At 33.3% G+C, this 223,829-nt stretch overlaps 25 protein-coding genes, 1 long non-coding RNA gene, 1 other non-coding gene and 1 pseudogene across 51 annotated transcripts; 14 read left to right on the top strand and 14 right to left on the bottom strand.

The window, feature by feature from the left end:
- The first annotated feature begins 6,388 nt into the window (after window positions 1-6,388).
- On the top strand, window positions 6,389-8,197 carry LOC123194500 (class V chitinase-like). The gene is made up of 2 exons (XM_044607723.1): window positions 6,389-7,543; window positions 8,050-8,197. The coding sequence occupies exons 1-2, from the start codon at window positions 6,466-6,468 to the stop codon at window positions 8,067-8,069; spliced, it is 1,098 nt and encodes a 365-aa protein (XP_044463658.1). The 5' UTR covers window positions 6,389-6,465; the 3' UTR covers window positions 8,070-8,197.
- A 12,850-nt stretch (window positions 8,198-21,047) lies between these two features.
- Window positions 21,048-22,825, top strand: LOC123193894 (class V chitinase-like). The gene is made up of 3 exons (XM_044606966.1): window positions 21,048-21,141; window positions 21,235-22,254; window positions 22,640-22,825. The coding sequence occupies exons 1-3, from the start codon at window positions 21,048-21,050 to the stop codon at window positions 22,696-22,698; spliced, it is 1,173 nt and encodes a 390-aa protein (XP_044462901.1). The 3' UTR covers window positions 22,699-22,825.
- Window positions 22,826-23,593: 768 nt separating this feature from the next.
- LOC123194808 (ubiquitin carboxyl-terminal hydrolase 23-like) lies at window positions 23,594-30,263 on the top strand. The gene is made up of 11 exons (XM_044608240.1): window positions 23,594-24,070; window positions 24,537-24,651; window positions 25,570-25,680; window positions 25,784-25,956; window positions 26,134-26,460; window positions 26,699-26,824; window positions 27,507-28,136; window positions 28,246-28,419; window positions 28,505-29,111; window positions 29,593-29,683; window positions 29,809-30,263. Exons 1-11 carry the CDS (start codon window positions 23,753-23,755, stop codon window positions 29,966-29,968), a joined length of 2,832 nt encoding a protein of 943 aa, XP_044464175.1. The 5' UTR covers window positions 23,594-23,752; the 3' UTR covers window positions 29,969-30,263.
- A 5,919-nt stretch (window positions 30,264-36,182) lies between these two features.
- Window positions 36,183-39,502, top strand: LOC123194074 (probable LRR receptor-like serine/threonine-protein kinase At2g24230). Its single transcript, XM_044607211.1, has one exon. It carries the CDS (start codon window positions 36,737-36,739, stop codon window positions 39,302-39,304), a length of 2,568 nt encoding a protein of 855 aa, XP_044463146.1. The 5' UTR covers window positions 36,183-36,736; the 3' UTR covers window positions 39,305-39,502.
- A 7,305-nt stretch (window positions 39,503-46,807) lies between these two features.
- LOC123195000 (eukaryotic translation initiation factor 5A) lies at window positions 46,808-49,209 on the top strand. The gene is made up of 5 exons (XM_044608546.1): window positions 46,808-47,008; window positions 47,878-48,000; window positions 48,114-48,170; window positions 48,717-48,791; window positions 48,879-49,209. Exons 1-5 carry the CDS (start codon window positions 46,886-46,888, stop codon window positions 48,978-48,980), a joined length of 480 nt encoding a protein of 159 aa, XP_044464481.1. The 5' UTR covers window positions 46,808-46,885; the 3' UTR covers window positions 48,981-49,209.
- A 791-nt stretch (window positions 49,210-50,000) lies between these two features.
- Window positions 50,001-52,332, bottom strand: LOC123194998 (probable purine permease 5). 3 transcript variants are annotated; one of them, XM_044608543.1, is made up of 3 exons: window positions 52,151-52,331; window positions 51,307-51,465; window positions 50,001-51,214 (listed from the first exon to the last, which is right to left on the bottom strand). In XM_044608543.1, the coding sequence occupies exon 3, from the start codon at window positions 51,211-51,213 to the stop codon at window positions 50,143-50,145; it is 1,071 nt and encodes a 356-aa protein (XP_044464478.1). In that variant the 5' UTR covers window position 51,214; window positions 51,307-51,465; window positions 52,151-52,331; the 3' UTR covers window positions 50,001-50,142. The 3 variants fall into 3 exon arrangements, with proteins under 3 accessions (XP_044464478.1, XP_044464479.1, XP_044464480.1); XM_044608544.1 differs by lacking the exon at window positions 51,307-51,465 and having other exon boundaries at window positions 52,151-52,332; XM_044608545.1 differs by lacking the exon at window positions 52,151-52,331 and having other exon boundaries at window positions 50,001-51,221; window positions 51,307-52,134.
- A 3,631-nt stretch (window positions 52,333-55,963) lies between these two features.
- On the top strand, window positions 55,964-60,863 carry LOC123195304 (probable WRKY transcription factor 32). The gene is made up of 5 exons (XM_044608982.1): window positions 55,964-56,363; window positions 56,494-56,543; window positions 57,477-58,159; window positions 58,242-58,400; window positions 60,288-60,863. The coding sequence occupies exons 1-5, from the start codon at window positions 56,135-56,137 to the stop codon at window positions 60,643-60,645; spliced, it is 1,479 nt and encodes a 492-aa protein (XP_044464917.1). The 5' UTR covers window positions 55,964-56,134; the 3' UTR covers window positions 60,646-60,863.
- Window positions 60,864-62,788: 1,925 nt separating this feature from the next.
- On the bottom strand, window positions 62,789-67,161 carry LOC123195063 (probable GMP synthase [glutamine-hydrolyzing]). Its single transcript, XM_044608638.1, has 6 exons — window positions 66,899-67,161; window positions 65,702-66,651; window positions 64,663-64,720; window positions 64,480-64,563; window positions 64,220-64,361; window positions 62,789-63,501 (listed from the first exon to the last, which is right to left on the bottom strand). The coding sequence occupies exons 2-6, from the start codon at window positions 66,195-66,197 to the stop codon at window positions 63,142-63,144; spliced, it is 1,140 nt and encodes a 379-aa protein (XP_044464573.1). The 5' UTR covers window positions 66,198-66,651; window positions 66,899-67,161; the 3' UTR covers window positions 62,789-63,141.
- A 2,533-nt stretch (window positions 67,162-69,694) lies between these two features.
- Window positions 69,695-72,789, bottom strand: LOC123193926 (26S proteasome non-ATPase regulatory subunit 9-like). Of its 4 annotated transcripts, XM_044607013.1 has the most exons (6): window positions 72,635-72,789; window positions 72,375-72,526; window positions 72,207-72,267; window positions 71,656-71,760; window positions 70,551-70,914; window positions 69,695-69,940 (listed from the first exon to the last, which is right to left on the bottom strand). In XM_044607013.1, the coding sequence occupies exons 2-6, from the start codon at window positions 72,513-72,515 to the stop codon at window positions 69,919-69,921; spliced, it is 693 nt and encodes a 230-aa protein (XP_044462948.1). In that variant the 5' UTR covers window positions 72,516-72,526; window positions 72,635-72,789; the 3' UTR covers window positions 69,695-69,918. The 4 variants fall into 4 exon arrangements, with proteins under 4 accessions (XP_044462948.1, XP_044462949.1, XP_044462947.1 ...); XM_044607014.1 differs by lacking the exon at window positions 72,635-72,789 and having other exon boundaries at window positions 71,695-71,760; window positions 72,375-72,622; XM_044607012.1 differs by lacking the exon at window positions 72,635-72,789 and having other exon boundaries at window positions 72,375-72,620.
- An 8,709-nt stretch (window positions 72,790-81,498) lies between these two features.
- LOC123194853 (leucine aminopeptidase 1-like) lies at window positions 81,499-87,128 on the top strand. The gene is made up of 10 exons (XM_044608316.1): window positions 81,499-81,951; window positions 82,553-82,964; window positions 83,070-83,264; window positions 83,476-83,701; window positions 84,026-84,152; window positions 84,288-84,383; window positions 85,365-85,442; window positions 85,828-85,888; window positions 86,076-86,266; window positions 86,650-87,128. Exons 1-10 carry the CDS (start codon window positions 81,670-81,672, stop codon window positions 86,779-86,781), a joined length of 1,800 nt encoding a protein of 599 aa, XP_044464251.1. The 5' UTR covers window positions 81,499-81,669; the 3' UTR covers window positions 86,782-87,128.
- A 500-nt stretch (window positions 87,129-87,628) lies between these two features.
- LOC123194002 lies at window positions 87,629-91,092 on the top strand. Its single transcript, XM_044607107.1, has 7 exons — window positions 87,629-88,147; window positions 88,395-88,436; window positions 89,093-89,175; window positions 89,255-89,356; window positions 89,492-89,706; window positions 90,281-90,375; window positions 90,460-91,092. The coding sequence occupies exons 1-7, from the start codon at window positions 88,006-88,008 to the stop codon at window positions 90,720-90,722; spliced, it is 942 nt and encodes a 313-aa protein (XP_044463042.1). The 5' UTR covers window positions 87,629-88,005; the 3' UTR covers window positions 90,723-91,092.
- A 1,767-nt stretch (window positions 91,093-92,859) lies between these two features.
- LOC123195240 (transmembrane 9 superfamily member 10-like) lies at window positions 92,860-96,995 on the top strand. The gene is made up of 7 exons (XM_044608895.1): window positions 92,860-93,181; window positions 94,291-94,455; window positions 94,546-94,655; window positions 94,763-94,871; window positions 94,960-95,072; window positions 95,160-95,310; window positions 95,420-96,995. Exons 1-7 carry the CDS (start codon window positions 93,062-93,064, stop codon window positions 96,575-96,577), a joined length of 1,926 nt encoding a protein of 641 aa, XP_044464830.1. The 5' UTR covers window positions 92,860-93,061; the 3' UTR covers window positions 96,578-96,995.
- A 478-nt stretch (window positions 96,996-97,473) lies between these two features.
- On the bottom strand, window positions 97,474-106,254 carry LOC123195239 (probable cyclic nucleotide-gated ion channel 5). The gene is made up of 8 exons (XM_044608894.1): window positions 106,098-106,254; window positions 104,789-104,874; window positions 102,772-103,348; window positions 102,369-102,581; window positions 101,491-101,795; window positions 100,744-100,855; window positions 99,192-99,428; window positions 97,474-98,344 (listed from the first exon to the last, which is right to left on the bottom strand). Exons 2-8 carry the CDS (start codon window positions 104,845-104,847, stop codon window positions 97,640-97,642), a joined length of 2,208 nt encoding a protein of 735 aa, XP_044464829.1. The 5' UTR covers window positions 104,848-104,874; window positions 106,098-106,254; the 3' UTR covers window positions 97,474-97,639.
- Window positions 106,255-108,145: 1,891 nt separating this feature from the next.
- LOC123195210 (1-acyl-sn-glycerol-3-phosphate acyltransferase BAT2, chloroplastic-like) lies at window positions 108,146-112,565 on the bottom strand. 5 transcript variants are annotated; one of them, XM_044608861.1, is made up of 7 exons: window positions 112,346-112,563; window positions 111,427-111,499; window positions 110,780-110,977; window positions 110,259-110,665; window positions 109,974-110,075; window positions 109,250-109,499; window positions 108,146-108,570 (listed from the first exon to the last, which is right to left on the bottom strand). In XM_044608861.1, the coding sequence occupies exons 1-6, from the start codon at window positions 112,436-112,438 to the stop codon at window positions 109,284-109,286; spliced, it is 1,089 nt and encodes a 362-aa protein (XP_044464796.1). In that variant the 5' UTR covers window positions 112,439-112,563; the 3' UTR covers window positions 108,146-108,570; window positions 109,250-109,283. The 5 variants fall into 5 exon arrangements, 1 of the variants encoding a protein (XP_044464796.1); XR_006497400.1 differs by having other exon boundaries at window positions 109,202-109,499; XR_006497401.1 differs by lacking the exon at window positions 111,427-111,499 and having other exon boundaries at window positions 109,202-109,499; window positions 110,780-111,011; window positions 112,346-112,565.
- Window positions 112,566-113,094: 529 nt separating this feature from the next.
- On the bottom strand, window positions 113,095-116,146 carry LOC123195305 (APO protein 2, chloroplastic). Its single transcript, XM_044608983.1, has 3 exons — window positions 115,923-116,146; window positions 114,592-114,944; window positions 113,095-114,387 (listed from the first exon to the last, which is right to left on the bottom strand). Exons 1-3 carry the CDS (start codon window positions 116,010-116,012, stop codon window positions 113,556-113,558), a joined length of 1,275 nt encoding a protein of 424 aa, XP_044464918.1. The 5' UTR covers window positions 116,013-116,146; the 3' UTR covers window positions 113,095-113,555.
- A 9,183-nt stretch (window positions 116,147-125,329) lies between these two features.
- On the bottom strand, window positions 125,330-129,221 carry LOC123194077 (signal recognition particle receptor subunit alpha-like). The gene is made up of 10 exons (XM_044607214.1): window positions 128,985-129,221; window positions 127,497-128,488; window positions 127,194-127,278; window positions 126,989-127,084; window positions 126,728-126,880; window positions 126,536-126,643; window positions 126,319-126,438; window positions 125,916-126,041; window positions 125,738-125,821; window positions 125,330-125,587 (listed from the first exon to the last, which is right to left on the bottom strand). Exons 2-10 carry the CDS (start codon window positions 128,465-128,467, stop codon window positions 125,462-125,464), a joined length of 1,869 nt encoding a protein of 622 aa, XP_044463149.1. The 5' UTR covers window positions 128,468-128,488; window positions 128,985-129,221; the 3' UTR covers window positions 125,330-125,461.
- Window positions 129,222-137,003: 7,782 nt separating this feature from the next.
- On the top strand, window positions 137,004-140,931 carry LOC123194078 (serine carboxypeptidase 24-like). The gene is made up of 9 exons (XM_044607215.1): window positions 137,004-137,350; window positions 138,906-139,013; window positions 139,102-139,197; window positions 139,292-139,384; window positions 139,475-139,560; window positions 139,656-140,056; window positions 140,150-140,245; window positions 140,324-140,429; window positions 140,565-140,931. The coding sequence occupies exons 1-9, from the start codon at window positions 137,077-137,079 to the stop codon at window positions 140,706-140,708; spliced, it is 1,404 nt and encodes a 467-aa protein (XP_044463150.1). The 5' UTR covers window positions 137,004-137,076; the 3' UTR covers window positions 140,709-140,931.
- Window positions 140,932-141,148: 217 nt separating this feature from the next.
- Window positions 141,149-145,972, bottom strand: LOC123194079 (nucleoid-associated protein At2g24020, chloroplastic-like). 13 transcript variants are annotated; one of them, XR_006497221.1, is made up of 9 exons: window positions 145,641-145,972; window positions 144,747-144,901; window positions 144,329-144,553; window positions 143,720-143,791; window positions 143,159-143,255; window positions 142,916-143,034; window positions 141,915-142,812; window positions 141,719-141,775; window positions 141,545-141,627 (listed from the first exon to the last, which is right to left on the bottom strand). XR_006497221.1 is itself a non-coding variant. In XM_044607219.1 (8 exons), the coding sequence occupies exons 4-8, from the start codon at window positions 144,533-144,535 to the stop codon at window positions 141,553-141,555; spliced, it is 327 nt and encodes a 108-aa protein (XP_044463154.1). In that variant the 5' UTR covers window positions 144,536-144,553; window positions 144,747-144,901; window positions 145,641-145,708; window positions 145,779-145,972; the 3' UTR covers window positions 141,149-141,552. The 13 variants fall into 13 exon arrangements, 9 of the variants coding, with proteins under 9 accessions (XP_044463154.1, XP_044463156.1, XP_044463155.1 ...); XM_044607219.1 differs by lacking the exons at window positions 141,915-142,812; window positions 142,916-143,034; window positions 143,159-143,255 and having other exon boundaries at window positions 141,149-141,627; window positions 144,329-144,368; window positions 144,453-144,553; window positions 145,641-145,708; window positions 145,779-145,972; XM_044607221.1 differs by lacking the exons at window positions 141,915-142,812; window positions 142,916-143,034; window positions 143,159-143,255 and having other exon boundaries at window positions 141,149-141,627; window positions 144,329-144,368; window positions 144,453-144,553; window positions 145,641-145,697; window positions 145,779-145,972.
- Window positions 145,973-148,745: 2,773 nt separating this feature from the next.
- On the top strand, window positions 148,746-151,168 carry LOC123194934. Its single transcript, XM_044608442.1, has 4 exons — window positions 148,746-149,511; window positions 150,157-150,227; window positions 150,322-150,694; window positions 150,792-151,168. Exons 1-4 carry the CDS (start codon window positions 149,377-149,379, stop codon window positions 150,984-150,986), a joined length of 774 nt encoding a protein of 257 aa, XP_044464377.1. The 5' UTR covers window positions 148,746-149,376; the 3' UTR covers window positions 150,987-151,168.
- A 1,356-nt stretch (window positions 151,169-152,524) lies between these two features.
- Window positions 152,525-158,452, bottom strand: LOC123194899. Its single transcript, XM_044608403.1, has 4 exons — window positions 158,198-158,452; window positions 156,955-157,331; window positions 154,118-154,175; window positions 152,525-154,020 (listed from the first exon to the last, which is right to left on the bottom strand). Exons 1-4 carry the CDS (start codon window positions 158,295-158,297, stop codon window positions 152,966-152,968), a joined length of 1,590 nt encoding a protein of 529 aa, XP_044464338.1. The 5' UTR covers window positions 158,298-158,452; the 3' UTR covers window positions 152,525-152,965.
- Window positions 158,453-165,944: 7,492 nt separating this feature from the next.
- LOC123194897 (copper transporter 6-like) lies at window positions 165,945-166,328 on the top strand. Its single transcript, XM_044608400.1, has one exon. It carries the CDS (start codon window positions 165,945-165,947, stop codon window positions 166,326-166,328), a length of 384 nt encoding a protein of 127 aa, XP_044464335.1.
- Window positions 166,329-167,023: 695 nt separating this feature from the next.
- LOC123195334 lies at window positions 167,024-167,668 on the bottom strand. Its single transcript, XR_006497425.1, has 2 exons — window positions 167,491-167,668; window positions 167,024-167,388 (listed from the first exon to the last, which is right to left on the bottom strand). It is a non-coding gene; the product is annotated as an uncharacterized LOC123195334 (long non-coding RNA).
- A 6,206-nt stretch (window positions 167,669-173,874) lies between these two features.
- On the bottom strand, window positions 173,875-177,427 carry LOC123194470 (protein MULTIPOLAR SPINDLE 1). Of its 4 annotated transcripts, none has more exons than XM_044607680.1 (10): window positions 177,191-177,427; window positions 177,053-177,110; window positions 176,821-176,967; window positions 176,678-176,734; window positions 176,242-176,321; window positions 176,094-176,148; window positions 175,701-175,829; window positions 175,333-175,525; window positions 175,021-175,091; window positions 173,875-174,887 (listed from the first exon to the last, which is right to left on the bottom strand). In XM_044607680.1, the coding sequence occupies exons 1-10, from the start codon at window positions 177,335-177,337 to the stop codon at window positions 174,703-174,705; spliced, it is 1,122 nt and encodes a 373-aa protein (XP_044463615.1). In that variant the 5' UTR covers window positions 177,338-177,427; the 3' UTR covers window positions 173,875-174,702. The 4 variants fall into 4 exon arrangements, with proteins under 4 accessions (XP_044463615.1, XP_044463616.1, XP_044463617.1 ...); XM_044607681.1 differs by having other exon boundaries at window positions 173,875-174,875; XM_044607682.1 differs by having other exon boundaries at window positions 175,701-175,814.
- A 3,056-nt stretch (window positions 177,428-180,483) lies between these two features.
- On the bottom strand, window positions 180,484-185,992 carry LOC123194727 (eukaryotic translation initiation factor-like). Its single transcript, XM_044608098.1, has 9 exons — window positions 185,541-185,992; window positions 184,507-184,578; window positions 184,279-184,383; window positions 183,848-184,054; window positions 183,133-183,227; window positions 182,789-182,876; window positions 182,353-182,703; window positions 182,018-182,260; window positions 180,484-181,910 (listed from the first exon to the last, which is right to left on the bottom strand). The coding sequence occupies exons 1-9, from the start codon at window positions 185,733-185,735 to the stop codon at window positions 180,870-180,872; spliced, it is 2,397 nt and encodes a 798-aa protein (XP_044464033.1). The 5' UTR covers window positions 185,736-185,992; the 3' UTR covers window positions 180,484-180,869.
- LOC123195373 lies at window positions 184,758-184,861 on the bottom strand. The gene has a single exon (XR_006497442.1). It is a non-coding gene; the product is annotated as a small nucleolar RNA snoR103 (small nucleolar RNA).
- An 8,645-nt stretch (window positions 185,993-194,637) lies between the features above and the next one.
- Window positions 194,638-196,947, top strand: LOC123194060 (heat shock 70 kDa protein). The gene has a single exon (XM_044607190.1). The coding sequence runs from the start codon at window positions 194,742-194,744 to the stop codon at window positions 196,707-196,709; it is 1,968 nt and encodes a 655-aa protein (XP_044463125.1). The 5' UTR covers window positions 194,638-194,741; the 3' UTR covers window positions 196,710-196,947.
- Window positions 196,948-207,701: 10,754 nt separating this feature from the next.
- On the top strand, window positions 207,702-212,651 carry LOC123194295 (annotated as a pseudogene).
- A 2,404-nt stretch (window positions 212,652-215,055) lies between these two features.
- On the bottom strand, window positions 215,056-221,777 carry LOC123195016 (autophagy-related protein 11-like). Its single transcript, XM_044608569.1, has 5 exons — window positions 220,214-221,777; window positions 217,616-219,305; window positions 216,395-216,615; window positions 215,857-216,070; window positions 215,056-215,687 (listed from the first exon to the last, which is right to left on the bottom strand). Exons 1-5 carry the CDS (start codon window positions 221,155-221,157, stop codon window positions 215,268-215,270), a joined length of 3,489 nt encoding a protein of 1,162 aa, XP_044464504.1. The 5' UTR covers window positions 221,158-221,777; the 3' UTR covers window positions 215,056-215,267.
- Window positions 221,778-223,829: the final 2,052 nt, after the last annotated feature.

Here is a 223,829-nt window from a genome sequence, read left to right as displayed (position 1 = left end):
AACATCCAGTCCTATATGTCTGCACTCATAATGAATTAGCTAAGTTTCTTATCAAACAACTTCATGTAATTGCATGTATCTTATTACTAAAAACTCAATTATCAACTTTTATGTAGGGACATGCTATATTATATGTTGCAACATTAATTCGCTTGCAACATTCTTCTTATCATCAATATTCTTTTCTACAATTGATTCTTGGTCACCAACCTAATATATCTCATTTGAGGATATTTGGTTGTGTTGTATATGTCTTTATTGCACCTTTGATATATGATATCTAAAACCATTAATAGGTGATCATTTTACTGCATAGTTTATAAATTGTCATTTTGATAAGACAACATTTTCACTTTTACGAGAAAAGAAAACACCTCCTAAAGTTAGGTATGAACTTACCTGGTACGTATCAATCATGTCTCATCTAGAGCCTCACACATCTAAAAGTGAAACTGAAATGTAGAGAAAAATGTGTTTACAAATTATTGTCAATCAAATACTTGATGCATTTGTAAATAAAGAAAATTGATAAAATCATATGTTCCAGTTGCCAATGCACTAACAAGAATTAATATGATTGTTGAATAGTTTATTCAAGTTATAATTGATTAATTCATTACACGTCAAAAACATAATAGACTTATTGGATTGAATGATATTGTTCTTTAAAAAAGAAAGACAAATAATTAAACAGATATAAATCATAATAATCTTAAAATAAAAGAAAAATTTACACTCTCTAATATTTCTTTAGAAGAGGTAATGGTCCATAAAGAGATTCAAGTCCCTGAAGTGATACAAAATCCTAAATAATAGAAAAATGAGAATACTGAAATATCTTTAAATTATTTTTATATACGAGATATGTGAAACTGTTAAACGGTTAACATTGATGATATATTTTTATTTGCAGTAGTTATTGAAATTATGAATGATAATGATTTTAAACCGCATACTGTGGTTGAGTGCGGATAAATACATGATTGACCTAAATGAGAAAAAGAAATTCGAACAGAATTAGCTTCTCTAGTAAAATGTCAAATGTTTAAGCCTGTAGTTCCAATATCTCAGGATGTACAACCCATTTGTGAGAAAAAAAATGAGAAAAATGAGATTATTAGATATAAAACCAAGCGTGTAACCCAAGGCTTTTCCCAAAAAAAGCCAAGTATAAACTTTGATGAAATATATGCACCTGTAATTGATATAATTACATTCAAATATTTAATCAGTTTAACTGTCTCTGAAGGATTGGATATGCATTTAATAGACGTAGTTATTACTTATTTGTATGAAAAGTTGGATACCAAAATTTATATGAAACTTCCTGAAAGATACAAGTTGTTTGAAGCAAAAAGGGTTAATTTAAGGGGTATATATTCAATTAAATTACAAAGATCATTATACAGATTAAAACAATTCGAAATAATATGATACAATTACCTTAGTGAATATTTGAAAAAAGAAGATTATGTGAATGACCTTATATATCCATGTGTCTTTATCAAAATATCAAAATCGAGATTTGTTATTATAACAGTTTATGTTAATGATATAAATTTAATTGGTACTCGTAAAGAGCTTTAAAAAACTATTGAATATCTAAAAAAGAAATCTGAGATAAAAGATTTCGGAAAAACAAAATATTGTTTGGCCTACAGATCGAACACAATTTAAATAGAATATTTATCTATCAATCAACATATATTGAAAAATTATTAAAATATTTTAATATGGATAAGACTTATCCTTTGAGCATCTCAATAGTTGTTTAGTCTATTGATCCAAAAAAAACCCTTTTCGTCCTAAAAATGAAGATGAAAATATATTTGGTCTTAAAGTATCTTATCTTAATGTTATTGACATCTTATTATATTTAACCCAATACACTAGACCGGTTATATCATTCGCAGTCAATTTATTGGCCCGATTTATCTCTGCACTAACCCATCGCCATTGAAATAGAATTAAACATATATTTCATTATCTATGTGGAACTAGAGATTTGAAATTATTCTATTTCATTCAATCCCTTAAAAATTCTAGTTTAGTTAGATATACAGATGTCAGTTATCTTTCTAACCCTCATAAAGTTTGTTCACAGATAGGATATGTTTTTTACTTATAATGACACAACGATATCCTGACGCTCCACCAAACAGACTTTGGTTGCAACGTCTTCAGATCATTCAAAAATTCTAGTTCTCTATAAAGTCAGTTGAGAATGTATATGATTATAGTCTCTCATCTATCATATCTGGAATATATAATATTTCTTTTACAACAGACACTTCTTCCTTATTTTATGAAGACAATACAACATATATTACTCAAATTAAAGATGGATACATTAAAGAGGATAGAACTAAACATATCTCATTAAAATTCTTTTACACTCATAAGCTCCAATATAACAGAAAGATTGATATCAAACAAATACGATCCAGTGAAAATCTTGCAGATTTGTTTATCAAGATATTATCAATATTAATATTTGAAAAATTAGTGTATAACATTGGTATATGGTGGCTCAACAAACAACCGAATTAATCCCACTACAAAAAAGGGGAACATTCATCAAGTGGAGCAAATTTTTAAGTTGATCACATTTTGGACAAAATGTGCACTATATTCTTTTTTCCTTCACTAAGTTTTGTTCTACTGAGTTTTTGTAATAAGGTTTTTAATGACGCAGTTTAAGCACACACAATCTTATTTTATAGGACATTAACTAATTACATTTCTCTGTTTTGGTTTTTATCTTATTGAGTTTTTTTTTGGCAAAGTTAATATAATTTTTATAAGTAGTAGAAATCCATAGGAAAATGTTGCGTACATAAAGTGTGAGTGAGAATATCTGCTAAAAAATATAAAAAACTAAAAAGGATTAAGAGCTCAAATAAAGAAATTTTTCTACCCAATAATATTATTTATTTATAGTTTATCTATGATTTTTTTTTCATATTAATTTACCTTGTAATATGGCCAAATGAATATTTCCCACCCAAGATTTGGTGCAAATCCAATTTTTCACTTATTAACTATAAAAAAATTTAAATATTCATCTATCTATTAAATTTCACTATTACAATCAAGGATAAAATTATTATTTAATAAAAATATTTAAAAAATTATAAATTCATTATATTTTCTCTCATAGGTTTAAAAACTAACAATTTACTCCACTTTCCCCATTCAAAGTTTGAAAAACTTATATTTTCCCCTAGAGTTTTTATAGTTGCTGATAGTCGAAGACGACAACAATGACTGCGTTCTCTCTCCCTCCTCATTTCTCTCTCAACAATGGTCCATTTTTAACCATTATTGATCATTCTCTCTCCTCATTGGCTATCACACAAAGAGATCATAGTCTAGGTCTCTTCATTGTGTGACAAAAAGATCCAACTCTCAGTCTTTTTCCAAGAGGGCTCAAAAGCTTAACTCAGAATTAACCCACCATCAATTGTTCAAAAGGAAATGCACTTTTGTAAGTCTATGATAGAATTACAAAAAGCAGTAGAAGTAGTCATAAAACCAATGAAAGAAATGAAGAAAACAAGTCAATCAAACGTGAGAAAAATTATTCAAAGTTATTGACAAGCAGGTTAGTTTCATGGAAACTTTCTTCCTACTGTACTACACGTAAAGAAAACAATGATTACTTTACTTAAAAATGGAGCAAGCACGAAACACAGTGGTCATTGGTTAAGCCTTCTTGTTGGTTCAATTCTCTCCTAACACTCACCGGGAGGCCCGTCAATGGACTTGAACGGCCTCAAGATGGCCTATCTAAATCACTTGAAATGACATCCAATAACCTTGAAACCATGTCTCATTTATCGTGCACAAAACACTTCTTATTTTTATCTTTTTAATTTTAATTCAACAGTACTACATCCGCGGCTAGATTCCAGCACGAATTTAAAAAATGTTTAGTTTGTAAAGCTCTCAAATTTCATAAATTTAATATAAATTAATTAAAATTATATCATTTTAATAATTATTAATTTTTTAATTAAAAAATAAAATATTATTTTAATAATAATAATAAAATATCAATTTTATTAATAGATATTTGAGTTTTCCTTATAGAGCAACATATATTTATTCTTTCGCCAAATCGTGGGTGGGAAATAATCGTTTGACCTTTTCTACACGAAACAATATCGTTTAATGAATATGGTGACTTGTCAAACTCAAGAGTCTTATCTTGAATTATCAATCATTTTCGATTCTAATTGAGTAATCATATTAGCTAACCAACTTTAATTAACTAATCTCTGATTTAACCCTTTCTTCTACATAAACCTGATCTGCATAAATTTTATGCAACATTTACTTAACTAATATAGCAGAAAGATTGATATTAAACAAATATGATTCAGTGAAAATTTTGTATATTCGTTTATCAAGATATTATCAATATCAATATTTAAAAAATTAGTATATAACATTAATATGCGACGGTTCAATAAGCAACCAAATTAATTCTACTACAAAGAGGGAAAATATTTATCAAAGAGAGCAAATTTTTAAGTTAATCATATTTTGAACAAAATATGCACTATACTCTTTTTTCTTTCACTAAGTTTTTATAATAAGGTTTTTAATAACGTAATTTAAGCACATGCAACGTTACTTTATAGGATATTAACTAATTACATTTCTCTATTTTAGTTTTTATCCTATTGAGTTTTTTTTAAGCAAAGTTAATGTAATTTTTATAAGTAATGGAAATCTATGAGAGAATATTGCGTACATAAATAGATTTCCATAAAAATCAGCTTACTTAAATGTGAGTTCATTTAAGAAATGGTGACTGCATTATTGAGCTGGAGAAACAAAGTCTTGGTGAGGATGGAAAATTGAAGAAGAGCATTTAATGCTTTTTATGTGAGTAAATTAAATTGTGTAAATATCTTGGAGGAGATGGTGAAATTTCCTGTAAATTTACATCTTCATCGGGGGAAGAAAATATTCACTTAAATATACACGCCCCTAAATTTGCATTTCTATTCTTCTTCTTTTCAATCTTTCTATGATTATATTTTGTTCTTATAAATTCCTCTATATATATTTTTCATTATATTTATAACAATCAATGACTTTTCCCTCTTTATGAATATTTATATTATAAAAAACTTGCTCAAGATTTGTCAGGATTAATTTAATTTGAATCTAACTCTGTTAATCAATTAGAGTTTTTATATAAAAGTTATATTAATATATATGTAAAGTGTGAGTAAGAATATCTGTTACAAAATATAAAAAACTAAAAAGGATTAAGAACTTAAATAAAGAAAATAAAGAAATTTTTTTACCCAATAATATTATTTATTTATAGTTTATCTATGATTTTTTCATATTAGTTTACCTTGTAATTTGGCCAAATGAATATTTCCCACGGTGCAAATCTAATTTTTTACTTATTAACTATAAAAAATTTAAATATTTATCTATCTATTAAATTTCACTATTACAATCAAGGGTAAAATTATTATTTAATAAAAATATTTAAAAAATTATAAATTTATTATATTTTCTCTCATAGGTTTAAAAACTAACAATTTCCCCACTTTTCCCATCCAAAGTTTGAAAAACTTACATTTTCCCCTAGAGTTTTTGTAGTTGCCGATAGTCGAAGACGACAACAATGATTGCGTTCTCCCTCCCTCCCCATTTCTCTCTCAACAATGGTCCATTTTTAACCACCATCGATTGTTCTCTCTCCTCATTGGCTAGCACACAAAGAGACCATAGTCTAGGTCTCTTCATTGCACGACGAAGAGATCCAACTCTCAATCTTTTCGTGTATTGGCCGGTGAAGGGAAATGACGATTGATGATGGTCGAAAATAGACCGCCGCTAAGAGAGAAGCCAAGAGGGAGGGAGAATGTCGTCATCGTCGTCGTATCTGGTCGCCAACAACTTCTTCAAAAACCCTAAGGGAGAATGTAAGTTTTTCAAACTTTGGTTGATGGACTTTGTTAGTTTTTAAACTTGAAGGTAGAAATGTGTTAAATTTTTAGTTTTTAAAACATTTTTATTAAATAAATATTTTATCTTTGACAGTAACAATAAAATTTAAAAGAAGAATGGGTATTTGAATTTTTAATAATTAACAGATGAAAAGTTAAGTTTGCACCAAATCATAGGTGGGAAATAGTTGTTTGGCCTTGTAATTTTCTTCATTTATAATGAATTCTTATTGTGTATATGTGATTTTCCCATTTTAGGTTTTCGGGTAAACTCGTATGCATATTTGCCTTTTGTTTTCTTTGGCTTCTTTTGAAAACCATGACCAATTAATAATCCACGGTATGACTTATCCATCTTTATGGATTTTTTTGTGAAGAAACAACTTGGCCACAATTGGTTCCTGTAATTGATCGATTGACCACGCAATCTTCAGTTTATCATATAAATACAACGCTTGTGAGAAACATTGCATTCTGTTCTCCAACAATGGCTTCAAAAACTATCCTCTCCTGCAGCCTTCTTTTTCTTCTCCAATTCCAGTTCTCTGCTGGCCAAAATGTCGTCAAAGCTGCTTACTGGTATTCCGGCAGTGAATACGCCGTTTCCGAAATCGATTCCTCTCTTTTCACTCACCTCTTCTGTGCTTTCGCCGATCTCAATCCTGAAACCAACCAGGTTACCATCTCAGCTGCAAACCAGGCCCGATTCTCCACCTTTACCTCAACAGTCCAACTGAAGAACCCTTCTGTCAAAACCCTCTTATCCATTGGCGGCGGCGGTGGGGACGCCATTAAAACCGCTTTTGCTTCTATGGCTAGCCAGGCTAGTTCAAGAAAATCATTCATCGATTCTTCGATGCAATTGGCGAGAAACAACAACTTCCATGGCCTTGACATTGACTGGGAGTACCCAGCAAACGCTCAGGAAATGGCTAATTTCGGTTCCCTTCTCAACGAGTGGCGTGCAGCCGTTGCGGTGGAGGCTACAAGCTCCGGCAAGCCAGCTTTGCTTCTCTCCGCCGCAGTTTCCTACTCTTCAAACTATTTCGGTGTCGTCAACCCAGTCCAGGCCATTTCAAACAGCCTGGATTGGATCAATGTGATGGCCTACGACTTCTATTACTATTCCGATTCCGGAAGAATCACCGGACCCCCGGCTGCTTTATACAGTCCCGGAACCCAAATCAGCGGAGATGCAGGAATCACGGCCTGGATTCAGGCTGGTTTGTCACCTGAAAAAATAGTCCTGGGATTTCCTTACTTCGGCCATTCATTGGAGCTTGCCGATGCCAATAACCATGGCTTTTGGGCGCCGACAAGTGGATTGGTGAACGGCGGAGCCACTGGGTACAAGCAAATCAAGCAATTTATAGCTGAAAATAGTGCGACCCATGTGTACAATGCCACTGTTGTTTCGGACTATTGCTATTCCGGAACAACCTGGATTGTTTATGATGATACTCAGAGTATTTCTACCAAGGTGAACTATGCCAAGGGGAAAAGCTTGCTTGGTTACTTTGCTTGGCACATTGCCAATGATGATAACTGGGCTCTCTCTCGTCTTGGTTAGTAAATTTCTCAGTAAAATTCTCACATTTTTTTACTATTTACATTCTAAAATAATTCTTGAATATTCGAGCCAAACAAAAATGAACTTAAGATTGATTTAAATTTTAATACTCAATTCGAATTGGTGCATAATTTTGTCAAAGAGTGGGTTGTTAATAGGAAGAACAGTGTTATCGGCAAAGTGAATGGTGTCACTAAAAAATAAACCCACTTGTCAAAGAGATAAACAAGTTGAATTCAATTTGAGACTCTAACTTAAATTGGTTTATTTAAGTTGAATATAAATTTAATCTAGGTTGACTCTATTCGAATCCATCTTTACTCTTAGGATTCATGAATGGTATTATAACTGGATAAAAACTATGTAGACGTATCAATTTGTGTATTAATTATCACGCATATTTATATAATTAAATATTATTTTATTTTTAATTTAAAAATATCTACTCAACTCTGAGTTGTTATTTTATTCTAATGGATTTATTTTCTTTGGTATTTGCAGCTTCACAGACATGGGGATGAGAATGAGCAATCTTCATACAGAGGATAAATGTTGAGGAATAAAGATTACTGAAAGATTGAAATAACGAGAATAAGCTCCATATACTCTGTACTGTAATATCTAATTACAAGGAAGCCCTTGATAGTCATTACACTTGTCTCAAGTATATCATTTCTTATCTGAAGTCATATGACTCGTATAATAGGGTTCACACTACTAGTCAAGTTCAAGTCTTGACTGGAACTGGTCTCATACAAATAATTAATATTTCTAAAATCAAATTAATGGCCGAATTGATTATCTTATTAGTTCGTAACCCGATTGGTTAATTAGATAATTAATCGATTTAATCTATTATTAAATTATTATATATTTTTTAAATTATATTAAATATTTATCATATTTTTTAAATATATTAATTAAACAATTGATATTTTATTTTACTGATAAAAAAAAACTAACTATAGATTTTATTATTAATTCAATTAAAATCTTATAAATTATAATTTTTTTTAAGCTTTAATAAGACAAAAAATTATGTAGTATTACATAAACATGGTTTTGCTAATTTTAAATATTTTTTTTCAAATCAACAATTTTGTCAAATTTAATCTAATTTTAAATAAATCAATATTTATATATAGACCAAACTAGATTGTGTGATGGTTTAGGGTTTGACCGATCGAACAAGTTGATTTAGCGTAGTTTAAAAAATACTGTAGATAATTATGGGTTCCTGATATATTATGTATATTCCTTATCAAAAATTGCGGGCGGTCATAGTTTTAGCCTCTAACTTAAGCTTACTTCATTAAAAGAATTATAGTCTCATAGTATGATGCATAATCTTTGCAATTGTGGGAAGTCCTAGAAATTGCTAAATTTTACAAAATAACATACTGCTAATAGATTGACCAGAAGTGATTCATTTGATTTAACCATAGATGGATCTCAGTTAGTATTTTGATTTTTAAATAGAAAAATCATCTCAATCAATAGATTATGTAAGTATTTATTACTAAAATTTAAGATATTTGAGTGTGCAATCTGATCAATACTTGAAAGATATTTTCGTAGGGTTGGACATGAGTCATTGTGGGGTGTAGCCCTGCAAGCGGCAACTGAAGGTTAAGGGTGTGTAGCCTGCTTGTTAAGGGGTTTCGATCACCCCTTGCTCAGCCATTAAATTTACTGACTGAACTTATTTACAATTGGGTTGTCATATGTTTTTATATAAATATTTGATTCTATATTTTATATTGTAACCCTGAAGTTAATAGGATAATCTAATGCAATCATGGTCGTAAATATTATTAATGATAAATTTGTCTTATTTTTGTATAATGTATACACAATTTAATTTTTAGTCTCTTTTATGCTTATTCATTTATCATCACCCAAAAAAAAAAAAAGGGGGGGGTCAATAACAGAGTTTTTGTTATAAATGTAAATAATAATAATAATAATTGCAAATATAAGAAGAGAATTAAAGAGAGAAAAGGAAAGAGAAATAGAAACAAAAATTTGGGTGATTGAGAGAGTGATTAAGAAAAGAGGGTTGTGTTTTCTCAATATGTTTACAAGTGATGGAACGGGGGGTTTGTACAGTAGTTTTCTGTCACCCCTTACCGCCCAAGAAAATTGACTAACTTCTTTTGCTTTAAATGGATTCACACAACACATTTATTACCGCTCCCATCATTAGTTGATTTCACATTTGGTGGAAATTCATTTCATATGTAACACTCTTTCTTGGATTTCTACCACTTATAAATAATTATATTAACTTTGATATAAAAAATTCAGTAAAATCAAAATCAAAATAAAAGAACATAATTATTTAATATCATATAAAATAGGGTTGAACATATTAAAACTGTCTCAATAAAAACCTTATTAAAAAAATTCAGTGGAACAAAACCTAGTGAAAGAAAAAAAGAGTACGGTAAACATTTTGTCCAAAATATGATCATCTTAAAAAATTTGCTTCCTCTGATAAGTGCTCCCTTTGATAAACGCTCCCCCTCTTTATAGTGGGATTAATTTAGTTGCTTGTTGAGTCACTGTATACCAATGTTATACACTAACTTTTCAAATATTGATGTCAGTAATATTTTGGTGAACCAATCTACAAGATTTTCACTGAATCTTATTTGCTTGACATCAATTTTTTGGTTCTACTAGAGCTCATAAGTGTAAAAGAACTTTAGTAAGATATGTTTGGTTTTGTCTCCTTTGATGTAGCCACTTCTAATTTGGTCAAAACATATTGTATTGTCATATAATATGAAATAAGTGTTTATTGCAGAAGGAAGACTACATGTATTTCGAATATGATTGATGACAGATCATAACCATATGTATTTTTGACTAGTTTCATAGAGAGTTAAAATCTCTGAATGATTTTAGGATGTTGCAACCAAAATCTATTTGGTGCAGCGTTAGGATATTATTATGTCATTACAAGTAAACACATATCTCATCTATAAACGAGCTTTATAGTGGTCAAAAAGCTAACCAACATCTGTATATCCAACAAAACTAAGATTTTTAAGGGATTTGATAGAATAAAATAATCTCAAATCTCTAGTCCCACATAGGTAACGAAGTATATGTTTGATTCTGTTCCAGTAGCGACGGGTCGGTGCAGAGATGAAACGAGCCAACAAATTAACTGTAAAGAATATATTCGCTCTAGTGCATTGATGTAACATCCCTCCCTAGAAGTACTACCCATCGAAGGAGAAATGTTACGAATTAATATTCGGAGCGTCTATATTTTTTTTCTTTTTAAAAAATACTTTAAAATAAATGCATCATTAAAAGTATTTACGAAGTATTCCAAGAAAACTAAAAATCTGGAAGCGAACAAAAGATGTATATACTCATATGAAAACTCATCTGAAAGCATCTGAAATAGGGAGTAATCATATGCAACTGTACCATAATCTCAAAAAGTCAAAATTCGACAAAAACATGTCACTGTATGCATGTAATATAAACCAGAGATAACCTGCTCCAGTCGGATCTACCTACGCTGACCTGACCCTGCCTCGCAGCTACCTCGATCACATGTACCTGCAATCAGGAAAGAAAAGGGAGTGAGTGATAAGAACACTCAGTAAGGGGAAAGAATCAAGTAAACTATCTTTTTTTTTTTCCTGTTCTAACTCACTTTTGGGACTCAACCTCACATTTTAACCTCTATAAGAGATTGAAGGGGTAATTTAGTTCACTCTTTACTATTTGGGTCATACTTTGTCTCATCTAGTGTCTATTTGATACTTTCTGGCAGCTAACTATAGGGATTTGGCACTTTTCTAAGCTCAAACTCTTTTTCTTTCACTACACTATTTCTGAATCTGAATTGAGCTCTACTGCGAGCATGCTCTACTGTGAGCGAACCCTACTCGGGGTCTATGTCCTACTACGGACATGTCCTACTGTGGACGTGCCCTACTGCGGACGGTGTAGTGTAAAGTGCCCCCTCATAGTTTATAGCATGCATGCGGATCTTATATCTTACTAATTTTGCTTCCATTTAAATTTATTCATAACTCACCAGACATTACTCTTGAGACGACCCCTAAATCTTGAACCCAAAATTCCTTTTCTTGCTTTTCTTTCTTTTTTATTTTCTTCTTTTTTCTTTCCTTCCCTTTCCTTTCTTTTCTTTTCTTTCTTCTTCCTTTTCTTTCTTTCTTGCCAAAAACTACGAAATACTGGTCACAGAACAGTGTTTCACAAGGTAGCCTTCATTTTCATACAATTTGACAGCCCAATCGATTTCTAATTCATACAAGCTATATATCATTGAAAAGAGGATTCAAATATCTTTCCAACAAGCTATAATAGCACTCATAATTCAATAGATAAGGCAGTCAAAACGTGAGATAAACTCAATGACAAAAACTGCCTCCTCTGTTTATTTGGTAAAACAGTTCTTGCGGTTCATGCAATATTTAACAATCCAAATGATTCCCAATTTATGCAAGCTATATATCAATGAAAAGATAATTCAAAGAGTTTTCCAACGAGATATAATAACACTCATAATTCCATAGATAAGACAGTCAAAACGTAAGATAAACTCAGTGACAAAACTGCCTCCTCTGTTTATTTAGTAAACCAGTCCTTTCGGTTCATACAAATCTTTAACAGTCCAAATGATCTCTAATTCATACAAGCTATATATAATTGGAAAGAGGATTCAAAGATATTTCTAACAATATATAATAGCACTCATAATTCCATAGATAAGGCAGCCAAAACATGAGATAAACTCAGTGACAAAACTGCCTCCTCTGTTTATTTAGTAAACCAGTCCTTTTGGTTCATACAAATCTTTAACAGTCCAAATGATCTCTAATTCATACAAGTTATATATCATTGGAAAGAGGATTCAAATATATTTCCAACAATATATAATAGCACTCATAATTCATCAGATAAGGCAGCCAAAACATGAGATAAACTCAGTGACAAAACTGTCTTCTCTGTTTATTTAGTAAACCAGTCCTTTCGGTTCATACAAATCTTTAACAGTCCAAATGATCTCTAATTCATACAAGTTATATATCATTGGAAAGAGGATTCAAAGAGCTTTCCAACAAGATATAATAGCACTCATAATTCATCAGATAAGGCAGCCAAAACATGGGACGAACTCAGTGGTAAAAACTGTAAATATCATGCAACTTTTTGCCATGAACAAAATAACACACATAGACATCCCAAATGGCAAAACAACATTCCTCAACTTCAAATTCATCATTTATAACATAGATCCAAAGAACCAAAAGCCTAAAACATGTAACATATCAAGGAGGATACCCCTTACCTTGTTTCAAGTCAAATCTTTGCAAGTTGGCTTCCTCCTCTTTGTTTTGCTTCCTTTATCACCAAGATCACTTTAAATCAATACCAAAACACACTAACATATTCACATAACATGCATATAAACATAGATAAAAGGAGAAGGAAGGAGATCTTTGGTTACCAAAGCTTCCAAGGTGCTTCTCTTTTTTTCTTTTTATTTTATCTTCCAATATCTCTTCAATTTCTTCCTTTGGCTTCAAGAAAGCAAAGAAAAGGCATGAAGAATGGTGGCTGCTGGAATATGGACGGAAATGATGGAAAAGTCTTCTCTTTCTCTTTATATATAAAGCCTTATCTCTTTCTCTTTTTCTCTTTGTCTTTTTCCTTTTCTTTTTGACTTTTTTGTATTTATTTATATATATATATATATATATATATATATATATATATATATATATATATAATATATATATAACACCCATACATATATATATTTAAAATGGGAAAAATCTCAAAACAGGGTCAAAAGACATAATTACCCCTGAAATACACCTAAGGGTATTACAATTGAGCCAAATATAAGAAGGTTTCAATGTCATTAAGATACGGTACTTCAAGATCAAATATCTTTTCATCTTCTTCTTTAGGACGAAATGGGTCCTTTTGTGGATCGAAAAACCAAACAACCATTGGAGTACTGAAAAGATGACTCTTATCCATATTAAAACGTTTTAATAATTTTTCAATATATGTTGATTGATGGATAAGTACTTCATTTAAATTGTGTTCGATCTATAGGCCGAGATAATATTTTATTTTTTCCAAATCCTTCATCTCAACTTTCTTTTTCAGATATTCAGTAGTTTTTTAGAGCTCTTCAAGAGTTTCAATTAAATTCATGTCATCAATATAAATTGTTATAATGACAAATCTCAATTCTGACATTTTTATAAAGATACATGGACATATAAAGTCATTCACATAACCCTCTTTTTTCAAATATTCACTAAGGCAATCGTATCACATTCTTTCATATTATTTTAATTCATATAATGATCTTCGTAATTTAATTGAGTACATGTCTTTAAACTTGACCCTTTTTATTTTAAGCAATTTATATCCTTTAGAGAATTGCATATAAATTTCAGTATCCAAGTTTTTATATAAATAAACAGTAATTACGTTCATTAGATGCATATCTAATCTTTCAGAGACTATTAAACTGATTAAATATCTGAATGTGATTATATCTATCACAGGTGCATATGTTTCATTAAAGTCTATACCCGACATTGAGAAAAGTCTTGAGCTATAAGTCTGGTTTTATATCTATTAATTTCATTTTTCTCATTTCTTTTCTTTCAATATTATATGTGTTGTTTCACTGTCCACTAGATACATGTTCCCATCACCAACTTTTGAAGTTAACATTTTAATTTTGGAGTCCATTTTCTTTTATTTTAAAATTTATATTAGTTATTATAAAATTTAAAAGGAAGAAATACATAATAATAATTACATCACATACTATACATAATTTCTTAATCTTGAAAAATTCTAAAATATTGAAGTTTGCCCGATCTACAAGATCTGAATTATTAACACAATTTGATTTGATCTTTTTGTCTGTATTTTTAATAAATGTTTGGTATAAATCTACTAAATATTTGGGTATACAACAGGTACTTAACCAATGACCTTTAGAACCACATCTATAACATTTACTTTCATGACTTTGTGGTTTACTCTGTATCATTTTTCCTTTATCCTATTTTGTTTCGTCTTTGGTTCATTGATATTGAAAAGATTTTTTAGTATGACCATCTCTGGATCAAAACTTATTTCTTCTAGGATCTCATTTGCATCCACGATTACTATTACTAGTAATTGTGTTCACTTCAAGAGATGACACAGTGCCAATAGGGTGTGTCTAATGGTTCCTTAATAATAATTCATTGTTTTGCTCAGTAATCAATAAATAGGATATTTTAGAATATTTTTTTAAAATTTTTTTCCATATATTACTACTACAAGAGTATATTTGAGGGATAAAATATGGAAAAAGTTTTTTTAACATATTTTCTTCAGCTATTTTTTACCCACATAGTCTTATTTGAGAGATAATTCTGAACATGACAGAGTTATATTCACTTATAGATTTAAAATCTTATAAGCGTAAATGAGTTTATTCATATTGGGTCATTGGCAATATAATTGACTTATGATAATCAAATCTTTCTTTTAGGTTTCTCCACAATTCTAGTGGATCTATAATATCCACATATCCAACTCCTAACCCTTCGTGGATACGGTGACGAAGGAAAATAGTACTCTTGGATTTATAATGTTGAGATGTTTTATTTCCTTCTTTTGTTGTTTCTCCAAGGCTCATTGATTCTAGATGGAGGACCATATCCAAAGCCCATTCAGTGTAGTTTTCTCCATCCAATCGAAAGACAATATAATGAAGTTTTTATAAGGTTTGCCATTTTCATCAACCTGTAGTTGATGAAAGTAATAAAAATTAGTGATATGATGAAGGAAAAGTATGTTAGAACTTCAGGTTCATATTTGTTTTATATTCACAAAACTTCTGGTTTTATGATTAATATTCATAATATTATAGTATATAAAACTTACATAATATTTCATACTTTTATTTCATTATTTTCATCACTTATGCAATCTTTAGGTTGCAAATGAGATATAGTTATAATAAATATTTTGATAAAATTTGGGATTTCAGGCTATATATATTTTCGCATGATTTTGTAAACTTCAGGTTACAAATCATATACCGTAATAATATTTATGACTTCAAGTTCATATTCATAATTTTTTAACTTTAGGGTACAAATAGTATTCAGAATTTAGGGTCCAGATTTAGGATGTTGTAATATTTAATTGTAAATATGATTCTATTATAAAGGCCAAACGACTATTTCCCACCCAAGGTATGCGATAATGACAAGTTTCCACCCTTTAACTATGGAAACACAAATACCCACCCATGACCAGTTAAAAATAACGGTGGTAAAGGTAAAATCGTTATTTTCTCTATAATATTAAAAAATAAACTAAAATATAATCTATTTTTACCCCCCTAAACTTTGAAAACTAAAATTTTCCCCCAGCCTAAGTTTTAAAAAATGACAATTTCACCCTAGGGTTTGGTTTTGAAATCTCCGGCGACCTCTCCGGCTCCATTGCCGACGGACTCTCCCTCCCAAAGCATTTTCTCCTTCCGGCGATCTCTTTCCTCCCATTTGGAGGGCCGATCGACATCAGAGACGCCTTGGGAGACGAAGTTCTTCGTCTTCCCAGACGAAGACGAAACCATGGGTGGATATTTGATGTTTCCATAGTTAAAGGATAGAAACTTGTCATTACAGTACACCTTGGGTGGGAAATAGTCGTTTGGCCTATTATAAATGAAAAATCAAATAGGAGAATAACATAAATTAAAATATCTAAAATAATTAAGATAACGATATAATTAAAAGATTATAATGATCTAAGTAATTCATACTAATAATATGTTATAAATATAAGTAATAGTAATGATAATTGAAAATAAAAGAGGAGAATTAAGAGAGAAATGGAAGGAGAAACAGAAACGAAAATCTGGGTGATTGAGAGAGTGATTAAGGAAAGAGAGTTGTGTTTTCTTAATATGTTTACCAGTGATGAATAGGAGGGTTTATATAGCAGTTTTTCATCACCCTTATCGCCCAAGAAAATTGACTAACTTCTTTTGTTTTAAATGTGTTCACACAATACATTTATTACAAGCCCTCCATCATTAATTGATTTGACATTTGGTGGAAATTCATTTCATATGTAATAGTTTTAAGAGAAAAAACGATTTGTTTGTCATTAACAAAATGTCAAACAATCTAATCCATATTATGTTCCCATTTGACGTAAAAACTCTAAAGTGGAGACCAACTCAATTCTCCTTGACAATGTTTTAGGATGAGCCTTATATTATTATTATTATGATGGAACATGTAAGAACGAATCAGGGTTAGGGTTGGATTCAATCAAATTTATCTTAAATAAGTTTTAATTTTATCTCAATTTGGTATTGGTAGGCTAAAATTTGAAAATAATTTAATCATAGATTTAATTTAAATTAATTTAAATTCAAAAATTTTTATCAGACTGAATTATATTCATTTTATAAAAAAAAAAAAAAAACTCAATTTTTAATTTGAATTTTAATTGTTCAATCCAAGTTTAAATATGAATTTAAACAATTCTGTTCTAATCCAATTTTAGGCAGATGTTGAGTTTCCCATTCTATATAATTATAATGGTTTAAAAAAAAAAAACTGAAAGACTTATTCCCACTTAAGGTGTAGTGAAATTTCAAACATACGCCTACTAATTTTTTAAAACTTGAACCCCCACACATCACCAAATTTCTGTTAAAATTTTTTATTATGATTAAGGGTAAAATTATTATTTTATCAATTATATTAAAAAAAATTATAATTTTATTCTTTTCTCCTCCAGATTTTGAAAATTAATAAATTCACCCTATTTTCAAAAATTTTTCAGTTTTGAAAAATAGTTTTTCTCCCCCCTTCCAAATTTGTAGGTTTCTTCCCTCCCTTTCCGACAATCATTTGAAGATGACCGCAACTAAGAGGAGACGTCGACAAAGAAGTCTCTTCCTCGACAGAGACGAAGCGTTGACAAAGAGATCTTTTCATCTCTTTATCAACTCTTCGTCTTCACTAACAAATAGATGTCTTCATCGATGGAGACAAAAGCATTTGTTGTCATCTCCTCTAAGCTACTGCCATGTCAGATGGTTGCCGAAGAGGGAGGGAAGAAATATAGGGATTTGGGGGTGAAAAAACAACTTTTTAAAGTTGAAAAATTTTTAAAAATGAAGTAAAATTATTAGTTTTCAAAACCTAAAAGAAAAAATTATAAAATTATAATTTTTTAATATTACTAATAAAATGACAGTTTAACCCTTAACCGACTTTAAGTGAAAATAAGTTTTTGGCCAAAAAAAAAAAAAAAAGAAAGAAGTATTTGATACAATTAAATAAAGTAATCACGATCTTATCATTTTTAGAATCTGTTTTTCACCAAGTTGCATAAGTCATCCATGCATTAATATTGTTTTTTTTTGAAGATTCAAGAACCACAAAATTAATTAATATATTAATCTTTTCTAGAAGTCTTATCAACCAATTAATTAATATATTAAACAGCCGCAAAATTATATTCATGATTCATTTTATTATCATTCTCAATGCCATGCAAATTTTTTTGTGATTCAATGTGCTATGTTAAAATTGTAATTAGTATCTTTTTGCCATGAAATTGGCTTACAATGAAGAACACGGGGTACCATTTTTGTTAAGTTTAGATTTTCACAATAATTTAATTCTCAGAGTATTAAAGATTGTAATGTTAAAACCATAGTTTAAAAAATAATATCAAATTGGTTGATTCATCTAGTTAAACTATTAAATATCAATAAAAACGGGTCTGAAAGCTTGAAAACTAGTTCGTAAGTTTGATTAAATTGGATCAAATGAAAAATTGAATATAATCCAATCAATATAAAAAATTAATTTTTAAATTTTATTATTAAGATTTAAACTTAAAACTTTATCTATTAATTTTAAATATATATTATTAAACTAAATTTATTTTTATATTAAAATAATTTAGGTGATGTATTTAATTATAAATTATATAAATTTTTCTAATTTTAATTTATTCAATTATTGTTTAGATTGAGCAATCCCTTTTACCTAAAGGTGATAATTTTCAATACAATTTGTTAATTTGACACAACATGACACAAAAAATATTGTGTTAGAGTTATGTTTTTTGACGTAAAATTTATTTTTGGTCAACTTGATACGACATAAAATTAAATCAGATAGTATTATTGTTCACATAAAAGTATCCGAATTGACATTAATATTCTGAAGAAATATTACTTTAATAGAATTTATTAAGAATAAATTATAAAAATGTTAAAGATAATATCAACTGCAGTTGAAATCTTTATATATTGCATATAGTTGTATGTTTATATTATTATAATTACTTTTATTATTGTTTATTTTTATTTTATTATTAAATAGCAAGAATTTGATTTTGTTAGTCACATTATTGACATTTTTTAAAGTTTTTACTTTTATGATTATATATTATATTTTTATAGTAAAAATTTGAAATATATACAGACTGTATATAATTGTATATTTGTATAATTATAATTACTTATATTATTTTTATTTTTATTTAAATATTTTATTTTAATACTAACCAATAAAAATTTAATTTGGTTAGTCACATTATTGATATGTTTTAAAACTCTTAGTATATAAACTTTTAGATTAATTGTCAATAAAATAAAATGTTATATTATGTGTTTTATTAATAGTATATTAAGATAATTTAGTAAAAAAATTAAAACTGTAAAAACATTTTAAAAAGTAAAAATAATAGATAATTTTGATTAATTTGGGTTAGATCAAATTAATTCGAATATTAAAGAGTTAGATTAAAATTAAAAAATTTCAATATAATTCTAACTCAAATTGAATTAAAATTGAAGATTTTTTATATAAAACTTAAATTAATATGATATGAATATAATTTATTGACACAAACGGTGAAATCGACCTTTATGGATAAGTATTTGAAAACTTTAATTAAAACATAAACAGTAAATAAAAGCTCTGCGACCAATTAAAGTCCAGTATTTTGATGGAAATTATTTTAAACTATGTTGGTAGTTGCCAAGTTAACAATAATTATTACTTTCTTTTGACTTTAATTCATATGTCACACTATATCAATTTTAATTATACTTTTTATTTAGTAAAAAACTATAAATAAAGGTACTTATTCAAATTTTATTTAAATTTATGGGCCTTAATTTCTGATATTAATTTATGATAAAATCATATGGAGTAATTAACATGTTCCCACCTAATGTTTAACACTTTTCACCCAAATGGTAACTCTGTTAACAAAGAATTTTGAATAAAATTATAAAAATTAAAATTTTTATATTTATAAAAATTAATTAACTATGTACAAAGATATTTTTATAAAGTTAATGCAAAATTAATTATTATTTGATACATCTTACAAAATCTTTTCTCTCTTTTAAACTCTTTCTTGCTCTTTTTCCTCCATCTTTGTAGAAAGGCCAAAAGACTTATTTTCCCGAGGTTTAATATATCATCAAACTTTTTAAAAATTTATATATTTAACTATTATCTATCTATTATCTAATTTTTGTTAAAAACTTAAAATTCTATATTAGTTATAAGGGTTAAAATGTTATTTAATTATTTTATTTAAAAAAATAAACATTTCTCTTTTTTTTTTTCAACTTTAGTTTTGAAAAACGATAATTTTGCTTTTAACATAGTTTTAAAAAGATACGTTCTCCTATCATTGGGGGTTTTTATATTTTACCAATAAACATTTCTCTTTTTTTTTTCAACTTTAGTTTTGAAAAACGATAATTTTGCTTTTAACATAGTTTTAAAAAGATACGTTCTCCTATCATTGGGGGTTTTTATATTTTACCAATAATAGTCGTTTCTCTCAAAGTTTAGAAAATTGTAATTACACTTTTACAAAATACATTATTTCTTTTAAATGACTATTTTTTCTGGTGATTTACTTTGACGTGTTATCAATCTCAGTGTCAATACCTTTTCCCTTCCTAATAGTTTTTCAGTGAAAAAACCATGTCAAAATAAGCTGAAATCGAACAAGATATTTTACTCATACTAAAAGTTCATATTTTCTTATATGGGACTAGAGTGTCATAATAATACGAACCTTAAGAAAACAATACTTTAAACGCTAACAATTAAGATTATAAAACTTAAAATCATATTAACCTTACATCAAAAACTTATACTTATGGAGGTGATATCCAAGTTTATATCTCATATTTGGGATCTTGATAAAAGATTGAGTAAATACCATGTAAACTTTGAATTTATTTACATGTGTTTTGAATTATAAAGCCTAAGAGTAAAATTGTGATAGATTATATAAATAAAATGTATCATATATTAACTGTGTACTGGGGTTACCATTTTAGTCTTCTATATATACATCGTAGTTGAAGCTCTAGGTAACTTGCTTTCAAGCAGAATACTTCCGTTATATCTTCGATGGCCTCTAAAATTCTTCCATTCTTCTTCATATCCACTCTTATTTTGCTTCTTCAACTTCACATCTCATCAGCCGGACGATATGGCTACCCAGGTGAACGCCGCGGTTCCCCAGGTGGACCTGGAGACTTCCCAGGTGGACGCGGAGGTTCCCCAGGCGGAACTGGAGAACACGGCTTTCCAGGAGGACTTGATGCTGTTAGAGCAGGCCGCTGGTTTCCGGGCCAGGACTTTTCAGCTTCCGAAATAAACTCCACTCTTTTCACTCACCTTTTCGCCGTTGCTGCCGATCTTGATTCTCAGGCCAACAAAGTTGTCATCACCTATGAAAACTACACTGAAATCTCCACCTTCACACAGACTGTCCAAAAAATCAATCCTGACGTCAAAACCCTTCTATCAATTGGTGGAGGCATAGCAAAGAAATCCGAATACGCATCAATGGCGAGCGAAACCACCACCAGAAAGACCTTCATCGAATCCTCCATAAACGTCGCCAGGCAAAACAATTTCCACGGCGTGGATTTCAACTGGGATTATCCCTCTACCCCCAAGGAGATGACCAACTACGGTTTACTCCTGAACGAGTGGCGAAACGCAATTCAATCTGAATCCACCTCCTCAGGCAAGCCGCCTTTGCTTCTATCTTCAGCTGTCTTCCACTCATCCGATTATGAAACCATAGCTTACCCAATTGATGCCGTCTCAAATAACCTGGACTGGATCAATGTCAAAGCTTATGATTTTTACAGCCCGGCCGGGTCACATGTAACGGCACCTCCTGCAGCATTATACAATCCTTTAAGCGATGAAGCTAATAGTGACAAAGATTATGGGGTGACGACTTGGATTAACGCCGGGGTGCCGAAGCAGAAGGTGGTTTTTGGGATTCCGTATTACGGGTATGCGTGGAGGCTGGCGGATGAAGATGATCATGGCTTTTTTGCACCAACAGAAGGGCCAGCGCTGAGTTCAGACGGGTCTGTTGGGTACAGCGAGATCAGGGAGTTCATAAGGAGAGAATATGCGAAAACTGTGTATAATGAAACTGCTGTTTCCAACTACGCATATACTAAATCAACTTGGATTGGGTACGATGATGTGCAGACTGTTGCCACTAAGGTTGAGTATGTGAAGAAGAGTAAAATGCTTGGCTACTTTGCCTCTCATGTTCATCGTGATGAAAATTCGGTGCTTTCCCGGACAGGTATGTTTTAATTTTCCTCCTAGTTTCACGCTATTATTGAACCACTGTTACAAATTTGTTTAATCTCAGAGATAACAAAGCCGAAAATATCGAATTATCACTTTTTTTTAAAATAAAAAAATGAATTTTGCCTCCTTTTTAAAAAAAAAATTACTGTTTATACTAAATTAATCATTTTGTTTTCAAAACAAATCAAAATAAACAATTATAATTGTTTGTTTAAAAATTCAGTCTCTTCTTTAAAAAAAAAGTGTTTGTTTGATATTTGATAGTACTAGTTATCCCTTATTTTTAAGCAGATTCATATCACTATTTATATTTGAGATGCAAGATTAGCGTAGTGTAGTTGATTATTTGACCTAATCAATTTGTGTGTGCATGGCAGCTTACGATGCATGGGAGGGAGACTCAAGTGACTCTTCCACCAATGGGTGTGGACCATGAATTTATGTACATGTATTTACATGGCTCAAGTGACTTGTTCTAATAATAAAAATAATGTAAGTGGGCAAATATATAGATATATGCTAAGCCAAGGATTATGTATGTGTAATAAGTGCCCACATATGCTACAAGGATTACGTGTAATATGCCCAAATTTCTGAATAATAATTACAAATATACCTATTTTCATTTTGTATTACTTATTTTCAACTGATTAAATGGATAAACTTATCGTCTATCATAAAGACTTATACAATTTTTTATTGATACATTAAATTAATAAACATTTAAATTAGGCATTGGTTGTGGGCTTTGTCAAGCCAAATTCGCTCATCATACCAATAAATATGTAGTGCTACGGCTCAAGGTATGATTCAAAGTCCTCTCAATCATATCTCTATGTGTGATATATATATATATATAAAATATTATTTTTTTAATTTTTATTTTATTATAGGCCACACCTCAAAGCCCTCCTTATAACCCCCAAAATGGTAAATGTTTGGTCTTTTTTTTTATAAAAAAATTTTGAAAGTACAGCTTTTTTAATAAAAATCTAAGAATTTCAATTTTTTTTTAACCTTTCCAATTAAAAAAATATCATAATTTGTAATAAGAATCAAGTATTCAACTCATGAAAAGAATATAAGGTTAAGATATTGAAAGAAAATAGGTCAAACAATAATTCAAAATTTAAAAAAAAATATTAGATAGAAAAACGAATGAAATGGGAAAAAAAAATTGACAAAAGAGTACTATGTCAAGTCCCAAACTATCAATGTCATTACATGTACACCCAACAGTAGTAAAATATCCTAAAGTCTCAATCAAACCCAAAATTACATTTTACCCCTCACCACACCGAGTAGGGTTTAATACTCCTCCTTTTCACATTAGCCTTCCTCTTTCGCAGGAGCCGAAATAGCTCTGCTTCGCTTATTACAACACCGACCTGAATAAAAACCCGCGTTTCCCAATCGTCCTTACCCCTTTTTATTAATTCCATTCAATTTTAATCCCGAAATTCAATTCTTTTCATTTATTTTCTGAAGTGATGGAGAATTTGATTACTGAAGTTCAAGTTGGATTGGCTGGCGGCTCTTCGGATCCTGGAGTGGGATGCTCTTCTGGTTTTCAAAGAAGGATCGAGTTTCACCCGGCCAGAAAAGTCTACACTGGGCTTAGTAATGGTGATGAGAATGGGGATTTTAAATTGGAAACGCTGAATCCTAGTGGGTTGGAGCAGAAAAAAGCTGGGATGGGTCAAGGACAGGGTACGAGTGGTGGGTCGGGGAAGCAAGTTGATAGGTCGGAGTCTTTCGATTGTGTGTTGGATCCTGAGCTGAGTTTTGGGATGACTTTTCGGAGAATTGTGAGTGTTTGAAGTTTGTACAGTTTTTTTCTTTTATGGCTTTGAATGATCTTTTTCTGTATTGATAATTTGTTGGAATTCGTTAGTTTCATTACTTTAGGTAGTTTGTTTTAGTTTTGTTAAAGGACTATTGGTATGTTGCAGGGAGTAAAATTGCAATATAGTTACTGAATTAATGGTTTTGGTAATCCATATTGTCTTTACCAATGTGCTATGAAACTAGTAACAAAATGCAGATCAGACATGATATTTGTTATTATTTGGATACCGTAGGACTGCCATAGTTTAAGATATGTTACATTGTAGTTATCAATTGGTTATTTCAGCTCAAAGACTTAGTATTTGGTTGAATTTGCTATTTCAAATAAATTCGATGTGTATTTTTCAGTGAGAAAAGTTTTACTCTTTTTAGGGTGTTGTTGTGTTAAACTTTAAACTTATCTGTAATCATATGTATGACTTACAGGGTGCTGGTCTTGAAAATCTTGGGAATACTTGTTTTCTCAATTCGGTTTTGCAGTGTCTGACTTATACAGAGCCTTTAGCAGCATACTTGCAGAGTGGCAAGCATCAAAATTCTTGTAAGTGGTTTTCTCATTTTTCTTTTTACCTCCATGAACACGATAAAAACTATATAAGCATGCAGATATCTGCATCAACTCATATTTCTAGGTAAACCTTTATTTGTTATAATAGGGTTGTGGAAGCATATTCAGCTTTTATAACAATCTCTCATGGATATGTAGTTGCTTTATGAAAATAAAGTTCAAAGACTTGGATGGTTGTTCAGAAGGTTCCGTGGTTTATATACTGTCGGTATGAGCGGGATTTATTTTTTAGATACAAGTAATTTGGGTAATGGCTTGTTGAGATGAGCAAATTGAATAAGTAGCCACTTTCAATGGAGTTTTTTACATTTGTTTTAGTGCATTCTACTCACTACAAATCTGGATGATCCTCATAGTATATTTTATTGGTATTAAGTTTTGTAGATAGCCTAAGAAAATCTATGGTTTATGGAGCTCCTGTGTTAAAATATATAAGCATGGTGATGATACCTTTTCTTAATCCCTTGTTGTGTTTTTAAATTTTCATGTAAGCATGCATGATGTTGATTTCAAAGTGACTTAGTTGGTCTTTCTCCTTTTTAAAAGCACACAAGTAATGTATTTGAAAAAGAAGAGATGAAGAAAATATCTCTTTATTGCACTTGCCATTTATGGCCGTAAATGGCAGTCCTATGGTATCCAAATAATAATAAATATCATGTCTGATATTTGTTTTATTAGATATATATATATATTTATATATATGCTTTTGTTTTATTATTAGCAGTTTCTTTTGGCTCTGTGCATGCCCATTTTAATTGAAGTTCTTGTGATGTTGTTGTCTCTGGTACTTGGTGTCTCCTTTTAATTAACTGTTATTGTACATATCCTGTGTGTGCATCTTAAATGGTAGCTCTTTTGGTGCTGATTTTTAATTACTGGTTTATGAAGGTCGCATTTCTGGGTTTTGTGCCTTGTGTGCCATTCAGAAACATGTTAGCCGTGCACTACAAGCCCCTGGGAGAATACTAGCACCAAAGGATCTTGTTGTAAACTTGCGATGTATCCTTGCTAATGTCTTGTGTGTTCTATTTATTGTCTGTTAAATGGTAGCGATTTTCTTCTAATGTATCCTTAGAGTTTGGAATTCTTAACCTTTCATTAGGCATATCTCGAAACTTTAGAAATTCAAGACAGGAGGATGCACATGAGTACATGGTTAACTTGCTGGAATCAATGCATAAGTGTTGCTTACCTTCAGGAGTGCCAAGTGAATCCCCTAGTGCTTATGAGAAGAGTTTGGTACACAAGATCTTTGGTGGTCGTTTACGTAGTCAGGTAGTTATTAATTGAATAACTTTTAATTATTGTTATTATTGCTTCTAGGTGGTTTGGTTTCTGTGTGAGAAGGTGGTCACGAGAAACTGTGAGAAAGCTTAGATTACATTGCGAATAATGAGATTTCAACATTGGATGCTCTTGTTACATTTTGAATGGTTTTTATTACTTGTGCAGGTCAAATGCATGCAATGTTCTTACTGCTCCAACAAATTTGATCCGTTCCTAGATTTAAGCCTTGAAATACATAAGGCGGATTCTGTACATAAAGCCCTTACAAACTTCACTGCTGCGGAACTGTTAGATGGAGGGGAGAGGCAGTACCAGTGCCAACGATGCAAGCAGAAAGTTAGGGCTCTCAAGCAGCTCACAGTGCACAAAGCACCTTACGTGCTTACCGTCCATCTAAAACGTTTCCGTTCACATGATCCAGGACAAAAGATTGATAAGAAAGTTCAGTTTGGTCCTACATTAGACATGAAATCTTTTGTCAGTGGTTCCTATGTAAGTAAACCTTTTATTGTCTTAGGCTATGTTTTGTGCATAATTTATCTACAGGTTATTAAAGCAATAGTTTTAATTCCAGTCAATTTTCATTATATTATGGCATCTGATATCAGTTTCAAATTATTTATTATTTTTGTCTTTTGTGTAATGTGTTTTCCTGTTATTAAGTACTATATTTGAGAATTGATTTGGATTGTGCATGTATATTTGGTAATTATGTATAGTGTGCTTGCAGGAAGGAGATTTGAAGTACACTCTTTATGGAGTTCTGGTACATCATGGTTGGAGTACACATTCTGGACACTATTATTGCTTTGTTCGTACATCAAGTGGCATGTGGTACTCCCTTGATGACAATCGGGTATGGGAATATCTTTATTTCTTTTTTTTTTCCAAGTAGGGGGGTGGTATCTCCAAAATTTGACCTATATTTGTTAAGTGGCATTGTATGCCCCTCTCTCCAACAATAAGAATAATATTTTGCATGAATCTTAAGGATCTGAACCAAGAAGAGAAGGGTTCAATTCCCCTGGATGTCACCTATGTAGGTTATTATATCACACAATTTCCTTGCTAGCTAGGTTGCAAGGTCCAAAAAGAAACCAGAAATCAGATGGGAGACAAATCTATACACATGTTTGTAACCCATATGATTTGTTATAGACTACTTTCAGCTTTTCATTTTCTGGTCTGTAAAATTAGTGGATTTTAGGAAGCAAGCTGGAACTGATATATGCCAACGTTGTTTGGGAAACTTGAGAAACTTTCCATCTCTTCAAATAGTTGGCAAAAATTTGAAAGATACTTGAAACTTCTGTTGAACAATTTGGATCTTTCTTTTAGTGTTATTGTTTATTGGTAGATGATAAAGACTCCCCACTGTGAGACTGTGGTCTGTCAATGGCCAGAACCATATATCTGCATTATTAACCCTTAGTTTGTCGACAGAATATATTTTAAGAAGCTCCATATTTAGGATTGTTGCTTGTTATTGGTTTTGAAGAATCAAGGTCTTAATTACTATACCAAATTTCCTGTAACAGGTTGTCCAAGTTAATGAGAGGTCTGTTTTAGAGCAGAAGGCTTACATGCTGTTTTATGTTCGTGATAGAAGAAATGCTGCTCCAAAAAAGCCCATTGATGTTCAGAAAGATAACTTGAAAGCCAATGTCAGGGGAAGTAAACCATCTCCAATTTTGAGCCAACAGTCAAATGAACACCTTCAAAGCTCTCGACTTGAGAATGGAGTATGTGGTGCAGACTCTTCTGTTGTACAAAAGAATGCTGCAAATGGTGGTCTTTCAAGGGAGGCTCATATGAAGGAAACATCCACTCAGCCAGGGAGGATACTTGTACAGATATCAGTCCCTAGGAAAGACCCCTCACTGGAACCTTCTTCTAGTGCACCATTTCTGAAAGATCGGCCAGAAGGGTTGTCTGTTCCAAATCCAGGTCAAGGAAAAAGCTTGCAGCCATCAGCTTCATCTTTGGGTCACAATGGAGGCATTCCCAATATTGAAAATAACACTACTACTGATACCAGCAAAAATAACTCCAAAGATAAAGAATCTTCTAAGAATAATTTGGAGGTCTCAGTGACTGTAGTACCAACCTGCACTGAGCACCAAAACTCTGCCTCTAATAAGATTCTCACTACTGAGACCTCACAAAAGGTAACTGGATGTTTCAATTGCAGCATGGACACTTCAGTGTCCATCTGTTTACCCAATTTGGTGGAACTTAATCCTCATTTCTAATTTGTAAATCCATTTGTGCATCCAGATTAATTTTGTTTCAAATGCTAGAGCACCAATTAATACTCCTTCCCAAGATTCCAGTGGTAAATCACAGGAGCACAACTCAAATATGGCTCAATCTGGGGGCTTCAGAGACAAAATTTTACCGAAATTGGATACTATAAATTCAGCTAAGGAGCCAAGCTGTGATAACACTCAGGTGATTTACATATCTTTGTAGTTCTTGGATAACTTCCAATGAAATGTAGTCTAGACTATTGAGATGTTTCTCTTTTCTTTTCCAGTTTGGAAATAAGCTTGATGATAGTGTTGCTGGTAGTTCTGTGGAGGAAAAGGATGGTGATAATAATCAAACAACCTTGTCCATGATGGCAGATGAACCTTTATGCGCAAAAGCTCTTGATAGTGTACCCCAAAGGAAACTGAAGAAGAAGCTTCTTAGGTGTAGGATTAATTCCATGCCCATTGGCTTAAAATTTTTCAGGGCAACCTTAGGTTTACGCAAGAAAAAGAAGCACAAAAGGAGCAAACGCCGCACTGTAGATCTCCAGAATCTTAGCAAAGAGTCATCAGACCTTGGGCCATCAACATCCGAGAAATGTGGTGCCAGTTCCAGAAGTTCACAAAAGAAAGTACTTAATGGAACTGTTAAAAAGAATGGTAAAATGGGTAATGCTGATTCTTTGGTGAATGGTATAGATGGAGAATTAACAGAGAGAATTTGTCAGAATGGTGCTGTGCTTGCAGCAGATGAGCAGTTACAGAAGCCTTCTAACTCCATGTTGGAAGTAAACCGACAGGATGCAACAGAGCATGATAGTTCAAAAGATAGGGAAAAAAATGTACTGCAGGAAAGGAGTTCACTTACCCAAGGTCTAGAGGAGACCACAAGTGAGTATACTCTATACATAGTTGGGTTGATCGTATGTGGTCCATGTATGTGTCCAATGCTTTCTTTATGCTATTTGCATCTGGTTAAATGAGCTCTTGTCTGCGATATTATCGCACGACATTTGACCATGTAGTGTTTGAACTGGCTTAGTTTAATTTTCCACACCTTTTTTGGTTGTAAGGGTTGAATACAAGCAAACCTTAAATTGTGTCTTTGGTGTCCAGCGTGTGTCAGTGAAAAAAGGGATATCAGACCCTGTTTCTTAAGTTAGACTCTCAATTCTAGCTTTCTTCCCCTGGTTCGTGGCATTTTAAATCTGTTTTAGCAGCGAAAAGTTTTAAATAGATTTTTTTAATTGCAACTCAATCAAATTAAACATATAGTTTGTTTTCTGCAAAGTATTTTCTACATTTATAATCTCTGTTCATAATACTTTGATTCTGCATACTGAATGTTTCCTTGGGCCTTTGCTTACTGCAGTTGCACGTTGGGATGGGATTGAATTGCATCCTCCTACTGCAGAATCCGCTGACAGTAAGAATTTAAGCATTGGTTATGTTCTGGACGATTGGTGAGTCTTCATGATCTCGAATATTTTTCCGCTTATATTCATCTCAAGTTATACTTGCAGTATATCAGTAAGAAACCACTGATCACACCCCTTACGAGCTTGAATTCATCTTTTGAATCGTACAGGGATGAGGAATATGACTGTGGTAAAAGAAAGAAGCTAAGGAACCAAAAACACAGCTTCAGTGGACCAAATCCATTCCAAGATATTGCAACCAAGAGAACACAATTGAAGAAGGCGAAGCTGAATCACATGAATTCTGGAAACCGACCTTTCAGGATATGAAGAAACCAATATATCTCCATAGAGTGATTAATTTTGACCTGTGAGACTGTTATATGATATGAACTAAATTTTTTCTGTGTTTTAGCAAAAAACCTGTAACCCAGAAACATTCAAAACCATACACCACCATATTAAGAAAGTTTTGACCTTCGTCTTTTCTGGGATTTGTCTGTATGAGGGATTAGCTTCTTCTTTTTTAACCTAATTCTTGTTTGTTGGTAATGTAAGAACCAAAAGAGAGTATAAGTTTCTGCAAAATGTGAAATCTGAAGAGCTAGGAGCCTTTTTTCTACCATTTTTTTAATTTCTTTTTTATAATGCAAAAAAAAACAAAAAGTGTCAGTATGACATTATATTTATTGGCCATTTTAATGCAAGCTGAAATTAGCAATAAAACTAATGATTTGTGCTAACTCGATTTTTCCAAGAGTAACGTCTCATTTGTTAACTCTTCATATAGAAATCAAACATTAGTAATCAACTTTGTGGCCTCTTTGTTATGAAGAAACTTAAACTAAATGAATTTGTTTTTGCTTTATAATTAAAGGCTGAAATACAGAAATAGAGCCCACACGCATACTTTTGCGAGGCACCTGAAAGCAATATTACAATTTTTTTTTCTTTGTAAAATATTATGAACATACAATTCTCCTGCAGAACAGTTTATTTTTTAGGGCATCAGATTCTAACTTTTCCTGCATAAAGAATAACATGACAGTCTTTTAATGAAAAACACCAAGAGAAGATATTGAACTATTACAAGCCAGGTAGGTAACATGAAGGCAAAAGGAGAAGCTTGTGGCTGCGATGATTGGTTATATTTGTTTAATCTCAGAAGGCATGGTATGTATGCTAATTATTTGTTCTCTTCAGAACAAAAATAATGGCCAAAGCCTCCAAGCTTCAGCCTCTGCCAGGGAAACCAATATTTGTCCAATTTCTTAAGCTTGCATTTGCTTCAATCATCATCACACATGCTTTCACACTTATCAAATAAAAAAATCATTTATTATAAAAATAAGACAAGCCAAAAGAATAATGCCTTACAACTGGATTTTACAGAGGCACAAGACTCGAAATAACTTTCAAATGGAATCTAGTTCTAGTTCTAGTTCTAGTTGGCCTCCTTCATGCCAAAATTTTCAAATTAATATAAAAATATAATTCTGAAATTTTATTATTATTAAATTTCAAGTACCATAAAATTTGGTAAAATTGTTTGACATTTTTTTTTTTCTTTTTAAGCTTAGGGGCCACATTGTGGTAGGTATTAACATGAAGACATAATTTTTACAACATGAATAATAAATATTTGTACTATTTGGTCTAATTTTAATTACAATCATTTATTATTGTTCATACAATTAATTTTATTTCTTATCCATTTGAAGGTGAAGCTCTCTTTAAGAAGAAGCACTAAACAAAATTATGTTTTTTCTTTTTTTATATCATAATTAACATCAATTTTGGCAATAATTTGAAGTAAATAACTTTTTTATTATGATATATTTTGGTTCTTAATTGATATAAAATATAAATTGTCTAACGCAATCAAACCATTATTTATTTTATGGATCTCTACTCAATTCAATTCATCTACATTCAGATAGTTAAAAAATACTGTAATATAAATTGTAAGGATTCAGATAAATCTAATTAAGTCATTTGATAAATAAATTGTTTAAAGAATTGATTGATTGTCGAGTAGGAGAACCCATCTTTATTTCTAGTAACACTCAACAAAAACACTTATAACCCAAATTAATTAACACTATATATATATATATAAGTGCAAAATGTATTGGATCTTTTCAACATGATCACATTATGCCCATGAAAAATTATTTCATGACTATACATTTAAGTTAACCAGTTTTTTAAAATATAAAAATAATATTATGATATTTGTTCAATAATATTTTTGGGTTGATGATAACTATTATTTAAAGGGGAGTACGATGTAATATATATCAATCCGACTACTACTACGTTAGGAATGTGCAACAACGTATGAAATATTCAGAAAAGGATTATACTAACTTTCGGTTTGGTTCAAAGATTATAATAATTTGAATAGAAAAATTATAGTAGTTTGCAAGTAGGAAAGTTGGGAGAATCTCCTATTATTATTCTACCATTAGGGTTTCTTAGGAAAATAGAATTCATTTTCTAAGTCAATATGATAATCCTTGCATAAATTAATAATAAAAAGGCAGTGACTAAATTCAAAAAACTATTCTCTTTTTCCTTGTTTTCTTCTTAATAAAAATTAATTAAGCATCTTTGAACAGAAAAGCTAACTTATAACACACTCTTATGAAAATGATGGGCTCCAATTGAAGCTTCATCAAGTTGAGATCTCATTGATTAGATATCCAAATTAATATTAATTATAATAATAATAATTTAAAAAAATGGAGGGTTGAAGAAGAAAGGTGACTTTGTGACTTATGGGTGTGACAAAATAAAGATATATTTATAATAAAATATAAAAGAAGAAAAAACGACAAAGAATAATTGAAGTTGTTGTGTTGTGGGTTGATTTAATGTTACTCTTGTTCTTCTTTCTTCCTCAATCAATGCAAATCATTTAACATTTCTTCTTTTTCTCTTCACCAAACCTCCTTGCCTTGTCGGATCTTTGCATGCTCAATTATTAATTTCTAATACAAAATTTTATGTGTAAACAATTTTAAATATTTAAATATTATTAATGGTATATTATTTTTTACATTATTTCATTATATCCATGTGCCAAAATATATTTATACTCTCCTTTAATGTCTATTTTACGGGGTTAGATTTGATCAAACTGAATCTATATTTGGCTCAAAATGAGTTAAATGTTCGATTCAAGTTTGAGGGTTCGTGAAGATTATTTTTTAATGATTCTTTTCTTTTTTGGTATAATTATTCACTATTTAATCTAATTTAAATTTACAATTTTATATTTAAATTAAGCTCGAATTGACCATTGTTAAGACTTGACATGGAAGTACCCATGTTCTTTTATGGGTATATTAAATTGATAAGTATTATACTTATTAAGATGAGATTTAAATTTTGCATTTCAAACTTCTACAAACGGGTCATTTGAAATTGTTATCATATATAATAAAAAATATTAACTAAATAATTTAATTATATGATAGTACGAAGATGTTTATATCTTGAAACTATCAATTTTATTATTTTTTTCATTAATTGTCCCTACATAAACTTGTAAAACATAAACATAGTGTGAATGGGCAAATCATACCATGAACTTGGTTCAATCTTTCCTTAATCTTCAACTGATTGTTTTTTAAGTTGTTAGACAGGATGAGACAAGTATTATAATAACACTTCTACCCTTCCATTTTTTTCCAAAAAATTAATTATTTATCTAAAAATAATCAATTGTTTAAGTAAATTCATGCTATTGAAGTGGAATATTCATTCATGAAAATATCAAACTATCATATTTTTCTATTAAAAATGTTGTTTTTTTTTTTAAATTAAAAAGATTCAATTTTTAGTTTTTAATATTGAAGGAATTGATCTTTTTAAGATTTTTTTATAAAAATGATCAAACTTTTAATTTTTTTTTATTGAAAGTATTAAACAAATACAATTAAAATTATTCGGTCTATTTTGTTTTTGGAAGCCTAGTGATTAGTTTGGTATAATCTCACCATGTTAACATTGTTGCACTGAAAATTTGGCTAATCGATAGTTCTTCTTCTTTTGTGACAATAACAATTTCTGCACCGATGATTCATTATATTTAAATTAAGCCCTCGTTGACTTTTGTTCAAATTTGACTTGACTCAAATTCACCCTTAACAATAAGTGTTGTAACAACCCTAAATAAATTTAAAAATGTTAATATTAAATTAATCAAATAGTGTGTGAATTCATAAACTATTAAGATGCATTTTACATTATAAAACTCAAATACAAAACTATAATAAATTATTTTTTCAAGAATGATAATATCTTAATAATAAGTCGAATTATTCGGATCAGAATATTACATTCAATTTAATTAAATACTATGTTACATTCAGTTCAATTAAATACTATAGACTAGAATAAACCCCTTTTTCTTTTTCTTTTTTCTTTTTTAATTATTTGGAATCACTTTTGATTTTTTGACCATATTAAAAAGCATTCTAACATTGTCTAGTTTAACTAAGAGTGACATATAGTTACATCCATTCTCTTTCAACTACTGAATGGTCCCATGATGTATTGCTTGATTTTGGAGCACAAATTGGAAAAAAGATAGCAATTGGCTTTACTTCATTGACACTCCTTTAGAAAATGAAGTGAAAGAAACCTTCTTTTTTTCTAGGGTTTTAGTCAAGGAAGACAACCACCCACATGGCACTCTCAAAATCCTTTTTAAAATATAATTAAAAGAAAAAAAAATATATATCACATTATTGCTGACATTACCTACGAAATGTCTTACTATGTTTTAATAATATCAAAATAATATTTTATGTCTTATGAATGTATTATTGTTCATTCGGTAAAATTTTATATAGATACTGTGATACTAACAAGTATATTTAAATTAACTTATCATTTTGTGATTAATTTTGAATGAGAGATAAAATAACACACAATTATATGATGAGATATTATTTTATTTATACCCGTTAATTATAAAACTTCTACACAAATCTCATAATATAAGAGAAATGTCTAGTATGCATAGACATTTTACATTATTTGAAAATAATAAAATAATATTAATTAAATAATACGTGAGCTCTATATGCATTTTAAATGGGAAAATCTAAAAGTAAAACCCACAACATATTATATGTCTAAAATGGATTTTTGTTTTGTTTACCCTTGTCTCACCTATTATTTTTTTATGTTCATAATTATCAAAATTTCATCTCATGTAAGAAATTGTGTCTAATTATGCTACTCAATTGGGTTGGGTAAAATAGAGAGCTTGATTATTTGGTCCAGAAAATTTAGTTTCAGATTAAACAAAATTCTAAAATAGAGAGCTTGATTATTCGGTCTAGAAAATTTAGTTTCAGATTAAACAAAATTCTAGTATTGAACATGCTTAGATAAAAAAATTTGTCCAATAAATTATCACGCTCAAATATTTATTGTGAACAAGAGTATATTTGTCAGGTTTTCAAACTTGTAAGAAATTGTAAGGATTTTTTCGTAGAGTTTAAGAGTTACAGAATCAACCCAAAATAAACTCATAACAAGCTGAAGTCCAAAAAATTTGAATAAATTAGATTTGAACAAAAATGTGAGACCCAAAGCCTGAGTCTAAAATTTTTACGAGACCAAGCTTGAACAAATCAATCCTATTTTAATAGAGTAGATTGACAATCTCATTCTAATAACTCTTTCTATATAAATATGAAATATGAAATATATATTAGATTTAGTGTCGAACTAAAAAATAAAATTGAGGGAGATTAAGATTGAATAAAATTAAAATATAAAAGAGTTAATAAAGAGATAATAAAATTTAAAATAGATTAAATAAAATTTCAAGGTTTATATTTAAAAAATTTTCAAACTACATAAAAAGTGAATTTGATGGGATGCTTTCAATTCAATAATATTATGACGCATATGTGGGCACATGAAAATTTTTTTAAAAAAAAAAAGCCAATCAAATTTGAAGCTCCATAATTTACAAAAGAACAATAAAAAAAAATACCACTTTAACCAGAAAAATGAATTTTTGGAAAATGAAAAGAAACCTTTTTCCTTGTGAAGAAAAGTGCAACGGAAATAGCACATAAACCCATCAACTTTTGTAGTATTAATTTCTTTCAGAGTAAAAAAGTTATTGGTTTGTGGTTTTGTTGAAAAAGAAAACAGAACAACTTCCTCTTAAAAGAAATATATAAGTAATGGATAACAACAACAACCCCCCTGTATTTAGCCCAAAATAAAAAATATATAATAGTTTCTGAAATAAAAATAAGGTATAAATTATTTTATATATAATAAAAAACTAAAATCAAACTATAAAAATATAATAATATTTTAAAATATTAATAATTATATATCATTATATAATTAATTATTATTTTATTTTTAATTTAAAATATTCAATCCTGATGTACCATCATTAATGTTCAAATGGATACTTAGTACAAACATGTAATTTTATTGAATTCTTTGGTGTACTGACAACTGAGACTGGACTCATGAAGAGGTAAATAGAAAGTGATCAACACTCATGAAGAATCATTGAATACACCACCAACAAGCACAGATAAATTCAACAACCCAATTTTATATTTCAATTCACTCTCTTGTTTTTCATCTATGAACCTCAACCTCTGGCCACCACCGCCTCTTCATCTTTCTTCTGTCTTTGTTGTCTCCTCTGACCTCTCTCTCTTTTCCCAAAGCACTTGCATTACTCATATTTTATTTATTTTCCATTTTTTTAATATCGTTCAAGTGACATAGCCAAGCTTGAGTAGTTTAGTTGAGTGCTGGGCTTGTGTTGTGCTTTTGCTTCTTGTTTTGAACAGTAACAAAAGTGCTTCTCTTTTACTTCTGTTGGATTCTTTGTTTTGTTGTTGGCTTTTCTTGTCCCCCCTCCTCTCTCTCTCTCTTTCTACTAGAACTCTGCTGTGTACTTTTTTACCTTTCTTTGTTCTTTTCACTGCCATTTTCTGGGGTTTTTGTTCTTCAAGTTCAGATTTTGATGAAGTTTGAGGAGATATTTCACCTTTCGAAAGTTCGAGTTTAGGTTTTTCTGAGCTTCAGGCCTTTTCTCAAATGGGGTTTTGCTTCTTTAGTTCAATATTGGTTCTTGCTTTGTTCTTCAAGCCTTTACTTTCTCAGCAACCCAATACAGATGAGTTCTTCGTTTCTGAGTTCTTCAAAAAAATGAGCTCAAAATCTTTTCAACCTTCATACTTTTCATCCCATGTTTGTTCATGGCAAGGAATCACCTGTGACTCTCAGAAAGAGCATGTTAATGGTTTAGTAGCTCCCAACTTAGGCCTCTCAGGTCCAGTTCCTGATACCACCATTGGCAAATTAACCAATCTGCAAACTTTAGATCTTAGCAACAACAAAATCACAGCTTTTCCCGGTGATTTATGGAGTTTAGGCTCTCTCAAGACCCTCAATCTCTCAAACAATCAGATTTCAGGTTCTTTACCTAACAACATTGGCAATTTCGGCTCACTTGAAGTCTTTGATCTCTCTCACAACAATTTTTCTGGAGAAATCCCTGCTGCTATAAGCTCTCTCGCGAATCTTCAAGTTCTGAAATTAGACAACAACAAGTTTCAGTACAGCATTCCACAGGGAATAAGAAGTTGCCAATCTTTGGTTACAATTGACTTTTCAATGAATCAGTTGAATGGCTCTCTGCCTGATGGTTTTGGTGCTGCATTTCCCAACCTCAAAAGCTTGAACCTTGCTGGAAATGAAATCTCTGGAAGGGACTCAGATTTAATGGGAATGAAATCAATTACTAGGCTTAATGTTTCAGGGAATTTGTTTCAGGGTTCTGTTATGGAGGTGTTTCAGGAGGATTTGCAGGTGATTGACCTCAGCAGAAACGGGTTTCAAGGTCACGTTTCTCAGGTACAATTCAACTCTAGTTATAATTGGTCTCATTTGGTTTATCTAGATTTGTCTGAGAATCAGCTTAGTGGAGAGATTTTTCATAACTTGAGTCAAGCTCAGAATCTTAAGCACCTTAATCTAGCTTACAACAGATTTAGCAGACAAGAATTTCCGAGAATTGAAATGCTTGGGAGTTTAGAGTATCTGAATTTGTCTAGAACTAGCCTTACTGGTCATATTCCTAGCGAAATATGTAAATTGAGTAGTTTGCACACACTTGATTTGTCTATGAACCATCTTGGTGGCAATATCCCTATGCTGAGTATCAAAAACCTCAAAATTATTGATGTTTCACGCAACAATTTGAGTGGCGAAATCCCTGTATCTCTGTTGGGAAAACTTCAATTGTTAGAGATATTTAACTTCTCTTACAACAACTTAACCCTTTGTGCATCGGATATATCCCCTGAAATCCTACAAACAGCTTTCTTGGGGTCTTTGAACAACTGCCCAATTGCGGCAAACCCTAGCTTCTTTAGAAGGAAATCAACCAAACACAAGGGACTCAAGCTTGCTCTAGCTTTGACCCTCTCGATGGTCTGCTTGCTCGCTGGGCTACTGTTTCTAGCCTTTGGTTGTAGAAGAAAACCGAAAATGTGGGTTGTGAAGCAAACATCATACAAAGAAGAGCAAAATGTTTCAGGCCCCTTCTCATTCCAGACTGATTCGACAACATGGGTGGCTGATGTTAAGCATGCCAACTCAGTGCCTGTAGTCATTTTTGAGAAGCCTTTGTTGAATATCACATTTGCAGACCTCTTATCTGCAACTTCGAATTTTGATCGAGGCACCCTTTTGGCTGAAGGGAAATTTGGACCTGTGTATAGAGGATTTCTACCTGGTGGAATTCATGTAGCTGTTAAAGTTTTAGTCCATGGATCAACATTGACAGACCAAGAAGCAGCAAGAGAGCTTGAGTATCTTGGTCGAATAAAGCACCCAAATCTTGTTCCATTGACCGGATACTGTTTAGCTGGTGATCAGAGAATTGCTATATATGATTACATGGAGAATGGGAACTTGCAGAATTTGCTGCATGACTTGCCACTTGGGATTCAAACAACAGAAGATTGGAGCACAGATACATGGGAAGAAGATGGAAATAACGGGATCCAAAACGTACGCTCTGAAGGGTTATTAACAACCTGGAGATTTCGACATCAAATAGCACTTGGCACTGCTCGTGCACTGGCATTTCTTCACCACGGATGCTCACCTTCGATAATTCACAGGGACATTAAAGCTAGCAGTGTATATCTGGATATAAATTTGGAGCCTAGGCTATCCGACTTTGGATTGGCCAAGATATTTGGAAATGGCTTGGATGAGGAAATTGCTCGCGGCTCTCCTGGTTATGTGCCGCCAGAGTTTTCTGAGCCTGAGTATGACTCCCCAACACCAAAATCAGATGTATATTGCTTCGGTGTGGTTCTGTTTGAGCTAATCACCGGGAAGAAACCAGTTGGAGACGACTACCCTGATGAGAAAGAAGCAACTTTGGTGAGCTGGGTTAGAGGCTTAGTAAGAAAGAACCAAGGATCAAGAGCTATTGATCCAAAAATTTGCGATACAGGACCTGAAAACCAAATGGAGGAGGCCTTGAAGATTGGATATCTCTGCACAGCTGACCTTCCATTGAAGCGACCGAGCATGCAGCAGATAGTCGGCCTTCTTAAAGATATTGAACCAACCACTACTCATCAATGAAGAATGAAGTGAGATATTCCTTATTTACATTTCCTTTTCTTTTTGTTTCAAGTTCATTCTATGCTGCTGTGGAGAAGAATGTACAGTAGTCCTGAAGTCTTGTTTTGAACTTTGATTTATTTCTTTTTTTGACCTCTCCATTGTTGCTAGCATAAAACTCGCATTTATTTATACACGACAAGCTTTGAGTTTGATCCTTGAATCTTGAAAAATAGATTCTCCTTACAGTTTTTCGCTTCCTTGAGTGATCTATATCATCGCACTCAACTTTGTCATCTCAACCAAAAATCAACTGATGTATTATTGTGAGTTTTCAGATAAAGTACTTACCCTTAAAAAAAAAGGTTCTCAGATTACATATGTCATGAAACTCACTTAAAGATGCTCATATCAGTAGTTGTGGAATTCAGAAACTCAGACTGAAAATTCCCAGAATGCTTTTATTGTATGAATATATGCTTTTGATATTTACTGGAGATGATGGTGGCTGAAGAAGCATTAAAAGTGTTCCAGGGACCAGAGAACCAGAATCATAATGAAAATTATGGACCACTGGTGGACCATGGAAGAATCAATGTGGTGAGTTTGATCATGTTAAGAACAGATACTGTGGCATTCCCTTGTTCTTTAAGGGATGCTTACGCTGTTCTAGTAAACTGGTCCTCACAGAGATTACATTTAGGTTGTGTACAACTTCATAGTAGTTACATTCAATACAAAGAGACTGCCCTCAATGGGTAGTTTGAATAGCAAATGTGGGTATGTAAGCAAAATGTCATAGTTTCGATACTTGTTGGATCCAGGGTTTTTACTAGCTTAGTTATAGGCTGGTCACTGAGTCCGAAGATTTTGCTTATTTGGTGTGTTTAAGATATGGAATCTTACTCCAAGTTTAACTCTTATCTTTCAACAAATGGAGTTGAATGTACACACAAACCTTTTAGGATACTTCCATATTAAAGTGAGATTGCTAATGAGAGTAAGCAAGTCATTATATCAATTATAAAGCAAAACATACTAACATTATTAGCTGTTCATGATAATATTCAATTCAAATCAATGGTATGACAGAAGTTTCCTACTTCACTGTTCCATCTGAGAATTTGCATGCTTATCTGTTCATCAGCTGTCTCTGACCTCCAAAATTAAATAACTTTTAAAGCAAGAGCTCTCATGGCATTCATTATATATTTTGAAGGTGGTTGTTGTATTGTATTAAATGTTTCTTCAATTTCAGGAAAATAATTTTATAATCCGTGATCCAATATCCAAATAAGGGAGAAGAAGAAAACAGTCACATTTATTTATTTTGCCTGTCCATTTATTTTTAGGTGTTATTGAAGGCCAGTAGAACTTTATTTTTTTGTGGACAAATGTCCTTCAAAGTCCTTGAAGGGTCCGTCCAAATCTCTCCTAGTGAACTAATGGTCTGTTCATAATTAAATATAAAATTTAAATTACATTTAATTAAAAATCAAATTTACCCTAGTGGCACACATGACCGTTTTAATTTTATAGGGTATCGATTCGTGTAATATATAACTAAATGAAAATGTGGCAAATAAATTTTATTTGAAACAAGGCAAAACTATGAGGAACATCATGATAGAAGGCTAAATCTAAGAGGATCTGAGATTTTTTTCCCTTCTTTCTAAAGTTAAGTATGGTTGGTGTGGAAAATCTTAAGCATGCAAACTTGGTTTCAACACACCAATAAAAGTTTCCAACATCATGATAATTTGGTATAAGATTATTCAAATCTTTTGACTTGATTCTCTAGACCCAAATGTTATGCAACAATTGGCGGAAATAATCATTTTAGACTACAATCATCATGCTCAACATACTCAATTGTCTTCCAAAAGTGCCTGCGACCACTTCATTTATAAGATATGGCACAAAGGGATGCGAAGGTCCTAACTTGATTAATGGACAGGAGTCTTGCTCCTGGAAGAGCGGGCAGAGGAACAGGGTAATGCCCCAGACTAGTTTGGGCTTAACCATGAAAACTGATTTAGGATTTCTTTAAGAAATAATATTCTTAGTAAGATTTATCTTAAAGATGAGAATTTTAGTGTGTGTGTATATATATAAAAAATATGTTTTAAATAAGTCAGGATAAATTCTTTTGCACTCTTGCATATCTTAATCTCTAATACCATATTAAGATGCTACTTATCATTTAAGGTCTAACAGACCTGAGAAAGTATAGATAAAGTTAATCTTAAATTGACCTCTTACTGATCTGTTAACATTCTCGAACCTACAATACCCCCATGAATTACAATCCGTGGTGTCAGGATTATTTTTTACTACTTGTTTCTCTAAGTGGGGTGCTGGAGATTCCCACTTCAGGATCAAGCAAAAATATTAATCCAAACAGAAGTAACAGCTCCTGGAAGACAAAAAGAGGAAACATCCTAACATTGATTTCCTTGGCATTTTTTTCCCTAGAAACAGTAAATGAGTAAAATAACCACCCTGGAGAAAAAGCCTGGAAATTTTGTCCAGGGTAGATGGTCCCGGTACTCGATACAAGTTTCAAAAGCCCAAATGACTATTTCCTACCTAAGTTTTAATATAAAGATAAATATATATTTGTAAGATTTAAAAAACTCAAATACTCATTTATAAATTAATTTTTGTTAAAATTTTTAATTAGGATAAAAAATAAAATCGTTATTTTAATAAAAATATTAAAAAAACTCAAAACTCCAACAACCTCTCCCTCTGTCGGCCATTGCTTTTCTTTGGCACTCAAGCTACCTTCCAACAACCTAGTCGACATTGACTGTTTTTCCTCAGTTGCGCAATAGAGCCGAAAACCTGGAGATCTCTTCGTTTTGTTTTGTCTCAATGAAGAGACGAAGGGATCTGGATTTGGCTCTCCAGATCTCTTCATCTTGACAAAGAGATCTTTGGGTTTTCGGCTTCATCACACGACGAAGGAGGAACGATTGATGTTGGCTTAGTTGTCAAAGGATAGTTCGAGCGTTGGAGAGAAACAACGGTTGACAGAGGAAAACAATGAATATATATATATATATATATATATATATATATATATATATATATATATATATATATATATATATATATATATATATATATATATAATAATTTATTAAAATAATAATTTTACCTTTAATCAAAATTAAAAATTTTAATAAAAATTAATTTATAAATAAATATTTAAGTTTTTTAAACTTTACAAACGTGTATTTAACTTTACACTTAAAAGTTTTTTGATGGGAAATATTCCTTGGGTCGTTTCAAAACTTCTCTCCAGGATTTTAATATAATAGTTTTTCAGAAACTTTATAGGATTTTAATATCAAATTGGGAAATATTCCTTGGGTCCAATTTGATAAAATTTTGTGCTATTTTTATCTCTTGTTTGTTTGTGCTATGTTTATCCTGAGTGGATAAGGAATAGAATACCTAGTCGAAAAGTGTGAAATATTAAGTTTGAAGTAGGTCGTTGGTTGGTGGGTTGTTGGATTTAGAATTTTTATCTAACGATAATATATCAAAATCATATTTTTAACTTATTGATACAATATAATAATTGTAAAGTTAATCACTAGATCGTAGTTTTTATTTATTTAGTGTGATTAATTTAAATTTGACTAAATAAAAAAATAATTTTCAATTAAACACATAAAATTAGAGTTAATCAATTCAGATTCAAATTGTTCAACTCCGCACTACTCTCTAATGGATCATATGTTATTAAAATCTCATTTTCATATAAAAGTAGTAATGGGATTCTCTCTTTTCAGTGCATCTTTGAAGTTGAAACTCTTTTTAATTTTTTCTAAATAAAAAATTTAACAAAACAATTTAATAAATCACTTTCCAATTCAAGAATAAGAATAAGAGTATAATTCTTGGATCAATATTAAAACCTCTACTCTAGTCTATTTTAAGCATCGGATGCTTCATCAATAATAAAAAAAAAAAAGGAAAAAAAATAGCCATGAAAAATGCTTAAATTTTTTAGTTTTATAGAATATAAAAAACCAAAAAAACAAAACAAAACAAAATTGGATTGCTCGAGGTTTTTTCTTTCAACAATTCATATTTCAACCCAAAATTCCAATTGTTCTTCCTAATAATAACTTGGCAAAATAAAAATATTTAATTTATCAAGTCAAATTGTATAGATAATTTAATAAATTTTATTTATATATAAAATATTGTTGGTATATTAATTCAAAATTTATGATTAAAATAAAACTATATATACAAATCAATTCTATAAATTTATTTATACAAACTTATATGACAACTTATAATTAGGTGTATAATTATTTATTATTTATTTTAGGCCAAACGACTTATTTCCAGCTAAAGTATATTGTTTTTTTAAGTTCTCATCCCTTTAACTTTAAAAGTCTCACTTATCCGCTTATAGATAATTAAGTCTATTAGTTTTAAGAGTAAGATCGTTATTTCATATGTAATATTAAAAATAAATTTAAATTTTCTTTTCTTTTCTTTTCTTTTCTTTTTCCTTTAAACCTTAAAAACTAACTATATCCCTCATATGCTAAATTTTAAAAAACGATATTTCCCCCTTTAGGGTTTAGTTTTCAAACTCTGGCGTCATCTCTGACATCATTGCTGGTGACTTTTCCCTCCGGCAATCTCTCTTCTCTCACTTAGACCTCTGCTCAATATTTATTGAAATCAAAAAGACGCTCGTCTTCCTAGAAGAAGACAAACATCTTCCTGACTTTCAATCTATATTGACTAGAGGTCCAGATGAGAGGAGAGAGATGTAATACCCTCATGTACATTTCATGGGTATTTATGTCTTTTGATCATGTTTTGAGATATTTCTAGTTTTAAATTCTTATATATATATATATATATATATATATATATATATATATATATATATATATATATATATATATAAAGAGAGAAAAGTAAAAAAAAAGCAACATTTTAAGCTTTTTTCCATCTTCTCCTGTCTCTTATAGAATAAGGCAGTTTTCTTCCTTTTTTTACTGTGTTTTTGAAGAAAAGTTGGTGATTTGAAAGGGTTTGAAAGAAAAGAAGAGGAAGTACTTTGGAAGCCTTAGTAACCAAAAGATCTCTTTCTTTTCTCTTTACCTATGTTTATATATATTGGATGCATATTATATGAATATGTTAGTATGTTTTGATGTTGATTTAAGGTGGTTTTGGTGATAAGAGAAGGAAGACAAAGATGAGGGAGCCAACTTAGCAAAAATTGGCTTAAAACAAGGTAAAAGGTATTATCCTTGATGTGTTTCATGTTTTATGTTTTTGGTTCTTTGACTCTATGTTATAAATGATGATTTTGAAATTGAGAAATATTGTTTTGCCATTTGGGGTATCTTTGTGTGTGATTTTGTTCATGGTAGAGAGTTGATAATATTTATAGTTTTGCCACTGATTTCGTCTCACGTTTTGGCTGGCTTACTAATGAATCATAAGTGATATTATAGCTTGTTGGAAAGCTCTTTAAATCCTATTTTCAATGATATATAGCTTGTATGAATTAGAGACCGTTTGGACTGTTAAATGGCATGAACAAAAAAACTGTCTTACCAAATAAACAGTGAGGACAGTTTGCCACTGAATTCATCCTACGTTTTGGTTGTCTTATCTGATGAATCATGAGTGCTATTATAGCTTGTTGGAAAGCTCTTTGAATCCTATTTCCAATTATATATAGTTTATATGAATTAGAAATCGTTTGGACTGTTAAATATTGTATGAACTAAAAAGATTGTTTCACCTAAATAAACAGGAAATATAGGTTTTTACCACTAATTTTATCTCACGTTTTGACTACCTTATCTAATAAATCATGAGTGCTCTTATATATTGTTGGAAAGCTCTTTGAATTCTCTTTTCAACGGTATATAGCTTGTATGAATTAGAGACCGTTTAGACTATTAAATTGTATAAAAAAGAAGGCTACCCTATCAAATAAACAGTTTTATAAACAATATTTCACAGTTTTTGGAAAGAAAGAAAAGGAGGAGAAAAAGGAGAGGAAGAAAGAAAGAAAGGAAAGGAAAGGAAAGGAAAGAAATGAGAGAAAAAGAAAAGCAAAAAAATGAAGAAAATGAATTTGGGGCTCAAGATTTAGGGATCGTCTCAAGAGTATGGTTTAGTGAGTTATAAATAGATTTAGATGGAAGCAAGATTAGTAAGATATAAGACACGCATGCATGCTATAAACTATAAGGGGACACTTTACACTACACCGCCCGTAGTAGGGCACATCCGTAGTAAGACCGTTCGTAGTAGGACATAGACCTCTAGTAGGGTCCTCTCACAATAGGACCCCCTCGCAGTAGAGCATGCTCTTAGTAGAGCTCAATTCAGATTTAGAAATGGTGTAGTGAGAGAAAGGAAGAGAGTTCGAGCTTAGAAAAGTGTCAAATCTCTATAGTCAGCTTTCAAAAAGTATCAAATAGACACTAGATGAGACAAAATATGACCTAAATAGTAAAGAATGAACTAGATTATCCTTTAGATTTCTTATGAAGATTATGATGTGAGATTGAGTCCCAAGAGTGAGTTAGAACAAGAAATGAGATAGTTTACTTAATTCTTTCCTCTTATTGAGTGTTCTTATCTCTCACTTTTCTTTTATGATTGCAGGTACAGGTGATCGTGGTAGCTGGGAGGCAGGGTCAGGTCAACGAAGATAGATCCGGTTAGAGCAGATTATCTCTAGTTTATATTACATATATATAGTCACATGTTCTTGTTAACTTTTGACCTTTTTGAGATGATTATACAGTTGTATATGATTACTCCATGTTTTCAAATGCTTTCAGATGAGTTTTCATATGAGATATATACATCTTTTGGTTACTTCCAGATTTTCAGTTTTCTTAGAATAATTTTTAAATACTTTCAATAATAAATTGAGTTCAAAATAGTTTTTTTTTTTTAAAGAAAGAAAAATAGACACTCCGGATATTAATTCGTAACATTTCTCCTTTGATTGATAGTACTTGTAGGGAAGCATGTTACAAGAGATCATCAGAGGGAGAAGAAGAGTTCAACAAAGAAGTTGTTGGCGATGGTGTCAAAGTTTGAAAACTAAACCCTAGAGGGCATAAGGATGAAATAATTAGTTTTTAGAGTTTAAAAGGAAAATAAAATAAAATTTTAAGGAGTTAAAACTTCATTAACTTTAACTATCTATAAACGAGTGAATGAGATTTTTAAGAGATAAGGACTTAAAAAAATAACATACTTTGGATGATAATAAATCTTTTAATTTTTATTTTACTTTAAAATCATTTAATCAGATGTTAATAAATTTATTCATTTTGTTTGAACATATATATATATATATACAAGAGTTAATAAACTATTAACTATGGTTAACTTAACCATGGTTAAAAGAAACTTGAACATCTCAAACTCTTCCTCTCTTAGAAAAAAAATAATAGAAAAAAAATGAAAAAAAAAAAAAACAGTAACAATAATAAGAGCATGTGACATCCTAGAAAGTCTTAGTCTCTTAAAACTCGCATAAAAACAAAACAAAAACTGTAACTCAGAGAAGCTCTCAACTCAACCATGTCCGACGAGGAGCACCACTTTGAATCAAAGGCTGATGCTGGAGCCTCCAAAACTTTTCCTCAACAAGCTGGAACCATCCGCAAGAATGGATATATTGTCATCAAGAACCGTCCTTGCAAGGTCTATCCTTTTTTCCCCTTTTTTTTTTTGCAATTTTTTTGGCTGTGATTTTGGTTTCTTAGTCTTTTTTATCGGTTTTCATCCTTTTTTTCTCAGATCTTTGATTTTTTTTTAATGATGAATGTTTATTTTTCATTTTTAGGCAAAATTTTCCCAGTAATGTTTAAAACTTTGAATGATTATTGTGTTGATTTGATGCAATTCTGAGATTTGCTTGGTTGGTTTGTGTTATGAATTAGAATTTATCAGAAAGGCCTTTGTGTGTGAAAAAAAAAAATTATGTAATTAAACTAAACAAATAGATGTTTTTGTTTTTTTAATTTTAGTGGCCGTAATTGAAGCTTAATGGGACTCCTAGCTCTTATAAAAGTCCAAACTTTGTGATTTGGTTGTGTTGTTTTCAAGCATGAGGGCTCATGCAATGCACAAGTTTGACTTTTTTTTTTTTTTTTGGCTTTATTGGTTATTAGTTCATTGTTGAACTGCTTTTGTAATTAGTTTGCTGTATCTTTTTTCTGTGGTAAATCACTAAATCTTTGTGAGAGACTGTAGTAATGGGTATAAATTGGTTTTGTTGTCATGATTATTTTTTGAGGGGAAAAGGATAAGTCTTTTTAAAAAAAAAAAAAAAACTATGATCTGGGAGGGAGATCCATGTCATGAATTGACTGTATTCCACATCGACATAGGTGAACAAGTAGATTAGTTTGTTCGAGAGTATCTTGTCAAAGGAACTCAGCAAAAGACCTTTTAACTTTAGGACTACAAATACTAGGGGTAGAGGATGATAATAGAGAGACATCTATATTATATGAGTTGTGTATCGTAAGCTGTTTATTTATCATTTTCTCCTTTTGCCTATGATTCAGGTGGTTGAAGTTTCCACTTCAAAGACCGGAAAACATGGACATGCAAAGTGCCACTTTGTAGGAATCGATATCTTTACTGGGAAGAAGCTTGAAGATATTGTTCCTTCATCCCACAACTGTGATGTAATGTTAATCCTTTTTCTTCTGTTTCTTTTTTCTGTCATTTTTTCTTTTATTTTCCACAGAACTCAATTTATTGGTATGTCTTTTATTAATCTTTATGACTGTTTTCACAGGTTCCTCATGTTAATCGAACTGACTATCAGCTGATTGATATCTCTGAAGATGGTTTTGTAAGTTATTCTATTAAACAATACCAAATTATGGCTGCGGGAATAAACTGTTTGTGTTGATTGAAGAACTTGACAAGTTCTTTCTGTTTTAATTATAGAAGTTTGGACCTTCCTCCTTTATCCTTCACCAAATCATATTTATTTGCTTTCCTATTATAATACCCTTTTCAACTTTATACAAATAATAATCCAATCCAATACCTAACAGGGAAGAACCAATACATCCGGGAACTAACCAATACATCCAGGAAGAAACAGGGATATTTAACTCTCATTTTCATCACTGTGAAATGCATAGGGGAAAATCCATTCTATGTACACTTACTTATCCATGATATGAAGGAAGATATGAATCTCCATGGAGAAGCAGCTCAAGAAAAAATTCCATTGGGATTGTAAAAGCCAAAATTTGTTTATGCCAATTTTGGTCAAATCTTTGCACTAACATAATTTATAATTTCAAAATGAAGACAGTGCCCGACCATTAACCTTTCTCTGCATTCTGCCAAACTTTTTGGTTCACTAATTGAGTTGAGTGCTTTATAGGTGAGTCTTCTCACTGAAAATGGGAGCACCAAGGATGATTTAAGGCTTCCCACTGATGAAAACCTGCTTACCCAGGTATTTTGAGCATGTTTTATATATGTGAGTTCTTGTCTATTGTCTTTCCATTTATAATTCATTTTTACTTTTTCTCCCCTTTTGTAGATTAAAGATGGGTTTGCCGAAGGAAAGGACCTCGTGGTGTCTGTTATGTCTGCAATGGGAGAGGAGCAGATCTGTGCCCTTAAGGACATTGGTCCGAAGTAAGAATATTAAATATGATGCTATGGTATTAGCTGTAGCTGATTGTAAAAGAACTCTTCATATGTTGTGAACATGGAGATTATCTACTATCCATGAGTACAACAAACTTCTATTAAGATAGTACAGGTTTGTGATAAACAAAATGGAAAGAGAATAGGCGTTGCCAATCTCATGATGAACAATGTTTATGCTGACAACATGGTGGGTTTATATATAGTATTCTATTCTATTACACCCTTTGCTTGTTTGAGTTTTGTGCATCAATTTGAGGCTTTTGGCATATCTTTTGTTTCCCTTCTATTTTATACACATTTCGTGGCTCTCAATTTTGATGTATATCATTAGGATAGCTTGTCTAATGATTACCCAAATTCTCTAAGGGTTAACCTGAACTAAAAATATGATTTGAAAGGTGAATTTTTAAGGGGATTTGTAATGTCAGTGAGGGATCCTGTGGATTGGAGTGACCTGTTGGAGTGCAGGTACGACTTGTATATCATTAGGAGATTTGTAGTCTAGTCAAACAAGGTGAGTACGACTTGTGGATGACCTGTTGGAGTGTAGGTACAACTTGTGGACATGCGATTAGCAAGTACATAAATCAAGTATTTGTCAATTAAGATTTATATATAGAAGTAATATTAAAGTGAATGTAAAGAGAGAATATGTGTTGCAAAGTTAAGTGAGTTAAGTTTAAGAGCTTAGACAAAGAGAAACAAAGAAATCTTTTATTCATCTATGCTGAAATTTTTTAGATGGTTTGCCCATGACTCTCCTCATACTAGGTTTTTCATGTAATACTTGTGTTCGTATGTTGAGTATTTGTGCATTTTTGTTGTTTGTTTTAACAGGATACCTTTTCAATAGGAACAACCTGGTGGCTTTGCAGGTTAATAAAAAACGGAATGTTTTTGCTTGAATTTGCCGGTGTTTAGTTGCACCAAATCATCTTTTTCAAGCATGATGAACTTGGAAAATGACAGTCCAATATTTCATTGAGACAACATCCATTTATACCTCTTATTTCGCCATAAGATCAAACTTTATAAAACTTGCAAAGAGGGCCTCGCAGAATCTGTTTCAAGAAATTAATTTGTATTCTTTAGTGGCACATGATACACTTATAAAACAGAAAAGAAAGAATCATTATAACATTATTCATATACTATGAATGAGGATCTTTGCTCACTGAGGAACTTCCATAGATGTAGCAAGCAAATCCCCAGAAGGTAATAATTAGTGAAAGGATCTTGAAGCTGCTCATGGGATCGTGTAACAGTATAACTGCGGCAATGCCAGTGATAGGCACTCTTACTGCATTCAGAACACCAGCCATCACAGTGGAAGCCAAGAAAAGAACAGCAGTGCCTCCCAATATCCCTAACTGGAAAGTGACTGCACCCCATATGAGAACCTGGTAATATGCACTGGCACCACCCTTGAAAGTTTTGGCCTCGGCCTTCATTCCCTGAAAATCTTTGGTCACAACCATTCCTATGGTTGTAAACACAAAGGCAAACAAAGAAACCATGACTTGTTGCTCCAATACAACATGAAAGGACCTTCTGCTTAATAACTTCACAAACACTAGCTCAGAAAGAGCGAAGATGAGCCCGTGGAGTGCTGATCCCAGGATATCCCAGAAGAATCCCATGATGTATTGTTTATTAGTCACATAGCTGTATCTATCAGAATTTGAATCCAATGCAATTATGGTCATAGCAGCAGTAATTATCACAAGAGAATTTATCATTGAAGCGTTGAGTTTATTGTTCACGATAGCATATCCAAATAGCGCAGAAAAAACTAGGGATGATGATGCTATAAGAGCAGCAGTTGATGCCGGCAGGTAGGCGTACGCGTATGCATACAAGAGGTTATCAGCAGCACTCAAGAAACCCAGAACAATGTAAGAAAGAGTGAGTTTCAAGTCCAGAGGAGTGGGATAAGTTTTGAGAAAGAAACATGTAGGCAGTAAGATTAAAGCAGTCAAAGGCCATCCAGCAACTGCCACCCAAGAAATGACCCACTTGCTTGTGCCGCCATTATCGAAATAGACTCGAGACAGAAGGCTTGAAGCAGGAAATGCAACAAGCATTGCTGCACTGCTCAATGCCAAAAGAATCCAGTGAGATGTTGGCTTTCTTTTGTATGCTTCCCAAGCCATAGTCTTTGAGTTGGCAATTCTGTCCCATAATGAAACAGAAGGCTCTGCCTCTGGCAATCCCTCCTCCATTCTGTCGACTAATATTAATCAATAATCATGAAATCACAATCAAGAACAATAAACAATAACAGAAGAAGAACAATCTAGCAATTGAAACCGAACCTTGAAGTAGTATATTCAAACAACAGAGTGATATTTTAAATTAGTGTTGTGGTCTCATATAAAACCTTCAGAACATATTACTGATATCAAACTTCCATGGATACCAGCTAATTATGGAGAAATCGCCATCGGACAAGCTCAAGATAAACTGAGAGCAAACTGGGAGGAGAAATATCAATAAAATCATCTAACAAATACTGTAAGTTGACCTTTTATCAGCCTCAGACTCAAATCTTCAAGATCAACTCAGCCAACCAGATACACAATCAAATTTCTAACAGAAACACAAATTCATTTCCTGAGACAATACAAAAAGGCATAGCTGAAAAAAAGAACATGAACTCTTCCCGGATTCTGAAACTGCAACCATGTTAGATTTCTCAACCACTGTAAACCCTCCATAAACTCTAAATAAAACCAATGACTTTCTAGCTGTAAGTCAACACAAGCCAATACTTCCACCCATATTTCACACAACATGGGTTATTAATTAAAATAACAATAATTAAGTATGACTAAATCAGTATGGTTAATAAATTGCAAATTGACAGTGATAAGTATAAAAAATTTAACTCTAAACCATTATTGGTGACTACCCAGCTAAAAAAATTATACAAAACCTTCAAAATTTTGTCTCTAGTATTTTCTTAGCAACCAAGCAGAACCCATGATTTTGCTTTAAACAAATCAAACTTTAAGCTAAAGGCACGATCTTGATGACAACCCAATTAGCCAGACGCATAAATCAAATCAAATTTTCATTTTTTCTTCTTTTCTAACTCAGCGAAACAAAAAAGTCAAGAGTTTCAGACGTAAGACACAAACTTAAAAGGTCTGAATTTACCTGAAAAGTTGGAAAACTAACCAGCTTCAAGCAGAGGTTGCCTCATGATGAGACCAGCAAAGCAATGCAACAAAGATAAGAGGGTCACCTACACTACACACCAGAAATGTGGATAGTGGAAATTGAAGTCAGCTTCACGTATGTCGCCGTGTTTTGCTGACCATGGAAATTTGGAGTACAGTTTTTACCGTGCCATTTTAACAATTTGTGTTTTTATTTTTCATATGGCTATCTGGCTTAGCTACCGACAGACAGCACAGTATGTATTCATATGAACTAATTGTTTTTAGAATTGAGAAATTTTTTTAGCATCGAATAATTCAAGACATGCATGAATCAGTGTCACATAAATCTGAAAATTATAAATGTTCCATGACGCACACACAATCCGAGCCGTACATTTTCATTTGTGCCCTTCAAAAACAAAACTCAAAGGCCAGCATCCAAGCTGTGTTTTTAAATGCTTACGAATACTGTTAGCACAGAGGAGCTTCGAATTCCGTTATGGTGTTACCGAATTTAGGAAATGATAGCTCATGGAGGAGGACCTTGACTCTTACTCAAAATTTGCGTCAAAAACAGGCTGAAATTTAAACTTTTGCAAAAACCACAGTTTTGACCATTTTGTCTTCCGAATAAGGGATAACACCTGGTGGGTTTTAAGGCTTTTTCCGAAGGGATATACAAATGAAGCACTGACACACTTGGCTTTATTAATGAAGAGATCAGGATACTATTCCCACCTTTTTAACATATACAAATACATTGATGCATGCAAGTGATAAATAGTAAAGAACAATATTACAAAGAAATATATAATTAATTAATAGTGAGGTGGAATGTCCAACAGTTTTTGGGGGGTTTTTCATACCATTCTCACTCTTACAAGCTAAGGTAGATGATCTCATTCAGATCTTGGAAACCTACGCTTAAAATTGGTCAAAATCTGTACTTTTCTAAAAAGCCCAATTTTGATCATTTTATAGGTTATAACACACAAAATAAGTCAGGGAGAAGTTTGATGGTTTTTGTGATATTTTTGCATCATCCAATCTCTCACAAATCAAGGTTTATATTTTCATTGAAAATCCGCCTAACATGCACCAAAAATAGGTTAAAATTCATGTTTTTCTAAAATTTCTAGTTTTGACTTTTTCTTTTTTTGGATTATAACACATAAACCTCAAATGAGGGAGAATGTCTAAAGGTTTTTAGCACATTTTTTGCATCATCTATCTCTCACGAGTCAATGTAGATAATCTTATTAAGAACTAAAAAAAGGGATATTGAATTTTTTTCCTAAGTTGGGTTTAATTATATATTTATACTACACTTTTCACACTTTAAATATTTTTATCACTTTATACGTTGGAGTACCCAAATTACTCTTATATTCAACCTCGAGAAACCAAACAACGCGACACTATTTCTTATTATGCATTGCAGAGAGAGAATATATGTAAAGATTTTGTATCAATATTTGAAACAAGATTTATCTTAACTTAAAATAAATCTAAAAATATAAAAACTTCTGTGTTTAAACCCTGGGTGTTATAAGACATGCAATGGATTGGCGTTGGAGTTAAATAGTTGTGTTAAATACCTGTGTTTAAACAAATATGTGGGGCCAAAGGGTTGAAGGGTTGGTGTTGACGCCAACCCTTGGTTTTCTGCCAACTTGTCCTTTGTCTGATTTTTATGTAGAACTAATTTTTTGTATTTTTTAACCATCAATACAACATTGAACAATACAACAACATGAAATTATAATATTAAACAATCTAATAACATGAAATCACAAAAATATTATATTTTACATAAAGTTATAAACATGAATTTACCTTATATTATTTAATTTTCAATTATTAAACAAATAAACACATAACATAAGGACTTGAATCAAGACTAACCCGAATGTAAATGATTTTGCTGTGAAATCTTTGTAACAAATGTGAATTCTCTAAAGAAATTTGACAATTTTCACCTCTCCCTCTCGTGTCCAAGTTACATTCTTTATAATAGCTTTCTCTTATGGATTTTATTGTTCAATTACAAGTGTCTTCTCTGTTGAAGAAATTTTTTTTATATTACAGAAATTCCTTCTCTTGCTAAACGGCTAAAGAAAAAGAGGGAATTTACTGTTATGGTATTCTTTCATAACATACAGACACACAAAAAAAAATTTGGGCATTTTTGTGGGATCTCTTTGAATGGGTTTAAGCTATGACAACTAGTATTAGTATTAATTTATGACAAAAAAATGTGGTGTAACACCTTAAGAAAAATGAAAAGTCTGTCATGTCTATAGTTGCAATCAAGCCGAATTAGATATTGTTTTGCTTAAACTCAGTTCAATTGTATTTATACAAAATTAGAGATATAAATAATTGACTTAAGTTTAGTTCAATAATTTATAATTAAATTGAGTAACGTATATATTTATCTATTACTTTTGTATTCGAAATTAAGAAGTAAAATTTTGTGGATAAAAATGTAAAATTTTAAAATTTTAGAGTTTATTAATATAATACTCAAACTGATTAAATTGTATAATAATAAGCTCAAACTTGACTCCTGCATATGCTAAAACACACTAGCAACATGGTTTGAAAGTACGAAAATTCGAGGTTGTTAGTTTTGTAGGTTTTTTATATATTTTATGTGTTTATGCTCAATAAACGAAAAAATTTATACAATCAAATAAGATCATTATAAATATTATTAATATTCTATTTTTGTAACTAGACGTGTAAAAGAGAATATAAATATTTTACAAAATTATGATATGGTCTACCTAGTCAAAACTATATGATAAATAAATAAATATTAGAAAATAAAATATATTCCTTTTTTTCTTTTATTATTATTATTTTTTAAATTGGACAGAATCTAACCTAATATTAATTGATAATGACCATTGCATTTATATCTAAGTCAAAAATCCTGAGTGAGAAACGGTCACGTGCGCCGTTAAATGAAATCTTCATGGTCAACATAACACACAATAACGGCGAAATAAACGGCATTTGTTACACAGAAACCACCTGGGAAATTACTGAGTAGTCCCCTTAGTTTTGAAAAAGTTCAGGATTATCCCATAGTTTGAGAATTATCCTTATACTCCTCTTACAAGTAAGAAAATCAGTTATACCGGTTCCATCCAATACAGCCCCAATGTGAACCATAAATTGGCTTGGGATAAGATTTTGGCAAATTGACACGAAAGCATGAATACTTTTCCGATTTTTTAAATTTAAAAATCACTTATTCTCTTGGAAAAGTTAAAATAGGATAAATAAAAAATAGAAATGTAAATGTTAAATTAGATATTGAAAATTAAAATTTCATACATAACAAAGCAATAGTATCAATTTGTAGGTAGTATTATTTTATTGACATATTTAAAATAAGTATTAATTACACAAATAAAAAATTGACACATGTAATTATCTACTCATAAGTATTATTGACCTCTTTTAATATATTAAGTAATAAATAATATTTTATGTATAAATATTTTTGTTTTGATAAATATAAACAAATTAACTTATTATTATAATAACACGTCAATTTGTTTATACCAAGTAAAAATGAATTGGACATCAAGCTTATGTCCAGTGTTAAATGAGAGACATTTACCGAGTGTTAGAGATTATTTACAAACTTAAGGAAGTAATTTTAAGATACTAAAGGTGAGGGGATGCCATGGAAATTAACCCAAACCAGCTGAGTCAACATCAGTCAAAAGACATATATACCCTCCACGAAGTTCACACTCTTTTCTCTCCTTCACTTTAAAGCAATTATGAATCTCTCTTTCTCTCTGTGTTTCCGGTTCAGTCCTAAAAGTTTTGTTTTGTTTCGTTTCGGTCGGGTCGCGAAAAATCGGTTTGTGTATAAGAACGCGAACGCGAACGCGAAAAGCGTTAAATTGTTCGTCTTGATTCTCACTTTACTATCTGTGTTTGTCAGAGAGCGAGAGCCATGACTGAGAGCGAGAGCCTGGAAGCTGCAAAATCACAGGAGAAGCAGCAAAACGACGACGTGGAGAAGTTACAAAAGAACGAGTTCGAGCAAGAGGAAGAAACGGAAGAGGAAGAAGAAGAGGAGGAAGAGTTATTGGCTGAAGATGAAGAAGAAGAGGAGGAGGAAGCGAGTCAACTCGGTGAGTTGAAGGAAGAGCAGCAACTCGGCGAGAGTAATCGGAGTGAAGGTAAGTGCTCATTTTTTGGAAATGCTTTTATTGTTTTGTGAAAGCAAATTTTTTATTTTTTGTGCTTTTGGAATCAAGTTTTTGCTTTTGTTTTTCTCTGAAAAAAGTTTTCTTGTGAGTGATCTGGCAGGGTTACAAGAGAATTCTGGCTTGGGATCATTAGAGCGAGCTGAGTTGCAGGTCAGGAGCTAAAAATGTTTATGTTTTTTAAAAAAAAAAAAAAATTGTTAAGCGTTGAAATTGTTATTTTTGTATAGGATATAATTGCAAAAATTAGTGGGGTTTAGGGTTTTGTTGTGTTAATAAGTTATCTGTATGTTGCTTGTGCTGTTTTGAGTTGTATAGATAGTTTAATGATACCAATTTTGTGAGCACAACTTACAAATGGTTACAAATTTCTTGTCTTGTACTTCCTCCGGAAACGGAAAAGCTGAGTGTGATACTGGACCCAAGTTTTTTGCCATTAATGGTAAAAGTTGTCAGGAATCTGTGGAACAAAAGTGTTAATATAATCTGTTCAATTGTGTTGATGTCCTTATTAACACGTCAATCCAAATTTAGGTCTTAGTAACTCAATGTCATAGTGTTATTGATATAATTGGTAGACCTCTTGGTTACTCAGCTATTACAGATCCTTGTTTGAGGTTGGGTTGATGGGGTTAATGGTTTAACTACAGGTCGAAGGAGTTTTCGGTGCCTTAAGCATCTGTCATTGGCTTATGGGTTTAGGGTTTAACTAACACAGGATGACTGATAGGAAGCGCTATCCTCATGAACTCCTTGCATATGCTGTATGGAGTAGACCTAGTGAACAGGAAGTAGGGGTTAAAGGAGCAACTATCAATTTTCTATCTAAAACAACAAGAATAACCAGTTCCTTAGAATTTGTCACTGGTTGAGGTCGGCAAGGAGGCTACCTCCTTAACTGTGTCTCATACATCATGCCCTTCGGCCTTTCCAAACAATGGGAGGAGGACTATTTTTCAGCTCTAGTTTTGCTGACTTACTAGGGACAAATACTATGTTGTAGCATGTGCAATTTTTGACCTATCATATTATCACTTTTTTCAGTTTTCACCATGTATTTCCATGTTTAATCTTCATCTGGTGCAGGTTGAGGTGTCCCACCAGTCGGTAAGTATAACAGCCCAGAATGCTGAAGCTCATGCACAAAATCAGCCTCAGTCACTGGAGTGTCCAACATTTATATGTGAACTATCACCAACTTCTGTTACACAATCGATATCATCTGCTCCAAGCCCAACTCTACCAGAACAAAGATTGTCACCACTAAAGGTTAATACCATATCTCAGCCGGAAAATTTGTCCAAGAATAAAACTGTATCTGTTGTTAACATTGTCAAGACACCTGTTCCTGATGGTTATAATTGGAGGAAATATGGTCAGAAGCAAGTGAAGAGTCCTAGAGGTTCTCGTAGCTATTACAAGTGCACTTATTCTGATTGCTGTGCTAAAAAGATTGAATGTTCTGATCACACAGGCCATGTCATAGAGATCGTTAATAAAGGCATGCACAGTCATGATCCACCTCGAAAGAATAATTCCATTCAGGAAAATAGGATTGTATCATCTGTTGGGCCTGCTTTAGGCAATAATGGTGCAGAACAACCCATCAGAGCACTTAATGATTCAGATCTATCAACATCTTCAAAAGATTGCACACAGGGAGCAACTGCAGTTGCTGAAAGAAAACGACCAAGCTTAAGTGGCAGTGATGGGAATGGTGAAACTATAGTCAAGGAGGAGCATGCACATGAACCAGAGGCCAAACGAAGGCAAGTTTATTCTTGAATTGTCTGTATTTATTATTGTTTCAGGAAGTTGGTATTTGGGATAACTTGTTTATGTTGTGACCAGGGTGAAGAAGGGTAATGTCACATGTTCAAGTCCACTCTTAAAACAGGGTAAAAAACCTAAATTTGTTGTACATGCAGCTGGTGATGTGGGAATTTCTGGTGATGGATACAGATGGCGCAAGTATGGACAAAAAATGGTGAAGGGAAATCCTAATCCTAGGTACATACTTATTTCTTGATGTCCTTAACATGGTTGGTTCGATTATATTACCTTATTACATGTGGGTGTGGTACTGAATGGCTAAAGTATTATGTAGCTGCTAATTCACTGTGATATCTATTGATTCACAGAGAGTTTTACTTTTCTTAATTTGACTTTTCTGTTCTTGCCCCTGACACATGCATTTACAATGAAAATGGTTGTTTTTATCCTATTCAGTGCTTAAGCAGTTACTCAGCTGGTTTGGCGCTGGGCAATTGAGTTATCTGATGTGCCTTAATTGATTATTGCATCCTATTTGCTGCAAGTAACATCACATAAATTATTAGAACATAAAGTTGTGACCTCTGAATGATTATATATCTAATGTCAGCTGAATTTTTGGAACATCAAATAAACTGTCATTACCTTAACCTTTCCCAATGCTGTGTGCCCATATGTCTAATCAAAATGAAAATGTTACTGTAGCTTAATATATTGACTAGGAATACATAGTGCAAGTCATCTCTTCACAACAGAGATTTGGAACATCAGATATTAATGCATGGAAATCAACTTGCCAATTCTAAACGTTCCTTGTAAATTTGTCATCCATTTTGTTTAAACAGAATTTAGTGAATTATTTATGCATCAATCCATATTCCTGAACATTTTTTGTCTCGTTGATTAACTAAATTTTTCTATATTTCCTTAATTCTTAAGAACTTCTAGTTAGAGTGGAATTCAGGAGAAATTTGAAATTTTGGATCTCTTTCCTGTTTGTATCCTGACACTGCTACATCATTAAGTCATTAACCTTTCTTAATGCAAAATTTTATGCCCTTTATGCCCATGGTTTCTATTCCACCACCAAGGAATAAAGGAAAACAAATTCAAAGCTTTTATATCTGATTTGCAGTTTGATACTCTTTCTGATTATAAAGGTTTTGTCTTTGTATTTCTGATGACAAGCACCACAAGATGCCATTAGGAATAGGAGTATTGTTTTCTACTTTTTCCTTGTCAAGGATGCCCTCTTGCCTTTTTTCTTTCTTAACTGATCAGCGCAATTGGATATTGACAATGGTCAACCTAAGGGATCCTTCTCATGTGGTACCAGGATTGTGTACATAAAATGAGCAGCAGAGATTGAAGTGCTTTTTGAGATTCTGATGTTTGACACTGATTTGGTCCCATGACTCTTTGATGGGTTAAAGGTTCTTAAATCTTGGTTAAGCAAGGACATGTGAGACTACATTATTTTATTATGACTTAAGTTTGGGATCTAACTGGATGATTGATCCCATTCCCTCTTTGCATATTTCCTTACTGCAATAAGTCATAGCATTTTATTTTTCAGTCTGCTTTTTTGAAGGGCAATGAAATCTCCTATAGTTTTCCCTATCCTTACTATTATTTTTGTCTAAATTTTATCATCATCAAAATTAGAATAACTACTGAAGTGGAATGTAATCAATTTCCCTTTGGATAAAATCTTACCTATTCAATACTTCTTTTGGACAAGATGGCAACATCATTAGCTAAGTAGAAATTTCACAATATGTTAGTTAAATGGCTTGCTAATATCTGTAAGTTTGTGCAAGTTTTCCAGTACATTTTCCCATAGTTACAGGCACCAATAGGACTTAAAAAGTTTAAACAAATTAGAAGGAACTAGTTCTTGAAATACGAAGGAAATAGATCTTTTCACCTGCCCAATCTGATGGCAAAACCACTTTTAGTGAGATAGTTACTGGTCAGTCTGGTCCTGTTTATGTCCTTAAGGTGGTTTTTTTCTTGTTTATGTCAACCAGTGAGATACTAGATATTTTATGACCTCGGCTATTATATGTTCAGGGGCCAATCCTGCCTAACCTTTTCCTCTCTTATGCTTTACTTTTTTTTCAGGAACTATTATAGATGCACTTCTGCTGGATGCCCCGTCCGAAAGCACATTGAGACAGCTGTAGATAATACAAGTGCTGTCATTATAACATATAAGGGGGTACATGATCACGACATGCCTGTGCCCAAGAAGAGGCATGGCCCACCAAGTGCTCCTCTTGTTGCTGCTGCTGCCCCCGCCTCCATGAACAATTCACAATTAAAGAAAACAGATGGAGTCCAAAACCAAACAAGTTCAACCCAGTGGTCAGTGAGCACAGAAGGTGAATTGACAGGTGCGGCCATGGATCTGGGAGGTGAGAAAGCAATGGAATCAGCTCGAACTCTTCTTAGCATCGGATTTGAAATAAAGCCTTGCTGAAATCTCCCTTCATCAACCCAGGATACAATAGGAAGATTATTAGTTTGCTTTTCTTATGTATGAAAATCATGCATCTGTCACCATATTATTGATTTTCCAGGTTTCTTTTTCTGTTTGTATCTTTTTATTATTGCTTAATTATGTGGCCTTTGTGTGAGCAGTTGTATAGTTGATGTTGTATCTGAGCTGATTTATTGTAGTTGGAACAATTTAGCTTACACTTATTTTTAGGTAATTGATCTAGTTTCACTCTAGTTACTGTAAGAGCAACATCTAGTAGTCAGTAAGTATTCAAGATTTAGGATCGGTTGGTATCACTTATCATTTTCTTTCCCATGGGGGTTAGCCGGTTACTTTGTCAATTTCAGATTATATAGTGGATAACTTGAAAAGTTCAATTGTTAGGTGATCTGGTGCATCTAATGAAGATTCTGAAGTTACTCTCTGTAAGCCCTGACCAAGTGGATAAAATTGTTCTGTCGGTGTTAGATCAAATACTTGTCGATCCGGGTCTTGTTCCCACCTTGAAGTTCCATGAGCTGAACTGTCTGGCAATTCTTTAAGATATTGTTAATACTTTTCTGGTTGCATCTGAGATAGAATGTAGTTGCAAACTTGATTTTAGTTGGTTATTGTTAGATTTATCGTAAATGATAATGAAAATCTGGCTCTTTTACGCTGATATTGTATTAGTAAGATGATTAGTTGACAAATATGTTGCATAATTTGTAGTTTGTATGTAATTCCATTGGTGATAATCTATGTTGAGCATTGTGTTTGTAGGGTTGATTGCATTTACCTCCTGGGTGTGGTTCACTAGTCTTAGAGGTATAACCCTTGTTAGTGATGTGCTCCCAGATTGTAACAACCATTAAGGAATGAGAGCATAATCGGGGGTTTTAAAACTAAGATAATTATCAAATCTCTCAATTGACTGATTTTATAAACAATGTTAGTAAAATTGAAAAGGCATAAATCATGATATTTAGAACACAAAGCCTTCTATTTGTAAAGGGGGAAACAGTATGCTATTTGGGGGGTGGAGCCAAGCTGATTTCAAACAAGGGGAACTTGGCTTGAGTGCTAAATGGTTTGTTCTATTGGTTAACAGTATCACTATTTGTTGAAGAAAAAGATAATCAAAAAAAGGGTAAAAGAATTATTGGAGAAGAAAAATAATTTAAATTATAGAAATAATCATTAAAGAAAAAGAAAAATTGTCAATAAGACAAATTTTGATATGACAATGCTTCAAATTCAACTCGTTTGAGTTGAGTAACAACCCAAGCACAATCCAATTTGGATTGCATCCACCCATGTGCTAGTAGGGAAGTGGGGTTTTGAACTCACCCTAAAGTACTTAAACAATTCCCATGTGTTGAAACTTGAAAGGTTCAAAGCTTTCCAAAACAAGCATCCCATCTACTTACTCTATAATTTTCTTCCATGGCAACAAACCAAATATAACCACCATAACGCAACAAAATTTTATAGCAATGTAGGGCCCAACAAAACCCTAAAAATGTCTCAAAATCAGGAATCCTAGACCTACCTTGCTCTTATAGACCTAAAACATAGTGCCATCATTGTCACCCATTAAAGCTAAAAGGACTGCTCAAAATCTAGCATGCTTTAGCTGTCCACCCAACTCTCCTTCACTCATCAATAATCCGCCAGACCCACCTCCTCAAACTTGTTAAAAATTGGAACGAAACTACCGTTGATCCCTCATATTCAGCCTCACTCTGTTTAGGTCCGGTAGAATTTGAAAGTAACACTTGGTAACTTATCACTTTAAAATTTGGGAATCGAGCTACCACATTTTATCTATTGGAATGAGCAAACTTCATTTTGTCTATTAGAAGGATTGGACTTTCAGATTTTCATATTAAAGGGATCCAACTTTCACTATTAACAACAATCCTAAATGTATTTGTTCATATTTTCAATTAGAAATAGCCTACAACTGATACAGACTTTATTACTTCCAAATTCTACTGGACCTTACAGAATTTGGGCAAATCTCAGGGACCAGAATGTGATTGATTCTGTTAAGTTGAGGGATTTGATAGATTGAATAGTATAATTATTTGTAGTATTACCTTTCTGTTAGATGTCTTTTGTTGGTTGTTGGGGGTTTTGATTTTAAAAGACAGATAAATTTCTAATTACTAATAGCTTTCTCAACTGTACAAAATATTGTACATCAATTTAAAAGGGCTTTCTGTGACAGATAGGCCTCTTATCTTCATCACAAATCACCGGTTAATTGTAATTTCATTTTTAGTAACCTACAATCTACAAATCCATAATACATAAGAATTCATGAATTTTTATACACAAATCCACCTTTTCCATTTTTACGACCACCCAAAAGCATGAGTTGGTTTAAATCAAGTTCATGGCAAAAGTGATGACCGACTGGACCTGAAAGCTCCATCTGTCCTGATGTTGCCACCAACCAAGACCTCCTTCCTCTTCTTTCTTTTGGGTTCATCATTCTGAGGATAGACTTAATGCATCAATTGATAGTTCTGATTCGATGGCACCTTCTGTTTTCTTGTCCTTGTTCTTATCAGGGTCGCCATTTTCCTCCACTTCTGCAGCAGCTATACACTCCTGGAACCTGAAACAACTGGTGAGATGGTCGTTGGTTATCCCTGCAGCCTGCATGAATGAGTAAATGACAGTAGGCCCCACACTCCGGAATCCTCTTCTCACAAGATCTTTGCTTATCACATCAGCTTTCGGGGATTTCACTGGGACTTGTCGAGGGTACCGGAACTTGCTTACCAGAGGCTTGTGATTCACAAAGCTCCAAATATAATTGTCAAATGATCCAAATTCATCTATGACCTGGCATCAGGCAAAACCTGCAAAAAGTTAGTTGCAATCATAATCATAGCAACTATGAAGTGTGCAATAATGGTACTTACTTCGGTAACAAAAGCTTAGTGGCTAATGACTGGAAAAAGCCATTAACTCAGATTGAATGATTTGAGACTAACCAACCAACAAGCTGGCATCTTTCAAGCCAGAATAATTAGGTTGCATGAGTAAACTCTTGAGATGAAGATAAATAATTCACATCAAATTAAAGGATGGTAGAATAATATTTTGTCCTACATGGGTCACACTAATTGCAGAGGGATCAGGACCACCATTCAACTACTTTTCACCTAACCCACCTTATCAAATAATCACTATGCACCCATTAGATCTCAATAAACAAAAGAGGGAATAAAAAAAAAAAATTCCATGCAATGGCAAAAGAATATAATACAAAAGTGGGAATATTGAACCAATCTAAGGCTCTCTGCATCAAATGATCAATGCGTTAACTAATCCTCCTTTGAGAAATGGACAACTCTGTCAGAGTTGACATCTTGCAGCCATTTGTTTAATTTTTAGTGGAAGTGAATTCAAATAGGTAAATTTGCATCATTTTTTTTATTAAATGAAACTATGTTGTAAACATTTTTGCAGGAAATATGTTCTTAACATCTTCTATGGTCTTCCACATGCACATTTTCTGCCACTAAATAGAACAGTGGTACAAGAAATGAGAATCTACCTTGGATATTTGTCGAGCATTCTCAAAGATAGCACGCAGCTTAAGTTCAGATAATAGAGAGCTTGCAGTACTTCCTGCTGCTATTATCTTTTTCTCATTCAATCTCGAGACAGCAATGGGGTCAAAGTCCACAAAAACTTCCCTGCATTATTGCAATTGTGAAAATAGAATCTGGAAATGGGTACAGGCCAAGACTAGAGGTCAACAAATATTACATCATTTTACAAAAGGAACAAGAGACTTTCACATGATGTTCATACCTAAAGATGTACCTCTTGCTAAGGATAGCAGGCCATGTGAGTTCAGACAAAGCACCTGAAAGGACAAGAAGCTCAAACAATTTCCTGCACACAGAAGTATATAAACCAAACCATTTGTTAAGCAGAATTTCACCACTAAGCAGAAGCCTTTTTGACATAAAAGGCAAAGTTCTGATTACATACTTGTCATCATGTACTGGAACTCCCCATTCTTCATCATGGAAGGCAGCATAACTGGGGTCTGAGTTTAGAACGAAAATTGCTTAGTAATAATACTTGGAAGTACAAAAGCAATTACACAAATACCAAAGGTAAATTCCACACCTAATTTATATTTATGTCTTAAATAATGCTTCAACATAAAAAAATGGGTGCACTGTCACCTGTGAATTTATACCGTCCACATCTAATGAACATTGAAAGCAATATAGAAACAAGTACAATTTTTTATAAATGATGGTTGATAGCAAGATGGCAACAAGTAGGAACTTATAAATGATGGTCAATGAATCATAATGTTTCATCTCACTGCCCCAACCAGAATCATATTTCATTCAAGTATATTTAAATTGTATAAACCTGTAAGTCTATAACCTTCATAAAATACAAATACCTCTAGCACAGAATGACACAAGAAAAAGCCATTGACTCGATATTGCAGGATTCAAACAAAAATTATCAACCACAATCAATATCAGTAAGAAAAGATATAAGTTTTGCTTTGCAGACACATTTTGGACATATAACTGCTAACATAAGTACAGCAGGTCAAATAAAAGTTAGATGCAATCCAAGTCAATATATGCCTTTGAACAGATTCTGGAAATCCAAGCAAACAGAGTAATTATTTATTTTGTAGTTGAATTAAATAACATTCCATTTTATCACACAAAACCAACGATATGAACTTGGAATGCATAAGCAGTAACATATACATAATGAGACTAAACTTTAAAACAAAGCAAACAAATAGAATGACAAATATTTAAAGGGTAGTCCCAAATAATCATTTCATTTTTGCATGTTAAAGGGTTCCATAGGCAAATGCAAGACCATATATGACACCAACAAAAACAATCCTTCACCTTACCACACTTTTTGAGCTACTCGCAATTTACTAGCAAAGATGATCGTGTGTCAAAAACACATGATAACACATATTTCACACATATAAAGAAAAAGTGCAACAAATTACTCAAAAATAAAAGAAGCAAGAACGAACCAGTATTAGGTGTCACCCATGCACACCTTTTCTTGGTCTGTGAACCATCAGATGGTGGAGAATCCAACCCTCCATCAGAAACAACACTTCTTGGCTTTGAAGCAAACGGCTTCCTTCTACTCCCTACACTATTCGACCGTGTCAACCTCCCAGTAGATGCTCGACTATGAAATGAATCTGTAGAGGCATCAGATGAGCATGAAGCATTGAGAGATAAATTAGACTGTAATAACTGTTCATGGCGGCGAAGCACTGATGGAACACTTAGGGAATGTGATTTAGGTGACAATGTAGAAGTAGCCTTAGATGACAAAGAGGCACTTTTCTTTTCATCTGCTGAATTAACCTCTACAGGTGATTTTTCAACCTTTCTCAATGGCTTCGAAGCAGGTTTCCGTGCACTCAATGAACCTGTTTTGTTCCCTGCAGGTCCTAGGACTGGCCTGCTGTCCGACTCAGCCACATTCATTGATCTTACTCTAGGAGCACCTGACATTGCTTCAACACAGTTAATTCAACTGAAAATTTGTGGAGATCTTAGCTCTTTTGATCACAAAATCTCTCAAAACTTGCTAATTTCACAAGCTAGTGGCTCAACCAAATCCTCAAACGCAAACAAATACCAAACAAAATCAGCTGATGACATCACCAAATCCTTATAATTTCCCAACTAAACAGCAACATCATCAAAAAAACACCAATAGATTCCACTTAAATCCTCACTTCCACCACATATGAAGCTCAAATCTCCTAAACATTGGCAATCATGTACATTATCCACTTCTAGCCAACCACATCCATGTACACAGATCCCGGCTCTTCAAACTCAAAGTCGCCCAAATTTGAACTTCTAAACCTCCTACCACTCACTCAAACCGCCAAACCCACCTCACAAAAACCCCTACACCCTCATTTTGCTTATCCACAAACTTCAAATCAGCTCAAAAACCCTGAAACAAAAAATCCCACCAAAATATATCAAAACGAGCTCAACTTTCAAACAAAGCCAACCTTCAAATTCACAAAAAGCTGCCAAACCATCATTATACAATAAAAAGATTTGATTTTGAAAAAAATATATGTATTCTCAATGAAACACATTCAAAACCAAGCATAGAAACAAAAAAATTCCATTTTGCATTGTTAAAAACGAGAGGGGGAGAGAGAGAGAGAGAGAGAGAATTCGAATGTTTTTACCTCAAAAGAAAAGCTGGGGTTTTTTAAACTGTGTCGTTTCAGTGAGTTCCACATGGGATAATTTCTAAAGCTGACACATTTATAATTAAAAATCTCAACTTTTTGATTGTTTCCCGAGAAAATGAAAAATGGGTTGATCGGAAATGGAGATTGAATGTAGGTTTCGATCTATCCAGATTGAAACTCTCTCTTTCTACAAAAAATTCATTGCTTTTTAGAGAGAGAAGTGAAGAGCAAACGGGTGGAAGCGAGAGAAAAATAAGAGATTGGGCTTTCTTTATGTATTTTGCCGGTGAATGGTGACAGGACCGGCCGGTTTCTACCTTTATTTCACTGGCTGTTCCCGGTTAATTTCTAGGTAAGGCTATCACCATCAACCGTTTTTGTGTTTACATATTTATTAAATAAAAATTACTATAAATAAATTTTATCGATTAAAAAAGGATTTTTATTTGCTGGATACGATAGAGGTGAGTGTATAAGGTGCAATTCGTGATTGATGCTTTAAAATTCAAAATTAATTAAAAAATATTTTAATTTTATATTCAATTCAAACTAATTTTATATGAAAACAAATTTAATATTTACTTTAATTTAAGTTTGAATAATTTTAACTAAAGTCCAAACCTAGGTTTTGTAGCAAAACCTGCCTTTCGACATTGAGCATCGAATGATTTCAGCATCAATTTAAACTTCCAATATATCAATAATTTTGTGAATTTAATCTCCAAAAAAAATATAATAATCTTTTAATAATTTTCATTTTTGAAGAAATTCAAAGAACAAAATATACAATCATATATAATATAATTAAAAAAACTAATAATTTGAAATTATAAATTACAATGACGTGGTGGTTATAGTAGTAACAACAACGAAAACATATGATTATTTAATGAATTTACGAAAATTACAAATACAAATAAAAGGGCTTAATATTAATAAATGTGCAGTTATTTTTTCTCGTATTAATAAATGGTTGGTAGTAAGTTTATAGTGACTAGTTTATTATGAATGAACTACTCAATTAATAGATTAATTGAATAAGTAATATAATAAGATATGCATTGAATAACTTTGAAATGACATTCATGCCAATCTATTTTTTTAACTTTCCAATACTAACTAATTGGATCTACACAAAAAGATTAGAGGCCTAGGTATAGATGGATACATAGCAATATTTTCAAGAGTTAATGTTAGCCCTGAATATCCCCAATGGCAAACAAATCAAGTTCATAAGAAAACTCAAATACCCCAATGGCAAACAAATCAACGAGGACAAGTGAGCTTAGCTTAAATCTTTTACTCTTTTGTCTTCAATATGTCTTTCTTCTTTCCATCCCTTGAAACAAAGCATTTTCAGTTAAAAATCTTTTCTTTCTTTGTTTTCTAGTCAAATTCAATGCCCCCTTTTACTTTTTGATAATATGTGGCGAATTAAGGTTCAAGGTCAAAATCAGTGGGTGGAAATTATCTCTCAACTTTTCTGTTTCCAACATGCTAACATTTTGAATAATATGATTCTCCCACCCAACATTCTCAATTTTGAAAAATGGAAAATCAAAATCCTATAATCTCCCATGTTTAGATGACAAGTTGAAGCTAAAAACTTGAACCCCATCAAACCCTACAAACCTTTTGATAATCTAGAAATCCTTGAAGATTGAAATATATGAGAACTGGGAAACAATAACCTTCAACCATATACGTGATCATTAGGAGATCCGAAATTCCGAATTCCAAACCCAAAAATTTGTGAGGGCAAACAACAATTGAGAAATCATATAGCAATAGCATATTTCACCATTGATCATGAAAATGCAACTTTTAAGAATCAAATAATAGGGGAAGAATTCAATTTGGTTACAAGGGACATAAAAAAAACCCTTGGAATTCTCAACTTTGATTCACTAATCCTAAGTTTAGAATTTCAACAAAGGGCGAAAAGAAAGTACTAAAGCGATTAAAAGCCAAAAAGGAGTTTAAATCTATTGAACATGGAATGATCAAGAACAGTAAAAAAAGTGAAAGATTTTATTCTTTTTAATGAAAAAGACATTTGATCTGCAAGACTGCATCCATTGGGTGGCATCCATCAACTGGTTATTAGGCTTAAAAACATATAGAAATTGAAAATTGGAAAAAAAAAAAAAAAAGGAACTCTTAACTTCATATCAGTTATAGACAACGTGAAATCAACGTTAAGATATGAATGTTACAACGTCATTTAGTAACATACAACATGTAACTGATTTAAACTCACGGGGTTTCATAGAAAGTCTAGAGAAAAGGTGATCAATGTCATTAAGAAACTGAAGAGTCTTATGGAAGATAAAAACTAAGAACCCACTGAGCCTAATTAGTTAGTTATAAAAAGGAAAAAAAAAAAAAGCAAGGGACAGATACATGATCAACTGAAAGAAAAGATGCATCCATTACAGGAAATAACTCTACACCATCATAGAAAACAGCTGTACATGATTAACCTACACCAGTATAAATAGTCTTTCCCAGAAGTAATGATCCAAATGATAATTGGCAAGAAAAGAAAGTCATGACATCACTATAAAAAAGGCAACATATATTTCTGGACAACATGGTTCAACAGAAATTAACAACAATCCATTCATCGCCAAAATATCACATTAAGTGCAGTTAATATGCCTGCCACTGAATGACACAACACTGGTGATGGCCGTGGCCACATTTTCTTCAGCAGTTAATAGTTAGTTTTAGAATTTGTACTTCTTTGTTCAGTGAAACAAGCAGCCACTAAAATAGATAAGGACAAAGTAGCGAATGATCGGTGTCTATTCAATCAAGAGGATAATACCATTGAACACATCAGTAGAATTTGTAAAAGGGTTAGACAATATATTAAATTGTTTTATAGATACAAAGACAGACAAATAGGGTTTTTGTGTCAAATAAGTCCATCAAATCCACACATTACACCAGTAAGAAAACACCTTACCAAGTATCACATCCTCCAAAATATGAATTGAAATTGTGACCACCTATAAGATCCGGAAATGACATCTACAAGCAATAAAACATACACCAAAAATTAGAAGTTTTAAGAGCGATTTTAAAGGGACATTTGAAGAAAAAGTTCAGTCTTGTCATGTACAATGACAGCAAGCTCTAAATTGGCTACAGCTGTTCTGTATCACACTCAATCTATGACTAGAGGTGGAACCTTTATTTGACCACAAAAAGTTGGGGGTTACAAGCCAGCAAGGAAATTGATAATCTATTCTATCAGAGGTGGCAGAATCTGTTGTTATAGAACTTTTCTAGGAATCTCAATTCATGTGAAGCTCATCTCAGGCTTTAGCAATTTTTTTGTGCAATTGCAGGCGTGATGCTTCATATTTGAAAACCTTGATCCTAGATTCCCTAGTCTACAGAAATTCGTTAAAAAGATTTTCAAATACAAATATCACAGTAGGAACCCTTGATGACCAATTTGGGTAAACTCAAGAAATTAAAGAACCTTATCATAAAGGAAGCAGACAGTAGTAGCATGGAACAAGAAACATGATTAATTTCAGAAATATACAGATGATGTAAATAATTAAAAGCATTAGAAATTAAGATTTAACGGACACATAAACACAAAGGCAGAAAAATGGAAGACATCACATACCCCAGCAAACCCCTGCCTTGCCATTTTCGGGGTGTCACTGACAAGTTGATGAGAGCACCTTGCCTCATTATTTCTACAGGTACTGCTTGACCCTGATTTGACTGGCCTTCAAAAGCAAGCCTTTGTAGCAAATTCTCACCAGCTTCTACATTTCCAAATTTCACAATCTGATCTCCAAGCTGTAAGCCATCCTCTGCCGATGGAGATGCATCAGTAATTTCATCAATAAGTGCAAACGGTTTGCTGATAATCACATCCACATCCAAGGCAGCAGAAGAATCTCTCTGAATAAAATTGCTTGGGGATGCAGACGAAGCAGCATTGACAAGCGATGGGTTTTGATTATTTGACTCTGCATTGTTACCTTCACGACAAGGCAAAAAAATGCAATCATGTTCATGTTTATAGAAAACATAATTTCAAAACAAAAAAAATTTGCTCCAATTTGAATGTGAAACTATCTGCCATAAGAAATGTTCTAAAACTTATAATTCAAGCATGACAGACTTTAGAGGCTAAAACTACTAAAAGATGAGATTAGTAATCCTCAAATTTCAAGTAGTGAGAGAACTAGATAAAGACAAGGTGAACCAAACCGACACAGCCTTCATTTCTTATCCTTAAAATTACAGAATGTGTATTTTATAGATGAGCCTATTAGAAATCTCATCCTATAAATAATTCAGATACACTTACCCCCACAAAAGGGAAGTTTCAACAGACAACAAGTATTGTATGTTTGGGAGAAAGAGAGAATACTAAAGTATTATGTGGTAAACTTTTGGAGAGATTTAGAAAGATAACTGTGGACAAGCTAACATATAGTTAGCAATAAGGTTCTCATCCTAACAGGTTTGTCCGTGAATTTAAAACAGTGTTCAAGAACCACAACATTGAATCCCAAGAACTTGCAACTATCACCGCTGTTCTTAGTCATTCAAAATTGATAGTTAAGCTAAAATTTACATCTCTAATAATATTAAAGATTTCATTCTCTCAAGAACTAGTGAACTATACACACTTTATTCAAAACAGTTAAGCAATTTTATCAAAAGAATCCTCTTGTTCAAATATGGCCATAAGACAATTGCTTCCAACCACAAACCTGCATCTTTGACAGATGTAGATACAGTAGAGACCCTACCCGAATGCAGAAGTTGTATATTTTCATTTATTTTCTCAGTAATCTCCTTATGATCATTTCGCAACTCTGCACCCCAAATAAGTAAATAATATAAATATAAAAACAACGCATATAAAACATAAACTACCACTCTACTAATAATATGTTGTGGAACACTCTCATATCAATAAAAACACTTCCATACATATCATATAATGTCAATTTCACATTGTTTGGCTGTGGCTGAAGTACTTTTGCTACAAGTACAAGATTAAAAGAACATCTCAGATAAAAAAAGCAATGGAAATCCTTTTCAAAATACTTCATCCATAAAGTTCCAAGAACACACCTTCCAAGTGTTTTTTTGCAGAATTTGCTCAGAAGCGCTTTTTCGAAAAGTACTTCAAAACACAGTTTTTTGTAATCCAAAACTTGTATCATATTCAAACTAATACAGAGACTGTTGAAAATTTAATCAATAAAATAACAAATGAATAAATAAACCAACAATTCAAACACAATAAAGAAAATACCAGCTAGACGACGCCGTTCAGCTCGAACAAGAGGTATATCAATATCAGAACGAGGAAAGCCCTGCACAACACAAACAAACAGTCAGAAGAATCAACTCAGAAACACACCGCTAAACTTCACAATTAAAAAAAATAGAAAAAAATTTAAAGTCTATTTCGATCGAAAACCTCAGCGTCTATGAGATTGCCGGACAGACCAGGGCCGTCAGGTGTAGAGAGACGTTGGATGATGGCGTTCATCTCGGCTTCGACGGCCGTTCGCTTTTCCATCAAACTCATTGCCTCCGCTTTCAAATTTGCTCCCACCATTCTTGACCGGGCTACGTTCGGAGGATTGTTAGGGCTTTGCGGAGAACAGTCGAGCGATAAAAACTTTTAAAGGAAAATTAAATTAATTGTCCAAAACATTAGAATAGTAAAAAAATTACCCAATTTCTGTTGGATGAAGCAAAAATTTAATATGAAATGACTAAAATGTTTGCATATATACAAACTAAACTAAATCAAATCTCCATCCTTCTGCCCCAAATTAACTGTTTCAAATTTTGAAGAAAACCCAAGGCTTCCACCCGGCTCCTGATGACTACTCAAAATTTTGGCTTTTCTTTAATATTTTTATAGTTTTCTAACAACAAAAATGGTAGAGGAGATGAGTACATTATTTTTTATTTTATTTGAATTATTTTGGTATTTAAATTTTACTGATTAGATGAAAATTTTATATATTATTAGTTTAGGATTTTATGATTTGAATAATTAATTTTATGAGTTGATTTTTAGTTATTTTAGATAAATTAGTTGATGACTATTGTGTTATAATAGTTATAGATTCATTTGTTATTGAAATGAAAATTGAAAAATGAGATTTTGGTCTAAAAATATGGATTTTTGATACAGCGCTTCAACTTGGGGAATCTTAAGTTGGATTGAGACCGCAAGGGAGGGATTGTGATTTTTTAAACAGTAATCACTTGGGAGACCTCAAAGGAGGGGGAAATTGCGATTTTTTTGAACAGTGCCTCTAAGGAACCATGGCAGAGGGGGAAATTTTTCATTTTTTAAACTGTGTAACACGGGGAAACACGTTATAGGGGAGAAATTGTGAGTTTTTTAAACAGTAAAACCTATGGGAAAGATGAAAATTGTTAAAGTGGTAAATTGATAGTTTTTCTTTTCTAGGGCTTGTTAACATGTAGTTTTGAATTTCTTCCATTTTTTCTATTATAAGGTTTTTCACGTGTAGTTTTTAAATTCAAGTCTGTTTTTTTATTTTTTTTATTTTCGGATTTTTTAATATGTAGTTTTCAAACTTCAAGTCAATTTTTCAATTTTTCTCATTCTAGTGTTTTTTGACATATAGTTTTTGAATTTCAAATCAGATTTTTTTATTTTCCTATTTTAGGGTTTTTTAATGTGTAATTTTCAAATTTAAGGTTAGATTTTTTTTATTTTTCACAATCTAGGTTTTTTTATGTGTAATTTTTGAATTTTAGATATGTTTTTTATTTTTTTCTCATTCTAGGGTTTTTCGATATGTAGTTTTTGAAATTTAGGTCAATTTTTTTATTTTTCTCATTCTAGAGTTTTTAATATGTAGTTTTTAGATTTTAGGTCTGTTTTTTGACATTTTTTATTCTAAAGTTTTTCGACGTATAGTTTTCGAAATTCAAATTGGTTTTTCAATTTTTTTTACTTTAGGATTTTTTGACGTGTAGTTTTCAAATTTTAAATTTTATTTTTTGATTTTTTTTTCATTTAAGGTTTTTCAATATGTGGTTTTCAGATTTCAGGTATGAAAAACCCTAAATGGCTAATAATCTTTAAAAGGAGTAAATAGAATTATTTAAAACTTTTAAGCAAATTTATAATTAAGCATAACCAATCAAATAAATTCAACAAGATGTTTAAACAATTAAGCACAAATTATATTCAATAACTTATCAAAGCATATGTGAGCATAAACTATGTGCAATAACTTATCACAAACACACAACACAAATGTAAAGTCTCTAAAACAATATTTTATTAAAATCAATCACTTAAGCAATTTCAACCAAGATATTCAAGTAAAACCAATATTTAACAAATTCTCAAATACACATTACGAATATATGAAACTCAAAATAAAAAGAGTAGGGAAAGAAAATGTTCAAGATATATAGTGATTCGGAGTTTTCTCTTTTAAGCCTCATACATTCATTTCTTCAAGCAATCCACTTGAAGTTCCACTAGTGAAGAATTCTCTTTTTACAATAGTTATTTGAGGTTTTACCCACGTTCATTAGTTGATCCGGGATTGTGCCAAACTCAATAGTTATTCGGAATTTTGTCTAACTCAATAGTTATCTAGGATTTTGCCCACGTTTGTTTAAATACAGAAAGATTGAATGTAAAATGTTTTTGCAAGGTTGATATAAAGAACAAGTGTAAGGTGTCTCTTAATGATATGGGTTATAAACTTTTGGAGAGAATTTTGAAGAAAAGAAAAGTATATGATTTTACATTTGTAATCTCTAACTTATTTTCTATCAAAAAGTCTTCAATTTATAGTCTTGGATGACTGAAATTGTTCAAATAACCATTGGTTGGGATAATGTATGCATTGAGCTTTGAAAATGATGTTTTGGCTTTGAAAACATGACAGGATAGATGTCTTATATTGAGGGACAAACATCATCTTAAACATTCTAACTTTGGTGGCTTTGAATCAAATGTTCAACAGTTGAATTTTTGAAACATGCCATTTGAGGGATCAACATTCCTTTTACCAGACAGGCCTTTTGTCTTGCACCTCAAAATTCCAGAATATTTTAGACATGAAAGGATGAGCAAGGAAACAAGCGTCCCACCATGTTGACTTTGTTGACCATCCTAAATTAGTTTTCGAATGCATTTTTGAGGGGGCGACCTTCCCATGATTGTCTTCCAATCTTAGAGAAACGTCCTTTCATTTGAAACGGGTGTCCCTATTCATTTACCAAAAATTCTTAAGAGCTCTAGAGTAATAAGGACAGTTAGAGGAACTAACATCCCATATTTGGGAATGGGTGTTCTGTATTAGAAAAATTGAAAACATGAATTTCGCCCATCTTTCAGTCATAAGAATTTTATGTCATGAATTTAATTAGCTCATTAAATATTAAACAACAACTTTAAATTTTGTTTTGACATAATCGAAACACCTAGATGTTCAACAAGGTTTGTTTTTTTTTTATTTTTCTCATTCTAAAGTTTTTCAACGTGTAGTTTTTGAATTTTAGATCAAATTTTTTATTTTTCTTATTCTATAATTTTTTTATGTGTAGTTTTCGAATTTGAAGTTTTATTTTTTTATTTTTTGCAATCTAGAGTTTTTTTTATGTATAGTATTTGAATTTCAGGTTCTTTTTTTATTTTTTTCCATTCTAGGGTTTTTTAACTACAGTTTTCAAATTTGAGGTTCGTTTTTTTTCTAATTATTATAGAAATTGATAGATTAGATATGCATTTCATATTAATTTTAAATTTTTATGTCTGTATTTTATGAAATTTTTATCAAATTTGTCATAATAATAAATTTTTTTTATAGAAAGTTTTTCCAAAAAGGAAACTTGAAGACTTTAATGATGAATTGACAATCCTGGATGAAGTACAACACTTTCAAGCAGAGGTGATTTCGCATGTGCAATAAAATACAATGTCCAAGATAAAATTTACATTGACAAAGGAACAATTGAGGTTGTTTGAGAGGACATGTTTTGGACACTTGCTTTGGTTACCAGACACAAGATTTAACAGAATGTTGGTGTATTCCTTCATGTTATGACAGTTGTACCGAGGTTTTGGGATAAATGAATCAATTGAGATATTATCAAAAAATGGTCCAATATAATTCTTGCCACTTCAAAGAAGATTTGTAAGCTGGAGACTACTTATATCATTGTTAATAGGTGACATCTCCTTAGAGTCTGACTCATTGAAAAAAATATCAACTATCTCATTTCCATCAAAGTCATTATAATCTAGAACTCTCTTTTTGTCTCTACAAACCCATTCTTTAGTAATATGCAATGCAACATTACAAAAATTTATAAGGTCTTCCCCATCTGATTCCTCTTTTAATTCATCGTCATCATTGCAACTTTTTTCTTCTTCTTGTTCTACTTCTACTTTAAGGGGTTCATATGTAATAAAAACTGGAATATATTTTTTGAAGTATTTAAATATGTCAATAAGACCCTTGATATTTTCATCATTTTTTATTTTTATAAGGTAGTTTAGCTTGATATATAACTATATGTCATTAACACCCTTATCTATATTTTATTAGTTATTTTTTATTTTTAATTAGAATTAATATAAATTATAGGAATGACAATTATTTAATGAACTTATAGAGGCATAATATTATTTAACTATGGGACTTTTTCTATCTTTCTGATATTTTTATAAAAATTTAATAGATTTTTCTAGCAAATTTAATGTATTGGTAGGTAATTAGTTTCTTTACAAACATAAAAGATAACAATTCATCAAAACTTGGGTGGTAAATAGTTATTTAGCATATAATTAATCATAAGGGAAATTATATTAAATGCTTTAAATTAAGTGGTTCTAAGCGAAATTACTCAAAACAATTAGGTTTAAGAAAAAATGCCCTCTTTTTGTGAAATGACCAAACTACCCTTATATATAAACCAAGAATTTTACATATTTTTCTCGTTATTTTCCCATAGTTTTATTGTACAAAATCAGAGAATTTCGCGTCTCCCACGGGCAAAGCGATTTTTGTGTTTTCCAGTGACCGAAAATGGCAAAGAAAGTTAGTACATCTTCCCTACTCTTGTTTAAATCAATTTATTGTTAAAATTAATGAGATTTGAGACAGATTTTGATATTTGAAATTTTAGGGTTCTGATTTTGAACAATGCATTAAGTGTTTTGATTCTTGGTTATTTTGGTTGAATTTCTTGAGAGGTTTTGTGTTATAGGATATGTAGATTTGATTTGTGTTGAAATTGAAGGTAGAAACGACGATTTTTGGGCTGAAAAAGGGGTTAGAATCGCCGACGCTTCTGTCCGTGGGAACAGTGGATTCCACGGACTGAATGAATTCTCCCATGGTCATGAGAGATCGACCGTGGGTTGGGGGGAAGTAGTGTTTTCAAAATGTTAGGGAGCTAGGAAAAAGGGGGTAGTCCACTGGGGGTCTCATTGAGATTTTACATAAAACCATGGGCTAAAGCAGTGAAAACCGTGGGTTGGGGGAAATTGATTTTTTTTAAACTGCAAGGGCTCTAAGAGATTAGAAAATTGCTAAGGGGGCAAGAGAAAAATATTGTACTTGTTTGTAACAGAAATTTTTTGAAGGGGTAAATTGATATTTTTTATATCTAGAGTTTTTCAACGTGTATTTTCAAATTTCATATCTGTTTTTCTTGTTTTTGAGTTTTTTGATATATAGTTTTCGTATTTGACATTTTGTTTTTTATTTTTGTGCCTTTTTAGACATATTTTACGATGTAATAACGAAATTTCTATATAGAATTCAAATTTTAATTTCATTTTTTGATTGTTCACATTTTAGGGTATTTCAACATATAAAATTCAAATTTTATTTTTGTTTTTTCGAATCTCATCATTTTAAGATATATTGACTCGTATTTTCAGATTTTCAAATGATTTTTTAATTGTTCACATTCTACAGTATTTCGTCATATAGATTTCGAATTTCAGTTCTAGTTTTTCAAATTTTGTTATTTTAGGATATATAGACTCGTATTTTCAAATTTTCGAACTATTTTTTAATTATTTAGGGTCTAGTGCATTTTAACATGTAGAATTCGAATTTCAGTTTTATTTGTTTGAATTTCATCATTTTAGGATATGTCGTCTTGTATATTCAAATTTTCGAATAATTTTTTGATTATTCACATTCTAAGATATTTTAACGTATAGAATTCGAATTTCAGTTTTATTTTTTTAAATTTCATCATTTTAAGATATATCGATTTGTATTTTTAGATTCCGAATGATTTTTTAATTGTTCACATTCTAGGGTATTTCAACATATAAATTTTGAATTTCAGTTTTGTTTTTTTGAATTTCGTCATTTTAGAATATATAGACTCATATTTTCAGATTTTCGAATGATTTTTTGATTGTTCATATTCTACGATACTTCAACAAATATAATTTGAATTTCAGTTCTATTTTTTCGAATTTTATCATTTTAAGATATTTCAATTTGTATTTTCAGATTTTTGAATGATTTTTCAATTGTTCAGATTCTAGGATATTTTAATATATAGAATTCAAATTTCAGTTTCATTCTTTCAAATTTTGCCATTTTAAGATGTATCGATTTGTATTCTTCAGATTTTTGAGTGATTTTTGGATTGTTGATATTCTAGAGTATTTTATTGTATAATATTCGAATTTCAGTTTTGTTTTCCAAATTTTTTTTCTTTCTAAGAAGTATCGACCCATATTTTTCAGATTTTTGAATCATTTTTTATTCGAAAATTCTAGAGTATTTCAACGTGTAGATTTCAAATTTTATTTCTCTTTTGATTGTTCTTCTATTTTTTATCTTTCTATATTTTTTTTATTTTTCATTTTCACATTTGTTCAAGGATCTGGTTTCATGAAATTCTAACTAATTTTTTAATTTTTTTGCAGGCTACTTCTCAAAAAAGGAAATGTGTCAAAGACGAGCTACAAACTATTCATAACCTCGATAACAGGTGACTTATGCTTGGGATCTTCTTCTTCAAAAGGAATATTAGTCATGTCGTTTTCATCAAAGTCACTCTAGTCGGGAACCTTATCTTTCTCTGCATGAGCCCATGAGTTTGCAATATACAATGCGTCATTACTAAAATTTATCAAGTTTTCCAAATCATATTCTTTTTTCACTCCATTAATTTCTTCTTCTTCTACGTCTTTTTCTTCTTCTTTTTGTCCTTCAATCGGGGTACATATAATAAAAATATGAATACATTTAAGTAATATTAGTCATGTCGTTTTCATCAAAGTCACTCTAGTCGGGAACCTTATCTTTCTCTGCATGAGCCCATGAGTTTGCAATATACAATGCGTCATTACTAAAATTCATCAAGTTTTCCAAATCATATTCTTTTTTCACTCCATTAATTTCTTCTTCTTCTACGTCTTTTTCTTCTTCTTTTTGTCCTTCAATCGGGGTACATATAATAAAAATATGAATACATTTAAGTAAGTATTGAGACATATCAATAAGACCCTGGACATTTTCATCATTTTGGATCTGTACGGGGCAGTCGAGCTCAATTTTTCTTGGTTTCATTGATTGTTGAAGATAGATTTTCATTGGATTAAGACTGCAAGACTCTTTCAAAAGCTAAATAAATCCCCCAAATGTTGTACCAAAGGAAATTTTAATCAATAATTTAAATCTTTTAACATATTTCATTGTGTTGTCATCACCTTGAATCCATTCTCCTTGATAACGAACTGATGTATAACCAACCGTTTTAATTATCAATCCTACAATGACAAATTTTTGGAAAAATTAATTATTTATAATAAAAAGTTCATAATAACCATTTAAAATAATTTTACAATGATTAATATCAAAATATCCCTTTTATTTTTCTAATATTTTATTTAACCTCTTATAATTATCTAATATTTTATTTAACACTCTTGTGTGTTATCTTGTATCAAAATACATCTATCTATTCTTAATATTTCATTTAGAACGTTCTTACAATATGTAATATCAAAATATCTTTCATATCTTTTAAACATTTCATTTACCCCCTTAATTATCTAACCTTTAATTTTACACCCTTGTATGTTATTTTATATAAAAATACATATATCTATTGTTAACATATAATTTAAAACCGTCGTATAATGTTTAATATCAAAATACCCTCATATTTTTCTAACATTTATTTTCCCCCTATAATTGTCTAACATTTCATATAACACCCTTGTTTGTTATTTTGTATTAAAATGCATTTATCTACTCTTGACATGTTATTTAAATCCCTCATATATTGTGTAATATCAATATAGCCTCACATTCTTGTAATATTTCATTTAGCCCCTAATACTTATATAATATTTTATTTAATACCTTTGTATGTTATCTTGTATCAAAATGCATTTATCTATTTTTAACATGTTATTTAAATCTTTCATATATTATGTAATATCAAAATACCTATAATATTTTTCTAATATTTTTTTACCCCTATAATTATTTAACATTCATTTAACATCCTTATATGATGTCTTGTATCAAAATACATCTATCTATTCTTAACATGTTATTTAAATCCTTCATATATTATGTAATATTAAAATATCTCCATATTTTTCTAACGTTTTATTTTATCCCCTATAATTATCTAACATTTGATTTAACACCTTTGTATGTTGTATTATATTAAAATATATCTATTTATTTTTAACATTTTATTTAAAATGTTCTTACAATGTTTAATATCAACATACCACTTATATTTTTTAATATTTTATTTAGTCCCTCATAATTATCTAACACTTTATTTAACACATTTGTATATTATCTTGTATCAAAATATACCTATCTATTTTTAACATGTTATTTAAATCATTTATATATTATGTAATATTAAAATACCCCAATATTTTTCTAACATTTCATTTAACCCTTAAATTATTATCTAATATTCAAATACACTTTTATATGACATATAAACTAGATTTAACAAATAAAATTAAGTTTTGAGTTAAGATTCGTATAAATACTTTTTTTCACGAATTTACTTTTTTCGATTCGAATTTAAAAATACGAAGTTTTTTCTTCTGAATAAACCTGTAGTAATTGATATTAAGTAAAAATAAGAGTAAAAGTGAATGTTTGAGTGATATGAAAAATGTATATAATAAGAGTGAGAATGAAAAGGTTTATATAGATATAATAAAGGGTAATTTTGATATTTTAAAAAAATTTAAAATATTTTTATTTAAGAATAAAAAAATAGATATTTTTATTTAATAAAAAAGTAAAACGAGTATTTAATATAATTTCCTTAGCCATAAAGTTAATTTCTGATTTAATTTAAATAATTAATTATTTAATTGATTGAATTCATTTCATTTTTTACCTAAGATCAGTTATGCCCGTACACTGTTATGGCATGCCGCTTTAAGGTCTATCATCGAGCCTAGTGTGCCAATCCAATGTAGCTACACGCCTTTGGATTTTAGGGGGTGTGACAGCACAGCAGCCTACTATATACGTTGATAAGGGCTTAAGGTTTGCAAGCGTTTTCCATAGTTCTACGCTAAACATTAAGATAGACACGAAGCCCCTCGGCTCAACTCCAACTCAACACGTATCGAGATAATTGCCACAGATGCCGTGACTCTAACAACGAAAAATCTTTACTGACTTAGTGTGTAACTGAGCTGTTACACTATATATATTTCTCATATATAAATACTCTCAATGGCAGCCGTATTTGGATCTTTAGCCACTTCTTTATCTTCGTCTTCCTCTCTCAATGCTCTTTGTTCTTCCTCTTCCTTGTTTTTCTCGAAACTAGGACCTGTTAGATCGGTTGCTATTCCTGGCTTTGGTTTTAGAGTTGTTTTTTTTGGAGTTGCGTCTCTGGGACAAAGACCCTTTTGTTATTACTCTTCTGGGAGAAGAGAAGGCAAGTTCATGGCCCACTCTATTGCTCGTGGCACTCTTGGCCTCACTCAGCCCGCTCAAATCGAGCCCCCTAAGGTAATCTGTTAGGCGCTTTTTTGTTTTCGGGTTGTTAGTGTTGTTAATAAATCTTTGGTGGGTTCAAAGGCCGAATTTTGATGATGACGTTATGTTAAAGGCTGGAAATTTATGTTTTGAGGTCATAATGAAATCTATTAATGTTGATCTGATGATAATTGTGCAGGTTAGATGTATTTTATAGTTTAGAATCATTATGAAATTTCTGTTTTTGTTTGTGGGGTTTTAAGGTTTTTTTTTTTACCCTGGACTTGATTGTTTCGATTAGATTTTAATATCTATTGATTATCATGTTTTGTAATTAATGTCAAAGGGCGGAAATGAAATCCATTAACGTTGATCTGATGATAATGGTATACGTTTAGATTGATTATGAATTTATGATAGCTTAAAAACGTTGAAATTTGTGCATTTGTTCGTGGAGTTTTAAGGTTTTTTAAGTTGTCAATTGTTTCATTGCAGTATATTGTATCTATTGATTATCATGTTATTTTTTTTGTTAATTTTGTTATGATTATGTTTTAATTGTTTTAGTTGATGATTTGATTTTTATTTTCGTGTGGTTTGAAATGCTGAACTTGTTTTGGGCAATGTTTTGAAGATCTCTTTTGCTGCAAAAGAGATTGATGTGCTGGAATGGAAAGGGGATATCCTTGCTGTGGGTGTCACCGAGAAGGACATGGCAAAGGATGATTCAAAGTTCAAAAATCCAATTTTGCAAAAACTAGACGCCAAATTAAATGGTCTTTTAGCAGAAATTTCTTGTGAGGAGGAATTTACTGGAAAAGCTGGCCAGTCAACAGTATTTAGACTTCCAGGCCTTGGCTCCAAAAGGGTAGGCTTGATTGGACTAGGCCAGTCAGCTTCAACTGCGATTGATTTCCGAAGTCTTGGTGAGTCTGTTGCAGCCGCCGCAAAGGCTTCTCAAGCCAACAATGTTGCTGTTGTGCTAGCCTCTACTGAGGGTCTGTCAAACGAATCAAAGCTCACAGCTGCTACGGCATTAGCATCTGGTACCTGTTTTATGAAGTTGTGGTATTCTAATTGATATGGGATGTACATTTCTTCAAAAATCAGTGTAATATTGAGTATTTGTGGAATGCTTGAAATTGTGATAGGAACTTTACTAGGTACACATGAAGATGCTCGGTATAAGTCTGAGTCAAAGAAATCTGTGCTCAAGTCTGTGGACATTGTTGGTCTTGGAACTGGACCTGAACTAGAAAAGAAGCTCAAGTATGCTGAAGATGTTTCTTATGCTGTTGTTCTTGGAAGAGAGCTTGTTAATTCCCCAGCCAATGTACTTACCCCCGGTTTGTACAACCTCTATCCTTGCACATTAATATTTTTTTTCCTGTCTTGCAGTTAATATTTCCTGAATTTATGTTGTTGTAATGGCTCAATTAGAAAATGTCATTCTTATCTTGTCAATGAATATTGGCTATTTGATGGCTGTAGATTTTTTTTGGGTACGGATGAAGGTGATTTATTTTTAACTCATATTTGGTTACTTTTATAATGCAGTGGCACTAGCAGAAGAGGCTTCAAAGATTGCTTCTACGCATAGTGATGTTCTTTATGCAACCATTCTGGATGAAGAGAAATGCAAAGATTTAAAAATGGGGTCCTACCTTGGTGTTGCTGCCGCTTCTGCAAACCCACCTCGCTTCATTCATTTGTGCTACAAACCTCCTAGTGGATCTGCTAAAGTCAAGTTGGCCTTGGTTGGAAAGGGACTTACTTTTGACAGGTGATTATTATGAATGTATTTTAAAGTAATTATGTTTATAATCCCACTTGCAAAAAGTACCGGTTGGGTTTTACCAAAAATAACCTTGTGTGACTCTGAATGAGGTTCCTATTGAGTTCAATTTTGTTAAGAATACATTTCTCTTTTTCTATCTCTTTCTCATTATATGTTTGCTGTTGCAATGAATATTTAGGTATCTTTTAGTGCTTGAGGGGAATTTTCTTTTTGCCTCACCTGTTTTGATGGTGATGCTATTGAGTTTTGTATTTGCCTTCTGTTCTCTCTCTTTTCGGATTCTTGAATGTGTGCCTTTTATGTTGTTAGTGGTGGCTACAACATCAAGACTGGGCCTGGCTGTTCAATTGAGACCATGAAATGTGACATGGGAGGTGCAGCGGCAGTTCTAGGGGCAGCAAAAGCCATTGGTCAGATTAAACCTCCTGGTGTAGAGGTGAGCATTCATGTTTTTATTGACAAGAGGAAGATATTATTTCCCTTTCCATCAAGTTTTTTCCTCTGTGCCCTTTTCTTTTCGTCCTTCTTATAGTTTGCCCCTTGTGACTAATAAGATCTCTTGTACATGCAGATTCATTTTGTCATTGCAGCTTGCGAGAATATGATAAGCGGGACTGGTATGAGGCCTGGAGACATTATAACAGCTTCAAATGGAAAGACAATTGAGGTACATATCCATGATGTCCAATAAAATTAAGAAATCTGTTGTTTGACTCATGATAGGCTTTTTAAATTCAATAAAAATTGCAATGTTGCATGAGATGCATTTTGTAGATTCCTAACATGCAACATGAATTGTCTCATATTTTGGGCAAGTTGAGCTTGAAGCGTTAAATATCCTTTCACTTATGAGGCACTTTGACTCGGTTCCCTATTTAAGTCATAAATTGCATCCACATCATCTTTGGCTGTAGCAAGCAATTGGATGCAAAAGCTGGACCACAGTTGAGTAGGATCCAAATTCAGAAGCCTGTGGCCTAGTGTCATCCTGTAGATTATCTTAATAAAAGAGAAAAAAAGTTATTTCTCTTGTGTGGTTGGTTTTTTGTCCCAAACTGCCTGTTGACTTTAATTGATTTGGGTCAGGAGGTGTGCACAGATAGGTTTGTTTTATATCGAAAGTTGAGCTAAAAGAATTATCAATAAAACTATGTGTACCTATTTTTAGTACACAAATGGGTATACATTTTATACATGTTATCGTGTGATTGAGTGATATTGAATTAAAAATAAAGTATCATATGATGACACACATAACTTGTGTACTTAAAGTAGGTACACGTAACATTACTCAAGAATTATAAGATGCTTGGTTTAGCCCTCCCATGGAAATGGTCACTTCTCATGAACAGCTGTAATATATATTCCGATTGTTTAGCATTTAACAGTATCAGGAAAGGTCAGATATCCTGTTCATTGGATTATGTCGCATAGCTTGAGTTTTTAATTGCAAAGATTGATTGGACTTTTCAGTAGTTTGTTTAACAACACTTTCTAGTTGTGTTGGATATGCTGTACATTTAATGCATTACAATGTTTTGGGATATATCTATATTTTTTCATTCATTTTCGTAGAAGGGGGAGTTAATTCTTGAGGTTTTTCATCCATGAAAATAAACTAAATATGTTTTCTTCCCATCTGTTGCAGGTCAACAATACTGATGCTGAAGGAAGACTTACACTTGCTGATGCTTTAGTTTATACTTGTAATCTTGGCGTAGAGAAGGTAAAACTAAACCATACGAGAAAATCTGCCAAGAACTGAGAATACCTTGGAACTTTTCCTTTTGATATATGAATGTTATCCTTTTATGACTAATGCTTCTTGAATCACAAGAAATATAGATATATAATTTTTCACATGCTTTTAACAGTAATCACTAGAGATTTTATATCTTCTTGATAGAAATAGAGTGCATCAAAAATCTATAAAACGTAATTATACTTGTTTAATTATGTATTCACATAGTGCAAAAATTGATTAACATGTTTCTGTTTTCTTTTTGCAATGTGTGCGGTCTGCTGGCTTCATTGAATTTCTCTCTCTCTCTCTCTCTCTCTCTCTTTGGTTTGAATTTGTTTTGCTAATGCCATGTTTTATCATTCTGCAGATTATTGATTTGGCAACATTAACAGGAGCCTGTGTAGTTGCTCTTGGACCTGCAGTTGCAGGTATTACATGTTTTAATGACAATGTTTTTGATATATGATCTAACATGTCTTTATTTTATTCTTTTTGCCTTTTGGCTCAAAATATCAATGAATTTTAATAAATTTGGCTTCTTTCCAGTTTAGGTTGGCGGAGGGTTTGCAAACTATTTTAAAAGTATGCTAATAGTGGGGATTTTATCCTTGATAGGTGTCTTTACTCCCAGTGATGAATTGGCCAAGGAGGTACTTGAAGCCACACAGGTCAGTGGAGAGAAACTTTGGAGAATGCCATTGGAGGAAAGCTATTGGGAGACAATGAAATCAGGAGTCGCTGATATGCTTAACACTAGTGTTAATCGAACTGCTGGTGCTATCACTGCAGCTCTATTCTTGAAACAGGTACTTAATTTGGCAGTCTACTGCATATCGTTTCAGCTATTGTTTAGTTCCCACTAAATATGTGTTCTTCATAAAGCCTATCACCATGACTTTAGCCAATATACATATATATTTTTTGGATGGTCTTATGTTAAGAGATTCAATTGATATGGGCTGATGTTTTATTCTCAGCTATATTTAGATTAGTTGACTTCTTGAAATGACACATATACTCTCGTACATACATACACACTCATACACATGTCCACAGATTTACGAGCCTTTGGTAGAAATATGTCGAAAATGATGCTTTATTACCACATAGCAAAAAAAACCTGATGGTTTGGTTCGGCAGGGACTCTAGCTCCAAACTTGATTCTGATGTTTGAACAATGCATTTGCAGTTTGTAGATGAGAAGGTTCAGTGGATGCACATTGACATAGCAGGCACAGCCTTAAGTACTGACAAGAAGCGCGGGGCAACAGGATTTGGCATTGCAACTCTGGTAGAGTGGGTTCTGAAGAACTCATCTTAGATATATAGATACCGGCCACCTGACGTATACGCATGGGTGACTGGATACACATCCAAAGAAAGTCTGAGAAGATTGAATGGGATGAGAAAAGAAAAGGCTTTGCAGATTCTATGGATTTGAATTCCTGAATAAATGACTTAGGCTTTACTCATTTCAGGCGTGTACTGAAACATGTTGCACTTTCTTGCTCTTTGTGAACCATTTCCTTTCCTTTCCTTTCCCACAAGCTTTATTAGTTTTTATTCTCTGGGGAATTCTCAGGATCATGAAGAAACACACTAAATATTATGGAATGAGCTCTAAAAACCAATGAATCTTATAAATTCAATAGTCTCGAATCTTGACCATTTTGGTTTTATTCTTCGTTTATATTATGTTCCAAGTCTCAAATTTTAATCTAAAAACATATAATCACTCACTAGACAAGTAATTGAAAGGGTTTTCCACTTAGTAATTCACAAGAATGAGTTGATTTTATTCTTGAATTAAAAATTCAATTTATTTATTCATTTAACGGTTTTATTTATATTTTTATAATATTATTTATTTTTTCAATAATTTTTAATATTCTAATAAAATTGAATTAATCATTATAAATAAATTCAATCAAACTTTAAACCTAAACTGAGGCCCGGCCCGGCTCCTAATGGGGGGTACACGTTGCCAATCTTATAGCCTTATTATAATTGGACCTCTAAACAATAATAATAGAAAAACTGAACTTCCATTGAATTAATCACTTGATAAACTCTCTTCAACACGTGGCTCCAATATTTGACCTCCCATCCCATGTGAAGACTTTGAATTCCTATGAGACCAACCAAGACTGAAAAAAAAAAAAAGAAACCAACTTACTAAGACTTAAAAAAAAGAGGTTTGTATTCTTCTCACAAACACTGTAATATAACCCCATTTCTTTTTGCTTTTTTTCTTGCACGCAACATCTTTATGTTCAGACATGGATTTAAATAATCAAAGTTTTGGTCTGTGTCTCTTTCATTTGGCAACATTTCCAAAATATCCTAACTTTTGCTCAACACTCTGCAGTGAATCCACACTGTAACAACAGTGCCACCAAATCCTTGAAGCCCTCTTAAAAGTCCTGACAAGAGTGGAATATCTTCAAGCTTTCTTCTTTTGGTTAAGTGACCCATGATTTCTTGATCATTTATCAAGAAGTTTCCAAGTTTTGAGCAAGACGGTGCTTGATTATTTGTTAAAAAAATGAGTGTTTCTTTGACTATTATGACTTTTAATCTCCATGAAGATCAGCCTGAAGATAGTCCTAATTCTTGGCTCAAGAGAAGGGATTTGTGTGTTAGTGTCGTCACTAGTTACTCTCCTTTGATTATATGCACTCAACAAGGTCTCGCTTTTAACTTTATTCCCTCTTTTCGTTTCGCTTTGTTGTGTGTGGATCTTGATTTTCACCTGCTTTTGATTTGTATTTTGGAGGTGCGGTTTTGTTCTTGTAGGATATAGTTGAGTTTTGGTTGCATTTTTTTTTGTTCAAATGCTTGATCTGAGTGTGTTTCGATTGATATTTTGAGTAGTGCTGGTGGTAGTTGAAGTTGTTTAATGTTATTCATTTATGTCTTTCTTCTTGAATTCAGGTGTTAAATCACAGTTTGATTATCTTCAGCAATGTTTACCAGGTAACTTTCTTAGATGATTTTAAGTGTAAATTTCAGAACTTTGTACTGTTAGTTTGATGATTTGGCTGTTAATGCCTTGGAACATTTGTTTCATTGGACTCAGTTTTAAGTGCTGTCTTCAGCAGCATATTATTCATAGTAAAGACAGACTGCAGGACGTATTATCATATGCTAATTTGGTGCTCTGATACTCACTGGTTAAGTTGAATGATGAACTGCTGGGGCAAAACTCACAAGGTGTCCATTTAAAATCGATGAACTTTTTTATTCTAGTTTGAACAATTAGTGAGAACTGTTTGAGACTTTGGGTTATATATCTGTGTCATCATTTGGGTTTAGTGTTGTAATATAATGGGATATATACTTAAAAGCTGATATGATTGGTTGCCGGATTATCAGAATCTGCATCATTCACTGTCTATAAGGCCAAACCAAGTAAATATACTGTGCAAGTTTTGCTTTGGATAAGCATCTTTAATCTGTAACACTTCTACTTCGTTTAGAGTCTTTTTCATTAACGTTGGTTGAGACAAATATGCATGGTTAGCAATGATAATATAATTGAGAAAGATATTATACTTTCTATATTTGAAAGCACTGTTGTCTTGACTTTTATAATAGAATTGTTTATGCATTTACGACTTATTTTTCTTCAGGTTATGATCAATTTGGAATATCAAGAAAAGGACCTGAAGATACTTCAGATGAGCACTGCACCATCTTCTATGACAAAGAGAAGGTATCGGAGCTTTGCATTTGTGGTTTATGAACAATATCAGTGAAGGCCTTTTTTAATTTCATTTTCTTCTAAAATGAAGGTAGAAATGCTAGAAGGTGGAACCTTTTGGCTGTCCGAATCACCTTCTGTCCCTGGAAGCAAAGCGTGGGGTTCGGAAGTTCCATGTATTGCAACTTGGGCAATATCCTTCTTATTTTACTTAATCAAATTAATTTTTTTGTATTTACTGAGCTTTTTCTGTTCTTGTTCTAGATTGGTATTATTATATCATTATGTAAGAGTATTGCATGATTTGTTTCTTTGATATGATACCCACACATTCCAATTGAAAGGAGTTGAACCACCCGGGTTTTCATTTCAAGTAGTGAATACAAACATGGATGAGTTTAGTCCTCGTGCCCGTAGACGAAGTGCTTTACTGACGTGGCAGCACATTGCCTCTCTACCTCCTAGCTTACCTGTTATATACTGTGGAGGATTCAACACACAAAAAGAATCAACTACAGGACGTTTTCTTCTTGGGAGATCAAGGTATTCTTTTTCACAGAATAATGCAGCTATTTCTTGTTTGAATTACTACTTTTCCCATATTCAATCCATGTCATCAGAGTATAAAGTAACCATCTGAATAAAAAAGGTTTAAACATCAAAAAGTGGAAATAATCTCTTCCATACTGTGGTTTTATAGAGTGATGGGGAATAAGTGAATAACATTTTCTCTCTCATTTTGTATTTCGAGGGTACTTTTAGTGAATGAACGGCCGATGCATGCCTCATTTGTTTGAAAACGTACTCTCTTTGACAATAGGAAATTTTCTTTGGAAGATCACTAACGATAATAATTCTACTTTTCCATTTCAGTGGAGTTGTAGTAAAACACTCTGTGGAGTTAAATTAGTTTAGGCAAGAGGATATATAGATTCATATGTTTATCAAAGTACAATTTGTGATCATTGATGCATGCTTTACTTGTTTCTTGTCAAAGCATAACAGAACGTGGCAATATGGCGCCTTTCCCTTTATACATTGTAGTACTAGTATTAGTCATCTTCTTGATAGGATGGTGATTGTATTGCTTCTGGCTTCTCTGTATTCATACCTGCAGAGAACATGGTGTAGTTGGAGACATGCGGGATGCATGGCCTAGTGCCCGAGTTCGAAAAAATGTTTCCCTTATACGAACCTACCATGGATTCAAAGGTACCACTCTTGCAACTTTTGTGTTGTCTTTTGTCAGCATGATACAAACAAATCAATCCTCAATTTATTTTTTCATGATGTTAGGTGACAAGCAAGGGGCTCTTGAATACCTCAAATTGGTTTTCCGAGCACTCTGCCTCTGCTGGGACCGCCAAACTCAAGATCTTCACATTGATTGGATACTTTTCAGAGGTAGATCTTTGATTCCTGTTTTATGTGAAGTGGTGAGTGATAACATTGATGGATATTATCCGTCCTCTCACTATCCCATATTTGCCGAATTTATGCTTCCTCGTACTGTGAGGATGATTGAACCGCCACCTAGTACAACTCAAGAGGAAACTTAAAAAATTCCCACATTTCAAGTTTGACAAACTCCATTTTGCACAGTTGAAAACAAAGCAAAATTGCTCTTTTTTACCTTGTTGATACACAAATCATGGCACCAGAGGAACAGAGAATTGTAAACCAGTGATATGCCATAGATTGTGAAGTATGTTTTAGCTTCAATGTACCTAAATTGTGCAATCTAGCTACTCGGAAAGGGTTATCTAGGATAGGGGGATTTATCATTTACTTTGAAGTTTTCTTGCTAGTGTTTCAAGAATTGTTTCTGGGAATGCCTTCAATTTTTTTCTTTTCTCCCATGATATTAGTAACTTAAATACTATACATTTTGAGATTTATGAATAATAGCTGTCTTTTTCCTTACCCAAATTTCCCATGTTTAAGGTCATTTTAACTTTGAAGTTGCATTGTTGCCCTTCCTGAGTTCATTTATATATCATCAATGGCCATTGAATTGGCCATGACAAGAAAGAAGGAAACTAGCATTAAGCATGTGCCAAAAACTATTGTCAACCATACTCAACTCTAAAAATATGTACTCCAATCTCATTCATGCATGATTGTAAAATTGCACAATCTTGTAGCTCAAACCAGGGACTTGACTTGAAGAATGGTTAAAGGAAAAATTTTCAATATATGATATCTCTACTTGGTTGTTGTGATGAAAATAGGCAAAAGGGTCCACTCTTAGCTAGCAACAAGCCTTTGTTGAGAGGTCCCTCTCTCACTCTCTGTCATTCTCACATTCTCACATTTTGGTGGGTGTTATCTACCCATGTTGGAAGAAACACATTTGTTTTATCTTTCTTGGTACAATGATGTATGTATATGGTAACATATAAGTCAATATGATATTTTTAATGAATATTATAGTATAAATATGGATAGTAATTAACGTCAAAAGGTGATATTTTGTTTCTTATAGTAGTAAGAAATTAAGTAGTTATTTTTGTAAAAGATGCTTTCATCTATTAAATATAAAATTTGAACCACTAACTTATTTGCCTAAGAGTAATGTTATATTACATGACTTCTCCATAAATTTTACATTAACATAATCATTTGACAAATAAAAAATATTAACTCTAATTAATTATCATTAGTCATACTGCATTTATGAAATATAATTTAGGCCAAATGACTATTTCCCACTCAAGGTATAGTGTAATTCATAATTGATACCAACTAATTTTTAAAAACTCAAAGTCCTATCTATGAATCAATTTCAGTTAAAATTTTTAGTTATAGTTAGAAGTAAAATCGTTATTTTAATAATAATATTAAAAAAATATATAATTAATTTATTTTCATATATAAGTTTTAAAAACTATTAATTTCACCAATGATTAAAGTTTTTTAGTTTTGAAAAGTCGTAATTTTTTCTCCAAAACCCAATGTTTTCTTTCCACTCTTCTCTGGTGATATCTTTGGCCACTGTCTGGATTTATCTAATCTAGACAAATCCAAACTAAGGTAGTGGCCAAAGATGGGTTAGAGAGTTTCGTGGAGGTTGTCGATGGTTAGAGATGTTGTCGAAGAGGAGAGGAAAGGTTTTGGGGGGAGGGGAGACTACCACTTTTCAAAACTAGAAAACTTTAATTAGGAGTGAAATTATTAGTTTTTAAAACTTAGAGATGAAAAAATAATAAATTATATATTATTATCAAAATAACGATTTTACCCCTAACTTTAAGTGAAACTTTTAATAGAAATTGGCTTATGGGTGGGATTTTGAGTTTTTGAAAGTTAGTGGTATCAATTTAGATTATACTATACCTTGGGTGAGAATAAATCATTTGGCCCTATACTTTATATAGTACAAAATACAAATGTTGCACATATTTGTGTCAAAATAAATGGTAAAATTGATAACACATAAATATTATAATACCATGTTTCACATTTTCAATAAGAATTAAAATATTTTCCAATTTTAGACTTAATCCATTTTAATACTTTAAATGTGTTATCTTATATTTAATTTAGAATATTTAATCATATTATTATTTCTTTATAAATTAAAATGAGATTTACATTTTTAATAATAAAATTATTTTATAAGATGAATTTATAAAATTACAGTGATTTTTTTTTTTTTCCCAATGAAACTATGCTAATAGGCTTGAATGTGTGTGTAATTCAAGCAAGCGTCGGTGCATTCTTAATATACACCAAAAAACAATTTGGTTTGGTAGCGACGACCCAAATTACTTCTCATTTTTGTATTAAAGAAATCAAAATCTCCCAACAAAATCACGAAATCGTCTCTCTGCCACTGCGAGAGCCAGCCAGGGCGATTAGCGAAGTGGGTATTTGGATCTAGATCCGTTTCCAAGCCATGGCGGGTCCAAGGCGACAAGTCTTATGGATCTCTCTATTTGCTGTTCTTCTTCTTCTCTTTGTTCATTCTTCTCATTGCTTCTATCTCCCCGGTGTCGCTCCTCGTGATTTTCATAAGGTAACCATTGGGGTTTTAGGATTTTCATGCATTTGGGCGCGTGGGCTTTTGCATGTTGGAGTTGAAGTTTGGATCTTGGGGAAATTCGGTTCTGGGTTTTGTTAAGATCTGTGTTGGTTGATGTTTTTTATGTGGTTTTTGTTGGGATCGGGGAATTTGAGCTGAATTTTTAATGGATTTAATTTGGATATTGGCTTATTGTTATGTTTTTTTTTTTTTTTTTTTAAACTTAAAGATTTAAAATTTTCTAATTTTTATCTTTAAAGTTGTGATTATTGATGGTGATTCTTTTGAGTGTTTTGATTTTAATTAAGTTTGAAGAGGAAAATTTTCTATGTTATGTAAGTTTTTGGTTTAGTTTGAGTGCAGTATATCTAGGCCACTTTATTTCAGTTTGTGTTTCAGTTAGAATGTTTTAAAGACTTTAATGGTGTAAAGGACTTGTTTTTGGTATTCATTTGGTGAAGGGCTTGTAAGGTGTAGGTTTTTTTTTTAAATTTTTTATCTTGGTTGAGTTTTCTGAAGGAAAATTCATCAGTGTCTTGGATCTATAGATTTAGATGTTTTGTGTGGAGATCTGTTTTAGAGAAAATTTAATTATGAGTAGTCTAGGTACAGAGTTATTCCAACATGTGTTGAATTGCCTTGAGTCTTTACATTAAGTGGACAATAACTGATCCACGGCAAATCTGTGGCTCAGTTTTTTGGAGGATTGAGTGCAGTTCTATAGGTTTTATAGCAACTTTTGGTAGATCCATCCTAAATCTGTGTGTTTAGTCTTTTGGGTTGTGGATTGTTTGCATTTTTATTGGTTTAATGGCATTTATAGATCTTCTGCAAGTCATGGTTTCAGTTGTTAATATCTAAAACCAAGGTTGATTCATGATTATGTCAAGATTAATAGATTATGAACTTCTTAAACTCATTTGCAAAGACACATTATATTGCATTGTGCTGTAATAGTATGATCTTTTGTGATTTTTGCTGTAGTTACTCGGAATATTTTGTTGAACTATAGTGGGTGTATAAAGCATTACCATTTCAATATGCAATATCAATATGATTAACTTAGCACCATATATTTTAAAATTTTTTGTTCACTGTTGTAGGGGGATGAGTTGAAGGTGAAAGTGAACAAACTCACATCCACAAAAACACAGCTTCCTTATTCCTACTATTCCCTCCGTTACTGTCGTCCTGAGCGAATTGTTGACAGTGCTGAGAATCTTGGGGAAGTTCTTCGTGGTGATCGCATTGAAAACTCTCCTTATGTGGTAAGTTAGATTTCTTAAATTACAACTACTCCATTCTTTGCCTTTCCCTTTTTCACTTATGAGTGGTTGTCTAAAATTGTCCTTTTGCAGTTTAAAATGAGAGAACCACAATTGTGCAGTGTTGTATGTCGTGTAACACTTAATAAGAACACTGCAAAGGAGTTCAAGGAAAAGATAAATGATGAGTATCGGGTGAACATGTGAGACATTTTTTCAGTAACTTATGCATTTTAGTTTTATTCTTCTGTAAATAGGGTATAATGTTTATGTCATAATTTTCTGATATACTATGATGTATCTGGCTTAGGATCTTGGATAACCTTCCTCTGGTGGTTCCAATACGAAGACCTGATCAGGAAAATACCATTGTGTATCAACAAGGATTTCATGTTGGTCTCCGAGGACAATATGCTGGGGTAAGTGCTAGAGCTATCACTATCCTTTTTTTATGGTAACCAAAACTTCATTGAATGATCTGTTTTATTTGTAATTAATTGTTTTCAGAGTAAGGAAGAAAAGCATTTTATCCACAATCACTTGGCATTCATTGTCAAGTATCACAAAGATGCTCAGGCAGACACATCCAGAATTGTAGGATTTGAGGTCAAACCATTCAGGTTGTATTGTATTTTCTTTTTACCTTATTTTTGGTGCAATACAAGTTCATATCTCTGGATTAATACTGATATGGTTTGTGAATCCAGTGTTAAACATGAGTATGAAGGTGAGTGGAATGAAAAGACTCGATTAACAACCTGTGATCCCCATGCAAAAAGAACTGTTACCAACTCTGAATCTCCCCAAGAAGTTGATGATAAGAAGGAAATTATATTTACATATGATGTCGAGTTCCAGGTTAGGCCTTACACCTGTTGGTAAAGAGAGATTGTGAGCTTGGTTGCCTCTTTTGATTGGAATTACTATGTGTTTCTTTTATAATCAATTCCTTTCATGTCACTTGCAGGAAAGTGATGTGAAGTGGGCATCTCGGTGGGATACATATCTTCTGATGGCTGATGATCAGATTCACTGGTTCTCAATTGTTAATTCTTTGATGATTGTTATTTTCCTCTCGGGAATGGTAGCTATGATAATGTTACGCACACTCTACCGGGATATCTCCAAGTACAACCAGTTGGAAACCCAGGAAGAAGCCCAGGAAGAGACAGGGTGGAAATTGGTTCATGGAGATGTTTTCAGGCCTCCTTCAAACCCTGACTTACTGTGTGTTTATGTTGGGACTGGTGTTCAGTTCTTTGGAATGTTTCTTGTTACTATGATCTTTGCTGTTCTCGGATTCCTTTCTCCTTCAAATAGAGGTGGGTTGATGACAGCCATGCTCCTGCTTTGGATCTTTATGGGTTTGTTTGCTGGATATGCTTCCGCTCGTCTTTATAAAATGTTTAAGGGAACAGAATGGAAGAAAATCACTCTGAAAACAGCTCTCATGTTCCCTGCAACTTGCTTTGCCATTTTCTTTGTCCTGAATGCTTTAATATGGGGCGAGCAATCCTCTGGAGCAGTGCCATTCGGAACCATGTTTGCCCTTGTATTTTTATGGTTTGGCATCTCAGTCCCACTTGTCTTTGTTGGTAGTTATGCTGGCTTTAGGAAGCCAGCATTGGAGGATCCTGTGAAAACTAACAAGATCCCAAGGCAGATTCCAGAGCAACCCTGGTACATGAACCCGATCTTCTCTATACTCATCGGAGGCATTCTCCCATTCGGAGCTATCTTCATTGAGCTCTTTTTCATACTCACCTCAATATGGCTGCATCAGTTCTACTACATTTTTGGTTTCCTCTTCATTGTCTTTGTCATTCTTATCATCACCTGTGCCGAGATCACCATTGTTCTCTGCTACTTCCAGCTCTGCAGTGAGGATTACCACTGGTGGTGGAGGTCATACCTAACTTCAGGTTCCTCAGCATTCTATCTCTTCCTCTATGCAGCTTTCTACTTCTTCACAAAGCTTGAGATCACCAAGCCAGTGTCTGGAATCTTGTACTTTGGTTATATGCTGATCGTCTCTTACACCTTCTTTGTGCTTACTGGTATGATCGGTTTCTATGCATGCTTTTGGTTCACAAGGCTGATCTACTCATCAGTTAAGATTGATTGATTGATTGTTTCTTCCTGCAACCGAAAAAGTAGTGGCTGGCCCATTTCCACACAAGCACAAGCTGTTATTTCTCAGTGAAATCTGGGTTACCCTAAAAAATCCAGAGTAAATTTGGATTCATTTTTGAATCATAAAGCCCCATAGAGATTGTTAGTCTTCTTCTTGATACAGGGTTCTTTGGCTGTTGTAGTTTTCCTTTTTTATTTTTAACCTTCTTGTTAAATGTTACTTTTCTCTTAACTGTTTGTTAGAGAATATTCATCATCTCACTTCCTTGTGTCATTAATGTTTATTCTATAAAGCAGAAAAAGGAATTCTTGTAATGAAATTACTTTGAACCTTTATCAAATGTATTTGTAGCTTTTAATATGTCATTGATAAATGAAAGTCAGACTTGAGAAGATTATTATTTGTTCTATATACGTACTTGTAGATGTGGTTAAAATGACGTATACTATTTGAATTAAGTTTACACGATTGAGACGCCCGTATTTTCTATGGGTCTTTTGTCGGAATGGAGTAGCCTTTTTTTTTCTTTTTTTTTTATTTACCATTCTTGGTTTTTTTAATTATAGTATGCCTGCCCCATTGACATATTTTTTTTGTTTTACACCCGATAACTCTTCCACGGCCCGGCGGGCTTGCGCAGAATAGCAGAGCAAGTATTATCCATTTTCAGTATTATTGTCTTTATTTTTTCAGATTCTATAAATTACAATTTGCATTCTGCATTTCAATAAAACTTATAGGTATTGTAAATCAATATGTACTGTACATAGGTACAATACAAGCGTCTCGCCTTTATAAGACAATTTTAAATACTACTTAACATAGTAACGGATGGATATCTGTACATAGGTATTTTAATGATTTCAGCAATTAACATCCATGAGAACGATTCGGAAACATGGTTCATAAATAAATCAACATACAAGCTTTAAATATTACAGCTGATATGTTTCTTTTAACACCCTTTGCAATAATTATAATTCCCAAAGATTGAAAATCACAAAAAGTAGCAAGTCATCTGCGAGATAAATGTCTTTCAATACATCACACATATTACTCTGCATCTTCGGCTGTAAAATCAGGTTCTGGAGGCTTTTGCAGCTTCACCAGTTCCCGGGCAGTCTTGGCATTCCTGTTTCGGTGTATACCACGAAGGGCATTTGCTGCAAACCTTGTAGCTAAGAATGTGGCGCCAATACTATAAGAACCTCCCTGTTTGTTGTTGTGGGTGCCATCTGAAGTTTCTGCTTCAGCTTCTTCTTCTTCCTTGTGGAAAAGTTCCATTTTCTTTCTCTTGGAGTAGCGACGCCATGCAGCTTGGATGAAGCACGCAGCCCATGTCCTCCACTGTTGTGAGTAGAACCTGAAGGTGTGTTGAACCTGTCTACTGTGAAGGCGCCTGAATTGAGTGGCCACAAACTTTAACTCTTCAGCTTCTAGAGCAAAAGCCTCGACCTCTGTTATAGCCTTGACTGTCCGGGTTGAGGATGGAAGGTTAATTCCAGATTTGGGATCCAGTGCCCAGGTCAAAAGCTCCTCTCCACAGAAATCTCCTTCTTTCAGTAAACCACGATTGAAGAACCCGCTTCTTCCACCATCTGTAGTTACACTCTCAAGGCGGCCACGTATAATAAAGAGCATCTCGTCCACTGGATCTCCTTCTCGGACTATGTAAGTGTGCTCTGTAAATAAGCATGGCTTCAGGCGCTCACAAATGGCATCAAGTAATCTCTCGTCCATGTTCTCAAATAAAGGTACCTATAAATAAACAGCAAAGCAATCCTTTCAACTCCGCAAATAACTGTAAAAAAAAAAAAATTAAAATACTTGAACTTAAAAAGTAGATGAAAGGAAGATCACGACCTTCCATAGAAAACTTAATCTTGCCTTGTCTAAGAATTTTTATAGCAGTGCATCTCTGACGTATGAGTTATTCATTCTACAACTCACCGAAAAGGAGTATAAACATTACTTGGGATAAACATAATTCAAACTGTAGTAATTTTTGGAGAATTTTGGCACTAAGAGGGCATTTAGTTTGTGTAATATTTTATTACAAAAATTGAAAGATTAGTTTGAAGATAGATTTTTTAGAATATTACTAAATATAAATTATTAATATGTTTGATAAAATTTAATATGTATAAATAATTATTGTATTTAATTAGAGATAATAAAAAAATATTAGCATATTATTTTACTTAAATACCGTAGGTATAATTATTCTAAAATATTTTTTATATTACTTATTATATTAATTAAAAATGAAGTTATTTTTATCCTAAAAAATTAATAAATAAGAATATAATTATAATAAAATCAAGATTATTTTGATAATCTTTTAATACTTAAAATAAAAGTGATAATTATAATAAAATCAAGATTATCACCTATATTATTTGTCACATTACTATTAGTAATAGAAAATTACCGTAATATTTTATCACTGATAAAACCAAACAAAATAATGTAAGTAATAAAAGATAAATTACCAAAATGCTATCCAGAAAGAACGATGTAAGAAAAGATAATGTCTATATGGACCTATCAAGCTACAATAAATATAGACACCAGACAAGGTAGCAAGGAAGTCAGCTCAACTTACCCTCCTAACCAAAGCTAGACAGAGGTGCCGCTTGATGTCCCTTCTAAGATCCTTTGGAAGGCTCTGAACCAAACTCGATTCATCCACTCCTCGTGTTTCCAACCACTTATACTGGTCATAACGTCTAACTCGTTCCCTAAGTTCTGCTGGGAGCATGCGATGATGCATCCACTGTTCTGAATCACGCCTTTTAATCCTCATTTCCTCAAGCCGGATGGTCAATGACTGAAGATAAGTCTGTTACAATGGCCAAGAGGTAAAGATTTCAGAACCATTTAACAAAATCAGTATCAAAATTACAGGATATTATGTTATACACAATGAATCTAAGAAAATAAACAGCAGGTGGATTCAAGAAAGAAGACAACGCTTAGCCATGGCAGTTATGAGGACTTAGCAAGCCATAGCAATATCAAACAAAATCAATTACATTTACTCAACAAAAATTTGAAAAAACCTCCTCAAAACATAAAGGGCTGGGAAGAGGCCCCAAAGTGATCTTTGAAAAGGTTAAAAAAATGAACCAATTTGGTATTCATCTGAATTACCATACTCAGGAAAAAGAATTTGATCTAGCCGGGCCTGTTTCTCCGATTTTCAAATGTTAATTTTTCTTATTAAAACACAACTATTCAACACTCATACATAGAATAGTAAGGATCTAAAACACTACATATTTTACATAATTTTTAAATCATTGAATCTAATAAAAAAGACAGCTGTGATTACAATTAGAATGATGCACCTTAAAATGGCAAGTGGTAGATAAAATCCCAACTATCTGAAATGCTTAAATCTGAGACTTAGTTTATGCAAGATCTAATGTAAAAATGAGGTGTCACTGATCCCAAAAATCTCTCACCCTTCATAATGAGCTCATAGAGTTCTAAACTGGGGACCACCGTCATACTCTGCAACCTCAGTAGTTAAGATCCCAAGTAGGATGGCATTTATAAAACCACATACAATGTTGACATGTTCAACACCCCTGAGGTCAGTCCTATGCTTAGCTTACACCAACTATCTGCTTCTAAAGAACATTAAGGGTCAGAGATCAGTCACTTAGTTCAGAACTTGTGTTCTTAACACACACTAATGTAGCAATTTCAACTAGGGCTGGATTTGAGACGAACCAAGCCCGAACAAGGTAAAACTCGTTTTCAGGTGGCCAAGCATGGAGAAACACTAGTTCATATTCGGCTCGGATTTGTGTGGACTGGCTGAACTCGGCTCGAGTTCGCATGAGATGTTCGGCTTGGCTCCCCTAAATGAAGTCGTTCCTTTTAATTTTTTTTAATAATGCAGGCCATGCTTGACTCACGAGCCAAGCACGGCCTCTGTTAGGGTTCGTTTTCCCTACTGCTCTATAGCTTGTATTTGAGTTCATGTTTATTTATCTTATGTTCGTGTTTGAGCTTGCTCGAGCTGCTTCAAATCCAACCCTACTTTCAACTGTTTCAACAGTCACAAATAATTAAACAATTGATCATTTGAAAGACTCTACATATTGTATACCATCATAAATAAAATAAAATAATAGTTCTGAGTTCACCTGCATATTGCCAATCAGAAGAGCAAAGAGGATGAGTCCAAAAATGGCTAGTGCAATGGAAAATATCACTTCTCCAGGGAAGGTGCTCGTTTGAAGGCCTTGACCAAGTGTACTGCATGGAAATCAAAGAAATCATAGGTATCTATTGATATTTAAATTCAGATTAATAATAAAAGAACTTTGAAAACAAGGGATGGAAAATCATAAATAAAGCATACTTTGTATCACACTAACTATTTCTGGGGTGGTGATTAGCTAAAATTTTCAAAAGCATAGTTTAGCGTTACATCTGTGTGGGCAATTCTAAACAAGAGTCAAAAGAGACAGGCTGGTTAAATGCATAACCATAAAACTTTGAAAAAATATACATGTGAAAAAGAGAAACTATAAACCTGGTAAGTTCACCTAATAAACTTAAGTATACAAAATTTCAACGGCACACAGAAAACACAGGCATGATGTAGGATATCAGCGTTTAGGTTGTCTAAAGGCTTTTAGTTGCTTATATAACTTTGATAGTTTCTCACTGACTCTGGGTATAGATACTTTCATCACCCGAAGTTATGCCTAACTTTCAGAAATTTCGTTCTGTCCTCTCCGAGAAGCAATTTTAGTGTATCACAATTCAGTGAACACAACATCCCCACCCAAAAGAAAAATGGCAACATCAACTAAAGCTCAAAGATGGTTACCTGAAATTTGTTATTCTATTTCAAGTGACATTCACATGGATAAGGGTTCTCTTACCTCAAGTTCTGCAGTCCCCACCACAAACAGTAACAGTACTTGGAGATAAATTTATTAGATGAAACTATGCCAGATGCCAATGCATTTGTGAAGATTCCAAAATCAAATGGGGGATTATCACCCCCGGCTGGGCACGCTGACTGCAGAACAGCAGTACTGTTGCTCTTCCAATCACTATAACCTATCATATTTTGATTTCCGCAATATAGGAAATCATTTTTACAACCTGAAGTTTCTTGACAAGCATTCTGCCAGCAAGTATCATTACGTTCTAGAGCTAATAAGTACCACAATGCCCCAACTATCTGCATATATTCAAACAAAATCATCATTGTTTTCACTATTTAAAAAAAATACATATAAAAAAAAAAGAAGTGCCAGTCTCTGCTGAAAATATTAGAAAGCTTATGGTCAAATGTAGAAAGATGAAAGATTTATGCATGATCTTCTTTTATACGGACAACTATCAGAGCTCGATATTGCTTGTATATTTATTAAAGCCAAAGGTCAGAAAATATTGCTTTTCAGGAACTTACGACATATAGGCAGGTTTTCAACTTATAAATAAAGCATAACAATATATGCATTAGCAAATAATTAAATCTCATCACAGTTATATCAATCCACGATAATAAGAGAGGTAAACATAAATGGAAAACAACATGAAAATATCAGTCAATAATAATTACTCGTAGAAGTCCATCTAGCAGACACTTTCTTGATAATAAACTAATGCAGAAAAGTAGTTGAAACAGCAAGTAACCTTCACACATCAGAAACCATTATTGGCAAAAGAGATACCACACAGCATTGAACAAGAACAATCAACATCAAATTCTGTCAGACAGACAAGGAAGCTGAACCAAAAAGGGACTTACATGACTGGCAAGCATATATAGTAGCAAATAATATGCAGCACCGGCCCAAGCAGTTTCAGCAAAGACACCTGTAGTCCTTTTCAGCTCTGAAGTTAAGGGCAGCATACGAAGCAATCTAGGGACATACTGAAACAAGACAATGAAAAACAAGGCCTGTTTTGTTGCCAGTACATCTGAACCATTAGATCTCAAAAGAAATCTCCAAACAACAATCTGCAGTACAAAAAATAATATCAATGAGAAACAAGTAAATTGAAAGATGAAACTACAAATACAGAAATTAAGTAAAAGCAAGTGAAAAGCCAAAGCAATTTAACAATACAAAAACATGCAGCCTTTCAGTCAATATATATATATATATATTTATATAATGTAGTCAATACAGAGTTGTAAACTATTATACCTGTGGTAGGGGAAACACAGCAAGAAAATCAACAATGAAATACCGCCGCATGTATCGCTTTGCTATTTTTGCCGGATCTATGACAAGTTCACCTCTTCCAAAAACCCGAGACGATGGGGCAATAAAAGCTGTCCGAAATTGTAGAGCCATGTGAATAAGATAGAAAGCATCGATAGCCGTACGCAGCGTTGTTGCAGTAATTGCTAATTTTCCGTCCATGCCTAGACAATTTGATGATGCATCAATGACTGGAAGGTAAAAGAACAAAGGATCCACAGATACAGCCAGAATACATGATACAACAAAAAATTTATTGCATGACAAGAGGAATTTGTCCTGAGGATCAAATATCTTCCTCTCTGACACTTTAAGATCTTCTGGAAAAACTGCACGAGAAACCCCAAATCTAAGTGATCGACCTATTGACCTAAGTCCTTCAGATCCCTTTCTGATTCCTTTCTTAAAAGATGTTGAATTGTTGGGATGAACAGTGCGCCCTAGACTGTCAATGTTAAATCCACATCTTTTAACTCCTGCATCAGAAGATGATGATAATCTGGAGTCCAGGTCGTCCAACCTAGAACATATATGCATAGCACCATCAAAGCAAACTTAGATGCCTTATAAATGAAGTTCCAAGTCCAAAATTGATCATAGTAAAGAACAATAAAGATAGTATACAATATTACCAAACAATTTTCTTGTCATGAGACACAATGTCTAATATGGATTTGCAAATCATTTGAATCATCTATAAAATTTAAGATACAAGACAGCATCCATACCCTATTTTAACCAATATGTGGCATACTTAGGAGTATAAATTCTAATATCAGCATCCATTTAAAATCTGCTGTACAGCTGAAGCAAAGCAAGAAATGGTAGAATAAAACTGTTTTACAGCATTAAAACAATCTTGGTGGACACTCCGACCGAAAAAGCATAATACACATTTGAGCACAATCCCGTGTCACAGAACCTAGGAACTGGCCAATTCAAAGTCCACTGACCAAAGACATACTATTGGATAAAATCAGTCTCAGCCAAGATACTTTGATCACACCAAAACACTTCTACTCCAAAAAATACATACCAATAGAATTCCCAATCACAAACAAATGTTCATCATAATGTTACAAAAATTTTAAGTTACTAAATGCTTGAAAAAATTCTTCTGACATATAATAGTTGGATTTTGAAATACAGGCAATAATCAATGCTGCATTGATCTAGAAATTATGAATTCTAAAAGAATATTTTCTCGTTTAGAAGAATAGTGTTTCCCTTTACTGTAGTAACGAAGCCAAACACCTATGTTAAGAGATCACTCCCTTTGAGTTTATCATTTGAGTTCAGCAAACTCCAAAAATTTGATGGACTCTACAGTATGAATTGAAAACCCAGACTAGACTAGCCACAGGGACCTAGAGGGAAGCCAAGTTAAGGCTCGAACCCAACAACTCATCCATTAATATAGTGTGTTTGTGTCCGCAAAACAAGTTTATTTATATATTAAAAGAATTCAGATTATATTTTAATGGTTAATTATGTAAAATTGTTTTGACAATTATTTTTAATGTTTATTTAAACAATTCATCAGTCTAACCACCGATTGAATCAGACCGCCTCCCTCACCGGGTTGATGTCCAATCCAGTTCTTAAAACATTAGTCTACAGATGGTAGCAGAACTTATCAGTACATTGTCTCTTAGATATACCTGGATCTTCCATACAAGCAATGTTTGACCAGATTCATGAGAAAGCATATGAGTTCTAACACGACTCACAGATCATATCAATATCCTTACAAGCTACTTATATCTCTTTACAAACTAATTTAAGGGAAAAAAATTCCAATGAAGTGTTAAAACATGCATTGAATCTATTAGATAAGATAGAACAAAAAAAACATTATTTTTTTTTCAATAAACAATGAAACAAAATACAAATTAGAACAAAATTTAACTCGTTCTTCAAGAATATTCAAATACAAAAGGCCAAAGATTATAGGTAATACCTGACAAACTTCTCTCGTTGGCCATCCATATAATGGGATTTGTAACCACAATCAAACATATTTTACAATTGAACACATAAATTACCCTGCAGACCAAGAAACAAAAATTAAATCAAATAAAATGCCTATTTAAATAACTTTCAAGGTTCAGTATGTGGACCACCACTTAAGGTTGGCAGTTAAACCACAACCCACCATGTAAATATCAACACAGAGCTCTTTAAACCACTGACTTGAAGTTTTCAGAAAACTTAATGGACTATGATAGGAAGCAGACAGATTAAATTCACTTTACACTAACCAATGTGTTCACTTATGCAAGCATAACAGAGACACCAACAGTGAAAGATAATCCAAATTTTACAACACCATTACGGAGACTCCACATTAACTAACTGTTCTGACTCCAACAGACTTTCCCAATATAAATGCTTTCTTCAAACTGAAATCAACTATGCAAATGGGGGAAAAAAAAAAACACTCCATACCCCCTGGCAAAACCACACTCTACACAACTGCCATCACAGCTCACAAATACCGCATAAAGATCAGCATTTTGTGATTTGTAACATTAAATTAATCTACCAATATAGAGATACCTTGATTTTGCCATGCTAACATAAATTTTGGATTTAAAAACAGTTTGTATCTCATTTTAAAGTAAAATTCGAAGTAATAAAATAAAATTAAAAAAACAAAAATAAATTACAAAAACCCTGAACCCAACTTCATTTAGAAGTCAAAAACACTTTCACAGCCATCTCATCTCCAATTCCTATTACTAAAACTGGTCTAAAACCACCCTCTTTAAACACCCATCAACCGCCTTCTGTAATTCCCACTTTCACATTTTTTCAATCCGGTTTTACCCAAATAAAAAATGACTTCAAAAGGCCTCTCAAACCAAACAGGTTACCAAAAACGAAAATTTTCACAATAACAGATCCTTCATCCCCACTTCAACATTTCATCATATCCAAATTCGTCTTTTTTTTCTCAGAAAACACTGGCAACATCAAAACTTCTTATAGCCTTAAATCTAAACCTACACAACTTAATCACAAATAATCACTCCAAATTAACCAGAAAAATAATAAATAATAAAAATAAAACAACGGAACCGTTTCATGCTAAACTAACTAATCCACTTGCAGATTCTCGTCTCGAATCCAAAACACTTACACTAAAATGATAAAACTTAACACGAATTAAACATACAAGCATAAATAAAGAAGATAAATTCAGAAAAAATAGCAAAAAATTGGTGATCTAAGTGAGATTAATGAGACGAAAAGAGAGGGAAACTTACAGAGACGAAAACTGGAGATTTAGTACATGAATTAGAGGGACAAGTTGAGAGATTTGTGGATTTAGAAGAAGACGAGGCTTTGAAGAGAACAAATAGAAAGTTTGAAGTCAAAGGTTTTTCACGGAATTATTCGACGTAAAACCGTAGGCGTCAAACTTACGTAATGACGGTTTTGCCCTTGTGTCCTATCGGCCTGGAGGGCTGTACATTTTTCATTTGCCGGGCAATTGATGGGTATTGGGCCTAGTGGCCTTACAAATTCGGCTCGGACTCTAATTTGAAAAAAAAATTATAATATGTTATTAGCAGATTATAAATACCGATACAAATATTAATATAATATTATATAATTGATTTATTTTAAATTAAAAAATATATTAATTTGAGTTATTTTTTATTATAAAAAATAAAAAATTATATAAAAATAGATTGTTGGATATAATCATTTTTATATTTGATAAATATTAGTATAATTAAATAATTATTTTTTTTGTTTGAAGTAATAAAAAAATAAAAAAAATATTATTTATTATATATAATTATTTTAAAATATTTTTTATACTTGTTATATTAATTAAAAATGAAGATATTTTATTAAAAAATTAATAAATAAAATTGTTACAAACTCATGATTACTATGATAATATTTTAATATTTAAAATAAAGATGATTATCAGATTACTTTTATATTGTTTGTCATATTAGTATTCTTTTATTATTTAATATTTAATCATATAATGATACATATGTATTTATACACGTATTTATATCCATTATCAATGCATGTAATAATTTTTTTTTTAATGTATGTATTTTATTTAAAGATAAATGTAATAGTTAAAATTCATTCACTTATCAATTATGTTAATAGTCTGGTTTAAAACAGTATATTTAGAATGTGTTGGACCTACGGCTGGATTCAAGCCGAGCCGAGCTCGGACTCAGCTCGGTTTATTTATGGGCGGCTCGAGCTCGACTTGAACCGAACTCGACTCGGCTCGAGTTCAATTCGACTCGTTTTTCATATCAAAACGACATCGTTTTGTATATATATGGATCAAAACGATGTCGTTTTGTATAAAAAATTTTTTAAAAAAATCTACCGAGCCAGCTCGATCGAGCCGAGCCGAGCTCGAGCTGGCTCGGCTCGAGTCCAGCCTTAGTTGGACCACCTTTGATGTACTGTAAAATTGAATCATATAATAGAATTGATAAGTACATAAATATTTTATAATGTTGGCATTGTATAGTTTTTTTTTTTTTTTTTGGGTTGGGGGTACGAAGAATATAACCATAATTTTGGGATATTATTGAAAAATAATTTTATTTCAATATTTTTCATATATTTAATTAGGACAAAAATATAATGTGATACGACAATTGACTTGTGTCTGCCACACTTGGACAACATTTTCATGTAACCTAAAATCCGAATGAAATCTCAATGAAAGCATACACACATTATATCAATTGACAAGGAGATGGGTAAGTCTTAAAAGATTGCTAGCACTTGATGGTTTCCAACTTAAGACACTATTGATGTCAACATAGGGGAAGGTTTGTGGTTCCCTCTGGTTTGAAAACCATAGTCAGTCTTGGGACAAGTCCAACCGATCAATCTGATCTAATTTTCAAAACAATAATAAGGTATATATGCCTCCGATACACAAATTTTCTCACTTGGAAAAATTTTCAAAGCATTTTAGGTTCAATAACCATCAAAATCATTTGGGGGTCACAAATCAAAGGGAGTAAACCAAGTTTGTTCAAGGAAAGAGCAAAGTCTTTCATTGGTATCCTATGTCTCTTAAAAGGGGCTCATAAGTTGGTCATGGCAAGAGTGCTAGACACTTTCTCTTATAGTTGTTGGACAACATTTAGGTAAGGTCAATATTAGCTGGCTATGACTTTCGATGTGGTTAAGACTAAATAATACTTCTGTTTATAACATTTTTAACGATCTCCTTAGATTTAATATTCAACATGTTTTACACATAATCTTTAGTTTATAGGATAAGTTTCCTTTGAATTCAATAACAAGAAGCTGATAAATGAAATAAGGCCATTAAATATTTATAAAATTTTAAACGATTTGCAAAAATGGGAGTTGACCATAGAATTGTACGTGCAAATAAGCTTCTGACTACTTGCTCTTATATCACCATTACGACTTAATCATGCCACAATTGTCATGAAGAGCAACATTCCCATTTTCTTTTCTTAGTTTCACTTGATCTTCGTATAAGAAGGTGGTAAAGAAATAAGTAATTGTAAACTGCTCAACTCAAGCAGAGAGAATTTTCTGTTCGGATTATTACCAGCAAGTAACCGATTATCAGATGCCAAATTAAGACAGCAAAATAAAAGCCAGTAGCCAGTTGCCAAACCAATTGCATACCAGAAGATGGGTCTGCCGATTCTAAGGATGATTTCAAGATGTGATGCACATGGCTTAGCTTTGGCAATATGCAACCTGCAGGAAAGAGCAAGAACGATATCAACATGTTTTGTTCAGTAAGATGATAAATAGTACTTGAAAAAAGAATTCTAATTGGATAGCAGATGTGTTCTTAAAACATGTCGCATAAAAATCTTGACAAAAAATATATATATGTGAAGCCAAATCTAGCCACAATCAATAACAAAAGTGTGTTAGTGCATTAGGGTTAGATCCAGAAACATTTCAAGTATTTTGCTTATCAGGTTCATGTTAAAAAAAGACCATGGCAGACTTTCATAAGACTTCAATTGTCCATATGATCAGAGAGTTATTAAACGATTTCTCAACAAACTGCTGCTTCTGAAGATACCCAACACATCTTATCATCACTTGCCCTTTATGCCTCACTAAAACCATGAAAGAAAATTCCTGCTCTTGCGATGATTAATGGAAATCTGGCATTTAATTTATTAAAAATATTAAATCTCCAGTGATGTAATAGTTTATCCACTTTGAAAACCTAATCACTGTTTACAGTGATGTCACTCATTAAGTATATGAGCAACATGTCGAGAGACAGCAGATGCAAGTCAAGTACTATATATTCTGTAACACATGCAACTACTTTGATGCAACAATTAAGCAAGGGAGCAATTGATCCTACCTCATAGATTATATTTCTTCGACCCATACCAAGGAATTAGATATTAACCTGTACAAAATATAGTTGATCTGCAGAAAGTTTTTCAGCCTTGAAGACTAAGTGTATCTGCAATATTTTTTCTAGCTTCACTGCACAATAAATCTGGGTTGCTTCCTCGTAAAGGCTCATGAATAACAACTTTTACAGATCCTGAATTTAAGATACCCTCCATTCCAGCAGGCATGATTCTGCCAGTTCCCATAATGGTCATAGGTACAACTGGGGCTCCAGTTTTAGCTGCAACACTGAATGCACCCTTCTGCAGCAAGATAAACAATGAATTTAAGATAAACAAAAGGATTAATATTCACACAAATTTTCTGGAACATCATTTTCTCATGTTTGAGGTGAAGAGAAAGAGAACCAAGGGGGAGGGGAGATAGTGAGAGTACATAGAGTGGAGAAAATAGAAAGAAGAAACTACAAATTTGATAGTTATTTAGTCAGAATCCTATATACTTCTGTCGCCATAATGTCATCCCTTACAAACAAAAGTGGGAATAGTGCCTTCTTTTTCTGGCTCTTGATTTTCAACATCGAAATTCCCAAACCTCAAAAATAAAAGATGACCATAACCTTAAACCAGGTTCCTATTGGTTGTTGAGAATACAAAACAAACAAATTCTAAGCTGTTGGTAAGGGTTCTCAACAACCAAGCATGGCACATGAGTTTCTAGGCTTCTATGATCATATCTAATCATGCCACACGGATGATAGAACAAAATGACCTCACCTTGAAAACACCTAATTTTCCATCTTTACTCCGTGTTCCCTCTGGGAAGAAAAATACAGAGGCCCCCTTATTGATAAGATCCATGCATCTCTTAAAGCATTCCTATGCCGAAAAGCAGATAAAATTTCAAATCAATGGGGTTTAATAGTGAAACAAAACCCTATTTAGAGAAAAGATATGCAAATAAATAAATAAAGCATGACTGCATGGTTTTGAAGGTCAGCATCTATTACAAAATAAATAACTACAACTGAATCAGTTACAATGGAGATAAGCAGTGAATACCAGCTGGCTTTTGCTGTCCATGCGTTTCAAAGGAACAACACCCATCATACACATGGCCCAACCAATGATAGGAAAGAGAAATATCCCAGTCTTGCTTATAAACTTGAAGCTTCTCCCAAGAGTAAGAAGAGTGAATATGTCTAAAAAGCTCTGATGGTTGGAAACATACACAGCAGGAGTATCAGGTGGAGGCAGATTCTCTAAACCCTCGAACTCAATTCTAAAAAATGGAGAAACAGTTAACATCGCCCAAATTTTAGCAATTAAATGTTGAAACTTTCTTTGGTATCGATCCAACAAGAATACTAAGGGATGAGCCACCAGCATTGGCCCAATCAGTAGGATGGCAGCTATAGCAGTTACAGCATAAAAGCTTATTCCTCTAACTTTGGAGCCTAGATTAAGTTCTGCACTTTAAAGGTTGAGTGAAAAAATTTAGTCGAAAGGTTGGAAAATTCACATAAGAAAAATTAGTATGGGAGGGGGGACATAAAATGACTGAAAAAGATTTGCAAGTGAACCTGATAATGCAGAAGCAGATTTGGGAGTCCCACTTCCAGCAAGTTCAGATCTCACAACAACAGATCTGGACAACTTCTTATGGTTATGCAATTTCAAATCATAATATGGTCTATTGAGGTTCTCCTCTTTTGGATCTCTATAGCCCCGAAATACACCAAGATTCTTTCTAGGCATGCATAGAAAGCCCTTTCGAACAGCTTTAAGAGAAAGAAGTGAAAACATCTCTTGAGACTAACTGAACAAAGGATAAATAATTTATAGTGTTTTCATAATTTATAAATATTATATATACAAAAAAGTAAATACAGGATAACATAATCACTCTGGCACTGCACTCTTACATGTCAAATTTCACAAAGACAGACTGCAAACTGTCAAAGTAATAGCAAATAAGAGGGACATATTGAGATATATCAAGTCCTTTCTTATTGCTCTTTACTAGAAAGTAGCTAATGTTGGCAAAATGACAAAGCTACAATAGATCAATTGCATATACATATAGTTGCTAATTTGTACATTGAAAAAAATGCAACATTTCGTTTGTCATGAATTGTGCACAGCACAAATGAGGCATGATCCAAGCTTTGTTCAAATAAGCAAATATTTAAATGCAAGTAAAACCATATGCTAGAAGTTTATTACTTACAACTATATGAACTTCTCAAAACTGTATGTTTATATGAAGAGCACCCAAGATGAAGTCCTTTATAAGCACACAACTGCAAAACAAAAAGTTTCAGCTAATCTATAACAGGATAGAAGCCAAGGACGTCTTCAAAGTTCCAAGACTTGAGTAACCTATTCAAGGCAATTTAAAGCAATATAACAAAAAATCAAATCTAATGCCCCTGAATTAATTTTAGTTGAATGTCTATATGGTGAGATATCTATAATCGTCTCCAAGTATGATACAGTTCCATGACAATAAACTTAGATGGGGCAGGCATACCACATCATTTGTGCATTCCTGCAAATGATGAGAAATATCTGCATGAGATGGTCTCATCACCTCATTTTTCTGATATGATAATCATGCAAATATATAGTTTGGAACGTATCATATTGCCCCATACATATTAGTTCTTTTTTTTTTAAAAAAAAAAAAAACCTATCATCTACGCTACTGGACAGATGCACGGATGACGAAGTACTCTGTCTGCATAAACTTTTTCCACAAATCTTTTTAAAGTGTTGGAAATACCTTTCATCTTTATTTAAAACACTTCATCACGATTCATCTTTAAACAAATGAGTAAAATTTCCTTAAAACTTAACAGATAATCACTTAATTTAGTTCGTTGAATTAGACTACTGTTCCTTTCAACAAACTTTCTACAACTGTTTAATTCCGATTCAAAAAAACCTATCAACTGTTTGGTTCCTGAGAAACTACATCAAAACAAAGACGGCAACCAAGAAAAAACAAAAACAAAGGTTCCCCTCACTATCGCTGAATCTTAATTCTTTTAATCGAATTTACACATAATTTTTAGCAATAATAATAAGCGTAATATATTAAAATCATCAAAACTAAATAAATTGTAAAAGAGAGAAAAATACCGTACCTGAGAAGATGAAGTTGAGAGATTACGGAGATGAAACGGCGTCGTATGTAAGGGATAGGCAGCAGCAGCAGTAGCAGTAGCAGTAGATTCCATGTTTCTGTGCCTTATCTATCTCTGCTTCTGTGCTTTTCAAGAACTACAACTATGCGAATCTCCCTGAAATGGTGTTTCTTCGTCAACATGTTATACCTTTTTTAAATTTAAAATTTTAATCGCATTTTACTAGGAGGCATGCGCGATATTTTTAAGGGCATATTTGAGGTTTGATAAAAGGATAGTGAAATCCATTATTTTCCAAAAGTGACACTTACCCCCTTGAAGGTTAAAATGGACCTTTTATCTTGAATTTTTGTGCTGGGTTGGGTTCAATTGTGTTGTCTAGTAGTTTTTAATCTTATGAAAAGTTGTCTTTAAATTCAAGCTTTTGAATGAAACGATATCCTTTATTAATTTTTTTGGAAAATACTTGAATCCTTACTTTATTTACTGATATTTAGATCAAGCAGATAAATTTTAGGTTGGATATTGCTTTAAAGGATGAACTCAAACCAATCTAACTTATATTCAAATTCATATTTAATTTAAACAAACTAAATTCAAACTGGAATTTTAATTTGACAACTTCGTTTAAGTTAAACTTGTTTGACCCTCTAATGAAACTAATCACCCAGCCAATTATTCTCCTTGTCCTCAATCTTTTGATAATACCGTACACCAACTTATACTAGCTTAAGTTTGAACAAGATATGAAAAATTCAAACTAAACTTAAATTATTCTGTATTTAAAATAAACGCAGCTCAGATCTGCCCATAATGTGTCAACATGGCATTTTGTTTTTGTACAACTGAGTATACATTCATCGTCAATATATATTCAAACTCTTTAATGCACATGCAAAGTCCCGAGGGCTAAATTGGTACAATAATGAAAATAAGAAATATTTAACGTATATAAGCCTGTGAAGTTCCAGTTTACAAATCAGGAGCATGGTTCTGCTTAACCCCTGCAGGCCGTTTGCAGGAGAGACGAAACCAGAGCAAGCGAAAATCGTGGTTTACTGTATGCTCGTCCCAACATAGATACACCATGATTCTTTCCTCGTAATTTGGTTCATAGTTTAATTATGTAATCGAAGAACCATCACCATGACTGCTACCATCTTTGAAAAATGTGAGCTTGCATTGTATATCATTTCATTTCAATAGCTACTCAAACAACCATTTCAGCTTCTTTGACACTGGATGGGATTCCAATATCTAACCTCATTGTTGGCTTGTATTGATCCGGTACAGTTGCACCGGCCTGCACACAGATTTCCACCACTGCAGGAGCCTGCCCATAGAAGCTCCTCAACTCCCGCTGCAGTGGTGGCCCATTGACATCAGGAAGATGCCAGACATATCTTGGCGGTATCAAGTCATCAAGAACTGCCGCTTGCCAACCATGTTGCCCATTTCGCTGCTGGTGCTTGAACGCTCCACAGTTCTGTGCCTTGTGCCCGGAAGGTCCCACATGCACCTCTGGGCAATATCCACAAACCCTCACTTGGTACATCATCATCAGCTTCTTGGCTCCTGCCCTCATCTTTTCCCATGCTTGGAGTGTTTCCTCTGCAAGCAAAATTATCTCTTCTTTATCAGATGGGGCCACTATTTCAGAATTAGGAATTTCAGTTAATATTGGTTTCAAGGGAACCGGAGGACTAGGATCCGGTAGTTCACTTTCATCAGCGTCAACAAATTCTCGTTTTGCTATGCGAATGATTGGCTTTCTTCTCCTTTTTGTTGGAATTTCTGGAATCTCTACACCAGCCTGAATGCAAAGTTCAGTCACTGCAGGAATTCTGGGAATCGTGAACCTCTCATCATGACGAATACGATTTTGTAAGCGGTCAAAAAGGTGGTATGCTTCAACCGGTAAGAGTACATCTTCAAGGGCTGCATTCGTCCACTCATGAAGACCCTTGCGAAGTGTAGCTTTTGAGCCTTTGCATGACTTGAAAGTATGACCAACGGGTCCCACATGGATTTCAGTACAGAATCTGCAGCACGGAAGTATATTGGAACAGTTTAGCTATCAAATAATTCACAAAAGCCAACTGAACAAAATTATTCATATCTGCATCACTACAGAAGAAGCAAAGTTTAAAAGCTCCCTTAAAAACCAATTAGAATTAGATTCCTAGACATTTCATAATCTAAATAATGAAAAAGATGAAATTGATGACAAAGATAAAAGAAATTACAAGCACGCATGCACTGGCACTACTTTCAAGAGCTTCTTGAGATTGTTGATTAGCGTAATCCTTGCATTTAGCACATCATAAGCGACTGGTATTAGGTGTTTAACCAGCAACCCTCTTTTTGGAGGTGGAATGGGTCTTCTGGGTTGGTTATTCCGATTTTTGGCCCTCTCTCTAGCTCTTCGCCTAAGCTCCAATACAGGAACTGGAAATGGCTTTTTTTCCCTCTTTGAATAGGGACGAGGAAAATCTGCATTTTGCGGGTGATCGTTTCTAACAACCAAGGCATATGGTTGATGCAGTTTCTTTGATGGAACTCTAGAATTTAATTGAAGCTGTACGTTACTGCTACCATGCTGCAACACGAAATGTCAAAAGTTTAAAGGAACTAGTAAACTATCAGAGACAAACATGGTTGAATCGGATACTGAAGTTGATAATTTTAAAATTTTCAACTTTCAACAATGCAAATATCAGTTTTCACAGCAGTAGACACTAAACTTGGTGTAAAATGAGCAATGAACACAGAAAATAATCTCATGTTTGCCTTAGCAATAAACCCAACCCACTTGAAAGTTTCATCTACAAAGCTCTCCTATCATTTCTAAAGCAGAATTCCAGTTTGTCGAATTTCAAAACTCAGCAACAACTAGAATTAGCTTTCTCAGTAATTTTCTATTTTGAAAAGAAAATAATAAGAAGATATATGGTTTTCTAAATTCATTCTATGCATTGTATCTAACAAAGCATTTCCAACTGCATCTCCTGCAGCCAAAGGATCACCACCCGCACTGAAATCCAAACCCCGATAATATTACAGGTTCCCATTTGGTGGAAGCCAGTTAGAGAAAGCAATACATGAAGGAATTAATGTTGAGCGAATAGCCAATATTTAAAACATCCTGATTGAACTTCATAAAATCCAACTTGGTAGTCAGATTTTTGACAGTTTTGATTGCCTTCTTTTCACCCCAAAAACTCCTCTCTATACTGTAAACATTTACAAAAGCATTAGATTTTGGTATCCCATTTGCCATCAACTAGTAAAAAATCTCAGCCCTTCAATCCACTACATCAACAAGAAGCAACTGAAGAGGAGGATGAAATTGAACTGAAATTATTTCTTGTACAATTTTATCACAACAAAATCTACATTTTTCTAAGACTATCATCAACAGCTTCAACATATAAGATCCACAAATTATTCTCTATGATTTAAAAAAATAACCACCCAGATAAAACAATCATTAGTTACAAACAAAAAGAACAAAAGCAAACTAAATCAAGCGAAAATGCTTAATAATATCAGCCATGAAGTTCAAAAGTTTGCATACCTTTAAAGAATCGAGTGAGCTGAGACCTGGGTTGGGGTTAACTTTGAGAGGCAAAAAGACTGCAACTTTACCGCTTAAGAACAGAGCCATTGCCCAAAATGGAAACTTTCAACTGGAGAAAAACTGATAGAGAGGCTTTGGCATTGAACTGAAGAGAAAGTTTGAGACTTATTGTGGAGATTTTACAGGGCTCTGAACACCATTGAATTCGATAGACTGAGAAGAAACAAAAAGATAATTCATAGGACATTCATGGGCCGCCCCTAAGATTTGGGCAATGGACCAGGACCAAAATGGCCCAATCAGGCCCGAATCAGAGAAGGCGCGTAATTACTAATCTCACCTTACCCCTTTTAAATTGTCGTTTAATTAGAATTCAGTATAGAATTAGTTTTCATCCCTAGGTTTGAAGAATGTCCTTTTAACCCAGTAATATTAGAAAAGTTTAGTCCCTTTTAGAATTGTGCCATTAACAAATTCTAGAATGTGTTAAAATCCCTACTTTTAAAGAAAAAGGTCCCGTATATTATCATTATTGTTATATATGTGGTGGATTTTCCGCCACGTAGGCAAGTTGACAAATTAGTGTGAATGCAAGAAATTTAGCATGCATTAAAGTCGAGGAAGGGGGGCAGCAGACTTTCTATATAAAGTCTTCTCCTCTCATTTGTACAGACGCCTTTTCTCAATTAATTGCAGATTACTTTTCTTTCTTCTCTTCATCCGGGAAAGCATTTTCCTTGAATAGCTTCTGCTCTTCTTCTCCTCTCTTCTCATTTTTACTTTACTTTCATTATACTTACATACTTGATTATTATTTTATAACACGTTATCAGCACGATCAGCTCAGGTATATTATATCTTTCTATTATGTTGTTATGTTGCTTAAATATTATAAATACGGATATCTCAGTTGTGATATCCCAATTGATTTTTAATTTCTGTTATATTTCTACTTAATTTTTATTTATAATTGTACTCTATTTGCAACCCGAAGTTTGCAAAATTATAAATTTGGACCTGAAGTCCTGCATATTATTTGTAACATGAAGTTTACAAAATTATGAATTTAGATCTAAAGTATGAAATATCATAAATCTGGACCTGAAGTTCTGAATCCTATTTGTAACTTGAAGTTTACAAAATTATGAATCTAGACCTGCAGTCTTGAATATCATGAATCTGGATCTGAAATCCTAAATATCATTCGTAACCCGAAGTTTACGAAATTATAAATTTGTGACCTGAAGTCATAAATATTATTTGTAACCTGAAGCTTACAAAACCAAGAATCTGGACCGGAAGTCCTGATATTATTTAAATGTTTATTTTTATTGTATTTCATTTATTTGAATATTTATTTATTCGCATATTTATTTATTTGAATCTTTATTTTTATTTATGTCCGATTTACAACTTGAAGTTTGTAAAATCGTAAAAAAATCATATATATGGGCCCGAAGTCTCGAGTTTTACGATTTACAACTTGAAGTTTGTAAAATCATGAGAATACATGTTTATGGGTCGGAAGTCCCCAGTTTCATAAATATGGGCCGAAAGTCCCCAGTTTCATCAAAGTCTTTATTTTAATAATGATATCACCTTTGCAACCTGAAGTTTGCATAAAGTGTGAAAAAATATGAACTTGAAGTCTAAAACATAATCAGAATACATATTATAATATTCTGAAAACTAATTACAAAACCAGAAGTTTTGTATATATGGGATAATATATGGACCTGAAACTTCCAAAATTAATCCCAATATTTCTCCTACAAAATCAGCTGTTTTGTAAATATGACAATAATTGAACCTGAAGTTCCTAAAATTAGATGGATAATATTAAATGGGCTTTTTTACATGAGTCTCCATCTAGAATTTGTGAGCCTTGAAAAAGTAACTAAATAAAATATCCCAGAAGGACAAATACAAGGGTATTATCTTTTGGCATCATATCCTTAAAGGATTACAAGCCGAAATATGAATACAATGACTCTATATTTAGTATAACTTTGTAATATTCAGAATCTTTTCCGGAATGTGGAAGATAAAATATTCTCCACATTTTATTTTTGCTCCTGTAGTAGCAATATCAGAAAAGAAATTCTGAATTAATATTTTCTCATTATACATCGTTCTCTGAAGTGAACGCAACTACCAGAAGTAGTTATTATGAGTATGAAATGCCCAAAATTTTTATAATTAAATCCATCATATATATTTATTTTTGAGTCATGCATATTATTTTGTATTTTATTGTCATGTTCTCTTCCTTTCAATATTTTGTATACGTTATAACTAACGTAATTTTTAAATGAAAGGAAATGGAGTCCAAAATTGAAGCATTGACTTCAAAAGCTGATGTGGGAGACATATGTTTGGTGGATAGTGCAACAACGCACACAATTCTTAAGGAAAAGAAATTTTTCTTATCTTTAGCATTAATTGAAGCTAAAGTAACCACCATATCAGGATCAATTGATCTGATAGAAGGCTCCGGAAGAGCCACAATTATGTTAAATAATGGAACCAAATTAAGCATCAATGATGCATTATATTCAAGTAGATCCAGAAAAAATCTACTGAGTTTTAAAGATATAAGAAAAAATGGTTATCATCTTGAAACCATGAGTGAAAATGGTGTAGAATTCATCTGTATAACTAGTAATGCCTCCGGAAGAAGGCTTATACTAAAAAAATTGCCTGCTTTATCATTTGGATTGTATTATACAACCATAAAGGTAATTGAAACCTACGCAGTATCAAACCATAAGTTCGTTGATCCAAAAGCATTTACGCTTTGGCATGATCGTTTAGGCCACCCAGGATCTACAATGATACGTAGGATTATTGAAAATTCACATGGACATACATTACAGAATCATAAAATTTTATTGTCTAGTGAACAATTCTGCACCGCCTGTACTCAAGGTAAATTAGTAATAAGACCATCTCCCTCCAAAATTGGAGGTGAATCCCCATCATTCCTGCAAAGGATTCAAGGGAACATATGTGGACCCATTCATCCACTAAGTGGGCCATTTCGTTATTTTATGGTCTTAATTGATGCATCTGCACGATAGTCTCATGTTTGTTTATTGCCTACTCGAAATGTTGCATTCGCTAAACTGTTAGCACAAATTATCAAATTAAGGGCACATTTCGTAGATTATTCGATCAAGTCAATACGGCTTGATAATGCTGGTGAATTTACATCCAAAACATTTGATGATTATTGCATGTTTATGGGGATTGAGGTTGAACATCCAGTCCCGCATGTCCATACACAGAATGGATTAGCTGAGTCTCTTATCAAACGACTCCAGGTAATTGCACATACTTTATTATTAAAAAGTCAATTACCTACTTCTATGTGGGGACATGCTATATTACATGCTGCAGCGTTAATTCGCTTACGACCTTCTTCTTATCATCAATATTCTCCTCTACAATTGGTTCTTGGTTACCAACCTAATGTATCTCATTTGAGAATATTTGGTTGTGCTGTATATGTTCCTATTGCGTCCCCTCAACGCACAAAAATGGGACCCCAACGTCGTTTGGGAATATATGTTGGATATAATTCACCATTCATTATCAGGTACCTGGAACCATTAACAGGTGATCTTTTTACTACACGATTTATAAATTGTCACTTTGATGAGACAACTTTCCCATCTTTAAGGGAAAAGAAAATGCCTTTTGAAGTTAGGCATGAACTTACTTGGTATATACCTATCATGTCTCATTTAGATCCTCGCACATCCCAAAGTGAAACTGAAGTGCAAAGGATAGTGCGATTACAAATTATTGCCAACCAAATGCCTGATGCATTTGTTGATACAACAAAAGTGACAAGATCACATGTTCCAGCTGCTAATACACTAGCAAGAATCAATGTGACTGCTGAACAGTCCATTCGAGCCGTGACTAATCTATCTACCTCACGCCAGAAGCGTGGTAGACCTGTTAGATCGAAGGACACTGTTCCTCAAAAAAGAAAGGTAAATAATCAAACAAATATTCCTCCAGAAGAGGTTATAGTCCCTGAAGAGACTCAACCCCCTGAAGTGGTACAAGCCCCTGAAGTGGCACAAACCCCTGAAGTGGTACAAAATCTTGAAGAACAGGAAAATGAGAATATTGAAATATCTTTAAATTATGTTCATACACAAAAATTGTGGAATCGTGAAATAATTATAGTTGATAACATATTCTCATTTGCAGTAGCTACTGAAATTTTGAATGATGATGATTTTGAGCCACGTACTATGACTGAGTGCAAACAAAGACATGATTGGCCTAAATGGGAAGAAGCAATTCAAACAGAATTAGCTTCTCTAGCAAAACGTCAAGTGTTTGGACCTGTAGTTCTAACACCTCAAGACGTACAACCCGTTGGATATAAATGGATATTTGTGAGAAAAAGAAATGAGAAAAATGAAATTGCTAGATATAAAGCCAGACTTGTAGCCCAAGGCTTTTCCCAAAGGCCCGGTATAGACTTTGATGAAACATATGCACCTGTAATGGATATAATCACATTCAGATATTTAATCAGTTTAACAGTCTCTGAAGGACTGGATATGCATTTAATGGACGTAGTTACTGCTTATTTATATGAAAATTTGGACACTGAAATTTACATGAAACTCCCTGAAGGATACAAATTGCCTGAAGCAAAAAGTGTCAATTCAAGAGGCTTGTACTCAATTAAATTACAACGATCATTGTACGGATTAAAACAATCCGGACGTATGTGGTACAATCGTCTCAGTGAATATTTGAAAAAAGAGGGTTATGTGAATGACTCTATATGCCCATGTGTCTTTATCAGAAGGTCAGAATCGGGATTTGCTATTGTAGCAGTTTATGTTGATGACATGAATTTAATTGGGATTCTTGAAGAGCTCTCAAAAACTGCTGAATATCTGAAAAAAGAATTTGAAATGAAGGATTTGGAGAAAACAAAATATTGTCTTGGCCTGCAGATCGAGCACAATTCAAATGGAATACTTATCCATCAATCAGCGTATATTGAAAATTTATTAAAACGTTTTAATATGGATAAGGCTTATCTTTGAGCATCCCAATGGTTGTTCGGTCTCTTGATCCAAAAAAGGATCCATTTCGTCCTAAAGAAGAAGATGAAAAGATACTTGGTCCTGAAGTACCATATCTTAATGCCATTGGAGCCTTATTATATTTGGCCCAATGCACGAGACCGGATATATCCTTTGCAGTTAATTTATTGGCCCGATTTAGCTCTGCATCAACCCGTCGTCATTGGAACGGAATCAAACATATACTCCGTTACCTTTGTGGAACTAGAGATTTGAGATTATTATATTCTGTCAAATCCTCTAAAAATCCTAGTTTGGTTGGATATGCAGATGCTGGTTATCTTTCTGACCCCCATAAGGCCCGTTCACAAACGGGATATGTTTTCACTAATAATGACACAGCTATATCATGACGTTCCACCAAGCAGACCTTGGTTGCAACTTCTTCAAATCATTCAGAAATTTTAGCTCTCCATGAAGCCAGCCGAGAATGTAGATGGTTACAGTCTGTCATCCATCATATTCAGAATGCATGCAGTCTTCCTTCTACAACAGACACTCCTTCCATATTATATGAAGACAATGCAGTATGTATAGCCCAAATTAGAGGTGGGTACATCAAAGGAGACAGAACCAAACATATCTCACCGAAGTTCTTTTACACGTATGAGCTCCAACAGAGTAACAAGATTGATGTCAAGCAAATCAGATCTAGTGAGAATCTTGCAGATTTGTTCACTAAAACACTACCGACATCAACATTTGAGAAGTTAGTGTATAACATCGGTATGCGGCGGCTTAACAAGCAACCAAGTTAAAATCCTACTACAAAGAGGGGGAGCGTTCATCAGGGGGAGCATTCATCAGGCAAAATTTTGAAGTATTGGACAAAATGTGCACTGTACTCTTTTTCCCTTCACTAGGTTTTGTCCCACTGGGTTTTCCTAGTAAGGTTTTTAACGAGGCAGTTTAAGCACGTCTAACGCCAACTTACAGGACATTTAATAATTATGTTCTTTTGCTTTGGTTTTTATCCCACTTGGTTTTTCCTTAGCAAGGTTAATATAATTATCTGTAAGTGGTGAAAATCCAAGGGGGAGTGTTATATATGTGGTGGATTTTCCGCCACGTAGGCAAGTTGACAAATTAGTGTGAATGCAAGAAATTAAGCATGCATTAAAGTCGAGGAAGGGGGGCAGCAGGCTTTCTATATAAAGCCTTCTCCTCTCATTTGTACAGACGTCTTTTCTCAATTAATTGCAGATTACTTTTCTTTCTTCTCTTCATCCGGGAAAGCATTTTCCTTGAATAGCTTCTGCTCTTCTTCTCCTCTCTTCTCATTTTTACTTTACTTTCATTATACTTACATACTTGATTATTATTTTATAACAATTATATAGCGTATGGAACTTTATCTAGGATGCATGGGCGGGTCAAAATGATATCTTTACAATGATTGATAGCTCTAAAAATACGAAAAAAATTGCTTAAACTTACCACTAAGAGGAGGTTAGTTTGGGGAATGATTTATTATTAAAATTAAAAAATTACTTAGAAAATAAATTACTTTAAGGATTATTATATATAAATTATTACTATTTGATAAAATTTGATAAATTTGGTAAATATAAATAATTATAATATTTGGTTAAAAGTAATAAAAAAATACTAACATATTATTTTACTTAAATATTCTTGAGTATAATTATTGTAAAATATCTTTTTATATTATTTGTTATATTAATTGAAAATAAAATTATTTTTGTCTTAAAAAAATTAATATATAAGGATATAATTATAATAAAATCAAAATTATTTTGACAATATTTTAATACCTAAGGTAGGTGTAGTAATTAGATAATCGCTTATATTATCTGTCACATCATCATTGATAATAAAATATTATTGAAAACTTTTATTATTTATAAACCAAATAGAGTAACGTAAGTAATAAAAGATAGATTACTGGAATTTTTCGTTACTTACAAATCAAACAAAGTAACATAAATAATAAAAGACAAATTATCGAAGTAATCTTTAATCTCTTTTAATCAAACACCCCTAAAAACTCTTAAATAAGAGCTACTTTGTCATAAAAGGGAAAACAAATTCTCTTAGAACAAGATTCTTACGAATTGTAAATCAGTTTACAAATAGAATTGAATCATACATAAGAACACTTGATTTGCATAATCCTCATGGAAAGACAAACACAAAACATACTCTTCTTAAAAATGGTCATAGAAAAGTAATTAATCATAAAATATGAATTTTATCCATATATTATTAATTTTTTTGTTCTTGATTATATGAACTTTCTTTGATTTTATTAGACTAAAATGACACTTTTTTCAAACTTTGAAAGTGAAAATTCCATAAACTCAAATAAATTATCCCCATGAACCTGGTGTTAACCAACATTTTTAACTTAATTCACCATGAAATCTTCATGCAAATCAATAATCAACCTTTCCTTGTACTAGTTTCTTCCTCCTTCAAAGCAAAATGTCCATATGTCATATCCTTTTCTCCTTCAAAACAGAGAAAAAAAAAATGATATCGAAAATTCATTTACTTTGACTTACATGTTATGACAATTCTGCATATTAAAATTGTTTGCCTATTCATTTTCTTAATTCTCTCGGTTATTCATTCCACTCCACTAACCATCACCAATAGGGGTAGATTTGATCATAGTTAAGTCAAGCTTGAGGTTAGTTTAAGCTTAAATCAAATATATAATACATCATTTGAGTTTGAGTTCGTTCAGACTAATTTAAAATATCATTAAATAGATGATGGTATAGTAAATAATATTATTAGAGGGATAAACATTATCACCAAAGGATAAATAAGTTAATCTCAAGTCTAACTGTTAAATTGAAATTCTAATTCGAGATTGATTTATTTGAGCCAAACAATTTTTAATTGAGTTAGTTTAGATCAGATCTATCTAACACCCTCGTCACCACCACCACTACCAACAAGAACACCAACAACAAAAAAAAAAAAAAAAACCTGAAAGTATGGTGGTTAAACATCTCCATGCAGATTTTGTGCTACACAACCCTGATGGCACCATTCAAGATCGTGCTAAACGCATTCTAAACACTTCAATAGCCCGTTTAATCTAATTGTCCTAAAACATTTTACGACCTCAAGATACTCAAGCTAATCTTCAATCACTTGGAAATGGATTTTTTTGTGGAATTCTCCGTAGGCCAACCTCCCATTCCACAGCTCGCTCTAATGGACACTGGCAGTGACCTCACATGTGTTCACAGCAATCCTTGCCAGCCATGTGTCACATATTTCCAACCTTTTGACCCTTCCATGTCTTCCACATATGATGATTTCCCAATGCGTGTATAGAGCCAAGTATGTGCAGGGCCAATACACTGGCGTACTCGCCACCGAGCAGTTCACATTTGAGACTTCAGATGAAGGAAAATTTCTGTAAGCAGTGCGGCTTTTGGTTGCAACCATAACAATGGAGACAACCAAGAGGGTAAGGATAATTATCCTCAGCCAGTTAGTGGGATTTTTGGACGTGGAAGCCAAAACACTACCTTGGCTATCATTTATAGATTTGTCTTAAAATTTTAGCAAATTAAGATACGGCCAGGGAGTAATACTGGAAGGTGATGCAGTCCCTCTATATTTCAACGGCAGATATTACGTCCCTCTTGATGGCATCAGTGTAGGGGAAAAGAAGCTCGATATCAATGCAAATATATTTCAGAAAACTCGACATGAAAATGGAGTGATTTTTCAACTCTGGTTCGTCGCACACTTGGCTACCCACGAGTGCGTATCAGGCACTTTGCGAAGAAATCAAGCTTGTTTCACAAGGGATGCTGACAAGGTATGTTGTTACTGGTGAGGAACAGGCACGGCAATTGTATGACTATGGGAGAATAGGTGAAAATTTTTCTGGTTTTCCCCCGATGACATTGCATTTTGGAGATGAAGGTGAATTGGTTTTGGATATTTAGAGCATGTTTGAGCAGATAAATGGCTATGCACTTTGCTTAGCAGTTGGTCCATGTGAAATTAATGGTTAGCCTCAAAGATTTGACTGTCACGGGAAATTTAGCCCTACAAAACTATAATGTGGCTTTTGATCTTACTAAGAGTGTATTGTACTCTCAGAGAATTGATCGTCATCTTCCAGAGGATTGATTAATTATGTATCAACCAAATCTACATAGACATAGGAAATTGGCCTTTGTTGATGGCAGATTTTATAAGTTCAGTGTGCCAGATCCAAAATTTTGTGAATCTCTATCACGGATGAACCAAATCTACGTAGACACTCACATAGATGAAAACAAGGCTTCAATATAAAGGTAATAAGGAAAAAATTACTGAAATTAATTTACAGCCGCAAGGGACTGATTTGCCTCCAACAAAGAAACAAAGTCATAGCAACAAACAGTTCACATCATTGTAACAAATTTCAGGATTGAGACAGTATCATTTCAGGAGCGTTTTCACAATGGACTTGACGTTCAGCTTCTTCAAATCGGTGTATGACTGTCCACAGCCAACAAACATCACCGGTGCTCCAGAGACATAAACCATTGATAATGCAGCTCCAACCTACATCCATTTCAGTTTAAAGTAATATGCGTTAAAAAACCAAAAAACTTTTTGGTCACTAACATATCCATTCATGTGGCACAAACAGCACCAAGTTAAAGTTAAGCCTTGAAACATAGAAAATCCTTATATGCGCAAATATTTGCCTACCTTATCGTCAATTGTATCAAATTTAGTGAGCAATATCCCATCTATCAGTCTGGGATTAGGAGAAGGTGACAGGTCAGCCAATTTCTGTAAGAACAGGGGATTGTTATACAAAAGATAATTTAAGAATAACATAACAAATTGACATAGTAATTGATGGTGAATAAAATTCCTGCCAAACCTGATTGAACTTTGACAATTGATCAACAGCATCATTTCCCACCAGAGCCTCTCCAACAAACAGGACAAGGTCCGGATTATTGAGGTAGATAAGCTTTGACAGAGCCCTCATTAGTGGTTCATTGTCCTGAAAAGAATTAGTTTCAATGTTAAAATTACAGCAGTAAAGATAAATGCAAGGTCGACCATAGCATAAATCTACATTCAACACGAAAGTTCTTTATTCACATACACCTTGACAAGGTATCCAAGATCTCACAAACAACTTAATTCAATTGCATCTTTTTTTTCCTTTCTTAATTTTTTTTTTAAAAAAAAGTCAAGTTGATGATAGGACTTAAAAAAGTGCTTGCCCGACAATGTCTAAATACATAGCAATACAAAACAGAGAATTTAGAGTGCACCTGCATCCGACCAGCTGTATCAACAAGAACGACATCAGAGCCATTGCGAGTGGCCTCTTGGATTGCCTCCTTTGCAACAATGGCAGGATCTTTTTCATAACCCTTCTCAAATATAGGGATCTGACAAGTATAATCATAAGCAAGACATGCATATGTGCCCGAGACCAACAAAGAGGTCTAATAATCGGGAGAACATTAAAGAATGACCAAATTTTACCTGGAGTCTGCGTGCATGAGTGCGCAACTGCTCAACAGCTCCTGACCGAAAAGTGTCACAGGCAGCCATCATAACACTGAGCTTATGCTGGAGAAGCCAGTAAGCAACCTGCAAGTCAAGTTTGCTATTAGCATGTATTGATCAGAAGATATAAAATAATATAAAGAATGTATCGAGCTGTTCGAGTTAAACCTTAGCTAGGTTGGTAGATTTTCCTACTCCATTAACACCAACAAAAACAACTACATAAGGCTTCCGTTGTTCCTTGGCAGCATGAACATCTCTCAATATGTCAATGGAGCGTCTAGGAGTTAAAATACGAACAAGCGCCTCTTCCATTGCAGCCTGCAATCATAATTTGACACATTAATATAATTGCATTTACAAGAAAATCAAAAAGAAAGAAAAAAAGTTTGAAAATAAAATATTAAAAAGCAAGAAAATGTTACAAACCTGAACTGTTGAAGAGATCCTTGTAAAAGATGCCAGCTTTTTGCCTTCAAGACTTGCTGCTACTGATTCACAAAGTTTCTCAGCAATCTCCTCAGCCTGTCAGTGACACAATACTCAACTCATTAGCAGCTTCTTAAGATTAAGCAGCATCAATAAATCAAAAGTTAAAACACATGTAAAAAAGATAAGGAATAGAGAAACATACCACATTCTTGGTCATGAGCCTATCCTTGAGAGCTTTGAGAGCTGGTTCCAGGTCTGCCTTCTCCAAGTTTGCCTTTCCAGCAATACTGAACACAAACAATGCCGAAAATGGGAAAAGTACATGAGATTAAATAAACATTATAATTAAATGGACTTTAAAAATTTTATAACATTCTAGACAATTGTAATTCCTCATAAATCAATGAGGCATGCAGAATCCATATTTGGCTAACAAAAGTGATGAATCCAAAAATGCTGATGCGCTAAAAGGAGGTCATCAATATATGGAAGTGAACAAATTTACCTCTGGAACATAGATGAAAACCAGCCCTTCTTCTTAGCATCAGGCTTGTTGCCTCTCTTTTCCACTTCCTCATCATCATCAGATTCACTGTCACTGCTGATAATCTCTTCTTTGTCCATCATACTTTCGCCGTGATCAGCTGCCTCAACCTCAAAGTTGCCATTTCCATCAACAGGATCAGTAAAGTCCAATTTGGACTCTGGAGGCGATTCATCCCAAACTCTATTCTTTTTTGTTACTTTTTTCTTAGGGTCCGGTTTTGAACCCTTGTTAACAACAGCAGTATCAGTTTTCTTACCACCTTTACTTCTTAATTTCTGTAACTTACTTACATCAAAAGCACCAATATTAGAGCTTGTATTTTCTTTACCCTTAACCTCACCTGCTACCCTATACTCATCATTTTCAACGTGGTTACCATTGGAGAGTCCATTCCCCAGTTTACGTCCTTTCATATGCTCAGTGTCTCCATCACCATTTGCCAAGCTATTTTCACTCTTCTTATTTCCTCCTTCAAATCCAACCTTTTGGGCCTGCCCTCCTTGCTTCTTAACATTATTAACAGGCTTACCCACTTGCTTTGATCTCTTCAACTCCTCAGCCCGAGCTTCTGCCTCCATCCTAATCTGCCTAAACATTTCATCAAAATCATTATAAACCGTCCTCTTTGGATCATAAATCTCTGAAAAAGATTGCTTCATCATGGCAAGCAAATCATCCACATAAAGCAGATGAAGTATCCGCTGATACACAGCCACAAAAACCAGGCCAAGCTCATTGTGGAAGGTCCATTTGAGGGTGTATGCAGCACCAGGAGCATCATAATTGTATGATGCCAATCCAGATCGCTCCTCCAATAAACATGACCTAATCAGGGTATCAATCGGAGAACCTTTGAGAGCGTTTCCAAGCTCTTTACAAGTCCATAAGATTAACCCTCCTCTAGTAAAGATAAGCAATTGCTCTAACATTCTGGACTTTCAACTAACAACCTGCAATCAAAAGAATAAAATTCAAACTTTCTACTCCAAAAGCATAACAAATAATAACTTTCTATACCAAAAATACAAAACACTCAGAATTATTCCACAAACTACAATCAAATTAGTACTCGAATTCCTTTTACTTATCTGGGTGGGTCTAAAAATCCCACCTTAAAGTAAACCCAGGTTCAGATTTAACATACAGCAAACCAAATTCGGTTAACAGACAAAACAAATCAAATTCAGTTAACAAACAAAACAAATCAATATATCACAACAATCAACCGTGATTTATTATGCAGAATACAAAAAATAAAAATCACGAAACAGCAGATCATCACATAACCCAGTTCAAATTCCGAAAGCTTCAATAATCAACACATAAGATCTAAAGTCTAAAACCCAAAAACAAAATCTTCAAGATCCAATCAAGAGCTATAAGCCTATAAGGACCAAACTTAGATGATAAAATAAATATAAAATATATAATAAATAATTAAATTACCTGTTTTTTATTTTTATTTTTTTCTAACAGAAGAAAAAGAAATTTGGAGAAAAGTGAGAGAGAAAAGGAATCAAAGGGAAAGTCTGTGAATCTGTGGGTTTAAATAGGGAAGTTTATTTTTTTTTAACGCGTTGACAAGTAATTGGCAGCGTTTTGTTTGACTGGTTTCCTTTGTACGGTGAAATAACTCGCCGCACGCCACTGGTTTCTTCCGAGTTCCGACAATAATACTAGGGAAAATGACAGAGCGATCCTAAAGTTTAGGAAATCTATTTACGCCCCTCTTGTTTTGTAATTTATTTAATTATTACAATTTCTTTATTTATGGGTGGATTTAAGTTGGACGCAAATCTACGTTTTACTTAAACAGGCTGAAATAATTTCAACAACTTGTTAAGCCAAAGTCGATGCCAAACTCAGTTAAAGCTCATTTGACTTCAAATAAAAAATTTTAAATCTATTTGTGAGAGTGTAAAATTTGAACTTGAATAGTATAAAAAATGTTCAATTTTAATTTGATTTAAACTATAGTTAGATTGATATAATATCACCCAAATTGATCCAAAATCTTTTATTGTTTTCATTAATCAGAGTGTTTTTAACATGTTAATTTTTTTCATATTACTTTAATCTATTATCAACTAAACACATAACATCACATTTTACCTTATTTACAAAAAATAATATTATTGACGTTTGTCTTTTAACATTTCTTTAATACACTTTTACTAAATTCGACTAAAGTAACATTTAGTTTTATATTAATTCAAACATAGTCTAATTTATTTTCAAATTAACTTAAACTAAATTATCATCATCAAGTCCAAATAAACACCGCACTAAATACAATTTGTTTTTGAACAATCTCTTTAGTTGATTTCAGTTTCTGAGTTATGTGATTGCATTAACAAGCTCAATAATATTATTTTAAATATCACATTTTGTTATACTAATAATTAGTTATTTTTGTAGTTTTGACTCATCCGTTGCTAGTCGATTCGCCCTAATCCATCCATCCATCCATCCCTGCGCCTCTCTAAAAAAACAGAAAGCAGCATGTATAAATAGGGGCCCGAATTATAAAAGACAAAAGAAAAATGACCCAAATGGGTCTACAGATTCTGTGAGAATGGGTTGGGCTGGGCCTTATCTTACGAAATTGTTTTTGAAAAAATATTTCCAAAATTTTATTTAAAAAAGATTAAAATATGTTTTAAATATGAATATTTATTAATTAATTAATAAATAAATAATTTGGTGTTATAATTATTTGACGTTGTATGTATGCATTATTGTGATTTGAAGGTAGACATATGTCGAGTTTTGATTAAGACTAATTGTTTTTTATTGTTGGTAAAAGTCCAACATGCAAATATAGAAAATAAGAAGATTATTTTGTTATAAATATAATTTAATAAATGAGACAAATTGAGAATAGAAGAAAAGACCTCAATATGCTAGATTCAAGAACATCAAAATAATCTATTACTTGCATCTCTATTAAACCCCAACAACAAATTTCTGGATCTAAACATCAATCAATCAATCAATTAAACTGTTTGTCGTTTTATGATTAGAATAACAATACCTGAAGACATCAAATTATCACTTTTTTTTTTTTGTTAAGGGTTCAGACTTTAGAAAGATTTTCTTATATAATTGTTGAAGACTTTTTATTTATACAATACAATAATGTCATTGTTAAAGAGAAAAATATCTTTAATGACATATGTATAAACCATGTGTTATTACAGTGTAAGTAGATGTGAATTGGACAGAAGCATGTGTGGTTGTTGTTTGAAGATGAATTTAAAATAAATAAGATTTTTACATTTGTATTATTATTTTCTTAAAAATTTTCAAATAAATAGATAATATGCTATAATTAACTAATAAATAAACTTGTACAATAGACTTAATATATTTTTTCAAATATATATATTTATATATATATATAAAATAATAATTTTTTGACTCACGACATCCTCATATAAATACGTTTTTAGATCCCGATTATTGAATGTGATTTCAATCAAATATATTTATTCTAATAATATGAATAATTACAATTTGTCAAATTTCAAGTTTCAACTTCACTTTATAATCTGTCCTCCGACAAGAAATTATGAGTTGCCTTTGAATTCCTTTTAAAATAACAAAAATTTCTCCAAGTTATCTTCATTGAATAATTCACACTATACATTATCTTTCCTAGTTTGACCATATAAACGATAAACTTGCTGTTTAACGTGGCTAAATTATGAGTAAATGATATTCGAGACAATTCCAATGACTTCTTCTTCTTTCCATCATTTATCCTCTATTGGGTATATATGAATATCTCATATTATTTAAAAGATAAAAGGGTATGAATTCATATTTTTTTTAGTGATATTTTAAGATAAAATATTTGATTTATTTGAATTAGATAATATCTTAATAGTGACTGAGCCATTGACTAGATATCAGAATAAAAACATGATTACGTTAGAATTATTATGAAAATTTTACAAAATCTAATATAAAAGATATTTCTTATTATTTCAACTTCACTACATGTATCTGAATCTCTAAGTTTTGAATGTTTTACACTATTTTTAATTATAAACATATATTATAAATTTGACAATAGAATTTAATGTAGATATATATATATATATTAATTTAAAAGGAAATAAAATAATTAATTTGTTGACCAAATTGACAGTGGTAGGTTTATTAGAGTATACAGATCGATCCAATTCGTGGTATCGTAATCATAAAATCCTAACTAAAATCAAATCTATTTGAAAAAAAAAAAATGTTTTCAATACAATCGGATTAAATGTGTATACGGATAATGAACTTTGACCATACATTATAAATAATATTGTAGCATAGCGGCATGCTTAAAATACTGTATGGCACTTAACGGGGATTAGAATTTACTTAGAACTAAACTTCTTTAGAGGGTTATCACCCTATCACCCCTTAAATTTTAGCATTTACATTTTCCTCCTTTATTTTGTGTATGGTTGTTTGAATTAAACCAAACTCTAGTTTAAGCTAATTCAAATTTGGTTTGGCTTTATAAATATTTTGATGATTGATCTTAAATCATCAAAATATGTAATTAGTATGCATGAAGAAGAAACTTGCTGCAAGAGAGATGAGTACTGAGCTGCAGTGTACTTGAAATTTGCAGAGAGAAGTTGATTTTTGACGCTTGCATGCACCCGGGGACTGTGAAAACATTGAAAGAATAAAAGAAAGGCCAAATAACTATTTCCCACCCAAGGTTTGATGCAAACCAATCCCATTATTGACTATCAAAAATCTAAACTTTCATATTAAACAGTTAAAATTAATAAAAATAATTAATTTTAAAGATAAAATTATTATTTAAAAATAATAAAATATAACTCATTTCCTCTTAGATATAGAAAACTAATAATTTATCATAACATTAAACTTTAAAATCTTATATTTTTTCTTATTTTCCTTTCTTTTCTCTAGTACTATCGTAGATTAGATTCTCTCTCCCTCCCTTTTTTCACATTTTTCAACTTCTCTCTCTCTTTGTTTTTCATTTCTGACATTGATAATCAAGGAGACGAAGCTTTGCCTTTGGACTAAGATGAATATGAGGCTTCGTCTGGTCTATCGTCCAAAGATGAAGCCTCTTGCTTCATCTCTTCGGTTGCTTTGTCCAAAGATCTCCCACCCAAGGTCTCTTCAATTGCTTCATCTAAAGATCTCTTCAATTGCTTCATTGGTCTCTTTGATTTTTGGAGCTTGAGAGGAGAAGAAAAGGGAGAGAGAAGCCAAAAAAGGGGGGAAAATGGGAGGGAGAGAGAATCCTACCCATTTCACATAACAATTGTTAAAAAAATAAATTCATCAAAAATTAATACTCAACTTTCATTCATTTATATCATGTATATATATCATGCAAATTTTGGTTGACAATTATATTATTAAATACATGAACATAATATAATTGGAAAAGGTTTAAAGGTACATTGTATTTACTTCTCGAAACAAGTAAAGAAGATTATTGAGAGAAGAACAAGTAAGAATTTTCCTTAAATTTTATACTCTAGCATAAGCTACATTCTCCCTTCTTATATAGAAGAGAGTAAAAGTTCAAACGTTAATACATTTTAAGTTCATCCAACACAATAATTATACACTTTAATTATTTGTATAGTTGGCTTATCTGAAAGGAATCAGTCGACACTAAACGACAATACAAATTATAACTGACATCGAGGTTTATGTCTTCCACGTGTCTAACAAAACTAATAGTTATTAATCTAAGTGAAAGAGTGTCGAAACATCTCGATCGTTGATCTTGAAATGTCAGTAACATCTTGATCCTTCACTTGTCCTCCACATCTTGGGTATACGTCATGCGTCTACATGTTGATCGCTTTCTTTGGATCAATCAAATCTCCCTCCTCCTTGGGCCTAGACAAAATCGGTTCCGTCTATTAAGTCTATGAAGTCTCTAAAAGTTTCTTCATCCTCAGCTTGGGTCTCAATTTGGGCTTCGATCTCTTGAGTTAAAAATTAATCGAAGAATATATTTCGTATTTTCCATCAAGACCTGTCTGGAAAGGTTAGTGAGATCAAATCCATCTACTATCTCTTGTAAATAGACTTTATTCACTTTGAATATAATATCTTGAACTTTCTCATATTTTCTTGATAGGGTGATTATTATTCCTTTATCAATATGAATTGTATTATTATTTCTTAAAAGTTCATTTAGTTTAGTATGAACCTATAGTAATTTGCTAATGTGTATTTTGGTCCAATACCAATCTTCTTTGTCTAAGTATTTTTCAAATCTATTATAGTGCGAATTGTCCCATGGAGATGTCATTTCTAACCATTATTTTATATTATGGTTCTCCTACAACAAACTCTTATATTTGTACAAGCTAAACATTATCTTCTTCTTGTATTGAAGAAGTAACAACACAAGTGAAGGTGTGAATCTTCTTATCTAATACACAAGGTGTTTGTCTTGTTGCATATGGTATTTCTGAGTCCATTATTGCTTCTTGTACATCTATTTCTATTACATCAATCCATCATCTTCTCCAAAGTTGTCCATAGTATCATTTCCTGAAGAGTTTCCATGGAATGTGTAACTCCATAGCTTCATCCAAACATACAAATAATCTTGCGAGAATATCTTTTATATCTTTTTCCTTCAGAGGTGCCATTAAAGATTCTAAAGTGACTAATTCGAGATAAGACATACTGAATTCAACTATCTCTCTCATTAGCCTTGTCTTTAAAAAACAATTGCATCTGAAGAATAGATCTCCTAGCGAGTTCTTCTTCTTCGTAATAGATCTTGTCTGCTTTGAGCCAAGCTAGTCTTGTTGCTAGCTTTCGCATTAACTAACCAAGCTCTATCAAGCCTTGGCTTGTTGCTACGGCTATACGACATTGAGTCTTCAGGTTTTCCCATAATGCTTTGTTGGCCTTTGTCAACTTCAAGTGTTTAGAAATTTCGAATCTATCTATAGTACTTATTATTTTTTTTGTAGCTTTTTATTTTCCTTATATTTCTTTTTTGCAGTTTTATCAGTAGTTATTTGTTTTCCTCTAATAAAGTTATCTTTTTTATTGGTTTCTCCATTAGCAGTTGTTTAATCTATAGTACTTATTATTTTTTTGTAGCTTCTTATTTTCCTTATCTTTTTTTTTGGCAGTTTTATTAGTAGTTATTTGTTTTTTCTAATAAAATTATCTTTTTTATTAGTTTCTCCATTAGCAGTTGTTTTTCCTCTAATTATTTTTTTAGAGTTCCCACTACTAGTTTTGCCAATTTCAAAGTTCCTCTTAATAGATTTTCCTATTTCAGAGTTGACTGGTTGATTTTTAACATGCACTCAATTCCAAAGTTACATAATGTAAGATTTTAAAATTTAATCTCATAAGAAAATTATTAGTTTTCTAAACTTATGATAAAAATAGATAATATTTTATTATTTCAATATATTACTAATTAAATGATGATTTTATTTCTTGAGTTAATTATTTTTTTTTTGTTAATTTTAATAACTCATTGGCGGAAGTTTGTATTTTTGATAGTAAACTGGTGGGAGATAGCTATGCATCAAACCTTGGGTGAGAAGCAGTGATTTGGCCTAAAAGAAAATATAAATAAAAGGAAACATCATCATCCCATTGCCATCTAAGATAAGAGAGTTAAGTTAACGGTAGTGTAATTAATTAGGTTTACAGTTTGTTTGACTTACAGAACTGTGTAGAAAATGAAGGAGAAACGTTCAAAGCTGTCAGGGGTGTCACTTCAGTTTAGAAAATAATGGACTGTAGCTGTGAGTGACTGCGAGAGCAATTCATTGACTCACAAGATTGCTTCTTTGATGTGACTTTTATGTGAACATCAGTGATATGCATATTTTCTTCTTAATTCGCAATATCTTCTCTTCTGAACCATCCGGGTAATTACAAATGAATTAATATTAATTATTGTGTTTTAAATACATTAAAAATATTAAATATATGGAGACTTCAAAAACCCCCGTAATGTAGACTAAAAGTCTCTAGTTCTAGTGTTTTTATAGATGTACAAGAAGGGCAAAAATATGATATTTAATTGAAAGAAGAAATGAGGTTTAATTATAATATTAAAGTTGATTATTGATTAAAAGATATAATAATATTGAAAAGTTTGTTGCAGGTTTAGGAGAGGATTTGGTGTTAAGTAGTTTTAACAACTTGTTTAATTAGATAAATTTAAGAAGATGTAACAAGGTTGATCAACTCCTTTAATTCCTAATCATATTTATAATTAAAAAATTAAACTCTTGGTAAACAACGTCCTGCATGTATGTAACCAACCATATTCATCTTAACAAGTTAAAATTTCATTTCCCAACCCTACACGATTAAAGGTCCATCTCATATAATTTCTTTGAGTAAAGAGTTTAAGGTAGAAATTTTTGTTAATTACCTGGTTAGAAAAATATAAAGAATTATCTACTACAAATAAAATCTTAAGTGTAGAGTTTCAGAATTAAGGTTCAATCCTAATGGTGAGAGTCTATCCAGTATAATTCCTTGTCAACCAAAAAAAGAAAAAACTTCCCTTTCACTATGGGATAATTATTTGAGGGCAAACTGCAACTTTGTTTCATCAACATTCATGCATGCATGTTTAAGAGGAAGAGAGAGAGAGAGAGGCTCATGGGTTCTTGAACTTATTTTGAGGATCAATGAAAAAATATATTAATTGTGTCATAAAAGGGTAGCTATAAACCGTGTTTCAGCTTCCCCTAAAAGTCTTTGAACCTTATTATTATTAGTATGAAATTTGACTGTGTTTTTTTTTTTTTTTCCAGATGACTCTAGCCAATCAGATTCAGAAGTCAGAACACAAATGCACAAACTTTTTTTGGATGGAAGTGTTTTTTATGTTATCAAAATCGCTTTCAAGTAACCAAAAATGTTTTCCTCTTTATGTTTGAAATTGTTTTTAAATTAATTTTCAGTAGAACATTTTCATATGCTTTTAATTATAAGCTAATTAGGTGTTTTTTGGCAAAATAAACTTTATATATATATATATATATATATATATATATATACATGTATATCTCTTTAAATGAACCAAGACAGTGTGAACTTGAATTAAACTTTATTATTATTATTTTTTGATAATATTGATTACTCCATCTGACAGTGGTGCTCACCTACCCAACAATCTTGTTCATCTTGCTAGGAGTCTATCGACTACATTTTGCGCCAATTCAAACAAGTTTCGCTGTGATATATTTAGTCTGCGTTTCTGGCCAAGTGTTTATCCAAATTTCATTTTGTCTTCCAGTATCAAGTACACACAGGAAAAGAAAATTAAAAAATGTCCACTTCAGCTGTCCCTCAAGTGGTAGATTTTTACAGTAGAAGTAAAAAATTGCAGCAAAATCAGACTTGAAATTGACCCATTATTATGCCATAAATAACTCCCACATTGTTGTATGCATTAATAAGCTCAGCTCAGCACACAGCTGTTCAAAATAAATACCTGAAGAAGAAGGGGGAGAGAGAGAGAGAGAGAAAGAGATTGTGTATGTCTATAATGGCGGTTCTGAAAGTATATTTTCTCTTCTTCTCAAAACTTTCCCTGGTTTTCTTCTCTTCAGTTGCTGCCATTGTTGCGTCCAGCACTAACCAACAAGAGCTAGATCGAATCTCAGCTCTTCCTGGACAGCCCCCAGTTCAATTTCAACAGTTTTCGGGCTATGTAACAGTCAATGACAGCCATGGAAGAGCTCTCTTTTACTGGCTAACAGAAGCCACCACAACTCCGGAGAAGAAACCTCTTGTTCTTTGGCTCAATGGAGGTCAGTTTTTATATATTTCAAATTCTGCAAAGTGATAGAAGTTCAATTCTCGATTAAAAGTCCAGCTAGATGTTGCTGCATTTCAATTAATATGTTAGTTAAAATTAGGTAACATTGAACAAACTTCATTAATATGGAAATTGAACAAAGCAGAAGCCATGAATATCATTTAATTTCCCCAATTAATGGTTGTACTTTGTTTGTTTCATATATTGTGACTGAGATTTTGGTGTTTTGAGAAATATCTCTGCCTATCTCTCGCTGCTCATGAATATATATAAATTAGTGTATTTCTGAAGCAAGATAGTGTATTTCACAGAAAGCTGCTGAAATAAGCCACTAGAGAAGAGAAAATTGAAGCTAAGTTAGGTGGTAAAGATTGATATGTAGTGACAAAAAATAAACCCACATGGGGCCTCGTGATGTCTCTCTGTCTCTATCTTTTTAAGGTACCATAACTGATGTCGTTTCATTAAAGCCACCAAACTTTTGCATACTCTCTTTAGAGCTTCTTGTAGTTGACTTGAGGTCATGTAGAGAGAATCTAAAGGAGTGAAGAAGAGAAATTTGCTTGGAAGCATGCGCATTCAGAGAGACAAAAATGGTGGTGGTGGTGGTGGTGGTGATAATGATGCTTGTTTTGACTCTTCTGAGGTTACTATCGAGTCCTTGTTGTGAACCAGAATTGGTAATAATTAGATCAATAATACATATTAATTGCTGCCATATTTGCTTGAATTATTGATGACCTCTGTTTCCATTATTGTGTCAGTAAGTCCATTTTTGCAGCATCAATAATGGTGAATATGTCTAGGGAGCAACTCCATGCAAATTAGGATGAAATTTATGCACGTGCTCTTATAAATTAGCAATATTTTCCATACTTATTTTGGGTACATGAATAATATACGATTGATATGTATCATCATGTGATTGGATGTTACTTTATCCTTAATTCAAAATCACCAATCACTTGATAATATATATAAAATGTGTATTCATTTGTATACTCAAAATGAGTACATATAAATTTTTTGTGTGAAAAGAAAATGGATTCTCTATTTTTATATCATATATATGTCAAAGAAATTAAACAATATAATCCATTTGGTACTTATTGTTGGTATGCATATCGATCTTTTGGTAACATTACTGCTGTGCTAGCTAGCACTAGTAGATCTCAGTCATTCCTGTCTATTTCTGCATATAGTTTCTGCAGTTTCTGCTCCACTATGAATGGCGTTTATATGATGCATCAACTCCCACCTTGCGAGACAGCAAGCAGAAGCATTCATATTGGGCCACTCTGAGCTTTTTTAAGCTTTTGTTTGGGCATTTTCTTGTCTCAGCTAAACATTTTCATGACCCACTTGAAATTTATTATAAAAAAAAAAAAAAAAAACATCTGAGTTTCTTTTATTATGGATATCGAACAGATTCTAGCTCTTTCCTTTGTATAAATCAATTTTGATAAAGAAAAAAAAGGAGGAAAACGTGTTTTAAAAAAATTAATAAATAAGAAAAAATCTGATAATTAAGTGTAAAAATTGTGCAGGGCCTGGATGTTCATCAGTGGCATATGGAGCCTCTGAAGAAATTGGACCTTTCAGGATTAATAGAACTGGTTCATCTCTGTATCTCAATAAGTATCCATGGAATAAAGGTATTTTTTGTTGAATCAAATTAAAATTTAAAATTTTTCCTTCTTTTCTTTTTCTGTGAAATTTGAGGACCATTTTCTTTGTGATCAGAAGCAAATATTCTCTTCCTTGAATCACCTGCTGGAGTTGGATTCTCCTACTCAAATACAAGCTCCAATCTTAAAGATTCCGGCGACAAGCGGACAGGTAAGTCATTTCAATGCGGATGCTTGCATTATAAAGAAAAATTGTCATTATGCTTGCATTTTATCCTAATTATGGTGGCTAATTTGTGACACAGCTCAGGATGCTCTGATATTTCTCATTAGATGGCTTTCAAGATTTCCACAGTACAAATACAGAGAATTTTACATTGCAGGGGAAAGTTATGCAGGTGCGTTAGCCCAACCATGAACAAGATTAAGATTTTACTGGCTCTGAAATAATCACCAGAAACTTCACATTCTGATATAATTTTTTCCAGGGCACTATGTTCCCCAGTTGGGCAAGAAAATCATTGAATACAATAAATCTTTTTCGCGTCCCATCATCAATCTTAAAGGATTCATCGTAAGTATAATATTGATCCACTCTGAAGGGATGTCCGTATCCGAGAAAATCTACATATACATGAAGTGAAGATTTCAAATGATTTTTGTATGCAGGTAGGAAATGCTGTCACAGACAATTACTATGACAGTGTTGGAACTGTTACATTCTGGTGGACGCATTCGATGATATCCGATCAGACATATAAATCAATCCTCAAATACTGCAACTTCACAGCAGAGAAGAGCTCTAAGGAATGTGATGATGCTGTATATTATGCAATGAATCACGAGTTTGGAAAGATTGATCAGTACAGCATTTATACACCGTTTTGTATACAACTCCGCAATGAAACTACAAAGACCCTGAGGCTGAAAAATACTCTTCTAAGGAGAAGGGTTTCTGGGTACGATCCTTGTACTGAGAATTATGCAGAGAAATACTATAATCGACCGGATGTGCAGAAGACATTGCATGCAAATGTTACTGGAATTCCATACAAATGGACTGCCTGCAGGTATTCTTTAAGAACTTTCTGTATGAACATATACGTTTTTGTTATGAGTTTTGTGATTTTGTTGTTATCTTTTTTTTATTTTGTTGTTGGCAGTGATGTTCTTATTAATAATTGGAATGATTCTGAAGTTTCTATGCTCCCAACATACAAAGAGCTGATTAAAGCTGGTCTCAGAATCTGGGTTTTCAGGTAAATTTCAAGAGACTATTTTTTTTAAATTTTCAAAAACGGGATGCCTTTGTTATACATAACCTCCTAAAAATGCAGTGGAGACACAGATTCAGTGGTTCCAGTAACAGCCACAAGGTTTTCTCTTAGCCATCTCAATCTGCCAATCAAAACTCCTTGGTATCCTTGGTACTCAGGCAACCAGGTATATTTGCGTTACGTACTTCATAAGCATAAATACTGCCAATGTATTATTCTACAAAGAAAATCTTCTGTAGGACAAACATACAAGTAGCTATAAATATAAGCTAAAATAATATGAAATAAAAAATTTTGACAGGTTGGAGGCTGGACAGAGGTTTACCAAGGGCTAACATTTGCTACAGTAAGAGGAGCAGGCCATGAAGTTCCTTTATTTCAACCCAAGAGAGCTTACATTCTTTTCAAATCATTCTTGGCAGGAAGAGAACTGCCAAAATCATGACACATTACTGGGAGAAGATAGCTACAATTTTAGTGCATAACTTCCCCATAAGAATTATGGGAGTAGGAATGATTCATTCAAATTAGTATTTGTATTACTGGGACAATTTAAATTTGTTATGTGTTATAGCAGGAAGCAGTATGAGATTTCATATGTGTATGCAAAACAGCCTCTTGTGTGCATCACTTCTGCATTTTGATATTAAGCAAATGTGAATGATACCAAATGAATTACCTTGCTAACATAATTCCCTAGCTTAATCTGTCTCCTTCATTAATGTCAATGAATATAAAGCATTCTAAATTTCAGATCCTAACACAATTTGCATTTCTGTATGTAATTTGCCAGGAAATTTTCATATCAAAAGGTGGGATCTGAGACAATTATGCCACTGTCTGTCCTATGCTGAGATTGTTTGCTTCAACTTTATCATAACAATGTTCCACTAACAATTTCAAATTTCCATTAATCGTTAAAATGACACAAAATGGCAGTCTCCTTCAACTGAAAACATAAACTGATCAATAATCTTTCTATAAACAGTAAATGAATCACTAACATCCTATCTGCTTAAATCTCCGCAAACAAGGTAGCCAACATGCATCTTCTACAGGCTACAAAGTTGTATTAAGCAGTTCAATTGAACAGTGCAACATCCAGGTTTTTTTTGGTGACAGAGAAAGAGATGATGATTGATGAGTTCCAAATGGTTCTACTTTTCAAACATTAAGCTAGTACTAAAGTAAATTGAATGTAAACTTAAAGATCACTGCAAATGTATCACTGCAGCCTGGTCTGTATACAAAATTGAAGCTAAGCTCAGATACTTGGGTAAGAAATTCTCTTACTTTAACCCCTCCCTTAAGCCTTGTGGCATTCCTAAGCTCTGTGCAAGATCAATTATTCTTTCTTTCATCGCCTGAAAAAAGTTAGAAAGGTTGATGATTAATTCAGTGACAACAGATAGTATGTATTTTTCATTCTTGTTATAAAAGTCCAGCAATGCTAACCTGAACACTCTTCTGGTGTGCATCTTTGTATGCCTCAGTAAATAATAGGGAAAGTTTCTGCAAATGAAAAGATTAACATGTAAATCATGGTTTCCTTGAAACTTCACATAAATCAGCAACCCATTTTAAGTGGGGAGGTTTGTGCAACAAATTTAACGACTTTCAGGAATGTAGACTATCGTTTTAATATACAAACCTTGGTCTTGATTATTATGAGACTTTCTCTCTGGTTGCTAAAATGTCATCTGTTCGCCTATTTTTCTCTATGGCTGCAATTGGCCATTGGCCTTTGCATCAGTTAGATATCAAGAATGTCTTTCTTCATGGTGAATTGCAAAAAGAAATTTATATGGAGCAACCTCTTGGTTTTGTTGCTTAAGGGGAGTCTGGATTGGTTTGTAAACTTCGTCTTTCTCTATATGGCTTAAAACAATCTCCTCGCGCTTGGTTTGGTCAGTTTAGTACTGTTATTCAAGAATTTGGCATGCTACGAAGTGAATCTGATCATTCAGTATTTTATAGACATACTCCACACGGCAAATGTATCTATCTAGTGGTCTATGTTGATGATATTGTTATTACAGGAAGTGACCATGAGGGTATTGAGCAATTAAAGAAGCATTTGTTTAGTCATTTTCAAACCAAAGATTTGGGTCCACTCAGATACTTTTTTGGTATAGAAGTCGCCCAATCTAAATCTGGAATTGTCATCTCTCAAAGGAAGTATGCATTGGATATTCTGAAAGAAAGAGGGATGTTAGATTGCAAACCTATAGACTCTCCCATAGACCCTAATACTAAGCTCTTACCTGGACAGGGGGAGCCACTTGTAGATCCTGGGAGATATCGAAAACTTGTTGGAAAACTTAATTATCTCACCATCACAGGACCAGATATTTCTTTTGCTGTCAGTGTGGTAAGTCAATTCCTTCAGTCTTCATGTGACAGTTATTGGGATACAGTTATTCGGATCTTGAGGTACATTAAGAGGACACCTGAAAAAGGATTGTTATACGAAAATAAAGGACATACTCAGATCGTTGGGTATTCAGATGCTGACTGGGCAGGTTCTTCATCTGACAGACGTTCTACTTCTGGGTATTGTGTATTAATTGGAGGAAATCTAGTATCATGAAAAAGTAAAAAATAAGATGTTGTTGCTAGATCTAACGTAGAAACAAAATATCGTGCTATGACCTTAGTTACTTGTGAGCTTATCTGGTTGAAGCAGTTGATCCAAGAATTAAAGTTTACAAAAATATCACAAATGTTATTATTTTGTGATAATCAGACTGCTCTCCACATTTCCTCAAATCCTGTGTTTCATGAAAGAACAAAACATATAGAAATCGATTGTCATTTTGTGAGAGAAAAGATTTTGTCCGGTTGTATTTCTACAAGTCATGTCAGTTCAAATGATCAGCTAGCAGATATACTTACTAAATCTCTTCGAGGGCCTCGAATTAATTTCATTTGTAACAAGCTTGGTGCATATGATTTATATGCTCCAGCTTGAGGGGGAGTGTTGAGTTGTATCCTGTTATATTAGGATAGTTATCAGAGCATAATAGGATAGAATATATTTTTAGGGATTTGATTTGATTTATTTCCTTTTATACCTTCTCTGTAATTGTATAAATTGTAACGTTCTGTACTCTGAAGAAATAAGAAAAACAATATTCTCAATTCATAGATATATTATTATCTCATCAATAAATCTTCCATATTTGTTATTTGCCATGTGAATTTACGATCAAAATGTATACTACCCATCCAAGATTCAAGCTTGTTGCTCAAAAGTTTCTTTTCAGCTATGTCATTTCACCACTACAGACTACTACTGCGGTTATAATGTGTGTCAAGAATGTTTCTTTCAGTTCATAGACACATAAGATTATTGTCACACATGCTTTCAATAATCGAGTGAGTAATAAGATAATAATATAAGAAAAACTTGGTTTCTAAAACAACTACAAGACTGAGTAAATTTTATGTACTCACCTCTGGACCTAATTCCATTGCAGCCTCAGTGATCTCTGTGCGTACTGGTTGCTGATTGCCAGATAATGTTACCTAAAAGATAAAATCAGTTGAAAACTTTTTCCAAATTTCGTATACAGATAATCTGAAATATACGAAGTTTCGTGGCAGTTTCCTCTCTTTACTGTCATTAATGCATAGCATTATCATAGTTATATTATTCTTGATATGGAAAACATAAAAAGCAAAAGGACAATTACACTTGATATTTTTCTGTACCATTTGAAATTAACAATAGTATAACTAACATACAAACTAGCGGCATCAACAGTAACCACTACTTTCTGTAAATAATAGCATTGTAACTAAAATATTCATTAGGTGGAAAACATAACCCAATGACTTCAACATTTTTCTAGTTTAGAGATCCCAACCAAAAAAGGACTTAATGGTGCCTTCAAATCCGTAGTAAAGAAACTAAAAGACAAAGCAAAGTGAACCTAAAACTTTAAAAAGTAAGTAAATAAGAAAAAGAGCTTCTGAGACAAAGTAAAATTAGCAAATGGAACTACACAGCACCAAAGACTCAGAGAGAGAGAGAGAGAGAGAGAGAGAGAGAGACTAACATACCTTAATTAGTTCACCTTCACAATATCCATCAAACTCTGCTCTGTAACACAAAAAAACACAGGGACTTTATACCAGTTGAATGAATCCGGAAGTTCAGAGCAAAATGCATTTAGTAACAACATGAGCAGCTAATTCTTTCTGGACGTGCACAGCCTCAACTTGGACAACCATTTGTGCCTTTTTTACTGTCTCATAAAGATTCCGCATATTTCCAAGAACTCCTGCCTAAAATCAAGCAGTATGAAAATAATATTAGTCTCAATGAATAGATAAAAGTGCCAACAGAATCTAGAATTAAGACAATAAAAGTAATGCATCCTATCCACATATGCACATATAGATCATTCGACCCAGCAAAGTGGGCACACAGAAGTTCAGCAAAAACTTTGGATTTGATGAAAATGCTAACATAATTAACCTTTGAAGGTGCACCATCACTCTTATCATTATTGTTTTTCTTCCCTCCAAAAAGACCATTTACATGGAGAGATCTAATGCTACGCGCAGGTGTCTGATGACAAGACCATGAACAGACCTCCTTGCGAGCTAAATTTCCACTTAAACTTAGGTTACCTGGAATTATCAGCGCAAGAACATCACATAAGCAATTCTTCCCACATCAGAAATGAAAAAGAATAACTAATATGCACCACCAAAATACAAACAAAATACAAATTATACAAGACATCATCTTCGTGGCACAAGTTAATTGGAAAAATGGCCAGGTCATAACCTTCTACAAACCCATTTTATGAAACAAATCAATCAACAGAGACAAAATCCATAGCACAAAAAAAAAAAAAAAACTTTCCTTGAAACATCCAGAAAAAAAAAAAAAAGAACACGAACTTTAAAACTGCATAGCCGCCTCAAGGTCCTGGAAGCTTGCAATTTCACTTTATATTCCTAAAAAAACACCTGCTGATACCTTGCAATTGAATCATTCCCATATGCAAACTTCAAAAGCCATCTAAAGTTCCCTTTTTGTCACACTTTTGCAACAAAAGTTCCTCACTTCCAACCAAATTCAATACATTGATTTATAATTTTGCATCATTAATTAACAAATAAATAAAAACCAGACAGAGAACCAATTCAAATGTGTAATTTACAAAACAATCATTCCCCAAATTTAAACACAAAAACCATCAAAAGTTGCCATTTCTCACGCTCTTACAAAAAAAGTTCCTAACTTTAAACCAAACCTCAACATAAAAGTCATACTTTCGCATCATTACATGATAAAATAAATAAAAACCAGACACATAACATATAAAATATTCAACTGGGTATCTAAAAAGGTAAAACTTACCGAAAAGCAAACTCCAAACGAATCGAAATTCCCCATTTTTTCAATAGCTTCTCACTTCTAACCCAACTCTACACAAAATTTTATAACTTTTACATCACTAAATAAAAAGATTAACAAAGCGAAGAGAGAGAATGTTACTGCGAGACAGTGACGAGACGAAAGGCTTCCATTGAAGATTAGAAATCTGAGCGGTGAGCGAGTTCGTCGACGCCATGGAAACCTGAAAAGATTTTTGGATAGTTTTCGACTGACTTATAATACGGTAATGATTTTTTTTTTCGAGATATAGTAATGAATCTTGTTCAGTCCTCTTCAGCAGAACTCTGGAGTTTCGGATAGAGCAATACTATGTGTATCCATTTTGAATACACAAATAAATACACACTCATATGTGTTATCATATGATTGGTTATTGTTTTATTCTTAATTCAAAATCATCCAATCACATAAAGACAGATATAAATATGTACATATTTATATACCCAAAATAAGTACACATAATTTTATTGTTTCGGATATGTCCCAATTCAGTTGACAGACTTAATCACTTGCCTAAGATGCATCATTGTCAGATTACGATAGTCCAAATAAATTACTTGGGCTTACAGAAAAAGCCTATGGACTTTTTATTTAGGCCAGATGCCTTATGAACAATGAACGAGCATAAATAAATAAATATGAATGTGAGCTAAATCAAACCTAACCCGAATATGAGTTAGCTCAAGTTTAACTTCAAATGGGTAAAGGGATGACTCAAGTTCGATTCAAATTTTTCGAATTAGTTTTGAGAGAAGTTTGAGTTCAACTTAAGGGGGAAGTTCAAAGCTCGTAGCTCGATTTAAGTTTGTAGTTCGAATTCATTAATTAGTTTCAAAATGACATGATATATTAATTTGGAAAACAACTTGACACATTTATATTGAGTTCTGAGCAAGCTCAAATTGAGTCAAACTGAATAGTTGACTCACAAACTCTATTGAATTGAACTTTATTTAACTTGAGTTTGGTTTGATTTTTCATTGAATCAAAAACTTTAGTTTGAGCTCAATTTTAACTTGATAAATATAAATTCGAATTGAGATTTATCTAGCCAAGTCAGCTTGATTTGCCCCATATAAAAATTTGTGTTGATTTTTGTGAACTCTCTTAAATCTGAAGTCTATGCCTTTAAGGATTGAAAGTTATTTCACTATATATATATATATTAAACATGCTCAACACAGTAACTACTTAGTTATTAACTAAATTTCACCATACTCAACACTTTTGTTGATTTCATAATTCTTGAATTTGTTTAATATTAAATCATGCTAGAATACTCTGCCCCATAGACTTAATATTGTCCATAATCATTTAAGAGAATACCCCTTGTATTTTGTTATTGTTTTCAAGTGATGTGAAACGCTTATACATATTTAACATTTTTTCCTATTTTAGAGATTTTTGAAATAATAAATCCTTATTTGAATCAAACAATCTTTTTATTTTTTATTATTGAACTAATCACATCAAATAGATAAAATTTTGTGTATAATGATCAACTTTACAACTATTATACTATCAAAAATTTGATTTTGATATATCATCGACGAATTTCAAACTCAAACTCTCTCACTTGAAGATTTCATATCCTTTATCTGTTAAACTGCCAATTTAATATAAAATATAATTATGTTTAGATTTGGGATTAGGTATGACTCTTATCTAATTTTTGTATGGTAGGCCTAAATTAATACACTCCAAGATCATAATATCGTTGAAACCTGAAGCTGAAAGCAGCAAGTGGGGAACGTGCCACGTGAATCACACATCCCATTTAGCTGAAACAGTCAGGACAATCGACCACGGCCAAGCAAGAGAAAATGTGGCAACGTCAAAACTTCTTTCTCATTCATATGTCCTTGTCACAGAGAAGATAAATGAACAAACAAATGGAGCAAATGGGCTTGGCAAGGACAAAGAAGAAGGGCTAAACAATATTCTCTCTCTCTCAGTATATCTCAAAGCTGATACAATATGGCCAAATTATCCATCCGTTTCTGGCTTTCTGCACAAATTTTGCCAAGTGTATGGTGTTTTATATCAATTGTTTAATGTTTACTCTTCACAAACTGATCACCGACATGATTTTTTTATAGAGAAGAATTAAGTTTCAAGATAACCCAGCTGCTTTTTCTACAATTTTCACCCATTATCTTCAATTTCCCAGGCATGGAAGTTTTGTACAGAATTTGTAAGATGGGTGTCATTATTTTATTTAGTTTATGAAGTCATATGATTTTGTATCTGTCAATCTAACTGTAAAAGATTCTTGTAGTTTTACTATTCTCTTACAACCAATCTTGTACATTTGAGTGTTTCAAATGTAATTTACAGTACAGTATAGATAAATGGAAGGCACAAAAAAAGAAAGATGACAGTTAAGATTTCAACTTCTTAAAAGGTCCATCACGCAAAGCCATGAAACAGTAGCTCAAATCAACAATAATGGAGGACGGTATGGGCAGGTAGAGTGGTGTCACAAATTAAACTCAGAAAAGTCCGGAAGAGACTCCAAAAGGTTGGTGGTGGTGGTGGTTAGGTGTTGATAGCAACCTCATAATTTTTCACAAGGATGATGCAAACACAAGAACAATACTCAAAAGGTAAATGCCAATGGCAATTTCATCTTTAACAACTCTCATTCATCATTTTGTTTATGCACCAAATATTGACTGTAAATTTTCCTCCCGGACTGCAGCCCCAATTGCGGAATTGCTCGTAACTTTTTGACTGATAAAAGCTTATGTAGTGGGAGAAGTCTTGAGAACAAAGGAACCAAAAACAAAAAAGGGTATGGAAGACAATTCAGAAGGGTGAATTTATAAGGAGAAATCTCTTTTTCTCTTTCCCTTTTTCTCTCTATTTGAAAGGCAATCACAATCTCTCAACAAGAAAGCACTATGGGAAGGCAATGAATTGGAAAGCCTAAAAGTAAGGTACAACCAACAACTGCAGCCAACAACAACAATAGCTACAGCAGAAAAAAACAGCATCATCCAAATATTATCTCTCTTGCCCGCCTTTTTATTTTCTTTTTTTTTTTCTCTCTCTCTCTCTCTCTCAAAAACAAAATCAAAAGAAAGCAGAAACTTGGAAACACAGCACAAACACATCACAACCAACTACTACTCTAATCTATGTATCCATCTTTCTTCAATGGCCCAGCTGGACCAAAGGCTATGTAGATGGAAGGCAAAAACAAAACAAAAAAAGAGGAAAGAAATGGGAAAGAAAGAGAAGATTTATATGTATTTCAAAGGTCCTCCAATCCAACCAAACCAAACCCACTTCACAAAAAACTCTCTTTCTCTCTCAACAACAACACATAACTCATAAAACAAAATGATACCTGAAATGCCCTTCTGCAACCCCCCAAAAAATATCCCATCTTCATCACTGTCTCTCTTAACTCTCAAAAGAGAAGAAAACATTTTTTTCACCGAAAATTATTTGGGCTTCTTTGGGTTTTCTTTCTTTGTCTTGGTCAGAGTTTTTACAGAGAAAACAGGAAAGCAAAACAAAGCAAAAACAACAACCTTCCCCTTTCTTTCTTCCTTCTGTCCTTCTCTATCTATTTTTCGGTATTTTCACTCTACAAACTTCTCTCCTCTTCTTCATTTTCCCTCTTCAAGCTCTTGCCCCTTTCTTTCTCTCTCTTTCCCTCCTCTAATTTCGATTTCTTTGCGATCCCATCATGAAGAATATGAAGGGCGTTGTTGTTGGATCATCCATGGAGAAGTCCAAAGCGCCTTCCTTTGCTGTTTATGAGGACCCAAGAGCCAGGTTCAGACATCAGAGTCTCATGCAAGACTATGAAGAGCTGTTAAAGGTATCACCTTTGTTGGGTTTGATCCGATCTGTTGGTAATTTGTTTGGCATTCTTTGATGGGTTTTCTTTTGTTTTGGCTTTGGAAGAAAGAGAGATCAGGTCTTTATGAGATTTAAAATGGTTTTTTATTTTACTTTATTTGTTTTTGTGAATGTTTTCATTTGTTTTGCTTGAGCTTTATGGCCTTTGTTGAATTATCAAGGAAGAAAAAAAAATAATGAAATTTGGATCCTCATGCTCTGATCTCTGTTGGTAAATTGCTTTGCCTGAACATCCAAAGCCTCATAATAAGAATCAAAATTAATGAGTTCTATATTAATGAAATTGAGGCTTCGAGATTCATTGAATTTGGCATGGCATCCAATTGAATTTGCTATCAATTTTTTTTTTTTTAATTTTTGATGAAATTGACCCTCGCCTTTTGATTTATGCATCCTGTTTATCATTTGTGAGTATGATTTGTTGAAAGCTTTCTTCTTCTTCATAGTTTACTGAGAAATTCATTTATTCTGTATGATTTTTGTTATAAAAGTTTTTGAGGTTCAATTTTATTACCTCTTATTTGTCCTCGTGGTTATTCTCTTCGTTAAGCTTTGTTTAATTTAGGTTCCCATAGATGGATTTAAACTGTTAAGTTTATTATAGGAAACAGAGGCGATACAGAAGAAGTTGCAGATGATGAAGCAGAAAAAAATGACCTTATTGAGCGAAGTCGAGTATGGTTTTATAACTTCAACTTCACATACAAATTTGCTATCAAATATGGTTGCAAAGTTATAATTAAAGCTATGTTTAAATTTCACGTTGTAGATTCTTAAGGAGACGGCACAAGTTCTTGTTTGAAAACCAGTCTCCGAATTCTGCAGCCCAGCAAGATGCTGTACAAGCTTCAAATTTTAAAGTTCAAGGTAAAAAAATGACAAAGGAAAGGAATTATAGAAAAAAGGAATCTCCCTTGCCACGTCCGGCTGTAGGTTTTGATCTAAACCAAAAGGGGAAGATATACAATGAAAGGGAAACTAGTTTGAGAAACCCGCTTCCAGTTATTGACTTAAACCAGAAGCTGAAGACCTACTATAGAAAAGAACTTCCTTTACAAAATCCCACACAGAAGGAAAGGTTTTACAACCGGAAGGATGCTGCCACAAACTCGACTCCAGTTTTTGACTTAAATCAGATATCGGTATTCTATCAGTAACTAACATGAATTATGAGCTTTATTTTCTTTTGCTACACTTCCATTGTGGGTTAATAATGTTTGTTAATTCTACATGTGGCAGCAAGAGGAGGAAGAACTGCAGTTTAGTGGTGAACCATGGAGGGTTGAGGAATTGAAGAAAACTTCAGCTAGAGGTGGAAGTGATGAGCAGCTCAATGACATGAAGTTATCAGCTTGTAGGAGTGTTGGAAACGGATCAAACCGAACGGGGAAGAGAAAGATTTCATGGCAAGATCAGGTTGCCTTAAGGGTTTGAGTTGGTACTAGTTGTATTGGAATTTAAGGTTTCACATCTTGGTGAGGTTGGAAAGTTTCACCTTGCACACTGTCTTGTGATGATTACTTTAACATTTTTCTTTCTTTTTATTCTATGGAAAGAGAAAACATTAGTTTTATATAATGAATATATAGGTGGAAATGAAGGGGAATTGTTGGTCAGTTTAGGAATCATATTTATGCTCATTCTATTGGTTCCTCTGTCATCTTGTTTATCAGCGGTGAAATACAGGAGAACTTGGAAATTAGAATGTGGACAGAGTGTTGAGGTCAGAATGATGCATATGACATTCCATAAATTTTGTACGCCTAACTTTTAGAATAGTCTATCCCAGAAAGACATTAAGCATCTGCTGGTTTTATTAGAGGTGGCCTTCGCCGGCTGCTCTGGTCGTCTTGAGCCAGTCTTAATGAAAGACTATAAAAAGAGGGTAGACTATAAAAAAAGGGTAGTAGGGTGAAAAGTATAGAAAATGTAGAAGAAATTATCCAAAAGAACAATTAAGGATGGTGTAACACATTATATGGCAACTTGCGTGGTGGCATGGTGTGATGATGTAAGCGTGCATAATGATATTGACTTATGTAAGAAGCTTTTTACATGTGAAATAGGGATTCTTAATTGAGTGAAGTTTAGTTTGAGTCAAGTTTTCTTGTGGGGTTTAGTTTAAAACAAGTTTAGTTGTGATTTTCGGTTTAAAATAAAAATCACATGCAAAGATTTTTGTTAATTAGGCCTTTTATTAATTTTATTTTAATAAATTTATGAGCCTTAATTTAATTTAAGAAATAATGACATTTTAGGATTTTATTATTTGAAAAATTTTAACTAAACTAGTTTTCTCCATCGATTTAAGTTTATCTGATTAAAAAAAATAAGTTTATATAAAAGAATGAGTCTTGATATTTAATTTATAAATTCAAGTGACTATAAAAAAAAAAAGTTATAGATTTAAGTTTTGTTTTAAGAATTCTTTTGCAAAAATCGCATAAAATTATTGTATTCTTTTTGTCCGTTAAACAAAATCAACCATCAAACGTTCTTATGAATGGTATTATAACCCCATCAGTATTTGTCTTATATCCTTTATGCTTTGATGGCCGGCCTGGACGTCCCTAGGAGAAGAAATGGAATCTTACAAGAGAAGAGATGAGATTTGTAGACTTCGTTGTGGGACTACAAGAAGTTTCCGAAATTGTTTGTTCTTTGATCTTTGTTTGGTTGCGGTGCTGGCCATTGGAACTAAGGAATCTGACATTATTTTGCACTATCACACAAATGTCCATTGGAATATTGAGAAGCATGGTTGGAATATTTGAATATTTCTCAATAACATTTCAATAATGTTATTGATAACATTATTAATCCATGGGAAATCTCCATCCAATAGCTTGAGCAAAATGATTTCAATTGAACATAACCAAAGAATTTTCCACTACTATTCCTACAGCAAAATCATTTCAAATCAATGTAACCAGGGACCTTTTTTGCTGCCTTGCTTTGGCTTAGAGATTTGGTTAATGGCAATTGAAAAGATATATTTCCACAATTGACACACTCGCCAAAATTGAAGCAAAGATGGATTTGTGTCAAACTGAATCCCAACAATAGCCAACACAAACTTGGCTTGAATCTGAAATGGCAAGTTCGAGCTAGTTTGACTAATAAATAATGATATCAGAGATAATAAGTCATTAGAGAGGAAACCAGTAAAAAAAAAAAAAGAATCACTAGATAAGAAGCTTTGAGTTCATGGCTCCTATTCAAACCAGAAACTTATGAAGGAATCAACCTCATGACGATGAAGATAATGACAAGAATATAAGTTCTATGTTTATCATCATTCTCACTCTTGGTTAATTCTCCAGCAACAATTTCCGTTGTTTCTTTACTGCAGTTGTCAGCCACCGCATGCAAATCACTTGCCTTCCCCATAAGCTTTGATGACATGCCAGTATCTAAATTACGTGCATTCCCATCTGGCAAAGTAATGCAGCAGCAGTGGCTACTTCACTTGTCTTCTCAGCAGGCCCTGGTAATGTAGCAGACTCTGCTGATGCAACAGCAGCTACATCACTTGGCTTCTCAGCATGTTCTGGTGAGGCAACAGCAGCTACATCACTTGGCTTCTCAGCATGTTCTGGTGAGGCAACAGCAGCTAAATTGCTTGACTTCTCAGCGCACTCAGCTGATGCATCAGCAACTATATCACTTGCCTTCTCAGCATGCTCAGGTGATGCAACAGTTACATTACTTGACTTCTCAGAACGTACTAGTGATGCAATGGTATCCGCATCACTGGACTTCTCGGTAGGCTCAACTGCATCTAAATCACTTGCCTTCTCAGAATGCACTGGCGATGGAATGGTATCCACATCACTGGCCTTCTCAGTAGGGTCAACTGCATCTACATCACTTGCCTTCTCAATAGGCTCTGGTGACCTAGCTGCTCCTACATCAGTTCCCTTCTCAGTAGGCTCTGGAGACGCGATCATGTTTGTGGGGACACTGGTTCTGGTTTTATTATTGGGTACAGCTTCATGGATCTTAGGTTTCTGAATTCGATGCATGTGCTTCTTCCCATTCGTATGAGTCTCCATCACTACTTCAGAGTAAGCTCCAACCCGACAAGTTTCACACCAAAATTTAAACTTCTTCCTCCTAGCTTCAAATGTTTTCTCAACTTTCCCTGCTGTTGATACCCCATTTTTCTTCTTATTTACTGCATTCTCGTTTTCCTTTTTAAGAAAGTCACTTTTCCTATTATTTAAATCTACTCCATCTTCCATTGTCTGGTCTGAACCATCATTCATTTTATTGATTTGAAGTGATTTCTCTTCCGCCGTCACCTCCAGTTCTGAGCTGGAAGTAACTCTGGTCTCAGCCAGCCTAATTGGCTTTCCAGACGACTTCGGCCCTTTTGGCAATGACTTGGTGGAATTCTTTTGCAGCATCTTCTGAGCTCTTAGTGCTTTCTCCTTGGCCTTGTGCCTCTTACCTTGGAAGGTGTTCATTTAAACCTCTCTCACTAGTAGCACTAACCCGACAGAGGGCACAACTCCATTCATTGGTTCTGTTCTTCAAACTCATTAATAGGAGCTCCCCAGCACCAGCAGGAGGCATGGCAGCCTTCCGTTTTTCTCCACAGACATTTGCCTTGGGCTTCACCTGCTACAGATACTCAACAAAGTACACAATCATGAAGTCATTATTCAAGTACCTCATAACTGGTAAAAGCTACAATTATTTTTCCTGTGATCACCCTAAAATATACTTTTACTAGCTAATTTTTCAACGTGATTAAACATACATTTTTTTTTTGAACACAAAAAACTCCATCAGAAGTCATGAATATGCTATAAAAGAACACCCAAATCATACAAAGAAAATTTTTCATTCTTCTCAGGTAGAAGTTGTCTCTTGAAATATGTTGAGTCTCAATCCTGAAGTTGTCATGAATAGCAAATATGTTGAGTCTCAATCCTCTGAACACATGAAATGTTGACCAAGGAAAACTATGATAAAGATGAGACAACCGACACCATTATAGTCATTCATAAATTCACTAGTCTTACACATTTCCAATTTTATATCAAAGCACAATGTAAAATATGAAATGAGTTCGAAGAGATTCATCCTCCTATATACAAAGTAATATTCAGTGTTTTTTTCTCTTTAACACACTTCTGATTTTACCGTAACATCTCATCAGAGAGATCATCTGAACTTCACATTTTTAAGTACTAGGTTAACTCTAAGCTTTCCATGGCATTTGACTGGACAAGATTCCTCCACACTAGTATATGGCCATAATACAAAACAAAAATTCACATTATAGCATTGTGATGATTCAAAGATAAGGTGTTACTCTTGGCTATTACAATTTTAGCTGTGAATATGAATTCCATAACCGATCAGTTATCCATTTTGAAATTGGAATATAATGTCCAAGGTCATTAATCATTCTGGCCCAAGTTACTATAAGATTATATCTAGGGCTAAATTGACTGATAGATAACACTTAAGAAAGCTCTCTTCAGATAAAAAAAGTGTAACAAGGCCATTTCAAGTAGTAAACATTTTAATGTTGTACTTCATATTAACAGTTAAAGCCTAAAAATCGTTTTCTCATGAGTTGCCAGAAAAGAAGGTTCCAATAAGCACAAGCCTAAAGACTTTTTGTTACACTTCTTTGACCAGGATTGTGATTACATATTTGAGGTAGATTAGGTTTCTTTGGCTGTTAAAAATCTGCCTCGTGTAATTTTAGAACAAGAAGCTTATAGTCATTTTTAAATAACAGAAACTCTTGTCTTTGTTCTCTCTCATCTTTTCATATCCTCTATTTCTGTCTCTTCTTTATTTGGTTCTCTCTCCCCCTCCAACTTTGTTCTTTTTCCATCTTTCTCTCTCTTTTTGAACCTATATCAATTGGTATAAGGGTGTAAAAGTGCTTAGATACCAATTGAAATAGAATCAAGAAGAGAAAAAGGGAGAAAGAAAGGAGACAGAGAATAGAATCAAAACTAAAGAAAAAGAGGAAAGAGACAAAAAGAGAGGACACAAAAGAAAATGAGAGAGGTAACAAAGATTAGAGCTTCTATATTACTTAAAATCAATCATTAACTCTTTGTTCCAAAACTAAAGGTTTAAATTGGCCCAAACGAAAAAACTTAAATCTCCCTAAAATAAGTCACTTAAATATTATTCAAACAAATAGTTCCATTATAAATTAAACCCCTGAATCTCTTAAAAAAGTGGAAGGGACAAATAAATAAGTCATGGAAGGGTAGCATACTTGGATACGAGTATTTGTCAAATGAGAGAACCACATTTTTGGCACAAAAAAACAAGTCAACAAAAGGCAAAAACCTAATAATATACACATGCACATATATATTTTGCAAAAATAACTAGACAAAGGTCACATTGGAAAGTATAGGCAACTAGTGTGAGGTTTATATGATTTTAAGTTCTCCATCTCAATAGCTAGCTTTTGATATGTGATTCTCCTAAGGTTCGTATCATTTAGTATCATAGTTATCATCATGTCTCCCAGTTGCAATTGTATGGTGTGGGTGGTGATGTCGGCATTGCAATGTTCACCTGGGCTTAACAAGGAGCTAACACATAGCCAGCTTATGTGGGTGCCGAGACTTCAGAGCGTGATAGTATGTTAGAATTCTAAGTGCAAGGTATGAGATTTGGATATTATATTAGAAAGTATGGACAACTAGTGTGAGGTTTATATGACCTTGAACTTTTTCATCTCAATAGTTAGCTTTTGAGGTATGATTCTCTCAAGGTTTGTATAAAAAAGACAGGTACATAGCTAAAACTTCCTCCCTCAGGATATGAATGTACAAATTTCACCAAACTTGTATTAAAACCAGATACATTAAAATTATGAACCCATCGAGAGACCATATAGTGTGATCACTAAATCTGAAAGTGAAACTGGTACTCCAAAAGACTGTAGATATCAAGAGAATATATATCTAAGAGGCTACATGAAGAAACAAGGGAAACCATCAAACATTGTAAACCTGTTGATGGCACACTTCCTATTATGGCTCCTAAAAACAAAATCCCGCCCCATGAAACATACAGTCAACAGAGAAAAAAATAAATCTACCAAGAAATTATTAGAGCATACTAGTCTCCAAGAAAATTGGCTGAATTTGTAGGAAGCCCAAAATATTTGAAGTAAGAAATAAATGAGCTACATAAAGAAGTACCATACACATACTTCCTACTTAAGCATCTGGTTGTTCCAACCGCATAATAGTAGCAGCAAAATAAACACAAATATGTTCTTCAACCAAAATTGAAAAAGAAAATTATTCACACCAAAAAAATAAATGCATGAATTAAGTTATGCTAAGCAAAACTGAACACTGACCAGTATAATTAACTTATCCTTCTTGTCAAACTCCAAGGCATTCTAATTCTCATCTGTCATGGCATCCCCCAACTGTGGCAAGACAGAAGGGGACACACCAATTCCCAGTCCCAAGCTGCAATTCCCAGGAAATGCTAGCTGGTCCTGTAACCAGCAATTATTGAACTGGTGCCTGAATGGAAACCTTGAATCAAGCTGCATTGTGAGCCTTTCTTCAATTGACAGACCCATTTTGCCTTCTCTATGCATTGCCATCTCTCTTTCCATCATTAACTCCCTCCTCACCTCTACTTCAAGCATTTGCCGACAAATGTTTTCTTCAGCAATTATTTCTTGCCTGATTCTGTCCTTTTCAATCTCATGCTGCATAGTGTAAAAATCTCTTTGGTTTCCCACGAAATTGAGGAAAGTTGAGTAGTTAGCTGGAAGAGAATATTTTTGTTAGGTTTCATAATCAGATAGGTCTATTTGGATGTGGAGAATGATGAGAATGAATAAGTTTTTACTTTTTAAGCATGGAGAGGTTTTCCCTCTTTAACTATTTCCACCTCTTTTTTCCAAGTAATAACTCAATTTTCAACAGCAACACTAAATAACACCTCATTGACCTAAAATCTGATTCTAGTAAATAGAGTATCTCTCGAGAAGGACTGAGCTGAGAACACAAAAAGAATTGCCTTCATTGAGTAATTATACTCTAGGCCTCACATCAACTATTTTGTTAGAAAATTTTCCGTCCCTATCTTACATTTCTCAGTAAACAAACATCGTTCACAATTCACTCAAACCATCACATTATATAAAAAATTAGATTTATAATTGTGTCACAGCACATACAATGTTTCAAGCAACTTCGATATTTATTTTCAGAATATATATATATATATATATATACCATAATTATCTAAAAATAAATTAACCAAACACACTCAAATCAGAAACAAAAGTTGAAGCACTTTTAGCTACCTGAAATTTTGACACGCGACAGCTAAAAAAATTGATTTTTTTTCCTTCCCGTTTACCAGTAAACAAACAGTGATCAAAAGTTACTCAAAACTTAATAATAAAAAATCAAAGAAGAGTTTCAGTGGAGAAAAGCTACATTCAATACCTGCTTAAGATATTTTTCAAAAAGCTAGTGAGGTTTTGACATGTGATAGTATAAAAAAAAAAAATTGGCCAAAAAGAAATATAATCTCTTATCTCATCTTTTTCCTTCTTCGTTTTCTCAAACAGAGTACAACGATAATGACGACCGAGAAATTATAATTCGAAAAGTATTACGAACCTCGCAATGCTTGCTCGGACTTCAAGAAATAGCTGAAGCTGGAAGACGGCGGTAGATACGGCGGTGGTCTATCATCGCCAGCTCGAAACTTAAACTCCATTAAATTAAGTCACGAACTGTCCGCGAAACGCATGGAGGACAGTGTTAATAATAAAGAAGGTTGGTGGCACACACGCGTTACAGTGGAGCGTGGATTACTCTTTTGGTAATAAGACTTCTAGTCTTAGAGATACGCTCTAATAGTCGTGCCTCGAATCAGGTGCCTCCTGTGAAGTCACCCGACAAAAGTGTGTATGTCAGAAAATAAGATTTCAACCAATTAAATTTAGATTTTAAGAAGGCCAAAAGACCTATCCCCAGGTACAGTAAAGATCCAAATTCCCACCATTCCATTTTTTAAAATATAAACATTTATTTATAAACAAATTTTTATTAAAAATCTTAGTTAAAATTAACAATAAAATCAATATTTAATAAATAATTTAAATATTATTATATTTTTTTTCTCAGATTTAAAAATTTCATAATTTTCTCTAAACTCAAAATTTAAAAAATAATAAATACCCCCATAAAGTTTATTATTCCTCTCTTCGATGTTGATTAATGGTGTCCAACCATCAACTATACTCTCTCCCACCTTATTTCATCCCCCAGTCTCTCTCTCTTACCTCTTTGGTTATTTTCAACTTAAACGAAGACTAAATTGCTTTCGTCTCAAAAGACTCAGTCGAATATGATCGAAGAGACAAGGGAGAGAGATCGGAGGGAGAGATAATATGAGAGGGAGAATGACTGACGATCAGAGATAACTAATCAGCACTGAAGAGGAGAGAAACAAACCCTAAAGGGATATTTGCCACTTTTCAAACTTTGGGTTAGAAGAAAATTATGAGATTTTTAAATCTAGAGATAAAATATAATAAAACTTAATTTTTTTATTATATAACGGTTTTACTCCTAACTATAATTGAGATTTTTAACAAAAATTTATTTGTAGGTGAGTATTTGAGTTTTTAAAAATTGGAGGGTAAGAGTTAAGATTTCACTATATCTTGGGCGAGAATAAATCATTTGGTCTTTTAAGAATTAAATTGAGGATATTAATTATTTTAGCAAACTTTTTCCTCTCTCTCTCTCTCTATATATATAGCTACTTTTTTTTATTATATAAATATAATCACTTTTTATTTTGATTTAGTCTTTAAAATGATGGGAAAAGTCATCTGTCAAAAAGGCAAATTTATAGTCTACTTTGGCAACATTTGTGAAAAAAACTAAATAAAGCTGTTAAAATATTGTATAAAAGACAAAAAGATTCAAGTTTGTTTAGATCTAAACATTTTTAATGTTCTTTACCCGTTTTTAATGTTATTTATTTTGTTAGAGAAATTATTTGTATGATAATTTATAATTGTTTAATAAAAGTTGCTATTTCAAGGTTAAATTAGATAAAGTATTAACTAAATAACCAAAAAAGTTAAGTAAATCAAGTAACAAGGAAATGTTTTTGTGATATTATGTTGTTTGAACTATGTCAGATTCTAGGTTTTGGGTTTGGCTGGTGGGTTGGCTGGGTGGCTTGACTGGCGAACTAAGTTTACATGAATTTATTTTTAAATACTATTAACAACATTTAATTTGTATATATTATATCTTTGCTCGTGTTATATTGCAAGTATTAATTTCATTTCAAAATGACTCAAACTGCATTTTTGACTAAGTTTGAAGAGCATGGGGTTATCGAAGATAACGGTATTATGAGATATGTCGGTAGGGATGAAAAAATGATAATGGTTGATACAAAAGCTGGTTTCAAAGGATTTGTGAAGAAAATATGTTATCATTTAAGAATCAATTGAAGACAATCAAATGTTTGTATATATACGAACAATGATTTTGTGGTGCTTAGAAACCCATATGAGTTGCAAGATGATGAGGAAATTGAATTTTTTATGATGGCAATCAGAAAAAAAAGTATCGACACGTCTTTATTTTATAGAGAGTTCAATCAAAGAAAGAGACAATCTCGATAAATATCAAGTTGAGGAAGAACAATTGCAAGATGATCCGACATATAATTGGGCACAACCACATAGTGTTTTGGAAGATGAAAAATTGAGTAATCACAATGATGATGATGGTGATAATGATGATTATGATCAGAATGAGAATCTTGAGAAAGAATTTGATAGGTTTATACATTTTAATGAGACTTATGATCTATTGGTCGATCATAATTGGATGAAAGAGAAAACATTAAGAGAAGTTCAAGTAATTTTCATAATATTAAAGGCAAGTCTGGTGCGGCATGTCATAGTTGGGTTGATCATGGAGCATCCCCGATGAATATAGATGTCCCTAATCCATGTTAATGGGTTCTGTTGGCAGCTGTGGATCTTGAGAACAAGGCAATTGGTAATGTTGAAAGACGACCCGATGTGAAGATCAAATTAATGGGTTATTATAATAGTAAAGAAAAATTGCACTATTTATTTGCCTAATACCTCGTAAATCCATAACTACATTTTCACCAAACATTAAGGTTAACAAATATGATAATTTGATAAAAAATTCATTAACAAATAAATAACATGATTACCTAGAAGCTCATTGAATACGCCATGATCAGATCATTTATAAATGGAGGTATAGGAATGAATACGCCATGATCAGAAGCCCATTGAATACGCCATCATCATGTGCTCGTATCTCGTGTGTATTGCCTACCACATAGATTTAGTCATTGCATTCTACACAATGGATCCCCATGGATACCTACTAAATGTGTCAAGGTCGTCCACTGAATGTATGAATCGATCTTAGATAACCTTCATAGTGTTTGCCTTCGTTAGCCCATTATATGCAAAATACATGATAACTAACTTCACCGCATCCTCATTGTCACCACCCTAACAACGTGCCTCAATTGTTGCTTTCAAATTAGTATAATTAATTGATGCAACCCTCAGAAAGTATTGTCGCCTCAATTGAGGGACCGTTGAAATGTGTACATATGATGACACATCCATATTATTGCAAAAACTTAACCCTGTCACTGAGACAAACTCTATTGGGCTAAATCGAACATCAACATCATTTACTTGGAACTATAACTCTCTTCTATGATCTTCACAGTTTATAAGACAAAATAACATCGAGTGCATGAGTATTAAGCTATTCTGATGTTCTTGCATGCTTAAAAAATATTCAAAATATGTTCCTGATAAGGCCATTAATTGTTACTATTTTAATCTATAATTCCCTTGTGTTATGTGGAAATCTGATGCAATCTAATAGGATTACTTATCTTTTTGCTTTTAGGAAGCTTTGAGCAATTTTGGAATAAATAGGGCCAAAAAGAGGAAAAACTGGAGCAGATATATTAAACTGGAAATTTCGTAATGCAGACTAGGCGTGGGCACGTGAAAGAAGAGAGCAGAATTCGGAAAGTAGATCTGAACGCCCAGATCAGCTGCAAGAGTCCAAAAAATATTAAGATTTGCTTCCCAGGAAAAGGATAATCACCAGCTGGAAAAGAGGATTAATTGAGCTAAATAAGGAATGATATTTTAGGAAGAAGGATATATATTAAAGATACATATCTTTTCCTTTCTTTTTGGGAAGATATGTATCACTTTGCTTGATTGGATTAGGAGATTAGTTTCAATTTCCAGATTTTAGTAGGAAGACAATATATATACTCTTATTTTTATTTGAGAATGATCAACCATTGTATTGAGAGAATTAGAGAGCAAAACATGTTCTACAGTGGCTGAGTAATTTATCTTGGTTGAAGGGATCTGAAACCATGGAACTACAATGATTGTGAGATTTATTTTTGTTCTTTAATGCATCTTTTAATTATTTGAGTATTGGTTATCTTTCTGAATTATATTTCATGATTATGTTGGTTGATTTCTAAGATGCGCAATTAGTTTATCAATTAATATAATCTATTGCTAGTTTAGGTGCTGAATCCGTAATTGTTCAATCCACCTAATCGAAGTGGCAACTAGGTTTATCGTTTGCTGCGTCAGAAACTTTAAATCCTAGGGAAATAATCAACTGGATTAAATGCAACGTCGTACGTTTGTGTTGTCTTGCTTCGTTGGTCTTTCTAATTCGTAATGCTATTGTTTAATTAAATTCGAGATCGTATCCGAATTATTAATCAATAAGGGTTAATTGGAATACATGTTTTTGGTTAACTAATCGTAAGGAATGACAGGTAAATTTAATACCACAACGAATATTCAATTAATTAATTTGATATTTTGTTTCGATGATCGATCGTAGTTCCGATGGTGGATGTGACCGAAGACCAAGGTTTGTTAAATCAATTTATTCCTTTTAGATTACTTTTCTGAATTTTTATTTATTGTTTTCATTATAATTTGCATTCAGTTCAAAACCCCCTTTTTATTTCTTTGTTTCGATTATTTGTAACGACGTACTAATCAAGGCTCTTCGAGGGATCTATCCCTACTTTCCTTTACTACATTTTTGTTACAGGAATTTAGGATTTAATTTGGGTGTCAACGACAGCACGTACCAGTTCCTCTGAAAATTTTTTTCTGAGTCATATTGAGGCTAGAGCAGATCCTAGTAACTGTGTCTAAGTTCATTTTGATAGTCACATGACCTCAAAATCTAGGTACAATGTGGAACATATACTCACCATCCTGCTCGTTGACAGATAATTTCTAAAATGAATCACATAAAAAACAAATCAGTTTGTGAAAACAATCAATTTAAAAAAAGTTAATCAAAAGTAGACTCAAGAGTAGACTTCTAAAACTCTAGAATTTAAGAGGGACTTCTAAAACTCTAGCAAAATCATCAAAAGTAGACTCAAGAGTCTTTTATATGGAGAGATTTTGTTATGAATCTAACCCTTAATTCATCTAAAACAAAAAATGAAATACAAAAACATAATAAACTAAAAATTATTTCATTAAAAAAAGGTTTACAAGATAAACCGAATAATTTGAAGAGTTAGAGACCTCTCATTTTAGACAATTCGAGGAGTCTAGAGCCTCCCATTTTCCAGTTATTCAAGGCAACGGAGACCTTCCACAATCAACCAAGCTTGATAGCCAAAATACAAAACCCTAAAAATATTTCTTCTCGCCACCTTTTGAAACTTACATCCTATTTATAATAAAAACAACCCAATAGATTAAGGACAAGTGTCCCAATCTTAAGAGATTCATAGACACCTTTTAAACTTGGAAGAAGAACATTTGCTTTTTATTCTGTTTGGTAGGACGCTTAAAGTAATTCTCATACTTATTTGACAATAGTTGCATTACCCTTCTCAAACCTGCATCATAAAAGGGCATTATGATCACTTTTTTGTTTTCCTTTTTGCATCCTTCTAAGTTATCCATTGTACATAGGATAGAATCATTCCATCTGTTGTATTTGGAATCGAGTGATTGTACAGTTCTTATGATTTTTCCTTACAAGTGTTCAGTGAATTAAGCAGTGTCTCCATCTGCTTAATCTAATGATCATACTTATTTTGTTTATGAGAACATAAAGAGAAACTGTCTTGCTAGATCTTTGAGATCTTTGTAACTCTAATAATAATTTGTTTGGGAAAAGCAAGAATAATTTTGGAAGATTAAGAATTGATAACTGTTTGAAAGAGGAAATCTACTAATCACCCCAGGTTTGTTCAAAATGGCTAGTGGTTGCCCCTTTATATAAGACTCAAGGAGTCTTCTGCAAGCTACTCGTAACTCTATCATAAAACTAAACCTATCATTTTTCTATTTACCATATTACTTATTAATTTAAATGTGACAACTCTCTCCATAAATGAGATATTTTACATCGATAATTCTAGACAACACAATATGAGCTAGTGACAACAAATTAGACTAGTAACACAGAATTCAGTGTGTGACAAACAATCCAATTTTGCATGGGCTCAAAATGTGGAAGAAACAAACTGATATTCTAAGTGTCATGTTCTCTCTTGACATATATTGAAGTACCACCAATGGGTGCGTTCAATATGATTGCACTTCTAAGCTAGGCAGCAACGTGCCTCTTAAAATGCAACTGTTTCTGCCCCTGCTTAATGTTCTTCTTGCATATTTCACATTAAGACCTAAAAAAACTCATTTCAATTTGCTTTATGCATAATATCCCGTTTTCTCATACACTTCTAAGCTAGGCAGCAATTTGAGATATCATTAGATTGTAGGTGGAATGCACGGCTCAATATTGCTTCCAATTAGAAAAGTTTAAAACTTATAGCTTTCTCAAGTTCATCTTGATGGTTAGTAATTTTTTGTTAATTACCATCTATTTGTCTTATACCTCTATATCATTCTATGCATTGACCTTTCTCAATTATTTCAAAAGAAAGATTTGTTGTGCTTTTATTTATACTGTTTAGTCAAATGTTAATCTCATAATTGCTATATTTTGTTTGTTCATATAATCAAATACCACATATAGTATCTTTTGTTTTAGTGGAAGGATAATTTATATACTATTATGAGAACACTACTACTACGTGTACAAATTTGTGATCCTAACTTCGGATTTCAATTAATGTTATGTGATGTGTCTGGATCACATTAGTTATTCTCCTGCTATGAATATAGCATTGTCACGTCATCAAGATTCAAAATTGGGATCCCAACTTTTTGTATGTTGCAATACCCTTTGAGAATTGCATGTGGTAAATTTTAAGTTGGTTCTTGTCAAAGGTGTTCAGGGACAGGAGGTTAGTAGGCAAACTAGCATGCCAGGTTGCCACTGTTGTGATGATTTTGACTCTGCATGAGGTCTGGTGAGCATGTTTTAATCGATAAGATGCGTGCCATGATTGTGAAAACTATGCCATGTTCAATGACTTCAAGAAGTTCTGGTGATTTATGGAATTTGCATGAAAATTGAGTTTTCCTTGATAAAATCATGGTAACGTTTGGTGAAACAGTGTTCCAGAGTCTTTACCTTTTGTTTTCTGCACATCACAATTGACAATCTGATAGAAGGTGAACTCTTCATCGAATAGTTAGCCATTAGAATTTCCATTGTATGAAGGTTAATGAATTGTAGTGAGAATCACCTTGCCGTAGATAACGCTCTCTTCCTTCCCTTTTCACCTACTGTATACACCATGAATCTTCTTATAGCTGAAAAGTGAATCCGGGAGAAGTTATTCGATCTTTTTTAGTGCTTCTGATTCAGACATCTTGGGTTACTTAAAAATTGTTAATCAAGGATGTCTTGGACCTTGAACCACCAGATTGGTAAAAATTAGTCTCTAAAGAAGTATGTGTTTTGAGCATTGGAGATTTGCCATTACATCAGCCACATACCAGAGGGGGGACTGTAATCTTGTACTACAATGAACCTCATTGTGGTGTGCAGTACATGTGAAAAAGCTAAACCCACTATGATTCTATAGAAACATGACATCAATTCATATCATCCTTATCATATTTTAATCACCTTGATATTGTGGGCATTGTCGTGTAGTACACTTGGCTCAATCTCATAGCATGTTGATGAATAGATTGCCAGAAACTTATAGCTCAGCATCAAGTGATACAGCCACTCACTATGAAGCCAAAAATCTCTATCCGTTTTCCTCTCTTAAGTGGAGCATAAGGTAGTACAAATTTCACACACAAAGTTATAGTACTACATCAGAACAAAAGATCTTTCCACTTTCTCTTATAAATTCGCTTTCTGTTTCAACTTCCTTTCTATCTTTACCCTCAAGATGCCATTAACATTTTTCTGGGGTAAAACCACAGAAATTATATTTCCTGGCTGGCCAGGCGAGAGCTTCGGTGGATACATATCAGCCTTAGTTTTAGTATTTGTAATCTCTCTGCTAGTTGAGTGGCTCTCACATGCCCGGTTGGTGAAGTTGAGCAGCAGCAATGTTCTGACTGATGGGCTTTTGCAGACTCTCATGTATGCCATGAGGATTGCTCTGGCTTACCTGGTAATGCTTGCTGTTATGTGTTTGAATATTGGGGTGTTGGTGGCAGCTGTTGCAGGATATTCTGTAGGATTCTTGGTTTTTGGGAGTCAAGTTTTCAGGAAGTTGAGGATAGAACCATACCAGGATTTGTCTGATCTTCCTCCATTGAATTGCTAATCATTGTATATGATATGCTATTAGATATGCAGAGTTTAGTTTACAATTTGTGGTTGTATGTGAAATATAATTGGGGAAAAATATGAAGTGCTATGATATCTCTTGATTTGCTACTATTTTCCTTCCAAAATCAGTGGAAAAATTAAATAATGAAGTTGTTAAGACAGGACGGCACGTGTCCTTCCTCCATTTCAATTGTCCAAAACGAAGAACATGAGCAACAAAAAAGTAAAAGAGAGTGACTTAGCAGAGTTCCAACTGGGACTGGGTCATCTTAGTTTTTGTTAAACTTGGAAAACTTTGCGAATATGGGCAAGTGTTGATCAGGTCAAGATGAAGATGAACGTAAAGAATAAAGTATAATTCAACCCGTAGGAGAAACTCCTAAGACCTTTTATGGCAAACATTTACCTTAAATCTTAAACCTTTAAACCTCAAACACGTGTATATCTTCACATATGTTATTTGAGCATGTGAAAATATAGGACTGGTTAAATAGATTGTGATGTTTTAAATTGTTAAGTTGACAGTAAATAAGTCTATTGGGTAAGAAATACCCAAGAGAATCAAAAAGAAAGTTTATGGTAAGTAGTAATATGAATAAGATGATCCTGTTTCACTTCTTAATATTGCCCCCTTGTTTTATACTCTATTGTATTAGGATTAGGATACAATTTTGTATAATGTCAAAATCAAGAACAATAATGGTCTCAGGAATTGAATTATGTTCAGTTTTTAAACATATATAAACACTAGCCAAATAAAAATTCGAATATGTAAACTGGTGTGAATGTGAACATGAAATATCACCTTTCTATCCAAAAGATTCATTAATCTTAATTCATATGAACACAAAAAAGGAATAATAACCCAATCGCCGAAGTCCAAAGCACCAAAGGAGATGTTTTAAGAACAGAGGAGCTGGATGCTCTACCCTTGTTGTCCCTAGGACGAAGCAAATCTCCACCACCATATACTCCCTTGTCCGCTTTCTTCATCTGATAAAAAACTTCATGCACTCCTTTCGGCTTTGTTTTCATAACTTTTCCCCCAAACCCACCTACACAAAGAGAATTATTATACATATGTTGTTAGGATTTACTGATTAATTAACACAAAAGTAAGTAGTTGAGGTATTAAGTGATGCGATGGATATATATACCAGCTGGCTTTGAGGTCAAAGTGGCTTCAGAAGAAGAATATGGAAGCGCTTTAGAGCAAATCAAAATGAAGAAAAGCCATGCAAATAATAATCTCTTCATGCTGAGTGTTGCATGTTTGTTAAGTAAGTAAGTAGTTGGCTTTCATTTTCAATATTTATAGGGTGACTTTAATTTTGATTGAGGCTTTGATTCATTAGTGATCTGAGAATATAATTAAGATGATTAATTATGGCATCAAATCTCATCATGTTTGTATTTGAATAAGAATTAATCCAAAGAGGAATTAAAGTCCAATGTCGGCCAACTATGCAATATTCTTTCTTATTTGTTAAGAAAAGTTTATACCTTTCTTGCGGTGAAAAACGCTGGAAAAGATAATTAGAGAAAAAATACAGAATACTATGAGGAGACTTTTCATTTTTTAATTTTTTCCTGAGAATCGATTCAGCGGGCTTTTGCTTTTATGAATTTTGCGTAATTCTTAAAAGTTGAAAGGAGATCTAGCTTTTCAGTAACTTCTTCAATACTTTATTTATGAATCTTACATTTGATAGTTAGTTAAATAATAATAGTTCGTCACCCTCTACCTTTGGCATTGAGAATTTCATCCTCCAATATTGTAAAATTATGCATGTCACTACTCACGAATGAGGTTTTTTTTTTTTTTAAACTAAAGTCGAGCTGAGTTGAGCTAAGGGCCAGGTTGAGTTTGGATTGAAGATATAATGTTTGGTTTAAACTGATTTAAGATAAGAATAATATTATTGACTATGTAAACAATATCTTTAAAGAGATATATCAGTAGTAAGATAAACAATATTATCGAAAGAACAAATAAATCAATTTTAAGCTAAGTTATCGTATTAGAACTTAAGTTTAAAATCAATTCATTTGAGTCGAGTCGTAGATTTGAACTAAGCTAATTTAGATCAAATCTACTACTAAAAAACATTAGTGGTGGACTTGATCGAGTTGAGCAAAGGCGAGTTAAGGATTCACTCGAGTTTTGATCAAAGATACTACCTACTAAATAGTATGATCGAAGGGTCATTAATGACATTAACAGTGTCATTGGAGAGGGCATGAACAATATCATTGATAAAATAAATAATATTGTCAATATAAATAAGCAAACTGATTTCGAGCTAAACTATCAAACTAGAGTTTTAATCTAAAATCAACATATTCAAATTAAGTTATAGATATGATTTGAGTTAGCTCAGATCAGATCCATTTCTAAGTAACACTGACAATTTTAGCATAGGAGTTGAAGTTTTATCCCAACCTTGGGGGTGGCAAGTATAAGCTTCTAGAATGTTATGAACGTGCGCGTGCGTACACACACACATATGATCCTTTGAACCTTAATATTGATCCAAAAATAATATCAAGTGCAATCGAGTTGGGCGCCTTCAATTTTGTGGTTCCATGAATTTCTTTTATGAAGTCACACATTGATTTCAATTTATTCATTCCACATATATAAATATAATTATCCTAATTAATTCCACAGAGGAAAAAGTACTCTTTAACTTCATTTTATTGCAAGCAAAAAACTAGATCATACGTAATTAATATTGCATTTGTGGTCAGGATGCATGAAAGATAGAAATTTCAGCTCCTTCACAAACAGAATCTAAGAAGCCTACACAACTAAGAAACCGAGAAGAAGAGGGCAAGCAATGACAGCACCGAATTGGAAGGAAGAAACTTGACTTGTTCTAAAAGCTGAAGAATGTTTGCCTCTAGATCGAGCACCGGCTCCTGCAGACGCCCTCTTTTTCATGTAAACTTTCATCTTCTCGGGCTCACCTGAACTCACCTCCCGACCCTCTTCATGCAGGAGAAGTCTGGTGTGTGGAACCAAAGTTGCAGCTTCAGCATGGGCGTCAGCTGAACTTAGAAGAGGGGAAGAGAAGAAGAGGAGAGAGATGAGGAAGAGAGGAAGTATGGAAGTGATGTTGGCCATGGCTGTTTGTCGGGAAGATGTTAATGGTTGATTTGTTGGAGGTGTGAAGGGGGTTTTATACTGAAATTGAAGGGATCGGGGCCATTGGCACCGCGCCGAAAGAGACCTGATTATCGACTCTTTGTCCAAATTAATAAAGATTTTGATTCTTTTGAAATTTCTATGTAGAATAATACGATCTTTTTCGAAAAGTTTTATTGAAGCAAAATTTTATGAAATAAAGTATGAATCTTGTAATATTATATAGGGGAAAACACTATTTCCCACCCAAAGTTTGTTGAACTATAATTCTTGCATTTAAGTTTCAAAATGTTTTATTATCACTTGTTATCCACTTTTATAGGTAAATTTCAATAAGTAAAAAAGTAAGAATGTCATTTTGCATAAACTTTTACTCTATTTTTTCTTTTCAAATTGATATATGTTTGAAGATGAATCATAATTTTTTAAAATATTAAGAGTGTTTCAAGAAATTTTTGAAAATTTGAAAAAAGTTTGGGATATTTTAAAAAATTTTAAAATTTTAATAGTCCTCTTGATATTTTCAAAAATGACACTATATCTTAAAAAATTGAATAAAAATATAATATTTTAAAGTTAGTTGGAGTTTTAATACATTTAAGAATTTAAGTAATAAATGTTTAAACTTGTAAGAATGTTCCGATCCTTGGTTGTTTGGGCTTAGGACTTGTCCTATGGGGTGCAAGCTTTTTTTTTTTGGGCTTTGTTTGCTTGGATCCTTCGGTTTCATTGTATATCTTTGTAATTTTGTTATCTTGACCCGTTTTAAATGTCAAGGTGAGCTTAGATTGTTTTTAGTATTTCCATTTAGAGGCTTCGGTTTGTTTATTAATATATACTTAAAATAATCTTTTTGCAATTTAAATAAAAAATAAAACAATTATTTTCAAAATAACCAAATAGAATTTCTTAAAAGATAATCGTCGTAAAATTATCATTTAGTGAAAAATAGCCTTTTGATCTATTGTCAAAATCAACTTCTACTCACTGGGATGCAACTCCTTTGACCTGATCTCAAAATTTTAATAATAAAATTATATATACATATTTAGATTACTTAAATAGATACATATTTAATGTATATTATTATGTGATTAAATGATTTTAAATTAAAAATAAAATAACACCTAATCACATGATAATATGTATCTATTTATATACTCAAAATAAATACATATAATATTACTCAAATTTTAATTCAAATTACATTTACTTAATTTATTTCAATACAAGTTATGAAATTATTAATTAAATTCCATATGTGTTAATGAATGCAAAGAGAATAATTAAAGAAATAATTCTTTACGCAATGGACTTTAATGCGTGTGAAGATATTATTATTTTGGCCAAATGGCTATTTCTCACCAAAGTATGATGCAAACTCAATTTCTTATTTGTTAACTATTGAAAATCTAAATATCCATTCATTTATGAAATTTTATTATTATTGTCAAGATAAAATTATTATTTATTAAAATATTCAAAAAAACTAAAAATTTATCATATTTCTCCCTTCTAAGTGTAAAAATCTTATAAATTTTTCTTTATCCAAAATTTGAAAAAGGTCAAAGGACTATTTCCCACCCAAAGTATGTTGTAATCTTAACTTTCGATCCGTTAACTATGAAAATCCCATTTACCCACCTATGCGCTGTTAAAATTAACATTTTAAAGGGCAAAATCATAATTTTATCTATAATATTAAAAATAAATTAGAATTTAATCTATTTTCCCCCCTAATCCCTAATAACTAATAATTTCCCCTTAGGCCAAGTTTTAAAAAATAGCATTTCCCCCCTATGGTTTAGCTTTCAATCCCTGACACCATCGCTGACGACGAAGCTTTCTAAAGGCATCACCATGCTCCGACCGTCTCTCTTTTCTCCTCTGGAATGTCGGTCAGTTGAGATCTCGCCTGGAAAGTCGAAGAGATTCGTCGGGAGACGAAGCTCTTTGACTTTCCAAGCGAGATCTCAACTGACCGACATTCCAGAGGAGAAAAAAGAGATGGTCAGAGTATGGTGATGCCTCTGAAAAGCTTCGTCGTCAGCGATGGTGTCAGATTTGGCACCGAGGATTGAAAGTTAAACCTTAAGGGGGGGGGGGGGGAGTGCTATTTTTTAAAATTTGGCCTAAGGGGAAATGGTTAGTTTTTAGGGGTTAGGGGGGAAAAGAGATAAAATTTTAAGGGGTTAAGGTTCCGTTAATTTTAACTGTTCATGGGTGGGTAAATGGGATTTTCAAAGTTAATGAGGGAAACTTTGAGATAATAGCATACTTTGGGTGGGAAATAGTCCTTTAGCCTTTGAAAAATCAATATTTTCCGCTAAGGTGTTTTTGCCACCACTGCAATAGTTGGAGATGGTGACAGCTACGTTCTCTCTCCTTCTCGACTTTTCTTTCAGTCCCACTCCATTTTCGACCATTACCGACCCACAAAGAGAATAATTGCATTAGAGACGAAAACAAGATTCATTTTTTGTCTTTTTCTTTGATGAATTGCATCTTTCTCTCCGATGTGATTATTCTCTTCATTGACCGGTTTCATGGGTTGGTGATGGCTGCAAATGAAGGGAGATTGAGAAAAAAGCCGGGAGGGATAAAGAACGCCATCATCACTGTCTTCGACTGTTGGCAGTGGTGGCTGAAAAAACCCTAAGGGGAAATGTTGATTTTTCAAACTTTGGGTGGGGGGAAATTTGTTAGATTACTTAGGGGGGAAACGCGATAAATTTTTAGTTCTTTAAATATTTTGATAGATGACAATTTTACCCATGACAGTAACAGTTAATAGATGAGTGGATATTTGAATTTTCAATAGTTAACGAGTGAGAAGAGGTTTGTATCAAACCTTGGGTGCAAAACAATCATTTGGCCTATTATTTTTGTATTAGAAATTTCACATGACATTAACGCATTAGATACTGTATAATTATAAATATAAATAAAATATATATACTATATTATTTATTTATTTCTAAAATTTTTGTTCTATTTGCCTACATATAATCTAAAAAATATGATGACAGTCATGAGACATATGCTCTTTAAAAAGATTACTTATTTTTATTATACTATATATTATTGAACAAATAGTTGAATAATACACGCATAAAAATGGTACATGACTATCTTTAATGGCTCTAACATGTTCATTAGAGCCATAACTATCTCTCAATCTTGATCTGTCAAAAAAACAAGATTTGTCAAATATTTAGGTTGGGTATTGAAGTACCATATTATAGAAACTTCATATTTTTTGCATGCTTTCAACATAAGATATATTGAATTCCACCTAGTTTTAATATCTACTTTTAATTTTTTTTCTTCTTAACCCATATTGTTTACGTAATTGATGGTATGTTTGTACTCATGATGAGGATGATGAAATGTATGCAATGACATATATAATTATTTGTATATGTTTTTTTAGTCAGACTCAAGTCTTCTTGAACTATTAAATTAATAACATGATATGCACACTTAGTATGAAATAATTTTTCATTAAATTGACTAAATAAAAGATTATACATATATTCGATAACGTTATCATTATTTTTGACATTATCAAAAGTAATTGAAAAAATAGAATTATTAATTTTATATTCCTTAAAAATATTTGCTAATATACGATAAATTAAATACCATCATACAAATATTCTAAATGTTTAAATACAATAATTTTTTTTTCTAACTACCAATCAAAATTAATATAGTGGGCAGTTGCATATAAGTACTAGGTGCATGCCGTGTTATTAATAAGACCTATCATCGACTTAGAAGAAGGAGGAGACCGGAAGGGATACCAGAAACTGAAGTTGAAAAGTGGGAGTGAAACTGTTGTTTTTGAAAGTTATGGGGGGTGACTAAGTTTGAAAAATATGGAAACCCTAGTTTTGGGGGTGAAAATGTTACTTTTTAAATTTTGAAAACTTTAGACAAGAATAAAATTGTTAGTTTCTAAATCTTAAAGGGGGAGAACAAATTTTATATTTTTTAATATAAACAATAAAATGATCATTTTACCATTCTAACAGAAAAAATTAACAGAAATTAGGTCATGAGTAAGAGTTTAAGTTTTTTAAGTGTTGTGAATGTGATTTTGAATTTGAACTAAAACTTGGTGGAAAATAATCTTTTTCTCTATTAATACCTCATTTAGAAAATAAAGATTCCAGGAACTAAGGAATTCAGTATATAATAAAGCAAATATCAAAGATCTTGTCTGAGAATAATATATTCCATGAGGGAGAATAAAAGCAAGCATACGGGAAAAAAAAGTCTTGCTGATGGAGAAAAAGCTAGTATATAGCATTTCGGCTTGATAAAAAATAAGATTAATGAAAAAATCGTATTATTAGATATCAATAATGATTTTTAAAAAATAATTAAATTAGCAAACACGATAGAATAAAATAATTAAATTAGCGAGAACAAGCTTATAATACAAGATTAATCAAATTAATTACATGCTTAAAGGACTAAGAAACCTAGAAAAAAGAGCAAGCCAAGACACAGCCAAAATGAAAAGAAGATAATCAAATTTGTTCTATAAGCTGAGGAAGTTCTGGCATGAGCACGAGTTGCAATGCCTGTACCAAATCCTCTACTCCTAAATCCCTTTTTCATGAAATTTTTCAGCTTCCGGCGCTGAACTGAACTCACAAACCTACTTTCTTCATGCACCTGAACGTCTCGACTGTGTGGAACCGAAGTTGCAGCCGGCTGATCCTCAGCTGAACTTGGAAGAGACAAAGAGAAGAAGATAAGGGAAATAAGCAACAAAGCCACTATAGAAGTGATCTTGGACATGATATATAATCGCTGATTTAGAAATTTAGATAGGTAAGAACGGAGTTTAATTATTAAAGATGTTGGAAGATGGTTGTGTTGTTGGTTTTAGATAATTTGCAAAAGGATTATGAATTTGAAATGTGTTGAAACGGGAAGTGTTTTCATTTATAGAATGAGTATATAAAACGAGGAGGGCCACGGGACCACGAGAGGAAGGGGAAAAAGACCTGCAACTGTCACCATTAATTAGTTGAATATCGCGTCGAGGGCTCAAAGTGGTGCCAAGATTGAATACACGGTGGCTTTGTAAAAAAAGATTTTGACGTTTAGTCAAAATTTTTTTATTGAAAATTATTCCTTTTTTGTCTGTTTTATGTTTGCATTTAAAAGAATTAGTTTACAACATACATAAGAAGCCAACAGGAGATTAAAAGAACAGTTTTTCAAGAACATCTGGGTTGAGTTTATGGAGCGAGGAAACCTGACCAACTTGTTTAGCCAATAATCCTGTGACTCGATCCATGTATAGCACATAAAGCCCATTTCTGCTTTCCAAAAGTTGTGCTGCTTTCCTTGCTTGGAGGGTTGATTTAACGCACCCTTCAAAAAGCACTGCCATGTCATAATTGGCGGGTTCATATATTTCAGGACTTCACAAATCCAGAAATGCCTTAACTAAAGCAGGAGGGCGAGAAAATATGTAACAATTTGTTTAGTTTGAAAAGAATCTAGTAGAGGAACATACTGTTGTCAAACCTTTCACCGCTTGACCAAGTTGATAAGTAGTCTGATATCAGAAATTCGATAAGCTGGATCCTGTCACCCACAAAAAGAAAAAGTAGGCCAACCTATTTCGGAAATAGTAGACGATACCTGGAAAGTTACTTAAAAAATTGTAAGACAAATGATTGGTTTCTACAAGGTCATTAAATCGGGCAAGGAATTAATACAACACTTTGTGCAGGGCTTGCTGTGCTTAGCCATGAATAGTAGGAAATAATTAGATTACCGATGGGAGAGGTGATCGTGAAAGCAAATGCATTACGGCAGTACTTACATAAGAAACATTGACTGATGCATACTGGGGAAAGCAGCATCAAATGGATCTGAGAAAAGCAAATTTTCTGCTACTACAGAAATAATTTGGGATACTGAGAATATGACACGCTGTCCAATATAGGCTTCACTTGCAAGCTTGCGGATCAGATGTTGAATGCCGAATTGAGATTCATCGTGGATATGAAGAGAATCTGAATCATGAAAACAGAAACATAGATAATTGGAAATACTAAAGAGTACATGAAGGTAACATCAGTGGAAGAACGGAAATCATGCAGTGATTTGATTCTCCTATTGATGGATATCATTAAAGGGTAATAATAAAAATAGTTACTAAACTTGAGTATTGAAAGCACAGTCAAGTACCATCTTCTTTCAAGGGGGAACACATTCTTTTAACCAAGCGCACAATTAAGCTGGTGATTATTCCTTCAATAGCTTCATTTCTCTTTCCTTCTGATAATAGATTCCTCAATGATTCTTCAGGACAAAAGACTTTGAATAGCATTAGTGTATTGTTAACCAACACGAAAATACATGATCTAAAAACAGTGACAGAACATTCAAAGAAATTTGAATGCCATGAACAACTGCGACCTTGTCAATGTGAAAAGATGCTGAAAGTAGAGCATAGACTTAACAAATTGCTAGCAGTTAACCATCGAATTTAAACAAATAACATCTTTAACACTAAACGAAGCTTAATAACCTAACTAATTTGGTCAAACAGCCAGCACAGTAGATAAGGCAGCACCTCACCTAAAATGAAGTCCACAGCCTGATGCGACCAACTAGCAAAATTGCCCTCTTTTGCCTGCAAAAATTATTATGTGACACCATGTGTAAATAGAGTACAGCAGTGATGAGGCAGATCACATAGGAAAAATTCAGTGAGTCTCTCTGTTACCGGAGAAACGGTGTCGCAAAGCTCTACAAGAAAATCAACGGAGGCCCTAAGCTGCTCTGCCTCATCTTCATAGCTCAACTCTGTATTTGTAGCAAGAATTTGCATTAAACATGATACTACACACCATGAATTCAGATATAGAATATCACTTTCAAGAAATTCATCACCACCAATCAAGAACGAGAAATCTAAATTAGATACACTAGAAATTCATAAATTCCTCCTTTTCATTTAAATATAAATTACATCAAGAGTAAAAAATATGATATCAGATTTATAAAATTGAATTTAGGACTATAATATTAAACTATCAAATTTGTAATATGCTATAAATTTATATTTCAAATCATGGATCTCATATTAAATTAAAATTAGCACAAAATTAACTCTATAAGTAAATGAACTTGAAAAAGGACTATATTTTTCCATTATATACCTGAAAGACGTCGTCGTTGAGTCGAATCGCCTGTTCTCCTCCTTTCCTTGAGTCTCACTGCAAAATCCACAAACCTTTTAACAACAGCAACATTGATAGATGATCATCACAAATATAATGATCTGTAAATACATAAAAGCGACCTTGTCTTAGAAATCTACGGCGAAGAACGTCATTGAACCGACGATGAGAGTCATTTCCATCGATCTCAGAGCTTAATTTTCCCAAATTATCAAAGAAATAGCACTTGCAAGAAGCCGATTGCGGAAACAAATCGTAATGCGCGGATTCTAGATCCAAATCAAAGAATGAAATTAAAAAAAAAACAAAGTCAGTAAAAAGTTAATAAGGAGAAAACGAAGTTCAGGACCTGACCTTCAGCTTCTCTTAGATCCTCTCTCAGCCTTACAAGTTCTTGCTTCCGCTCCTTCGCCTGAAATTTCAACAATATTAGGATCTATTTGGTTACGGAGATAACTGAATTCGTAAAAGTTGATGGATATACAGAGAGACCTTCCGCTTCCAGCGAAGTGCATCAGATTCAGAAGGCTGAGTGCTTTGATTTTGATTAAGGCTGAGCTTTGATCGAAGAAGAGAAATAGCAAGGGCGAGCTTAACCGATTCGTTGGTTGAAGCTGAAGATTTTGAATTTATGTTCATTGGTAGTTCAGTAGTGGAGATTCTTGTAAGCGCTCGCGATTATGAATTTCAAAGGTGTTCATATAGGTCGCTAATCTATCTAAAAGGCGAAATTATTTTTAAATATATATTATAATGTTATCAAATATTTTACTAATGCATATAATAATATAGTTAATATAATAAAGCATATGAATAAATATATATTTAATATATATTATTATATAATTAAATGATTTTAAATTAATAATAAAATAACATTTAATTACATAATTATAAACATAAGTGTATATTTATTTATAAGATCAAAAGACTTATTCCCACTCAAAATATATTATTTTTCCAAGTTTTTCCATTTTATCTTTGAAAACCTCAAACACTTACCTATGGATGGTTAAAGTTAACAAAATTCTAACTCTTTAAAATTTTATCTCTTTTTACCTCTTTAAATCTTAAAAAATAACAATCTCCCCCCTTACGCTAAGTTTTAAAAGATAGTAAATTTTCATTATCCGGTGACATCTCCTTTCGCTTTCTTCGGCAATCGTTTTCTCACCATCTCCCCTACTAGTTGGCATTTCTAAATTTAGCGAGAAGACAATGTTTTGTCAAGAAAGACGAAACATCGTCTTCCCCGATGAGATCTCTCATCTTCGTCAGATCTCGTCTTCCCAACAAAGTTGGGAGTATTTTTCGACATCAATCGATATTATCCAAACTTCCAAATAAGAGAAGTTTGGCCATCAGAGCGAGAGAAAACGTCGAGAGATATTCGTGACTGACGATAGCATCAGATTTGATGTCGAAGATATGGAAACTAAGCCTTTGTAAGGAAATGTTATTTTTTTAAAACTTGGTTTAGGTGAAAACTTTTAGTTTTTAAGGTTTATGGGGGAATATGAGATTAAATTTTAGTTTATTTTTAACATTAAAAATAAATAATGAGAAAAAACAATATACTTTGGTGGGAATAAATCTTTTGACCTATTTATATATTCAAACTGAGTACAAATAAAATTGATCATAACTAATATGATTAAAGATAAATTTAATTTGAACTATTTGAGATTAAATTAGAATTTAGATTAAACGAGTTAAAAGACTTATTTTCATAAATAAGTCTTAGATAATCGATATTGATTCTTTTAAATTCAAATCCTTATTAAGTTAAATTTCATTTAAACTTAAATCAGATCGGACCAAACTCTATATGTGACACATAAAGTCCTTATTTTTCTTAATCAGATCGAATCACAATAATCTCTGTTGGCAAAATCGATCCCCATCTTCATACTTTATCATCACTGTCCACATGACGCTCACCCCACAGCTTTTAATTTTTAGGCCAAAGTATAGTTCCCACCCAAGGTTAGGTGTAAACCCACTTCTACTCTCAAACTTTCAAAAAGTTAAAGTCTCACTTATCATTAAAATTTTGTTAAAATTTTTAATTAAAATTAAGAGTAAAATAATCATTTAATAAAATAATTTTAAAAACTAAAATTTTATTATATTTTTTCTTTTCAATTAAAAAGTCTAACATTTCTTCTTATTCAAAATTTAAAAAGTAATAACTTCACTTCTATGATTTTGAAACTATCGTTAGAAACAACGAAATTCATCATCTTTGATCATGTTCATTCTCCCACCATGGTTATTTTTCCTTGTTGACTTGTTTCCATCCACCAATTAAAGCGATTAACTTTGATGAAGACAAAATCATCTTCATCAAAGTGTTTTTGTCTTGAACAAAGATAAATGTCTTTATCCGAGATAAAAACACTCTAACAAAGATAATTTCATTTTTATCAAAGGATATCACTATCTTCAATGGGTGAAAACTTGTTGACAGGAGAAGATAAGTTAAGAGGGAGAGTTAATACGGTCAGAGATGGTAAACTTTGTCATCTTTAACAATGATTTCAAAACCTTAAGGGTGAAATTGCTACTTTTTAAATTTTAGGTGGGGTAAAATTGTTAATTTTCAAACTAAGAGGAAAAAATTAATAAAACTTTAGTTTTTAAATTTTTTGATTAAATAACAATATTATCTTTAACATTACTTGAGTTTTTAAACAGAATTTTGTTTACGAGTAACAGTTTAGATTTTTGAAACTTTGAGGGTATGAGGAAAATTACACCTAACATTGGGTGGCAACATCTTTCGCCTAATTTATTATTCCATTTCATATTTCAAGAAAGATCACAAAGATCTTGGTTATTTCTGCTCCTCAATCATGGCGAGCTTTACTTTCTTACTCATCTTCTTCCTCTTCTTCGCTCTCTTTCTTCACTCCTCTGCAGCAGAAGCTTCCCCTTCAAAACGCTTCAGAGGAGTATTCAGTCTTGAGCAGATTGTTATGCAACAAGTGGATGTGAAAGACCACAGTTTGTTTGAGCCGCCGCAGAAGCAGCTGAGAGTTGGGGTGAAGAAACGTGGAAAAGGCAGCGGTGGTCGTGGCCGTGGCTTCGCTGCTGGCGGCGTTGGCGTTCGTAGTCGTCATGGGAAAACCTCGGCAGGTGTTCCCAGTAGTGAGATTTTTTATCCTCTCCTTGTTGTATGCTCTCTTGTGTGTAATTTTTTTTTTTTTTTAAATCTTCTTTTGATTTAATTGGAATTATAGGCACGTATTATTGGTATTGGTTTCTTAAATGAGTTCGCGTGTTGATTAAATCCTTCTCATGTCAACCCATTTCAGATGTTCTTATTTCTTGATGAGTCAATCCTGAAATTTATAATTTACTCACAATTGGCATCCATCTTCATCCAACCACGTGATGAATACAGATGATATTCAGTCACGTCGATAAGAAAAGTTCACTAGCATGACTTCAACTAAGGGGGCAGGTTTTTCAACTTTACACGATTCTTCTAATAGCATCATGGCTGACATAAGTCTTTCTCCGGATGCAAACATTTTTTTCCTCAAAAGTCTAGCACAAAAGAATCTGTTCAGAGATTCAATGCAGAAAAGATACAATTTTTTGCAGCAGAAATCAAAATGTCATAAAATTGATTCATTCGTTCTGCAAATATCCATATTCCATTTGAGGTCACTTTACCACTCAAAAGTTGCCATCATTTTGTATTTTTCGCCACCCATCATCCAATGAAAATTAAAAGCACAAGCAAAAGGAGCAGAATGAATGATCGATATCCTGTAAAGTAGTCTCAAGGCAAATACTTGGGGATTTTTATGAAGTGAATGGCTTTACCAACAAACTAGATCACCCAGTCAAGAAAGTGAAAAATGATTCAAAAAACTAATCAAATACAAAACAACTGGACCCCTCAAAAAAGCCACTCTTCTCGAGCGGTTAGGCACAATGTTAGGCCAACATACTTGAGAACAAAATCCATGACATTTATAGTTTCTTTTAGCTCTGACCTCGGAAACATATACAGAACTCAATAAAATAACCTACTTGTTTTTAGCAGCTCCACCTTATCCAACTTGCCTTTGAAGTTATGAAGCCCCAAACGCAGGCACAGAAGCTCTTTGTAATTGTGGATACTGATATTGTTGTACTCATTCATGAAAATTTTAGACTGCTAGAACAGACTCTGGCAGGATTTGATATCAGATGCTTGGGAATCCAGAATATTTTTCCCAGAAGGGCTTAAACTTACTGTCTTCATGGCTGAATCAAAAAGTGTTTTCTGGAAACTATCATCTTCAATTTTCGAAAGGATCTCCTTTACAACTTTAAAATCCAATCCCTCCAACAAAACAAGTTTCCCCATAATCTCGCCAAAATTATTAGGTGCTTTGGGCAAATCAATAGCGATATCATCCATCAACATGCCATAGTTCAAGCATCCAGTCTCTACGTCTCCACGTGTAATTACCTTCTTAGCAAGCAAGTATTCCAAGAGTTTCGCTACTGCATCAACACAAGCTGGACTTTTCTCAAGTGCTAGGGAGATGGATTCCTTGACAAACTCAGGGTGGTAACCTGGAGACTTCAGTTCCTCCACGCATGTTAGTGCTTCACCCAAATCTCGAATACTGAAATATTCTTCCAGAAGCGAAACTGTTTTTTTGCGAAGTTCATCTGGGTTCAACCTTACAGCTGGTGCCTGTGATTTCCCTGCAACTGGAAGCACATAGGATGCAGAGGCAGGTTTAGAAGGTGCAGAAGCTTGGAATGAAGGCTCTTTGCCAGAATAGAAGTTGGAAGGGCGGCCAGGAGAAGTACCACTCCCCTGCAACAGGGCACTTCTGCCACTCATTAGGCTGCCAGTACCCTGAGGTAATAGCCTCGTGTTTAGTGATGCTGACTTATTCATCATTGGTGCCTGGATGCGTCCCATCTGCTGCATTCCTGCTCCATCGCCCCTAGGCATACTGCGTTGCCTAGGTATCTCCCAATCATCATTATCAATTCCAGGCATCCCAGGCATCTTTCTAGTTCCTGGCATGCCTGGCATCATACCACCTAACCCAGGACGTGTGATGGGCATGCTACCAGGAGTAGTAACCCCTTGAGCCCCAGGGGAACGATTATTTCTAATACTTGCAGTAGCACCTGGCCGTAACCCAAGATTTTTTTCTGCCTCTGAATGAATTTCAGTGATTGTTTTTGCTTTCACCTGTAAAATGAACAGTAAAAAGAGATAACTAGAAATAAAACCATAATCAACGGTTATGCAAGTATCATATAGGCCCAGAAATCTTGGGAAAACAAACATCAGCCAACCTCTTCTCTCCTGGGAACCCAGTTGCTTGCACGCAAATCTAGAACATCACGAACCATGAACCTCAGTCGGGGAGCCAGCTGAGGGTTTGAAGTCAAGTCTTTCAATCTGCTGAAGTAACTATCATTTATACGCCGTGATTTTGGGCTCTCGTCAAGCTGCTTACCAATGGTGTTAAAAAGCTGACATATGGCCTCGACATTTTCTTCTGCAGGACAAGATGCACTATCATGTCCTAAAAGTTCCTGTATAACACAATGAGAAAAAGTGAACACTAAAGAACAAATGTATGTCTCAAAATTAATTCACCTTTTCAATCACCATCCCCAACACAAACCTGAACGATGTGATGGGCAATCTTTTCAGGTACCATCTTCTGTTTCAGAAGCTCACCAATTAAGCGAATGTTTCCAAGAGTACGAAGCTTGACCATTCTTTCTTTATCCCTGCGCTCCATTTCTTGCTCTGGAGAAGTCATCTGCCTTACTTCTTCCCTTAGTTTGTCAGCACCCTCAAATGCCTCCTGGCAAATATTCAAGAGGACACGCTTAAATGTGATTTCTTTCCCACCAGGTTCATCTGAGGGAAATGAGGGAAGCTTGTCATTCAAATCAGAACATAGCTGTGCGTACATGGGACAGAATGTGGGCTCAAGAACAGCCTTATCAAATATAAGAGATATAACTTCCTGTTGCAAATAATTAACAAATTCAGTAAACAGCTTGATAAATTTCTGAAGATATCAACTCCTTAAAATACAAGAAGGAACAGACCCTTAAGATATCAGCTGATGTGATGCCAGAATCTATGAGTTGACCCTTAAGTAGATCAAATTTTTCAGGGGTAAGCTTGTTCAAAATACTGCAAAGGGAACAAAGTATAAGAATCAGAAAACCAGTTGCTACTCATGTTTCATGGGGCTGTTTACAAGCAATAAGTTTGGATTACATCAAGACTTCAACCAAAAAAGATTTCAATAAGTAAGAATAATGTCATTCACCATGTGCGACATTATATTTGGAACTCAGTTTTAAACCATGAGTATGCTACCAAGATTGTTAATATCAATTTTCAAATACTAGTTACAATGCAGAAAATAAATCAAGAAAAGCATTACCCCTTCACAGTCTTCAAGACACGTTCCTTCTCAGAGAGATTGCCCCTTCCAGCCGACCATGGAACCTCAGCCTTGACTAAAACAGGAGCTGGTCCCTGATTAGACACATAGGATACATTTTACAATTAGAGTCAGGATAATATCCGCACATACAAAAGGAAATAATTCAGCTAGCAATACATTTCTTTTGTACTTGTCAAATGGAAATATCTCATTTGCTTTAAATAAAAACTTAAAATGAAAAAAATTAACCCAAGGGGGAAATGTGGCTTCAATTGTACATTAGAAGTACATCAATTTTAGCTAAAAATCACAACTGAACCAGAATGATTGAATAGCATTTATACGAGTGCTGGAGAATAACTCTCAATCAACACTTCTTGGAATTTGATACAAGCAAATTTGAAGTTTAACATCACTGGCCCAGCTTATACCATGTATGCAAAGATAATTGGAGGCACGATAACATGCCTTTACAAACAAGACCTTCTAAAGGGACTGCATTTCCATAATTATACATATGGTCTGTGTAATCTTGGATTAAGCAGTTTAAAATTCAACAAACCATTCAATAACAAAAGAAAAATAATATACTTATACACATGCCAACAGTACCCTGTAGCCAAGATAATATATCCCTTCAGAAACTCAAGTGATACAGTAAACAAATACAACTATACAAGTGAAAAAAAGATCAATTAAATCAATGTCTTACCTCTTGGTTAGATGAGATTTGTGCCCTTGAAAACTGGTGATTGAGGTCTTGGCGATGAAATTGATTTCCATCCTGTCTGGACTCATATCGTCCACCAAACTCTCTATTGTCTTGTGATCTCTCCTCTCCAGAGCGGGAAAACTGTGCAGGACGGCGCCAGTCGCGATTATCTGGTTCAGAATAACGACTCTGAGGTTGATTTGGAGGCTGGAGATAGGCAAAAAGATTGTCATACAAAAAAAAAGTAAATATGCGGAAAAAGATAAAAAAATCACATGACATTTGATGAAAACAGCAGAAATTGATTAAAAGAAACTTTCAGGCAGCCATTGAATAACCATTCCATTCACCTCAGTAAACCACACACAGACCAAGCCAAATAAATGAATAATTAACAAAGCAAATTAATTTGGCCAGTAACTCCAACTTACATTACTTTCAGCATGCCCAGCACGACCCCAGTTTTGCTCTTCTCCAAAAACTTCAGCATCAAATTCTTGTTTGATTTTGAGAATATCATCAGAGACAACAGCAGCCTACAAGGAAATCAACAGCATACTCGGAGATTATTCAAAACAGCCAAGAATGATGATTTCTTACTAAATTTTTAAATGCAAATAGAGCTCATTTATAAGCTTTAAGCATCACAAGCATATCACCTCTCTAAGCTGTAATAACTGGTCTCGAGTGTAACACACACGCTCATGATTCTCAAACCTTGCATCTCCAGCCTAAAATGAAAAACCAATGAACATGTCAAAAACCTTTTAAAAAACCCAAAAAAAAAAAAAAAAAGCTAAAGCAAATTGCTGGAAGAACAAATCAATAAAGAAGAAATGATGCAGGAAAGGCCTAGCATAGAAACTATTATTACTACTAGAAAAAATTGTTAATCTTCTTACAAGGGCCAAAATATCCATAGGTCCCTCCAGGGCAACCCACAACTCACATATGCCCAACCAAAGTCCACAAGTTCTTGTCCGTCCATATTTACAGTGAATACAAGTAGTGCCACAACAAGATTTAGGACATTATACGTTATCTCCACCCAAAGGCGTTAATTCCAAACCTATAGCAGAACAAAAGATTTTTTTTCATGCGGTTGAAAATCAAACCGCAATATACAATGGTCTTGCAACAACAATGCCAATGCCAACACAAAAAGATAAAACTTTTCAATCCTCTAGTTCATTTGGATTCTAAAGCATCATCTTTCTTTCAAAGGAAACAAAATTGCATAAAAAATTTAACTTTTGACACCAAAACAAGCAATGTTTCTGCCCATAAACACAGCCATCAATTAGAAAATAAAAAGAAAATCCAATAAATTCAGCGGCTATTGTACCCCATTCATAAAACCATACAGCAAATAATAATCAAATAATTACAAAATTTCTTTAAGCAAAAGGATAAGCATAGCACCGCCAAGCTCAAGCAGCAAAAGAAACTGGAAAATTGCCTAAACCAAACAATTATCACACACAAAACATATCGAAATCGATCAAAAGATCCCATATTTTTACAAACCAATAAGCTATAGCCAAAAATTCAATCCTCATCATCGAAAACACTTACAAAAACTCATTGATGCTATCCCAAAAGAGCCCCAAAACCCAAACAAGAAAACCACAAACCCAGATGAAAAAACCACCTAGATCCAACGAAAACAAATGCAGTTAATAATTGAATATACCGTTAAAGGGAAAGAAGAGACAGGCGCGGAGCCATGGGGACGTAAAACAGGGAGATCAGAAGAGAAAGAACCAAACGACAAGGACGGGGGCGCAGACGACGATGAAGACGAAGATGAAGCACTAAAGAGTCGGTTGCTGCTTCCGCGACCACCACCAGGCCTCAAACTAAGCGCAGTGTGATCACCTTGATGCATAACGATATCAAATCTCAACCAAAAACAACAAGGCAACAACCCAAAAAAACCTCGAGAAAAGAGGGCGCAAAAGAAGGGAAGAAAGAGAATTGTTGGGGAGGATACTTAATACGTATAGGTGTATAGATAGATGGTATTTTCGTGGGATACTTTCCTCCCTCGGTGCGGAGATACGAAGAGAGGAGAAGAAAAAGGTTATGAGACGACGGTCCTTATAGAAACCCTTCTCTGGTTCGAGTTTCTCTTTGTGCCAATTACTTTGGTTTGGTTCTATTCTAGGTTTGGTTTGATAAAATTACAAAACACACCTTGTAGTTTTAAAACTTTCTATCATATCCTAAGAGGTAATTATTGTTAACATTATAGTCTTGCATATTCTATGTGCAAGTGCAACCAATTTCGATTCTAAAAATAGTATAATATTTTAGAGAAAAGGATTATTTTTTATCTAAGTTTTAGTTAAAATTTAAAATTACACCTACAACAATTGAAAAACTTAAACTCTCGCTCATAACCTAATTTTTGTTAACTTTTTTTGTTAAAAGAATAGATAAAATGATTATTTTACTGTTTTTATTAAAAAGATATAAAATTCATTATTTCTTTCTAGGTTTTAGAAACTAATATTTCATCCTTATCTAAAGTTTTTAAACTTTAAAAAATAATATTTTCACCCTTAAACCTAGGGTTTTCATATTTTTCAAACTCAATTGCCCCCCATGACTTTCAAAAACAGTAGTTTCACTCCACTCTTCAATTTTATCTTCTGATGTCATCTTTAGTTTCCTCCTTCTCCTAGTGTGACGGTAGTGTGATAAAGAGACAAAGATCTTTTCATCACACCTCCTACCATCACACCAAGAGAGGGAGAAAGCTGGGGACAACGTTGGAAGATAAAGTTAAAGAGTGGAGGTGAAACAACTATTTTTAAAAGTTTTGAGGGGCGACTAAGTGTGAAAAATATGGAACCCTAATTTTGAGGGTAAAAATGTTACTTTTAAAAGTTTGAATATTTTAGGTATGGGTGAAAGTTAGTTTCTAAAACCTACGGAGAAAAGTAATGAATTTATATATTTTTAATATAAACAGTAAAATTATTATTTTACCCCCTTTTAATAGAAATTAGGCTATAAATGAAAATTTGGGTTTTTTCAATTGTCGAAGGTGTGATTGAATTTTAACTAAAACTTTGGTGGCAAATAGTCATTTTCCCAATATTTTAAGAGGAGACTCTAGTTATACTTTTGAAAATATATGTGTAGTCATATAAAGATTGCATGTCAACCCATGTTCTCAAAATTGGATTCAATGCAATAAGAGATTAGTTAGTTCAACTCAATTGATGATTGGATTAATTGACTGTCGATCAAATCATGAATTGAGAGAATTTCAACAATTGGATTGAAATAACTTAATTAATTAATTTGATATGAGTTTTAAATCTATTATGCCAATTTTCGATTGCTAAAGAGTGGGGTGCATGGTGGATGTCAAACCAAATGAAGTCTTATAAGTTATAATATCTTGGGTTGGTTTGAATCAAGTTTATTGGTTTTAGGGATAAAAAAATTACACATTTTCACCACATTTAATCATAATTCTGTGTAAACGGAAAGTAAATTTATTTTAATGAACAAAAAAGGTATTTAATCAATAAAAAAGGGTTTAACGGCTTTCGTATTTTAGTTATAAGTCTCATGTTTATTCAAAATTTGAGATTTGAATATATTTTTGTACGGGTGAATATGAATTCTTTTATAACTACAGGGGAGCTTTTGAATTCTCGATATTTTAGGGCGTGGTAAGATTACCTCAATATCCTGAGGACTTGATTTATCTTGCATTTTCTTTTTTCAGCTTTGCCTAATTTTCCCTTTTGTTTACTTTTGTCACGGTTTTAACTATTTTTGAAAGGCCAAAGGACTATTTCCCACCCAAGGTATACTGCAATGTCAAGTGTCTTTCCTTTATCTATGGAAACATCAAATACTCACCCATCAGCAGTTAAAATTAACGGCAGTAAGGGTAAAATCATCATTTTCTCTATAATATTAAAAATAAACTAAAATATAATCTCTTTTTGCCCCCCTAAACTTTAAAAACTAAAAGTTTCCCCCGATCTAAGTTTTAAAAAATGACAGTTTCACCCTAGGGTTTCGTTTTGAAATCTCCGACTTCATCTTCGGCTCCATTGGCAACGACTTCTCCCTCTCTAAGCATCATCTACCTCTGACGATCTCTTTCCTCCCATTTAGAGGTCTGATCAGCGTCGGACATCCGATCTTTGTCGAGGAAGACGAAGCTCTTCCGACGCCGATTGAGTGTCCAATAAGAGGAAAGAGACCATCGGAGAGAGAGGATGCTTCGGGAGGGAGAGATAGTCGACAATGGAGCCGAAGATGACGCCGGAGATTTCAAAACGAAACCCTAGGGTGAAACTGCCATTTTTTAAAACTTAGGTTAGAAGAAATTTTTAGTTTTTTAAGTTTAGGGGGGCAAAATGAGATAAAAGTTTAAGGGGTTAGGGTTCCATTAATTTTAACTACTGATGGGTGGGCATTTGGTGTTTTCATAGATAAAAGGGGGGACACTTGACATTGCAGCATACCTTGGGTGGGACATAGTCCTTTGGCCATTTTTGAAAATATAATTTATTAAAGTGAAAAGATTCACAAAGAATGTATTTCAGAATTTGAATATAATGCAAAAACTTTGACTTTTGACTTTTACACTTATCAAAATAATCCTTAGGTTTCAATAATAAAATAATTAATTTATCAAATTTATTTTCACTTTGAATATTCAGTTTAAAAATAAAAATTATTTTCGAATATCCCAAGGGCTTTAAACTTTATATAAAAGCAATGTAAAGTTAAGCAGCCCGATCACGAGAGTACTTGATAATTAGGATTAGAGTACAATAAGGGTATAACAGTAAATCAACTCCATCTTATCAATTACGTGTCAGTAAGTATTCAAGGGCAAGATCGGTATTTCAAGTCAGATTAAAAAAAAAAAACAATACTACAAAAAAAATCACTTCAGCTTCCTATTAAAAGCAACTTTCCTAAAAAGCTCAAAACCACAACCAGTTAAAACCAACATGTGTTTCTATCCATCTATCTCACCTTGACAGCAAGGAATGACATGTTCTAGCACATGTCGGAGATTTTAGACCTTTTTGTACTATGCTCAGTGGGGGCTGGGTTGGATTTTCGTGATTGGGCCATATGTGTGATGATGTCAAATAGAAATACCAGAGGGGAAATTAATTAAAATAGACAAAAATGTTTTCATTTATACGTTTTTAGGTCAACCATCTTACTTTTTACTTTTATAAGCAAACCTATATTTTTATTCTAATAATGACCTTAGTCGACTCATCTTGTGTTATCATGAAAAATTACGATCATTATCATCGTTGCATTTTAAATATTAAACAAATGTTTTTTTTTTTTACACTAATCTCATCTCTATGGGTGGCATAAAACATACATTGTAACTCTGTAACCTTTGTTTCAATAGATGTTTGTCGCTCTTCAAATTGTATAAAACGTTGTTTCACTGTTTCCATGAACCCACGTAACATTTCCTTAAAATGAACATTTTCTTCCATAGTTGTGGGTCCAGTATGTGTGACATCAGGAGATCTTCTAGCAATCTGTCGCAGGGACATCAACAATCGATGTGTGGACCGATGCTCAGACTTGGTAACCGATGGTGTAGTCTATCCAAACATGATTGGACAGGTATAAGTGTGCTTTGACATGCATGGTAAGGAGATTGGATTGCACTGCTAGATTGAATGGGGCTACGATCATCATCAGATTCTTTTGTGTACCTTATGTAATCCATAACCTCTTTATACCACATTGATTGCTTCTCCTCAGTAGATGGAATCAACACAGGAGTGACAACATCCTAATAAATGTTTCAATAAATGTATCGATTTTTGCTATATAACAAATTTATTTGTTTTTTATGTTAAAAATAAATTAATTTACCTGAGAAGCCCTGAATATGTTGTTAACAAGATCCTACCCTGGTCGCTCAAGTGACTTCCATTTCAATATGTAAGAGATCCTATCTTTGGACTTGCAAGCTGCGAAACCCCCCAAGTTACTGAGAGTTTCATATATCCATAGTTGTATCCCATAAAAAAAAAATGTAAGATGAATAATATAAGCAAACCAAAAAAGTAAAAAATAATATAGATATAGTTTAATCTTATATTTATTTTTAAGGTTACTTGAAATATAATTGTAAATCTCATTAATGCATAAGTTTGCACTAGAATATCTGGATCGTATGCTCGATGCTCATTCATAACTTTTTCATACTATTTCTCCACAGCTCGACTCATTGATTCCACTGTCAACTTCCAAACCATAGTCCCCTATGGAAATTTATTGAAATTGTCCTAATCATCTACTAATTGTAATATATGTTCTAATACCACTTTTCGATTATCTGCTTCCAATAATTCATAATGTATTAGATACAATACAACTATTTTGATAGCATCTTCATCATTGTTTTCCCATACCTTAGACATTAAACTTTTACTAAGATCACCATGAGTAACAAATTTGCCACTTGGAAAATACTTGTTTCTAAAATTCAATGAATCTATTGTTATGTATTCAGTTATATTCGTTTCTCTACTAAATCTCAGTTTAGTAATCATAGCAAACTCAATCAGACTAAATCTACAATCGACCCTATTTAATCTAAACCAAAACACCTCTACCAACTCACTTTTATTCACTTGTCAAGATAAAACATTATGTAATATGGTTGAACTATATCCATGTACTTCAAGATTTAAAAAATGTTCAAAACATGTTTGTCTAAATATTATCTTCTGCTCTGAATTTAATTTTGCTCTGATATGTTTCATCGTATCTTTATGACTACGAATATTGATTGTAACTTTAAAATCATGTGCATCATGAAATCGCCTCTCCCTCACTTGATCATTAATTAGAAATTTCTACAAAAACACATTTAAAATGAAATGTTATGAGTTTCATTCAATAAAAGTTTAAATTTAAATTTAAACTAGGTAAAATTCACAAGTACAAAACAAATATCACATTCTGTGAACAGTGTCATTGCGTAATGTGTGATTGTGTAATTGCATGATTTTGCACAATTGCTTGACATTATGCAATCAACGCGGTTGGTTGGACATTACAAGGTTGGTGTTGGTGCAGTAGAGCGGTTGACGCTTGGCATGGATAGCGCGGTTGGCGCTTGGCATGGTTTGCGCGGTTGGCACAGGCGTGATTTGTGCTATTGCGCAGCCTACAAATTTGCGCGATTTTTGTCTCTTCGACGGCTACATTTTCAGGCATCTATTAACATCAAAACATTCATATACATAAGTCGGCAAATTTAAGATTCGACTCTAAAAACCCCAATCGCCATAGCAACCACCACAATCGTTGCACATTCTTTAAAAGTATTATTTCATTCAATTAATAACACTCAACAATCAATACCCACATACCCACAATAGATTATTTACACATGTTCGATAAAAATGACATAAACCAAATAAATAAAAAAAAGGCAAATGGTAACTAGTGAAACTATTGTCGATATATTGCTGCTTCTATATATTTTGCTAATTTCCCCACACTAGTTGTAAGCTATTTGTCGGTGATTTCTGGGTTGTATTTTTTGATTTTTGATTTCAGTTTTTTTTTTCGTTTTTGACAAAAGTAACTTTTACGTTTTAACTTTTGTATTTTTAACTTGTATTTTCAATATAAGGATAAAATAGATAAAAAGTTTATTGTTTGCTTAGATATATTAAACCTTTATATATTCACCTAAAAACGTATAAACAAAAATATTTTTTGTTTATTTTAATTAATTTCCCATAGAGGAGTTTTGCTATTTTTTTGGCCTTTTTGGGATGTTTAAAGATGGAAGTGTTTTCCCATGGGCTTTATGAAGTTACTGTACGCGTAGAATTTTGTAGTTTTCATGCGGGAAAAGGACTATTTCCCACCCATCTTTTAGCCCATTCTCAAACCTATACCTACGGGAGATCAAAAACCTTTTTTCCTATCCATGACCAAACTACCGTCCATTTTTCCAGTTAGGGACAGGGGTAAAATCGTCATTTTATTGTTTAAAACTTTAAAACTTTAAAATTTCACCATTTTCCCCCTCCAGATTTTAAAAACTAACAACTAACCCACCCTCAAAGTTTGAAAAGTTTAGATTTTACCCCTAGAGTTTGCTTCCTTCTTCGGCCACCACCGACGACCGACGCATTCGACTGATCTCTCATCTCTGACTACAAAGGATGACGAAGGAGGACCCTTCGTCGCCCAAATCTGGATTATGAAGCGTCGTCCAGATCTGGAAGAATAGACGAAGGATGACGCTTCGTTTGTCCTTCGTCGTCTAGGCGTGACGAGCGATGAGGAGATAAAGATCTCTTCATCACACCACCGCCGTCGCATCAGGAGAAGGAGGAGGCCGATGACGACGCCGGAGACGACATCAGAAGATGAAGATGAAGTTGAAGAATAGAGGTGAAACTGCTAGTTTTGAAAGTTATGGGGGGCGGCTGCATTTTGAAAAATATGGAAACCCTAAGTTTGGAGGTGAAAATGTTAGTTTTCAATGTTTAAAAACTTTAAGTAAAGGTGAAATGTTAATTTTTAAAACCTAAAAGGGGTGAAAAGTAATAAATTTTATAACTTTTTAATATAAATAGTAAAATAACGATTTTACCCCTGTCTGTAACTGAAAAAATGGACGGCAGTTTGGCCATGGGTGAAAAAAAAGGGTTTTTCCATAAGTATAAGTTTGAGAATGGGCTAAAAGATGAGTGGGAAATAGTCTTTTTCCCTTTTTATGCTAAGTTTCTCTTGATTGTGGCTGCCCATATCTTTTTCCATCATAACAAGTACATGTTAAGAAGGATTTGGATTTGTTTTTGAAGCTAATTGCGTTATAAAATAATATTATATGAATAAAGAAATTTTATTAAATTATATAATTATAATATGTAATAAAATGATTTTAAAAAAAATAAATAAATAATCCCATTGTTCAATCGTTAAGTTAATTTATATATAAATTAATAATGAAAAAACTTCGATATAAGGTTTCCCACAACAATGCTTTCAGTCTTATTAAAAACAAATACTAAGAAAAAAGTTTCGAGTTGCCGCGTGTTAAAAGAGGCTCTTTGGTCACCTTCCACCTTATCACCTTGTAAGCATTGTTTCTCCCTTCATCAACAGCTCAAAATCATATTGTGAAGCTTGTATTAAAAATTTAATTTTATGAATTATGTATTAAATATTATATTATATAATTTTTAAAAAATAAAATAATAAAAAATATAATTAATATATCATTATTTTCAAAAAATATAATAAACATCTATAAAAATTTATTTTTTTATGTATATTCTTATTACATTATAATTTTCTCTAAAATATCTATCGATTTATATCAATAAATATATCGTTTAATATAATATATTTATTATATCATATTAATTATAATATATTTTATAATACATGTTATATTATTTATATTATATTATATTATATTATATTATATATTAAATATAAAATAGTGAAAACTATAAATATTTTATAACTCTAAACTTAAGTCATCAAAATTCTTTCATTAATTATGGATTTCCTAACTCAATTCCCTGTAAGACTCTCACCAACATGAAAATAAAGAATATTTTATAGTGATTTTACTTTTTTAAGTAAATTTAATTTAATTTTTAATAATATCCTTATCGGCTAATTATGTCATTCTCTCGGTTAATTACATCAAAATATTTTTTTCAATAACCTATGAACATTCTATGTTTATTAAGTTATGATTCAAAGATTCAAAAACTTATTTGAAATGATCAATTTTTGTTATAATATAGATCAAAATGAAAAGATTAACATTAGTATCAAGAAGGGTGCGTTAAGGGTGTGTGCAGGTACGTAAGAGAAAAAAGGTAAATAAAAGGTGCGTAGAATAAGTAAAAAGTACGTAAAAGATACGTAAAGTGCATAAACAGTGTATAAGATGCATAAGAGTATGTAAAACTCATATATATATATATGGGGGTGCGAAAAGGATGTGCCGATAAACCCTAAACCCTTTATATATATAATATAATATTTAAAAAATATAATAAATATATATAAATAACAATATAATATATATTTAAAAATTATTATTATTATTTATATATATTATATTAAATATTATAATATTATGATATAATATTGTAATATTATATAATATAGTATTATATTAAATATTATATTATATAACTCACACTCTCTACGTATATTTTACTCATCTTTTCTTCACTCTATGCATCTTATGTACCATTTACGCATCCTATGCACCATTTATGCACTCTACGCACCTTTTACTTACCTTACGCAATATTTACGTATTCTACGTATCCTTTACACATCTTACGCACCACCCATTTGCACTCACCATTCTCTTCGTTTATGTTCATCTCTCTGTTTCTATCTGTATTTAAATAAAAATTTATCAATTTTTAAATATATTTTGAATCCTTAAAATATGACTTATTGAATCTTCGAATCAAAACTTATTAAATTTTCAAAAAAATTAGATCAAATTTAATATAATTAACTGAAAATGATATAAATAATCAAAAATAACAAAATTAACTGAAAAAATATTTTTAAAATTAAAATTAAATTTACTTATAAAAAAAAATCCACTCCAAAACCTCAGCCCCAAAACGGTCAAAAGACCTGTAATAAACTCGCTTTAATCTCCATTCCTGTATAACCCTCCTCTTTTTAACCTTTTCCACTTTTCACTCAATTTGTCTCGAGCTTTCTCGGAACATCTTAAGGTATCTGTATAAAATCTAAGTTCCTGTTCCAAACCCACCTCACATTTTCCTTCAAACACTCATAAAATATCTTCTTCCTCTCTCTCTCCGATCGATTTTATCAGTTTTTTTGTGATTAGAAAATGGCAAGCGAAGGGAAAGCCATTGGCATAGACCTCGGCACGACTTACAGCTGCGTGGGCGTGTGGCAAAACGACCGCGTAGAGATCATAGCGAACGACCAAGGCAACCGCACCACGCCGTCCTACGTCGCTTTCACAGACACCGAGCGCTTAATCGGCGATGCTGCAAAGAACCAAGTGGCCATGAACCCGCAAAACACAGTGTTCGACGCTAAACGACTCATTGGTCGTCGTTTCTCTGACCCGTCGGTGCAAAGTGACATGAAGCTCTGGCCTTTTAAGGTCATTCCTGGGCCGGCAGATAAGCCGATTATCGTCGTTCAGTACAAAGGAGAAGAAAAACAATTCTCTCCTGAAGAAATATCGTCCATGGTGCTGACGAAAATGAGAGAAACAGCTGAAGCTTATTTGGGTCAGAGTATAAAGAACGCTGTGGTCACAGTTCCGGCGTACTTTAACGACTCTCAGCGGCAGGCTACGAAGGACGCCGGAGTAATTGCAGGGCTCAACGTGATGAGAATTATTAATGAACCTACTGCTGCTGCCATTGCTTATGGTTTGGACAAAAAAGCTTCGAGAAAAGGCGAACAAAACGTGTTGATTTTTGACCTTGGCGGTGGAACATTCGACGTCTCCTTGTTGACGATCGAAGAAGGGATCTTTGAAGTTAAAGCCACGGCAGGGGATACCCATTTGGGCGGTGAAGATTTTGATAACCGGATGGTGAATCATTTTGTGGCGGAGTTTAGAAGAAAGCATAAGAAAGATATCAGCGGCGACGCTCGCGCTTTGAGGAGATTGAGAACTGCGTGCGAAAGAGCCAAGAGAACTTTATCTTCGTCTACTCAAACGACGATCGAGATTGATTCTTTATATGAAGGGATTGATTTTTATGCGACGATTACCAGAGCCAGGTTCGAGGAGCTGAACATGGATTTGTTCAGGAAGTGTATGGAGCCCGTGGAGAAGTGTTTGAGAGACGCCAAGATCGATAAAAGTCAGGTTCATGAAGTGGTTCTCGTCGGTGGATCCACCAGAATCCCGAAAGTTCAATCACTTTTGCAGGATTTCTTCAATGGGAAGGAGCTCTGTAAGAGTATTAACCCCGATGAAGCAGTGGCGTATGGGGCGGCCGTTCAGGCGGCGATCCTGAGCGGAGAAGGAAATGAGAAAGTTCAAGATTTATTGCTTCTTGATGTTACGCCTCTGAGTCTTGGCCTTGAAACTGCCGGCGGAGTGATGACTACTTTGATTCCGAGGAATACAACGATTCCCACCAAGAAAGAGCAGATTTTTTCGACCTATTCGGATAATCAACCCGGGGTTTTGATCCAAGTTTATGAAGGCGAGCGGGCACGGACGAAGGATAATAATCTTCTGGGCAAGTTTGAGCTCACAGGGATCCCTCCTGCGCCGAGAGGAGTTCCACAAATCAATGTGTGTTTTGACATTGATGCAAATGGCATTCTCAATGTCAGCGCGGAAGATAAAACGGCTGGTGTGAAGAACAAGATCACCATTACGAATGATAAAGGGAGGTTGAGCAAGGAGGAGATTGAGAAGATGGTGAAGGAGGCGGAAAGGTACAAGGAGGAGGACGAAGAGGTGAAGAAGAAGGTGGAGGCGAAGAATGCGTTGGAGAACTATGCTTATAACATGAGGAACACCATTAAGGATGAGAAGTTTGCCGGGAAATTGGATCCAGAGGAGAAGCAGAAGATCGAGAAGGCAGTGGATGAGACCATAGAGTGGGTGGATAGGAACCAGTTGGCTGAAGTTGATGAGCTTGAGGACAAGTTGAAGGAGCTGGAGGGGCTTTGTAATCCCATAATTGCTAAGATGTATCAGGGCGGCGCCAGTGGTGACGTGCCAATGGACTATGATATGCCTGGCGGTGGCGGCAGCTACGGTGGCGGGTCTACTGGGTCCGGAGCTGGTGCGGGGCCAAAGATTGAAGAGGTTGATTAAAGTTTATGTGCGAGGGGCTTGAAGAGCAGAGCTGGTTTCCTCTGTTTTGGCGGCTCATGGGTTGATCCGTGGGGCTTCGTATATGGGTTGTGTTAAGGTTTTATCTGTAAAATAGAGAAGTTTTGGAGGTTTTTCTTTCCTTTTTCATTTTTATATAAAGAGCAATATAATGTAAGATATGGTAAGAGCAAATTTGCTCTTTTTAAAATAAAGGTTTTTCGGTGTTTTTTCTATTAAATGAGCTAGCGAGGATGCAGGATTAAGATACCCATTAGTTTTTAGTGCTAATATTTAACTATAGAGCACATTAGAAGCTTTGTAGATAGATTTTTGGAAAATCTTTTTGTAAAATATGAATCTCTGCTTGACTTTAAGAAAGATAATAGATTTTTCTTTTAATTAAAGTGAAAATTTGATATTTATAATGTGCCATATTGGAAATCATATCCATGGAAACCATATCCCACATTATCGAAAATCATATCCCTGAAAATCATATTTCACATTGATCACATGAATTATTCTATTCCATTCAAAACATAACCTTTTTTGTACAAATCTTATTGTGTTACCAAACTTAGATTAGAATTTATAGTATATATTCATTGTATGTAAAAGTTAAAACAAGAAATAGAAAGGCCAAAAGACTATTTCTTACTCAAAGTATACTGTTATCTCAAGTTTTCACCCATTAATTTTGAAAATCTTATTTACCCACTCGTAGACAATTAAAATTAACGATTTAAAGAGCAAAATCGTTATATTATCTATAATATTGAAAATAAATTAAAATTTAATCTAATTTTCCCCCTAACCCCCCAAAAACTAACCATTTCCCCCCATACCAAGTTTTAAAAGATAGTATTCTCCCTTTTAGAGTTTAGTTTTCAATCCCTGACCCCATCGCTAGCAACGAAGCTTTCCCGACACATCACTATGCTCCAACGGTCTCTCTTCCCTGCTCTAGAAGTTCGGTCGGCTTAGATTTGGCCTGAAAAGTTGAAGAGAGTTGCTTTTCAACTTTTCAGGCCATATCTGAGCCTACTAGACTTCCAGAGTAGGGAAGAAAGATCGTCGAAGCATGGTGATGCATCGAAAAAACTTCGTTGTTGGCGATGACATTCGGATTGAAAACTAAACCTTGGGGGGGGGGAATGCTATTTTTTAAAATTTGACCTAAGAGAGAAATGTTTAGTTTTTAGGGGTTAGAGGGAGAACGAGATAAAATTTTAAGGGGTTAGGGTTATGTTAATTTTAACCGTTCATGGACAAATAAATGAGATTTTCAAAGTTAACGGGGAGAACTTTGAGATAATAGCATACTTTAGGTGGGAATAAGTCCTTTGGCCAAATAGAAAATAATTGTATTTTCTACACTTTCTTTCTCAAGCTTCTCTGGTTCATTGGATTGAACCAACTCTACTTTCTCTGATTTGGCATGGTATTAGAGCAAGGTTCTGAATTGCCCTCATTTTAATCTTTTGTTCCAACTCTAATCTGAGATAGTCTCACTTGTGTTTTATTAACCTGCACAAAGGAAAGTAATTTCACTGTTAGTTTTTTTACGATTCGATATCTGAATTAGATGGAACCGATCAAACCAACGTTTGTCGATCCCATGTCACTAGAATCAACTGTCGAAACATCTATGATGAACCAAGGTTCTGAACCAAATGCTAGTTCACAACAGATGCCAACCTTTCGCCTAATTCTTACAAACAAAAATAAACCAAAGCTTGGAGATCTCCTTTATGCTCCACCATCAAATAGGCTAGAACTCGTTTTAATCAAACAAACCTTAACTGGAGCCGAGAACTATGCACAATGGGCTAGGGATTTCAGAAGGGCACTCATTGCAAAAGACAAAATTGCATTCATTGACGACATTGTACCCATGACGTCTGAACCTGAGCTTACCCGTTTTTAGGTACGATACAATACCTTTGTCAGAGCTTGGATTAGCAACTGGTTGACTGAGAAAATCGCAGCTGATTTACCCCTTACTGAAGATGCCTGCGAGTTATGGGGATTTATCAAAGATATGTATGGGGCCTTAGACCTTGTGAAGATCTATAGTGTTTGACAAACTCTTGTCAAAATCTAGCAAGAAAATCAGAGCGTTACTAACTATTTCAATAGACTCTCAGTTGTGTGGAACGAATTGGATGTCATCGAAAAGTCGATTATCACACCAATAGAAATTCTCAGACAAATCCAATGTGCAAAGGAACGGGAAAGGTTGACTCACTTTTTAATGGGGATGAACGTGGGCTTCATCGCCTTTAGAACCCACATACTCACCTTTGCAGAGGCGTCATTGCTATGACGAGCATATCACCTTGCCGTTCAAGACGAAAGTTAACATTGGGCATGATGAAGAAAAAGGAGCTACTGCCCTTAACATGTATCAGAAGATGCAGGCGACTAGAGAAGAAAAGAATGAATTAGGGCCATCTAAAACATTTAATTTATATGGGAGAATGAACGGACAAGATGAAGCCAAACGATCCACTGGCCCATATGCACCCACAACACAAAATCAGATTGGAACCCAGTCTTTCAATAACTTTCGTTCAGCACTAAATAGTTTCAATAATCACAGTCACCCTCCTAAACAGAAAGGAAAATATATATTGTGACTATTGCAAATGACGTAATCATACCAATGATCCCTTTTAGAAGCTGCATGGTCGTCTCGGATCTAGCAAAACAAAGATAGAAAGGCCCACACCAAATCAAGCTGCTTTAACAAGTCTAGGATCAACAACAGAACTGTCATTTGAACAATATGATTAACTGATTCAACTTCTAAATCAGACACCAAGGGGTAGAAACGTTTTCACCTCTTATGCAGGTACGATATCTTGTTTAAATACTTTTATTTCTTCAGATGTATGGATAATAAATTCAGGGGCTAATGATCATATAATATGTTCCTTAGAACTCTGCACCACCATAAAATATCTGTCTCCCCCAACACCTGTTAAATTACCTAATGCGACCATAACTCAAGCTACACAAATAGGATATCTCCAATTAGATAAACTCATACTAAAAATGTCCTATGTATACCAATATTTTGCTTTAACCTCATCTCAATATTCAAGATATGTGTAGACAACAAATGTGTAGTAACTTTTTTGCCTACTGTATGCACATTTCAAGACCATTCGACTGACAATCTGATGGGCTTAGGTAAACTACAACATTTCCTTTGTTAAATAAAAATTGTATTACTTCTTCTTCTTCCTATTGTAATACAAATCAGATAAATAAAATGTCATTTATTTTCCACCACAGATTGGGGCATTCGAGTACTATCCTTGTATCTAAAGTGTCCCATTTGTCCTCTAGCTAAGCAAACTCGCACTATCTTTCCTACAAGCACTTCTACAACCACAAAACTATTTCAATTGATACATTTGGACATCTGGGGACCCTATAGTATACCTAATTATGATAGATCCAAATATTTCCTTACCATAGTATATGACTTTTCATGTGCTACGTGGTTGTACCTCATGAACTCAAAGGCCCCAACACATTCTTGTTTCCTGAAATTTGTGTCCATGGTCCAAACTCAATTCCATACAAAAATCTAGTAAATTCAAACAGATAATGCAAAAGATTTTTTTAACTATACCACCACTACCTACTTTAATTCTCAAGGAATTTTACATGAAAGTTCATGCCCTTACACACCACAACAGAATGGTACTATAGAATGGAAACACAAACATCTATTAGAAGTAGCTCGTGCCCTCAAACACCAATCCAAAATTTCACCTAAGTTCTAGGGAGATTGTGGGGTCACGACAACTTATCTAATCAACGGAATGCCAACCAGGGTTTTGGGCGGCAAATCACCTTATGAATTTCTCTTTGGCAAGAAATTAGACATCAGAAACTTAAGAGTATTTGGGTGTCTCTGTTATTCCACCAAGCTTCAACATGCTGACAAACTTGACATCCGAGCAATTCGCTGTGTATTCATGGGACATCCTTCACTACAAAAGGGATATAACCTATATGATGTGGTTATAGACAAATTCTTCATCAATAAAGATGTCACATTTCATAAAGATGTTTTTCCTTTTGCTGATGAGATTATAGACACAACATCCACTGGCTCACCACCAATAACTCACATTAAATTCTTTGACCAAAAGTATGATGTAGTTCTATCTCTTCGTAACATTGGTGACGTATCAACAGGTTCTGACTCTACACAAGGAGCTGATTCATCCTCACCTATCCTGGATCCAACTTCATCATTATCCATGGATGTTCCCATTACTTCTGATATTCCTACACAAGTCCTTTTGAAACATTCATCATGAACCATAAAACCTTCTATTTGGAGCACTGACTATGTTTGTGTTGTTTCATTTGAACCATATGCTATTTCTCAATATAGTAATTATGACAGATTATCTTTAGAGCATAGAGCCTGTATCAGTCACATTTCTGAACATCATGAACCTAACTCATATTCAGAAGCAGTCCAATCACCTCATTGGTATCAGACGATGGTAGATGAGTTAGAAACTTTGTACCTTAACAAGACCTAAGATTTAGTGCCACAACCATCTCATAGGAAACCCATAGGTTGCAAATGGGTCTTCAAGATAAAACATCGGGTTGATGGTTCCACTGAGCTTTATAAAACTGGATTGGTTGCAAAAGGGTTCACTCAGCAAGAAGGACTTGATTACCAAAAGACCTTTTCACCTATCACTAAACATGTTACTGTTTGCACACTTCTTGCTATTGCAGCTTCCCATGACTGGTCTCTTCATCAGATAGATGTTCACAATGCTTTCCTTTATGGGGACTTAAACGAAGAAATATACATGGAGGTGCCACCGAGAATTCATAGACAGGGGGAAAATCTTGTATGTTGACTGCGAAAGTCTTTATATGGTTTGAAACAGACATCCCAACAATAAAACACAAAAATTACAGAGGCATTGATCAATTTGGGTTTCAAACAGTTAAGACACGATTATGCCTTGTTCATAAGAAGACAAGAAAATTCGTTCATATGCCTTGTGGTTTATGTGGATGATATCCTTATAAGTGGGAATGATACAATAACCATAGAGAAGCTGAAGAATCATCTTCACAAATCATTTAGGATAAAAGATTTGGGACCTCCAAAATATTTTCTGGAAATTGAAATTGCCCAATCTGCAAATGGAATCGTCCTCAGTCAAAGGAAGTATGCCTTGGAACTAATAGCAGATACTGGATTATCTGCTTGCAAACCAAGCATAATCTTGGTATATCAAAATATCAAACTCACTAGTTAAAAGTATGATCACAACAGCAAGTCAGCAGAAGACCCACTACTGCAAAATCATCTTAAGTATCAACGACTAGTAGAACGACTAATATATCTCACAATGACTAGAGCAGACATTAATTATGCTGTTCAGATTCTTAGTCAATTCATGCATGCACCGAAGCAATCCCACATGGATGTAGCCTTAAAGGTAATTAAATACCTAAAAGGATGTCTGGGTCTAAGGTTATTATTTTCTCGGGATAAGAACCTAAGAGTGACAGTTTACTGTGACTCAGACTAGGGTACATGTCCCATGACAAGGAAATCATTGACGGGCTTCTATGTAAAATTTATCTCATGGAAAACAAAGAAACAATCCATTGTTTCTCTCTCTTCAGCTAAAGCCGAATATAAGGCTATGACAAAAACTATATGTGAAATAATATGGATTTGTGGTCTGTTAGAGGACCTAGGAGTAAAAATCTCAGAACCGGTCGACCTTTATTGTGACAATAAAGCAACAAAAGACATCTCTACCAATCAAGTCTTTCATGAAAGAACTAAGTATATAGAGATCTACTGTCACTTTGTGAGAGACAAGATACAGGAAGGAATAATAAAGCCTTACCATATCCGAACATCAGAGCAACTAGCAGATATCTTCACTAAACCCTTGGGATCCAGACAACATTTTTACCTTTTACACAAGCTTAGGGTTTATGACATCTACAAACCACAAGCTTGAGGGGGAGTATGAGAAATCATATCCCTGTAAATCATATTCCACATTGACCAACGAATTATTCCCTTCCCTTTAAAACATAACTTTTTTTGTACAAATCTTATTGTGTTACCAAACTTAGATTAGAATTTACAGTATATATTCATTGTATGTAAAAGTTGTAAATACAAGAAATAGAAAATAATTGTATTTTCTACACTCTCTTTCTCGAGATTCTCTGGTTCATTAGATTGAACCAACTCTGCTCTCTCTGATTTGGCATGCCATTTTTATATTATTATATTGCTAATTTTTTTTTTTGTTTGATGTAGGCTAGTAGGCCAACTTTATTAAATATATAACAAGTGTTACATTTCAAGTTAAAAACTAGAAAATTGAATTGTCAAAGTAAAAATCACAGTAGTGTATTTTCTACACTCTCTTTCTCGAGCTTCTCTGGTTCATTGGATTGAACCAACTCTGCTCTCTCTGATTTGGCATGCCATTTTTATATTATTATATTGCTAATTTTTTTTTTTTGTTTGATGTAGGCTAGTTGGCCAACTTTATTAAATATATAACAAGTGTTATGTTTCAAGTTAAAAACTAGAAAATTGAATTGTCCAAGTAAAAATCACAGTAGTGGTTGCTGGAATGTAGGAAAATTTCTTGTTTTTGTTGTGACAACATTGATTTTGTTGTTTGATGCAGGTTGGTGTGGTCTCTAAAAGTGAAGCCATTCAAATGGCTGAAGATGCTGAGCTTGACCTGGTATTGCCTTTTCTTTCTATTTTTTTTGTTTTTCTTGAAAGATAAATCTTTATGGTGCATAATATGTGACAAGAGATTTATGTTGGAAATTTAGTCATTTGCTTCAAACTACTGCATTCTAATAATTAGAGTTCACTGTGTTACAGGGGGTATTGTTTTCATCTACTTACTTTCTGTTTGGGTGTAGTAGTGAAGATGCTTTATATTAGGTTCATTTGCATTTTGTAGAATCTGCAGACTTTAGTGTTGTGGCTACAACACTGCTAAGAATGTTTTGCTTTATGTCTTCGGGTGAATTTTGCTTTCAAAGGTTGTACTCTTGATTAGTGTTTTGGAGTGTATGTACTCTGTTGAAATAATAAACATTCATTTTTCTATTTATACATAACATCTTACAATAAGAATTTAGCCACTAAAACAAACAACCTAAAATAGATTGCTATTAGCATAAATTCTCTAGATAAAATGAACAAATTCTAGGAATAACGTTATTAATGTAAGAATTCTGGTTTACTGTTCAGCTGACTAGTTGTATATTTATATTTCCTTAAGCAGCATGTTGAGTCTCTTCAGTTCCTTAGCTTTGTAGACATTTGGTATTTTTTCCCATGAGAAAGTAAACATTATTTGAAGTTTACTTTTAACAATACAATAGTGCTATAAAATTTTATGGAACTAATCCCTATTGGCAATTTTTGCAGCTAATAGTATCCCCGGAAGCTGATCCACCAGTTGTCAGAATAATGGATTACAGGTATATATTTTGCTTAATTCTTGATTTCTTTCAAAGAATGACTAAATAATGTGCATGTCTGTATGTGTATTTTTACTGATTTAGAATTTCAATGATTTTAGTTTGGAATAAAGATTTCTGCAGGTGAAAAATTGCTGTTGTATGTAGCTTTTTGTGAATTTTGCAAGATGATGAATTTTGATTTCATTGCTGATGTAAATAATCTGCATATGGATTTTTTTTTCTTTTGGGTACTGGGGCTTGTTATTTGTTAGACTTAATGAACTTTTTCTTTCATATGATAGATATTAATGCCTGTCTGTTCTTCTTTCTCAGCAAGTATAGATATGAACAACAAAAGAAGAAAAGAGGACAGCAGAAAAGAAGTGCTGGTGAATGTCTTCTACTTTCTAGAGTCTGGCTTTTTTTTGTCTCTAATTGATGCATAGATTCTCACTTGTGAGAAGAGATGAAAGATACTGACAAAAGCATTCTTTTAAATGTTAGCCAATCGTATGGATTTGAAGGAGTTAAAAATGGGGTAGTTCCTTGATGCACTGATCAACTTGATTGTTTTGAAGCTTTACTAGATAGGTACTGTTATTTTTTTAAATACTGATTTAAAATTGTTTTGTTTGATTCTTCTAATAGTTACAACATTGACCAGCATGACTATACTGTTCGCTTGAAAGCTGCACAAAGGTTTTTGAAAGCTGGTGACAAGGTATGTTAGATATTCTTATGAGGGTATCTTAATTAAATTAACATATGATATTTGTTTGTAATTTTTCCATATCAAGAAGTTCAGAAAGTACTTTCAGGTTAAGGTCATAGTTAATCTCAAAGGCCGGGAAAATGAGTTCAGAAATATTGCTATTGAGCTTATTAAATGTTTCCAGAATGATGTTGGAGAGGTTTGAATATGCGCCATGTGAAATTTGAAAATTAGATTGTATTTCATATGTTTCCTACTATGAATGACAGTGTTATTATAATTCATTAATACACTAAACATTATGTTTGTTTACTGTTGTATGTTGGTTCTAGTGTTTTCTAATTATTTGTCTGGGAATTTCATTAAGTGGGCTAAACTAGGCAACTATCTCTACCTCTTTCTGGCTTTCTTTTATCATGGAGAATTTAGTTATAATTGAAACTTCAGCAATTACTGTGATTCCCTTTTAAACTTTTAGCCTTTCCTTTTCAACTTGTTTAATTTTCTATGCTGATCTTCATTGGTGCATTGGTTTGCAGCTTGCAATTGAGGAGAGCAAAAACTTCAGAGACAGAAACATATTCATTGTATTGGTTCCAAATAAGGCTCTTTTACAGAAGACACAAGAACCGCCTAAGAAAAAAGATAATCCAGTCACAAATGAAGTCTCAGCTGGTGTCTGAGCACAGTCAAGTGGGTTGTGTCTTGAAACTTGTGTATAGCATCAGTCTAATTTAACACCTGCATGACATGTTTATTAGATTTTCAATAACATAAGAAGTGTTTCTAAATCATATATTGCAACATTTGACGCAACCGTTGCAGTTCGCTCTTTCCACTATTCTTTTCCTTTGATCCATTCGGTATGTCATAACATGTCCGTTGAGCAGGCATGTGGAAGTTTAGTTTGATTGATAAGTTTTGTTGATTAAATTATTTTCCGTAATTGTTCTCTTCATCAATTTGTCAAAACTATTTGTTGTGGTATTTCTCTCTCTCTCTCTCTTTGACTCATATTTTGCTCAGAGTCATCATGTAATCACTTTGCTGGAACCTCTTTGTTGATTATAGGAATAGTAGAGAATGTATAAAAATATCCCTGGTCAAATGTTGCATGATGAAGACGTTTTAACATCCAACTTAATTGATCTCTGTTATGTGCTGGACTTTGCTTGTGTTATTACCTCCTGCGAGAACTTAACCCAAACCATACCAAGTTGAACATCTGGAAAACTCTTATTTTGTTAGCTTTTCTGATAAACTGTTGTGTTGCATCTTAGAGATGCAGAAGGGAGAATCTCAGTTACAATGAACATACCACATAATCCCTACATCTAGTTGACAAAACTCTAATGTGCTACAAAGACATTAAATTGATGCCTAAGATAGATTAAAGAGGAGAAATTGTGTAGGGGATGTCAGTCCACCAGTTGGATGTACTGGTTACAAGTTTGTTTTCTGGACCCTCGGGGAGAAATCGCCTAGATGAAAGTGAATATATAAGTACGTGAATATGCAAGTAATGTGGTTTTTTTGGATAAAATTCAAGTAGGAGAGACAAAACTATCTAGATGCGGAGCTCCATCTTACTTACCTAATGATGTGAACTTGACTTAGGTTTTAAGTTCTTGCATTTGAAGCATACTTTCCCACGTGTTATCTGAATCTCTTAGCAAAATCACTTGACCGCCAAACTGCTGAAAGCAATGCTTTTGTGCCATACCTCTATGTCGTTTGGGCTGATGGCTCCTCGTTTAAGCATTATTTATAATTGATTGACATGAACATGAGACATATCCACGTATTAACTAGTTCATTAATTTTGAATAATAAGGTTGGAGTGGCAAGAAATTTATATTGAATAGCTAATTAATTTGTGTATTCAAGAGGTATTCAATCTCAAAGACTAATTGATGTCAAAGGGTTATCATATTTGAAAAATATTAAGATTTCCCACAAACTATTCAAGTTCAGTCATGGTTAGACCTGGACCCAGAAGCTAAAACAACTTCTAATTGTTAATAATAACTATTTTGATATTTTTATGGATTTATTTTGATATTGGTAACTGGATTTTATTTTAATAATTTAAGAGATATAATGCGCATGTCAAAATATATTTGATTTTTGTGATTTATTACCATTTTTTAAAATGAAAACTAAATGTTGGATTTAACCTTTTATTCATTAAAATTGTGCGATATGACATAATAATAAAAGCATAACATAAAATCGTATTTTACTAAAGTGTAAAATTTATATAAGAGTATCGTTCAATTATACAAAAAAAATTGATATTTCTATTATATTTTGTGAATATCTTTCTTTTGTCTAACAATAACATTAAAAACGAACTCAAATTCTGAATTATTGTTTGTTGATAGCTGAATTTTTTAGTTAGATAATAAATGATAATATAGAGTTTTTAATGGAAAAACATAAAAAATGAACTTATGAATTATGTATCTGTTTGTAATATAAATGTTTAACGGTGATATAAATTTGGATAAACAAGTTATTTAATGGGAAAAATTTCATTCTTCCTATAGATTATCATGAGACAACTCCTAAAACTCAATGAAATACGCAGAATATATCCCATTAAAAGAAAAAAAACAGTGTAGAAGAAGCAACAATCATGGGGCATCAGAGGAAAGTGGTCGTTGAAGCTTGAAAAACAAAGCTCAAAAAAGGGAAGTTGACTAATCGACGAAGCTTAACTTCAGGGCAATGGAGACTCTGCTACTAACTGCATTACCCTTGTATGGACACATTAGGTGGAAAAGGAAAATCAATATCAACATTTCCAGCCTCCAAGTTATGTCCTACATCTTCTTCTTCATCAAACATAACACCCCCACCTCTTGTTTCACTATCTTCATCACCTCTCTTTGTCCTCATTAGCCATGGAAGCCAGCGCTGGACTTGTTGCGGGGTCTCATAACCGCAATTGAGCTTGTTGTCATCCACAACCATGAGGAGGTATGCGTAACTGAGGTGAAAATGAGTTGAATGAGGGAAGAATATAGGGTGATATTGTGTTGTAATATGTGTTTTGTGGTTTGGTTTTTTGTTGCAACCTTAGCCTTTGAAGAACTTGGACTCTCAAGTTTGTGAGATATGTGGCGATGAGATTGGGCTGACAGTGGATGGAGACCTGTTTTTGGCTTTCCCTGTGTGTAGGCCTTGCTATGAGTATGAAAGGAGAGAAGGAACCCAAGTTTGTCCTCAATGCAGGACTAGATACAAGCGTCTCAAAGGTAATCAAATTTGTGCATTTTCCCCTGCATTTTCTGCAGGGTAAAGCTCATTGATCTCACAACGATAGAATTTTTATGTCTATAGTGTGTATATAGAATAATTTCATGCATTTTTTTAATAGGGTAAGATTCATTATGTTGCTCTTTTTTTTTTTTTTTAATATCTAGCTGGTAATATGAATTCGTGCACTATCGAGGTTCTGGTAAAAAAAGTAGATAGTGTGTTGACGTGTTTTGCCGATGGTTGATAATTGTTGTGAAGGGAGTCCAAGAGTGGAAGGTGATGATGATGAAGAGGTCCTTGATGATATTGAACATGAGTTCAACATTGATGAGAAACAAAACAAGAACAAGCAGGTGCATGTGGCCGATATGCTTCACGGGAAGATGAGTTATGGAAGAGGCCCTGAGACTGATGAAAATTTCAGTTTCCTCTAGTTATAGCCGGGTTCGATCCAGAGCTGTAAACAAAAAAAGTTTTTCTCATCGTGAAGAATCAATACATCTTTAAGGGATTATTGTAACTAAAGTGTTCAAAAGAAACATTTTATGCATGCAGGTGAGTGCGGAGTCCCAGTTTGAGGTTATGGGCATGGAGAACAGATGTTGTCTTCCTCAATTCATAAAAGAGTTCATCCATACCCAGTTTTTGAACCTGGTAAATAATTATTCTTTCTGATAGAACTAGTAACATGTTAACGATGTGTTCTAAATTTACATTTTCTATAAAACAGGAAGTGCCAGATGGGATGAAAAGAAAGAGGGAGGATGGAAAGAGAGAATGGATGATTGGAAATACCAGCAAGGCAATCTTGGCCCAGAACCTGATGATGCTAATGACCCTGATATGGCTCTGTATGTAACCAAACTATCAGAAATTGTTTCTTTTTCCTGCAAATTTTTGCTTTTTTTTTTTCAAAATCTGAACTCAGTTTCCTGGCAGCAAAGTCCTCCCATGAGGGTTTCAAGTCCAGATTTTAGATTATGGTAGGCGTCTACATCTGAGAAAATTCACTAGCAAGAGATATGCAAACATATCTTACAATTTGTAGTGAATCCACAAGTCTTAAGCTTATGTATCTTCATGCGTTAACTATGGCAGGATCGATGAAGCTAGGCAACCACTCTCCAGAAAAGTGCCAATTGCCTCTAGCAAGAACAACCTTTACCGAATGGTGATTGTGGCTCGTCTAGTCATCTTGGTTTTTTTCCTCTGATATGGAATTTTGAATCCAGTGCATGATGCTATTGGACTCTGGCTAACCCCTATCATATGTGAAATCTGGTTTGCATTTTCTTGGATTCTTGATTAGTTTCCCAAATGGTTCCCAATCAATCAAGAGACCTATCTTGATCAGCTTTCATTTAGGTAACTACTGTATCCGAATAACTGTTTTTGAAAACATTCTCAACTTTTCTAGTAAACATGTTTTCATAATTCAGTCGAATTGGATGATTGATTGCTTCCTGATAAGTTTTTACTGTAGATATGAACCAGAAGGTGAACCAAATTTGCTAGCTCCAGTGGATATCTTTGTCAGTACAGTGGATCCCATGAAGGAGCCTCCTCTTCTCACAGCTAAAACAGTTCAATCCTGGCAATGGTCTATTCTGTTGATAAAATCTCATGCTACATTTCTGATGATGGTGCTTCAATGCTCACCTTTGAAGCCCTCTCTGAAACAGCTGAATTTGCTCGAAAATGGATACTTTTCTGCAAGAAGTTTTCCATCGAGCCTAGAGCCCCTGAGATGTACTTCACCTTGAAAATTGATTATCTCAAGGACAAAGTCCAACCTACATTTGTCAAGGAGAGCTGTGCAATGAAGGTTTGTGTAAATTCCATTGATTTCATCAAGCTAAAAGTACCATGAAAGCTTTTTTTGTATGAAGTTTCAATATGATTTGATGTTTGGTTGATAGACAGAATATGAAGAGTTCAAGGTTAGGATAAATGCTCTTATTGCAAGAGCCTCAAAGGTTCCTCCAGAGGGATGAATTATGCGAGATGGTACACCTTGGCCAGGAAACAACACCAGGGATGACCCTGGAATGATTCAAGTCTTTCTTGGTCAAAGTGGAGGCCATGATGCCGAAGGAAGTGAACTACCCCCCCTTGTTTACGTGTCTTGTGAGAAAATGTCTGGTTTCCAACACCACAAGAAAGCTGGTGCCATGAATGCCTTGGTGAAGAATCCACTGTCTTTTAATGATTTGAGTCATTTTAATTGTGATTTGTTGAGTGATAACTTTTTCGATTACTTGTATATATTCCCAGGTTCGTCTCTGGGGTGCTTACAAATGCTCTTTTCATGCTGAACTTGGATTGTGATCATTATGTCAACAATAGCAAAGCTGTGAGAGAAGCCATGTGTTTCTTGATGGATCCTCAGATTGGAAGGCAGGTTTGCTATGTCCAATTCCCTCGGAGATTCGATGGTATTGATAGACACGATCGTTTTGCCAACAGAAACCCAATCTTCTTTGATGTAAGCCTAAAAGCTTAAAATTGGTGTCCTGGTCTCTTCTATATTGTCTAAGATCAGGATAATATAACTTTTCTATCCTCATTTTTTAGATTAACATGAGAGGCCTAGATGGAATTCAGGGTCCAGTGTATGTTGGCACATGATGTGTTTTCAGAAGGCAAACTTTATATGGCTATGAGCCTCCAAAAGGTCCCAAACGCCCCAAAATGGTAGTTTGTGACTGTTGCCCATGTTTTGGTTGCCACAAGAAGTATGATAAGCGCAGAGCCAATGGAGAAAGTGCAAGCCTAGGAGATATCAAATTTTTATCACGGTAAATCATCTCTGAATTCACTCTTTGATTGCATAACTTGAACTTAAATTTGTCACCTCAGTTGAAATGGAGGGCAAGGAGCTATTGATGTCCCAGAAGAATTTGAAAAGAAATTTAGACAGTCAACAATTTTTGTGACTTCAACTTTAATGGATCAAGGTGGTGTGCCTCTTTCAGCAAGTCCAGCAGCTCTGCTTAAAGAAGCTATTCAAGTTGTTAGTTGTGGCTATGGAGACGAGACTGAATGGGGTCTTGAGGTAATATCAGGAGCTTCAATCTTTAATATTCTGCATTTTGTTTGATCTAGGAAAATCTAAAGTTCGGTTGCTTTTACCTATGCAGTTGGGATGGATTTATTGTTCAATTACAGAAGATATTCTTACTGGTTTCAAGATGCATTTTCGTGGCTGGAGGTCCATATACTGTATGCCAAAGATGGCTGCATTCAAGGGTTCAGCTCCTATCAACTTATCCGATAGGTTAAATCAAGTCCTTTGGTGGGCACTTGGTTTAGTTGAGATTTTCTTCAGTCGTCATAGTCCAGTCTGGTGTGGCTACAAGGGAGGAAAGCTCAAGTTTCTTGAGCATTTTGCATATGTCAACACAACTGTCTATCCATTCATCTTTTTACCTCTCCTTGCCTATTGTCTACTCCCTGTTTTCTGCTTGCTCACTGATAAATTTATCATACTAGAGGTGACAATTCAACCGTTTTTGATACTCCATAATGAACAAAAGCATTTTCAAATTCCTTGTGAAACACAGAATTAGTGCACTTATATCTGTTCAACAAATGCGTACACATTGCATCCTTTTGGTGTACTAATAAACTTGTTCTTCCATGATCTAGATCACCACTTTTGCTAGTCTCTTCTTCATTGCTCTCTTTATCTTAATCTTCACGACGGGCATTCTTGAGCTAAGACGGAGTGGAGTGAACATTGAGGAATGGTGGAGAAATGAACAATTTTGGGTCATTGGAGGCATTTCTGCTCACCTCTTTGCTGTTGTGCAAGGTCTTCTCAAAGTTTTGGCTGGAGTTGACACCAACTTCACGGTCACATCCAAGGCATCCGATGATGAGGAGTTTGGTGGACTCTACACCTTCAAGTGGACAGCTCCTGATCCCTCCCACCGCTGTATTGATCATCAACCTTGTTGGAATTGTTGTGGGTATCTCAGACGCCATAAACAATGGAACTCAAGCATGGGGACCTCTATTCGGACAGCTCTTCTTTGCCTTCTGGGTGATTTTCCATCTCTACCCTTTCCTCAAAGGTTTGATGGGAAGGCAGTACAGGACGCCAACTATTGTTGTTATATGGTCAATCCTTTTGGCCTCAATCTTCTCCTTGCTTTGGGTCAGAATCGATCCATCTGCGATGAAAGCCAAGGGGCCTACCACCTCAATGTGTGGAATCGATTGTTGAAGGGCTCAATTTCTTATTCTTCTTTGAATCAATCTCTGCATCGCCAAGCATTTGCTGTACATTAATTCTTTGCTTGGAAGTATAGATATGTGATGCATAAACCAACCAACTGGATGTGCACAGAAGGGAATAAGGCTAGAGTGGAATTTTTTGTGTAGCAATATGTGTTGTAAGTTTTTTAACCGATGAATTTAAAGGAATGGTGCCTCTGTTACTTCTGAAATGGTATGACCCTATAAATCTATCAATTGGTTTAAAGTTTAGGCATGTCAAGCTTTACATTTTGGCTCATGAGAACAGGGAGTTTTCGGTCTTTCACACACAGTATGTCTCTAGATATGCAGCTTTATACTATCTAGCTAAACAACCAGAAACCATAAAATCCATCTCTCATAATTCAAAGCTATGCACTGACAATGGGTTGTGTCATATTCCACATCACTAACAAAAAAAATTAGAAGTTAGTCTAGGTCGGTTCAACTAAATAGTTGCATTTTTTATGAAGGATGCTTATGAAAACCCAACCCAGACTATTGCAGTTTGAGTCCAGAAGAATATGCAGAAAGCCAATGAAACCTAAACTTGACAGAATCAAACAAACTTTCTCAATGCACATCAGCAAATATTCAAAGATGAAATTGAAACAATTTAGCAACATAGTAAGCTATAGGGAGATAAAATGCCTTCCTATCCCTTTTATGAAACTTAAGAAAATCAAGATGACTTCCAGGGTAAACACAGCAAAGCAAGTAATATATAGAAACAAGGCAAAAAAAAAGTGTAGTACATAACAGAAGATGACCTAGAAGCAAAATTTAGGGAAATTAATTAAAATAAGCAAAAATTTGTCCGTTTATACGTTTTTAGGCCAACATAAAAAAGTTTCACCAAACTAAGGAAACACTAATTTTTTTACCCTTTTTACCCTTATGTTGAAAAACCAGCAAAAATGTTTTTTCTGAGAATGTGCGTCGGTTTATGGTGGTTACGATGGTGGCTAGGGATTTTACAGTGAAACCCTAAATATATCGAATTATGTATATGAATGTTTTTGAATGTTTCGAATGGTATAAAATGATGTAGTTTCGATATTAATGGATGTCTGGAAGTGTAGCCGTTGTGAGACAAAAGTGCGCAAATTTACAGTGCCGCGCAAACTGCGCAAATACTGTTCACACTGCGCAAATACTGTTCATATCACGCAAACACCGTTCAGACCGCGCAAACACTGTTCAGACCGCGCAAACCGCTTGCAAAATCGCGCAAAAATCCTGTTCACAGACTATGATATCTGCTTTGCGCGGTTTGAACAGTATTTGCGTGATATGAATAGTGTTTGCGCGGTGTTAGCGCTATTTGTGCAGTTTGCGCGGCACTGTAAATTTGTGTGCTTTTGTCTCTCAACGACTACACTTCCAGACATCCATTAACATCGAAACTACATCATTTTATACCATTTGAAACATTCAAAAATATTCATATACATAATTCGACATATTTAGGGTTTCACTGTAAAATCCCTAGCCATTATCGTAACCACTATAAATCGACGCACATTCTCAGAAAAAATATTTTTACTTGATTTTCAACATAAGGGTAAAAAGGGTAAAAAAATTAGTGTTTGCTTAATTTGATGAAACTTTTTTATGTTGGCCTAAAAATGTATAAACGGACAAATTTTTACTTATTTTAATTAATTAGCCCAAAATTTAACATCATTTTAGGCTAAATACTGTAGGCACAAGAGTCATTAGCAAGCTTCTGATATAAATTAATCCAATGATTGAAATTTATTTATCAGTAGAAAAATAAAATAACCTATTATAAGTAACTAAAATTCCCGAAAACAAAATACTATGCTAGCATTACCAATTCATGCAATCTTACAATAGAATCAAAGACCAGCAGAAAAGTTCCAAAACTAACAACAGTACCAGCAACAAGCCGCATTAATATAACACATATCATTAATTAGTTTCATCAATACTTAAACGTGGAAGTTCCAAACAAATATGCATAAATCATGAATATACCAATCTAAAAGTTAGATAATTTACAGCATAGGATCAAGTAGGTAATTAACTGGCTCATATCTGAAAATTTCATCCATCAAACCTGGAACTGGAACTGTGTCCTGCAAAATCAGCCAGTGAAAGAAAGAAATCCCCACTTCTAATGATCCTTTAGGAAGAGTTTATATACATTGAAGTACTTGAAATGTGACACATCATTGGATTTTTTATGGTTTACTTTAGTGTGACACCATATCTTATATGAGATTTTAGATCGGCCTTATGCTGGAAGCTTGATAATTTGAACCATATGTTTTGTACATAAGTGGGTAAGATTACAATTTCTGATATTGACTTTGATTGGTATGCACCAATTTTAAGAGCTGAATTAAGATAATGTCTCGATAAATGTAAAAGAAGATTGTCTAATACTTCAAACAGATGGTTTGCAATCAATTTTTATAAGAACAAACCAGTTCACCTTTCTTGCATACATTTAATCTATTCTTTTATCTTCCTTTGGTAAACTTTGTAACGGTGCAATTGACTGAAGAGAAAATTAACCGGAGTTAAAAGAACTTGAATAAACGTATGAAGTTTGGCAACGTAAAAGCTCAGTTAAGGATCAAGAACTAGATGAATATTCACAGTTTTGTACATACTGAAGAGAGAATTCATAGTTCTCTATATACAAAGGGAAGATTAACTTAAATTAAATTATCAGCTGTACAGAAGAAAATGGAAGTTCAACTCCCTCCATGAGTGGTTTATATTGAGAATATTTATATTTTATATATATACACTTGGTGTCTTCCATCACATCTATATCAGGAAGGAGATGGTGAATGAATGGGGGTGCCAGGTAACATGGCTACCGTCACAATGAAATATTCACAACCAATTGGGAGACCATATGGGTTAGAAGAAGTTGATCCAGAATTCAAGGTCAAGCGATCAGTCCCAGTAGTAGTCGGATGATCAATTTGATCTGCCTTGCCATGCTCAGGCCTGCTTGAAGAAACAGGCGGCAATGGTTTTGCAGTTTGGTGTTCAATATGCACAATCTTCCCAACAATGAAGGTGGGTCGGCTTTGGAGATTTTCTGTAAACAAGGCTACCGATTCAGCGGAGAGGTAATACTTCAAGGAGTTCCTGTGGATTGCCTCATAATGACCAGCTGCATTGAGAACAAATGCAGCGATCTCATGGACTTCTAGACGGCAAAATGAGATCTTCTCTTTGCTTGCCTAGAGCAAAAATATTCAACCACTTTTCTTAGATATTATTCATTTTTAATTTATTAAAAAGATGCGAAAAATAGATAGAAACAATTGGGTAACTGAAACCTAAACTCATGCACCAGCTTAGCTCAGATAATGAATCAGTAAGAAGACTAAGAATATGAGAACAAGATACCTGCTTCTCAAGTTGATGCTTTGTGAACAGTGTTTTAACTAGCTCTTTCTTCTCTTCCAGTTCTTTCCTAAGCTCTTCATTGGTAGCTTCAACCTTACGGCACTTGTCAAGAAGCTCTTCACGATGTCCAGACAAATAACCAACTCTGTCTGCAAGGATTCGAATGCATTTCTGGAATTCCAGAGTACTATCATCTTCACTTTCACTGATGGAACTGCAATTTTTTCAAAGAAAAGCAATTCATACCACCATCATTACTAAATTTAAAAAAAAAAAAGGCAAATTAATAGCAATTCAAGCCTTCAATTATGTCTAAAATTATATACAAAATGCAACTGTTATATACGTTGCAAGTGATTTAGAATTCACTAGGAAATAAGAACCAAACCAAGTCCTCCTTCAATCAAAAAGTTATAAAAAATATCTTTTAATATTGTAAGAGGTCAATCTGAATATGAAAATTTTACATGGGAGAAGCCAACGACTTATGCAAGCCATGGAGGAGAGTTTATAAGCACAACTCTAGCAATTAACTTACTTGGCCAAAGATTGAGCAAAAGCATGCAAGGAGTCAGCAAAACCAACAACCGTTCCTGAAACACAAACACTGGCACGAAGTCTTTCAAAGAGACTACGCAATTTGATAGCAGAAGCACGCAATGCACTATACTCTGAGGCCCTCCGATCAGCTGCACATAGATGTGTTTGAGCTTCCTCTCTTGCTTCATGCAAACAATTCTCCAAGTGAGCACAATTCATCTGTTACATGGGGAAAATTTACAAATTCGGAAACTGTAACATCTATGAGGGGTTTCCATGTAGAAAAAAACTGACATTTAGATGAAAATTATTACTAGAGCCATTAATAATAAAACATGACAAGGGGTGAGACTGATACGAACCTTAGGAGAACCACACCTCAAAAGCTAGCTATTGAGATGGGAGAGCCCAAGACCATATAAACCCCACACTAGTTGCCCATACTTTCCAATGTGGGATCCAAGTCCCATACCTTGCACTTGGGATCCTAACATACCACCACGCTCCGCAGCCCCGGCGCCCACGCGGGCTGGCTGTGCGCTAGCTCCCTGCTAGCCCCGGGCGAACACTGCAATGCCGGCGTCACCACCCACGCCGCACGATTGCAACTGGGAGACATGGTGATAGCTCTGATACCAAATGATACGAACCTTAGGAGAACCACACCTCAAAAGCTAGCTATTGAGATGGGAGAGCCCAAGACCATATAAACCCCACACTAGTTGCCCATACTTTCCAATGTGGGATCCAAGTCCCATACCTTGCACTTGGGATCCTAACAGAGACTAACTAGGGTAAACTAATTAATGATAGATACCATAAATCATGATTTTATTGACAATGTGTGTGTTTTCATCTTATAAAGACAAGTGAATTTGTTATACCTATTAATATAAACAAGTCCTCTAACCATTTCTCAACTCAATTGACAGAAAATATAAAACTATGTAGTCTGTTTAACAGTCATTGAAATCCATTGGTTATGTAAGCCATCATAATCCTTCCACATCGGCTTCTCTGAGCTTTGCCAATATTTAACCAGTAAATATGACTAACAAGAGATTCCAACTGTTCAAGTGCAAAGGGAACTTCCTCCAAGCAGTTTGCAAAATATAAAGCAAAGTCAAATTTTAAATTTCTAGAGAAAAAGGACTACCAGCCAGAAACATAACACTGTAAATTCCCACAAATTCTCTAGATTATTGAGAAGCATTATTACCTGAGATTCATCAAGGAGCTTCCGAACCATCTCCAACTCCCTTCCAAGCATTGCAACCTCATCCAACAAAGATTTAAGCTTGATATCAGTTTCACTCAATTGATCTGACTTTTCAGCAAGTGCACTCTGCAACTTCACCACAAGATCACTGCTAACTTTAGAATCCAACCTCATATCAGCTGCAGCATCAAAAGGTAAGACATGCAAATGCTCAGGCATGCTCTCAGCAGTAGAACTGTTAGTCAAGGACGTGCCCAACTGCCCTGCCATCTTGTCTTTCCCATCTCTTTCATCAACAGGCAGTTCCTCACGAGATGGCTCCACCATTGACGAATCTAAATGTGGATTTATCATTCCAGAAGAATCCAACATATTTTCATCCACTGCTTCTTGACCTTTGCTTGGTTGCCTTTTGAACAGCCCCAATTTTACATCCAACGAATTTGAAACACACGAAATCTCATCCATGGGCTCAGACGTAGATATACAAGGGACATGGATTTCTCCACCATTTGAAGTTTCTGGTTTGCATTTGTCAGGCTTTGCACCCAAAAGGGACAAATCAGACGAATCCTTATTGTTTATATGCTTCTGCCCCTCCAAATACTGATCAGACAATCTCTGCTCCAGCTCTTGTATGCGCTTCTCATATGAAACACACTGCATTTGCTTTGCCTTAAGCATGGATTGGAGATGTTTGCCATACTCGTCTTTCAAATGCAAGGCTTCTAGTGTCTTCTCAGTGGCATTCTTCAATATACTGTCCAATTTCTTGTCATCAAGTGACTCATATTCAACTTCAGGGCACAAGGAACAAATTATAGCGATGGCTGAAGCAAGTTCAGCTTTCAGTTTTGCATTCTCAACTTCCATCTTGCTAGTTCCAGCTATCTCAACCAACTCACATCCCTCAAGGAGCTCCTCGGAGTCATCTTTCTCAAGAGTGTCCACCGCGATTTCTTCAGCCTCAGCCGAATGTAAACTGTCATTTGATATGGAAAAAGAACCTCTTAAGCTACCAGATTTATCACCCTTAGAAGACAGTACTGCCAAATACTCAGGTGCATAATAGTCTAGGTCTGAAATGTCGATATCAAGCAAATTGCCATCAAAAGGATCTATATTAACATCGCACTGATTAGGAGTATCATATAAACCCATGGATGCTAATATATCCCTGGGTACATATGCACTATGTGTCTTCAGAAACTCCTCCCGTCTCCTAACCTCAACCTCCCTTTTTGTTGCAAGCCTTTCAGCCAATTGTCCAGCCAAGCCCATGTACAGCTTCATGGAAGCCTTTCTTCTCACTATCTCTGCAAGGCAGGCTCTATATGCAGGATCAATACCCCGGACCAACTTAAGGTCTGCAAATATCTCGTCCTGGCACACCATTGCCTCTCTAAAAACAGGAAACTGTAACTTAGCATCTTTAATTATGTAGGAAATATAAGTTATCCTTTGCATGTAATTGTGCACAAAAACGTTCATTTCATGCTTCTTATCCTTGCAAAAGTCAAGCATGTCAGAGATAAAATGATCACAAGTCCGCATTTTAGGTAGGTGATTCTTGTCGTGGACATCATACATAGGACCCAGGGCTGAAACTGCATCATGTGGGCGAATTGAGGAAGACAACTGGCTGGACAGACAATCATCCACAAGCTTCTTCACCGTACTAACATCTTTGCTGCAGAATAGTACATGTCTAGTTAGTAACTAAAGAATTGGCAAATTAATCAAACACAACTGTTACAGTAAAATGGATCATGTATACACAAAGAAACCAAATTATCAACTATTACAACTAGAGCTTGTTTGTATTTGCATTGTGATCTTCAGAACCTCATGCACTTTTAAAACATTATGCAAATTCAAAAAATGCTAAGTTTCTGAAATTTAATATCTCAACTTCAGACTGAAGCAGAACCACTTTTAAATAACAACGAAGGTTTACAACCTTTTATGCATACAATAAAAATCTTGACTTAATTCCTCATGCAAAGATGAATATATCCCCTAACTTATCACAACCATATACATACAGCACGTTGTTTCATCTGTGAGCAGGTACAGGGTGACTTCCAAACCCAAGCAATATGGTTAGCACCTAATTGTCCATTTGAGCCACCAAGGGAAAATCAAGTTTCCCATCATCCCAACATGACTTCTCCATCTCCTCCTGACTATGGCCATCAAAGCCTAGAAAAACAACACTAAACTCCAGGACCCCACCTCTTCTCTATTCTAGGCTGTCCCTCAAAGAAGTAAATAACATAACTTAAATAAACAGGAAAGGACATAGAAACAGAAATCCAGGTGGTGTATCCACAAGCTCAAACACAGAGAATATGTAGATCCCACCACAGATAAAAAGTAGATTGGGTAACACCTATACCAGTAAATGTTGTTACATAGATAAACAATCAGACAAGAACTACACATGACAGCTTCGTGATACTAGGCACAATTAAGTTCATCAAGCAACTTGAAACAAGCCCCAGAAAGTCATATATAAGGCAGACATAAAAAAAACAAAAAATAATGTTTTTAACTGGCAATATAAAACAAGGAGAGAATATGCAAAACTGAACGAACCTCAATGACTGCATTATACTTTTTTGTTCGTGGATGAATCTCCGGTAATCTTTGATCATTCCTTCTAAATTCTTGATGGGGAAGGAGGCCCTGGTATTAAACAAGTCCTCAGCTTTGCACTTAACTTCGGCAAACATTTGTTTAAATTGTGAAACTTTATTCTCAAACTGCCTGTGTGAGCTACTACAATTCTCAGCTGCTTTGCGCAAAGTTTCTTCCTTCACAAAATCCAACAAGCATTTGCGTGAAGGGGTCTGTAAACTCGGATGAAGCTTCACGGACCTCAATTTCTCAATTTCCTTGCCGAAATTTGCCAAAAGATCAGTATGTATCCTATACTGCTGGAGATAACGCTTCATGAATTCATTATAATTTTGGCTAATCACCCTATAATAGTTCTCCAAGTTACTCCTAGCAACCTCCAAAGCTCTCTCTTGCACCTTTTGCTCCCTCAAGAGCCGCTTACAATTCTCAAGCTTAGCTTGTGAGCGAACATATATAGCATGCCCTTTATGATAATGGTACGTAAATTGCCTCTCATAAGAAGGCAACGCCTTCAAAGCAGGGTCTGAGGCATCATCCAAAGGGTGAGGGTCTTGCGTTGGTGCTGGTGGAGCAGGTTCGGCAGCTTCAAGTATATCAACTTGCTCAGGTGAAGGAGGCAGCGAATTACTTTGCAACCTCACTTTATTATATAGATACACTTCTCTATCATTAGATGGGAGCCCGTAAGCTGAAAGCTGCTTTTGGGGCTCCAATTTCAATTCCAAGCAGAGAAGAAGTTGGTCATTAAAGTTTATATCTGAAACAGATTCAATCAACCGCATAACAGCCTCAACAGACGTGGTTTCATTACATTCAAACTCAAATGAGTGACCATTCTCTGCAATATGAACCAAAAGCTTGTCCTCATGAACCAAACTTTCTGTGATACTTGAATTCATTTCTCAACTTTAAGCTCAAAAAACCAAAATCACAGAATTCAAGCCAAAACACAGAAAATATAGTTCAAATTCAAGCCCTTCACAAGATAAACCTCATCGAAGTACGATTTTTTTTTTAAATTTTCTTTTAGCCTGGAGATAACCCAAAATAATCACCAACCCACTTCAAAAAACGCCAATATTAATCAACCCACCAGAGAACGCCAAAAGAACCCTAATCGTCACTGACCCATCATACAACTCTTAAAAACTACCAAGAATCCCAGAGGCCCACAAGTCATCTCCCCAAATTCACCACACCCACAAACACAAACACAGAAAACAAAAAAAAAAAACCAAATCAGAACCCTAAAAAGACCCCCTTTTTGCCCTTTTATGAGAGAGAGAATAAAGATGAGATAACCAAAAGCGATTACGTGAAGATATGGAACAATGAAACGGTAAAAAACCCTTCCTACAGGTTCTCCCCAGGAAACCCCTTTGATTTATACTTTGTTGTTGTATCAAAGTATTATCGACTATACGGCCTTTTTTAATAATATTTTTTAATAATTTTTAATCCAAAAAAAAAAGACCCAGAGAACCTTCTGCGAGAAGTAACAAAACTAGCCTAGCAGAAGAGCTCTGTTCCTCTATTCTCTCTCTCTCTCTGTTCCTTTCTCAGTCAGCAACAAGCTTTAAAAACTGGAAATCAGTTATTTATTTATTATTATTTTTTATTTGGGGGTCTATCTTTAGTAAATTGTAATTGTTTCAGATATTAGTGTTTTTCCATATAATTTTAATTTAATAACGTCCATATGTCAAATCAAATTCAATGAATGCCTCTGTGATTTTTTAAAATGGTTATTTATATGCAATTAATGATCAATTAAGTCATCTTGATTTTAACATAATCTTAAAATTATATTTGATTATTAAATTCCTTTCATTTTTTGAGTTAAACATTTTGAGATTTATTGTAATGTTGCCTTATCATTTATGTGTGTAATTTTAATTTTCACTTTATTTGGGCCATGCTTATAAAAGCTTGATGCCTTTTTATGATTACATTAGCAATCATTTTCATTTATTAATCTTGTATGAAGATAGCCTTTAAATTCTTTTTTAAAAATTATATAATAATTATAACGAATGATCAAATTATCTTCTCTTTTATGATAAATCAAGATATATCTATTTGAATGTTAAAATAAAATTTAAGATATTTATGAGAAAATATATATATATATATATATATATATATATATATATATATATATAAAGTTTGTTTAGTTAAATATTAAATTTTAGAATAAGCCATAGCTCATTGATGTAAACTATACATTTATAAAAATCCCTATTAAATACATTTTATTTATCTTAAGCGATAAATTATTTATACGCATGATTAATTCTTACAATTTATGTTATGTTCATACTTTTATTCAAATAATTTTTTATTTTTAATGTAAAATAAAAAAGTGTAAATGCATATTTGCAACCACAAGCAAGTGTCACTTGACCACCACCATATACATCACCATCAAATGTGATCTTTCATCACTCATCTTCTGCTATAACCAATCTCTCCCCCATCTCTCCCCCTTATTGTATAATTTCACCTGCTCAATTATTTTTTCCAATAATAATGAGATAATTTTTACATGACCAGCCAGTCCAATATATGTTAATAACGCACATGGGTTACCTGTGTTTTCCTTAACCACTAAATAATGAATGTATAGTTTTAAGTATTTAATTAAATATTTAGATGATATATTAATATCTAATTATATAATAATATATCATCAAAATATTTAAATAAATACTTAAAATTAAGTATACATAATATTGTTTATTCACAAATTGATTGTTTAGTATATAAGCCATTTATATTCTCTAATCAAACTATACACATAAAATTTTAAATATATAATTAAATATATTAATAATACAATAAAATAATATCAAATGGTATAATAACACGCTGTTTGGACGTCTAATTATATATTCAAATTGAAACCAAAGAAGGAGCTGAGAAAATTACATGGGTAAACTCCCGTTGAACTAGGCAGACAAAAACACCACATGATGCATGCATTTGCATGTGCATGCATTTGCATGTGCATATTTAAAGCTTTATTTGGTCCATTTTTGCGTGCTAACTGCTCCTGACACTGATTTCAACGACAAAAATCATAAAAAAACATTGAAAAGTATTCCAAAATTTCTCCTTTTTGAGTTCAAAAGTATCAAAGCAAATCCCATTACATGAGTGTTGGTGCTTTGATTTAACTACAATTAAAGACCATGCTTAAAGTTTATATATATATATATATATATATATATATATATATATATATGCATATTTAAAACAATATATATACATATATATATGTGTATATATATATATATGCATATTTAAAATTCATAATATTAATTTATTTTGTATTTCTCGTCTCAAAAATTAATTTCTAATAAGTCCGTCTTTACATATAAGATACAACTGTGATATTATCAAAGTATTGCTGACTTAGTGAAACACTTTTTAAATTGAATAATAATATATAAAATAGAGAAGCATCCTGATAAGTAACTTGGTGAATAATATATTTATAAACAAAGGAGCAAGTTTTGTCTTGGCAAGTTGCAGCCGTCATTGGGCAGTTGCTTGGCTGAGAGTGGGGTAC

The sequence above is a fragment of the Mangifera indica genome, chromosome 13 (genome assembly GCF_011075055.1).
Source record: "Mangifera indica cultivar Alphonso chromosome 13, CATAS_Mindica_2.1, whole genome shotgun sequence".
Lineage (NCBI taxonomy): Eukaryota > Viridiplantae > Streptophyta > Magnoliopsida > Sapindales > Anacardiaceae > Mangifera > Mangifera indica.
The sequence above is the reverse complement of the archived record's forward strand: the minus strand, read 5'-3'. Positions and strand labels throughout refer to the sequence as shown.

What these genes read in the sequence shown, in the direction of transcription:
- LOC123194002 (XM_044607107.1), top strand. Translation starts at nt 88,006, where the DNA reads ATGAGTGTTTCTTTGACTATTATGACTTTTAATCTCCATGAAGATCAG. An exon ending in GATTATATGCACTCAACAAG is followed by an intron (nt 88,148 to 88,394) that starts GTCTCGCTTTTA and finishes TCTTGAATTCAG; the next exon opens with GTGTTAAATCACAGTTTGAT. An exon ending in CATGTATTGCAACTTGGGCA is followed by an intron (nt 89,357 to 89,491) that starts ATATCCTTCTTA and finishes TATGATACCCAC; the next exon opens with ACATTCCAATTGAAAGGAGT.
- LOC123194078 (XM_044607215.1), top strand. Translation starts at nt 137,077, where the DNA reads ATGTCTATAATGGCGGTTCTGAAAGTATATTTTCTCTTCTTCTCAAAA. An exon ending in TCAATCTTAAAGGATTCATC is followed by an intron (nt 139,561 to 139,655) that starts GTAAGTATAATA and finishes TTTTGTATGCAG; the next exon opens with GTAGGAAATGCTGTCACAGA. An exon ending in CTTGGTACTCAGGCAACCAG is followed by an intron (nt 140,430 to 140,564) that starts GTATATTTGCGT and finishes AAATTTTGACAG; the next exon opens with GTTGGAGGCTGGACAGAGGT.
- LOC123195016 (XM_044608569.1), bottom strand. Translation starts at nt 221,157, where the DNA reads ATGAATTCAAGTATCACAGAAAGTTTGGTTCATGAGGACAAGCTTTTG. An exon ending in AGTATAATGCAGTCATTGAG is followed by an intron (nt 219,306 to 220,213) that starts GTTCGTTCAGTT and finishes ACTATTCTGCAG; the next exon opens with CAAAGATGTTAGTACGGTGA. An exon ending in AGCTCCTTGATGAATCTCAG is followed by an intron (nt 216,616 to 217,615) that starts GTAATAATGCTT and finishes CCCATGTAACAG; the next exon opens with ATGAATTGTGCTCACTTGGA.
- LOC123195210 (XM_044608861.1), bottom strand. Translation starts at nt 112,438, where the DNA reads ATGGAATCTACTGCTACTGCTACTGCTGCTGCTGCCTATCCCTTACAT. An exon ending in TCTCAACTTCATCTTCTCAG is followed by an intron (nt 111,500 to 112,345) that starts GTACGGTATTTT and finishes TTTGTTTTGCAG; the next exon opens with TTGTGTGCTTATAAAGGACT. An exon ending in GAAAATTAGGTGTTTTCAAG is followed by an intron (nt 109,500 to 109,973) that starts GTGAGGTCATTT and finishes ATCTTGCTGCAG; the next exon opens with AAGGGTGCATTCAGTGTTGC.
- LOC123194727 (XM_044608098.1), bottom strand. Translation starts at nt 185,735, where the DNA reads ATGCATCAAGGTGATCACACTGCGCTTAGTTTGAGGCCTGGTGGTGGT. An exon ending in TCTCTTCTTTCCCTTTAACG is followed by an intron (nt 184,579 to 185,540) that starts GTATATTCAATT and finishes TTTTCATTTTAG; the next exon opens with GCTGGAGATGCAAGGTTTGA. An exon ending in CTGGGCATGCTGAAAGTAAT is followed by an intron (nt 184,055 to 184,278) that starts GTAAGTTGGAGT and finishes GCCTATCTCCAG; the next exon opens with CCTCCAAATCAACCTCAGAG.
- LOC123195304 (XM_044608982.1), top strand. Translation starts at nt 56,135, where the DNA reads ATGACTGAGAGCGAGAGCCTGGAAGCTGCAAAATCACAGGAGAAGCAG. An exon ending in CGAGAGTAATCGGAGTGAAG is followed by an intron (nt 56,364 to 56,493) that starts GTAAGTGCTCAT and finishes GTGATCTGGCAG; the next exon opens with GGTTACAAGAGAATTCTGGC. An exon ending in TAGAGCGAGCTGAGTTGCAG is followed by an intron (nt 56,544 to 57,476) that starts GTCAGGAGCTAA and finishes CATCTGGTGCAG; the next exon opens with GTTGAGGTGTCCCACCAGTC.
- LOC123194500 (XM_044607723.1), top strand. Translation starts at nt 6,466, where the DNA reads ATGGCTTCAAAAACTATCCTCTCCTGCAGCCTTCTTTTTCTTCTCCAA. An exon ending in CTGGGCTCTCTCTCGTCTTG is followed by an intron (nt 7,544 to 8,049) that starts GTTAGTAAATTT and finishes TGGTATTTGCAG; the next exon opens with CTTCACAGACATGGGGATGA.
- LOC123195063 (XM_044608638.1), bottom strand. Translation starts at nt 66,197, where the DNA reads ATGTCAGGTGCTCCTAGAGTAAGATCAATGAATGTGGCTGAGTCGGAC. An exon ending in ATGGGTGACACCTAATACTG is followed by an intron (nt 64,721 to 65,701) that starts GTTCGTTCTTGC and finishes TTCTAAACTCAG; the next exon opens with ACCCCAGTTATGCTGCCTTC. An exon ending in AGCAAGAGGTACATCTTTAG is followed by an intron (nt 64,362 to 64,479) that starts GTATGAACATCA and finishes GCAATAATGCAG; the next exon opens with GGAAGTTTTTGTGGACTTTG.
- LOC123194060 (XM_044607190.1), top strand. Translation starts at nt 194,742, where the DNA reads ATGGCAAGCGAAGGGAAAGCCATTGGCATAGACCTCGGCACGACTTAC.
- LOC123195305 (XM_044608983.1), bottom strand. Translation starts at nt 116,012, where the DNA reads ATGGCTCTGTTCTTAAGCGGTAAAGTTGCAGTCTTTTTGCCTCTCAAA. An exon ending in GCTCACTCGATTCTTTAAAG is followed by an intron (nt 114,945 to 115,922) that starts GTATGCAAACTT and finishes TTCGTGTTGCAG; the next exon opens with CATGGTAGCAGTAACGTACA. An exon ending in GTGCCAGTGCATGCGTGCTT is followed by an intron (nt 114,388 to 114,591) that starts GTAATTTCTTTT and finishes TCCGTGCTGCAG; the next exon opens with ATTCTGTACTGAAATCCATG.
- LOC123195000 (XM_044608546.1), top strand. Translation starts at nt 46,886, where the DNA reads ATGTCCGACGAGGAGCACCACTTTGAATCAAAGGCTGATGCTGGAGCC. An exon ending in ATATCTCTGAAGATGGTTTT is followed by an intron (nt 48,171 to 48,716) that starts GTAAGTTATTCT and finishes AGTGCTTTATAG; the next exon opens with GTGAGTCTTCTCACTGAAAA. An exon ending in ATGAAAACCTGCTTACCCAG is followed by an intron (nt 48,792 to 48,878) that starts GTATTTTGAGCA and finishes CCCCTTTTGTAG; the next exon opens with ATTAAAGATGGGTTTGCCGA.
- LOC123194897 (XM_044608400.1), top strand. Translation starts at nt 165,945, where the DNA reads ATGCCATTAACATTTTTCTGGGGTAAAACCACAGAAATTATATTTCCT.
- LOC123193894 (XM_044606966.1), top strand. Translation starts at nt 21,048, where the DNA reads ATGGCCTCTAAAATTCTTCCATTCTTCTTCATATCCACTCTTATTTTG. An exon ending in CGGACGATATGGCTACCCAG is followed by an intron (nt 21,142 to 21,234) that starts GTGAACGCCGCG and finishes GCTTTCCAGGAG; the next exon opens with GACTTGATGCTGTTAGAGCA. An exon ending in TTCGGTGCTTTCCCGGACAG is followed by an intron (nt 22,255 to 22,639) that starts GTATGTTTTAAT and finishes TGTGCATGGCAG; the next exon opens with CTTACGATGCATGGGAGGGA.
- LOC123195240 (XM_044608895.1), top strand. Translation starts at nt 93,062, where the DNA reads ATGGCGGGTCCAAGGCGACAAGTCTTATGGATCTCTCTATTTGCTGTT. An exon ending in TTGAAAACTCTCCTTATGTG is followed by an intron (nt 94,456 to 94,545) that starts GTAAGTTAGATT and finishes GTCCTTTTGCAG; the next exon opens with TTTAAAATGAGAGAACCACA. An exon ending in GATGAGTATCGGGTGAACAT is followed by an intron (nt 94,656 to 94,762) that starts GTGAGACATTTT and finishes TATCTGGCTTAG; the next exon opens with GATCTTGGATAACCTTCCTC.
- LOC123194077 (XM_044607214.1), bottom strand. Translation starts at nt 128,467, where the DNA reads ATGTTAGAGCAATTGCTTATCTTTACTAGAGGAGGGTTAATCTTATGG. An exon ending in GGATCTCTTCAACAGTTCAG is followed by an intron (nt 126,881 to 126,988) that starts GTTTGTAACATT and finishes TTATGATTGCAG; the next exon opens with GCTGCAATGGAAGAGGCGCT. An exon ending in AATTGTCAAAGTTCAATCAG is followed by an intron (nt 125,822 to 125,915) that starts GTTTGGCAGGAA and finishes CTGTTCTTACAG; the next exon opens with AAATTGGCTGACCTGTCACC.
- LOC123194470 (XM_044607680.1), bottom strand. Translation starts at nt 177,337, where the DNA reads ATGAACATAAATTCAAAATCTTCAGCTTCAACCAACGAATCGGTTAAG. An exon ending in TTCCCCCTTGAAAGAAGATG is followed by an intron (nt 175,526 to 175,700) that starts GTACTTGACTGT and finishes TTCATGATTCAG; the next exon opens with ATTCTCTTCATATCCACGAT. An exon ending in CATCAGTCAATGTTTCTTAT is followed by an intron (nt 175,092 to 175,332) that starts GTAAGTACTGCC and finishes TGTGGGTGACAG; the next exon opens with GATCCAGCTTATCGAATTTC.
- LOC123194899 (XM_044608403.1), bottom strand. Translation starts at nt 158,297, where the DNA reads ATGGAGTTTAAGTTTCGAGCTGGCGATGATAGACCACCGCCGTATCTA. An exon ending in ATGCCATGACAGATGAGAAT is followed by an intron (nt 154,176 to 156,954) that starts TAGAATGCCTTG and finishes TATCTGTAGCAG; the next exon opens with GTGAAGCCCAAGGCAAATGT. An exon ending in GGCTGCCATGCCTCCTGCTG is followed by an intron (nt 154,021 to 154,117) that starts GTGCTGGGGAGC and finishes GAGAGGTTTAAA; the next exon opens with TGAACACCTTCCAAGGTAAG.
- LOC123194808 (XM_044608240.1), top strand. Translation starts at nt 23,753, where the DNA reads ATGGAGAATTTGATTACTGAAGTTCAAGTTGGATTGGCTGGCGGCTCT. An exon ending in ACTCCCTTGATGACAATCGG is followed by an intron (nt 26,825 to 27,506) that starts GTATGGGAATAT and finishes TTCCTGTAACAG; the next exon opens with GTTGTCCAAGTTAATGAGAG. An exon ending in AGGTCTAGAGGAGACCACAA is followed by an intron (nt 29,112 to 29,592) that starts GTGAGTATACTC and finishes TGCTTACTGCAG; the next exon opens with TTGCACGTTGGGATGGGATT.
- LOC123194934 (XM_044608442.1), top strand. Translation starts at nt 149,377, where the DNA reads ATGAAGAATATGAAGGGCGTTGTTGTTGGATCATCCATGGAGAAGTCC. An exon ending in ACTATGAAGAGCTGTTAAAG is followed by an intron (nt 149,512 to 150,156) that starts GTATCACCTTTG and finishes AGTTTATTATAG; the next exon opens with GAAACAGAGGCGATACAGAA. An exon ending in ACCTTATTGAGCGAAGTCGA is followed by an intron (nt 150,228 to 150,321) that starts GTATGGTTTTAT and finishes TTCACGTTGTAG; the next exon opens with ATTCTTAAGGAGACGGCACA.
- LOC123194074 (XM_044607211.1), top strand. Translation starts at nt 36,737, where the DNA reads ATGGGGTTTTGCTTCTTTAGTTCAATATTGGTTCTTGCTTTGTTCTTC.
- LOC123194853 (XM_044608316.1), top strand. Translation starts at nt 81,670, where the DNA reads ATGGCAGCCGTATTTGGATCTTTAGCCACTTCTTTATCTTCGTCTTCC. An exon ending in TTAAACCTCCTGGTGTAGAG is followed by an intron (nt 84,153 to 84,287) that starts GTGAGCATTCAT and finishes TTGTACATGCAG; the next exon opens with ATTCATTTTGTCATTGCAGC. An exon ending in TCTTGGACCTGCAGTTGCAG is followed by an intron (nt 85,889 to 86,075) that starts GTATTACATGTT and finishes TATCCTTGATAG; the next exon opens with GTGTCTTTACTCCCAGTGAT.
- LOC123194998 (XM_044608544.1), bottom strand. Translation starts at nt 51,213, where the DNA reads ATGGAGGAGGGATTGCCAGAGGCAGAGCCTTCTGTTTCATTATGGGAC.
- LOC123194079 (XM_044607217.1), bottom strand. Translation starts at nt 145,676, where the DNA reads ATGGGGAATTTCGATTCGTTTGGAGTTTGCTTTTCG. An exon ending in CGTTTGGAGTTTGCTTTTCG is followed by an intron (nt 144,554 to 145,640) that starts GTAAGTTTTACC and finishes GCTTGATTTTAG; the next exon opens with GCAGGAGTTCTTGGAAATAT. An exon ending in GTGAAGGTGAACTAATTAAG is followed by an intron (nt 143,792 to 144,328) that starts GTATGTTAGTCT and finishes TTTATCTTTTAG; the next exon opens with GTAACATTATCTGGCAATCA.
- LOC123193926 (XM_044607013.1), bottom strand. Translation starts at nt 72,515, where the DNA reads ATGGTGGGAGCAAATTTGAAAGCGGAGGCAATGAGTTTGATGGAAAAG. An exon ending in GCAATCTCATAGACGCTGAG is followed by an intron (nt 72,268 to 72,374) that starts GTTTTCGATCGA and finishes TGTGTTGTGCAG; the next exon opens with GGCTTTCCTCGTTCTGATAT. An exon ending in CAAGGCAGGGGTTTGCTGGG is followed by an intron (nt 69,941 to 70,550) that starts GTATGTGATGTC and finishes TATTGCTTGTAG; the next exon opens with ATGTCATTTCCGGATCTTAT.
- LOC123195239 (XM_044608894.1), bottom strand. Translation starts at nt 104,847, where the DNA reads ATGTTTGATTGTGGTTACAAATCCCATTATATGGATGGCCAACGAGAG. An exon ending in CAACGAGAGAAGTTTGTCAG is followed by an intron (nt 103,349 to 104,788) that starts GTATTACCTATA and finishes TATATGTTCTAG; the next exon opens with GTTGGACGACCTGGACTCCA. An exon ending in TTCTGATTGGCAATATGCAG is followed by an intron (nt 99,429 to 100,743) that starts GTGAACTCAGAA and finishes CCATTGTAACAG; the next exon opens with ACTTATCTTCAGTCATTGAC.